The following is a 288,358-nucleotide window of genomic DNA, read 5'->3' as shown; positions in this document are numbered from 1 at the left end:
GCGGCTGCCCAAATAGGACAGCAGTTTGAAGTGTTTTGAGTGGGGAAAGCTGATGAAAATGTAGATCAACAGCTTTTTCCACGGTGAAAAATTCAAAATGAGATTTTATTTTGACTTGAGTAACATCATATATTTTACTAGATAGTAAAACTCAGTCTTAGTAGAGACACTGGCATTATGGTTTATTACAACAATCTGTACCCACTAATCCCACCTTTCTGCTCCATCCCTACAAGTTATTAATAGCCACTCCACCTCAAATGGTCCCATAGGGTTAAGTACTTATGATGACCTTTGTATTTGTCATTGTAATCAGAAATGTAACAGCTGAAAGGTCCACACTGCAATTACATAACTGTGGCTTGCCTGTGCTAGCTGACCTCCTAAGGGGCTGTTTCAATTAAGACAGATTTTAGTGCCCAAGTTTAAAAACATCCAAATCCTGATGGTTTTTATGTAATTAGTGATAGTTCTTGCTCCATATGTAGTTATGAATATATGTATGGCAATGGTCTCCAAAAAACTTAATATTGTGAATACATTGATAGTGATATGCAGATCCTATGTAGCACGTGTTTCTCCAGGGTTATGTTATATTTTATAAAGCCTTCCAGTAACATTGCTTGTAAATAACTCTCCCTCTTTGAAATCTTCCTCATTGTTACATTTCTTCTATTTTAGTAGAAGAGAAAATGTCAACTACTTACTTTTGTTTTCTAGAAACTGGATATGAAAACCATGTAATTCCCTCTATGCAGCTGTAGTGATAACTTCACACAGTTTGCATAACTGATTAGTGATGCATATGAGAGCCAAATCCATGTGTTCCATCCATACTATGGACTCATCTACACCCTTTTTATTTGGGTGGGGCAAAAAATCCCCCACCCTGAGAAAAGCCCGTTGGCCGTGTCTGCACTATCCGTCCCTTTTGGAAGGGATGTGTAAATGCCATGAATTAGAAATTATAATGAGGCACTTGTATGAATATTCAGTGCCTCATTTCCATAACCCTTTCAAAGAAACCCTCTCTGCATGGTTAGTTTTCAATTCAAAAGCAGCAGTTGATGCTCCTGGTGGCTGCCATTATGCAAATGATGCACTGAATAGTCATACAGCACCCTCATTAGCATTTTCAAACCACAGCATTTACATACCCTTCCCTTTTGGGAGGGGTAATGTAGATGCAGACATTACGTCCACACTGCAAAGCTTGTTATTCTTGTCAAGGCATTTAACTTCCCCAAAACAAATGGCTTTTGCCAACCACTCCTTTCAATTTCAAAACTGACTCCATGTGTACTAAGCAGCTATAACTAAGATTTAATTAGCCCCCAGGGAGGCATCTCATCATTGCTTTTATTTTGAAATTGGGCTCTCTAGGGTCACCCAATTTCAAAATGCTCTTGTGTTGTGAATGCCTGTTTCAGAAATAACGTATTGTGATGTTAGAACATAGAAATAAATTTCTGAAAAACCCTGAAGTGTGCGTCTCCCTTTCTTCTGCTAAAACTGGTGACATACACCCATATAGAACTTCTGTTTATTCAGGCCATAGGTTAGGCTAGATCAAAGGTCCCTTCTGGCTCTGGTGGTGCAGCTGAATCTATTTTCAGCAGAAATCCTGTGCGCAAAACTTTAGGAGAATTAAAGGGCTTTTGGGAACTCAGGAGTTTTGGCTGTAACAAGACACCTAATAAGGTCTTAAGTAAAGACCATAAGATTTCATCAGTCATGTAAACTTTTACATTTCAATTTGCATTCATAGTCACTTGCCTGCATGACCTTTTACACCATTGGTGGGCAACATGGGGCCCGCAAGACTTTTTGTTTACCATTACCAACACAAAGAATTGGCAGATTCCACTGACTTCCCTTCCATGTAGTTTTTTCCTAGTGGTATTACCATGATATGTGCCTGAAACAAGGACAGGTGAAGCAGGGTGTGTGTGTGCTGACTGCATGCAATATTGACAGAAACAGCAGCAGGCTTCCTCTCTAGCTAATCAAAGGGCTGCTACAGTTCGACAGGCATATTCCTCAAATTCCAGGTGCACAAACAGAACTGACCTATGCCAGAACGCTGTCTTGGTTATGACAAACTTGCAGCCACTGAGAAAGAGAGCCACTCATGCGGCCCTCCCACTAGCCTAAGTGGCCCATTGCAGCTTTGCACAAGTGGGACCTGTTTTGTAAGGTTTTCGTTTAGCATACCCAGATCAAACTAAAAATGCACATTACGGCATGCTTTGCATTTCACTTTCAGTTACAGGGCATAAATAGATTTGCCATATTCACTTTTTTCTTTTGTGGTGGGGATAAAAATTGTAAGACAACTTCAGTCAGAATCATAACCAAATAATAGCTTTCATTTTTCCTGGAAAAATTTAAGTTAAAAAATGAAACCCAAAACCTGAGACTACATAGTCTTCCTCCAAATCATCAAGTGCAGCATAGTTGATAACTGCAATGCAATAACCTCTTAATGTTGCAATGCAACCGTTTCATACTTCGTTTCCAGTGCTAAAACACCACATATGCCTTGTCTGTCTCTAACTTTTATAAATACAGTCTAGAACAGTTGAATTTTAACTCCTCCAGGAAAGCATCATAGCTTCCAAACAGGCATCTTCTGAAACTGTCAAGCTTTCACACACAGAAGGTACAACTTGTAGAGGGAGTCCTGTAGCACCTTTATAGACTCACAAATATTTTGAAGCATAAGCTTTCGTGTGCAAAGACCCATCTGACGAAGCAGGTCTTTGCCCACAAAAGCTTATGCTCCAAAATATCTGTTACTCTAGAAGGTGCCACAGGACTTCTTGCTGTTCTCGAAGACACAGACTAACACGGCTCCCTCTCTGAAACTTGGATAGGGTGCTGAAGACCATTGAACCAATCTGTAAACCCTGCATTAAAGGGAAGCTACTGGAAACTAGGGCTGCAACCGCTCCTGCTAGTTCCAGGGCTTATGTCTGCATATACGCACTTTCATTCTCAACATTTATGCTGTTAAAGGGGCTGTTGTTGGGCATAGGTGGGATGCTCCCGACAGCTCCTTGCAAGAGCCGGGTTGGCTGGTTTGTAAAACACACAGGGCTTTCCAGCTGCGGTAGAACAGAAGGGCTCCCAGACCTCTGTGCTCCAGCAATGGCTCGGGGCAGCTGGCAGCCCTTAGCCCAGGTGCTGGACGCTCCCTCTGCCGCGAAGCGATTTCCACTCCTGTAAGTTTAACATGTGGCTCCCAAGGGCCCAGCGCTCCCGGGCTCACCCCCCCCCCCCCGCTGGGGGCGGAGTATGCGGCGACTGCCCCCCACCCCGAGCGCCCCCAGCCCAGGCTGTGCCCTGGCCCGGAGGCCGCGTACGGGGGTTGGGGGGGAGACCAGTGCCAGGCACCTCCCACAAAACGGCTGGGAGGAAGACAACGGGAGCCTCGCCCCCGGCGCCCCTCGCGGGGAGCGGCAGGGCTGCACTGCAGCAGTTCGCGCCGCAGCCCTCGGGGCACGTGGTTCAGGCCGGGCGGCCTCCGCGCCGTGGGCCCCGGCACCCCAACCTCCCCCCGGACGGTAGCTGCCGCGCGCCCGCCCGAGCACCCCCCGACTTGCCTGTCAGACGCGCGGGCTGAGCTCGACCGCGGCTGGCTGCTCCCCCGGCCGCCGCGCGCTTTATGCTGCTCCGCGCGCCGCCGCCCGGCTTTCCTGTGCGTCAGGGCGGGGGGTTCCCCGGAGAGCGCCGCGCGCCCGGGCCGGGCGGGGCTCCCCCGGGGTCTCCGCACCCCGCCCCCGGCTCAGCGCGCAGCCGAGGCCCCGAGGTCCCCCCGTGCAGGGGCGAGCCCTCCCGAGGGGTCCCAGCACTGCACCCCAGGAGGTGGCTCTGGGGCGTGCTGCCCAGGCAGCTGGGGGGCTACGTGGCAGACCCTGACGCAGCCTCGCCATGGAGGAAGCGTTGAGCGTGAGGGTAGCGAGAGACGGTTCTCAGAGCCGGGTTAATACCAAGCGGGATTATTTTCTCTTATGTTCTGCAGGGCTCGGCATGGCCCTTTCCCCTTCTTTGGCAGAGTCTGAGTGACCTTTTAAATGTCACTCTGCAAATCATGCTCCATTGCCACCTGCCAGTCTGCTGCTCAGCTATCCTGAACCCACTTTCTTTTTGTACATCCAGCCCTTACCCCCGCATGGAAAATTAAATTGCTGACAGTTATTTGTGGCAAGTTGGGTTTGGAGGAGAAAGTTCATCACTTTTCAGCAGGGAAACAACAAAGTTGACAGGCTTTCCTGTAATCCTGTTATTCCTAAATGAGGCTGCCTCTCCAACAACTGCAGTGTGCTTCTCTCCTTACATGTGTTGGGAGTGACCCATACAGTGAGTCAGTATAGGTTTTGAAAAACAAGAAGTCCTGTGGCACCTTACAGACTAACACATATTTTGGAGCATAAGCTGTCCTGGGCAAAGACCCGCTTCGTCACGAAGCGGGTCTTTGCCCGGGACAGCTTATGCTCCAAAATATGTGTTAGTCTGTAAGGTGCCGCAGGACGTCTTGTTGTTTTTGAAGGTAGAGACTGACTCGGCTACCTCTCTGAGTACAGTAACAGAGAGATAGCTGTGCCCGTCTATATACTATGAAAACAAAAAAGCAGTCCAGTTGCATTTTAAAGACTAACAAAATAATTTACTGGGTGATGAGCTTCTGTCCCATGAAAACTCATCACCTAATAAATTATTCTGTTGGTTCTTTAAAGTGCTAGTGGACTGCTTTTTTGTTCTCTGAGTATAGTTTTTGCCAGCCCAGTGTTCAGGTAACCAGTATCATAAGTTGTCATGTTTTGTCCACCTTTTGTAAAGTAAATACCTGGTTAATGAGCTGAAAAGGCCAGGAACACCTCCTTGTGAAGAATCTGCATAGCAGGTAGGGGTGAGCGCTGAAAATGTCAGTTTTTGATGTGTGGCACTTCAGAGGCAATGATTATCAGTATGTGTGTCTAGCAGTGAGCAAGATGTGCTGCTGTTGCTTTTCCCAAACAAAAATAAGGCATAGTTTTAAAGTCAGGTGCATGAAAAGGCAGGAGCTTAGAGGTCTGAGTACATAGGACTATCTCAGAGAATATCTTTTTCTGAATGAGTTCTGGATGGAAGAGTGGCTCTTCAATGAAAACAGTTGTGCTGCTAGCACAGTCCTGGCATTTAACAGCTGTATTTTGGAAAGGATGTTAGTCTGATTCTCTAACACTACACAGGGCAAGGTTTGTTTACCCCTGCCCTGCATAGTTATAAAATGCTATCCAAGCAGAATGAGAACATTTTACGTCCATTTAGAACTTATGCAAATGACTGAGCAAGGTTCAAGGCATTGAGGAATCTGGATCGCAAGTCTGAGACAGTGCTGCCTTAATGGAATTCCAAGGATTCCTTTATTTGTTACTCCCTGTACTATTTAGGTCAGGACATCTCCATACTGCAGCTAAAAGCGGGACTCCTGGATCGAGTGGAGAGACACATGGTAGCTCCATTCAAACAGATGCACTAAAAATAGCAATGTGGTAGATTTGTGTCATGGGTAGCTGTTCAGACTAACCACCTGAGTGCAGACCAAGGAGATCAGGCCGGCTTGAATTCAGGCAGCTAGCCAATCCCATGCTGTCGTCCATGCCATGGGAGGTCAATGCTATTTTGCGGTGTGCTTGCTGTACCCTTGCCGGTGTGTTTACTTGTCTGCACTCAGTTGCAGTATGGACATGCCCTGTCAGCCACAACTGAGATGGGGACTCCATTGTCCTATGCATGGACAGTGTAAGAGATAGTCCGGTGTGATAACTGCCCTGTTGGCTGACACAGGAGAGATTGAAATGGGCCCATGCAGAACTAAAAGAATGAGCTGTTAAAGAGCTAAGAAACTACAGCTCTGCAACAGTTGTCCTCTGTATCTGCACTGCAAGGCTACATGGCGGATGATATTGCAGGATACAGCAGTATCCCGAAATAGCTTCCCACGTCTAAGCAACGCACCCGTGGTCTCAAAACAGTTTTCAAGATAATGGGTGCACTATTCTGGCATCCCTGTGCAGCTCGTCACAGGAGGAATACAGGGATGCCATAAAATAGGTCTTTATTTTGGCATGTGGTGCTGTTTAGACGGTGCCATGTGCCGAAGTAGCCTGTTTTGAGATTAGGGTACTGTGTAGACATAGCCCAACTGACATAAGAACAGCCATACTGGGTCAGACCAAAGGTCCATCTCGCCCAGTACCCTGTCTGCTGATAGTGGCCAATACCAGATGCCCCAGGGGGAGTGAACCAAACAAGTAACAATCTCTCTTGTGCCATCCACCTCCAGCTTCTGGCAAACAGGCTGGGGACAAAATTCCTTACCCATCCTGGCTAGTAGCCATTAATGGACCTGACCTTCATGAATTTATCTAGCTCTTTTTTTAAACCCTGTTATAGTCCTAGCCTTCACAGCCTCCTCTGGCAAGGAGTTCCACAGGTTGACTGTGCACTGTGTGAAGAAGAATTTCCTTTTATGTGTTTGAAACCTGCTGCCCATTAATTTCATTTGGTGTCCTCTAGTTCTGATATTATGAAAACAAGTAAATAATTTTTCCTTGTTCACTTTCTCCACACCACTCATAATCTTATATATCTCTATCATATCCTCCCTTAGTCTCCTCTTTTCTAAGCTGAAAAGTCCTAGTGTCTTTAATCTTTCTTCATATGGGATCCATTCCAAACCCCTAATCATTTTAGTTGCCCTTTTCTGAACCTTTTTTAATGCCAGTATATCTTTTTTGAGATGAGGTGACCACAACTGTGTGCAGTATTCAAGATGTGGGCATACCGTGGTTTTACATAAGGGCAATTAAGATATTATCCGTCTTATCCCTTTTTTAATGATTCCTAACATTCTGTTTGCTTTTTTTAACTGCCCCTGCTCCGTGCACGGATGTTTTCAGAGAGCTATTCACAATGACTCCCAAGGGCTCTTTCTTGATTAGTTGTAATTAAATTAGCCCCCATCATATTGTATGCATAGTTGTGGTTATTTTTTCCAATGTGCATTACTTTACGTTTATCCACATTAAATTTCATTTGCCATTTTGTTTCATTTGCCCAATCACTCAATTTTGTGAGATCCTTCTGAAGTTTTTCACAGTTTGCTTTGTTCTTAACTATCTTGAGCAGTTTAGTATCATCTGCAAACGTTGCCACCTCACAGTTTACCACTTTCTCCAGATGATTTATGAATAAGTTGAATAGTATTGATCCTAGGACTGATCCCTGGGTAACACCAGTGACACCTCTCCATTCTAAAAAATTACCATTTATTCCTACCCTTTGTTTCCTGTCTTTTAACCAAATCTCAATCCATGAAAGGATCTTCCCTCTTATCCCATGACAACTTAATTTACATAAGAGCCCTAGGTGAGGGACCTTGTCAAAAGCTTTCTGGAAATCTAAGAACACTCTTTCTACTGGATCCCCCTTGTCCACATTTGCTGACTCTGTCAAAGAACTGTACTGGATTAATAAGACATGATTTCCCTTTACAGAAACCATGTTGACTGCCCAATAATTCATGTTCTTCTGTGTGTCTGACAATTTTTTTCTTTACTATGGTTTCAGCTAGTTTGCCTGGTACCAACGTTAGACTTACGGGTCTGTAATTGCTAGGCTCACATCTAGAGTCCTTTTTAAAGACTGGTGTTACATTAGCTATCTTCCAGTCACTGGGTAAAGAAGCTGATTTAAAGGATAGGTTACAAACCACAGTTAACAGTTCCGCAATTTCAAATTTGAGTTCTTTGAGAACTCTTGGGTGAATGCCATTTGGTCCTGGTGACCAAGTGGAGTCCTCAGCCTTCACAAACCTACTGTAGCCAGCTTAGTATGTCCCATCCTTTCATTGCAGGGGCATTTTGGTGGCAGGGAGGGACATGAATCTGTGCACAGATGAAAGCAGCCAGACATATCAAATGTGGGTATGGCTGCTGAAATGCAATGATATTTTTCAGAGAGTGGAGGGAAAAGGTCATTCCTCAGAAAAGGTGCAAGGAGAAGCATAAAGATTGCATATACCATTCAGAAAACTAACATTACAACTGGAGTCAAGCATGGATACAGTTGAACCAATGCTGAATGTCAGGTGTTAATTAGGACAAAGTATGGTTGGCACCATTTAGTACCTGCAGTTAAACCTGTTTAATGTCCCATGAGGCAATTTCATGAGCCCAGATCAGTGGCAGAAATGCTACAAAATTCCAATGTGCCAAATTGTGTATTTCAGTGTGGCTTTTTGTAATTACGGTGTAATATTTTAAGTGCTGTCAATTTGATGTACCTCAGGATTTTCTCCATGTTCTACTCCTACTCTGACTTACCAGTGTACAGAGACACATTTGCTTAGCATGCCGCAAACAGATGTTATGCATAAAAGGCCAGAGCCTGCTTTTTTTTTTTTTTATTGAAGTCCAGGGTAGTGTCTGGCCCCAAATCCCACTGGACTAAGGCTTATGCCCACTCAAATTTCTTTATCCTTTCCACACTTCAGGGACATGCACACCTTTACCCAGTCCAGAGGGCTCAAGGCGTGACCCTCTTAAACTCCCACCCTAACCAATTCCTAGGGCTCAGAGTGTAATTCCCTGTGGGTCTGCAGGATCTGTGCCACTGAAAAAGCCTTACACAGTAATATTCTTCTTCTCTATTCATTTACAGTTACTAATGCACTACCCAGAGGTAGTGAGGCCTCATACTGGGGGAGTGAAGTCTCTGCTCTATAACCTTGGCTGAGAACCAGCTGGCCTTTAGTTCATGCGGTAGAGTGCAGGCCTTTAGACCCTCTGCTTGCAGGTTCTATCCCTGGTGCTAGCAACCCCGGTCTAGCAGCATTACACTAAGACAGCAGAATACGTGCCAAGCACACAGCATAATGTTCATCAAGCCTGATAAGGCAGGCAAACTTTCCCTGTTAGAACAAAGTCACTCTCTGGCCGCGTCTACACGTGCACGCTACTTCGAAGTAGCGGCGCCAACTTCGAAATAGCGCCCATCACAGCTACACATGTTGGGCGCTATTTTGAAGTTGAAATCGACGTTAGGCAGCGAGACGTCGAAGTCGCTAACCCCATGAGGGGATGGGAATAGCGCCCTACTTCAAGGTTGAACGTCGAAGTAGGGCACGTGTAGACGATCCGCATCCCGCAACATCGAAATAGCGGAGTTCGCCATGGCGGCCATCAGCTGAGGGGTTGAGAGACGCTCTCTCTCCAGCCCCTGCAGGGCTCTATGGTCACCGTGTGCAGCAGCCCTTAGCCCAGGGCTTCTGGCTGCTGCTGCTGCAGCTGGGGATCCATGCTGCATGCACAGGGTCTGCAACCAGTTGTCGGCTCTGTGGCTCTTGTGTTGTTTAGTGCAACTGTGTCTGGGAGGGGCCCTTTAAGGGAGCAGCTTGCTGTTGAGTCCGCCCTGTGACCCTGTCTGCAGCGGTTCCTGGCACCCTTATTTCGATGTGTGCTCCTTTGGCATGTAGACGTTCCCTTGCAGCGCCTATTTCGATGTGGTGCTGCCCAACGTCGACGTTCAACGTCGACGTTGCCAGCCCTGGAGGACGTGTAGACGTTATTCATCGAAATAGACTATTTCGATGTCGCTACATCGAAATAAGCTATTTCGATGTAGCGTGCACATGTAGACGTAGCCTCTGAGTGCTGGTTGTTGCACCTTGGGGGTGAATCCTTATTAAGGTGTTTCTTCTCTTCCTGCTTTTGTCTTCTTGGACCCCAGTTTAAGTGGTAAAATTTGAGTCCTGCTTAGCTATATCTTGACCAATTCATTTAGTATAATTTTACTAACAAATTATACTGAAACAGAATTACCTAACCAATCATAACCCACTGTAGCCTGTGCTAGCTTAATAGTAGTTTAACCACCTTAACTGATTTACACCTAGCAAAATAAATTGTACAGGAGACTGGAACAATTACAAACCAGACAGAGATGATAGAGAAAACAGTAGAAAAGTGAAGACGATCATCATAGAATGGTGATTCCGCAACCTCACCAATGATAAGTCATTGCTTGCCAGATGAAATGCTGTTAACTAAGTTTTCTTACCTGTCTTGAGATCTGTTCTTTTATCTGGAGACAATGGGTGGCGTTAGGATGTGGTCTTCTTCTTAACAGCCTGATGTGACACTATTGTACTGAAATGTAGATAGGTTGCGAGTATGTGACCTGTATCTTCACAGTAAAGGGCTGTTGCTCTTGATTCTGGCTGCAGAAGAGCTCTAGGCCTCTCAGTATGGCTAGAGAGAAACCATATTGGTTATGCTGTAACAGCTTAGTCTATACTCGGAGATTTGGTGAAATTTTGGTGACTTAGGTTGAGTTTCGAAGGAATCAGTCCACACTACAGGATCCACTCTGCCAACTTCCTGTAGTTGACTTTTGTACTCCTGTTTTTCACAAGGAGTAACACCAAATTCAACCTTAAGGTAATGCAGAGGGAGCATCATGAAATTCGATATTCTTGGCCTCCTGGAGGTGTCCCCAGTTCCCTAGTGTAACCAGTCTGGCCACCACTTCCAGCTCTTCTGCTCTCCAGGTGTACAGGAAGCAGTCTGGGAAAATTTGAATATCATTTCCTCTTTGGACACCATGGTGAGTGGAGCAGGCATCACACTTCAGCAGTACATCAGACCATGAATTCCCAGAGAAGCAGATGAGCTGCAACGTGGAGCATGCAGGAGATCCAGGAACTTATTGCTGTGGAGGGGTGGGCGGGGGTGAAATTGTGCTGGGAAAACTACAAAGCGGTGAAAGGAATGCAGACATATGCACAAAGGTCTCACAGGGCATGGAGGAAAAAGGATACACCAGGGAGGCCCAGCAATGCCACATGAAAATAAAGGTGTTCAGACAGGCATACCATGAAACAAAGGAAACAAATGGACATTCTGGGTCATCATGGCAAACATGCTGCTTCTGTGAGCAGCTGCATAGGATTCTAGGGAGTGACACGACCACTGTTCTCAAACACTCTGTGAATACACCAAAGAGATTCCTCGGGAGGCCTCTGGCAACAGGAGGGAGGACATGATGGATGAGGGGGAGGAGGATGACGGTGGTTAGCAGGTGAATGGAGCAGCTGATCTCACAGTCAGGAACTTTTTGTAACGCTGGATCTCATTTGCTCCTCCCAGGACATTTCACAGCTGGACTCTGATGGCGCGGAGAGCACTTCTGGTGAGTTCTCGTCTCAATCGTGCTACGAGTGGGCTGAGGCACTTGGCTGTGATCTGTGGTGGACACTGTACCTACACAGCCTGCAGACCCCCCAAACAACTTGCTGATGTGTTTGAGGGTGGACACACGTCTCCAGAAAGCTCTCAGACAGGTATTCTTTAATTCTTCTCACAAGGTTTTGGGGGAGGCTTGCCTTATTCCAACCTCCTCGATAGGACACTTGTCCACACCAAGCCACCAGTAAGTAATCTGCATCATGGCAGCACAGCGCAGTGCATCGTAAGGACCAGCCTTGTGCGCACATTGGGTCAGCGTACGCTCCGTATCAATGTTGTTAGCATAAGGAGACTAATATCTCTTTTTGCAACTGCGAAGAAGCAGGAGAAGGAGCATTAAGCTACTATATGACAACACAAGCTGCTCTGCCATGCCGGGACCACCCCCTCCCTACCCCAGAGAGCTGGGAGAAGGGACACTTTTACTGCCCAGCCAAGGTGGTGGTGGCGGGAGAATGCATGTTGATGGAGAAAGCCAGGCACTAGCAGTGACCAGCACAGCCCCTCGTACCCCTGCCCCATCCACTTGCAGCATGCGCAGCTGCAGAAACTGCTTTTGCAATCACAGGCTTGAAAGCATGCTCCCAGTCTGTGCTCTACCATGGCTGGAAGCAAACCATGGCAAGCAGGTCAAGTAAGATCTCTGTGTAGTACCTGCTGCAGAGGGGATTCTAAAAAGCCGAAATTTGTCTTTGTGTGTAATACATCCTTTATTGCCTTTCATGTATGAAATTTCTTTGTGTGTTAAACTTGTGTGCAGCAAATGTATCTCCTGACTCTGGGCCTTCAGGTATGTTTTGTTGCAGTGTGCTCAGTAGCAGGCTCTTTGACCGCTGCTTGCCCCCTGCTCCCTTGGCTTGCAAGGCTGTTAGACTGGCACATATCTGTAGGGGTAAAGGAAAGTGGGAAGATATGTTCAAGGAGCACATGGAAGCCATGAGCACAGAGGGCACAGTTAACTGCGTGGAGAAGAGGCAAACTAATCAGGAAGAAATGAAAGCGGATTGTGAGGCAAGGAGAGAGCACGGAGAGCATGAATGGGAGGCCCAAGAGGAGATGTTGCAGCTGACAAGGCAGCAAATAGAGCTCCTACAGTGCCTGGTACAGGAGCACAGAGCTTCTCTTCAGCCCATGATGAACCACGTGCTCTTCTCACCATGTTCCCTAACCTCCGGCTCTCAGCAGCCCAGAATGCATGTGAGGAAGTCAAGGGCAGCCTTACATTACACTGCCAGGGACGGTCTGAGAGCAGATGTGATGGCAAAATGCTCGTTTACCCACCCCCAGAGCCCCTTCCATGAACTCCTTTAGTCTCCCCTGAATAAAAACAATTAAGCTCAAGAACCCTGTGTCTTTATTGCTTGTGTTGTATGGAGGGAGGGGGTGGTTTATAGGCTTTAAAGGCAAACACACATCAAAGCCTCTCTGATTAGCAGCGCCCCTTCCTATGCTCTCTTTATTGTCCTGGTGTTGGGCTGCTCATACTTACTGGCTAGGTGAGCTACCTCAGCCCTCTAGCCTGGCATGAAATTTTCCCCTTGCTCTTACATAAATCATGATGCACACAGAAGGCTGCCACCATTAAATGGCCAAATGCACATTCCACTGCCTTTCTCCACTTGCTCAGCCTGTAGTTGAATTGCTACTCCATGCGCTCCTGGCTGCCTGTGTATAGCTTCATGAGCCAAAGGAGCAAGAGGTAAGCTGGTTCATCCAGAATCACTATGACATCTCCAATGGTAATTTTGTGGTCTGGGAAGTAAGTCCTATTCAGCTTTCTAAACAGGCCAGAGTTCCTGAAGATGCGCCTGTCGCACAGCTTTTCCAGCCGTCCCACCTTGAGGTCAGAGAAACAACTTTTGTGAACCACCAGCACCTGCAACACCGTGGAGAAGTAACCTTTGTAGTTTATACACTCTGTGACGACATAGTCCAGTGCCAAGATGCCAAGATGCTTTCCATATATTGCCCCATCGCAGTTAGCAAAACAGCCTACTGTCCAGCACATTTCACAGGGTCACTGTCTTTTTTAGCAGCAGGGTATTAATTATCTGGCTACCTGGATCACAGCAGCCCCCACTGTAGAGTTGCCCACTCTGAAATCATTGCCCGTTGACCAGCAACTGTCTGGCATTGCAACCTCCCACCGTGCTATTGCCACTCACTTCTGAACTGTTAGTGTAGGTCTTGCTTTATTATTGTAGCTCAGTGGTTTGAGCATTGGCCTGGTAAACCCAGGGCTGTGAGCTCAATCCTTGAGGGGGCCCATTTAGGGATCTGGAGCAAATAGATTGGAAAAAAAAAAAAGGGACGGTGCTTGGTCCTGCCAAGAGGGCAGGGGCCCTGGACTTGATGACCTCCCAAGGTCCCTTCCAGTTCTGTGAGATGTATATATTGCAGCCCCTCAGGGTGCGGGAAAGCAGTTCCCAAAGTTCCATGCCTTGTGTTTGCAGAAGTTTTGCAGCCACTGCTGATTGCCCATACCTGCAAACAATGCAGTCCCACCAGTCTGAGGGCACCAAAACCAGCTATCCTCACTCCTCCTGTCCAGTGTATCACACTCATGCATGTCCATGTCCTCCTCAGAGTCTTCATTTCTTGGATGGCTCCTTAGGCTCTGACCATACTGCAGCACAATGTGTGAGGTGCTCTCAAGGTTTGCCGCAGCAGTTTTGAGTTGTGTGTGTTCCATGCTAGCCTTGCAATGACCTTTGCGTGGATATGGAAAAAAGGGGACAAAAATACATTTTGCCATTGCTTTCCAAGAGAAAGGTGAGGAGACAAGTGCATTAGGAGATGCTGATGACACAGCCACAACCACCCACAACCCATTTTTGTCCCTTCAGGCATTGGGACAGAAACCCACTGTAGGTGGGTCCCACTAGGGGCAGGGTGGCCTAGTGGCTAGACCCCCACAGTACCTAGGGGCCCGAGGTATAAGACTTAAGCCAACTTACTAGAGGCTGTAGGTAAAGTTTGGGGCGTGGCCCTGAGAGTCTAATTCTCCCTTCCTTAGTGGGGGAGAATGTCCTCAGGATTTTCTGCCGCTTGTACCTGGAGGGGAAGGGTTTGAAGGCTGCATCCTCCAGTGGCCGACCCAGGGGCAGCTCTAGCTCAGGCCCTGTGGGTGTCTGAGCCAGCTCCTGCCTCCTTGCAGGTCAGCCTGGAACTGGGCTAGCTTCCCTCCTTTTATCCTGCCTCCAGGCCTGACACTGGCTGCAGGTGAAATGGGGTGGGACTAATTGGGCTAGCAGGCTCTGTTTGGCCCCTGCAGTGCCAGGCCCTCCTCTCACACTCTTATACCCACAATGCAACAGGAGAGCAGGAACTGTGGGTTAGCTACCCACAGTGCATTGCTGACAAAGTCGAATCTGGCAATGCTAATGGGGACACATGCTGTCGACTTTATGTGCCAGTGTGGACTTGCACCCTTAACTTTCTAAAATCAGGTGCAAAATATCAACCTTAACAAATCTGACCCAAGTTCGGGATGTAAACATGCTCTTATTTATGCAGACTGTCTTCATCTTGTTATTGGTGGTGCTCTTGAGTGGATGCTCAGTTATTGCCATCAAGGGCATTGCCACTGAAAATAGCCGAGCATCTGATCCAGGGCTTCAGCTACTTCTTAGCACCAAGAAGAAGATATAAACAGTGGCTGCAGTTTGGGGCCACATCTCCCTCACCAATGCTGTTGACACTAAGATGAATGCTAGTCTCAAGATTGTTTGCAGGAGTCTCAAAGCAATTTCAATACTGTGGCTTCCAAGATCTTAGTTCCACAGACCTGCTGATACACCAAGAACTCAGTTCATTTCTGCAATCCAAACTCAAACTCAGGCAACCTTTTTGGATACACTTGTCAACACTACAGTTCAATGGAAAGGCAGATGTCAGTGCTCGCTGGCTCGAATCGTGGGCTGCTTGTGGCATCTCAAAGACAGGATTGAAGATCCAACAAAAGAAGTCCTGAGATTCTGCCCTTCCTATAAGCAGTGGACTGTACTTAACCAGACGACAGGTGAAAGGTGTGGATACCACCCCCCCCATTACAACTGGGAAACCCAACAATCACCAAACTGTGATTGTGATGAGGTACAAACCGTCCAGCACATCATGGACAACTGTCTCATTCATGCTCACTGTGCTGGCACCAGGGTTATATGTTATATGCATTAGAAGGGTTTCTGAATCTCGAGATTCAAGTATAATCCCAGTCTGTTGCTTTTCAAATGCTACGCAGAAGAAGAGTACGAATAGTCGAACTGTAGCTCACTGGGGCCCATTCTTAGCTCCAACTGAGGTGATATTGGCTCAATATGGGTATGTGAAGGGCAAAAGACATAATAATTTTCTCTCTTTCTCCTACGCTGGGAGTGCTCAGGGCCAGTTTCTCAACCAACGCTTAGAACGGTCTTGGGCTGGATCCCGTCCCCAAGAAGACTTTCAGCTATCGGGTCTAATCAGAGTACTGGGGCTCTCCAGCCAGATACCTACTAATATTTTGTGCCTAGCTGGGGAATTCCTGCTTTGGTGCCTTTGCAGTTCCAGACCATTATGGCCATAACACAATGAAGAATCTGCCCTATTGACGTCAATGGGTGTAGAATCAAGCCTATTTCTCTGTGCAAAGCGAATAAAATATACTATGTCTAAGCAAGGGGGAAACTGTGATTTGGTGATATTTCCCCACCACAACCACCCAATTTGTATCAGTGTTAGTGACTGTTCAAGGTGCAAAACAGTGGAGAATTGTGTCCACAGAGATAATGTTTGTTTTCAAAAAGAATCTATACAAAAACAATGAGTCCTGTGGCACCTTACAAACTAACAAATTTATTAGTCTTTGTTATCCTTTAAGGTGCCACAGGACTCCTGGTTGCTGTTGTTGAAACATACTAACACAGATACCCCTATGAAACGATATACACCAGTGATGGGCAACCTAAGCTAGTGAGTGGGACGTCCGAGTGGGTCTCCTTCACCTCAGTTGGTGGCAAGATTGTTGTAACCAAGATAGTCTCCAAGGATAGGATAGTCTTGCTCACCTCCCATTTTCAGGGGCTGCCCTCTGAACAATAACAGCTCTCGGAGTGGGTGCAGGGAGCATGCATGGCTCTTGCGGTCAACGCTGGATGCAGTCAGCACACAAATGACTTCACGTGCCTTTGCTTTAAGTGCATGTCACTTTAGTAACACTGGTCAGAAAAAAATATGCGGATGGAAACTATCATAATCTGGCAACTCTGACTAGGCAACGCTGAAAAAAATATGTCCTGGGCCTCCCATTGAACCATGATGGCCACGTGTTGCCCACCACTGCTAGATGCACATTGTCATGGCTTCAGGTTGTTATGAGGCCAAGCTACCAGCAGAGGGCACTTAATACCATGTTTCTGATAACATGCATGAAATCAAAAAGTATTAATGCCAACAGATTTCTTGCTTATGCATCAGTGTATAACTTTTAGTGGGATTAAATATTAGCCACATGTTAAAGTTGATAGGCCTACGGTATATACAGTTTTTCTTGAATGAGTTATACAATGAGGCTACATCTACACTAGCACACTACGTCAAAGTAGCCTATTTCGACTAAGAGCATTGAAATAGGCTACTTCGACGTGTACCGTCTACACGTCCTCCAGGGCTGGTGCCGGCGACGTTCAACATCGAAGTAGCAATGGAGAACATTGAAAGGAGCCACCCCAGAAGGAAGTGTGGAGCGTCCACGCACACAAGTGCTCCCTGTCGAAATATGGGGCCAGCAAAGCCCCAAGCCGCTCCCTTAAAGGGCCCCTCCCAGACACACTCGGCCTGCACAGCACGAGATCCACAGAGCTGACAACTGGTTGCAGACCCTGTGAATGCAGCGTGGACTCCCAGCTGCAGCAACAGCGGCAGCAGCAGCCAGAAGCCCTGGGCTAAGGGCTGCTGCATGCAGTGACCATAGAGCCCCACAGGGACTGGACAGAGTGTCTCTCAACCCCTCAGCTGATGGCCGCCATGGAGGACCCCGATATTTCAAAGTAGTGGGACGCGGATCATCTACACATGCCCTACTTCGACGTTCTTCGGATGGGAATAGCGATTTCAATGTCTAGCCGCCTAATGTCGATTTCAATGTCGAAATAGCACATGGCGCGTGTAGATGCGACGCGTGCTCTTTCGACATTGTGCCGGCTACTTTGAAGTAGCCGGCTAGTGTAGACACACCCAGAGAGGTTCAAGCCAAAGCTCTAGATTTAGAAATTTTGGGGAAATGTGAAGCCAGCTCTGAAGTTTCTGGTTTGGACCCATCTCTTAGGTTATGTAAAACATATTGCAATGGAAAACATATTAAATGTATGTTAGAAGAGGGCTGAAGAAATAATTTCGCAACTGAAGACAAATGCAGTTGATTTCTGATCTGCAAATGCACACCTTTTCTTAGCTCTGCTATCAATGTTTGTATTATTCTCAATTGCAGGCAAACATTCTACACCCAGGTGTAGGTGTCACAATGGGTGAGTGAGACACCCATTAGCATTGCTAGGAATTACACATAAAGCTGAATATCCAAGGTAACGTCCATCGCTAAGATCTGAGAGCAGGATCTTCCCCTTTGAGATTCAGCAAGAAGCATGGCACTTAATCTATGCTCCACATAAACATCAAGCAAGGAAGAGTTATCCTGCTATTCATCAAATGCTCAATAACCACCCAAAGGACTGCAGGAGCAAAGTTCAGTTTCTAAATGTGCTAGGTTATTGGCTCTTGTATCACGGTTCAGACTTGTGTGTGACACTAGGTCTGACTGATAATAGTAATAAGCAGTGTTTCTTCCTTGTAATAAAGGCTGATGTGAGAGAAGTTTCATCTATCATGCTGTTTGCCTGAGGGCACTATGTAGATACCACACAAAGTTTGTTGGTTCTTTTCTTTAAAATTTTTATATAAGTTTTGTCCATTTTAATCAAAGAGAGAATCCCTCGTTCAGGAAAAGCAAATATTCCTACCATTTATAGTAAGTGGCATTCATAAGCCTTTTCTATAAATAAATCTTCTACCTAATTAATGCAGAATGGACAATGAGTTCTATGTTGCAATTATTTCCTCCCACATGGCATCCAGTGATTACAGCATATAACTTAAAGTCTGGATTATTATTACTATTTATTATTTGTGTTGTGTTCGTAGCTAAAAGCCACAGGCCTGTTGTGCTAAGTATTGTACACACCTAACAGAGATGGTTCCTTCCCCAAATTACTTCAAAGGATGAGATGAGATTCATACAACAAACAGGAGGAAAATAAAACGGAATGAGGAGATCGTAAGCAAGGGTCACAGCACACAAGCTACTGGCTCACTTAGGATTTCTGGATTCTCTTAAGGGCTCTGATGCTGTCTCATTGCAGCTTTGGGCAACTCTTTTACCATCTCTGTGCCTCAGTTTTCTATCTGTAAAATGAGACTATTCATACTCATCTTGTAGGGTTGTTTTGCTTCTTTATTGATGCTTATAAAGGTTTCAGGGTTATTGCATAAAGATGCTATTATGTAAGGGCACAAGAATTATTATTATTCGTTCGTTATTGCGAGCCCAGGCATGTAATTAGCACTATTCCACTGTCCACTATATTATTTTTAAAAGTACATTATCTGATCATAACCATAACAAAATTTATAGATTAATACATCAAACAATTAAGGACATACATCATCATCATCAACATCAACAACCATGTGCTCAGTGCCCATTGGTATCCAATGCCTCCCTCATTATTTCCTTCCATCTTTCCCTGTCCAGTGTGGAGTGGCTTAGTTTCTCTAGACTAGCTCCGCACCAATCTACTATATCATCTACTCATTCTCTGTGGGGTTTGCCTCTCCTATTCAAACCACCCATTATGCCAAATACCAGGGTCTTGATTTTTCATTCTTTGTTCATTCGGCAAATGTGCCCAAATAGCTGTAACTTTCGTTGTATAACCTTCTGCAGTAGGTTCTCTTTTGTCTGTATCTTCTTGTAGAATTCCTCTTTGGTGACCTTCCGCATCCATCCTATTCTCAGGCTCTTTCTATAACAACTCCTCTTGAATGCCAATATCCTTCTCTTTTAGTCTTTTGTTATCACCCATGTCTCACATCCATACAATATACCGGTGAATACACTTTTTCAAGACACTCAGCTTCATTTCTAAGCTAATTGCTTTGGTTTTCCAGATCATATCCATTGCCTTCAAACTCGCTCTTGCTTTTTCTATTCTAGTCACTATTTCCTTCCTACAATCTAGATCATATGTCATATTGCTCCCCAGATATGTGAACTTCTCTGTGCTCTCTAGTTTGATCCTGTCTACACTGATCTTCCTTCCTCTTTACTTATCTCCAAATACCATTGTCTTCCTTTTATCAATGTTCATAATCAGTCTCTACCGCTTCCCTTCCTCTTTTACCACCTGCACCATTCTCTCTAGCTTCTCTTCATCTTCTTCAATGATAACTATATCAGCTGTGAACTTCAAGTTGTTGATTTTCATCCCATGCACAGATATCCCTTCTACCGCTTCCTTGCTCTTGTCCATGGCTCTCTCTAGGTGCATGATGAAGATACTCGGCAATATTAGATCTTCTTGTCTCGTACCTCTACTCGTTCTAAAACAACTTCCCAACTGTCTACACATTCTCACCGCTGCCTCTACATTGTCGTTGATATCCTTCAACAGCTGTATCAGTCAGCTATCCACTCTGTATGACTCCAACACTACCCAAGTCACTTCTGATCTGTACTGTCAAATGTCTCCTGAAAATTGATGAAGCGATTGTAGTTGTTCTTGTTCTTTTGTCCAGCTTTCTCCGCTATCAGTCTTAGTGCCAATATCTGCTGTATGGTACTTCATCTTTCCTGAATCCCACTAGCTCATCCTCTATGTGTTCTTCTATTTGCAATCTCAATCTCTCCACCAGTATCATCATCAGCACCTTGCCTAGATGACTCGTTAGGGCAATCGTTCTGTAGTTCTTGCACTCCATTGCACTTCCTTTTTTGTGTATTGTCATCAGCATGGATCTTGTCCATTCCTTAGGTGCCTTCCCTTCTTTCCATGCTGTATTACATAGTCAGTGTATTTTCTGAATCATATTTTCTTTGCCATATTTGATCATCTCGCCCATGATCTTACCATTTCCAGGGCTCTCTTTGTTGTTTTTACTCAAGATGATCCAGTCTTTCCACAAAGACATGAGAGGAACCGTCCAATACGATGGCAGATTATTGGATGCTTTCAGCATCAGGAGTGGCGTCAAACAAGGATGCGTCCTTGCTCCAACACTGTTCGGGATCTTCTTCGCACTCCTCCTTAAACACTCCTTTGGATCTTCAACAGAGGGCATCTTTTTGCACACAAGATCTGACGGGAAACAGTTTAATCGTGCAAGGCTGAAAGCTAAATCTAAGGTGTGGGAAGTCCTCATCAGAGATATGCTGTTCGCAGATGACGCTGCTGTCGTGTCACACACAGAAGACCAGCTTCAGAAGCTGCTGGATTGGTTCTCCAAAGCATGCAAGGACTTTGGACTCTCCATCAGCCTAAAGAAGACAAATGTACTTGCTCAGGATGTTGCTGATTCTCCATCAATCAGCATTGACAACTATATGTTAGAGGTAGTCCACGAGTTCGTTTACCTCGGGTCCACCATCACTGACACCCTGTCCTTGGAGACTGAGCTAAATAGGAGGATCGGTAAAGCAGCCACAACTCTGTCCAGACTCAGCGAGAGAGTGTGGAATAACAACAAGCTGTACACTCACACCAAAATGCAAGTCTACAGAGCCCGCATCCTCATCACCCTCCTTTACAGCAGCGAGACTTGGACCCTGTACGCCTGCCAGGAAAAGAGGCTGAACATCTTCCACTTGCGGTGCCTCAGGTGCATCCTTGGAATATCGTGGAAGGACAGAGTGTCCAACACTACCGTCCTTGAGCAAGCTGGAATTCCAACCATGCACACCCTCCTCAGGCAGCGGCGGCTCCGCTGGCTTGGCCACGTCCACAGGATGAATGATGGAAGGATCCCAAAAGACATCCTATATGGCGAGCTAGCCTCTGGCAAAAGACCTCCCAGATGCCCCCAGCTGCGCTACAAAGATGTTTGCAAGAAAGACCTCAGGGAAGTAGACATCAAGCCAGACAGCTGGGAGGAGCTGGCAGATGATCGCAGCAGATGGAGGCAGGAACTATACAAGGGCCTTCAGAAGGGTGAGTTGAGGATCAGACAGCTAGCAAAGGAGAAGCGAGCCCACAGAAAGCACAGCAAGGACCTGCCAGACACCCATTACATATGCAACAGATGCGGCAAGGACTGTCACTCTCGTGTGGGTCTTCACAGTCACAGCCGACGCTGCAAATGAGGATGCCAAATGGAACTACAAAGGGCGTGATCCATAGTCTACGTAGACTGAAGGATGCTACTACTACTACATTGTTGTTTAGTCTTTTCACTGCTTTTTCTACTTCCTCCTACAATTGCTCTTGATTCTCGGCAGAGATATCTCTTTCACTTCTTCACTCAGGCCCTCTGAGACACTTGGGTCCAACTGTGCTTTGTACAGATTAGTGCAATATCTCATCCATTGTTGCACAACCTTCTCCTCCTTCATGAGCACCTCATCAGTCTCATCTTCGATCACCATCTGCTTCAGCTGCCACTTCCTATAAATATTTGTGATCATCTTATACACCTCCCTGGTATTACACTTCCTGTAATATCTCTCTATATCTTCACATTGCTCCTCTAACCATTTTGCTTTATCCTTTCTGACCACTTTCCTTGCCTCGTTGCATTTTACTCTGTGTTGCTGTTCCACCCTCTCAGGAACACCCCTTCTGATCTTCAGTGGTCTCTTCTCTTAGACCACCTTCAGTGTGTCCTGCATGATCCACTTCTTATTGAGCTTACATCCTACAGTTGAATACTATGTACAGTTTGGGGTATCTTACTACCAGAAATATTAATTGTTTAGATAGCTCTACTTTACCATTGGAAAGGAAATATGCCCGTCTTTAGAGAAACAAGGGACCAATCATCATAGCACCCAGCATCTCCTTTTACCTCTGGTGGCTTCCAAGACACCAAACGTTAAAACCCAAGGACTCTCAAAACCCAGATCCACAACCAAGTTTTATAGCTTTTGCCCATCTTTTTGTATTCCTAACCACATAGAGATATAGGTAAGAGACATACAACGTATTCTTCCTTTTCTGAGCACCAGAGGCAAAACTGAGTTTTATCAAAATAGGTTCTTCTGACTGCCAAAATTTGCATAATCTGCTCTTATTATTTTTTCTTATTTTTCTCCCACTTCCTCATCACCAGCACACAGAGAATATGAAGTAGTGAAGAATATGAGTAATTCTCATTGTGAAATAATGCTCTATGGGGAACAAGACTGCACTGGTAGAGATATGGAGAAGATGAGATGATCTTTCCCATATCCAGTTTATGAGATTATAATAATCTCTAATTTCTGTAACAGGGGTCAGCAACCCCCAGCACAGGTGCCAAGAGTGACATGCGAACTGATTTTCTTTGGTATGCAAGGCAGGAGTTCAGCCCTGGCCCTCGTCCCCCATGCAGCTGGCAGCTTGCTCAAAGTCGTGCTGCTTGTGGATTAACAAAAGACCAGCTAATGCTACCAACCACCACCTGAACGGTAAAACTCTGCATCTTTATTTATTAATGAAGCTGTTGTAAATAGGACTATTAGTGACTTTTAAAAGTATCACTGGCACTTGGATGGTAAATAAAGGTCAAAAGTCAAATTTCAGCACCCTGCCTTGGAAAGGTTGCTGACTCCAGTTTTATAACTTTAGGTCATGTCTGCTTTCAGAATGCTGTAATGGCCACAGTTCTTCTGGGCTTCTAAGCAAAGGCCTAGTTTTAAGAATGTGAGTGGTCGAACTGAAGCCAATGGGACAACAGGTGTACTCCTACTTAGACCCATGTTTGTACGCACTACTGAACTGGGCTATCGTAATGGCAATAGGACAGTGCATAACATATTACAGTACTAAGATGTATATTTGAGGGTGCTGCTCTGGAAGAATTAGTCTTCACTTATCATTCTCAACACACCCTAAGTGCACTAATCAGTAGGAATCAGTCTGATTGCTTAATTAGATACATTTCACATATTCAGGTAGTGATGATACATGATGTAGAACTGTATAATAAAATTATTTCACTTTGTCATCCAACCTCCATGACCTGTAAAGTAATGTTGAAATATATTTGCTTTCAGTTTAGTAATCCCTGGAATCAGACATACATACCAGATCTGTGTATAATTTGGCCTCAAACACCCTTATGGCAAAAAAGGGTGTGGTGCAATAAATCTGTTCATTTGAATTGAATGAGAGTCATTTTTAGAAGAGTCACTTGCTTGATGCGTTTGGGTGTGATCTGGGCTTTTTCCAATTGTATCAGTCCTTTCTTGAAAAAAATTTTGTAATGCTGAAAATACAGTAGGCTTGACTTCAGTGGTATGGTAAAATCAGAAATAATGACAGAAACATCATGTTGGTTATGCAGAAGTAGTAACATTCCATTCAAAACCACACTTAAACATGCCATAGTATCTCTTGATTATGATTGCCAAATTTATATTAAATTAAAAGATAACTTGAAAGAGCTCAATGCTGGGTTTTTTTAAGGAGGACTGGCAAAGGGTAGAGAACAACAAGAAGTCCTGTGGCACCTTATAGACAAACAGATATTTTGGAGCATAAGCTTCCGTGGGCAAAGACCTGCTTCTTCATCTGATGAAGTGGGTCTTTGCCCACAAAAGCTTATGCTCCAAAATATGTTAGTCTATAAGGTGCCACAAGACTTCTTGTTGTTCTCGAAGTTACAGACTAACACGGCTACCTCTCTGATACTTGGCAAAGGGTAGGTTTCCTCCTAGTCATCATAAGACATCCCTAAGCTCTCACATCCTTGTGGATGTTCCTCTATTGGGCTCTTTTCATAGGGAGGTGAATAGTTAATCAGATTAACCCAAATTGCTTAACCTTGTTGCTTCAAGACATGCTGAAACTATCTCCCATTTCATCTTGTTTGTCAGCGCAAATTGTTCCTGCCCAATATGACAATTTTTTTTTATTAAAGTGCAAAACACAATCCCTTCACACCAGGTATGTTGCTGTATTGCAAAGGCATGGCCATGGGTCTTCTTACAGAGTACTTCGGCCCAAAACAAACAAGATCCTTTTCAGCTCTGTAGTTCTGGGAAGAGAAACCGGGGGAATATTGTCTTCTGAAATTCAATCAAGTTTATTAATATTACTGTGGGGACTCTAATGGGATCAGAATAACAGCAAAAAGAAGAAACAAAAAGAATGACAAAACGATCAAGTCTGCATACTGACCATTTGTCTACATTATGAAATAAAGTCAAATTTATCAAAGTCGAATTTGTGACACTGAATTTTATGAAGTCAAAGTTGAGTGTCTGCACCTGCCCGCAAAGTTGACTTCGTATGTGCCCACTAATCGCCAAAGTTCAACTGTTGGAGCAGTGCATTGTGGGAACCTATCCCACAGTTCCCTCAGCTCTGTTGCATCCTGGCATTTTTTGCTGCTGCATGATGGGAAAAAAATTCCCACAAGTGGTTGTGGGGGTGGGATGTCATCTCCCCACACTGCATTGCCCTCAAAACAAATGGCTGTTTTTCAGAAGTCTCTTTCTCCAATGAGATATTGTTTGAATCGTCTGCATCACAGAACTCATAACCAAATGTGCTCTGATAGAACCCACTGCCATCTTCCCAGATGGTATTGCTCTCATTCCCCTCTCTTTGAAACCAAATGGCCAATTTTCACAAGGAAGTTAGTGAAAGTAGAGAACCCTGGAGGGCATTGGAGTCCAGTGGTTAGCATCGCTCAGAAGAGGAAGGGAAGGAAAAACAAAGGCTACGTCCACACTCTGAGATAAATTCAAATTATTAATATTGATTTTGTAACACCGGATTTTATGAATTCAAATTTGACTATCCTTCCCTTCCCATGTGCTCTTCACAAAGTTGACTTATTGCTGCCACACTCACTTGGGAAACATTGACTGTTGCAGCAGTGCATTGGGGGAACCTATCTCACAGTTCCCTCTGTCTCATGGCACTTTTTTTTTTCAGACATCTGTGCTTTATAAGTGTCGGTCTTTACCTGCAATGCTATTGATCTGATGAAGCGGGTCTGTCCCATGAAGGCTCATCATGTAATAAATTATTTTGTTAGTCTTCAAAGTGTGACATGACTGCTGGTTTGTTTTAGCATGAAGAAAGATTTGATAGTAAAGTTTTTGAAAAAAGAGAGTTGCTGGGGGAGGGTATTTGTCTTCCCAGTTCATTATACAGCTTCTGTGCACAGTCTGTATTGTCAACTGGCCCTCCACCCACACTTCCCTGCGTGAAAGGGTGCAAAGTTAGAAGAGAGAGGATAGAAAAGGCTAGGAAAAGAGATTTTTGTCTTCCCTCTTCACTACACAGAAATTGCCAACATGGCGGATGACAACAATACCATGAAAATCTGAGCTCCCAGGGGAGACACCCACCTGGTGGCAGCGAGCCCCCTGGGTCCCTGTTGGGGCAGGGGGCAAAGGGGATGGGTTCAGTGGATGGTCAGTTGAAGTAGTCCCCCCGGTGGCAGAAAGACCCCAAAAATCTTAGCCACCAAGGGAGACTTCGTCCCAGTGGCTGCAAGCCCCTGAAATTCTTTCCCGCCCTAAGAGCCCTAACTGTGCACAAGGCAGGACGTGGGCTGCCTGGCAGGATGGTCAGCACCGAATGGCAGGCACGTCCTTTTATTGAGTTGGGGGCCACTCATGTGATGTGGCTGAGTGTGGGAAAGACCCCAACTGCGTGGCACGTGTAGGGGAGGAAGGGCCCCCCCACACACACACTGCTCAGAAGAAGTTTCTCAGCCTCTTATGCGAGCACAACCTCCACAACAGCCTGGCTGCCACATGCCACGGCAGGGCAGCGGCTGGCGCCAGACAGCACAGAAAAAAAAGACCAAGTGTCGAGACAGATGCACAAACTCCATGCTGGGGCAATTTGTAATGGGTTGATGCGCTCACAGTGCTAATAGCAAAGAAAGAAAGACATTTCTCAGGCTCTCATCCAAACATGACCCCACAGCCACAGGCTTCCTGGTCCTAATTGGAAATTCACGTTCTTCTTGTTACCTAATTCCCGCACACCGGGAAAGCAGTGGACAGAGCGGAGCACTGTGGGGCATTATGGGTAACATATGGGACACCACTGGAACTAATAAATTTGATTTTAAGACATGGAGCTTCTATACTGACCTTTATTTGAACTTTTAAATTCGAGCTTGACGCCACCCCCAGCAGGTACTGGCGATATTATGATATCGATATTAGTGCTCCCTAAATCGAGCTAACGGTATTTACGGTGAAAACAATCACGTGGTAATATCGAGGCAACTGCCTGAAATTGAATTTATCTCATAGTGTAGATGTCACCAGAGTGCCTCAGTTTCTAGTGTTTAGGCTCTCTTCCCGCACTGAAAATCATGTTAACAGGCACCCACTGAAAGAATACCTTCCTTCGCATAGTAGATTAAAGCTGGACAACATGCAGCAAGGTAGGAGGGGAATGCCGGAGGACTTAGGTGTTTAGTAAGGTAACTGTGTGTGAGAAGGAAGAGAGAGAGCTCACAAGCTCCATCCACAGTGCAGTAAGCCAGGGAGCTGTCAGTCCCACGTATCTGGGTGTTCTCCAGGTGACTGTGCCATACTAACAGGAACCTCAGTGGTCCCCTCAGGTGAAAGAACACCTCTCCTGGGGCAGGGCAGCAAGTCAGGGAGCTGTCACTCCCACCAATTCGGGTGTCTGGTCTCCAGGGGTCTGTGCCATGCTAACAGGTACCTCAGGTCTCCCCTGGGGAAAGAACACATTTCACAGGGCAGGGCAGCAGGGCAGGGACTGTTTTCCCTCTGTGAAAATGCAGCAGACAGGATACTGCAGAGACAGCGTGGCTCCCGTGAGCCACACACTTTGGGAAGGATGTGTGGGGGGAGCCTACAATATGGCTATTTGCGGGGCTGAAGACCCCCAAACCTCAGCAGCCAGAGGCTCTTCTGAGGCTTCTGTTAGCATGGTGAGGGCACCAAGATATAGGTAACAGAGAAAGCCATACTAGTCTATATACCATCAAAACAAAAAAGCAGTAAAGTAGCACTTTAAAGACTGACAAAATAATTTGTTAGGTGAGCTTTCGTGGGACAGACCCACTTCTTCAGACCATAGCCAGACCAGAACAAGATATAGGTAGGGTCCTGTGGGGTGAGCAGCCAGGGTCTTTTGTTGATGATCAAGGTGACAGCGCCTGAAAATCTTTGCAGTGAGGGGAGACTCCCCCCCAGCAACAGCTAGCCCCCAAATCTTTCCTGCCTTTTGAGCCTCCACTACATTCAAGCCAGGATGTGCTGCTGTTTGGAAGCACGGTCTGCAACACACAGCAGGCATGTGCTTTTTTGGGTGGGAGGTTAGCCACGTGGTGTGGCTGGGTGGGGGATAGCTCCCGACTGCATGGCGCCTGTGTGTGGGAGGGGTGTGCCCCCATACAAATATGAACGGCAGAAAATAACTCTCTTGGGCTGTCGTACAAGCATGGCCCCCACAGCCTAACTGCTGTGTGGTGGGATGGGGTGGGGGCTGGCCCACTGCTCACCACCTGGAGTGAGGCGGGGGCAGGGGGGCTAGCTCCATGGTGAGGTCGGGGCTAGACCCCTGACTGCAAGGCACCTGTCGGGGAGCGGGGCCTCCATGTACTAGTGTGAAGTGCTGAAAAAAAATCTTGGCAACACCTGCTATATCCTATACAGGGAGGAAGCCTTCACCCCGGACAGGACATTACACCTGGCTGTTTCATGTGCCGCTGTCTGGTTCTCACATCCAAGCCGCCGTGTGCTGTGTTGGGGCAGGGGCTAGCCAGCAAGATGAACTAAGACCCTGGCTCTCCTGATGGCTCCAGGCTAGTGCTGTCTAAAGTAGCTAAATGGTATCGCCATGTCATCGTAAAAAAATTAATTCAAAATGCCGGGCTCCCTGTTCCTTACTTCTGCTCGCCTGGAGCCATAACCTGAAAGCACACATAGAGGGGCACTGTAACAGAGAGGAAGCCGTGCTAGTCTATACACTATCAAAACAAAAAGCAGTCAAGTAGCACTTTAAAGACTAGCAAAATAGTTTATTAGGTGAGCTTTCGTGGGACAGACCCACTTCTTCAGACCATAGCCAGACGTGCGACAGTTTCTGGGGCTAATATTATTGATTTTAACCCTGGTTAATCTACGCCATTTTACCTGGACATAGTAAATTGGATTTTCCGAGTAACTTCTCTGGGAAGTCAGCAGTACTAAAGTTGGCATTACGGCTGCTTAGAATTGACTTTTTGAGCACTGGGGTGTAGACAGAGAGGTTTTTAAAATCGACCATAGAACCTGAAATTTGACTTTACCGCGTAGTGTAGACCAGACTTGAGAAGGCTCCTTGCTTACAAGTAAAATAAGTAAAAACCCCTGGATCCTGTTACTTCCACAACTAACTCCAGCTGGAAAGGCTGTCACCTGACAAGGCTGTTTGGAACTCTGCTGTCTGACCTTTAACACACCAAGTGCATCGTAACCCCGCACTATCAGCAGAGGTCTTGTTCCATACATTGTACTCTTCACCCAACACTGAAATATTATAGGTTTAGGCTTTTTGCTGTGGCTGCTCTTCGCTGCATCACCTGTATGAAGTGGCCATGAGCAAGGGATGAGCACCCAATATATGGAGATAATCGGGTTGTGCAGAACTAAAATCATAACGTCTGCCTGCTTCATATCCTTGCTGTACTATAGAGGCCATGACTGGGGGTCAGAGAGAGAATTCCCTAGGGGGAATTTCTCACTCTTTATTATTTGTTTAAGTCTATCTCCAGTCTCACATGCTTTGACCGGGAATCTTTACGTTATCTTATCCTGGAGGAGTCCAACTGTCTTGCTGGGTTATAGATTAAGATGTGGCTGCTGAGGTAGTTGAGGCTTTGAACATTAGGACAACAGCTTTGAACAGCAGTGGATACAGACTTGGGTCTGATGGTAGGAGTGGGCACGTATAAAAGGAAATATTTGGTAAAAGGTCTATGTCTCATATACATTATTGATCTTGGAGATTTTTTACAATCAGGGAGGCTCAAACATGAGGATCCCTTTTACATTTACATTTTTTTCATCTTCATCTTACATTTTTATATATGGGTAAAGGAGAGTTGCAAAGCTGCCAAAAACTGTTGATTCTTTTGGAAATAATTATTTAAAAATGAACTAATGCTATAATAATGCTAATATGTATACAACAGATTCAGGCAAAAATCCTTGTCACTTTTAGTTCATTAACCCTCCTATGTTTTGTTGATGCTAGTAATTTTGAAAGTCAGTTTATGAAGTGCAGAGATATATTTGAGAGAACGACGGGAGTTTCTCTTTAATTTTATCTTAGGAATTCCCACTGCAGAGTGAATCACTACAAAAAATTTGCAAATCTTGGAACCATGCAGTAAATGGTACAGAACATCTCAACAGGAAAAGGTGGTGTTAGTGCATCACTCACTTGGTATTTTATGCTCTGAGCGAAGGCCACAGAGACAGAAAAAAATCACCTGTAAGTAATATTTCTGCTTAGTCACTGAGTCTGACAGTCAGGATTGGTACATACCTCTGCTTCCATTTATGGACTTTGAGGAGATTTACAGATTCTTTTCCGAGCTGAGCAGTCTTTGCAAAGCTCACATTCGTTAATTCTGCAACACCTTTCCTGTCCTGTCCCTGTTGTGCCTTACATTTTGATTTTCTATTTGCAAGCTCATCTCTTTGATCCATGCTGAAAAATGACAGCATGATTGGGCTGCAAGTTGCTATAGGAATTTGAATAAAATAAATTATGAATTCCTAAAAAAAAAAAAAAGAATACCTCTCATCCTACTGAATAATGCTGACAATCCTTTCAGGGCTAGTATCAGAGAGGTAGCCATGTTAGGCTGTATTTTCAAAAATAAAAAGTCCTGTGGCACCTTATAGACTCACAGATATTTTGGAACATAAGCTTTCTGGTGCAAAGACCCGCTTCATCAGATGCATGAGTGGCGCCCTGCTCATACATCTGACGAAGTGGGTCTTTGCCCCCGAAAGCTTATGCTCCAAAATATCTGTTAGTCTATAAGGTGCCACAGGACTTCTTGCAGGGCAGCTGTTAGTGTCCAGCTGGTTTAATACAGACTCATCAAGGATACTCCCCAATCTCCAACATGCTGCTGACATGGATGAGAAAGATTGAGGTGCTTTTGTGGGGAGGGGCTATGCTTTTTAAACTGAGGTATTAATCAAAATGGCTCTAACCTCCTCTCTCATATTTATAATGTGACTCTTACCTTGTTCCTAACCCCAGATACTTGGTACCCACGGCTGTGATCACTTGTGGTGATAAAAGACAGCACGGCACTTTTAGTCTTAATGGCTGTAAGATTTCCGAACAGGTGACTACATTCTTCCTGCCCATGTTAGTTCAGGCAGGCTGCCAAAACTGCAGCTGTAGGCAACCCAAGGTGGTGCAGGCCCACCCCCAAGGAGGCGGGTGTTTACACAATGTATTCTAGAGCCAAGCAGTGTTCAACACGAAGTATTTCTGCACACTAAATGGGAGGTCTTCTAAACACACTGGAGAATCGTCATCTCTCCACGTTATCTCTTCCTTGCCTGGAGTTGGTCTTCAAAGTGCTACTTTAAAGTGCTACATTTCTGCTGCTTTGGTTTGTTGGAATACAGACTAACACGGCTACCTCTCTGTTACTTAGATCTACTTACTGTGGCGTCCTGCCAACTCCCCTTACTCGTCTGATTCTGCTGCAGTACCAGAGTCCACAGGAGAGCACTCAGTGATTGACCGACTGTGTCTATATTGGACACGATAAATTTTCTAGTATTGGAGCCAGCAGGTTAATCAGGTGTAACATGAAGCTTTGACATGATTTACTGCAAGCTGGCAGTTTATACTGTAACTGTATTGTCCCACTGTATGTACTGTATAATAGCTTTAAGCTGCCCTTGGACAGAGCCCCATTGTAAACTGTCTAGCTCTCCTGGGATAGCCTGTAAAAATATTTTAATAAAAGCAGAAGAATAATGAGCCGACTATTTGTCTCTCCAAAACCCTAAGCACACCCAGTAAAATAATTCAGTGCTTCCCCAGCTGTAACTCTGTGCTGATTACATAGTCTTAACTGGTTGTTTTGTACCACCTCTCCCAGCACTGACAAGTCATCTGATCATTCCCTTTCACTTGGTTGGGCCTGTGTGGCCATGCCGAGCCACGTTCTGTCCTGTCATACCGTGCAAAATGTGCCATCAAAGTATGAAAATCATTTGACCTGTTTGCAAATAAATTCTTAGCACAGTCTTTGCTTGCAACCCCTTAACACGGGCCCAGGTGAGTCAGCAATAGGAGATGGCCTCCGGGATATTTTCTCAGTTAAATTTTAAGAAGTGTTTTAAGCACAGAAAAGGCATTTAAAGAATTATACCAACTCTTCACTTCCTTCAGCTCATAGTCTTAAGTTTCTCTTGTCTTTTGAGATTATTTCAATATGGTCCTCTTCATCTCTGTCATTGCACACCAACTCTAAAATGTTCTTTTATTTGTTACTAATATTATTAGTTTGGGTGTGAGGCAGGGGTCAGAGGCATAAGAGCGGGATTCAGGATGTTCCCTTCTAGCTGGACTTGATATCATCAGTAGCATTTCAAAGACGCCCTTTTTAACAAGCCCCAGCCCACACTGAGCTCCCAGCAAGAGAGCTAGAACGCTGGGATGATCCATAAATTCAGCCTGCAAATCTCAGAACTTTTCATCTAGAATGCCCCTCGGTGGACAGCCAGGCAGAAGAGGATTTTGTATTTTAAAATATAAATGATGGTGCTCAATGCCCAGCCAAACTCTGAGGATAGCTTTGAATAGAAGAGCTGTGGAAAGAACAATGACTGCTCCAACTTCTTTGCGATAGCATACTGGTTAGTTTGGAGATGGCTTCAAAGGAAAAAAAGCCCTGGCTTGGGATAACATTTTTTAATTTATATTGCATAAAAGGGACCTGAGGTTCATTTTGTTTCTTTTTAAATGTTCACATCTTTTTGCCATAAAATATTGTCACTGTACACTCCTAAGATAACTGTGGTCCATAGAGCGCAAAAATGCTGTTGTGATTGTTTATTGTACCTTTCACAGTATGGAGTATTTTGTGTGTCTGCCAGAGTTGAAAAACACTTTGTCTGTTGGAAGAGTTTGGGCTGGTTGGAAACGGAAACAAGGCTCAAGGTAGATTACAAACAAGCAGTTGTTTTGTTTGCAAATGTGATTGTTCTGTTACTTCTGTTTTGATCCTTGATGATCCGTTCTATTTAGAGTTCCTATAGTTAAATGTTTCAAAGGGTGATCATAGTTTGGATATTGATAACAACAACGATATAACAAGAGCGAAAGTTGAGCAGCTGAATGTTTTTACTGCCAAAAAGGGTATTTTGGCAGTAGGACATAAGTTAGCTAGCATATTGCAAGATTCTAATGGAGACAAGACATGGGCAAGATTTTGTTTTGCTTTTAATTTCAGTATTGCTATAGGAGGTAAATGCCAATGAGGAGATGTAGCCATTTCAGATCAGAAACTATATTCGTGTAAAAACTAGTTGTGAGCAGTTTGCACCTGGGCCAGGGTGGCCTAGTGGCTAGACCCCCGGCCAGGGCCTGTTGGGTGGGTTCGCAGCTCCCACCCAAGCATCTATGGGTTGAGTTTGGGGCATGGCCCTAAGAATCTAGTTCCCCCTTTCAGCAGGAGAGGGGTTCCCTGGGGAGGGGCTCCCCGCTCCCCTCAGTACCTGGGAGAGGGTCCTGGGCTGCACCCTCCAGCAGCTAACTGGGTAGCAGCTCTGGCCTGGGGCCTCCTGCCTCAGAGCTGGCTCCTGCCTCTTGGCTGGTCAGCCCCAAACTGGGCTGGCTTCCCCCCCTTTATACACCTCCAGGCCTGACACTGGCCACAGGTGAACCAGGTTGGTGCTGATAGGGCTAATAGGCCTTGTTTAACCCCTGCCTTGCCTGGCCTCCCTCTCACACTCCTACACTAGTCCAGTAGGAGTTTTACATCAGTATAGCTAATCTGAGTTAGGTCTTGCTAACATCCATCTTTTTGGAAAGAAAGATATAGTCTGAGATGAGAAGAGACTTTCAGTCAGACTGCTGAACATTCTTTGGATAAAATCGTGGTCCCATTTGAAATCAATGACAAAACACCTATTAACGTCAGGGCAGATTAGCATTTTGTCTTGCTGTTAACAAGTGCTTGATGCCAGTGACTAATGCACATTTATGGAATACTAGAACTGGAAGGAACCTCGAGAGATCATAGAAGTCCATTCCCATGCACTCCTGGCAGGTACAAAAACCATCTAGATCATCCCTGACAGATGTGTATCTAACCTGCTCTTAAATGTCTCCAATGATGGAGATTCTACAACCTCCCAAGGCAATTTATTTTGGTGCTTAACAACTCTGACAGCATAGGAAGTTTTTCCTGATGTCCAATCTCAACCCTCCAGTACTGCAGTTTAAGCCCATTGTCTTCTTGTCCTGTCATCAGAGGCTAAGGAGAATCATTTTTCTCCCTCCTCTTTTAAACATCATTTTAGATACTTGAAAGCTGTTGTCCCTCCACCCGCCCAGTCTTCTCTTTCCCACATTAAACAATCCTAATTCCTTCAGTTGCCCCTCATAAGTCATGTTTTCTAGACCTTTAACCTTTTTTTTGTTGCTCTTCTCTGGACCTTCTCCAATTTCTCTACATCTTTCCTGAAATGTGGCGCCCAGAACTGGAGAACCTATTTCAGCGTTAGAGTTCCAACATTTTCCATGATTTCAAAGCTGATTCCAGTCTTTGAGAAACTACCATGTAAACTGCTCAGAATTGGCCTACTGAACAAGGCACTAAAAACAAGTGCCAGAGCTAGTAACCCCTCCACCGCAACTGCCACTCTTGCTTGTGTCTGTGGAATTAAATAGGGTTAGTGGAGAGATTGCAGCAGTACATTCTGCTGATAGAAAGGGCTTGACTTGTCAAGAAACACTGATCCTTTGCTATAACCTGTAGGAGTTCAACCTATCAGAGTTTCCGGTTCCCAGCCAAGCCATCACTATGTAAGAAAGCACAATGCTGGGCTTGGAGGAGGTGTGAGAATGCACCGGAGCTGTCATGCATAAAGGCAGGCCATTGTTTGAGAGTTACTTATTCACCTAATGAGATTGATTCCATGGGGCGATTTCTTAGCCGATTGCTTTAATGTACCGCTGTCCTTGGTTTTGCTGAACTTCCTTTAGGGAGAGTATCTCTCTTTAAATTCCTCAAGTGGCCCATCTATGCAGGTTAACCTTTCCAAAATGATTCTCTGTGAAAGTGGGGACATTATGTGGCAAAATCCAGCAATAAGGAATGTCTTTTCCAAATCTACCAGCACTTCCTGCTCCAGTGACGAGCAGCCTGCTCTAAACCACTCCCACTTGTGAAACACTCTTGGATCCTTTCACTCAGGGCTGGCCTTACCCAGGGTGAGCAACATGGTCAGGGGCACGATGTTCAAACCTCCCCCTGAACTCACAGCCACCCCAAGGCTTCTTTAATCCTTGGGCGCTGGGCCCACAGCTGAGGAAGTGCAGGGCTGGGGGCTCCAGCGGCTCCTCCTGATCAGGCTGGGGAGAGAGGGGACCTCTTCTTTCTCTGCATGCGCCTGTCCTGGAGCTGGGTCAGACCCACTTCTGGGAACCTCTCCTGGCTGCAGGAAGCTCTTTGCACGTCCCCCTCCCACTTCCTGTCCCCATCACTCTCCAGTTATGGTGGAAGGAGTCAGCTCCCCCACTCCACACAACCCCTATGAATCCAGGCTCAGCGTACCCAGGGACATTGGAACAATTTTGGTCATGGGGGTGCTAACAGTCATTGAACCAAACTCTAACCCCATCTAGCGAGCCGCTGTGGCCTTCCGCAGACTCAGAGGTGGAGGAAGCTGCTTAGAGGCCCTGGTGGGCAGGCCCTGAGCCGGAACACTGGTGCCCTGCCCCTCAGCAGAGCTCGGGGCCCATTAACTGCTGGGCCGCCGTGCTGGGAGGGAGCTCCTGCTCAGGCTCCTGGGCACCGGGGGCAGACAGCCCGCCGCCGCCCAGCCTGTTGGCAAGAGCTTCCCCCCAGCTGCCCAGACCAGCCTGGGCAGCTACACATACGGATGCCCCAGGGGACCTACCTGGACTTCCTGGATCTATCAGGGCCCTCACGCCAGTGGAGAGCCCCCTCCCTAGAGGGCCCGCCAGGCCCAAACAGATGGCCTGGGCTTAGCCACCCAGAGGCTCCAGAAGCAGTTGACCCCGGAGTTCCACCGGACCCCTGCAGTGCAGAAGCCCCCGATTGCCTTGGACCCACCGTGCTGCCGCCGCCAGACTACCCCAATGACGTAGAGATGTCGGACTGGCCGGAGCCCCCAAAGGCAGACGACTTGGAGGGGACCTACCTGCCGGAACCCGCCGACCAGGCTGACTGGGACCCTACCCAGATGGAGGTGGAGGTAGGAAGTGGCCCGGGGGACGCTTCACTGGAAACCATGGCAGTGTGTTGTGGCCTGGATCCCCACCGCCACAGCCAGGTGTAAGCGGTCCACAGGGCCCCGGGCCGGGTCGCAGTGGAGTGGGAGGGCCTGCGACCCCCTACCCCCTCCCTGGCGGGGTCAACCCTCACCAGGCTAAAGCCAACCCTGCGTAGAGGAGACCCAAACTCCATGTACCTGCTGCCCCGCCCTGAACTGAGGGCTGGGCTTTTCCCCACACGCTGTAACTGCTGCCCCGCCCTGAACTGAGGGCTGGGCTTTTCCCCAAACACTGCAGCCTTCCCTGTCGCCCCGCCCTGCCGCAAGGGCTGGGGCCATCTGAACTACTTGCGGGCTGCCTGCTGCCTTGCCTTGAGGCAAGTGTGAGCCTTCGGTGCTGCCCCGCCCTGGCCAGAGGCAGCCTCCCCAGCTGGGGCCGACTGCCAGCCGGTTCCTTAAAGGAGCCAGAGCCCGGGGTCCATTAGGACTGGGGGCAAGCTGTGGTAGCCCGTGCCGCCCAGCAAGGGGTGCTCTCATAGCACGGGCCTCTACACCCCTGTATATAATGAAAACTGCCTCAAGCCCAGGGGTTCTGCAGGAGCTATGAAGGTACCAACATACAATTTCTCCCAGGGCACCGGCATTTTCCAGAAGGCCGGCCCTGCTCCTACTCTGCTGGAGAGCTGCTGTCACACCCTTTCCACTGCTGCAACCTCTCTGCCTCATCCCTATTGGTAAACGGCCAACCCTCGGGTTGCTCCAGGTGCCAAACTCTCGCACTTCCTGGTCTAGGCCTCCCTTGAGTTCTGGAATCTTGCAACTTGTTTCTTTGCAGCTCTCTCTGGCACTGCCAAAAGGTCACCGCAAGGCTCTGGTTATTATACTCTGTAAGCATTACATTATTGTAGCAGCCAGAGCCCTGTACAAATGCAGGCAAAGCCATAGCCCAGGTCTTTAATAGGTACAAATATTGCTGAAAAGATAACTGTTAATTAGGGAGAGTCACACGCATTTCAAGAGCACATCCAGTCCAGCCTGGGAATGGCTCCCCTCTGCAGTACCTAAAGCCAGCTCCATGAATCATATTTATTTGGAGTCTTCTAATTAATTCAACTGCATTTTCACTGGGTACCTCAAAGCAAGCAGCATAGGCACTAGCCAGAGTTCCCTGTCAGTTGGGCACTTGTGTGGCTGCTCTGGAGAGATTCAAATGATGCCCGGCTGATGAGCAGGACACCTGGAGCTGGGGTTTTATTTCTATTGGCGATGCGCATGCACATACCTCAGTGCACTTTTAAACATTTTACTCCACACATGGATGGAAATGATTAGAGGGAACATTGCTCTAGCCGGAGGATGCTCAACTTCTGCCCCAGGCTCCACCCCACACTCCATCCCTTCCCATAAGCCTCTGCCCTATCCTGCCTCTTTCCACCTCCTCCCCTGAGTGCACTGCATCCTCCTACTCGCTGCCAAACGCAGCAATTTACCTGTTTGCATAGAAGGAGTTGGGCAGCTGGTGGGAGGGATGCGCTGGGGGGATCTCGGCTTCCACTGGGTGCTGAGCACTTGTTAATTTTGCCCCGTGGGTTCTCCAACTCCTGAGCACCAACAGAGTTGGCACCTGTGGCAAGCAGCACGAACAGAATTTTGGAGGCAGCAGAATTTTATGTGCACCTTGCCCTAAAAAATGGGTGACTAAATCATCCAAAACACAGGATTTGGTGGTGATGGGGGACTTCAACTATCCCGACATCTGTTGGGAAACTAACACAGAGAGGCACAGACTATTCAGAAAGTTCTTGGGCTGCATGGATGACAGTTTTTTATTTCAGAAAGTGGAAAAAGCTGCTGGGGGGAAAGCAGTTCTAGATTTGATTTTAACAAATAGGGAGGAACTTGTTGAGTATTTGTAAGTTGAAGGTAGCTTGGGAGAAAGCGACCATGAAATCCAGAGTTCATGATTCTAAGAGATAGTGAAAGGGAGAATAGCAAAATAGAGACAATGGATTTTGGGGAAGCAAATTCTGGTAAACTCAGAGAGCTGGTAGGTAGGGTCCCATGGGACGCAAGACTGAGAGAAAAAACAATGGAAGAGAATGAGCAGTTTTTCAAAGGGACATTCATAAGGGCTCAAAAGCAAGCTGTACAGCTGCATAGGAAAGATAGAAAGTACAGTAAAAGTCTGCTTTGGCTTAGCCAGGAGATCCTGCAGGATCTCAAAATCAAAAAGGAGTCATATAAAAAGTGGTAACTGGGAGAAATTACAAAAGACGAATATAAGCAAACAATACATGTATTCAGGGGCAAGATTAGAAAAGCCAAAGCAAAACGAACTTAAACTAGCTAGAGACATAAAGGGTAACAAGATGTCATTCTATAACTACATTAGAAGGAAGAGGAAGACCAAGGACAAGGTAGGCCCACTACTCAGTGAGGAGGGATAAACAATATCAAGAAACTTGGAAATGGCAGAGATGCTCAATGACTTCTTTGTTTTGGTCATCACCAAGAAGGTCGATGCAGAAATGCCTAACATAATGTATGCTAGTGGAAGGGAGTAGGTTTAGAGGATAAAATAAAAAAAGAACAAGTTAAAAATTACTTAGAGAAATTAGATGTCTGCAGGTCACCAGGGCTTGATGAAATGCACCCTAGGATATTTAAGAAGCTGATAGAGGAGCTTTCTGAGCCATTAGCTGTCATCTTTCAAAAGTCTTGGAAGTCAGGAGAGAGTCCAGAAAACTGGAAAAGGGCAAATATAGTGCCCATCTATAAAAAGGGAAAAAAGAACAACACAGGAAACCACAGACCAGTGAGTTTAACTTCTGTGCTGGGAAAGATAATGAAGCAAATAATTAAGGAATTAATCTGCAAACATCTAGAAGAAAATAAGTTGATAGGTAACAGCCAGCATGGATTTGTAAAGAACAAATAATGCCAGACCAATCTGATAGTTTTTTTTTTTTGACAGAATAACAAGTCTTGTGGATAAGGGAGAGGCAGTGGATATGGTATACCTAGATTTTAATAAGCATTTGACACAGTCTCACATGATCTTCTTATCAAGAAACTAAGCAAATACAACTTAGATGGGGCCAGTATAAGATGGGTATGTAACTGGCAGGATAACCATTCTCAAAGAGTAGTTATTAATGGTTCACAGTCATGCTGGAAGGGCATAACAAGTGGGGTTCTGCAGAGATCTGTTTTGGGACTGGTTCTATTCAATATCTTCATCAATGATTTAGATATTGGCATAGAGATAATGCTTATTAAGTTCGCAGATGATACTAAGCTGGGAGGGGTTGCAACTGCTTTGAAGGATAAGCTCATAATTCAAAATGATCTGGACAAACTGGAGAAATAGTCTGAGTTAAACAGGATGAAGTTTAATAAGGACAAATGCAAAGTATTCCACTTTGGAAGGAACAATCAGCTTCATGCATATCGAATGGGAAATACCTGTCTAGGAAGGAGTACTGTGGAGAGAGATTTAGGTGTCATAGTGGACCACAAGCTATATATGAGTCAACAGTGTGATGCTGTTGCAAAAAAGGCAAACAAGATTCTGGGATGTATTAACAGGAGTCTTGAGAGACACAAGAGGTCATTCTTCCACTCTACTCCATGCTGATTAGGCCTCAGTTGGAGTGTTGTGTTCAGTTCTGGCAACGCATTTCAAGAAAGGTGTGGAGAGTTTGGAGAAGTTCCAGAGAAGAGCAACAAGAATGATTAAAGGTCTAGAAAATATGAGCTATGAGAGAGGGCTGAAAGAATTGGGCTTGTTTAGTTTAGAAAAGAGAAGCCTTAGAGGGGACATGATAATAGTTTTCAAGTACCTAAAAGAAGGTTACAAGGAGGAGAAAGAAAAATTGTTCTCCTTGGCGTCTGAGGGTAGAACAAGAAGCAATGGGCTTAAACTGCAGCAAGGGAGGTTTAGCTCAGACATTAGGAAAAACTTCTAACTGTCAGGGTGGTTAAACACTGGAATAAATTACCTAGGAAGGTTGTGGAATCTCCATCACTGGAGATTTTTAAGAGGAGGTTAGATAGATACCTATCGAGGATGGTCTAGACCATGCTTGGTCCTGCCGAGGGGGCAGGGGACTGGAGCCGATGAGTTCTTGAGGTTCTTTCCAGTTCTACTGTTCTATGATTCCATGACGAAATCCAGATCCAATTACTAGTATTAGGGAGGTAGCCGTGTGGCAGGTGGGGGTAGAATCAGGCTGCACCCTGGCCATTGTTATAAAGGGGATAGACTGCGGACAAGTAGGGAGGACTTTTTCTTGTTTCAGTAGTTATAATGGCAGTACAAGGGTAGGCAATTTGTGGCCAACTGGGGCTATCCTACCCACTGGGCCTGTATTTGCCTTTGCCATGAGTAATATGGCAAACGTGTTTAATGGCCAAATTCTACTCTTTATCATTGCCCCAAATTTCCACCAATGCCAACATGTTCCATGTGCAGAACAAATGTAGAGTATGACTTAAGGGAAGTTGAAGAATCTACTCCTGTACTTCCCACCTCACCTATCCAGAGCTAAACAAGAGTACTACAGTTGTTGAAGTGAAACCTCAGCATTTCTGGAAGATACGTCCAGTTTGCTTGATGGGTAACTACTTGTGGAAGTTATTTGAGCAGACATAACTTCACTACCTGAATATTTTTTTAAAGAAAGGAAATAATGGCAGGTCATAAAAAAATGCTAGTGCCAAGGCTGAAAAGGGATGATATGTAATGGCAGGTCAATCAATCCTCTTGGGTTTTGCAGTACACTAGTTCTTTTATCAAATGCAGGAGCACACTAGAGACCTATTATTATAATAAATGTATAACTTCAAAAAGAACACTCCTTATGATAACGTAGTGTCAGGACAGGATCAAAATATAGAAATGCAATATATAAATCCCAACAGCCTTTATCAAATGGTGGATCTGAATATGATTCTCTTGCATTGGTTTTACATTGACTTCATGGGGTTCTTACTTATTCACACCATTTTATGTGAAACAAAAATCAGACCATATGCCTGAAGATGACAAGATCTTACCTCCATCTCAGGGATCAACCAATGGAGCTAGAGCTGGCTGGAATATTTGTTATGAAGTTTGCCACTTTTTAGGTTAACAAATTGTTTGCAGTCCAATCTTGATTTTGATGAATAGATCTATTCACTACAGTGTATGTGTTCATTAGTTTTGACTAATATTGTTTAGCTTAGTGGCTTGTGCAAAGTAGTCATGTCAGGTATTTGGTATGCATGGTGAGTGATACGATCTGGTGTTGCTTCTGCTTCCTGACTGGATAATTTAAAATCTTTCTAATATATTTTTCTGGGCCTATAGTAATTCACGCTGGTTTTGGAATTCCCAATCATACCATCCAAATATTTGTGCCTTACCTATTGATCTCTATGTATCATGCATAACTAGTCTTAGTGCCCTTTCTGTTTTTATTATTCAACCAGCTCTAACACACACACACACACACTTGTTCCCATTAGTGACAGAGAGGCAGATGTGTTAGTCTGTATTGGGTGCGTCTACATTTGCATTCCTCTTTTGAAAGAGGTATGCAAATAAGGCAAATTGAAAATTCAAATGAGGTATAAATTTGCGTATTTGGCATCTCATTTGCATATTCTAATTCAAAAGAGCTTCTTTTGAAAGAAGAAAGCCAGTGTAGATGCTGCTCTTTCTAAAATAAATTAAATAAAGGGAAGAAGGATTCTTTCGAAGATGGGTTTACTTTCAAAAGAGCAGCGTCTACACTGGCTTTCTTCCTTCAAAAGAAGCTCTTTTGAAATTAGAATATGAAAATGAGGTGCCAAACTCACAAATTTATACCCCATTTATATTTTCGATTAACTTCATTTGCATACCTCTTTCAAAACACGAATGCAAGTGTAGACGCACCCTATTCTGTCAAAACAAAAAAGCAGTCATGTAACATTTTAAAGACTAAAGAAACAATGTAATAGGTGATGAGGTTTCATGGGACAGACCTACTTCTTCAGACCTGTAGCCTTACCAGAACAGACTCAGTATATAAAGCACAGAGGTCCAAAAATTGTTATCAAAGTTGACAAATCAGAAAAATTGTTATTGTTGGCAAATCAGATGGAAGAGCAGGGGTGGGGGTGGGGAATTAAGTGTTAGGTCAAACATCAAAGTATGTGAAAGAGTCTTTATAATGGGTCAGGTAATTGCTGTCCCTGTTTCAAACCATGTGTTAATGTGTCAAATTTGAATATGAATGTTAGTTCCCAACATTCTCTCTGTAGGCAGTTAAAGTTTCTTTTCTGCAGAACACAAACTCTCAGGTCTGTAACAGAATGGCCCAGTCCATTAAAGTGCTGGCTGACAGGTGTCTGCTCTATGTCCATTCATTCTTTGGCAAAGAGTGTTCGCAGTTGCCATTAAAAAAATGGTATTAAACGTATAAAATACGAAGCTTCCAATAATGCTGTCAAGATAATTCTTATATAAACTGTGGCTGAATATCTATGATTGACAAAATCAACAAAAAGACCTGTGGCACATTATAGACTAACAGATATTTTGGAGCATAAGCTTTCAGGGGCAAAGACCTGCTTCATCAGATGCTCCAGCAGTGTTCAGAGACTTGGGTCTCTCCCCTGCCTCTTTCCTGGGTGAGTCTGAAAGCTGCTTCATGCAGAGAGGCAAATGAGCTGCAAATAACCAGGGCAGGAAGCAGCATGGTCACAGCAGGTGAGCAGGAGGCGGGAGGGCGTGACATGATTGGTAGCCCCCCACCCACAACCCAGACAGAAGAGGGTGCCCCCAGGTAAGCATGATACCCCCATCCACTGCCCCACACCCCTGAATGTACTACACTCCCTCCAGAGCCAGCACCCTCTCTCCCAACCCCGCCATCCAGCCCCCAAACTCCCTCCCAGAGCCTGCACTCAGGATCCCCAGCCCCAGCCCCAGGGTACAGACAACACTCTCATACCCACCCAGAGCCTGCACCTCAGACCAAAGCTCCCTCTAATCTTTTCTGTCCATGTGCAGAATAATGGTATGTGCACTGAGGCGTACGTGGCTGTGCACGACCAGTGGAAACAAAAAACCTACCTGTGAGCACTCTGCTAATCAGCTGAATTACACTGGAATCTCTCCTGAGCGTTTGCACAAGTGCAAAGCTTACAAGGAGCTCACCTAGCCCTGCACCTGCACCCATATTCTTCTTAGACCCTGCAGCCCAGACCCCCGCCTGCACCCAAACTCCCACCCAGAGCCTGCAACCCTCCTGCACCCCAATCCCCAATGTGGGGGTGAGAGTTTGGGTGGGGGAGAGGTGTGGGTGCTGGACATTCTAGGCATCACCAAAATTTTTGCAAACCTGCTGCCCTGCCTGCGTGGTTGCTGGTCCATAGATGAATTGCACCACTTGGTTTTATAAGGTAAAAATATATGGATAATCACCCATGTAATGGTGGCCCTTCAATGTATTCTTTGTTTATTTAGACTAAGGGGAAATGTGTTACTGAACATCTTGCTCAAACAAGTTTCTCAGGCTTCTATTGTGTTAGATCAGCCATGCTCTTCTTTCTTTCTTGAACCAATGAGACTCAAAAGAGAGACCTGGCAGGAGCTGGAAAGCTTATCATGTAATTCAGCATGTAACCTGCATGCATTTTGTATCCAATAAAACCAACAAGGATTAATGGAAGTGTCGTGGTTGATTCGTTGTTACAAATCACAGTTGAATCACAACTCACTAGAGAGCCTCATTAATTGCCAGGGTGTTTGGAGTCCCTAGCAGGAGTGTATACTACCTACTGTTTCTTTTTTACACATGAAACATTATTGCAAACACATGGTTAGTCTCCCTCACTGCCATATTCTTATATCACAGAAAATATCCAGTTACTACCTTTCAGAATCCTTCTGAGACCTGTAGAATCCCTGCTATGCCAAAACTTGCATTTGGGTTGAAAAACAAAGTGTTCCTTCTATCATTGAAAAACTTGCTTCCATCACAGAGATTCTTTTCATGTCAAATAGAGCAGTCATACCAATCCTGTTCAGATTCATTTTTCATCATTATTTAACATAAAAAGAAATTTAGGGTTATTTGTAAATACATGCTATTAGAAGAAGAAATAAATTACTACAATTAAACAGTTGTGAAAATATTTAAACTTCAGGATGTAGGAAGATATTTGCTGGTCACAGAAGAAATCTATTAGTCTAGGGGAATAATCTCCCAATGAAAGTTGTGGAAGCCCCATCCCATAGCACATATAAAATCGGATCAGAAAAAATACTAGTAAATGTACCAGCAATGGACTCAATGATATTGTAGGTCTTTTCCTTCTCTAAGCTGTGACACTGTTGTTACGGTTTTTGACTCAAGTGGCTCAGCAAAAAATTGAAGTCTAGTAGGATGTTTAAATTATGGTAAAAGAACATGTGCCAGGTATTTCTTCTGAAGTAGCTTTGTTTATTTACAACGTTGTTAGAACATGTGAATGGCCATCATGGGTTAGACCAGGGTCCACCTAGCCCACCAGCCTGTCTACTGACAGTATCATGCTAGCTGCTTCAGAGGAAATGAACAGAACAGGGCAGTTTTGAGTGTCCCATCTCCTGTCATCCAATCCACCTTCTGTCAGTGGGAGGTTTAGGCACACAGGTTTGGATCCCTGACTGTCTTTACCACTGACAGTCTGTGTCTCTCTGAATGCAGAAGGAATCAAGGAGCAGGAGGAAATGGCTTCTTTCACTATGGTTGTCGAGCCTGTACTTTACTCAAAACCTTCTCCCTATTTTTCCCCAGGAGTCAGACTCAGACACCAAGCTTTCAGCGGTTCCTTCAGGATGTTTCTGTCTCTTTCCTGGCTATTGTATTTGCTGTCTCTTCCCTTTTCCCATCTAAACCAATATTCGGCAAAACTCCTAGGTGTCTGTGATGTCATTCTTCTGTCTTAGGTGGGATTTTATCCTTACGTTAACTGAAGGGTAAGTTCACACCTATCAACCTCAGTGAAGTTGCAACAAATTTTCACCCTGCTTGCAGCAGTATTATAACAACAGGATACTGAATTCCGCATGCAGCAGAACTTTGGGAAGTTTTCAGGAAAGCACTTTAGCATTTCCTCTGCTCATCAAACTTGTAATCCTGTCAAAAAGAAAGAAAGTTTGCTGGGATCTAGTTTCCATAAACCCATGTTGATTGACGTTATTAACCTATTTTAATTTGTCCAATTCCATAACAACCAGTCAATTATCTTGCTCAGATATCAGAATGGCAGGACTACAATTTTCCAGGTCATTCTGTTTATCCTTTTAAAATATTGGCACAGCATAAGCTTTCTTCCTGTCTTCTGGAACCTAACAGTTCAGTCAGTTCTTCAGCCAGCACTTCTAAAACTTTTAGGCTATGTCTACACTACCCCGCCCACCCTTCAAAAGGGGGATGCTAATGAGACATTTTGGGATATGCTGATGAGGCACTGCAATGAATATGCAGCACCTCATTAACATAATGGCAGCTGCAGCATTTCCAACATACTGCTTTCAATCACACGTGGCTCGTCTATACGGGGTCTGTTTTGAAAGGACCCCACACACTTCGAAATCCCCTTATTCCTATTTGGTTATTTGGTTAGCATATTGTGAAGTGTCTCATTAGCACCCCCCTTTTGAAGGCGGGGGTGGGGGGTAGTGTAAACATAGCCTTAGATGCAAGGTATCCAGATCTGCTTTTTTAAAAGGTTTAATAACTTCTGTAGCTGCTGTTTAATGTCATTCTGAGATAGTAACAGATTCAAGTGTTAGCATACGTCTAAGTACATCTTCTTCTGTGCTCCTTCCACATACAGATCACAGGGACTTACCAATATTTCTTCATTTTCTGCACCACTGATAATTCCACCATTTCTGTCTCTTAATGGACTAATGCTATAAGATACAAAATGGCAAGGCAGGGGCTGGATTAGATGACTTCCTAAAGTCCCTTCCAGTCCTAGGATTCTGTGAAACTATGATTCTGTGATTCCTAGGAGGGAGTACTGCAGAAAGGGATCTAGGGGTCATAGTGGACCATAAGCTGTGTATGAGTCTACAGAGTAATGCTCTTCCAAAAAAAAAAAAAGCAGGCATCATTCTGGTCTGTATGAACAGGAGTGTTGTGAGCAAGACACCAAAAGCAATTCTTCTGCTCTGCTCTGCTCTGCACTGATTAGGCCTCGATTGGACTATTGTGTCCAATTCTGGGCATCACATTTCAGGAAAGATGTGGCAAAATTGGAGAGGGTCCAGAGAAGAGCAACTAAAATGATAAAGAAAATATGAGCAGTGAGAGAAGAAGGAAAATACTGGGTTTGTTTAGTTTGGGAAAGAGAAGACCGAGAGGGGACATGATCACAACTTTCGAATACCTAAAAAGATGTTACAAGGAGGAGGGAGAAAGTATTCTCCTTAGTCTCTGAGGATAAGACAAGGAGTGATGGGCTTAAAATGCATCAAGGAAGGTTTAGATTGGACATTAGAAAAAACTTCCTAACTATTCGGGTGATTAAGCACTGGAATAAATTGCCTAGGGTTGGTATAGAATCTCCATCACTGCCTGGCCCGCCCTCAGTGCACTGGTCAGATAGAAGCAGACCTTGTTGTTCACAGAGCAATGCTAGTTATAGGCAGAGAGACAAGGAACCTTGAAGAGATTTTGGGTGTGACCCAAGAAACATTCCTTCTTATTTTTTGAAACTGAATTTTATTTAAAAAACCCCACTCTTGAGAGAAGAAGCCTTTGCCTTTCCTCATATCTGTGCTCTAACCTGAATACAGAACAGCAAGCAAATGTTGGATAATTAGCAAGAAGCTGAAAGTCACTTGGGGCTTTATAGTTTTCATGTATTACCTGGGGAGTCACATCTCCTCCTAGCTTTTCCCAGAATTGTAAATGCTCAGCACTTCTGAGAAAAAGGCCCCAGGTAAATGGTAAATGAACTCAGCTGAATCCATTTTTGCTTAAGCCCAACATGCAGTGTCACTGTCTTGGATTTGGTGTCAGGGCAGCAAAATGCTGTGAAGTGAAGTCATTGAGGGGCAGCAGCCAACCCCTTCTGCTGAAGACTGCACAGCTGACACAGAGCTTCAAGGCTCAGGGCTGTAGGACTTAGTTTTGCCACCAACCTCTTCAATTTGAAACAACTGCCTCCCTGAAGAGCCAACATTCAATCACAGCAATACATGCATCACTCTGCTTAATTTTCCTTATTTCATTTCAAAATCTAGAAAATGCCATTCCCCCTTTCTTGGCCTTTGAAGACATTTTTGATGGATAAAACATGTTTTCTATAATTGCTTACATTAGCCTAGCAACGCCTCCTTTGAATGTCTGCATTAATTATGATGAAGCAATCTGATTTAGCTGGCTTCAAATTTCCATGCCTGGATGCCAGCAGCAGTGCAGCTGCTCTTTATGATTCTAGGTCCTGCTGAAGTGAGTCTCCCAGGCAGTTGGCTTCTGATTTTGTTGCATATTAGGCATTAAATCAACAGACACATGATATGGTGTTAAAGCAAAAAAGCAGTCAAGTAGCACTTTAAAGACTAACAAAATAATTTATTAGGTGACGCCAGCCGCTCAGTGGTTGCACAACTAGCTGGCATGCCAGAGTCTTGTTCGTTATCGGAGTGTGGCCCCCGAGTGGTCAGTGTCACCTAATAAATTATTTTGGTAGACTTTAAAGTGCTACTTGACTGCTTTTTTGTTTTGATAGTATATAGACTAGCACAGCTCCCTCTCTGTTACTATGATACGGTTAGTTCTGAGTGACTGCTGCTTCTCATCTCCCTATCAAAGTATGGGTGGAGTGAGGGTGAAGAGAGAAATATAGCGAACGAACACTTCCCCAAAAGAAATAGCTTGCTTTAGTAATGACAGCAGAAACTGTCTGGAAATACAAAAGTCTCACTTTGGTTTTTATTAAGCTTTTCAGTTAGTGTTTCCAGCTGCATAGTGGATGCTTTCTGTAATGTTACATTTTTGGCTTTTATGTACAAGTTACCCAAGATGACTTATTTTATATGCAATGGAGATATGTAAGCTGTCCCACTCCTGTGAAGCAGGAATATGTAATGTTCTCTGCTTTTACAGAAGGAGAATATTAAAGAAGAGAACATTACATATCCCAGTTTAGAGGGGAGAACATCTTGCTCATCGCTTGTGAACATAAAATAAGCTAATGTAGATAACCACTGGATACTGTGAACTGTTTTGCAGGGATGCCAGTGTAATGTTCAGCTGAAGTACCCTTCATACCGGGAGTGGAATGATAAGGCAGGTGAGCAGAATTTCCGTCGTCTTAAAATTAATTTTTGGGAGTGCAGTCTGAGAGAGATGGGGCTGAGAGGAATGTGTCTTTTGAGAGGGGTTAGTTACATCTGTGAAAGCTGAACAGATTGATTAAACCCTTGCTAAAACATTTTAGTATTAAAAAAGAGGCACATATGCTCAAAGGACTAGCTCTGGCTTCAACAGAGCTAAGCCTAATGCACCTCGCACTTCAGTAGCTAGATACTATGGCTACGTCTAAACAAGAGGCTTTTCTGGGCAAAACTGGGCTTTTCTCAAGAAAAACCACAGAATGTCTACACGCAAAATGCACTTGGTTGGCAATTTGTAGACAAAACCCAGCACATCCAAAGGCAGCGTTATACCTCTTCCCGTTTAGGTATAATGCCTCTCTTGACAGTGGTCTGTCAACAAAACAGCCGGGTAGATAGTCCAGGGCCCTTTTTGTTGACAGACAGGGCTTACGGTTTACTGGGCAGCCCTGTTTGCAGAGCAGTTGGTCAGCCATTCTTAAGGAGAGGGAGTTACGGGCTAAACATGAGCATACTTACAGCAACTATAAATAGTATATGTTTAATAGACCACATCAGAATCAGCAACGAAGGGTCCTGTGGCACCTTATAGACTAACAGAAAAGTTTTGAGCATGAGCTTTCGTGAGCACAGACTCACTTCATCAGATGCTGGTCTTGGAAATCTGCAGGGCCAGGTATAAATAAGCCAGAGCAAGGGTGGGGATAACAAGGTTAGCTCAGTCAGCAATGGTGAGGCTTAATACCAGCAGTTGATCTGGAGGCGTGAACACCAAGGGAGGGGAAGCTGCTTCTGTATTTAGCCAGCCATTCGCAGTCTTTGTTTAAGCCCTCAGCTCTGGGAGTGTAGGAGGCCCTGGTCCTTCCATGCATCTCCTCTGGATCCATCAGGAGGCAGGTGATGTGCTTTTGGGCTCCCCTCTGTTTCTCCAAGCCACAGAAGAAGTGGGAGCCACAATCCATCTCCCAAAGGAGACAGATGCAAGATTGGACAAAGGTGTCCCGACCCAGTGGTCTTCCAGGGCCCAGAGCTCCTCCTGCTTCTCCTGAGACATCTCGCAGAGGGGTGGATCCTCAGGGCCAGTGGCCAGATACCTCGCCAGCTCTAAGACTTCCAGATCCAACTGCCCTGTTGCCGCATCCCTCCACCAGCTGGTGCCCTGGGCGTAGTCATGGCAGAAGAGCCTGACACACACCTTCTCCAGATCTCACCAATGCCACGCCGAGGGAAAAGCGGGCCGTTGCCCATGCCAGGCCAACCACTACTCCCAAAAGGCCACCACGAAGTCCATGTCCTTCAGAAGGCTGTTGTTAAAATGCGAATAGGCCAGCCCCAGTCTCTCCTCACTGAGAGAGGCCATCACAACTACCAAGGGGTGGGAAAATGGGGCTGGCTGAATGCTGAAGGATGTGGGCCCATGCCAGATGGAAATGGGAAAGATAAATGCAGTCCAATTGGGAGCAACATGACTGATCATCCCCCTCCTGGACAAAGGTGAAGGTGATGGTGTTGTCTGGATGGTGGTCATGTCAGACATCCACCAGGGAGTGATGGGCCATGATCTTCCTGAGGACACCTGCAGCCACCTGGCTGTTTGCCAGTTGTGAGTGATCCTGGTCCTCAAGGGTGTGGGGGGGGCAGTTAGGGTGGGAGGAGGGCTCCCTGCCTCTCTCCCGCAGCAGATAATGTCCCTTCCACCACCCCAGAAGCAGACAAACAAAGTCCCTGACCCCCTCCACAGTCCAGGGGCAAGGTCCTCTTCAGCCCCTCAGCAGGGGAGTGCAGGCAGTGTGGGTGTGGCAGCAGTGGGGGGCGGCAGCCAGCCATCCGGGGGAGGGGGACCCCAGGGCACTGCTGACGAGGACAGCAGTGTTCTTGATGGTGGTGGTGGGGTCTTGTTCCAATCTCTCTGCCCCTCCGGGAGAGGGGGGCAGCCAGCAAGCCCTCCCGCCCCCCCTTCTCAACAGAAGCAGCAGCGGGTGTTGTGGTGCAGCAAGAGACTGAGGGAGAGGTCAGCGCAGGCTGGGAGGAAGGCAGGCAGGCAGGCAGCCAAGGTGGTCACCTCCTCCGGGGAGCAGCAGCAGGGCTGGAGGCACACCCACCCTTCTGTATTGGGGTGGACGAGGCACCCACTGAGCTGGAGGAGGGGGAACCCCTCCAGGTGCCCTTTTGGACTGAGCCTGGCCCCTCCCAGTTACCTGACCAGAAGTCAGGAGGCGCAGCCAGGACTATAAAAGCCCAGCCGGAGGACTCGGTCGGGGCCCAGCCTCCTGAGAAGGGCTCAGTGCTCCCAGCCTGGGAGGCTGAGGCCTGGATTGGTCTGCCTGGGCCCTTGCCGGTCCTGGCACCCCATGGACCTCAGCAGAACCTGCCTGATGCAGAGACCAGCCAGACCCAGAAGAGCAACCTGAGTACCGGCTTCAGCCTGCACCCGGAGCCAGGCTGAGGCAGCAGAACCCGCAGGCCGTGGATGCCTGGATTGGGCCAGCTGGACTTGGAACCCCGTGAGCCCTGAGAGCCTGACCAGGCACCTGTGCATGTGCCGAGGGGTGGTCGTGATGGCCTCTCTCAGCGCAGAGAGGCCAGGGCCGGCCTACTGGCATTTTAACAACAGCCTGCTGGAGGACATGGGCTTCGTGGCAGCCTCTCAGGATAAGAGGGGGTAAGAGAGGACCATTAAAGGGCCTTGGGTCAGTGTGTCATGGTGTGGGTTCCCTGCTGACCCTCGCAGGCCCACCCACTCCCCTGCGTCCTGACCAGGGGCCCTGGTCGCAGATGGTGGAGTAGGAGGGCCTGTGTCCCTCCTGTCTCCCGCCTGCTGGGTGGCAGTCACCCCCCGCTCTGCCAAGGCAGGCAAAGTGCCTGCACTGTCCTGAGCAAGGAGACATCCTGAGAGTGTTTGTCTGCTGCCTGCCCTGAACTAGGGCCGGGCTTGTTGAGGCTGCTTGGGTGCTCCCCCACCTGCACCAGCGCTGGGGCCTTCCTGAGACTGGTTGTTTGCCACCCCACCCTGACCAGGAGCCCGGGTGCACTGGGAGTGTGTGTGCGCTGCCCTGACCTAGGGCTAGGCCCTGACCTTAATTAATTTCTCCACCACCTGTCTTGAACTGTCACCCCTCTCCCACCTGTGGCAAGGTGGGAATCTAAGAAACTATTGATGTGAGGGGTTGTTGTGGGACCCATGGCAGTGGGGGCGGAGTGGCCGCCCATTGACCCAGAGTGGGAGGAACCTCTCTGGGAAGCCAACCCGGCTACAGTGAACAATCTGGTGTCTTTGTTCAGTCTCAAAGGAGACATGACAATTGTTCGGAGGAGCAGCCGGGTCAGAGGCAGCAACATGTAGACAACACCCAAGGGACGGCCATGTTGACAATTACATGGTAAACTTTATTTCAAAACAGGTGACACACTAGTGTTTGGAGAGAAGCTTAATAAGAGCCCTGAGGGGCATTAGACTAAAACTACTTTTTTAATCAAGGAAAATTAATTCAATTATGGGATCAAACTGTGAGATGCCAAGTCCTGCCCTGCTGCGTATCTGCAGAGGACATGCATCGGGGCAGAAATTAGATTTATTTCAGAAAAGCTCCAGCCCTAAGAGTATACTGGGTCACCTGACATGACATCACCAAAATCCTCCTTTGTTGAATGAAGACTGGGCAAAATTCTAAATTCCTGGTGGTAGAAAGGGAACAAACACAGGTGACTGCAGCAACAGGAAACAACCACAAACTTCTTTCTGCTGGGGTCAGGGAGGGCACAGGAAGATAAGTGAGTAGCACAGGCCAGGGTGGCACTGATTCAATGCATCCTTTCAGCAGCCTTAGCTGGCAGTGCCCCTGTAGTGCTCTGGTGGAAATTTCCCTCCAGTTTACTTGTATCTGATCTCCAGAGACTGGGACACCATCACGGTGAATGGGTTTAGCCCGTTTGTGAATATCCCATGCATCACAGCATACACTGCTTTCTGGTAAAGCTTTTTGAGGAAAAATAAAGCTAAAAGGGTATAGCTGCAAAGTTATTGAAAGCTGCAGATACACAGCTGCGTGCTACCCATGAGCTCGCCCTGTGATAAATACCTCGATACATTTTAAACAATTTTGAGAGTAATATAGCCACATATTATTTAATTATCTGTGATTAACAAAGATGCATTAATTCTATTTGTGTGACCATATGATGTGATTGCATAATCATCTTTTATTATATTCTCAATGACACAGAGATATTTTAATATCATGAAGCCTGGAATGTCTCTGTATATTCAGGACTGGCTCCTGTTTCCTGTTCTTGCCAGCTAGGGCATGGCAAGATTCCCCGAGGAGAATGCTGTCGATTCTGACTGAAGATTCTAAAGATAATTCATTAGAACAACACGTTTATCAAGCTTCACAGTATTTTGTTTTCTATGTGGGATTGAAACTGAATCCCATTATTGGATGTCTTTAAATCCCCAAAATCAGGAAAATGGGATATCAAAGGCAGTTTATTAAAAGGATAGTGTCAGATTGTTTAAGCCAAACACTCAGGTTAAGTATAAACTGCCTTTCCTCCCTCCCCAGAAGGAAACTAAAAATTTTTATAAAAACCTACTACAAATAGAAACATTTTATTTTTTTGTGTAGAATGATCAGGTTCTTTGTTTTGAATGTAAACATTCCTTTGTCTCTGACAGCCAACTTTGCAGCTTTGTAGTTACCAATGGATGAGGATTAAAAAGTGAAATCAATTCATTCATGTCAATTGTCCAAGTTAGTTGAAGTGTTGAAATCCACCCCATAAATGGTGTTACAGGGTGGCTTGTCCTTTGAGGGGGGGATGCGTTTCTGTGTCATAGTTAATTCATCTCCCTCTTCAGCTAGTTGGCGGGGGATATATGTCACATGGTCCAATCAGGCTTCTGGAACAAATAATGGAGCGCCCTGAATGGTGGAGGAGAGAAGGAAAGAAGCCTGGGAACTGCTGTTCACTAGACGCTAACCCCAAGGATTGCAGGAGGCACTGTTCTGAAAGCTACTGGGCTGTAAGGAAGGAGGGTTGTGGGACTCCTTAAGGAGGGTGACCATTGTTTCCTTTGCTGAATACAGGACACCTGAAAATTATTCGTATTCAAGCAAGTTCGATGGCAACCACTGAAAACGGTGCAGCACAAAAGTTCAAATTAATGTCAAGTTGACCGAGTCCCTACTGAAAAGAAATGCTGCAGGGGTGACTGGGGGATGGGTGCACAGCGCCTACTCCCCCACTCGCTATTCATGCCAGGCCGCTCCCGGTGAGTGTGGGGGCAGCAGAGCAGTGTGACTGAGCAGTTAGAACAGCTCATGCTGCACTGGGGGGGGGGAGGACAGGGGACCATGGGCTGGTAGGGGGCAGAGCAGAGGCAGGGCTTAGGACAGAGGGGGCTGAGCATAGTCACGTGCCCAGTGGCCCCTCTTCCCGGATTCTCCCTCAGCATTGCCATTGAAATCTGGCAGAACTGCAATCTCATTTACCTTCTTATCTTTTAGGCTTGAGGGTTTACATAGGAAGGGGGGTACACCCCCCCCGCCCCCCCAATGCGGGGGATACACACACACTTGCGTACCTCTCAGGAGGGGTTTGTGACCAAACGACTGACTTAACCCTCCATGCCTGGCACTTCCTGTCCTCTGTGCCTGGCTAGGTCCCCAGGATGGACCTGCCTCATTTGGTACTCGGTGATGTGCCTGCCTGAGACAACACAGAGGTGGGCATGCAGGGTCAGAGTGCTGCTGTGCTTCACACCAGAATGTGGCCAGCAGTGCCCTCGCAGTGCTGTGCAGGAGGGAAGTGATGGGAACTGCTTCCAGGTGCAATGCGGGTGGCAGGGGGTGGAGGAATGATCTGGCCCTTGACTTGGCAGAACTCCTCTCTTCTTCATCCCTGCTTCCCCTCTCCCAGAGCTCGGAGCACGTTGTCCCTTCCTGCCCGCACAGTGTCAAAAGGCAGCTAACACTTCCAGGCTGCTGCTGGCCAGTGATATAACCCAGCTGCTTCCTCTCCCTTCCCACCGCCAGCTACAGTGTGTGGTCAGGAAGGGGTTAAGCCCTACGGATGCACTGTGCACCATGGTCCAGGGAACCTGACTGCAGGGGCTTCAGTAAAACACCCATGCAGGCGTGTCATGGCTCCTTCCCCACTCTAGCAAGACAAATGCAGAAGTTGGGGCCAGCAAAAGTACCTCCAAAACCTTATCTACCAGGTTTTGGTATAAACTTCCCCCCCAAAAAATCCTGAAAACCTTAGATTTTGGGGATAAAGTTTGCTGCCACCACCCACGTAATAATAAGGAAACCAGGGAGAAACTACTTAGGAAGTCTCAGCCCCAAACGTAAAAAACCAGGACACCAACATTAACCAATACCAGGTTAATAAAAAGAAAAAGAGAGAACTTTTATCATTACAACAGTATTTGTGTTGCAAGCCTCATGACTAGATGGAAGAGTCACATAGTCAAACACATGGGGAGTCTCTCCACCATGGGCCTAGACCTTAGTTACAAGGAGAGAAAAAGAACATTTCTGAAAAGTGCACAGACATCAGATCCCACTTCCCAAATCATAAAACAGTAAAGCCTAACGGATCTATCTAAACTTTACCCTACTTACAGAAGATTGGAGGGCCTGTTTGTGGAGGGAGATATTCTGTGTCTTGTCTCCCTCACGGCTGGGAAGAAGAAGAAGGAACAGAGAACAGAAAAGGGAGGAGCCAAAAAATTCCTTTGTCCCAGTTTGAAATTCTTACCTACATTCCTATAGGCCAACCCCACCTGGCTAAGGAGGTTAACCCTTTTACTCTCAGGCTGCTGGGTAACCCTCATGATCATGACAAGGCGCCTCACCAGGGGATAGAGCAATTCTATGTTCCCAGGAGGAAGGGCCCAAGGCAGGAGGTGCTGTCGGGGCTGGTGAAGAGGGTGCTAAGCCCTTGCCCTGGGGACTGTTGTGGAGCCTGCAGGTTTGGGGCATGAGCAGGCTGGAAATTGTTACCTCCCCCGCCACTCCAGGGCATAGCTGAGGGCAGAGGGACAGCCCCGGGCCAGTGCTGTGTGGGGCTTTGGCACATGCAGGGCTCAGCTCTTCCTGGCCAGCACCTGAGCTGGAGGATCTTGGGCTTGCTTGAGGTGCTGTCCCAGCCAGAGGCAGAGGGGGAAGGAAGGAGCCTGTTGGCCAGGTGGCTGGTGAGCTGAGTGTTCTGACCGGGGGCTGAAGAGTGGGATGGGGCACAGAGTTTAATGGAGCTCCTGTCGGGAAGTGGGTCTCTGGAGCAGAGTCTGGTGGCCCGCCCGGCTGTGCCCATCCAGCTCTCTTGCTGCAGAGCTCAGGGCAGTGTTGGGGAGCTTGCCTTGCCTTGCCACGCTAACTCTCCTGCAGGGGAGGTGTCCCTAGAGGGGGTCAGCGCTCCTGCCAGGCAGCGGGGTCAGGGGCTTATAATGTCCATGCACCAATGTCACTCTCTAGAAAAAACACTGGTAAGGAGGAACAGGACAAGTCCCCGACCAGGCTGCACAGCTGGAGCATCACAAGAGAAGAATGAGGCATGCCCCAGCCCTGTACCTGAGCAGGGTGCCAGATGGGCAGAACTGGGCAAGCCCTTGTGGCGTGAGCCTGCTCCCCAACGAGAGCCCAGGGCTGGCAGAGCTGGGCAGGGGTTGCTGGGGCAGCAGTGCTAGAACAGTTTTTATAATGAGGCTTCTGAAGGCAGAAACCAAGTATTTGTGTTGTTACTACTTCATGTCAGGAGGTACGGCAACACCACTAGTTCTAGCTCTGGGGTGGTGCCTCTCTTTAAAATATGTTAAGGAAAATAAGATTCTTTCAGGTCAGACGTGTTCATATTAAAACAAATAAGGAAACTGCTTGTGACTCTTTTAACTCTCTGTTTTTTAATCTGATTGTGTTCCTTTAACACAGAGGCTGTGTCTACACTAGAATGATCTGTTGACAGAAGTTTCTGTCAGAAGATATCTTCCAACAAAACTTCTGTCAACAGATTGCGGGCAGGCTGCCAAGTGCATCAGAAGACTGATCCTCTGAGTCGACAGAGAGTGGCTGGACTGCCCGGCCGCACTCTCAATACAATGGCAAACTGGAAGCACAGTAGACAGGGCTGCCCGGTATCCCAGAAGCGCTTTCTGTTGACAGAGGGCCCCCAGAACATCCAGATCAGCTTTCAGTCGACAGAACCTGTTGACAGGAGCGTTTTGCCTCATGGAGGAGCGGCAGAACGCCGTCGAAAGAACTGCCACTGTCTGTCGATTTGCTGTCAACAGAATGCCTTGGGAATGTGGAGGCACCATGGGTTTTGTCAACAAAAGGCCAGTTTCATCCACAAAACTCTCTAATGTAGGCATAGCGAGAGACAAAATAACCAAAGCCATAGCCAGTATTAGTTCATCAATCTTTCTTGCTACAAACATTCAGACTTTGGCTTTTTAAACATTTATTTAGAAAACTAAACCAACATTAAAATTAGTGTTCCGTACAGTTGCAAGTTGTCTCTGGTTTCCTGTCAACCTTCCTTAAATTAGTCCAGTTCCCAGGAGCCTTCATGTTTACAGCCACAGCCTGGTTTCTCTGCTTGTTAATGGAGTCATCCAAAATGGCAGCAGAGCCCTAGCCCTGTGCTGCTTGGACTCAAGCCCCCAGGCTCAGGCTGAAACCCTTCCACACCTGTCTGATGTATGCTTAGCAAATAAAAAACACAGCTTTTCTTCTGACTGTGTGCAGTGTGATGTGTGTTTGGTTTTGTTTGAGACCACCACTATCCAGTTCAAACCAATCAGCTTGTCAGCAGCATAATTATCCAAATCCCACTCCTGTTATTCAAATAAGTCCAGGTTGTTCATTAACAATACAATTCTTATGCATTCTTTTAGGCTAGACCTTAATCATTGGCTTGTGTCCCTGACCGGGACAAGGCTGGCAGGAAATTAACAATCGCAGCATAACAATGTTTCGCGTCTTGCCTCTGGTTTGCAAAGAATGCCCCTCACACGCCCCTTTTTATCAGACGAACTTGGCAACAATTCATTCCTAATGCCATTTGATATTTCAGTGAGCTGCCTTTTCAAAATAGAATAATTTTGTTAAAATTTGCTATAAAAAATGTACACCAGTGTTAGCACTAGGTCAGCTACACTTAGGTTAGGTAAGGTTCCGGCGTCTTCTGGTGTTTTCCTATGGTGCCAGAAGGCACTTAATTTAAAGCACTACATTTGAAAATAAAAATATCAGCCACAGGTTTTTTGATATATCCCGAAGTTTGTCAGAGATTTACTTGCACAGACTTTGTACTATGGGCAAGTCAGTTGTCCTGCTGAACACATTAAATGTTATGGTGCAGTCCTTCTTTGATTTACATTTTTCTTCATCAGTATTGCTAAGCTGATTTTATGTTTTCAATATACTCTTAAGCCTTCAGAAAATAATCATTCCAGATTACTACATACTTAAACTCACTGAAACAAAGACATTATTTTAAATTAACCAATCAGAGAAGTTTAGTGTATTCATAACAAATAAATAAAGGGAGCAACACTAATTTATTTTGTACAATTTTCATAGCAACACATTTATGAAATGTAACAATATGCTTATGTTAAAATGTTTCCATAGATTTTAGGCACATCAACAATCTTTATGTGTTAGTGGCTGTGTCTATACTTGTACAAATCCAGGAATAAGGGGATTTTGAAGCTGGCAGGGTCCTTTTGAAAAGGACCCCCATCTGGATGAGCCATGCGGGAGCAAAAAGTGGCAATTTCGAAGTGCCATGGCCGGCGGCATGCTAATGAGGCACTGAATAGGCATTTCAGGGCCTCATTAGTATTCTTCGAAATGGCCATTAGCGTGGCTATTTCAAAGATTTCTATAAGTGTAGACGTAGCCAGTAAGATACTGATTTTGATGGAAGGTTCTCTTAAAACTAGTTCCTCAAATAGTGTGGGACCCAAACATGCTTTACCTCCATGAGCACAGCCCCAACAGTGGCCTTGCCCACCCTGAATGGGTGCCCCACTGTCCAGGGTGGCCAGCTTATGAATGGTGATGGCAACCCTCTTTTCAAGGGGGAGGGCGAGCTGCATGCGGGTGTCCTGATGTCTCATGGCAGGGGTGAGCCAGTGGCAGAGCTCCTGGAAGGTCCACCTGGTCATTCTAAAGTTCTGGACCCACCTGCCATCTTCCCAGTCCCCTTCACCATATAGTCCACCAGAACCAGGCACTTGGGGGTGGCGCTGGTGGGATCCCAGGTGGAGGAGCTGCTGGGCCTCTGCAGTGGGGAGCTCGCCATCAGGAGGAGGTGGAGGGTGCCCATGACCACATTGGCCAGGTGGAGTTCATGCACAAATTCAATACATTGAATTTTGGCCTTAATAGAGATAGCAGTTACATCACACATTACAAAGATGGTTTCCCTACCTTCAATATTTGTAATGATCTCAGGCAGGACACTTAGTATTTTGTGTCCCCCCCGCTTTCAGTTCTATGTATCTAATTTGCCGGTTTTTCTTTTTCTTTCTTTCTTGTACGTGTGTTTATATAATTTTCCAGCTGTACTGGAAATGTTGTATCTCCAGATCGGAGGAAGTGGGCCTGCCCCACAAAAGCTAATAAATTATTTTGTTAAAGTGCTACGTGACTGCTGGTTTGTTTTGTTGGGTCTTTCACAGGTTCAATGTTATGCTAATAGGTTTGGCAAGCTGGAAGGCTTTTCCCTTTTAAGTTGAGATCCACTTCTGGGGCAGAATCACCATTCTCCAAGCTTCAACAGGACCCTTCAGGAATGGTCAGAATAGGGGTAAGAAGAGGTTGAGCAATAGACTCAGGGGAAGCATTGCATCCCTTTGCCTCATATACCTGCAGCCCATGCTCTCTCCCTTTTCTGATAGTACCTCCCTAAGGGAATCCTCACGAAAACTGGATCATCACCTACTGACACCCTCCACGTTGGCATTATATTAATAGGGTAAGACAATTTGCTTCCTAAATGTACCTGTTCTGCTTTCAAAGGCACTCTATCAGCCAATTTAGGCCCCAGGTACCATCCACATCTTTAGTTATTTCAAATAAAACCAAGCAGTTTCTACAGCCAAGCAAGCTAGTTTAATGCCAATTTTGGGCTGGCTAATGAATATTATTTACATGGCAAAATATATATTTTTGGTTGAATCTGTCATGTGAATCTGCAGGTTTAATCTGATTTTTGAGAACTCGGAGGGTCTATTGGGTAATCATACGTTCTGAAATGCCCAAATTAATCTGAGTCTGCCTGACCCCACTCACCAGGTGGAATAGAGCTTGCTCATTTAAGTAGCTCCCTCCACACTCAGTACTTAATGCTGTAAACGCATCTTTGCCTGGTGGAGTCTGATGGCTGCTTCTGGTGAGTAACTCCTTACATGTTTATACAAAAGGCATTCTAATGTCTGATGCCCTAATGTAGCAAGGTAGAAATAATACCCCTAACTTTAAGCATATAAGTGGTACTTAAAGTTTAACAAGGACATAAGAGATTGCCTGAATCAGAACTTGATTGGTCTGTTAAATCTCCTTCCCTCTACTACTCTTTGAGGAAGCTGCTATTCTTGTGAGGTAAGAGGAACTACAACATAACAAGCCACTAGACGAAACCTGGAATCTGCCATCTTGGATGCCTCTATGATAGATGCATATGATAGGTGACTACATTTCTATAGACACGGCAATATATTTGCTATGCTTCTTGCTCTGTGCACAGCGTTGTTTTTAGTTTTTACGCTTCCTTATTGCCAGAATTGCAGGGTCATTACAACAATGTGTTCCAATCTCAGTACAAGTCACTTGAGTGGGATCAGAAATGTTAATCATGTTCATGTAAAGTATATGTTCATACATGTCTTGTAGATCAGCCTGTGGCAGAAGTGCTGGAACACCTTGTTTAGTGGGGCTGCTGAGAGCCATTGAATCTATATGTAATGCAGTGGGGCCAACAGCCATCGTGGGCCCTGGTGCAAGGTGTGTGTGTTGGCCACGGCTCTGTGGCCGGTAGGGGGCGGAGGCTCAAGCAGTCAGCCTTCAGCACCACTGGGGCCACAGCACACACTTCCCGCAGCACTCAGAGCTGCACAGAGCAGTGCTCTAATGTTCTGGGAGCCATTCAAAGGGGTCCAGAGCTCCAGACACCGCCTGGAGTAATGTTGCTATAGTAATGGTGGCAGCTGGGAGCTCCAGGCCCCATTGAATTGTCAGACCCCATTTCACTTGCCTCCCTTCCCCCCCCCAACAGTGGGCTTGATACCGTGGAATTCACTTTAAGCCACAAGCGTAGTACTGTCCCTTGTTCCAACATCTCTGGTCTGATGGTAAGTGAAAAGAGGTAGTGGGTTCAGACCAGTGGACTTCCATGGCAGCTGGAGATGAAATACATTTGTGGGGCAGAGTGGAGAAATGATGCTGCTCATATTGTTCCTCTTTTGGGGATAAATAGAGTTTAGTGTGGTGCCAAAGACTTCGGAAGATTTAGTCTGGTGCAGATGAGATTGAATTTGGGTTCCAGGGGTCTGGGAGGTGCTTTTGAATACCCTTTAAGAATGCAAAATCCATTTACAAATGGAAGCAAGGAACCACTGATATTGATTTGCTGCTTCTTTGGAAGAAAACGTGAGTGTCACAATGAAGCTGGAGAATAAAAATGACTCCTCTCCACGTAAAACATGCATTAGTTCAAGGGGCCTGTTAACATATTGGGATAGAGTTTGGGAGACTCCCAAAGCTGGCACCTCTGTCTGGCGCTGGTAATCACACCCATCATAATCCACCTGCAGCCTTATCCTGCATGGAAGAAGGAAGTGCATGTGGAGAAAGTCGTACTCCTGCTGCTTATGCCTTTTTCTCTCTGTGGTTATCAGGATGAGTGCAAGAACTCTGCAGCTTACAGAATTTTTAGGAGAAAGTTTCTGAAAAATGTGGTATTCCTGAGCTCTCCAGCTGTTTCCCCCTATTCTGCAATTCTTTTTTTATGTGTGCCGCTGTCATTGGTGCCATCAATCACAGACTGGCAAATGGCCAACAAAGGACATAATGGCATTTGCCACCTGTTAGTGCTCTTGCTTTGAGATCAAAAATGTTTTGAGACCAAGTCTTATGTAGTCAGATCACGTTTAACCTCTTCTTCAAAGAATGGTGAAGGGGAGAGAATACTTCATAATCTAAAACAATGATATGCTCTGAGGTGAGGAGGAAGGAAGAGAAATACAATAGTTAGAAAAATGATTATATGTGCATCTTACAGCTCTTTTGCATATAATGTCCATGCATCTGTTCTGGTATGGACAGGATCTGAAGAAGTGGGTCTGTCCCATGAAAGCTCACCTAATGAATTATTTTGTTCGTCTTTGAAGTGCTACTTTACTGCTTTTTTGTTTTGCTTAGAACCATGAAGGACCCATTCCAAGTCATCTTGAAACTCCCTTTGACTGGAATGTGCAAGACTGGGTTCCCACTCCTCAGCTGTAGGAGCTGATTTCCTGAAGAGAGGCAAATGGAGCACTTGCCCTGGGGCCCAGTGATCTGCAAGGACAGGTGCCTCTGGACACTGCTACTACTGCAACAGTGGCTGGAGCCCCCGGCTCTTTATATTGCTGCCAGAGTGCTGCCCCAGCACGCTCAGATGGCTGTGAGGGCCGCCAGGCAGGGGCATAGTGTGGCTCCTCCCAGGAGTGCATTGTCCCGCCACCCACCAAGTTGCCCAGGGGCCTGGCACGTCTGTCAGCCCCACTGAAGGGCTTCAGTATTTCTCACAGTACTGTATAAAAATGGATAAAGCAACAAGCCCCATAAATATGTAACAAAGATACATAGTTTTAGCCTCAGCCCTCTATCATATTTCTCTGATTGTGACCCAGTACTCCATGTTTGGGAGGTTATGAAATTCATTTTCTAGTAACCAAATTAGACTATGGAAGTTTCTTTTCGTCATATAAACTTTTTAAAGATTTTCTTCCTTCTGGTAATTGTTCAGCGATTGAGGATAATTGATGTTATGGAGCAATCTAACCCCAATTTAATCCATGTAATTTATTATAAACTAGGATGAGAGAAATGAAATTAATTCTGTCACCTCTAACTTCCTTGACAAGGTATCAGGAAGGATAGAAAATATTTCACAAAACACCAGTGGGGATGAATGAGATGAGGGAATCTAACCTCTTCTCTGGTTATAGTCACCACACATCTCCTCTGCACAGCATCTGGAGACCAGGAAACATTACTTTAAAAAAACAGTTTGATTTATGAGAATGTTGACTTTGGAGGTAAATTAGGTCATTCAGAAATGATTCATTTTCCATTACTCGTTTTATCATTTGATATATGTACACAGTATGTAGTACTCGGGAGCACTGAGACCTCATCTGGGGTGAGTGAAGTCTCTGCTTTATACCATGGGCTGAGCAGCACCTCACCTTTAGCTCACATGGTAGAGTGCAGGACTTGTGACTCTATGGTCACAGGTTCTATCCCTGGGGCCAGCAACCTGGGTCTGTTGGTATTACAAGAAGAAACAGTGGTGTTCAATGGGAATTGAAAGATGCAGCCCTCCCCAACCTCTAAATAAACACCTTTCTACAGAACCAGGCCTTTCCCCCTAAATAATTGCAAGTGACCCACCAGAGCTGCTGCTGCCTCTGGGGCCACAGGAGATGAAGGAACAGCTGTAAGCTGCTGCTACAACTAGGCCCACAGGAGGGGCTGGGGTTACTGCTGCAGTGAGGGCTGGAAGAGCAGCTGGGGTCTCTGTTATAGCTGGACACAGAGTTAGTGGCTGGGGCTGCTGCCACAGGAGCCACCATGTGCTTCTCCCACAAGGGGTGGGGCACATGTATGAGCAGGTGGCACTTACATGTGGCTTGAGGAGGAGCCACAGTTAAAGGCTCCATGAGCTGCATGTGGCTTCAGAGTTGAATAGCCACACCGTGGTGTCCTATTGACTGCAAATGGCGACTGTATCGGACACTGGCTGTACAAATAGCAGAGTTATGAACTGCGTGGCTCATTTGGAACCGAAGGTGTGTAATTAGGCAACAGAGACAAAAGGCAAAAAAAAAACAAACAAACAAACACAAACTAGGGCCTTAACAGAGATCTTAACTTATCTTATGCATTACAGGGACAATTTCCCCATCTTTCATATTTGTATGACTGGGGTGTGTCTTACTTAATTTGCTTCATCAACTGGTCCTACTAGTGACAGGTAACCTCTTTTCACCCCCTCTTTCCTCCCCTACTTTATAAACCCTGAATTCTATTTGTCTGCTCCAGTCATTTGAGGAAGTGGGTCTTACCCATGAAAGTTCATCACCTGATACCTTTGTTAGTCTGTAAAGTGCTACAGGACTTCTTGTTATCTGAGTGTGCATTTCTAGTACATTGCCATCACCACAGTAACAGATGGAGGCTCCATAATTGTATTCTTAAGGATGGAAGTCCTCTGTTTGGACAGCCCTTTAAAACATCAGTCTCAGGAAATTCATTGTGTGTATTCTTTCAGCTACTCAATCCATTCATTTTGTCTAAGCCTACAAAATGTGAAGGACTCCTTGAAATACAGCTTCACAAAACTGCTCCTAACCACTATTCTCTCTTTGGTTAGTGGTGTGTGCCCTCATAACATTCAGGGAAACCCACCATCTTCACTAGCTTGTATTTCCTAAGATATTTCTTTGAACAGACGATGAATATGAAGCACACAGCAAGCCTGTCCTTAACTTAATTAGTAAACAGCACATTGCTCAACAACCTCTCATTATAACTGCTTGAAATGTTTGTAAGAGCAGCTCTTTAATCATTGCCTTACATTGTTGTATGCACAACAGAAACAATACAAGCAGTGTTCCCTGTAAGCCAAGTGTTTGGGTGGCTGCTCAGGCCAGGAGACATTCAGGTGCCACCCAGACAATTAGCAGAGTGCCCACAGCTGGCAGTATGTGTTTCTATTGGTGGTGATCCACACAAGCCTTGGTGTGCATAACAAAATTTATGCCGCCCATGGATGAAAAAATTAGAGGGAACACTAAACATAAAGCAACATTTTAGTGGTTAAAAACTGCAGCAAAAGAAAAAACTAAGTAAATACCTAACTGAAACTTTTTCAGGCTGTACACCATTGTATGTAAAGAGTTTGCAATGCAAATATTTTTACAAATGACCTTGGGTTTGCCGTGTGATTTAGTCCAGAGAGATAGAGACTACTTTGGAGGTTTTGCTTTGTCCTTTTTCCTATTTTAATTTCCCCCAACTGCATGCCTGTGATCTAAACCAAAGGTCAGCAGCCCCTGGCATGGTGCGAAGAACAGCAATGTGAGCTGATTTTCATTGGCACGAGGCCAGAGCTCAGCCCTTCCCTCTTCCCCCATGCAGCAGGGGGCTTGCTCAAAGCCATGCCACCTGCGGATTAGCAAAAGACTGGTTAATGCTACCAACCACCACCTAAATGGTAAAGCTCTGCATCTTGATGTATTTATTAATGAAGCTGTTGTAAGTAGGACTATCAGTGACTTTAAAAAGTATCGCTGGCACTCAAACCATACATAGAGGTCAAAAGGCCAAATTTCAGCATTCTGCCTCAGAGAGGTTGCTGACCCCTCACCTAAACTCTGAGTTCTTCCCCCACCATGTAATCTGGAGAATGGATCTAATGTGAACTTTGAATCTCGTGAGGCCAGGTGCCTTCTCTCCACCTAAGTTATGCCGTTTAAAATTTGGTCGAGGGCATTTATGAAGAAAAGTATCCAAGTAGATCTCCAAATAGTCCTCCTTTTAGATGAAGGGAAGATTGGTTTCATTTTAGCAGAGAAATTGGCCTTTCTCCCATCTCACAACAAACTTATTCTACTGTACCATGGAGTTCTTTGCAAAATGTCACTTTGTGGAATTGTGAGAGGCTAATTCAAAATACGTTCGTAACTTATTTGGGGTTTTTATTTCTCTAATTGCTAGATGATGCACTGCTCTTGAAGTGAAAAGTATGAAAAATCTGGTTAGTTTGACACTTCCTTCTTGGAAAGTCTCATAAAGAGAGTGTGTTTAGTAGAAAGTCACAGAGTTCTAATGAAGTTTCATAAGAAATATGGGGGAAGAAATCTACAATAAACTCTTTCATATCTGGCAGCCCCGGGGCTGGGAGGTTACCGGATATTGACATATGCTGGATAAAGAAAAACACAGTTAGGTATTAAGAAACAAACAAAAATATATGCAGAGTACTTTATTTACCAACCACAGTAGTATTGTACACTGTAAACTTATACTGTACTTGCTGTATTTATTTGTATTTACTTGCATTAGACAGCACTTATGGAAAATGTAACTAAAATTTACTTATGGTTCAAATGCCAGTTATTTGAGAGTTCTGGATGATAGAATGCTGGATAAGAAAGCGTTTACGGTATCCAGGGATTTCTAGTTTCTTTAGTTCTCACTGTTGAATAGTAACAGAGGGGTTGCCATGTTAGACTGTATTCTAACAAGACAAAACAGCAGTCATGTAGCACTTTAACTAGTAACAATCACCTAAGAAGTTATTTTGTTAGTCTTTATAGTGCCACATGACTGCTGGTTTGTTTTATTTCTCACTGTTCTTTATGAATGCAGTACTAGCTATTACAAATCCAAATCCTCCGAAGAATCCAGGTTTCTTATTTCTTTCTTAAAAACTGTACAACATCCCACAAGCTAGAGAAGAGCACTTAGAAAGTAATAAAATTAATATATATCAGGTGGGCAATCAGCCTTCCAAGATGCATTTTAGAAACAGGCCATCCATGCATTGGGAGATGGGCATGAGGTGGCACAATTTTATATTCTTGCCTGAGGCACCAAATGAGCTAGTTACCGCCCTGAGTGCACTGATGCCACAACAATAGCTATGTGAGTGAAATCGGTCACTACACACCTGAATAAACTCACTTACCAAAGAGTTAAAAGGACTGTGTGTGAAGGCATTTCCCAAAATGATCCCTCCATATCTGACCTCTCCGTCTTCATCCACAAACGATACCTGCGGACTCTTTCAAAAGACAAACTTGGGAGCTTAAATTCATACCTTTTCTCTGCTGGACATAAAAAGCATGGTCTTAATAAAGACTGGATTTTTGGCTTATTGCAACAATCAATAACCTCTAAATTTCCCCCCTTTTTGCTTTCCTATGACTGCCGGTCCACTTCACCTTGAATATTCTCTTAGAATACGTGTTAACTATTTATGCTACATAGTCTGTTCTACCTTGCATTTAGCTGTGACACTGCACACCTTTCCCAGATCTGAAGAAAAGCTTTGTGTATCTTCAAAACTTCTTCCTCTCAGCAGCTGCAGCTGGTTACCCACCTCTTTCTGTCTGTATGTAGAAAAGCACTCTTAGCTGCACTGTAGTACTGAAATATTTTAATATACCTTGTTTTGGAAGATCTAAGGGGTTAATTATTCTGTGGTCTCTTTATGCCGACATAAGGCTCCACCCCAAGTATTACCAGGTCTACACTAAGAAAATAAGTTGATTTCAGATACACAATTCTACCTACGGCAGTTGTGTAGCTATAATCTACTGATCTGAAATTGATTTACCTGGCTGTCCTCACTAAGAAAGGTTGATAGGATAGTTTCTCCTGTAGACCTCCCTTATTCCTCTTGAGACTTGAGGCTGATTGCACAAAATTGCACCCCAAAACTTCAGCTTCAAAGAGGCCTAAGGGCTGAGGGCATGTTTGGAGCATTTTGCAGGACCAGGTAAGTGTGATGGTAGGAGGTGTGATTATTCATCCCTATACACACTACCACAGGTCCCAGATGGGGTTGGAGTGAGGGTGGAATGTACAAAAAGAAGCTGCTGGACACAGGAGGAGAAAGCTACCTTCTCTCCGTTTCTGTACAATATTAACACCAGTGCAGGAATGAGTTTCCCATTAGGTGACTTTTTTCTTTCCTTCTCTGTGGGTTTGGATGCCAAGCTACCTTTTCCAGGCCTTGAACACTGGCAGAGGAGAAAAATAACATCAATTAAAGACACATTGCTGCTCTCAGAAAAAGACCCTATTTGGCCAAAAAAGGAGACTTTCTTGCAAAATGGAAACTTTGCAGTGTTTTGACAGGTGGGAACACAAACCCTGTGTAAGATCCCCTGTTGGAGGAGGGAGATAATCCTAGCTCAGGGCTGGATTAGCTGGTGCAGTACAGAACTCATTTTAAGAAAATTCCCAGGTTTTGGCTGCACAGAATCACTTTTTGTTCCTTTTGATCTAAAAAAGGCTTAATGCTCTACAAGTGAGCATAAAAAGATGACCTGCATGCACGAGATCCCTGCTCCCACCTGCTTTCCCTGATTTCAGCAGCTGGACCACCAGCATCTCTGAGGAGAATCGCACAACTCTGTGCAGATGCAGCCCAGGTGTGAACACCTTACACATTTTCCAGGAAGAAAAAGCTAGAAATTCTTATCACTTACATAGTGATGCTTAATCTTGGATCAAGATTCCCTGAAGACTTATTATATGCATTGCTTTTAAAAAATGAATACTGTATTTCCATAACCTTTCAGTACACATTCAAATCCTCTAATTTAGAATATATTTTTTTACTTGCAACATTCCATGAATGTACAGAATTTCCTGATCAAATGCTGGAAAATAGAATAAATCTAGTTTTATAGCTAAAATGTGGGATTGCAATTAAGGACACTTAAATTCTACTTGTAGCTCCAGAACACCCTCACTGTGTTACTTCCAACACATCACTTGACTGCTACTGTTTCAGTTTTCTCATTTACTAAACACGAACATTACTTTATAAGTTAATGTGAGGCTAAATTCGGTAACATTTGGAAAGCACAGGTCTATAAAAGGGCAATAATTAATTACAATTGATGATAATTAATTATAAATAAGACAATAACTCACTTTTATCCTTGATATAAAGGCTTGAGACACAAGAGGTTTGGCTTATTCTTAGACTCTTCCTTAACTAGAACAGTTTCTACATTAGGTAGTAATGTCAGTTGCAAATAAAAATTCTGGGGTTTAGAAATAGTGATTTGATTGTTTTGTTAAGATGTTTAATTTGGAAGCACGTCTAAAACACTTCCAAAATATAAAGTTCTCCTTCATATAAGCACGGCTAGTTAGCTTATTCCCGAACTTTGGACAGGCTTCAAACTGGTCTAATATCCTTCTCCATTACACAGACAGACCTTCAATTTGATATCATAATTCACAGTTGTTCTCTTTCTGCTGTAGGAAGTGGCTGATTTAGCCTTTCCTTTTCTCCCTTTTCAGTAAGATTGGCCAAACTATATTTTTAGGAATTAATAAGTATGCTTCCATTTGGTCTAATGTTGTCAGAGGCAAATCTGAGGAATATTAATGTCTAACATTTGTTAGGCCTAACAATAAAATCATAAGGAAGGACTCCAGTTTTCCACACTATTGTATTTACAGTAACAGCAACAGCTATGTTTATAGTTATTTGTATTTGGCTACATCTACACCTCAAGTTAAATTCTAATTTAAGGCAGTTGGCTCGATATTACCATGTGACTGTCTTCACTGTAAATACCATTAGCTCGATTTAGGGAGCACTAATACCGATATCATAATATCATTGGTACCTGCTGAGTGTAGCGTCACGCTCGGATTCAGAAGTTCAAATAAAGGCCAGTGTGGAAGCATCACATCTTAAAATTGAATTTGTTAGCCTCCAGCGGTGTCCCATATGTTACCCACAATGCCCCACAGTGCTCCGCTCTGTCCACTGCTTTCCTGGTGTGCAGGAATTAGGTAACAAGAAGAATGTGAATTTCCAATTAGGACCAGGAAGCCTGTGGCTGTGGGGTCATGTTTGGATGAGAGCCTGAGAAATGTCTTTCTTTGTTTGCTATTAGCGCTGTGAGCGCATCGACCCATTACAAATAGCGCCAAAATGGAATTGCTGGTTCTGTCTCTTCACTTGGTCTTTTTTTCTCTGCTGCCTGGCGCCAGCCACTGCCCTGCCACGCCACATGGCAGCAAGGCTGTGCTGGGGTTTGTGCTTGTATAAGAGTCTGAAAAACTTCTCAGCAGTTTACATTTGTGTGCGCATCACACAGTTGGGGTCTTTCCAGGATGTGCACAAGGGGGCTGTTACCACAATTAGATGGCAGGCAGAACAATTAAACCGTTCCTTAGTAAGAGTCAGGGTACATAAAGGCTTGGCACTAAGCCACTTTGTGTACATGTTGATGCTCAATGTACTTGCAGAAAACATCCAGTGAGTGGCATTCTGGTGCCCACTCTTTTCAGGTGATCTAGTGCTAGTCAGGGGAAGTAGAAGAAAATTTAGCGAGATACACAGGTTAGCACTTGAAAGAAGTGGTATGAAAATAAGTGAATAGAAAACCAACAAAACCATATAAGCTGTGTGTACACATGCACGCTACTTCGAAGTAGCGGCACTAACTTCAAAATAGCGCCCGTCACGGCTACACATGTTGGGCTCTATTTCGATGTTAACATCGACGTTAGGTGGCAAGACGTCGAAGCCGCTAACCCCATGAGGGGATGGGAATAGTGCCCTACTTCGACGTTCAACGTCGAAGTAGGGACCGTGTAGTCATTGCGCGTCCCGCAACTTCGAAATAGCGGGGTCTGCCATGGCGGCCATCAGCTGAGGGGTTGAGAGACGCTCTCTCTCCAGCCCCTGCGGGGCTCTATGGTCACCGTGTGCAGCAGCCCTTAGCCCAGGGCTTCTGGCTGCTGCTGCTGCAGCTGGGGAGCCATGCTGCATGCACAGGGTCTGCAACCAGTTGTCGGCTCTGTGTATCTTGTGTTGTTTAGTGCAACTGTGTCTGGGAGGGGCCCTTTGGGGGAGCGGCTTGCTGTTGAGTCCGCCCTGTGACCCTGTCTACAGCTGTGCCTGGCACCCTTATTTCAATGTGTGCTACTTTGGTGTGTAGACGTTCCCTCGCAGCGCCTATTTCGATGTGGTGCTGTGCAACGTCGATGTTGAACATCGACATTGCCAGCCCTGGAGGACGTGTAGACGTTATTCATCGAAATAGCCTATTTCGATGTCGCCACATCAAAATAGGCTACTTCGATGTAGGCTTCAAGTGTAGACGTAGCCATAGTCTGTAGATTACCGGGTAAATTGCAGGAAGCTAATGGGACACTGGGTCTGGTTCTAGTGTGGATGTTTGACAGTACAATGATGAACTCATTGATCTTATTAGCAAAACAGGAAAGGCATGGAGTAAATGGAGAGAGATGAGCAGAGCCATTTGCTCTAGATGAGTGCCTATCAAATTGAAAGGCAAGGTCTACAGGGCAGTAAATAGGCCTGTACTTTTATAGGACACTGAATGCTGGATACTGAGTAAGATACAGGAGCCATTTCTGAATGAAGTTTAGAACATCAAACTTAAAATTGAAGTACATTGAAAAAGTTCATTGTGTGGAGTGTAGTAGTATGGGAGAGGAAAGGTATTCTAACATGCACAGATTTTTAAATATACTCATGTCTCTCTTCACCTCCTGACTCTGCTGGTGTTGAAACTACAGCTGATATGACATCTTTCCAGCGAGGTGTGAGACAGGATTTCTATAGCAGGCTCACTAGAAGCTCATGCTTCACTTCAATGTGTCTGTAATCCACTCTGTCTTCACCATATCTAACTGAGACTGGGTAATCATGAAACTGAAACTGGCATATTTAAAACTGTCCCACACAGGAGATAGTTGAGTCGTTCATCTCCTTTTAACGACCTCAGATGGCAGGTGGCATGTTCTAGGTCTAACTAGAAAATACAGATAACAAGCGGTCCTGTAGCACCTTAAAGACTAATATAATACATTTATTAGGTAATGAACTTTCGTGGGTAAGACCCACTTTTTCATATTATTAATTATGAACCTGATTATTAATCTGAAGAAGTGGGTCTTACCCATAAAAGCTCATTACCTAATAAATGTGTTAGTCTTTAAGGTGCTACAGGACTGCGTATTATATTTGTGAAGTTACAGACTAACATGCCTACCCTTCTGAGACTAGAAAATACGGTCTGCTTTGCCTTTCCCTCTGGTTGTTCACTGCAGTTAGTGAATTACTTCTGGCTAATGGAAATTGGTAGAGAATGAGCCCCACACCCATTCACTTCCTTCTGCAAGGCTTTAGACAACATTTCTTTTATACAGCTGTTCAACACATTCCCTATATTTTGCATATTATTTGGTTAGACGTAAGAGCTTAACTGTATTGCTACAATAAGAGACCAGTGCTAATCTATTAATCATTGTTTATGAAAGGGCATCTTATGTATGAAACTTTGTTTTGGAGTATTCTTCCAGGCAGTCTTGAGTGGGTGCAATACTTGGGCCTAAAAACTATAAGTTGGTCTATGTATTGCAAGAGTTATTCTGGGGCTGAAGCTGAGGATAAATTTATATTTAACTTCCCAAACCACAAGACCTGAAGTGGATGTGGCCATTTCTCCAGTCTCAAGTCTGGAGTAGCCACTCCGGGAGTCTTCTGCCAACATTCCTGTTGGTCTTGTTCCATGGGGAAGAAGGTATGTGTCAGCAGAGGGGTTTTTCATGACATTTGTCCCCGTGTGGACAGGCCAAATGTCAGGAAAGCCTCTCCTGATAGAACTGTTAGCAGGAAATATGCAAATGCATAGCACAATTTGCTATCTTTTGCTGACAATTCTCTACAGTCTAGACATAGCCTCAGTGTCAGAATAAAGTGGAATTGAGCACAAATGAGTTCAGTGGCTGTTGCCCCTGGGTAAAAGACTGCAGGAACGAGGCCTTGTTTTGGAATAAATGGACTGTTGTGCTGAGCACTGGGACCCACTACTGTTTCAATGCCTGTACAGTGCAGTCCCTACTTTTTAGAAACTTCACCTGCCATCATTGCTGTCTTAGTATAAAGCAGCGTTTCCCAACCTATGGGTTAGGACCTAAACATGGGTCGTGATTACATTCAAAAGGGTCATGGGTTGGGCTGGGCAGCTCCATAGGTGGCTATTAAGAAGCCATTCACACTCCTGAAGTGGTTCTCAACTTCTTAATTGGATTAACAGCTGTCAGGCAGTTAAGCCAATCAATTACATTGAGAACCATTTCAGCTTCAGGGAAGATAACTGCATACCTGAGGAGCAGCACCCAGCTCAGGTAACAGAGTGGAAGCCCTGCTAGTCTATACACTATCAAAACAAAAAGCAGTCAAGTAGCACTTTAAAGACTAGCAAAATGGTTTATTAGGTGAGCTTTCATGGGACAGACCCACTTCTTCAGACCATAGCCAGACCAGAACAGACTCAATATTTAAGGCACAGAGAACCAAAAACAGTCAGCAAGGAGGACAAATCAGAAAAAGACGATCAAGGTGAGCAAATCAGAGAGTGGAGGGGTGGGGGGGAAGGTCAAGAATTAGATTGAGCCAAGTATGCAGATAAGCCCCTATAGTGACTCAGAAAGTTCCCATCACGATTTAAACCATGTGTTAATGTGCCGAATTTGAATATATATAAAAAGATATAAAAAACAGAAAAGGAATTATCACACCGTTTTGGAAAGAGAAACATCTGAGCTGGCATTTATATTCAAATTCGGCACATTAACACATGGTTTAAATCGTGATGGGAACTTTCTGAGTCACTATAGGGGCTCGTCTGCATACTTGGCTCAATCTAATTCTTGATCTTCCCCCCCACCCCTCCACTCTCTGATTTGCTCACCTTGATCGTCTTTTTCTGATTTGTCTTCCTTGCTGACTGTTTTTGGTTCTCCGCGCCTTAAATATTGAGTCTGTTCTGGTCTGGCTATGGTCTGAAGAAGTGGGTCTGTCCCACCAGCTCAGGTAAGGTGAGGGCCTGAGGCTGAGAGGGAGGGCAGAGCTGACCCTAGCAGGGTTCCTGCAGCTGGTGCTGCCCCTGAGGCTCTGTGCCCCAGCTGGCCTCCAGCTGTAGGGGTTGGGGTTCCCCCCCAACACCTGGGTGGCTGGCACAGTCAGCCAGAGCACCATGCTCCAGCTGGCTTCTGGCTGTGGTGGTCTCTGTACCTCCCCAGCTCTCCCTTAGCCTGTGAGTGACTCCACTAGCCCCCTGCAGCCCCTGACTGTGACTCCCTTAGCCCCCTTCTGCCTCTGAGTGGCTCCTAGCTGCTCCATGTGACTCCCATAGCCCCCTCAAGCCCTGATTCTGGGGTTTAAGCTGGGAGGAGCAGCTTGGGGAGAAGCGTCTTTGCACCACCACACCTCTGATTTACTATAGTAAATGTAGTGTTAATGTTTTATTATATCTCCCCTTTTCTATGAAATAACTATTATGAATATATAAACATGAGGGGACATAATTTTATATTCTTGCCTCAGGTGCAAAATTAGCTAGTTATGCCTCTGCCTTCCTTCCCTCTGCCACCATTTGTGAATTGCCTTGGGTCACCAAGTTCTCCTGAATTGTCAGAATGGGTCCCCCTCTGGAAAAGGTTGAGAACTGCTGGTATGTAGGAATCAGATGCAGGGACGATTTTCCTGCTCCTTCAGGTGGCAGAATCTAGTATGGCATTGGTTGACGACTGGTCACTAGAGGTAAACCTAACCCTGCTATGGTGTCCTGCCCTGGACGCTGCTTGAGGATAACACCTAGCAACCAGAAGTCCAGTGGCACCTTATAGACTAAGAGATATTTTGGAGCATAAGTTTTCATGGGCAATGACCGGCTTCATCAGATGAAGCAGGTCTTTGGCCACGAAAGCTCATGCCCCAAAATATCTGTTAGTCTATAAGGTGCCACAGGACTTCTTGTTGTTTCTGGAGCCCCCGCCGGGCTCGGCTCCCCGCAGGGGACACCCGGGAGAGGCAGGGTCTGGGTCTCAGCCCGGCCCACCCCCGCTGCGTGCAGGCAGTACTGTACATTGGTACAAGGGGGAGCTGGGCGCGCGATGCCCGCCCTGCTCCTCTGGGGCAGCTCGACTCCGGGAGGCGGCTGCGCTGAGAAGCGCCCCTCGCTGCCGCAGCCTGGCCCGTGGCTCCCCAGGCGAGCTCCCCTCCCCCCCCACTGCCCGCCGCCGCCGCCGCCCCTCCTCCTTCTCAGCCGCAGGGCAGGTGGCGAGCCGGCGGCAGCCGCTCTGAGCGGGAGGCCGGCGGAGGTCCCCGGCGGCGGGCGGCTCCGGGCGCCGCAGGTCTGCGACCGCCCAGCTCGCGGGGCGGGGTTCGCCCGCCGGGGGGCGCTGCGAGCCACGGCCGGGCGGTGGTTTGAAGGTGCCGGGAGCGTCCCGGCCCGTTCCCAATCCCGGCCGCCCGCCCCGCCCCGCGGGCGGGGGAGGGGCGTGGCCGGCGGCCCATTCAGCGGCAGGGGCAGAGCCCGAGCGCTGTTGCCGCGCCGGCTGCGGGAGGCACGGAGCTGACTCGCGGAGGAGCGAGGTAGGGTGCACCCCCCTCCCGGCTGGGAGCGGGGCAAGGGGCGCGGCTAGGGTCGGGCGGGAGCGGTGAGTGGGATGGGGGCTGGGCACGGGGCGGGCGGGAGCGGTGAGTGGGATGGGGCTGGGGCTGGGGCTGGGGCTGGGGCTGGGGGGCGGGCGGGAGCGGTGATTGGGATGGGGGCTGGGCACGGGGCGGGATGGGGATGGGGATGGGGCTGGGGTGGGGGGGGCGGGAGCGGTGATTGGGATGGGGGCTGGGCACGGGGCGGGATGGGGCTGGGGCTGGGGCAGGGGGTGGGGGTCGGGCGGGAGCTGTGAGTGGGATGGGGGCTGGGCACGGGGCGGGATGGGGCTGGGGTAGTGGTGGGGGTCGGGCGGGAGCGGTGATTGGGATGGGGGCTGGGCACGGGGCGGGATGGGGCTGGGGCAGGGGGTGGGGGTCGGGCGGGAGCTGTGAGTGGGGCGGGGGCTGCGGTAGGTGGGGGCGGGGTGGGAGGGGACGGGCGGGAAGGGGCAGAGCTGGCTTTAGGTTTGGGCAGCGGGGTCAGAGGCCGAGGCCCCAGCGGGTGGGCGGGCCGGGGCGGGGCGGGTCTCCATCCCCCGCGGCGGGGTAGCGCCGCCCCCACCCGTTGCCCCTTCTTGGACCGGGCTTTGTGCGGCTCCTGGGAGGGGACGCGCCGGAGGGCAGAGCTGGGCTGGCGGGCAGAGCGGTGTTACTGTAGGGAAAGGGGCTCGCGTGCGCCCCGTCCCTTGTTTCCCGCAGGGCCGGGCCGGGCTACGCTGGGACCGGGACCGGACTGGGACCCGGCGGAGGCGGAACCCGATTTCTCCAGCGCCTGGGATGCCTGGGGTGTGTGCGGGGGAGGCGGGGCTGCGAGGTGCAACTCGCGTTTGCCGCAAGCGCTGCGGGTTTTCAGCGCCCTTGGGTGTTTGCTCCTTTGTGAAGAATGTGGCCGAATATTTACTGTCGCAACAAGTTACCGAATCGTTGCCATGTTATTGTGCCACAGTCTGGCTGAGAGCCAATCCCACCTGGTGCCGACGTAGCGAACTGCTTTGTCGGCTCTGTGTCCTGCAAGGAAAGGGAAGGGGCAGATATGTTTCTGGGGTCTTGGGCTGGATGGGTGGGCACAGCTGTTTTTTTTTGTTTTTTTTTAACTGTATCCAGAGCGTTAACTTCAGCCATAACTCGAGAGCAAAAAACCTGCTCCAAGGAATGTCTGGGAAGAGCCAGTAAAGAACACTAGATTACTAAGTGCATGAATCACAGTCAGTAACATTGCACTGGAAATCCCTTTCAGGAGTGGCTCCTTCAAATAAAAGCATTTTCTTTGAAATGATCTGGCTCTAATAGTTTGCAAGTCATAGAGGGTTATAGATTTCTAGGAAATTGCACTGAACCCTCAACTCTGGTGTCCATAAGCCTGAAGATGCTCCACATTTAAAAAAAAATAATCAGTGTGTGTGCATTTTACTGGAAAGATTCCTACATCTGCATTTTGTTTTTTAAAGCAGCTATCTGGTGTGGAAAGCTTCATTTATTTCAAATGGATGGTTTAGATTAATGTTCATACAGATATATTTGTGAAGGAGGATTATGGGAGGAGATTGCCTCCTCTCCTAAAGATGATTTGTACTTGGAATTTTAAATTCCATCCCAAAATAATGACAATTATTTGGGAAGGGCTTTCCCAATTTATGTAGAGAATGTAATTTAGGTGTAACATGAATAAGCAGGCTGGGTACTGTGTTAATTGACAGTCCATAGTAAGTTGTGATATACCAGGATGCACTGTTGTACATCTCCTTAAAAACCACAAGCGTAACAGAGCATAGTATTCCTTCCTTCCTAAGTGAATAGGATTCCTCTCCTCAGAAACAATGGTTACTCCTAGCAGAGCATTCTTTTCCTTGGGAAAACACTGTTGTAATGACTACTAGCTTGGAAAATGCACAGGTACTGCATTAAAGATTCGTTCCTTGTCACACGCTTATTATGCTAAAATTAGTTTTTTAGATATGTACACACATGTGCCTGAACAGCATGCTAGGTATACCACTGTGTGGATAAGGCATGGTCGTTGCTCCAAAGAGCTTGTGGAATATTACATAAAATAAGCTAACAGATCTTGAAGTATATGTATTGGAAATGAAGGGTGGTTTGAAATAAGGCTTGGTTAGAAATTACCCCTGGCAAACATCATAGGTTCAATGAAATGCCTGACTGCAGTTTTTGTGTTGTCATGACTTTACCATATCCTGCTTATTCTATTGTTGTGAAGTAAGGGTGGCAACAGGCTGCCCATCCTTCCCTGAATGAATCATCACTTTGTCAAGCTCTGTATCAAAGAGAAAGCCTTCTCCATGTTTTGTCAAGAGGCAAAAATAATCTGACACACTTGATAAATTGGACTTCTGTTGGCCAATTTTAAGTGTACGAAAACTTAATAAAAATTCTCTGCTTTTATTTCCAGTTCTCTCTAATCTTCTGATTTATAAAAATGTGACTTTGTAATAATGTTTTTCTATGCAGCACACGTTTTTTGGCTTAATTCTGTAGTAAAACTTACTGTTTGTACCATCACAGTTGTTACTATACCAATATACAATAGTAAAAATTCAAGTCAGAATTTGCCATCAGTTACTGCACTATAGTATCTTAGAGAACCACACTTTGCCTCATACTTTGAAGAGTAGACGTCACTGGAAACTGTATGTTAAATGTTGATGTGTATTTGATATTTAATGACCTTTTCTCTGTATGGCTGCTACAAACAGGATTATGACTTTTCCGCAGAACTAAGATTATGAAGGTACTCTTATTAAAAGTATGTTCAAGAAGAAGAACAGGGATTCACTCCTTTAAGATCTTAACTTTTTAATCACCTTAACTTACCTAACATTAAGTTGTGATATATCAGGATGCACATTTGAGCCCCACTTCCAATCTCAATTGTCCTGGGGAAATAGGGATGAGAGAAGAGAGGACAGAACATGGATTTAAGGTGGTTGAGTTCAGCTGTTTAATGTAAAGCAAAATCATTTTAGGAGAGTGTGAGAGAGAGAGAAATATATAAATAAAAAAAAATCTGGACCTTGTGCTTGTGTAGGAGGATGAGAGAAGAGAGGCAGCAATTGAGAAGAGGAAGCGGGGGAGAGACATTGGAAACCTCAGTAAAACCATTAACTTTTCCCACTGCATACCCTTAAAGGGCTGCTGGCAATGTACAGGAGATGTCAGGGGTCTTCTTTCAGTCCTCTGAGATCATCAAATTTCTGCGCTCTGGGAACAGAAATTCTGCACGCTGGATTCTGATCTCATCTTTCCCCAGTAGCAGTTATAGCAGAAGTGGGGCAGCTTGGGAATCAGTGAGGAAAGCGGAAGAAAGGGAAAAAAGGAACATAGTCTGCAGGACAGCTTTGTGTAACTGTAGAACAGGCTGGGTGGTATTAGCACATTTACCATTTCACACTATGCATGGTGACAGATAGAAAAATGCTTACACACTGGGGAAGATAAACCAGTTTGGCAGTAGAGCACTGATCTTCCTTATGGCAGTTCAAATGCCAAATTGTCCTACCAACATTGCCTTGTTTTCAAGTCTTCCTTTTTATTAAGTTAACTAAGAACAAATTTAAATGCAAAACAGCAGTTTACTCACTTGTGTTTTAAGAGTTTGGGAATTACCTGTGCTATAAAAGGTGACAGGACGCGCAAAAGCTTTACTACTTCTTTATGGGCATGGACTTTTGCTATTTCACTCCATCCACTTTTTAAATTATCAGCTGCTTGATTCTTCTCCCTCTTTGCTGATGGACAGTGGTACAATAGGGCTTGTCTTCATTACAAGCTGAATTGACAGGGATTGCAATTGATCCAACTGGGGCTGATTTTATTGAGTCTGGATGCAATAAATTGACCACTAATCGCTCTCCTGTCAAAGCCAGTATTCCATTTCAATGAGAAGTGTAAGGGGAGAGCGTCTCCTGTTGATGTACTGCAGCAGAGACTGTCCAGTAGGTAGATCTAAATACATGGACTTCAGCTACACTGTTCATGTGGCTGAAGTTGTGTAACTTAGACACCCCATCTCTCAGTGAAGCCCTGCCTTTAGTAGGGTCACAATAGTGATGTTCCAGCTGAGAAGGCTGTAACTGATCTGCAGCTTCACTTCTTTAAATGAAGACCTGACATTTCTAATGTAAAGCTCAGGCACAAACTGTTTTCTTAAATTTCAAGACACTTTATCATAAAAGTAAATGACCATAGTTGTTAATTTGTGCTTCATTGTTTCTAGAAACAGAAGCTCAGAGGTATGGATTTTACTCTTGAACTGATACTCACGGCAATAGGCTCGATAAGTCCTTTCCACAGTCCAAATCCACAGGTGTTATGGAGAGCATTAGGATGCCTGCCAGCGTGTAATCCCTGAAGTGTGCTTCAAGCTCCCATCTTTTGCTTCCAGTCTGCCTATGAAATTGAAAATGCACCCTTGTTCTGGCTTCTGGATTGTTTTTTTCCTCCATCATAGGTTGCATGTAGGTTACATATTAAACCTATCTTCTAGCCTCCTTATTATCTGTAGGCAGATGTGCATGGTTTTTTTTTTTGGGGGGGAGGGGAAAGCTGTGCTCTTCTATTCCTGTGGGTCTTCAAAGTTTTCTTGGGTGGATCTAACAGGGTCTTCTTTCAGCTTCCATGAGCTCCTGCCACTGCCTTCATTCCCCCATTCTTAGGATTCTCACGATCAGCTGAGATGCTTGTGCAAGTCAATCACCATTTCTGCAATCTTATTTATTAAAAGAATGAAGTTCAACTAAACAGCTGTCTAGTAATCCCTCCCTTATAGTAAGGGGCACCCCTCCTGGGCTACCAGTTCTATCGGCCTGCAGTCACAGAGCACACTTTAACAAGTGTCAACTCCTTTTCAACCTCTGTCTTTACTATCTTGTTCAGGTTAGTGCTGTGAACCTCCTCATTTCCATTTAAGACTCCCCTAGCAAGGATTTTTTGCTCCAGGCCTCCCTGCAGAGGGCTTTCGCTAATGTGCAGCCCCCTTTATAGCCTCCTCTGACTTTGGATCTCCTACAGTTCTGCCTGCCTTGTAATCAACTAAGGGATGTGTGTCCCAGAGTTCAAGTTGCAAATGGAGTCTGGAATTCTGCATTGCAAAGAAATACACTCTCTTAGTAGGAACACTGAGCTGGATTCAGCTGGCACGGGCCAGGTGTAGGTGTCTATTTGCATGTAGACATACCCAGGAAATACCCTATGCAGAATATTGGCACAGAATGCTTGTTCACCTGAGCCAGCAGCTAACCCACACCTATTGTTAGCAGGCAGAAAGCCAGATAATAGGTGGGGCAGAGTCCAATTCCCTTTAAAAGGGTCAGCCCAAGATTTGACAGTAGGCAGACAGTAGCACTTCCTTGGAAAATTCCACATCTTCTACTGATTTCCCAAGAAGTAGAGTAGTAATTACAAGATTCTTGCCACTTCCAAGCTTTGAAGGGCAGCTGTGAAGTTGACCAGTTTAGCTCCACTATTGCCTGGAAGTGTTTTCAGACACAGGAAGGCGAGTTTATTGAGTGAAAGTTTGTGAATGTATTTAAAGCACAGGTTTAAGAGTGGGGTTGAGAGGTCATCTGGGGACAGATTTTTGGGTTGGAGTGAGGGTTGCTACACACTTTACGTTATGTTCACGTGATGCTGGAGCCCAGGGCATTGATTACATGCTTTTATTCCCATTACACTGTGTAACTTGAGGGAGTGACCCAGATATACAATGAGCCCACATTGTCCAGGATACACGTTGTACCCCTGAACTGGCTAGTGAGGGAAAATAAATAAATTCTGGTGGATGGTGGGAGGGAAATGGGGGAGTTACCACAGGTGGTTTGCTGAAATGCCCAGAGTATAAAGGGGAATGTAGTGCCCTGGATTTAGGTGAATGGTTGTTTGTAGTAACCCAGCCTATGTTTGTTAGTGAGGGGCTTTCCCCAAAGAGTAGGCATACTGATTTTAGTAACTCAGGCTCTGCTATTAGGATGAATGTGTGCCACACCAGTTAAACATCCAAATGTGCCTCAGACCTAACCTTTACGCCCACAAGGAGAATAAACATAATTTTCTTGTAGCTGAGGGTATAAATCCCGCAGAAACTGGTTCCCTGTGTCTCCCCTTCTTATCAGGGAGAGTTCGAGAGATGTGTTGGTGATCATGCTAGTAACTGTGTATAGGTAAAGAAAAGCATTACTTCATTCTAACAGTCTGCCAAAGGATGGCTATGCTTGGAAACATCTGACAGAAGATACTTCTAAAGGAAAAACAAAACAAACAAAACAAAAAAAATCTAAAATACAAGCCTGGTCTAGACAGAGCAGGAAAGACAGACTTGGAAATAGTATGCAGAAGGAAGGATGGAGTGCTCTCTGTTCTAATGAAAAACTTGAAAGGAAATTAACGATTCTGCACTTGAGAATGAAAGCAATGAACATATGGGGTTTAAAGCTAGGCACGCAGACAGAAAATTCAGTAAACAAGCTGAAGGACGAAGATAAAGAGCCTGTATATCCAGAACTGGCCAGCAGTTTAAAAAAAAAAGATGTTTAGAGTGTCAAACTGACCCACAGTTTATAGTATGCTGCCTTTGACTGATTTAGTGTAGGTGTGTTGCTTATTTTTGTTCCTAAACGTCTTTATAATCTTTGCCTCTCCCCAGCACAGAATGTTGCTGCAGTGAATATAGATAGCATTTCTATGTGGTTGAGCAAGAGGACCAGATGCAGGTAAAGAGTGGGTGTGGTAAAGGGACACTTTATTGTGTGTGTGATGGGAGGAAGAAAGGGAAGATGAGGGTTTGAGAAGCTTGGCAGTAGGGAGGGAGCAGTGGGAGTGGGGGATGATACAACAGTGTTGAAACAATTGAACACAAATGTTTCAGTATTTGAACGACAGATAAGCAGAGGTGCATAACTTTTTTTCATTTTCATCAGTAGAAAGCTGCTGTTTTTAATTGCTTGTGAAAGGTGCCAGTTCTACAGTGCTGGATTGTGTTAATCCATTTACAGCACAGTCTGGAACCGTGCAAGCTTCCATTCCACCACAGCTCTGGAAAATCTGTCCCCTTTTCCCTCTCCTTATTTTCACTCCTGTACTTTTCCTTTCTCTGCCACTTATGCCTTCTGCGGTGGCACTGACAATTATTCACAGGGAAGATTCAACTGGAGTAATCACTGTAATAAGAAAACATTTTTATCAGATTAATAGGAAGAGGTTAAGGGTGGAAAAAAACTGGCCAGGTTTTGTGCCTTTCTTGTTTGGAATCCGTGTGTTATTTCATCCCCAGCATGGGAACATAAGTACAGGCTACTGGTTGTATTTTTAAAAGCAGCAACCCTAAAGTAACCAGTGACTGCAGGAAACTGAGAGGTTAGACTATGCTGATACTGTATTTAGATGATCCTGCCAACTACTAACCTGAAAACTAAAAGCAAGATGTGGACACCTGTGTGTGATATTGTGCCCAAATGGCCTCTGAAAAAAAATCTGAGCAAAGCAGAAGAAATTGAGTCAGTACTTTAATTCACTTGTGTTGAAACTGGTTCCTAGAGCCAGAGTGGGGTTGGAGCCATTGGCCTGTAGATAAATCAGTCGGGGCTGCACAAGTGAGGTATGGGGTCTAGGGAGAAGGGAGGGTGCCTGAGCAGGCTGTGGGTGGTGGGTCTGGTCAGGAGAGGGGCACAGTGAACTGTGCATTTGGGTGGAGGGGGTATAGGAGAGGGGTGGGGATCTGGGGGATGCAGGAGGAAGCTGGAAATGTGGGAGGAAGGGTGCAGCAGGGTTTGGTGTGTGGAGTCTGGAAGGGGTCAGGGTGGAGGATGAGGGATCTTGGAGGGGGCAGGAGCAGGGTGTGGGAGGGAGGTACAGGAAGGGGGTGGGAATGTGGGGGTTTGCATTGGAGGGGCGCAGTAGCAGTCAAGGGGTGCAAAGTCTGGGTAACTGGGGTGTGGTTTACCTGCTCCCCCCACTGAATGCACATCCCTCTGCTCCCAGATATCACCCTCTGCTGCTCTGACCAAACAGGCTGTTGAGGCTGCCATTGCTGCTCTCCCCTTTTCCCTAGCAGGGGGAACAGTGGCAGACTGTGGATCCAGAACCTGGCTTGTCTGATCTGGCCCATGCATGGCTCCAGGCTCCAAACCCTCCACCTTACTGTGGGCTGGATTCGATGAAGGGGAGCCCCGAGCTTTGGGATCTGGATCCAGACAAGTGGCAAGATAGTTGCAGACTGTGGTTCCCTGTTCCTGTCTTAGAGTTAGAGCTTAATACAGCCTCTAGATCATTGAATAAGGAGTCACTGGATGCCACAGTTAGAGGAAACTAGTTCTGCTGCTGTTAGGTAAATCAGGCTGCTATGAAATTGACAATAATCTGGCCAATTTCCCTCTTTCTGTAGCTTTGCAAAAGAGTAAGCAGAACAGACAGGCAGTGAGGGCACTTTGGAAGAACTGAGGCTGGGGGATGAAAAGGCTGCTTGAGGCATCCTCTTCTCCCATTTTTAGGCCAGACAGGTATTTAGTGTAGAACGTTGAACACCTGGAAGACAGGCTGTTAAGAAAACAGACTAGTTTTTATTACTGCTGGTTGTATATTACAGTACAGAGGGGGCAAGCCCTTTTAACAAGCTACCTTAATCTTTCAAACTGCTCTTAAATGTAATGTTAATTTTTGATTTCATACCTGATTCAAAGGTTAGGTTTGCATAAGTATTGAAGAATAGGTTGTGCATACCAAGTCAGAAAGATCTCTCAGAAGCTGCCAAAACCCTCTTGGTTTAGGGAGAGGAGCAAAAAGTGAAGACTCAGGGTGGATAGATTTAAATCAAGATGATATAAAATATTCTCCAAAAATAATTGATTTAAATGAAGTTACCAAAAAAGTGAAGACTGTGCTTAGAGTGCACTTAATTTTAGAGTAAGCCCCACTGAATTCACTGACACTTCTGGTTTTTTTTTTGAGAAAACAAGTGTAGAATGGGGATTCCTTGGAAAAGATGAGTTATGCTGAAGGAAAATATGGACTAGACTTATGACACCACTTCTAGGGTCTGTGGCCATGATGCCCTCCCAAAAGGGGCATGTATTATGTAGTATGATATAAGAAAATGATAGTGGCAACTTGTAACTCCACATTTCTCTTTCTGAAGTTTTCCTTAATTGTATAGATTCTAAACCTGGTTAACTAATTAAACAAGCCATGAGATAAACTGCACTTCTTTTTCTAACAACATCCAACATAGCAAACACCATGAGAATTTACTTTCCAAATCACGCTTATATTAAAAGGCACTAAGACAGTCTTGATGCATTGTGAAGTGAATGATTTAAATTACTAACCAGGTGATCCACTCAGCCATATTGACATCTTCATCCACATCATATTCTCCCACTGAAAATGTTTCATTCTTGCAACTAGTCCCTGCTTCATCTTCTTACACTGCTTACACTTGACATGTTTGCCTTTTTTATTCAGAGTATGAATTTCTTCAAGATATTCCCTGAAAGGGTCTCCCAAAACCATGATAATTTTTCTGTGTCAAAAGCGAGAGAATGTAGGAAGCTATGTGTGCACTGAATGTCATCCCTTTCCAGGACACTCCACTGTTCCTTTCTTATGTTGCTTCCATCCTTTCCTATATCTTGTCTCTCTATTTCAGATAGGTGTTAGTTAAGACACTCTGTCCAGTTTGCCCACGCTCCACCACCACATAAGCAAACAACAAAAACAATCCCATCCAGCTTGTGGCTTTCTTTTCACATGTTACTTCTTCTGTTGCTCAGCAAACTAAATTAAGAACCCAGAACTTTCGAGAAGCAAGACTCAGTAGTTAGGCTGAATAGACTAGTGCCATTAATTAATTTTTATTGGACTGTAAGTGTATTTGTAACATGTTTGCGATAACATGTAATTTACCATTTTAAAACAAAAAATTTAGTATTTAAATAAAAATCTGTGAGCACCATTCCTTCTGCTTGAGAGATCGGGCCGGGTGCTTATGGTTAGCAGAAGTCTGCTGATACCAAAATTGGCACATCTAAGTCTAGCATCCTGCTAGGAATCCCAACTACTCTTTCCCTGCAGTGGAGGTGTGTGGTGAGTCTGCCTCTAAACAATGGAGGGAGGACATAAGAGGGTGAAGATAAAGGTGTCTCTTTGTAAATTATGGTCTGGCTAGTAGGATTAACCATGGAGCTGCTGAGTGTCTGGTAGAATTTTGTGGTGGGGGGAGGAGGGAGAGAGAGAGAGAGAATGGGGCAATTGAAAAGTTGCAACAGAAAAAAAGTATGATATTTTTGGGTGGGATTTTTTGGAGGAGAACTGGCTCAGGAAAGGGACAAAGTAAGAGCACGGAGTGGGAGAGAATGAGAAGAGGACATACACATTGCAAACAATGCTAGAACATCTGGATCATGATTTAGAGAGGAGTAGCTCAAAGGCAGGGAAGATGAGAAGATGCTAGAGGATACTGATGTTTTTACAAGATCAGCTGAATAGAAAGTTGTTTGGTAGTTAATCACAGTGTGGATAATAACACTCTTCAGGTATTGCTGGTGCTTCCCGCTCTATTGCTTTGTCTTACCTGGAGTTCTTCTGCTTCAAATAGTGCATGAGGAAGTTAGAGGAATGTCTTTACTTTCCAATCCCAGTGCTTGGGGGAGGTGGCAGCCTGGCCTGAAGGTGATGGGAGTCTGAACAGGAACTGCAGAGCCAGCTGTGAAGCAGCAGGGCAGAGCATTTCAGGAAAGCTCCCAGATCCTCAAGGGTGGGCAGAGACCTCTGTCTGTCTGCTTCATGTGCTGAGTAAGGAAGAAGCCCCTCCACATGTGGAACAGCTCTGATTAGTTGCCTCATCACAGGAAGCAGTGAAGTGGAAAGACAGCTAATTGGAGGTGTTTTCTCACTCATCCACAAAAGGGTGCTGGCCTGGACTGTAAGTTTTCCAGCATGGGGAGGATGCAGCTAATTGCTCTGGCATTAATTCTATGGTCGGTGAATGCATGGCGTCGTCTTGAGATCTGCCTTCTCTCTGTCTGGTTACAAACTCTTATTTGTAGTGATGACAAGGACTCTGAAGGTTTTCCTGGTGTCCAAAAAGATGCAAAATGTTTTTATTGTTCTTTTAAGAATTGGGGGATATGAGAAATCTCTGAGATTACCCGACATTTCTCACAGCACAAGAATTTAATGCCTGTGGATTTCTAGCGTTCATGGTAACTGCTAATACAATTCGAGGTAAAAGGATGCCTGTAGATGTGTTCAGTATGAATTTCTAGTGATTTTTTGTTTGTTTCTGCTGAAACAAAACTTAGAGCTGCTCAATAACTCTGTAGTTGTGGGTTTGTGTGCTGTGAGTGACTCTTTCTGCCCCCTCCCATTCTGAGGGACGTGTCTCCTGCGGCTATTTTAGGGAGGTAGCCTACATTACAATTGTGAAATTCACATTTTAAAACTAACTTCATCTCCTTTGTTTCTTTGTAGGCTTTGGTAGTAATGTGATGCGTAACCATGTGTGCTTTTTGACTCCAGTGATCTTTGAGTTTGAATTGCCAGTTTTAGTGCTCTTTCCATTGTCTGAGGCCATCTGTCGATATGGCAATTAGGCTGATGGAAAACTTGATTTGTTGTATAATTTCTGGTGTGGTGATGAAAGTAGATGCTTGAGAGGGAGAATCCAGACTAAATTGTAAATATTATTAAAACACAAACTTCTGTATTGTGTTTTAAAAACAAACAAAAATGCAGTTTTGCTTAATCTTTCTCTTTCTTAAAGGGACACTTCACTTTGTTAGGTAAAATTCAAAGCTAATCAGTTGGCAGAAATCTTTCCCTATGTCGCAGCATCCTTAAACTCCAACCCTCTTCCTGCTCCATTTTCTGTTACCGAAGTGTTGGCTACGTTAGAGACGCAGCTCTTCTGCTAACGTGATGTCCACGCTGGCACTTAGGTTGGTACAACTTATGTCATTCCAGACGCTTTTTCACACCGTTATGCAACATAAATTATACTGACGTAAGTAATAGTGTAGTTGTAGCCAAAGCTTGCCAACCTCCAGGGAAAAGAAATCAGTGTGCAGCACAAACAGTCATGGAAAATTATGGCAGGGAAACAGATCTATTAATGTCTGAATTGTAGGTGACTTCAGGGACATTATCTACTAGATGGTGTGCTCATAACAAAGAACTATTCAACAGTTGGCTTTTTCATTAAGGGACCAATTTTGTCCAGGTGTCAAAATAAAGTCAGAATTTTTTTGTTGTAGATATTTGAGGTTTTTGTTTGATAGTAATATCCTGGGTTTGTACTCAGCGCCTGACTTGCCCAGGCCATATTGAGGAAAGCATTTTCTTCTCCTCTCTGAGGCACATTTTGTTTCTTGTAACAGATGTTGCCCATGGGAAAGAGCTGAACATAATTCCAGGCTCTTGAGGGATGGGGGGAGGAAGGACCAATCCTTTTAGTGGCAGATTCCCCATTTGGCTCTCCATGGAGCTACTGAAGTCAGTGAACTGTTGTGAAGCAGTGCATTAGCCTCTTGCATCCTGTTCTGTAGTTCATCTGGCACACTTGCCCCTACAAAGATGGATGACAATGCAAGCGTGAATGAGAGCTGAAGGGCTGGGATGCCAAGGAGTGGGACGGGCATCTTGGACTGGGTGAATATGAGGTTGTCTGTAAATGGTCTTGGCTGGGGGAGGGGCTGCATCACGATATTGGTGGCTTGCAGGTGACTTGTCTCCTTTTATGTTTTACGTATTGAACATGGAAATGAAGGCTTCGAAGAGCTGCTGTCAGAAGGGGCTTATGTCTGCATAGTTTCCTGCGGTTACTTTGGACAGTTACTTCTTGCACAACCATGTGGGTGTATGGAAGTTAGGGACATGGTGCATTCAATCCCTCTTATGGCTGGGAGGGAGAGAAATCAGACCTCATGTGATTTCGCTAGGATGGATAAAAAATTATTGAAAATTTACAAAAAAAAAAAAGTCCAATCAATAAAATACTAAATTTCTCATTTAAATATAAGTTACGATTACATCTCATCACAAACATGCTCTACATACACTTATAGTCCAATAAAAATAGTTATTGGTTCTAGTCTGTCCAGCCTAACTACTAGCTCTTGCTTCTTGATAGTTCTGGGCTTTCAATTTCTGTTTGTCGGCAGACTAAAAAGTAACATGTGCAAAGAAAGACAGGAGCTGGATGGGCTGGGTTTGTGTTACGTCACAATTTTATGATCAGAAGCCATGAGAGTTTTTCTGTGGCAAGAGAGACTCCATCAGAGAGTATTTTGAAGAAATTCATTCCTGGGTTAAAAAGGAAAATGTGGTCAGTGTAAGCAGCATAAGAAGATGGTTTAGGGCTTAGCTGCAAGAATGAAACATCATAAGGAAAACTGCCTATTTTGAAAGGGTGATGTGGATGAAGATGTGGATATGTCTGGTGGATCGTCTGGTTAGTAATGTAATTAATTCACTTTGCAGTGCATCATTCTTCAAGACTTTCTATGCCTTTTAGCATCTGTGATTTGACAAATACATTCTCAAGCTGTTTGTTGTGTTGGATGTTGCTAGAAAAAAAAGTTTGATTTAAGGTAATCCTTATGGCTTGCTCAATTAGCTAACTAGATTTAGACTCTATTAAAGTATACAGTGCAGAAAGCAGCAGTAAGAGAAATCTAGAGTTGCCAGTGAGTGTCGTCTTATTTTATGCTACAGAATACGTTCCCCTTATTTAGGAATATTGTTGCCACAGAACCTAAAGATGATGCCATCATTCTATAACCTATTTTCCTTCATCATTGTTCACCTTTTCTCAGGGACCCCCGTTTTATACTTGTTTTCTCAAAAAAAACAAAAAAACAAAAACGTGACAGTGAGTTCAATGGGGCTTACTCCAAAATTAAGTGCACTCTAAGCACAGTCTTAGCTTTGTTTGGTAACATGTTTAAATTAAGGTGTTTTTTTAAATCAGTCCACCCCGGAGCTCACCATTCAAGGATTGGTAGTCAGTGGAGAGTGGATCCTGCTCAGAGGGCAACTGAACTTTTTCTATGAGATTTGGATTTTCAGAGGGATCAGTAATTTGATTAGCTTGGTGGCCATGGGGAGAAGAACCTGATTTGGTGGTGCACTGAAGGCTTTTTTCAGCGTTGAGGTTCATGTGTATTACTCTTCCATCCTATTCCCAGATGGATCAAATGTTTGGAGGATTGTTAAAGCTATGGCCTATAATTTTTTTTTTTGACATCCTCATGTACATTCTCCAGATTCTTTTACTATTGTAATCAATTTAGCACTAAACAAAAGAGTAAATATTTCAAAACAGCAGAGCTGATTTGACTATCACACCTCTTAGTAGAAGGACATACATTGAGCCACATGTTACTGTTGATTTATGGCAACAGAAACTTATAATTCCAGCTGGCCCATATTTGTGCAGAAGTGTATTGCAGGTATACTGGATGGATAAAGTAACAGAGAGTAAGCTGTGCTAGTCTATACACTATCAAAACAAAAAGCAGTCAAGTAGCACTTTAAAGACTAGAGTGGATATGGTCTGAAGAAGTGGGTCTGTCCCACGAAAGCTCACCTAATAAACTATTTTGCTAGTCTTTTTAAAGTGCTACTTGACTGCTTTTTGTTTTGGATGGATAAAGGAATGATTTGCATGCTGTATGTGTGCAAAGGGAAGTAAAAGTGTTAATTGTTGTTCTAGGAGTGCAAATAAGGCATATAGCATATCTTTTTTGGAGTTTAGGGCACAGTATAAATGTAGCCTTGGGGATTCTGCCATCACAAATTAGAGTGGAAGTTACCAATCCAGTGTTGTTTTAAAGCTGTAAGTAAAAAAGTCACAGTAATGCGAATCATCTCAAAGATGCTAAGATTTTAATCATCATTTAATGTCAATGTGGGTATACATTTTTAGTAAAATAATCAATCTGCTTCCCTGTGTAGCCTAGTGATTCTGTTACCATTTTTTTAAAAACTACTTAAGAGGATGATTCAGTTTCTTACCAACTGGGACAGTAATATTACTCCTGATAATTGCAGACCTGCGGTCAGTAATATATATTCTAATTGGCCTCTTTATGTATGACACACCACAAGCACATGCAAGCCTGCAAATTCATTAATCAGTGTCATATTTTAGGGTTACAGAGGTTGGTTTTTCAGTTAAATGGTGGTTGTGAATCTAATGGTTTATAGAGTAATTTAAACTGCTATAGCATCACTTTATCTCAGGCCCACTGACTAGGGAGGTGGGTGGCAACTGCCCTGGGGCTCAGCAATTCAAAAAAGGAAAAAGAAAAACAAAGAAAAAGCCCAAGATTTGTGGCTGCCGCTGCTGCTACTATGGTAGTAACCAGAGCACTAGGCTCTTTAAATTGCCCCGGAGCCCTGCGCAGTGAGCTCAGGGTAGTGCAGAAGGGCTAGTGTGGAGTGCAGCACATTTAGGTGGTGTTGAGTGCTGGCTGCCTCAGCCCTGCCCCTTCCAGGATCACGGAGCCCCACCCTGGCCCAGGGACTTAGTGAGTCTGTTGGTTCCTCTGGTGATTCTCAAAGAATTATACAGGATGAATCTTTCTAAAGTGGCTCAGTCTTGTCTGGCAACGTCCGTAATCTGGCATGATTTTAGTTAGCTTGATGTCCACTGATCATGGGTTTGGCCAAGTTTCCTGTGGTCCCAGAAAGTTTGTTTACAGCCGCTAGTCCTGGCTCTCGATGTTCAGTGCTTTTATTTAGCTGTAATTTACCCCTAATGTCTTTTAAGAGCCCAGGAAGCAGTGGAAGTTTGGGTAATGCTGCTAGACAATATTGACCTCCTGTGGTGCAGCAAATTCTCTCCTCCTGCACCATTCGGGTCCTGAAGGTGCTGGATTAGACCAGTTCAACATGTAGTAGAAATAGACACTGCTGATTGCGTGACAATATTCATTTTAATCCCGTTTTCCTTTGCTAGGAATGTTCTGAAACTTGAAATACAGAAGCTCTGTTATTAATAGAAAGTATATTTTTTCATTCAGAAAAATATTTGCAATTCTGAATAGCTCTGTGGTTAAAATGGGTTAAAAGTTGAAGTTTGACATAGAAATAACTTGCTCTGAGAAGAAAATTAGTTTTGATTAGACCAAGTTACAAGTCTCTGAAAAATGCATACTGGCCATACATTTTATGTTGTTTCATTATTGTTGTAAAGGGGTTTTCAAATGGTAGGCTGTATTTTACGCGGGGTAAGTTGGTAATTTACACAGTACAGCTGTTTCTCAGCTTCCATTTACTTTCCCAAATCTGTAGGGGCTACTTTGAATTGGCCTTCTGTGTTTTGTTGTCAGATGTGTGCAGCAGCCAAGTTCTGGTGTACCTTGAGAACTCTGAAGCCTTGAGATGACCTATAGTTTACAGCCCCTCTTTTGTCCACCTTAAGTACACAGATTAGTGATTTTAAGGAGTTTATCCAAATACTTCAAATTATGGAATTTACCTGCTCCGTTGTCAAGTGTATGGCAAGTGACTAGGTCTTGGATATCTTGAAAAAATCATGTTTTGTGTCTTTGTTTAAAAACTAACCCTATTTACTGTCTCTTTTGTAATGGAATTTCTTATGGCAACTGAACACTCATGTTGTGACATTGTACTCTCAGTAGGTGGGAACTGGGAGATGGTTTCCCAGTGCAACTGTTCCCAGTCTCCTTATGTCTGTGCATTAAAATGAAGTAAGGAATTAAAACATACTTCCTCAATATAACATTATACATCTACTGCTTGTAATCCCTTTGTAGAACCTCACAGTACCAGCCAACAGCTGGCATTGCCATTCTGTCATGGCAGTGTTGTTGGATGAGTGGGATGAGTGTTTTGTCTTCATGCTGGCAGCAATATTGCTAAGCAGAAATTGTTGTTGTTTCATATCCTTTTACTAAAAGCATTCCCTCACTCTTAATATAAATAAACATACCTCGCTATCTCTTGTTTAGGTTTCATGATCTACTGAACCCATTTGTGGTGAACTAGTTGAGGAATCTGTGAAATATGCTAAATATTTGACACTTAATGAAAACTAACAAGCTACTGAGCAAAGCTTTAGTGGTGTCTTCAATTCCAGATAAGATGTAACAAGTGGCAAATATCGACTGGTTCAGAGTGCAACTGCACTAAACTATTGCCTGGTGGGTGAAGAGGGTGTTCCTGAAATGGCCAGCTGATGGCCAAAGCTTTAAGGCAGTGCACAGAATCAAAGGAAGTGTTTTCACTTGAGAGCATTTTTAGGTGTGTTGCCTGTACACATGAACAGTCTATTTGTGCCTGTCTGTCTGTCTCTGGTCTACAACATACTTGCCAGAGGGTTTTGAACCTACTTGCCTCATACCTAGCAGGAAGTCATTAGTCCGGAAAGTCATCTTGCTGCTTGTCAGTTGTCATCCCCCCTCTGCCCCCACCCTTTTCACTTTTTCTTCAGTCCATTTGTTGCCCCACCTCAGCATCTTTGAACAGTCTTGGGAGGAGCAGGAGGCAGGCTGTAGGCTGGGGTGGGCAATAATTTTTGCAGAGGGACCACTCCATGAATTTTAGTACTGGTCGCATGCCAGTTTGGCTCCCTAGAAGAGCTGGGGCCTACAGAGAGAGAGAGTGTGAAAGAGAGAGACTGTGTGTGTGTGTGTGTGTGTGTGTGTGTGTGTGTGTGTGAGAGAGAGAGAGAGAGAATGTTGTGATACTGAGTGTGTGCTGCAATGTGTGACGGTGACTGTGTGTGGCTCAGATAGGGTATGTGTGAAAGTGTCACAATGTGCTGGCTGCTGCTGAGTGAGTTTCTGAGAGAGGCCAGCATCTGTCTCTTCAAGGGAAGTCTGTCCTGTGCTGTTGTCTCCCTCCTCTGCACTGCCACAGGGAGTCACTTACTAGCCACGCTTTAGACTGGAGCATCTCCGCTCTGTCTCTCCCTCTCCCGGATGTCTGCTCTGCAGAGATGAGGTACAAGGGTAGGGGAACATCCTGACTTCAGCACTACCCTCTCGTCTTCCTGCTCTCTCCACAGCTAGCAGGGGAATTCTAGGAGCAGCTCTGCTGCAGATGAAACAAGGTCGAGGGAGGTGCAGCTGAACAGGTGCTGCTGGCTGTTAAATGTGCATTCTGCTGATCAGCTGGGCAGGCTGAAGAGAAATGGTCGGAGGGCCTGATTCGGCCCCCAGGGCTGATTTTCCTCACCTCTGCTATCCGCTGTCTTCCTGGCTCGGACCTCCAGATGGGGGAGATGCTGCATCCACTGGGCTTTGCTCTGTCCCAAAGACTGAAGAGCTGGCAGGTTGGCAGCCCTCGGTAATGTTTTCCTGGGTCAGAATCGGGAGTTGGTTTACACGCTGATGGGTGAGCAGAGCACCACAGTCCAGCACAGCACTATCTCCAAATCTGAAGCAGCAGGTCTGCCCCATGAAAGCTCATCACCTAATACATTATTTTGTTAGTCTTTAAAGTGCTACATGACTACTTTTTGTACCGTTTTTATCAGTTAGTGAGTATGCCCTGGGCAGGAAATACTCTCTGGTGTCCCTGTACAGGCCCAACAGGGGATGTTTCCCTGGCCTCATGCTTTGTTTCCTGTATATATGTTCTCTGTGCATCAGTCTGAGGGCACTAGCATGTGTTGTTTGAATAAAGAAACCACCTGCTCTTGTCAGATGAAGCACAAAATTATGCTGTCAAAAAGACCAAGAAGTCCTGTGGCACCTTATAGACTTAACAGATATTTTGGAGCATTAGCTTTTGTGGGCAAAGACCCGCTTCATCAGATGCATGAGTGCCGGGGGGGGTGCGGGGATGTTTCCAGAGGGGTATTTAAAGAGTGGGGTCCCAGTAAAAGAGAGGGCCAGAGCTGACAAGGTCTATTCAGCAAGGAGGAAATGGCCCATTATTAGTGGTATATATCAAAAGAGGGGAAAACGAGTCAGATCAGACAGGGGGATGTGGGCCCATTGTCAGACACTAATGGGTATTAACACCCAGTGCAGAGAAGCTGCTTTTTGTAAGGGGCAAGCCACTCCTTTAGCAGTAAACATTCTCAGTTCTTCTGTGTCCATTTGGCAGCATTCTCCCTTTCTATGTCTAATCATTTTCACTTTCTGTATGTGGTCAGAAAGTTGACTTCTGCACATCTATTATGCATTGAAATAGAAACAAGTCATGTATATGATTGCAAAATCACAGAAGCTGGTGGACTGAGGGTCAGGTGTGGTAGCAGAAGTTTATTATTGGTATCTCTGATAGCTTGTTTTTAATTTCACAAATGTTTTCTCTACTAAGTGGATGGAAGTGATGGCAAGGGCTACTTTTTAGCTACCCTGAAATTGCAGTTGTACACGAGGCCAGTGCTTCATGCACTGTCAGGAGAGCTTTGAGTATGGGGCACATGCACACACAAATACACGTTCTCTTTCTCTACAGCAGCAGTGGAGGAAATAAAAAATAATTGACCTACACTTTCAGCAATAGCTGCTGTGCAAGATGTAGGATCCTACCAAATTTGCAGCCATGGAAGTCTGTCATGGATCATGAAATCTAATCTCTCTGGTGAAACCTGGTGCTCTAGCCCTATGCAGGGCTCCAGCTGCTACTCTGCAGGAGGTGAAAGCAGGAGACTTCCTCTTCCCCTGACAGGACTGCTCTTGGGGTGGGTCAGACACACCTCCTGGATATCTCCCAGCTGCAGGAAGCTCTGTGGCCACAGGGAGACTGTGTACAGCTGTTACAACAACTTCGCATTCCCTCTTCTTCCCCTAGCAGTTGGGCGACCATGGCTCCAGCTGTTGGGTGGGAGAGGGCTGGGTAAACCGGACATATGGTACCTGCTCTCATACCCTGCAACCTTTTACTTCTGCACTGCTGTTGATGGTGGCAGCACTGGCCACTAACCTTCCTCTCTGGCTGCCCTCTGAAGAAAAAATGGCCCTCCCAACAGCAGGTCACAAATTAGGGTAGCTATCCCATGATACCCCTGCAATAGGCTTGTGACCCTGATTGCCTTTTCGGTGGGGACTCCCTGGGTAACTTGTTGAAATTTAGGATGTAAACACCTAAAAACAGGAAATTGCTTAAATTAAACACCCTTACCCCGGCCTGAAATTGATCTAAACAGGCAATGAATTTGGTAGGGCCCAAGCAATAAGTGTGCTATGTTAACCAGTTGTTACCAGCTTCCTGTAGTAGTGCAATACTTGATTATATCATGTTTTGGGGTGTATACATGGCACAGGAAAGCTCTGGTGGTTCCATTATGTGTAGGAATCCTTAATGCAAAAGGTATTGTACTTCCCCTTTGAAGAGGGGGGAGTGATTTTTTAACAGCACCCGTTTTGCTTGGCTTTTGACTCTCTCGTTGTATGGGCTTCTTTTTACACTATTACTTGGTGCTCATTAAAGCATTTGGGTCTGCTGCGGTTTGCTTCAGCTGATTCTTAAAAATGCTTGTGAAACTGTCTACATTAATTATCATTTTGACAATTTACTTACATGTAAATGAACTGTAAGATGATGTGAAGCGTGTCCACTCTTAAATTTTATTCTTGAAGTCTGAATGCGCAATATTGTCTTGATTATAAAATAGTCTTTGCTTTGTTAAGGAATTTCTATTCATTGCTTATTGGTGGTTGTCTAAGTATGCAAAATTATGGTAATCTCTCAGAATTTTTATGAACACTCACCTTGTCGGTAGATGACTGTTGGCCTCACCTATTTACAGTACTTCCAAAACTAGGACAAAGTATTGGCAGGGTGGGGGGGTTGAAATACCACCTTACTCAACATTGAAAAATATGTTTCAAAATATTAAATAAAACTATTTAATGTCAATTGCCTGGCTGAGGAGCCCAGTAACTCATCAAAAACTAGGAGGCAGGATTTGATCATATGTGTAAGTTTCATGCTGCTCCTCTGTTCTCTGCCAGTTCTGTTGTGAGCTGGCTGGAAGTGAAGGTTTGCTATACAGAAGTGATGTGCCCAAGTCTTGAATACTGTGTACAGATGTGAGCACCTCTCAAAAAAGATGTATTGGACTTGCAAATGGTATGGAAAAGGGCAACAAAAATGATTAGGAGTATGGAGCAGCTTCCATACGAGGAGTGATTAGAACTTGGAAAAAGGTGATAAAAGACAACGGATGCTGTGATGGAGGTATCTAAAATCATCACTAGTGTGGAGAAAGTAAATAAAGAAATGTTGTTTATTCCTTTTCATAATACAGGACCCTAGGGCTCACCAAATGAAATTAATTAAATATATTAATAAATACATGGCTGGAGAATGCCAGAGAGTAATCAGGAAGGCAAAAGCACAATTGGAGTTGCCGCTAGCAGGGAATGTGGAGGGCAGCAAGAAGGGTTTCTATAGGCATGTTAACAATAAGAGGGTTATCAGGGAGAGTGTGTGGCTGCTACTGGATGAGGAAGGTAACCTGGTGCGAGATGATGTGGGAAAGGCTGCGGTACTCAATGCTTTTTATTTTTTCCTCAGTCTTCACAGACAAGGTCAGCTCCCAGACTACGGCACTAGGGAATGTAATATGGGAAGGAGATGGGCAGCCTTCTGTGGGTGAAGAGCAAGTTAGGAGCTATTTAGAAAAGCTAGATGCACACAAATCCGTGGGTCTGGATTTAATGCATCCAAGGGTATCGAGGGAATTGGCAGATGTCATTGCAGAACCTTTGGCTGTTATCCTTGAATACTCGTGGAGATTGGGAGAGATCCTGGATGATTGGAAAAAGGCAAATGTAGTTCCCATCTTTAAAAAAGGGACAATCGAGAGAACTATAGGCTGGTCAGCCTTACCTCAGTCCCCCAAAAAATCATTGAGGGGATCTTCAAGGAGTCCATTTTGAGGCACTTGGAGGAAGGAAAGTGATCAAGAGTAGTCAACAAGATGGATTCACCAAGGTCAAGTCATGCCTGACCAATCTGATTAGCTTCTATGATGAGGTAACTGGCTCTGTGGACATGGGGAAGTCAATGGATGTGATCTACCTTGACGTCAGCAAAGCTTTTGATACAGTCTCCAACAACTCTTGCCCATAAGTTAAGGAAGTTTGGATTGGATACATGGACTATAAGGTGGATAGAAAGCTGGCTATATGGTCAGGCCCACTGGGTAGTGATCAATGGGTCTATATCTAGTTGGTGGTCAGTTTCAAGTGGAGTGCCCCAAGGATTTGTTGTGGGGCTGGTATGTTCTACATCTTTATTAATAACCTGGATGTGGGGGTGGATTTTTATCCTCCGCAAATTTGCGGATGACCCTAAGCTAGTGGGAGAGGTAGATATGTTGGAGATGTGTAGGAACAGGGTCTACAGTGACCTAGATAATTTGGAGGATTGGGCCAAAAGTAATCTGATGAGGCTCAACAAGGAAAAGTAGAGAGTCCTGCACTTGGGACAGAAGGATTCCAAGCACTGTTACAGGCTGGGGACCGACTGGCGAAGTAGCAGTGCAGTAGAAAAGGACCTGGGGATTACAGTGGATGAGAGGCTGCATGTGAGTCATCAGCGTGGCTTTGTAGCCGAGAAGCATATTGGTGCACTAGGAGAAGCATTGCCAGCAGATGGAGAGTTGTTATTCCCCTCTACTTGGCACTGGTGAGGTCTCATCTTGAGTACTGCATCCAGTTCTAGGCCCCCCCAGCATCGGAAGGACGTGGATGCATTCGAGCAGGGTCAGTGGAGGGTAATGAAAATGATTAGTGGTCTGGAGCACATGACTTTTGAGGAGAGACTGAGGGATATGGGGTTATTTAGTTTGCCGAAGAGAAGAGTGAGGGATGATTTGATAGCAGCCTTCAACTTCCTGAAAGGGGGCTCTAAAGAAGATGGAGAGAGGCTTTTCTCAGTAGTGACAGATGGTAGAACAAGGAGCAATGGTCTAAAGTTACAGAGGGAGAGGAGTACGTTGGATATTAGGAAAAACTATTTCACTGGGAGGGTGGTGAAGCACTGCAGTGCTTTACCTAGGAAAGTGGTGGAATCTCTATCCCTAGAGTTTAAGTTCCGGCTTGACAAAGTTCCCGCTGGGATGATTTAGTTGGGGTTGATCCTGCTTTAGGCAGGGGGCTGGACTAGATGACCTCCTCAGGTCCCTTTCAGCCCTGGGATTCTATGATGATTGCAGGTTCAAAACTAACAAAAGGAAGTATTCCTTCATGCAATGCACAGTCAACTTTTACTAGAAGATGTTGTGAAGGCCAAGAGTATAACAGGAATCAAAGAACTAAATACATTCTTGGAGGATAGGTCCATCAATAGCTATTAAAGAGAGGCTAGGGACACTATCCCTGCCCATCCTGGTTATCAGAAGCTAGGAATAGCTTACAGGGCATGGGTCGCTTGATGATTGCTTGGTCTGTTCATTCTCTCCATGGTGCGTGGCATGGGCCACTATTAGAAGATGGTTGGTCTAACCCAGTGAGGCCATTATGTTTACATGAAAATGTGTGGTAATACTCAAATTAGGGTTCAGGGAAAAAGTATGTCTGTGTTGATCACTTAAAATTTATTGCCATGGAGGAGAAGGGTGATCTAGTGAGTGGTGCATGAGAGAAGAAATAGTTGCGTAAAGTAGTAGAAAGTAAGCTGAACATAGAGGAAGAATCATCAGATGGGGCAGCAGAAGCCAAGCAAAGCTTTGTGGCTTCTGACCTGTACTGGGAGGGAACAAGAGAAAATCGTTGTCAGCAGTTTCCCGGCTGGACATGAATAAACAATGGAATTCCAGAAACTGAGTAGATACAAGCAGTGGGTTAAAACACCTCGCATAGCACAATAGCACATGGACACAAAACACGGCACTAGTTCACCTCAAAGGAGCAGTGGAAACGAGTGCAAGTGTGTATTGCAAGCCCAAGTTTCCCTGGGGTTGTTGCAGTATGTTTTTATGTAATGTAGACAAGGTCCTGGACAATTCAGTGTGCTTTTTGGTAATGTGAATTTCATTGAAATGGATGCGAGTAAAGTGGGGAAAAAGTCCAGGAGGAAAAGTGAGAAAGGATGCTGCTGCTGACCATTGAAGAGGAAGAGAACAGGGATGATGTTGTGGGATGCAGATGAGGCAAATTAATAGGGGAGGGAACTAGCAAGTGGGTGTGGGAGAATTCAGAAAATGTTTGGAGGAAACAAATCTGATTAGCAGAGTGCAAGTGTGTGGTTTTTTTTCCCCCGAGTCAACTTCTTGTTGTACTAAAATTTAATAATTTGCTATTATAAACTTCACAAAACTGTTTTTAATATGGGGTCTCCAACTAACTTGATACAGCTGTAAATGGGAGCATATTAGGTAAATCTGGGGGTGGCCATTTAAACTTACAGGTTTTCTTAAGTGTTTCTATGGTCTTGATATTAGAGTTTCCATACCTCTTTAAATCTTTCTCAGATCAGTACTATGTACACAAAAAAATAACCAAAGCAAAAGTCATTGTTGTATTTATATAACAAGCAAAACATAATGCCTCTCACATTTATCCACTTTGCCAGCTGGCCAGTGCTGGCTAGCGGCAGGGAGGTTCTGCTTTTAAGCTTGGCAATATTAGCCTTAATTGATCCATTCCCTTATTTCTTAGTCATTGAAGGGCAAGGACTATCAATATATTGGCTAACTGTGAGAACGCAATAGCTCAATTGCAGATTGATTGATGGGAGCTAATTGGGTCTCAAGCCAGGCAATTTTTGGATTTGAGTTCCCACGTTTATAGAGCTAGCTATGAACGGATGACACTTATTCCTTTAGCAGTGCAGTATAGGACTGTTCCAGGGTAAAGATCGCAGATAGGACCAGAGAGTGGTGGCTTAAAACATTTGGATTGTAGAATGTTTTTGGATCATACCAGTTTCAGTGTAAGCCAAACTTTTGGCCTTCAAAAATACCCATTAAATCCAACTTCAGTAGTTTAGAAAAGTTTTGTTGACTTGTGCTTGTAGCCAGTTTTTTTTATCCAGGTCAGTAATATGTTCCTGTTCTGTAGCTGATAGAAATGACCAGTGGTAGATATTTTGGTGCTTCATTTCTTAAAAAATGTCTTAGGAATTCACAAACTTTATTCATTTCTTTCTCACATACTGTCAATACTTATCTATGTAAGTCATACACAGTTCTAGCTTTGAATATTGGGAATGGTGACTTGGCATATCCATTTTGTAAGTGCCCTTTAGTTGAGCCATATGTGAATAGCTTAATGGCTTGGGTATTCCTGCTCTCAAAATTCCATAGCAATGATGGATTTAGCATGGTAGGTGGTTTGTAATTTCAGAGTGGTAAATGAGAGCTGCTGGCTGGACTTAAATTTTTAGGTTACAGTTGACCATATTAGGTTTTAGTGCTAGCTGAACTTTTTTTGGTATGGGCCCAATATTTAATCAATGCCATATTCCAGGAGGACTTTTTGACAGCTCATGCAAAACAGTTGCAGAGTAAAATCCCATGGAAAGTAAATATACAATTTAAAGTCAGGCTACTGGTTTCTAAAACAAGTAGTTTGATGGGGATGAATGGAAAAGAAGTACAAATACAGTCATACCTAAGGCATGACTCTTTTGGCTGGAAGGGGAGTGGTGGTGGGGGCTTTTTAACTGAGTCTGGAGCTGAGGGTTTTTTCAGGACTGAACCAAGGTTTTGATGAAACTACTTCTTCCAGTATGCAACCAAGTGCTCTTGTGTTTGTATAGCAACACTGACGTGTCTTCCACAGTCCAACATGATTGAGACAGCTTTCACATATCTGTGTTACTTTGTAAGATTCCTAGGTTTGGTTGAGGTTGGGAATCTTGTGACTATTATTTTGTTCATCTACAACTCCACAGGAAGGTTTTGTGCTTGAACGTCAAACAACATCAAACATGCCTTGAGACTTGGTTGATGATTTGAGGGATATTTGAACCACAGCTCAAAAATCAGAGCGCATAATAATCTCATGGTCCTATTCGGAAATAGGAGGTAGAAGGACTGAGCAGTTTCAGATTAGTTTTATGGGAAGTCATGCAAATGTGACAGTAGTAACATACAGTTTGCTTAACACTGATCACATAAATTAATAATTCCCTAGAGTAGGGGTCGGCAACCAAAAGAGCAAGAAGAACCATTTTTCTGCCAATTCAGTAAAAAACTCAATAATTCAAGAGCTGTAATCCATGTGCATATGAGGCAGTCATTAATAGATAATGTCAGACCATGCTTTTTGTAACCCCTATTTTAAGAATAGTGATGATTTGTAATGTGATACTATTTATTGCAGGCCGTTCACAAACATTTTGTGTCCTCTATTTCATCACACTTTACATGTGTTTCTACCACTGTCTTCCTGGCTTTCACTCCCAAACCTTCTCTCTACTGGAGGATGTTAGGGGGAGTTGTCCAACATTTCGAGATCACATACTGTTTGCTGTTTAATTGCTCATTGTTGAGCTTTTAGACATTCACTGTTTATCAAAAAAATCACAGCTCAATTACTTATTACTAAGAGGTCACTGCTCATTAACATAGCTAGTCTACAGTTACAGATTTCCAAGGCTGTGCAGAAATCTCAAATTGTTTGGGATGTACGAGGCTGTTCACCTGTCTGCAATTCATCATTTACAATGCAGTCTGTGATCAATTTACTCTTGTTGTAAAAACTTACATGTGAGGATGAAGTCCTTAGCTTGTTCATGGTCCTCAATTTAGTCCCTAAAATCTGTGAGCCAGAGTCAGCTGGTTTGGGCCAGCCCTGGGTTTTTCTTTGCTGTATAGACATGCCATAGACTGGGTGCTATAATCTTCTATTTGTTCAGCAAATGGAGTTGGAAGTAAATTGGTGTGTGTGTGTGTGTGTGTGTGTGTGGTCCAACCCTTAAATAACGTCTGATAAAGACTGCTAAAGGTATAAATAAAGGTGATAGCGCAGTAGGCAGTCCAGGCTATAATCCACTCCCATCCAAAAATGGAAAATGTGACATATAGTCAGAATAGCTTCTTCATCTGATTTAAAGACAGAGAAGTAGATTTACATTTAAAAATCTAAAAGATTGTTTGGAGAAGATGGGAAAAATTGAATCAGAATTTAAAGTCCAGACAGTGAGCACTTTAAAAAGCAGTGACTTGTAAATTTCTGAGCGGTTTAAAAGTCAGTAGAAAGTTGGGTTTGCATACACTTGAACATAATTTTACTGTAATCAGGAAGTCTGGATGTTGATTAGATATTGCATCATGGATTGCGTGCATAAATTGGAATTCATTTCTTGATTTTTTCGGTTTTAGAAATAATTGGCTTCTAAGAGGGAACTCTTTATTAAGTCCTTGGAAAATCTGCTTGCATAGGGACTTCACGATTGGGACTTAAATTTGAAATATATCCATATGAATTAAATGCAAATAAAAATTACTTTGTGTCTGGCTCATTTCCCATGAAAACAAATCAAGGAATCATGGGGTCTGCCATGCTGGAATCTTTAGTCACCTTAAACTGCCTCTGGATATCTGATGTGGCAAATATGGGTTGTGTTTTAGAACTTTGTGGGTTATATTTTAGGTGCCTTTGTTTTATATACACATTGCTTTGCTTTCACATTATTGTTGTGAATTCTGACCTTTCTAGATGGTAAAAAATAACTTTGAAAAATGTTTAATAGAAATGACACTATGTGTGATCAGCCAGCCTCCTGGATGGCTCTTACAAATGTGAATAAATGGAACCCTTTCAAATTAAGCATGCTTAGGTTGCTTTTTCTCTCCCAACAGAAGAAAATGGCCAAAATGGAGGTGAAGACCTCACTTCTAGACAACATGATTGGAGTGGGAGATATGGTCCTTTTAGAGCCTCTCAATGAAGATTCATTCATTAACAATCTCAAAAAGCGCTTTGACCACAGTGAAATATATGTAAGTAGTCCTTTTTTCTTTTAAGAAAGTATTGTATAGGGAGTGCAGGTCAACTATACAACATGGCCTTGTCTGTGCTAGCACAAATCTTTGAAATGGCTGTGCAAATTTCAAAGATTACTAATGAAGCACTGAAATGAATATTCGGTGCCTCATTAGCATGCCGCCAGCCGCGGCACTTCAAAATTGCTGCTTTTTGCTGCCACGTGGCTCATCCAGGTGGGAGTCCTTCTCGAAAGGATCCCCAGAACTTCAAAATCCACTTATTCCTATTGCCGTGGGTGGTGGGGGGAAGGGGCAGAGGTGCAGAAAGCAAGGTGCATACCAGTTCCTCCTCTTTTCTTTTACAATAGAAGTACTGATTATTACATTAGCTAGAGGTACTTATCACCTCTTTATTTTTCCTTTCTATTTTATTTATTTATTTTTTCACTGTGACTGAGGCTCTGCTGTATTCAGTCATTTGCATGTGATCTTCCTCAGATGTGTTTCAAAATCCTTTGTATAACCCACCCACCTATGTGTGGTTCATTGTCCCATGTAGTGCCACCTAGACCACTTCCCAGAGAAAGAATGAGCATCCTCTGGAGCCTAAGCTGAGTGGCAGCTGGATTTTTAACTCAAACTGTAGAGCTGCCTGCACTAAGATCCAGAGGTCCGAGGTTCAAGTCTGCCAGTGGGCAGTTACTTTTCCACAGGTTCACATGGTGTACTCAAGACAGGACACCGTGGGAATCAGCGGTGTAAATAGTTAGATCTTTTGCTGTATGAGGAAGATATGTTTTCAAGTAAATCTGCTTCTATGAAAATAAGCAGCAAATTGGCACCTTTTTTTCATGATCTATGGGATGAGTATCGTTGATATGGTGGAATAAATAGTACAAATTTAGAGTGTGAATGGAACTTTTCCACAAGGATTAGCTGAAACATGAGAAGTTGTCACTTACAAAGTGTGTGCGGTTCTGTTTGCAGCTGGAAATGTGGTTTGCAAACTTAGGTGTGTGTGAGAATAATCACAATTTTCATGTGTATTTATTTCTGAAAGGTGATAAATTGGAAAGCAGAAATGTGTTCTAATTGTTATATCAGGGATTGAAAATAGACTGCTGTCCTGACCCCAGTTCTTCAACTGGATTTTTGAGTGACCTCATTAGGGACAAATTTACTTTTATGTACTTCTATAAAAAGTAGATCGTGTACCTGTGTCACTGTAGTAATGTGGTTCAAGAGCTCTCCTAGGTCCTGAGAGGAAGACACAGCTTGGAAAACATACTTAAAGATGACAGAAGCTATGAGTCCAAGCGTAGCCCTGCTTTCCAAGCCAGAGCCCTTATAGCCACAAGGACTAAAATACAGGTTGAAACTCTTTAATCCAGAATGCTCCTGTCCGGCAACATTTGTAATCTGGCATGATTTTAGTTAGGTGGATGACACTTATCATGGGTGTAGCCAAATTTCCTGTGGTTCCATAAAGTTTTTTTCCAGTCACTAATCCTGGCTCTCAGTATTCTGTGCTGTTATTTAGCTGTAATTTACCCCTAAATATCCTCCAAGGGTCCAGTTAGCGGTGGAAGTTTTGGTAATGCTGCCAGACAATATTGACTTTGCGTGGTCTGGCAAATTCCTCTTGTCCAGCATCGGACATGTTCTGAGAGAGCCCACTTAGTGAGCTGTGTGCCCTATTGAATTGTGGTTTATCATCAATCTGCTTTCATCTTAATTGTTCAAAATGTTACTTGTGCTATGCTTCCTGATGGTATGTAGGCATTTAGTCCCTTCATCATTTAATTCCACTTTTGGCTGTCGATCATAGTCTGTCTGCATTGTTCCTGCATTTATTTTCTCTCTTTCCACTCTGTTTGTTTGTCTCTTCATTTCCTAACAAATTTTTAGGTCAGGAGCTTTTGTGGGTAAGATGCCCATCTTTAGAGATTATCAAGAGATTTAGCTTTTCAAAATTCTAATTCTGTTGGCTAAGGTGTTAGAGTATTACTGCAGCATAATTGTTTGTGCTCATTTTGACAAATAAAGGTAAGTGTCATTTTCTTCAGTAATATAGGAACATTTGCTTTTGAGGTGGAAAATCCTGAAATTTAAATGCATTGTGTTTGAAGAGTTGCTGACAAGTTGAAAGACCTCTAAAACAGGTAGTTGAACTCCTGTTTTGGAGGCTGGGTAAGAAGGTTTAGTGATATTTCAGTCAGCTTTGCCTACCACTTTAGTAAACTTTTTTTTTTTTTTTAAAGACCAAACAATAATCTACCCACTAACGGTGGAACCTTTTAAGATGAAAGCAGAGTATTTACTGTATTCAGATATTTAATTCAGAGCCAATAAAGGCAATAGCTGTTTCAAGGAAGTGCTAAGCAGGGTATTGCTGAGTAGACGTTATCTGATTTGCAGTTTTTTTTAATAATGCAATTCAAGGAATGGTATTTCAGTTCCAGCTCAATTGTGTTCTTAGTGCTATTTAAATTTCACCCCCACAATTTTGTTTTCTGCAGCTTTCTAAACTGTCAAGTAGATGGAGGTTTTTTTTTCAGCATTTCCTGTTCATTTTTTAAAAAGCAAAAAACTCTACTTCACCTTTCCCCTCCCATCACAAAACTTAATCCTGGGAAATGCATTTTTCACTTTTTTTGTTTTGTTTTAAACTTAAGCTTAGACACAAGGAATCCCCTTTTACATCTGGAACTAATGAATGTTTTAACATATAGGACCTCATGTTTTGCATGCTGTCATGGGGAGTAAATGGAGATTACTGAAAGAGACAAACAAGCCCTGCAAACTTCAGTTCGTGCCTGTTGAATAAACCTGGCCCTGCAGGGTGCATTCATGGAGCAATATAAATGGACTTGTTCTTTCTTGATTCATTTGTAGATTCAATTTCCTTCCTCATTTCACCATTCAACTGTACCGGTTAAAAAAAATTGCCAAAACAGCACGGGAGATTCAGTTATCTTTTGTGCCTACAGCCATTTTTTGACATTGATGAAATCTTAGTTTTTAAACAGTTTCTGGTAAATTAACATACATAGTTGATGTCTGAGCTATGTGGTTGTTACAGTTGTACAATCATGTTAAAAATCTTTTTTATAATCCTCAAAGGGATTGACCTGGGAGGAGTAGACTGTCTAACATGGATTATTTAGATATTTATTTTTTTAAAGTTAGTTTTGCAGTGTGCAAAGCTCGCTGCATAACCATGTAAGATGGTCTTTCTAGGTAATTGCATAATTGAAAGCATGATGCCAATGAATCTGTCACCAAAGGAGAAAGTAAATTGGACTTTTTACAAGCTCCTTTCTTTGGAGGAAGGAGAACTACATACTCTTCTCCCCTTCAAAGCCTTTTCTCCATCAGATGTTTGGCTGGTGGGTGTGCATTGTTGCAGATCAAATGGCTATCTTCTCTCTGCATGTTGAACCTCTCTAATCCAGAACTCTCTCATTTGGCAAACTCAATTTGGCATGATTTTTGTTAGCTGGGTGTGGGTGTGGCCAAGTTTCCTGTGGGCCCATAAAGTTTGTTTACAGCCACCAGTCCTGGCTCCCAGTTTCTGTGCTGTTATTTAGCTGTAATTTACCCTTAAATGTATTCTAAGAGTCCAGTGAGCAGTGGAAGTTTTGGTAACGTGCTAGACAACATTGACCTCCTGAGATTCAGCAAATTCTCTCATCCAGCATCAGTCAGGTCCCAAGGGTGCCGAGTGAGAGAGGTTCAACCTGGATTGCAAATGGAACCTGCCAAGAGCTCAAGATCTGCAGGACATTGTGTATACAATACTATCTGTAGGTGTTCCGTGGCTTCCGATAAGATGGCCCTAATGTGGTCACCTGTCTCTCTGGGCAGTCAGGATTTGGCTCTGAGTGCACATCGAATGGCTACTTCCAAAGTGGGAAGTGTAATGCAGAGAGGCTTGTTACAAAAATTCAAGACTTAAGATGGGAGGAATTGACTGCACCTCACAGCCACCTGGCCTCACCTGTTCCTAGCAGCTGCCCAGAACCAGGGCAGGCAGGGAGCTTGCCTAAGTCCCCCTGTGCTGCCTGAGGAAAGAACTACCCCCTCAGAGCCCCCCTGCTCAAGCCCTGAGCCTCCTCCTGTACTCTAAACGCTTCATTCCTAGCCCCACCCCAGAGCCTGCACCCCCAGTTAGGCCGAACCCCAACCCTCTTCCCTAGGCCAGAGTTTCCTCCCATACCTGAACCCCTCAATTCTTGCACCACAACCCTCTTCCTAGTGACGACAAGGGAGAGTGGGGAGAGTGAGCAACAGAGGGAGGGGGTAATGGAATGAGTGGGGGATGGGACCTCAGTCTGGGTAGGGTGGGGGCAAGACAAGGGTATCTGGTTTGGAGTCATTAGAAAGTTGGCAACCCTTTTCTTCAAGCTTAAAAATTCAAATTTGTGTTTTGGTATCAAAGTTCTTGGAGGGGAAAATATACAGTGTTTCAAACCCGGCATGTTCTTGGTCTCACTGGAGGAAAGAAGAATGCTCATAATAGACAACTGGCTACTGAATTGGTTACATGTTGTACATGTTCATACTCTTTTGACAGAAAGTTTAATGGAGTCGGGTGTTGGGTTGCATTCCAGAGTGCAAAACTGGAGACTGTTTCTATAAAAATAAGCATAAAGGCCAGTTTAGTTGGAGTTAGGCCAAATGTTCTAATAATTACCGCAGGATTTTGCAGTAATCTTGTGTTGAGTGGTTTCGGGAGCTTGCTGGCTGATGTGCATGTGTTCATTGGGAAAAAAAAGAAACTGAGTATGTGTCTGGAAGTGGCTGATGTGAGGTATAAGTCTACAGTTCTTTTCTCACTCAAAAAGCTCTCATTGTTAGTAAATATTTTAACAACTTTTTTAAAGCAAATTTTGCAACCAGTAAGTTGTGTTTTTTTTTTTTTTTTTTTTTTTTTAAAAAACATCTCTTTTTATTCATGCTTTTGCAAATGTTTATCTGAGCAGAATTCTCCTTTTCAGAGATGTTTACAGAAAGTGAACCCAAACTTGTTTAATCAACCAAATGACCGTCCTGGTGCAACTAACTTTTTTGTTTTAAGAGGCAGAAATGCAAAGTTTTGGCTAGTGGAACAGCAAACAAATACTATAATTTGTAATTTGGTTGGTTAATCAGTAGCTTCAATATCTGATCACTAATGCTGAATACTTGGAGATTCCAGTGAACAGTTTGAGAGCAACTGAGGCTACGTCTACATTAGAGGATAAAGTCAATTTTAAGGCACTTAGCTCGATTTTACAATGTGATGGTCTTCACTGTAATTACCACTAGGTCAATTTTAAGGGGCACTAAGGTCAGCTTTCCTCTGCCAACCCTTTGAGGTAGCAAGTTCAAATTTAAAAGGGCAAATTAATGCTTGTGTGGAAACATCATTACTTTAAATTGATTTTTATTGGCCTCCGAGGTGGCCCACAGGTGTCTGTTCCAGGTGCTTTCACCTTGGCTGCTCTCCAGGTGCGCAGGATATAGGTAATAGGAAGACTGGGAACTTGAATTAATTTGCTTTCTGACCAGCATGGCTAGTGCACCTCAGGAGCAATCCATCACATGTAGCCATTGCATCAAGCCATCTAACCATCGTGACTACTTAGGGTTGCAAAAGGGATCCTGGATTTCATTACTGTGTGGGAATCTCATTCGTCTCCAAGGAAACGGTGATGAGCAGACTGCGAGTAAACAAGTGAACTGTGGACACTTATGAGAAGAGTTTGCAGGGCATGAACATGAATGGGTATGGTTGGGATGCTCATCGATGCTGGGTCAAAGTAAAGGAGCTCAGGCAGAAATATCACAAAGTGAGAGAAGCCAACAGGCAATCTGGGTCATCTCCCAAAATGTGCCGCTACCGTGACCAGCTGGACGCCATTCTTGGGGGAGACCGACCATGGTCCCCAAAGCTAATGAGCGCTTCAGGGGACCATTTCGGGACTCTGGTGGGAGCAGAGAGGGGGAGCAGGAGGCCGATGAAGAGAAGGAAGCTGATGTTCAACAGGTGCCCAAGGAAGCTGATCATGCCAGCCCAGAGCTCTTTAGACTCGATGTTGAGCCAGTCCTCTCCTCGTTGACTCCTGAACCCCCAGATATTATTCTGCAACATGACTACCTACCCAATTATTCCCTATGTTATAGCTGTGCGTTTGACCTTCTCCTTCCGAAGTATAGTACTCTGCACTTGTCTTTGTTGATTTCATTTTGTAAATTTTAGCCCAGTCCCCCAATTTATCAGGGTTACAGTGAATTCTAATCCTGTCCTACAGAGTTCTTGCAGATGACGACAGTCTAGGAGGGATTGCAAGTTTTGTATGCTCACTCCTTGCTCAATTATCCAAGTAATTAAGGAACTTATTTGAATAGTACTGGATACAGGCCCAGCCCCTGTGGAAGCCCTGAGATGCATCCTCGCAGTTTGACAGCAAACTATTGTTACTTACTCTGAATGTGTTCTTTCAACCAGCTGTTTACCCATTTTATAGTAACTTCACCTGGGCCTTATTTCTCTCGTTTGCCTGCAAGAATGTCATAAGAGGCTGTACGAGAAACCTTAGTAAAATCAAGGTCTGGGATCCGTCCCCATCCCATCCATTCAGTAGACCAATAATCCTGTCAAAGTAGGAAATTAGGTTGATTTGGCATCATTTCTTCACAACTGCATGCTGCTTAGTCTTTATTTACCCTAGTATCTGCTGGCTGTGCAAAAATTGTGTAATTTTGATTTCATGTCTTTGGTCCACTGTTTTAAAAGTAGGTACTATGTTTGCTCTTCTCCAGTCCTGCAGGATCCAAACAGTCCTCCATGAGTTCTTGAAGATAATCACTAACTATTGAGAGCGTGCCTCAGCGAGGTCCTCATGTGCCCTAGGATAAATTTTCATCAGACCCTGCTGATGTGAATACATCTACCTTACCTAAATACTCTTTTAACTGTTTCTTATTCTGTTTTGGCTTCTGTTCCATCCCACTTGTTAATTGTGTTGTGTGTGATCCTCCATATTTTTTTTTTTTTTTAAGCAGTGACAAGTATAATAGGCATTAAATATCTCAGTTTTCTGGATGTTTGCTTGTCTTCACTAAGTAGTACATCTACAATTTGTTTCATCTTTCTTTTGCTCTTAGTATAAAGCGGCTCTTATTGTCTCTTGTTTGGTGTAACTCACTTTGTGGCTTAGCTTTTCTGTTTTTGTCCCTATGTGCTTGTGCTGTTCTTATGTACTCATTGCCAGTAATTTGTGACTGTTTCCACTTCTGTAGGATTCCTTTTTGACTTTCAGGTTTTTAAAGAGCTACTAAGGGAATTGTATAGGTCTCGTATTGTACTTTTGGGTTTTCCTTTGCATGAGATAGTTGTGGCATGCCTGCTAATGTCTGTAATACTTTCTCTCTTGAAGACCAGGCAGCTTTAGTGAATGTCTTTTTTTTTTTTTTTCCTTCGGGTTTTCTTCACCTTATCTGTCAATTTTTTGGGATGTTTAAATTCTAATTTTTTGAAGTCTATTGTTCCTCTCTTTCTTTGAAGTCATGAAACTTCTCATTACACGATCACTTCCATCAAATTGGGTGGAACTATATATTTGCAATCAACTCCTCCTTGCTAGGTTGTTTCCTCCTTTACTACTCATTGCTGCTGTTTGGATATTTGTTTTAAAACCATCCTCCATCCGATTTAATCGTTTACAGTGTTCATTCCATGACATTACTACCTGTTTTTAATTTTCCTCCCTTACATCTTCATCAAATTTTAAGTAGTTTGCATCTTATCCTCTTCTGGACTAGAAAACAACCAAGCAAGGTGGGGCCATGAGATTTCTTAGGAGAGGGGTGAATACAATGTTCATTCTCATTCAGTCTTACTGCTTCTCCTTTCCAACCTATGTTTCAGGTAAAAGAAGCTTTTTTTTTTTTTTTTTTTATCTTCCTCATAAAGTAAGTTACAGGTTTGTTTCTTGATGACCCTTTTTCCATTTGTATAACTCTAGTCCTCTCCCCGCAGTTCATATTGGAATTGCAGTATAAACCAATACCTTACTGTTCTGCAACAAAGAGCCTTGCTGACCCGTAAGCGGAAAGGTGGAAATGAAACAGGGCTGCAAGACTGTCTAAATTATAAACAGTTTATCTTTTAGCAGTCTGAAAGCTCACTTTCTTGGGTTCAAAGGCCAGCAGAAGTCATCTATAATGTCTCCCTCTCACTTCATCATCTTGAACACAAAACCCCTAGAATAGATTGTCTTGGTTTCTCATTGCATTTAACATCTTTGGGTTGTTTGTGCATGCAGTGTGAGATCTTCTGGTTAGGAATGGACTTGTATAGTGATGAACATACTTTGAAGGTTTTGCTTTCATTTGAACCTTTCATATTTGATGGTTCAGCATAATTAGTTAAGGGAGTTTGTTGTCTGAGATAACAATCAGGCCTAAAATTTGAGTAAGTAGTCATGCTGCTGGTTTGGTTTGTGCTAAAGTTATTTTGTAAATTGAGGATGCTTCCTGTTTTTCATTATGTTTTTGCCTTGTAATGTAACCTGTTTGTTTGATAGTTTTACTCTTTCCATTCAACTGTATTTCTATTTCTGACCTAGCTATCTTGAAATGTTCAGTACTTTTCCCACGTTGCTATCAAGTATAGCAAGATTGGGTCTCAATACATGCTCCTGAGATGTCAGGCATTTCATCTGAAAAAGAAGTGAAGAAGACACGGGGAAGATTGAATAAAATGTTTTTGGTGGATCTGTCTTATCTCCCTGCATGTTCCCACTCACCCTATGAGTCAGAGTTCAACTGCTTCTTGCCTCTGTAAAGCATAGACTACTACGTAACCCTTGTACACCACATGAAGCATAGGTCATGTACAAGTCTCCTCCACTTCACTCCGTCTTGGGACGAAACTTATAGCTGGCTCCAGGAATACCCCACTTGTCGTTCAATCTCAGTAGACGTTGTCCGAGGTCTTCCTTTTTTTGTGTTTTTTCCTCGTGGGTTCCATGTCAGAGCTTGATGGACTAGGGAACAGTTCACCTACTTGGGGAGTATTATGGGCATAGATGGAGGAACAGACAAGGATATCAGTGCCAGGATAAAGAAAGCAATGGCTGCATTCAAGACTCTGTCCCATGTGGAGTTCACAAATAATATCTTAGAAGATGAAACTGCGGATTTTCAACACATGTGAAGAGTGTGCTCTTGGATGGATGCGAGATCTGGCATACTAAAAAGTCTTTACATCACAAACTACAGACATTCATAAACAGATGCCTGAAGTACATCCTTCACCTCAAAAGGCAAGGCTTTGTCACAAATTAGGAGCTTTGGAACAGATCAGGACAAGAAGCAACTGACATTGAAATCAAGAGAAGAAAGTGGGGATGGCTAGGCCACACTAAGACTGAAGGACAACAACTGGAGTACTCCTAGATACAGCAAGCAGTTTTGTCCCAAGACACAGTGGAGTGGAGGAGACTTGTAGATGACCTATGTACCATGTGGAGTACAAGGGTTAAGTGCTAGAATTAACAGAATTCTTGTGGGAACAAAGATATTATATGGTGGCTATATAGAATCCGATTAACCCCCACTGGCAAAGATTAGGCTTCTTGCTTGCTGTACAGGTATTCATTTTAAAAGGAGGGAAAAACTTTTTAGCTCATCTAAGCCACTTTTAGTCCAAAAGCAATGGTTTCTTACTATGTTTAAGTTGAAAATAGGCATAATTGGTATGTCCTTTTCTGTATATAGCTGCTTGAACTTTTGAAATATTGGTTATTTTGGGATTGTATTGTCTAGTTTTGTACATGCATGGCAATGAACAGCTGACTTCTATTCTCAAAACACATGGTTTAAGCAATGCTTAGCTATACAAGGTCAGTTCTAAATGTTCTTTAAATACCTATCTTCAAAACTAAAAACAAAATCAAAGGTTTCTGTCTTCTACCTGTCTTTCTGTGATATTCTAGTGCTTTACAAAGAACCTCAGCAGCTAAAGTACATATGATAGTGGTGAAATAGCTTAAAGGGCTCCTTCAGCTTCTTGAAGACCCCTGTTGATGATTTCAGTGTCTACCCAGCTGAATTCCTTCAAGACCTGCCTGCCCACCGACCTCTCTTTGCTGCCTTTTGGCAATGGTTGTGCAGTGAGCTATGCTGGTATTAACAACCTTCCATAATTCCAGTGAAGAGTCTTACACAGGGAGTCTGTAGGCAGAGATTGTGGAACTGTATGAGCAGAGTCTGCTACTTTCATGGACCACTTAGTTACTCTTACCAACAGTAAATAGAAGTACCCATTGATGGGTTTCCAAGTTTCTGTGTAAGCTTGGAGACAGGATAGATGCAGTGGAAGATTACTGTTTACCTTCCACTGCAAGATCATACAAACTGAGATGAGCCAAAAAACCCAGTCTTCCCTCCTGTGCAAAAATTGACATTGTCACCGCCATGGAACCTGGAAGCCCATGAGACCAGAGGCCCAATGTGCCTATGTTCCCTAGCAGCCTGCCAAGTATGCTGCCTCAGAGCTGAGGAGGAAGGTGGGTAAACTGGCAGTAAACCAGCCTTGCTAGTCTTGACTTATTTGCATGGGATGTTACTGCAGTGGCATCCATACAGGGTTTTTTTGTGTGGCAAACTAGTGCCCTGTAGATTTACACTCTGGCTTGCTGTGCAGTAATGTCCTGATTTTAAGGGGCTTGTCTAAACAACGCTTTCCCACAGAACCCTGACTATTTTGATGAATTGTTACTTTTTTTGTTGGTACATATCTGACCAGCTCTGAAACAGGCTTACTGAGCAATAGCAAGCCTTGTACACAGTTAGGGAAGTATTACATCTCGGCACAGCAGTAGCCGTATAATGAATTGTAAGAATGCTTTCTATGGCTTCGTTCTGTAGGCAACAAGCATTGCAAAGATAAAGCACGAGTCACTAGAACAGTGCTTCTCAATTATCCCCCAAACCATTTGTGCATCAAAGCCAATTCTAGCCACTATGGATGAAAAAGGAAACCACAACATAGATTTTTGAACAGCAATTAATAATGTTATTGACAGATATTTAATTTAAAAATAATAATCGATCTTAACTTTGCAATTTATTTAAAACTTATTTTCTATTATCATATTTTATTTACCTTTTCCATGGCGCCCATGTTGGGAACCACGGCTCTAGAAGATACAAATTGCAACTTCTTGTGTGTTTAGGTCTGTGGCCAACTGGACACTGCGGTGTGGTGAAATGTGGCTGCTCAGAGCCACACACGTGGAGCACCCTCCACCCACTCTGTGCACGTCCACAAGCACGTGGTGGCAGCTCGACCTGCTGCTCTTGGCCTGGAGCCACTTGGCTCCTGCAGCCCTCGTGGGGCCTGGCAGCTGTGGCCATGGCTTAGCTCATGTGTTTTCAGCTCTGGCTACGGTGCAGCTTGTGTGGCCCTGGCGACTCAAAGGCAGTTTGCACGGGGGCAGACAGGGAGGGTGGCTGGCACTGTGGGAGAGGGAGGGCATTTGTTTGAGCAGTGGGAGAGGGGGTGACTGTGGCAATCCTTCAATTTCTATTGGACAGCACTGATCTAGTGAATGAGGTTTGCAACTCCATTTCAAATGGGGTGAAAGACTCTGGCAGACTTTTTCATGGTTTACAGCTCGGCTAAACAAATACAGTCTGTGTTGAAACTTAATATTCAAATTTTCTGCTTGAGTGTTTTTTTTCCAAATAGTAAACATGTAATATTTTTAAGACGGAGGGAAGTATTTACTTGTTTTTGATGTCTTTATATAGATTAAAAAAGACTGATTTGGGGGGGAAAACCCTAAAATGTGCAGAAAAACTCAGTTAAAGACTGTTTCATTGCAGATATAATGAGGATGGGTAAAATAAGCCCCGAAAGAAAGGATGGTCTAGAAACTACCCTGAGATAGGGGATACCCGGGTTCAGTTCCTTGCATCACCACTGATTTTCCTTGTGACCCTGGGAAAGTCACTTAGACTCTTTGTGCCTCAGTGCCCATCTGTACAATGGAGATTAGTACTTCCTTATCTCATAAGATACATCCATTGAAGATTGCAAGGCACTCAAATGCAAAAGAAGTGATGGGGGTACCATATAAACACTATATTTGGTGAAGATATGAAAAAGTGACTGATTTTGGTCACATCAGCTTTTTGATATTCAGCCAGTGTTGCTTTAAAGGGGCCTTGTTTTCAGATGGTGTGTGCCTGGCACTTTTGAAAATCCAGGTCCATTTCATTGTTAAGGTGAAGTGCCCTAAAATTCCTGATTTTTCTCTTCAAAATTTTGTTCTGAAATATTTTGCCTCTTTTTTTTTTATGGAAATAATAATGATATTTAACAAGAGTGATGCAAAATCTGAAGTTTGCATATTCTGTGTTCTGCGTTCATTAAATTTGCTGAGGAATCCACCACTTTTGGGAGCATTATGTCCCAAAATATAATGCTATTGTTACTTAAATTGTGTCTAATCCTCATGGCTGTGGTGAATGTTGCTGGAAACTTAAGATTCAGTGCATGCTGAAGCAGCAGCTTTTTTTTATGAGTCTGAGAGATGTTTTGCAGAATTTCTGGTCTGCCACACCAGAACGTCAGCATCTCTAGTGAACTTGCAGTTTTGAGATGCAGATAGCTGTGCACTGCATTTGATAGCCAGCCTTGGCAAAGCTAGGAAAATTTTAAGTAAAGGTTGAAGCCCTGATCTTCTGACCGAGTGCCACAGTTATATTAAACCATGCTGTGAGATAAGACTGAACTGTCCCTACTTTTCCTCTTGTCTGTCTGTCTGTTTCACTGCAACAGCACATTGTTTGCACAATAAAAGCTGCACCTCGGGACTGAAGTGAAAAACCACAGAAGAATTGTGACTTCTTTGAATCCTGACTTTACAAACCTCCCCATTTATAACAGGTTGTCTTAGCTCTCAAGCATCTGTGGAGTTTGTAAGGCTACATGTACAACAGAAGCTAGGGGTGTGATTCCTCTACTCATGTACATACTCGCTTTAGCTTTCATTGAGCTTGTGTGAGTGTAAATATAAGGTTACCGGCAGTGGAAATGCGGGTGACTAATGCCAGGGTCCCAGTGTGCCTGCAACAAATGGGTGTGTGCTTGGCACGGCTTTGTATGGTTCTACTGCATGACCTATGGTACCGGGCTCTTTGTACTTGATAGCTTGATGAAAGCCAGAGAATCACATCCCCAGCTCAGAACACAGGTGTGTAAAATTGGGGCAGGCTCCTTCAGGGGGTGTGTGAAATTTCATAAAGGGGAGTGCAGAACAGTCAGCTGTGGGGTCTCAGCCTCATCCATCTCATTAAAAAGATTGAAATACGTTACTATTTTTAAATGTGTATTCACATTAATCGAACGATTAATAAAGATTTTATATTCTACATAGTTGTTTTCTTACACATGCTGAAAGACATTTTTATATGAACATAACTGAAATTTCCATTGATTTTGATTACATTATACAGGTTGTGGAGGGGCCCTGCAAACTTCAGGGAAAAAGTGGGGCCCAACATAAAATGTTTGTGCACCCCTGGCAGAGACATTAGATTAAGGCCTTGTCTACATTGCCACTTCACTGTGCCACAGCTTTCTGGCTCAGGCAGTGGTGTCTGTCTGTCTTTTAAAGGAGCTGGTACTCATTGGGCTCCCCAACCACCCTCCTGAAGTTATGGAGGTGCCGGTACTCATTACTGGCACAAAAAAACACTGGGTATAGAAGCTCTCCCTGCCTCCCAAGCTCATCAATTTACAGCACCGTAAAGCACCAGTGTAGACAGGCTGCTAGTGCTGGGAGCCGTGCTCCTCATTTACGTGGTTCATGTAGCATGACAGTGCTGCAGTGGCTGCTAAGTGTAGACTTAGCCGAGTTGTTGAAGCCAAGCTCTTTCACAGCTAGAGGAGAGCTTGGATGGCTGTAGCTCTGCTGATGCACGTTTTTGCTGTAGACTTTAGTCCTGAAGAGAGTGTTAACGATCTTGAGGAATTTCAGTGCCTGTTAGGTTAAATGGCCGTCAGAGTGAACTCCTACAGTTTCTCGTCCAGTGTCCTTTCCAACCTGAATTGGTAGCACCCAACCTGTTAGCCCACACAGAAGTCAGATGATCTGTGTCATGTCAGCAGTATTAACATTGGAAATATCGGTAAGTGATCTGAAATACTTAGTGGAAACCTTGTGATCCTCTGATCTTTAAATAATGTTTGTGTAGCTTTAGTGTGTGTGTTCCCTGGACAGAACATCATAAAGTATTAATGAACAATGAGTGACTTCTGTTTTGTGTATCATGTAACAAAGTGCTCATTGTTTTATGCCGTCTTCACTTGATGTGCATGAGCATATGTAATGGAGAAATTTGCTAACCCAGGCACCTTATGAGGGAGGCTCTCGCTCTTTTTTTTCTTTTCTTTATAAAGTTAATTACTTTCAGCTTGGTTTATTGGACTGAAAAAATACTGTCGTCTTTTCTGTTGTAAATATTGAAGAGAAGTTGGAATTGAATAACATCGTTTACCATTGTTTAGGAAAAATACGTAAAACTCTTTTATATTTATTTGATATAAACACACTTTTCCTTTGTGCAGCACAACAGAACCTGATAATTCTTTCAAAAATAGGTCCCCATTTAGTTAACCTGGGAACAGTCTGCTTGTATACTGTAAGGATATACTTAAAACGTCTGCCAGTGTTGTTGCTGCTGTTCTTTTTATATCGGTAGCACCTTTGAGCTCAAGAGAGATTTTAAGAGACTTTTAGTATATAAATGCATGTTTTGAATGTATTCTTTGTAAAAAGATGGTTTTCCTTACCAAATGTTGAACGCTTTCGTGAAATACAGGACTGAAGAATTAAATAACAGCAAAAATGTTTTCTCAAAAGGAGAAGTCATAAAAATCTCACCTTTTCAGTAGTACTAAAACATTGCATTCTGCATTATTTTTCTTCTACAGACATACATTGGCAGTGTGGTTGTATCAATAAACCCATACAGACTGCTACCCATTTATTCACCAGAGAAAGTTGAAGAATACAGGAACAGAAATTTTTATGAACTCAGCCCTCACATGTAAGTATGGTTCAGAAGCATAAGGTTTCCACTATGCTTTGAAACAGATGGGACCAGCTGTCTTCCTTATGTCATAGGATAGGATGTGTTTATCTATTCTGGATTTTGTGAGCTCAAAGTATGCTAAGTTTTATGTGTAGATTTTTATTTTAAGGGAGAAGTTGAAATGTTTCTGTGCCTATTTCTGCATTTCATGTTTAGGTGCTCAAGTGCTACATGTGAGTAAATTTCTTTCTGGTAATTGTTCAGTGGTGGTTTCTATTACCACAATGTAAAACAAAAGAGAAGGGGGCAGGGGAGAACCTCAGCAGAGGTCTTTTAAAAGTTGAATATGTCCCAGTAAAAATGTGATACTGTTGGTGTACAATGGAAGCACTTTAAGTTCTGTTGTGTGGAGAGATTAGTAGTTTTACCAGTACTCCCTGTTTCGATTTGTAGGAAATGTCACTTAGAGCACAAGGAGCTTTCGAAAGGGAAGAATCTTTGTATAACCACTCATGCCAGTAATTCAAGTAAACTGTATTTACTTCTTGAGTATCTGCAGGACTGAGCTGGTATTTGGGGAAAATGACACCCCTCAATGGCCTAGAAGAGGTGAGGAGAGGGAAAGAAATATCCATGGTATAGATACAATTATTGAGAGGTTTTACTATGTTGTTTACAGCTTCAGGTTACTCGTAGCATTTTCTATCTGCAGTTTAAATCAGACAAGATCTGGGAATTTTTTTTCCCTTTCATGTATGTGTATGTGAAACATAGAATTAAAATCTCACTAGAATGTTTCAGTTGCCGCATGTTTTCCTTCTATTTATGTGATTGAAACATGATGGCTAAAATAGTGCATTTGAAAGTGTGGAAATTAATAGTTTCATTTTGGTTGGCATTCACCTTTTGTAATTTCTTGGTGGAAATAGCAGTGGGGCTCTTCGCTGTGTTTGAAGTGTGAGCCACGTTGGTAAAAAACCTTCAGTGTGAGAGCCACGTCCTCCAGGCCCCTCCCCTGCCCTCAAATTCTCACACTGCACTCTTCACCCTCCTCCACTTCGTCTCCCTCACCCTGAGTCACTTTCACTGAGCTGTGGCAGGGAGTTGAGGTTCGGGAGGGGAGTGCAGGCTCTGTGCTGGGGTAGAGGGGTTTGCAGTGTGTGCGGGGGCTCTGGGCTAAGCCTGGGACAGGGAGTTGGGGTGCAGGAGGGAACTCCAGGCAGCAGAAGAGGGTAGGGGTATAGGGTGCAGGAGAGGGCATGGGAAGCTGGCTCTCGGATGGGGGTCAGGGCTGGTGCAAAGGATGATATGGGGTGTGGGAGGGGAGGTATGGGGTGCTGACTGCAAGTAGGGTATAAGAGGGAGTATGGGGTGCAGGACTGGGGCATGGCCTTAAGGTGGAGGAGGGATATGGGTGCTGTCTCCGGGGTGGATTCAGGGTGAAGAATGGGACAGCACTTACTTTGTGTGGCCCCAGCCCCTTGTCTCTCCCAGAAGGGACCCAATACACCCCTGGATGCACCTGGCTTTGCATACTGCTCCTTTCTGCAGGCACTGTCCCTGCAATTCCCATTGGCCCCAGTTCCTTGTTCTTGGCCAGTGGGAGCTGCAGGGGGTGGTGCTTCTGGGCAGGAGCAACACCTAGGCACCTCTACTTTCTCTTGCCTCCCTCCCGGCTCCCCCCTCCTCCCCTGGGAAATGAGGTGTACTGGCTGCTACCAGGAGCCGCATGGCACTGGCAGGGAGCCACCCTTAGTGGCAGCCCCCCAGACATTGCAGTTGACAGGGAGGTGCCCTTTGGGTCCATGGCAACAGCTGGTGGCTCATGGAACTTTCAGTGTTCTTCACAGCAGTAGGGTTTAAGGTCTTGTCTCTGTGCTATAGTTTTAGCATGTCTGAACATGATTATGAACAAAGTAAGTTAGGTGGTGCAAGATCTGTCCTTATCGAACAAGCCACACTGGGTTTGGCATCCCACTGTTAAATGTAGATTAATTCTGCACCCAACTCTTATATGCCAGGACAGGGATTTAATCTCAGTTATCGGACAATATATAGAAGACAACTTACCCTGGTCGACAAGATGTCAGCAGCTGGCTTGAGTCTTAAATGTTAAAACGAGGTAAAGTGTTGCCATGTGAACGAGTTTAATAACTCAGCCACTGTTCAGTTCTGGATAAAAGTCAGGTAGATGAGGTTTCAAGCCTGCTGTGATACCGCTTCCAGAGCTGATCTAGTGACAGCTTGATGCTCAAGTGAAGCTGCTGAACACATGGTATTTTTGAAAATCAGATCACTTTGGGCCCGTAATTATAAACTTAACAAAAGTTTAGGTAACTTATTTTGAAAATCTAGTTGTTTAGAACTTATTTTTAAACATTGAGATGGAAAATGTGCTGTGTACTGTCCATACATGTTTAACATGTAAAGTAGCCTAATAATGCATCACTGCCGGGGGTGGGGGACAGTGTGTGAACAGCGCACATGAACGGCTCGTGTATTCCAAGCATCCATTTTCTCCCTTCAACGTTAGCGCCTTACCACTTCCGGTGAGTACAGGGCAGTTCCACCCCTCCCCTCTTGGGCTGTGCTGCTCCCAGGGGGAGGCAGGACTGCGCTCTTGCACACGCTCACACACGCTCACACACACACTCTCTCTCTCTCTCTCCCCACATGCACGCTAAGGACGTGTGTGCTATGAGGACCAGTAGCTATGCTGGCATAACTGGGTAATGTAGCCACAACCTACAGTGATGGAAGGGATAGCTACAGTGCTCAGAAGTGTAGATTTATATGCCCCTTCATGCCCTTGCTATATTGTTTTTACACCCCTGACTGCCATTGCTAGGCCAAATTTTAGATGCAGACAGGTCTAAAACTTTGGAAGAGCTGCATTCCAAAGAGTTGCTAACTTTGTTAACCCTTTGATCTGAGACACAGTGGAGGGAATTACTCCTAAAGCTTACTCTGCATTCAGAAAACTAGAACTAGGAAGCTGGGTCCTGTTCAGAATTCAGGAATATAATGAAGCTTAAGTTTCAGGCCCCATCTTTTTGGGGCATGGCTTTATACAAATAGGCTATGTTTAAATCAAATGACCCACTTCTGAAAGTCCACTATGTCTGCAGTGCCTAATGAAGTCAGTCTCAAATTTATGCAAAAGTGTTATCCGGATTAGAGAAACCCTCACCAGTCACCTATGGGGGTGGGGGGGGGGCAGCAATGAGTTCAGGACAGTAGGGTTGGTTATGAATGGTTTTAAATGGAAAAGACAGAAGGGAACAGTAATGAAACTTGAAACAAGAAAATATTGGTCAATTATATGTATTGTGAAAAGATATAAATGGCCAACCTGTTGACTCAGGGCAATAATTTCTGGAGTTTAAATACTTTAAATCCACTTACTAGCAATAGATCAAGGTGAAAGAGCGTTGAATATGAGCAAATGCCAGGGGAATCTTGATTGTGTAATTGTAAGATGATTTTCATTGTAAATGTTGATGTAGTGCCAACGAATGACAAGTAAAGTCATAGTTTTCATTGAACAGATGATGCACATCCAAATACTTGCCTTACATGTTTCACCTCCTATATGAAATTTACATTTTGCAACTCAAGTTAAATAGACATTTTTAACAGACTTTCTTGGAGCATTACACTGACAGTTGTCTGTATTGCATATCAGCTAGTTTCTCTTCAAAGGGAGGAAACACCAAATGCTGTTTGCCTTGCACTGGTAGCCTGCTTGTCGTGAGAACTGAATATATGCTTTCTTTTAAATATGATCATTGTATTCTAAGGAGAAATGTAAAACAATTGAGTTCAGGTAAGCTTTCATTTTGGAATTAGACACAAAGAATAAATGTTTAAATGTGAGGTTAACTGTTGTTAATATCTCTTTCTATCCTGTTCAGGCCACTCTTTGTATCTTAAACAACTTTTCCTTCCTATAGCATATTGTGGAATCAAGATCAGCGAGGATGGTAGGATGTTGTGCCGCTGCTGGTGTGATAGGTGTTGCACAGTGGAAACAGGAAGACCATTGCTAAGTGCTGTGTGAGAATTTAAGGAAAGCAGACACAGACTCTATCTTGGAGTTTGCAGTCGCATTTTAGGGTTGGTTCTTGTTTGGAAGCAACTGACAACTCAGTGCTTTAGCCATAGTGTCTGCAGATTACATGATAATACCCCTATATATCCCACAGTCTTTAGGTGTTTGGCCTTGAACTTCTGAGGAGAAGACACTTTCCAGAAGGTTTATTGTGAGCTATTTCTTCTGAGGTGGTCAGGCACTGATTAACTGAGACCAATAGAGTCATTTTCCTTTGACATTTAAAAGACGATTGAACTGTGGATTCATGGATTAACCCACTGTACAATTTATTTGTCCTCTTTTTGGAGCTTGCAGCCTCAGCTTGATTTAGTTCAATTTTGGTAAAGTTCCTCTGGAAACTATAGAGATTTATTTATGAAAGATTGTGATTTGGAGAGGTGCCCTTGCAAGGAGTGTATTGTGAGGGTGAGAATTTGGGGATGTGCCCTGGAGGCAGGGTTTAGGAATAGCATCCATGGGTTACCAGAGAAGCTTTCCAGTTTTGGTCCAAGTTTTTATTCCTTTCTTGTTCACTCGTTTGTTGTTTAATAAACCCCAACATCTTTATATGGTGTCGGAGGTGGTGAATGAGGAGGAAACTACAGTCATTTTGAAATTGACTCCTTGTGTTGGCAACTGAAAGCAGAGACAAAAAGAAGCGCACGGGAAGAACAGGCACTGAGGCTTTTGCGTAGGGTGACCACGTTGCCCCACGGCAGATATGGGACATTTGCCACTGGAGAGGCTCTCTCATGTCAGAGCTCAGTGGCGATAGAGGCTGCTGCCCCATGGCGAGGCACTGGGGGTGGGGGTGTTCCACACCCTCCCGATGAGGGGAGGTGGAGGGTGGGAGCTTGGCAACCTCTCGAGGGTGTGGGGGTGTGCATGCTGAGAATAGGGACTTCGCAGCCTCCTAGCATTGGAGGCCAGGGAATAGGCAGTCACTGCATGGAGGAGTTGCCTCACTGCAAGAGCTGCCTCACTGAGGCACGGGGTGCTAGGGAGCAAGGCAGCTATCCCACGGAGGGGCTCCCTGGCAGTGGGGGTGCTGCCCCAAGGCACAGGGTACCAGGGAACTAGGAAACTGCCCTGCAGTGGGGCTCCCTGGCAGCAGAGGCTGCTGTCCTGAGACAGTGGGTGCTGGGGAACAGAGACCCACTAAATACAGGACAGTTTGCCCATTTTCCTGGAACAGCTTAAATAGGGGACTGTCCGGGGAAAAACAGGATGTATGGTCACCCTGCTTCTGCATGCGTTTGGTGAGCACAATAGAAGCTTAACCAACTTCAGAAGGGGGAGAGGCCAAAAAGTGATTTGTTTCAGCCTCTTCCATTCTGCAGTTGTCAGGCAATATTGCAGACGGAGATTTGAATTGTACTTAGCAACCATAGGAACAGAGGAGGAAAAATGATATCGTGAAATCGACCATCTTTTTGAATGGTGTTGGGGAAGAAGCATTGGATATTTTATAACAACTTCTAAGTTTTGAGGCAGGTGAAAGTATGAAGTTAAGAGAGCAATTGCCTTTCCAAAAAAGGAATGAAACCTACCCCTTAGAGAGACACGTTTTAATGCAGGCAAAAATTGATGCCATCATATTACAGAATTAAGGAAACTCAGTCAAATTTGTGCCTGTGGTTAGATATAGAATCGTTTGTGGAATTAAAAATAATTAAATTAAAGAGAACTTCTGCACAGGTGACTTACCTGTAGAGAAAGCTCTCCAAATAGGCAGAGCAGCAGAACGCACATGCCAAAGAACTGGATTTACCACAAAGAGTTATTCATGTAGTGAGTACAAAATAATATAGCCAGAATAGGTCAAATCAAAGAGTGAAACCACTCATCATGAAAACCATTGCAGGGGAAGGCGGAGAGAGACTGATATCGGCAGTCATGCAGAAAGTACGTATTGCTGCCTGACCCAAGTGTGTTGCACTTGGAAAACTGTCGTAAATGATTATTTTTCCTTCATTTTGCAAAATGTTGCAGATCTCAAATGCAGAAAAGTGATGTATTTGGTTAAAGATAGTATGGTAAAACAGTATTTCATAGATCTACTGTGATCTAGCAAACCTGATGAGAGACGCTGGATATTGGCTACCATCACCGTGAATGTAACGGTTACTCCACTGAAAGTGGGTATAGGCAGCCAGGTTAACATTCTGTCTGAACAAATTATAGAACTGAAAATGAGACCAAAACTGGGACCAACAAAAATAAGAGTTTGGACATTCTTGAATAAGTATATTAGTGAAAGGGAGGTACATTGGTAGCATCAACTATAAAAGTGCCATGAAAAGGGTCCCATTCATTGTAAGGTTGTGGCAATTTTAGGCCTCGCTGCATGTGATAAATTCAGTTTGGTAAAACAGGTGCTCTCACTACTAGATCATACTGAACCTGGCTCTGAGGCCCTCTTTCAAAAATAACATGACCTGTTTCAAGGGGCTGGATTGTTTGCAGACTGAACACACAATCCAAATAAATAAGAAGGTCCCTGCAGTTATTCATCCACGTAGAAGATGCTCTTTGCACTCTTTGATAAACTCAAGGCTGAGCTTGTAATTATGTGAGGAGGGCAAGTAATACAAAAAAATTGATGAGCCAAATGGAATACGTGTATTCCCTTGTTACAATGGAGAAAAGTAATGGCCAGCTATGCATATGTTTAGATCCCAGAGACCTCAACAAAATGATAAAAAGAGAACATTTAAACTGATCAATCAGAGAAGAGATTATGGCTCAATTTGCAAATGTTGGAAAGTTTAGTAAATTAGATGCATCCTCAGGTTTTTGGCGGCTAAAATGAACTTAAAGCTTAAAACTATGCACATTTTAATATCATATTTGAAAGATATGGGTTCTTACGTTTACCCTTTGGCATAGGCTCAACACCAAGAGTGTGTTGCAAAACTCTAGGTGTCATCTGTGAACACGTTAACAGTGTTGATACCTCATTGGATGACATCCTCTGTAGAAGTCCAGAACTCAGCTAGAGCTGCAAACCCTTACCCTGTTTTAAGGGTTACAAAACTGATGTTTTGAGGGGAAATCCTTTTCCATTTCAGCCATTGAAATGATGCCATTTCCCAAGTCAAAGAAAGGTGTCCAATATTTCTTGGGAATGTCTAATTATCTCGGTAAATTGATACCTAACTAGCTGCCGAAGTATCAGCATTAAGAAAACTCGTAGAGAATGAAAATGAGTGTCAGAGCAGGAGGAAACATGAACAGGTTTAAAAGAATAACTGATATAAGACCCAATTTTGAAATACTATGCACAAGGAAGAAGGCAGATTAAAATCTCAGCAGATGCTTCACTGTCTGTGTTAGATGCAGTGATTTTACTGAAGCATAAGGATTGCTGCAACCACTGATACAATGTGCATCTGACTAAGGCAGAAACTAGATATGCACAGATTGAAAAGGCGCTGGTAAGAATATTGTTTGCCTATGAGATTCACTCTCTGTCCATAAATACACTGATTGAAAGTTGAAATGCACCACATGCCTGTGGTAGTGTTTTAATTAGCAAACAGCTAAATGTAGCAGAAGCCTTCAATGAACAAAGATAAAGTTGCAGAAGTGTGATTTGGTTCTGACTGACACACCTGGCAATATCATGTTTGCTGCAGTTGCATTTTGCAGAACATTGACTCCCCAAAAAAACCTGAAGAAAGTTTCAGAGACAGAGATGCAGCCTTCATAGCCTATTGATAAAGTCACTTCCCATAATCAGTAGAAAACTAGAACAAATAGGAAAGGGAATGGAGAAAGGAATAATAGTTGGGAATTCTTAAAGAAGTAAAAATTAAAAGGTGGCCTGAAGAAATGCCTTATTGCTGTCCAACTTTAAGAGACAGTTGGAAATGTAGACATGAATTTGGAAAATGGTTCTCTAAATGCTGTAATTCCAGTAACCTCCAGAAAGAGATGCAACAGAGGATCCATGAGGATCACTTAAGAATTGAGAAGTGCAAACAAGCACAGGAGATGCTCTGTTGGCTGTGGCTGAATATGCCATTAGCAGCTGTTGTAGGAAATGGCTTTCATGCTTGAAATATAAGCCATGACAACAAGCCCAGCCACTGAGACGTCATCCAGTTTCACAGATGCCTTCTGAGAAGGACGTCATGTATTCATGTATGCTGTAACCAATCAAAGGGTTGTTTAATAGCCCCAAATTATTGCTTTCTTTACCCAGAAATTTGCATGCTGCAAGGTACTAATAGTAAGTTAGCGATAGCTAGCATGAAGGGAATCTTCTCCAGGTGCAGAATTCCAGATGAAGTCTTCACCAATAATAGGCCACACTTCTCCAGTGCAGATTTTAGGCAGTTTGCCATAGGTTTGAATTTTTGATGAAGATCCCAGCCATGAAAGGAACTTCTTGAAAGACCTTATGAAGAAAGGCTTTTGACAGTGGGTCCCCTTTGTATAAAGCTTTACTGGTTTGAGTTCACTGCTGGAGAATGGGTTTTTTTCCCAGCCCAACTGTTAATGGGGAGAAGGAGCAGGTGTAATCTACCAAATACCTGATGAAATTGCACAACAATTCGACTCTCAATTAGATTGGGATGGCAACTCTACATGGACTGGACCAAGCCCACTGCTTAATTTCTACCAGCACACAAGAAGTATCAGTGATGTCCCCTCCCTGTGGGGCTGTAGCCATGAACGCTGGCTCTGTCCACTTCAGGAAGCCCTGAACCTCAGCAACCCACACAAGTGGGGCTGAAGCTGTGCATGCCACCTTGCTCTGCTGAAAGGGGGAAGTCCTGAGCCTCTGTCACCCTGGGTGAGTGAGTTGAACTTTTTTATATTTCTCTCTCTAAAAAAAAAATTGATATTTTTTTTTTTTTTTTTTTTTTTACTTGTGTGTGGCCTGCAATTGATTTGTTTTTCCTCCCCATGGATCAGTGGCCCATAATAGAAGAGAAAAAGTTCCCCACCCTTGCGTTAGAGGAAAGAAAATCCAAAATGGAAGCAGAAATAATATTTTAACAGAAGGATCCGTGATCTCCCACCTCTTCACCCAGGTGATAGTGTGCCTGCAGAATCGCACCTCTCAATTCAGAGAGACAAATTTCAACGTAAATGAAGGGCTCTATGAGTAATTACAGAAAGTTCCAACACATTGGCAGCTGACAGTCCCGTAGCATCTTAAAGACTAACAATTTTATTGGGTAGTGAGCTTTTGTGGGAACGACATGATTCTGGAGTAGGGTTCTGGTGATAACAAAAAGCTCAGAGTGGGCGATTCCATGTCCTGAAAGACTCATGGAAAATCTCACAGGGCCCTCAAGATGTCAAACCCAGTCCCCTGCACTCATGGCAGCATCCTTAACAGCAATTATGAAGATTGTCCAGACTCAATAGACAAGTGATTTCAGTGGTTGACCACCCTGACAATTAAGCTGAACATCAGGAGAAGCTTTCTAACCTGCTGGAAGAAGGGTTTGTTTTTTTGTTTTTTTTTTTTTTGAGAAAGTGAATGATAGACTTACTTTAGAGTGAAGTGCTGGAAAGCTCTCCTGTCTAGGTAGTTGTCACGTTGGGTTTATGGAAATGTACTGCGGGGGTTGAGAATTTAATGCATGTGTTATTAGTTAACTCTCTGTGCGCGTGTGTACATATGCTTAGATGTTTTCTGTATATGTTTTTCTTTGAAAAGAAAATGTAAAGATTTATTTATGCCAGTTTGTCATTTGGAGACACTGCATTATGAGGCACTGTATTGTGACTCTGGGAATTTGGAGATGTGCCCAGGATTTGTTTGGGAACACTATATGGCTGTGTGCAGCAGCTCACTCCAGAAGTTCTCCGTTTTCTTTCTTTCTTATTTACTGGTTTGTTGTTTAATGAACCTCGAGATCATTACAGAAACCAGGTGAAGTTTTGACAAAACCTTTCCTGCCTGTTTTCCTGCTAATTTGCCTGCCCATCTCCTTAGCAGCTCCGGTTGTGCCACCTGCCTTGTATTCATTCAGGATTACAGGGCTTCCAAGGCCTGCAGCTGTAGCTAAACCTCACTGAGCTGACTTTTCCCAGAGCCCGAACTACATTCATGTTTGTGGAAAAACTTAACATGTTCAGGTTTTGTTCAGAATCAGAATGAAACCAAATTCTAAATGATCAAAATCCTACATGAAATAGAATTAACTCTCTCTGCCCACTCTAATGTGATGAACAAGATCAGGGAAGAGGTAGGAGGGATATCTATGCACAGTGCTCAGGGAGGGATAGCTCAGTGGTTTGAGCATGGGCCTACTAAATCCCAGGGTTGAGTTCAATCCTTGAGGAGGCCATTTAGGGATTGGAGTAAATAGATGTCAGGGATGGTGCGTGGTCCTGCCAAGAGGGTAGGGGACTGGGCTAAATGACCCCCCTGAGGTCTCTTCCAGTTCTAGGATGTGTGTGTGTGTGTACCTCCAATGTGGATAAAAATTAACAACTTGAGATTCACAGATAATATAGTTATCGAGGAAGATGAGGAGAAGCTTGTGAAAACATGCAGGTGCTAAACATGGAAAGGAAGTGGTGCAGACTGATTATGAACATTGATAAAACAAAAACAATGGTATTTGGAGAGAAGGAAATAGGAAGGAAGATCAGTGGAGATGAAATTGAACTAGAGGAGGTAGAGAAGTTCACTCTCTGGAGAGCAACATAATGTGATCTAGATGGTAAGACGGAAATAATGAACTAGAATAATGAAAGCAAGAGCAAATTTGAATGTAATGGAAAAGATCTGGAAAAGCAGAGTGTCTTGAAAACGTGCGTATTCAGTAGCATGTAGTACATACGTGAGACATAGGGGATAACAAAAGATGAGAAGAATATTAGTGTTCAAGGAGAGTTCTTGCAGAAAGACCCTGAGAATAGAATGGATGTAGAAGGTCACCCATGAGGAATTATATAGGAAGGTACAGGCAAAAGAAAACCTACTGCAGAAAATTATACAACTGACCATGGTACTGTAAGATACCCCAGGGCCAGTGCTTTCAAACTTCGGCACTAAATCTGGGGTTCAATTTTTTTTTTTTTTTTTTGCATGCCTAGTAGGGACATGTGAAATACAACTAACTTGGATTGACTGTTGACCCCTGTGCTCCTCAATATTGTGAGGAGTAAGGGAGGTTGGTGAGAGAGTTTCTCCCATCGACCTCCCTCTGTGAGAACAGGCAGGCAAATGGATTTTAGATAAGTGGATTTTAGCTAAGCAATTGCCGTGGTTACAAATGCGTATCTACAGTCGACTTTAGTGTCAGGTATAGACCTAGTCTCAGAGTCGGTGTCAGTTGACTTGAGCTACAGACCTGGAAATTGCAGCGTAGACATCTGGGTTTGAGCGAGAGCCCAGGCTCTGATACCTACCCTTCTCGTGCGATTTCAGAGCCTGGGTGACAGCCCATGCCTGAACATCTACATTGCAATATTTAGTCCTACAGCCTGAGGCTTTGTCAGGTAAGACACAATCGGAATGGACAAGAGTAGCAGTTTCTTCTTAGAAATGACATGGGACAAATTTAAACTAATGACCTAGAGCAAACACATTGGCTGTAATTACTCAGTCCATCCCTGTGAGTGTTTATGTAATCATAGCACTTCTTAACATGCTCGTCTTCAAGGCCTATCATGGAATCATTTTTTGTAGGAATGTGTGTGAGGCTGTCAAACATGGTTGGGAGTGAGATTGAGGACTGGAAATGTTTTTTTTTTTTTCTTTTAATTTGCTAAGCTTGTCCACCTTCTATCATCTTTTTCTGGTCTTTTGATATGTCCTTAGTTTTGTGGGACACAACATGCCATTTCAGTACATTCTTGAATAACGTGTAGAAGTGCTTGTTTATGCTGTTCTCTCGACACTAGTCTGCTCATTTAGCTCAGGCAGTTAATGGCATTTTACCCACCTGGAGAAGACGTTGATAAGTGTTAGAAGTGACATAACAACATATTGGGTCTTCCTAGAGTAAAAGTTGTAGGAGCCACGTGGCCCAGAGTTCTCTGAGGGAGAGCTTTACAGAGTTTCCAATAACTGCTTCTCAGAGGAAAGGTATTTAAGGTGGGGGGTGATGTAGTGGAGGAGACAGAGGCTGCAGTCTCTGAGCTCTTGGACTGTGGTGGGTACCGGTAACTGTCTCTGTAAGAGAGAGTACATAATAGATGCTACCCAGTTCCATCTCCTGTCTTGGCCACTGCTTACAGAATGTTAACACAGCCCTTCTGCACTTTGTGAGATGGACGGAGCATGACCAGTGGCATTGGAACAGTTTTTGTAGTGGGGTTGCTGAAGGTCATTGAACCAAACTGTAAAGCTCATATATAATGGAAACCAATTCCAGGCAGAGGGTGCTCCCGTATTGCCAGCCTGGTAGTACCAGCACTCCGGAGCGTGGCTGGCAGGTTTTGTTCTACTTCCCTCAGCTGCTGTGACCTTTGTGCCATGTTTGTACTTGTGTTTCCCCCACGGCATTGGAAGGATTGTTCTTCCACAATTTAGAGGAGGTGTGGATTATTTTTAAGATGTGTATGTTGATAGCAAGTTTCTTAGTCCTGCTTTCTGGCTTCTTACGCGTGTTCGCTGAGGTTAGTAACTGATACATAGGCAAGGATGTCTGTATTGGTATCTGCAGACTTTTTTTTTTTTTTCCCCAAGAGAAGTGTTTTTATCAGCCCATGTTAAGTCAGAGGAATTATTTCATCTCTGCATAATTTTGTTTATCAACTTGAGTAGTGCAATCAGGCTTCCAGTCAATTGAAAGTACTGCTGCTGGCTGAAAATTGTTTTTGAGGGAAATTACTTCTATATTCTCAGACAGAACCACTTAGAATTAGTTGCTTGTGCCCAAACTTGCAGACAGATTTGGATTCCTATCTGAAATTGTAAATTGGTCTGCTTTTATTTTTTAATGTTGTGCACCCAGCAGCTCTTGTTGCTGTTCGTGGGATTATGGGGGCACAGCACTTCTGAAATCTGCTTTAGTACGACAGTTTGAAAGCACTGGCCCTGGGGTATCTCACACTGTCATGGTCAAACAAATGAATTTTATCCCTTCCAATTTGAAGGACTGCCACGTTAATAATTCTAATAACTTTTATTTGGGGGGATCGGCACAAGGACGTCCGCTGTCGATAGTTATGACACTTCTCCCCCTTGAAGGCATAGCTCCTGAGAGCCAGTGTAGGAAGTAATCATATATGTTTTTTGTTTGCTTCTGTTTTTGCTGGCATTCCAGGATAGCATGTATTCAGAAACACGAGGGCTACAGTAACTTTTTTCCTCCTGGATTCAAAGCAAATATTTTTATCCCAAGGGCATGATAAAGGCCCAGCTGTAAAGGGCAATTGTTGCCTGCACATTTAAAGCTAATGTTCTTATAAACACCAGGCAGTCTTTTTTTTTTTTTTTTTTTTTTTTAAAAGGACAGAATGTAATTGGTCTTGTTCCTCGCATGTGGGGGATGGAACCATGTACATCAGTTTGTCTCCTCCTCCCATGCTTTTGTGCTGTTGTCAGTGTCTCCATTTCAGCCTTCCTGTTGAATGTTTGTCTTTACTCTGTAGTCTCTCTCCTTCCTTACTAATGGGCTACTGCGTTTTGTATTGTGGACTTTTGCTGGTGCTTCTTCGTTTCCTGCGTCCCCAGAAGGCTGGTCTTCGGCCCCACTCAGGAGGCTTAGAGGGTCATGGCAAAAGAGTTGCTCAGGCCATCAGGCTGCTTGTCTAAGCCTACAGCCCTGCTTTACGTTATCTGTCTTCATGGTAGCTAATGGCATCAAAGAAGCGAATAGGAGCAGAGAGGGAGGGGGAAGCTTTCTGTCTTTGCCCCACGACTCTAGAGCACCACTGTCTGGTATTTGTAATGGATTCTCCTTTCATATCATGTCTTGAGACATGGATGCGAGAGTATATCAATATGGTATCACGACGGCCAGGGTATTTCTATTAAAAATGGAAGGGGAGAAGTAAAATCAATTCTATACTCTCTCTCTTAAGGAGATTGTTGCCTTTACCCACAAAGTCCAAAAGCTCAGAGACTGCAGCCCCTGCCTCTTCGACTACAGACAGTGAAATTTCTCAAGGAATCTACACAACCATTTGATCAATAGATGAAGAACTGTAACTGTCTTCAAAGCCAATTTGTGACACCACATATGATGTACATATATGCTGCACACTTTCAGTGCATTTTGGCTGCAATTCATGGTATGAGATGAGATTCTTTCCCTTAAGTTATGCAGGGATTGTGTTTCCCACACACCCTCGCATAACTCAGATGTCGCGTAAGACAGGGGATGTGGCTTCTTCTCCAGCGCAACACACATTTTGCAGTCGGGGAAGCAGTGGGAGCACCTGGAGCTCCTTTTGCAAGGTAAGTCCTGGAGTTTGGGAGGGTTAAGCCTGGCAGTGGGTTGGGGGGGCATGGGGTGGAGCTGAGCTGGAGCCATGCGCAGGGGTTTGAGCCAGGGTGGCAGGGGGCCAAGGGGTGGTTGAGTCAGAGCCATGCATGGGGTTGATGAGCCCGGCAGTGAGGTGTTGAGTCAGAACCCTGTGTGGGATTTGAACTGGGGTGGGAGTGGTGAACTAGATCAGTGTGCGCAGGTCCTAAGCTGGGCCCCAGGGGGATGTTGAACTGGGGCTGGGGGTGGGGGTTGAGGCAGGGCTGTGGGGAGCAGGATTTTGAGTTGCACTTAACTTGCATTAATGTGAATTAAGTGCAACTTGAAATCGCACATTTCAAGGGATGACTGTATTCCATTATGACTTCCCCCTAAATTCTACTTACCTCTTACATGACAGGTAGCATGTTACTTGTAATTGTGCAGAAAAAATTTATTTTGTTCAATGGAATATAAATGCAGAAGTGAAAAATATATTTGGCTCAAATGTAACTAACATTTGTGTTTATGGAATTCCTGTTACAAAAATCTTTCCATTGGAATTAATGTTGACAATATGTGTCTGTAACCACAGAGTTATTAAAAAGTACCTTCATAATGAGCATTGTAGTTATCAGAAAACAGGTCTTAAATTTTTGTCTTTCTGTCATTTTAGTGTTAAATTGAAAAGAAACCCAAATGTTTGAAAGTCTGGAAAGCTCAGTTTAAAGCAGCCAGAAAGATATAACTGCTTCTCTAATGATGCCTTAATGAAAAACAAACTCTGAAACACCCTTATCTGTCTTTTATGATGGGCTGTCATTGGTGAACATGCAGACTTAGAATGCAGTACTCTTAACAGTATGGTGCCTGCACAAGCCCCACCCTTCTTTATGTACACAGTCCACAGAAAAAGACTTCAATGGATTTCTCATTAAACAAGTGATGCGTTGAAGGCAGCCAGTCCCACCTCCTTTTAAGATTCCATGTGCCTCGGGCTGTCCAAGTGTAATTAGCCACAGCGCTGGTATATCTATGTGTAATCCTTCTGCCAGATGGTATAGGCAGGGGAGCTGATACCCCCTTAGGCTTTCAGGCAAGGTGTGTGTGGGAGGCCAGCTCTGTGCTCCTGGAATGGGTGGACTCTTGGGTGGAAGGGGAGGGGTTGGGGGCATTTGGACTTTAGCTCTGCCTGACTTCTGGTATCCCTCCTCCCCCAGCTCTCAGAGCCATCTGGAGCACACGTTATGGCACTCTGGTGGTGGTCTTAAAGGACCCAGCCTCCAAGTGGTCCCACTGAATTGCCAGACCCCAGGGCAACTGACCCTTTTCCTCTCTTCCCCCTTTGTCGGAAGACCTGGGTATAGGCAACAAAAAGGGCCTGGTTCAGTTTTCTAGGAGTTGCTTTAAAAATTTAACCCGTGCCCTGACCCTGAAACCTGTGAAACACTATACGCCAGTTTGGGCATCTCTGATGGGCAATTTTTCTCTGCTCACAAATGCTGAGTCAAGGGGTGGTTATGCCGCAGAGAACTTTACTGGGGAGGAAGAAGATGACCATGGATGTGGGAAAGCCAGCAGTGTCTTATGGTTTGTTAACTGTAGTCCCAGCCTCATTCTCCTTTGGCCATTGGGAGCGACAGTGTTCTGGTCCCTCCCCACTGATGGCTACTTGTGGTGGGCTGGGGAAGTCTGCTGCTTGGGGGCTTGACTGCATGACTTCAGCTTCAATTGCTGGGCAGGGAGGCCTACAGCAGCATCCCTTGGGCAGGCTGCTGCTGTTGCTCTGGATTATGCCCAAGCTCCTCAGCTCTGCCACTTCTCTGTACTGTACCCTCAAAGGTGCAGCTGCCACCAAGCTGACCTTCGAGAACCTTCAGCTCCCACTCTGTGCCACTGCTTTTCATGTAGGTTCTGCTGCTGCTCACTGCCATCTGTTTGTTTTGACCTTTGTTAAGGAATCTCAGCTCAGCTCTTGGGGAGGAGGGTGGTTTCTAGGGCCCTTTTGCAGAGTCCTCATAACTAGAGGCTACAAACAGGAGCCTTGCCCGCTTCTCTACCTCTCTTCAGGTTCCCCAGTGTTTTGTGCTTCAGCCTATCGATGCACCACCTAGGAGCTGCATCCCCACATTGTATTTAAAGTCAGTACTTCTTCATCACTAGGTTGCAGATTAGCTCAAATCCTTTTGGGGAAAAGAGAGTTATGGGAAGATGGGAGTGTTGAGATGACCTGACAGGGGTATTAGAATAGTAGCACTTCAGAATTGTGATGTTAGTGTCAAAGTCGGACTCAGGACTCTCAAATTTGTCAGACCACTCTGTTTGTTAGCAAAGCTGCTCTGCTAATGCACCCAGAAAATGTGAGTGCCATACAGGGCTCAAACCCCTTGATTTATACAGATGAAAGAAAGCAAAATTAACAAGATTACAAAAGGGGGCAGGGCTCACATGTTTCCCATGATACTAGTCACGGATCTTCATTTCTATGTCAAGCCTCAGCAGTCTCCTGTCCATATCTCCCTGGTTATCTCAATTACTTTCTGTCTAACACTTAACGTTCCTTCTTCTGTTATCCCAGGCACACCTGGCTCCACTCTGATCCATCCTGCATACCTACAAACAACATTAACATAACCTTCTCTCTTCTGTTCTTGAATTTATGCTATTACTACAGTATAATTCATCTCTCTCTCTCACAATATAATTATTTCTACTTTCACAATTCCTCCTTTTGGTCAAGCAACGCCTATGACCGACAATTACTGGGTTCCACACATTAACCGTTCTTTTCTCTCTCTGTTCATCAGTGATATTTAAAATCATCAGATTAGCACTCTGGTGAGGAGTAGCTAGCTGTGTGACAGGTCTTGCACAATTTTGAATACAACAGGAGATTAACTGAAAACATACAAAAATCATTAAGATGGCAAATAGGATAGTCAAGGCTCCCTGAAACAACCAGTTTCCTATGCCAGAGAAATTGAACAAGCCACTTAGCCATTTCCACAGAGAACTTGGCTCTTCGTGGGGAAGATTAGCCACTTGGAACAGATTGCATATGTGATCTGTTAAATCATTGGTGTTGTCAGGGGTGTGTGTGTGTGTGTGTATATATATATAGTGTGTGTGTGTGTGTGTGTGTGTGTGTGTGTGTGTGTATATAGTGTGTGTGTGTGTGTGTGTGTGTGTGTGTGTGTGGGCGCGCACACACACACACACACACACAACGTTCTTTTCCCGTGAGAACATAGGTCCCTCCTTTTGCTGCCAGCACTATATCCAATGCCTGAGGGTTTTCAGGGTCACCTGTCGGATTGCTTGTGTTTCTTTGGCTAGGGCCCTTAAACTTTCTCCGGTTTCATTTGCCATGATTTCAACTACTGCTTGTAACCATAGGAGCCTTTTTGCAAGATGTATTACTCCCCCAAATGGGACCAAGGAACCACCAGTCCTTCCAATGCCGTGGGGGATTCCCCAGACCTTAAGACACCAGTGGCTGAGGAGCAGGCACCACCAGAGGCACATGTTGGAGGCAAGACCCTTTGGTTCTGACAACCTCAGCTGAGGGAACTGCAGTCACCGTTTTATGTCCACCAGGCAGCAGGCGCTAGGCTTGCTACTACTTCTTCTCAGGCCTTGACTTTGGTCGTCGTCTGCTTGTGGCAACCCTTACGAGAGCGTAGGTTGTAAAGGTATTGCAGGGTGTTCCTCTGCGTCATCTTCTGGAGTCAAAATTGATTCTGCATGGTTCTGAGGTGGTGATTGGTCTGCTGGGTTTGGTGCCCTTTTACACTGCGAAGCATGTATCCATGCTGCGATGCTGGATAGCTTAACAGCCTTCTGGGTAGTGAGCAGCACCTGATGCGGGCCCTTCCACTGGGGCTCCAAGGTGTGTTTTAGATGGTGGTGTTGTATGTAGACCCAATCACCTGGCTCAAGGGCGTGACAAGCATCAGAGGTGGGTTCCGTTGGCCAAGAGGCTCAAACCTGCGAATGGAAGTGACTTACAGCTTGCATTAGTCCCTTGCAATACTGAAGGAACATACTGTGAGTCAAGTTCAAGTCTGATACTGGAGTACTGGTAGCCATTGTTCGCTCAGGGCGCCCGATAACAATTTCAAAAGGACTTAATTTATGTCTCTGGGATGGGGTGGATCGAATTTCCATAAGGGCCAACAGTAGGGCCACTGGCCAGCTTAACCCTGTAGAGTCACAAATTTTTATAAGTTTATTTTTTAGCCCGCCATTTCGTCTTTCAACTGCACCTGCACTCTGTGGGTGGTAGGGACAGTGCAACAGGTGTGTAATATGTACTACACGATCCAGGTGCTGAACAAGTTGTCCGGTGAAATGTGTACCCCGGTCACTGGACAGAGTGGCAGGAATTCCTTTGGCAGGCATAATATGATTTAACAAATATTTGGCAACAGACAGCGAATCAGCTTTGCGACAAGGAAAGGCTTCAATCCAACCTGAAAATAAGCATACCATAACCAAAATGAATTCATATAGTTTACACTTAGGCATTTGTACAAAATCAAGCTGCCAATGCAAGAACAGTGCATAGGGCAGGCCCCGGAACCCTTGAGCTACCTTTACAGGTTTGCCAACATTGTAGCTTTGGCAAGTGGTACAGGCGGCACAGTGGTGGGCTGCAAAAGAGCTAAAATGGGGGGCCCACCGTCCTGCCTTAGTTACAGCTGAGACCATCCCCTCCTTTCCAACAAGCGAAACACCGTTTCATGAGGCGGCCAGAGACGGGTAGAGTGAAAAGGGGCCGCAAAGGCACCAGCAGAGGAGCACCAAAGGGAGTCGGAGTGTAGAGAGCAACCTTGGGCAACCCAGGAGTATTTTTCTGCTTCTGGGGCAGAGTCTTGGAGCAGGGTGAGGTCAGAAAAGGATGGCAGTGGTACAGAAGCAGAAAGGGAACCAAGAAACGCATCTGAGGAAGGTTCTATGGCAGCAGCATGTTTAGCAGGGGCATCCCCAAATGCGTTACCCTTAGCAACCTCAGTATCTGCAGTCAAGTGGCCAGGGCACTTAAAAATAGCTAAGGCAGATGGGAGTAAAACTGCATACAGGAGAGCAGCAATGTAGGGGCCATTCTTGATAGGGGTACCAGCAGAGGTAAGGGAACCCCGAGCTTGCCAGAGGGTGCCAAAGTCATGTACAACCCCAAAAGCCTATCGGGAATCGGTGTAAATGGTGGCGGAGCATCCGTCAGCCAGAAAGCAAGCACGGGTTAGGGCAACTAGTTCAGCGACTTGCGATGAAGTCACAGAAGGTAAAGGCACAGCTTCTAGGGTTTCAGAGAGTGATACCACAGCATATCCTGCAAGGAGACGGTCTTGGTTGTCTCGAAAACAGGAACCGTCAGTGAACAACACAAGGCCGGCGTTAGGGAGAGGGACTTTAGAAAGATCGGGGCGCAGGATGGTGACAGCAGAGACAGTTGCAAGGCAGTTGTGGGGTTCCCCGTCATCAGGCAAAGGAAGGAGAGCGGCAGGGTTCAACTGAGAACAGCGCTTTACAGTGATACGCGAAGCCGAAAGCAGTAAAATTTCGTACCTAGTGAGGTGGATGGAGGAAAGGTGAGCTGTATTATGTTGTAGCAGGAGAGTTTCTACAGAGTGAGGGACCGTAAGAGTAAGGAAAGCGCAGGAGAAGGGACTCAGACATTTCAACTAGGCGTGCAGTGGCAGCCACAGCACGCAGGCAGGGGGGGTAAACCCTGGGCAACAGGATCCAAGGTGGCAGAGAAATAAGCCACTGGACAATTTCTGTGACACTGCTCCTGAGTAAGAACCCCAGGTGCACAACCAGATTGCTCATGGCAGAAAAGGGTAAAAGGCTTACAGTAGTGAGATAACCCTAAGGCGGGGGCAGAAGCTAAACTCTGTTTGAGAGATATAAAAGCAGAGTCGGCCTCTGGGGGCCACGGCATGGGTCAGGTACAGAGAACTGAGTGAGTTCCTGGAGCGGCGTAGCAAGAGAAGCATATTGGGGAATCCATTGTCTACAAAAACCTACCATGCCTAAGAATTTCCTGACCTGGCATGGAGAGTGAGGTCGGGGAAAGCTAAGGATGGCTTGGACATGGGTGGGAGAAAGCCTACGGGAACCCTGGGAGAGAAGAAAGCCAAGATATGTGACTGAGGCTTGGCAGAGCTGTAGCTTAGAGCAACAAGCCTTGTGGCCTTTGTTTGCTAAGGCAGTGAGGAGCGCTAAAGAGTCAGTTTCTGAGGCAGATAATGAAGGGGAACAGAGGAGTAGGTCATCCACATATTGGACCAGCGTGAACCCTGACAGGAAAACCAGGTCAGTGAGGTCTCTGGCTAATGCTTGGGAAAAGTAAGATGGGCTTTCTGTATACCTCTGGGGAAGTGTGGGTCATGTGTACTGCTGCCCCTTGTAAGAAAAGGCAAAAAGATACTGGGACTTAGGGCAATTTGGGACAGAAAAGAAAGCAGAGCACAAATCCACAACAGTAAAATGAGTTGCATCTGGCAGGATAGAAGCCAGAATTGTAGCTGGGTTGGGGACTACAGGAAAGGTGGGTTTGACAATGTGGTTAATGGCTTGAAGATCCTGAACAAACTGCCACGATTTACCATCAGCTTTTTGAACTGGGAGGATAGGGGCGTTACAGGGGCTGGAACAGGGGACAATAATGCCTTGTTCCTGCAGTGCGGTCATGACCGGAGCAATGCCAGCCTCTGCTTCAGGATTTTGAGGGCACTGGGACAGGCGAGGCAGGGAGTTGTCAATGGTATTGTAAACAGGGTCAGTATTTAAACAGCCCACTTCAGATGGGTGCAATGGCCAGAGAGAGGATGGGACCTGTGAGATTAGATGTTCAAGGCACAGGACCAATGGGTAACAGGGAATTGGAGTGGAAAGGGAAGTTTCGGACAGCAGGGAGGCTGCAGAATCGCACAGGGAGGACTGGGGAATTTGTAGGTAAACACCATCTGGGGAACAGTAGATGGTACAGCCAAGTTTACATAACAGATCCCAACCCAAAAGGTTTACCGGAGTGGAGTCAGAGAGAAGGAATGCATGATCTGCGGAAAGGGGACCAACCTGGACCCGTAGAGGTTTTGAAAGGGGATAAGGGGTTGGGACTCCCGTAATGCCCACAGCAGACACTGTTTTTCCAGAGCGGGGAACCACAGGCAGGTCGGTAGTATGGACTGTAGAGCGCGAAGCTCCTGTATCAATGAGGAAAGGGAGAGAAAGATCATTGATAGTCAGGACACATTCCACAGCAGGGGAGAGAAGTAGTAAGGGAGCTAAAATTTCCTGAGGTTCCCTGGCATCCCGTCATTGTTGCAGTGCAAAGTAAGGCTGGGGACCATCTGGCAGGGCTGGCAGAGAGTCTAGCTGATTGCCTCCAAGGTTATTAGGTCGGCACGGACACTCGTTCTTCCAGTGTCCGGGCTGCTTACAGTAATTACAATCACTTCCAAAACCCAAAAATCCAGTTCCACGGCCTCCCCTGTGACCATGTTGCCGTCCTTGGAACCCTCCCCGTACTGTCTGCCCTGCTCTGAATAATGCTGTATTTGCAGAGCCATTAACTTTTGGGTGGACTGTTCCTCTTTCCCTTTTAGAGTGTGGTGGCAGTGCTTTGCCACTGCTTGCAATTTGTCCATGGTTTCGGTCTCCCACCCAACACTTATTTGCTTTTACATACTGCCAATAACAGGGAGAAGACCATTAATAAACACACGTGCCAGGGCCCCCTGTCCATTTTCATCGGGCTGTTGTATTCCTGAATGTTGTAAGAAAACGTCAGTTAGCCAGATCCGATCATCTCCTGGACTCTCCCCTTGCCTTTGTTTACAACTGTATGGCTGCCCAGTTTGGTTTAGGGGACCACACTTGGGGAATGGCTTCATGTAGGCATCTCCAAATAACCCTACACTGGTCTCTATACGTGGTGTCGGGGCCAGTATCTTTCATGGTTGAATGGCGTGCTGCAGCTGGCCAATTTGCTGCAGTCAGCCACTTTTCATACTGGCTAGTAGAGACTAACAGTTTACACAATTGGAGGAGGTCTGTCTCAGAGGGTTCATAGGTTTCACAGACCAGCAAACATTTCTTAGCAAATTTAATAGGATTTTCCTGTGGCTTAGGAAAACCTTAATTACTGACAAAAGTTCTGTACGAGTCCAGGGTTTATGACTCCAAGTGGGGCCACCCCCTTCTGTCTTAAGGAGCTGCAAGGGTGCCAGAACAGTTTAGTCACTGTGATTGGGGATCCTCCAGAGTCAATCTAGACCATTTTTCCAGAAATTTACAGGAGTCCGGACCCTTCTTAAAATACATGAAATGAGCCGGCGTCCCTTTAGGGAACTGCCCTGACTTAGATGTCTGGTTACCCATACAGGAGGACTTCTCACACACCAATCACAAAAGAAGGAAATTCAGGTTTGTCAGAGTGGTACCTGGTGCAGCACACAAAAGGAGCCCACAGTTGTCCTTGTTTTCACATCGGGGGTTGTACCCAAGGTGTGGTGCGGCTGAGATTGTGCAGATTTCACTTATTCAGGCCGTGGGGATGGGAACCCCTTGGTCGGCTGATCCCTGGATGGAGACTGCGCTCAGAATCTCACGCTCCACGGGGAGGACAGATAGACACAGAGACAGGACAGTCCTCAGACCGGACAGAACATAGAAATAATTACCTGACCAGAGTCCTGATGTCAGATCCCGGGATCCCCACTAGAACAGAGTGGGAACCAGTAGGTTTGATGGCATAGGCTACGTTGTGGTCATGCACCTGTCCGCTCTGGCGGAGGCCTGCTCGGGCCAAACACCCAGGTGCCAGCTGCCACAGTTGTCTTGCAAGACGGTCAGGGGTCACACAGCCTCAGCAAAGACGGTTGCCATCTCGGTGGGACCTCCAAACTGTCAAAGTCAGACTCAGAACTTACAAATTTGTCAGACCACTCTGTTTGTTAGCAAAGCTGCTCTGCTAATGCACCCGGAAAATGTGAGTGCCATATAGGGCTCAAACCCCTTGATTTATACGGATGAAAGAAAGCAAAATTAACAAGATTACAAAAGGGGGCAGGACTCACATGTTTCCCATGAGACTAGTCAGGTATCTTCATTTCCATATCAAGCCTCAGCAATCTCCTGTCTATATCTCCCTAGTTTATCTCAGTTACTTTGTCTAACATCTAATGTTCCTTTTTCTGTTATCCCAGACACACCTGGCTCCACTCTGATCCATCCTGCATACCTACAAACAACATTAATATAATCTTCTCTTTCCTGTTCTTGAACTTATACTATTATTAAAGTATAATTCATCTCTCTCTCTTACAATATAATTCTTTATACTTTCACATTAGTATTGGGGTGAAAGTAACTTAAAATTTCTTACAGATAGGCCGTGTCTACACGAGCCCCAAACTTCGAAATGGCCATGCAAATGGCCATTTCAAAGTTTACTAATGAAGCGCTGAAATGCATATTCAGCGCTTCATTAGCATGCGGGCGGCCGCGGCGCTTCGAAATCGACGCGGCTTGCCGCCACGCAGCTTGTCCAGACGGGGCTCCTTTTCAAAAGGACCCTGCCTACTTTGAAGTCCCCTTATTCCCATGAGCAGATGGGAATAAGGGGACTTCGAAGTAGGCGGGGTCCTTTCGAAAAGGAGCCCCGTTGGGACGAGCTGCGCGGTGGCGAGCCGCGTCGATTTCGAAGCGCCGCGGCCGCCCGTATGCTAATGAAGCACTGAATATGCATTTCAGCGCTTCATTAGTAAACTTTGAGATGGCCATTTGCGTGGCCATTTCGAAGTTTGGGGCTCGTGTAGACGTAGCCATGCTGTCCTATTCCAACCCTGGTCCCTGCCAGCTCTTTAAATAACTCTCTGCTGGCTTTTGATGCAGAACATCCAGCTCTTGCTCTAGCTGTGCACCAGGGAGCACCTCCTTACTTTCACTTCTGGTAGTACCCATAAATTTTGGGCATCTAAAAACCATTAGAATAAATGTGTATCCCAAATCATTTTACATAGGAAGGGGAATGGGAGGTTTGGGTACAAAGTTAAAATCTGGGTACCTTCATTGCTCCTGTATCCACTTGTAAACGTAAAATAGTTGAAACGACAGATTTGATTATTTGAAACGAATTCAAGAAATGACTCAAGGGCTTCTCCAGGACTTGATTGAGATGCAAATTAGGATTTCTCTTGCATGTAACAGTAAATTAGCTTTCCATAAAATCTTGAGCAGAACTTGTATTAAGTGAATCCTGGATAGTACAAAAGCAACCTTTCCATCCTAACAGTCAAACAGCCATTGGCAATGAATATCATAACCTTAGTAAAATGGAAAGTAATTATTGGTTTGCTCTTGGCCTTGGAAAACACACAGGTCAGTGTTTTAAAAATATAGTAATACAGGAATTGCAGGCACAAATTTAAGCTTTTAAAGAGTACCTGAATTTAAAAAAAAAAAAGGTTGTGGAATTGCATTTGCAAAAGGTTTGTTTTATTTATTTTATTTATTTATTGGTCAGAATAGACAACAATAGAGGCCATGGCATTATGAAATCATTGTGTTCAGGAGAATAGGTCCTTCAGCAGCAACTCCATAGATTTATCTACACTTTCTTTTCCAACAGCTGTGGGGTGCATTTGTGCTGTCACTGCATAAATGCTAGTGCATACAGGAGTTGGCATTTTCAGCACAGTGTCATGTAAAAGATAGCTAGAGATTGTTTTTGTCTTGTCTGTAAAGCTGGAGTGAAAAGACAATGAAGGTTGTTGACTTTCACAAGTGTTTGTGGTAGAAATGGCTTATAACTTGGATTCTGGGTCGCATTTTGACTTCCTCACGGCAGAGTTTAATACGGGAGAAAGTTTTCTTTTTAAATCATTAATTTTTTTAAAACAATTGCTGCTTCAAGTTAATTCATAGTTACTTCAGAAGGCTTCTCTCCTCAGTAGATTTGCTAGGTAAAGTTAAAATCTACCAAACTGGGCAAAGTCTCTGAAGGACTTGTGCCTCCTTTTCAGAAAGGAGAAAACACCGAAGGAATATGCACAACTTATTATGTTAGCACCCACATACAGATCCATAAGAGATGTTGGCTGTTGCTGTAACATTAATTGGGGCTTTGTGGGTAATGTTGGGTTGCAGCAGAATCATGGTATCTTCTTTCCAAACCTGTACCTGGAGAACCTTTTAGGGAAAATGGACTCCTTCAGCACTCTTTTTAGAATATGTCTGCATTAGCAAAAACTCTGAGCCTGAATCGTCCATTCTTTAATTTTTCATGTAATATTATGGTCTAAGACTATGCTAGGGAAATGAAAGGCTTTCTCCTATACACAGCATCACTTTTTCTCTTCAGAAGGGGCCAGTGCTACAGAGGCATAAATTGTACTGGGTGAAATTTTCAAAAGTGTCTGCCAGATTTATTTATGGTAGAGTTTGGACTCCAGAATCAGTTCTGCCCTTTGGAAAATATTACTTGATGTATATGTACTTAATTACTGGGCAGTAAAGTCATCTTTGCTCACAGCATTTTAAAACATCCTTGCTAACTTTGACAAAAAATAGTGTCATAATGTAGCTGAATCCTTGAAAAGCCGATGTTTCCAATTTGAAATGCTTTGTGCAGTTAGTGACTAAGACAGAAGGGTTTGTTTTTGTTTTTTTAAATCAGTTGACATTGCCATTGGTGCAGTTTCAGTTTTGAAGCTGTGTGCTGGAAAAAAGCTGAAAGTAGCAAGTGCATATGTACTACAAATGTGTTTGAGTGTATTTTACTGTTTATTTAGGGGGATTTAAGGAGTGCTCGTAATTGACCAAGAAGGGACTATATCCTAACTTCAGAAATGGTAAATTCAAGATTCAATCATTTTTATGCTACTGCCATATCTCTAATTAGCTGGCCATCTTTGTATATCATTTTTGTATATCATTTATATATATCCTCTTGTACTGTGTTTTAATAAAATGGGTTGGTGCTTGGATCCCTATAAGAAGTTATGTTCAGTTGTTTACTCATGTCTTCTGTACACAGTGTACTAGCTCACTTGACTGTATCATATCTGGATTATAAATCAAAATATTTTAAATACTTTAACAGTAACAAAGATTTCTGTATTCCCTTTGCAGATCAAGTTGAATGTGGTGGTCTGTATTTAGTGTGATGTGATGAGCATAGAGTACTGTGATTTCAGGAGAGATTTTTTTTAAACAAACGAGCTGCCTTTTTTTTTTTTTTTTTTTTTTTGTAATTAAAGATTAATACTGTGTTTTTGAAGCTCCAGTAGTTTTAAACTACTAATGGTAGCACTTTGTGCTAGGTCCATTTCCTTGACTTTCCTGGAACCAGAGCATCTGGCTAGTTATTAACAGCTCTCAGGATTTTAGGAAATAAGATGCTGAAATATTCTTTATTGGTTCACATAGGCATATAAAGTAGAATCTTTCTAATTCTCTAACTTTTTGAAAATTTTGTGAATGAAATGGACACTTGACTAGAACCAAGGAACTGTAGCACATAATGTACCTTGACAATTTGTAAGGTAATTTTCATAATGTATGAGTAAGTAAATGTTCTGCAGTATACTTTAAATAACAAAGCTTTAATAGACCTCCCAACGTTTCACCGTTGTTAAATCAGTTTGTTTCGTACTGTTCTGCAAAGTGAAGTTCTTTGTTCAGAATGTCAATCAATTCTCTGTACAAATCTTGAAATTGAAAACAGTGCGTTCAGCTTTTAAATGGATATTTAATTCATTTTTGTAAAATCTGCTCTAATCGTTTCTATAGAGATTTTCATGTCATCGAGGCATTTAATGAACAAATCAGCTTTAAAAATGGAAGAGGTAGAACAGGAGAATTAAAGCAATGGTTTGGTTTTTAAGTAAAAACTGAAAGGTAGCTGGGTAGTTTGTCAGTTTAAAAAATTCGTTTGTACTTAGTATGTACATGGGGACCAGTGGTTTGCCTCAAGCCTTTCCTGAACGGGGCAATTTGTGCTATTAAGGGCCAGGATCTCCCCTGCGATTAAGAACAGCTGCCGTTCTTTCATTGAAAATGTCTCATTGTGTTTAATGGTGCCTTTTTCCCCCCTTGCAATTTATAACACACAAACAGGTGCCCATCTGCTATGCTGAAACCCTTTGACATGATTTTAAATAACAATGTGACATCAGTGAAACTGGCAGCAAACCCTTAGAATAATCCCATCTCCACTGCAGTCTTGTAGGTCAGACTTTCTCCATCAAATCTTTATTTTTCATGGACACCTACCTACAATAGCCTCTATCTGATTTTCTTTTTTACTGCCAGAATCTTATTTGAGTAATACTGTTGTTTGGAGAAGAACAGCCCTTCTTATGACATGAATAAAAATATGAACAGTCTTCCAATTTACTATCTCAGCAAACTTGGTATGCTTGTTCACTTTTATAGATTGGATAAATAAGAGAGAAATTTAGGATGTGCAAATGAGGATTTAAGTTACCAAGCCCCATTGAATAAAACTGCAGTGAGATAAGTTATTGTGAAACTGTACTTTTCTTGTTTTTGCACGTTGGAGAAGATTTTATAGCGGTTATACCCTGCTACTATCAAATCATTGTATCTTTAAGTAAAACCAGGATGTGTCTATGTTTTGGGGGAGGAGGGGAAACAAAATGTGTTTGATTGTGAGATAGGATGCTTTTCATTTGTCAGGTTCCTGCATCAGGCCCTATTTGAATGCTGGTTGTGGAGGTGGCGGGCCTAGGCCTGTCCACCAAGGTCCCTCCCCCCCGCCTAGCAGGAGAGGTCGCCGAGATGCCAAGGGTTGACCATCTGTAATTGTGAGATTTACAACGCCAAAGAGTGAGGCTTCTCAGGTGGCTTGTCAGGTCATTGCTTGAGACAGGGGCTCTCATCATTGGTTCTTGATGACACCCAATAGTCGAGGTTTTATATCTAAGCAGCTCTTAAAAGTTTTAACATACACGTTCCTGCTCGTGCAGCCTCAGGGCTCAGCTGGGCTGGGCTCCTGGCTCCCAGATGTGGGACACCACAGCTGTCATGTCTCTTGCTTTGACTGGTCCTTTCCATTTCTGCTCCTTCCCTGAGTTTAAATACCATAAATGAATTATTTGTGATGCTACAGAAGCTCCAGGAGGGTGGGGGAAGTGCACCGTCAGATGCCAGACCACAGATGTTGTCAGATGAGGGAAATCCGGGTTCCAGGGGACCAACCTGTATTTCACTGTTTCCATCCCAAAATGGGCTATAAAACTGAGTACTGTAGAAATTCTGGCGATTTGGAAATGTTGAAACATGTCACTTTGACATTTTTGGTTGAAACAACACTTTTTGATATTCCTAACCTTGAAATGTCTCAGAAGGATAGCTGTGTTAGTCTCTAACTTCAAAAACAGCAAGCAGTCCAGTGGCACAACACGCTGTCCTTAGTGACTAACACAGTTATTAGGCCATGAGCTCCACAAAAGTTCATGACCTATTTGTTAGTCTCTATGGCATCATGGGACTACAATTGAAATGCTTCATTTCATTTCATTTTTTTTTTAAAAATTCAACTCAAGCACTTTGTTTACAGTCAGGGCAATATTAAAGTGCATTTCTGTTGCCTGGTAATTGTAGTTCAGGTCTGCATTATCTCCTGCGGGTGGGCTACATGGAGGACTAAGTCTCCTACCATGCAATATGGATCCTGCTGCAGAGTCTCATGATTCTGGGTGCATTGTAAGAGATCTTGTCCAGGTAGGGAGAATTTGAGCAATTGTTCAGATGGAATATTCTTCACCAGCTCCAGTTCCTCTTGTCCACATCAGAAAACTCCCCACTCTATTTGGCATCCATGCTGAGTGTCAGCAGAGAAATTGAGGGTTGGGTGGGCATAACAACAGCTACCTTATCCGTAGAAACGGCTCCTGTGGTCAGAGTTGAGGTTTATGCTGTGCTATATAAATACTTCACTAAACCATATCATACTTTTTCTAATGAGCTGTTTTGCTTCTCTTCTTTTATATTTGGCAAAGTACAAACTTTGAGTAAGTCCAGTGTTTATTTTTAGAGGTCCTGCTAGGCAGAACTACAGAAGCTTTATGCAAAGAGTTATCCTGCATCAGATGATATATCAGATAAAGTCTATGAGTTTGTAGCTCTTATGGACCGATTCTGGGTATTGGGATTCACCCATGTTAGATCAGGCTCTTGTCCTTTTGAGGTTCACCCTTCTGAAGAATCAAAACAAAAAAAGCAGTAAAGTAGCACTTTAAAGAGTAACAAAATAATTTATTAGGTGAGCTTTCGTGGGACAGACCCACTTCTTCAGACATAGCCTTACCAGAACAGACTAAATATTTAAGGCACAGAGAACCAAAAATAGTAACCAAGGTTGCCAACTCAGAAAAATCTTATCAAGGTGAGCAAATCAGAGTGTTAGAGGGGCAGGTGAGGAGGGAGTCAAGAATTAGATTAAGACAAGTTTGCAAAAGAGCCCCTATAATGACCCAGAAAATTCACATTCCAGTTCAAACCGTGTGTTAATGTGTCAAATTTGAATATAAAAGAGAGTTCAGCAGCTTCTCTTTCCAAAGTAGTGTGAAAATTCCTCTTCAGTAACATGCAGACTCTTAAGTCATTAACAGAATGGCCCACTCCATTTAAAATGTTGGCTGGCCGGTTTGTGGGTCAGGAGTGTTTTTATGTCTGTTTTGTGTCCATTAACTCTTTGACTGGGAGAGTTTGAAGTCTGTCCAATGTACAAAGCATCTGGGCATTGTTGGCACATGATGGCATATATGATGTTAGTTGAGGAACATGAGAATGTGCCTTTGATTCTGTGACGAACCTGGTTATGTCCTGTGATGGTATCTCCAGAATAGATATGTGGACAAAGCTGGCAGCAGGCTTTGTTGCAAGGAAAAGTACCAGAGCTGGTGTTCCTGTGGTATAGACTGTGGCTGTACTCTGAAAAATTACAGTATTTAAAAAAAAAAAAAGTCAGTTTCCTACTCAGTTATTTCACAGGTATATTAAAGGTCATATCTATTTACATTAGAGACAAAGAGAATAAACTGAATTAAGTACCACTCACTTAGACTGTGTCCACACTACAGCAATCTTTCGAAAGATGATCTTCCACACACACAAAAGCGGATTGAAAGATCGATCTGCCCTTTCAATAGGGAGCGCCCACACAGCCCCTGCTCTTTTGAAAGAACTGGCCAGGGATTGAAAAGTTTTACACCGTGAGGACTGCTTTCTCAAAAAGAGGGCCTGCAGAGCATCTGCACTTCTTTTTTTAAAAAGAAGCTTTCGATCTTCCTGATCTGGGAGAGGAAGAGGGCTTCTGGAAGGAGAGCCACAATTTCGGATAGAAAGGGCACTTTGTGTGTGGACGCTCCACACGTTCTTTCATAAAGGGGCCTGATTTATTTTCTGAAAGAACTCACTATTGTAGACATGGCCTTAAGGTTGGGCAAACTTCAGTGGATGCTAGCAGGGATGTAGATTTTTGTTGCAGAAGGCAGAATTTGACCTACACAATTCCTTGCTGATGGTGATACATGGGAAAGAAAGGAAGAAAAGCTGCTTTTATTGTCTAATCCAACACCTGAGTTTGTGGGGCTGGTGGTTGGCAGTGTGGTCTTCCCCTATGCTTATTCCAAACAGAAAACAGTGTATGTATAGAAATCACTGAGGCACTACACACGCTACACTTGGAACTCTACTTTTTTTGGGTTTGCTTACCTGAATGCTTAGCTCAGGGCAAGCTGGGCTATAAATTTACCCCGTACTAGTCTGCCACAAGCTGTGTCTGTGTGGGCCCTGCTGCTATGCACTAAAACTTCCCTACTGTGAATTGACTGACAGCTTTGAAATGGGTGTAGATCATAGTGCACTGTAAAACTTTCAGTTCTGCTTCGAAGAATGTCCCCGTGGGTGCTCTGCAGAAGGCATCTGGGTGCCCTGCACTTAAAATCTGAGATTTTTCCACAGCTGTACCCCCTGGTGGCAGCACGTGCAGGCTGTGGCTTGTGCTTTGTAGCATCCATTAACTGTCATGTACCACCTGCCATCCCTCATGTCCTTCTCTACTATTCTCAGCTTAGGTTGGAACCTCAGCAGCTCTAAATCTGCATACCTTTAACCTCATTTTTTCCTACCTTTTAAACCCTTTTTAGCTTATCCCATTCGCTTTCTTTGACTTTGATTCTTAAATAAACCCCCCAACTCCCTCACAGTACCCTTTGGTGCCTATAACCAGCAACTGTGCCTAGCTCCCCAGGTTTTAAACTATGCTCATGTCAGCTGTCTATTCCCGTATCAGACTGCCACAAGCAATGCATCTGCTGCTTGAGTGAAACACATGTGCCCCAAAAACGTGCCCACTGCAAAAAACTTTAGCTAAGATCCCTACAATCCAGGGATCTCCAATTGCAATTAATACTCCTGTAGAATTGCCTTAGATCAGTGTCAGACCCGGTGGCTAGGTTCCTGCGAAGACAAACATCACCAGCAGCCACCTCTGATCAACAATCATTATGAACAAAGCTGGAAACAAAACATAGACTCTGTCTCACCCCATGGGGAACAGCCTAAGGAAAAGTGTTCTCTGGTGAAAAAGATGGTCTCAGTGCTGATGGCACAGTCCACTCTGGATTCTGAGGCATCAGGCATTCAGATGGTCCAAGGGGAAAAGGTCTCCAGTGTGCGGCCAGAGAAGCACATTGCTACTCTCCTGCTGCAAAGAAATCGGTACCAGTGGCTGATGAGCTGCCACAAGTGAAATTGGTACTGGCACTGATTGCTCAAATACCTGTTGGTACTGACTGTGGCAAGAATACCAGTACCATCTGCCTCCAGGACTGTGGTATTGACTCCATCATGCATGCCTGTACCAACCTTCACAGTACCGCCAACCCTAATGACTCTCAGACTTAGCATTAATTTCAGTACTTGGCATACCACTCTTCATTACTGACACTACTCCATTGGGTCTCACCACTCCAGGTAGCTTGGTATTGTTGTACTTATCTGCTAAGCTTGAACTAGCACCATGCACACCTCAACCATCTTCCCCCCCAAGCAGCCCTCACTGCCTCTACCAGTGCTGACACAACAATGGCCACCATATCCCTGGATGCGCCTGGTACTGATGCCATCAACATGCCCATACGGGGACACCTGGATGCAATAGCCTCTCATCTAACCCTATCCTCCTCCTGCCCTCACCCTCAAACCACAGTCACTCACCTTTGCAGAAGGCAGCTAGCTCCACGTGGGTGTTTGCCAGCTGTCTGCTTTTTATACTATCTGTGCCGGGTCACCCACATAAAGTGGCAGGGGCAGAGAGCCAGAAGCAAAGGCCAGCTCTTTCCTGGGGTGGGGGGAATGATGGGTGGGCTAGGTCACCTTGGGCCCCCCCTGGAATTTCTTCATGCTCCTCTAGGGGGGCACACCCTCCAGTTTGGGAAACTGGGTCTAGAATGTACCCCAGTTGTGTGATAGTTCTATCTACACAGAAGACCAAAGATATTTTTATATTGCTTTCTCCCTTGCAGGAGACTTTTTTGCTTAATTTTGTATTTTGCCATAAAGTGATAACTAATTGCTTTAAAATGTTTTCTTTTAGCAGAATAAGCATGTTGAACTGTACAAATATTAAACAAATAATTGTTTAGGCAATTTGCATTAAACACATTTTTGTTAGGAAATTGAGGAGCATTGCCAGCTTTCATAATTTTCAAAGATGTGCTCTGTTCTGTACAGCACTTTGGCAGAAACCTGGAGTAAGAGTCAGTGTACAGATACTCTGAAAGTTCATGCCTGAAACTTGAAGTAAGGATAAGGCTCTACTTCTCTTCATACTCAGTGCAAGATTATTATAATTCATTGTGTGTTAATATGGTCTATCCATTGATACATGCCTGGAGGAATGAAGTAGTTAAACTTTCCTGGAAATGTGGCAAGGAAAAACCATTTGTTTTTCATATTTCCCCATTACTGTCCCATTCACCTGTCACGCAACAAATACATGTGTGTCTTGATATACCGATGAATGGTGGAATATGTCAGGAGTGTGAACATGAAGCTTTAACAACCAACTATTATAATAACAAAGTTTCAAAAGATAAAATAAAAACAAAACTTCATCCAATAATTCTCTTGATATTATACTGATTTTTTTATAGCTATCACTTGTCTGAAGCTCTGTTGCAGTTTGTCAGTACAAAAATTAAGTAGCTTAATTAAATATTTATATTTTACAGAGAAAGTCTAAAATACACTTCTGCAGTGAAATCACAGAGTAAAGTCTAGCTGCTAAGTTGATAACAAGCACTGCTGTAGATTTTGTGATAGAAGTAAACCGTTAGATTATGTATAAATTTTAACTAAGGGCTGGAACAGCTTGGCTTCCCCAGCTTTCTCCTCTCACAAATGGTTGATAGAGCTGTAGTACATTTTAAAACCCACAAACAAGCTGACAAGCAACTTTTTTTTTCCTTGGAGTTCTGTGGAAAAAGAGTTCTGTCTCAAATCCCTGCGGTATCTGTCATTGCAAATAATTTTGCTAACATTCTAACAGGTTCAACCATATGTGTTCAAATGGTGCGAAGCGTCCATTTGGCTGACAGATATCAGAGGGGCAGCCGAGTTAGTCCAGATCTTCCAAAACAACAAGAAATCCTTTGGCAGCTCATAGCCTAACAGATATTTTGGAGCATAAGCTTTTGTGGGCAAAGACCCGCTTCGTCAGATGCATGAGTGGAGGGTTCCAGAGGAGGGTTGAAATATATGGGCTTGTGAAAAAGAGGGAGTCCCGGTCAAGAGGAGGGCCAGAGTTGACAAGGTCAGTTCAGTCCAGTCATGGAAAATGTGGCCCATTATCAGTAGCTAATATGCAGGTGTGAGCATCAAGAGTAGAGAAACTGCTTTTGTAATTGCCCAGCCACTCTGTCTCTGTTCAATCCTGGGTTGATGGTATCAACTTTGCAAATGAATTGCAGTTCTACAGATTGTCTTTGGAGTCTGTTTTTGAAGGATTTTTGTTGTAGGACTGCTACTTTTAAATCTGTTACTGACTGTCCAAGGAGATTGAAGATTTTTCTATGTTACCATTCCTGATGCTTGATTTGTGTCCATTTATTCTTTTACGTAGAGACAGTCCAGTCTGGCCAATGTATATTGCAGTAGGGCATTGCTGGCACACAATGGCATATGTTATATTAATAGATGTGCGGGTGAAAGAGCCCCTGATGGTGTGGTTGATGTTGGGTCCTGTGAAGTTATTGCTGGTGTAGATGTGAGCGGAATTGGCACCAAGGTTTGTTGTTGAGATTAGTTCCAGGTTTATAGTTAGTGTGGTGGAGTCTAAAGTTGCTGGTGACAATTTGTTTAAGGTTGACAGGCTGTCTGTAGGCAAGGACTGGCCTGCCTCCCAAGGTCTGTGAGAGTTAAGGATTGTGTCCAGGATAGGTTGTAGATCACTGATGACACACTGGAGAGGTTTTAGCTGGGGGCTGTGTGGGATGGCCAGTGGTGTTCTGTTCTGTTTTCCTTTTTGGGCCTATCTTGAAGATGTCATCGATGTAGCGCAAGTAGAAGAGGGGCACTAGGAGCCAGGAGCTGAGGAAGTGCTGTTCCAGGTCAGTCATAAAAATGTTGGCATACTGCAGGGCTGTGCGGGTGCCCATAGCAGTGCTGCTGATTTGAAGCTATAAATTGTCCTCAAATCTGAAATAGTCATGAGTGACGACGAAGTTACAAAGCTTTACCACCATTTGTGCCTTGGTCTCATCAGGGATAATGTTCCTAACAGCTTGAAGCCCATCTTCATGTGGGATATTGGAAGGGCCTTGGTCCAAGGAAGGTCACCAAGGTCAGTTTGGCTGACGCAGCTACAACTACTGTATGTTTGATAGTTAACAGAGAGAAAGCCGTGCTAGTCCTATATACTATCAAAACAAAAAAGCAGTCAAGTAGCACTTTAAAGGCTAACAAAATAATTTATTAAGTGAGCTTTCATGGGACAGAAGTGGGTCTGTCCCACAAAAGCTCACCTAATAAATTATTTTGTTAGCCTTTAAAGTGCTACTTGACTGCTTTTTTGTACGTTTGATGTGCGAGAACTTGTTTCCTTGATCAGCAACTCACCTGGATAACACTATGCCTCTGAAAGGCTCCTTTGAAGTGGGAGTCATTCTTTGTCTTTAAATCCAGAGGGCTAGTAGCGTTAAAGGTAGTGAGTACTACTGTTATGGCGAACTTGTCAGCATTGTTTCCAACACAAGGGCTAAGGAAAGAAGACAACAAAACAAACTGCTTTGCTGAAAAGCATATTTCATGACACTGTTGGTAGTTCTATTTGAAATAAGGATTAATTCCATCTAGGAACAAGGAACTTGTTCCATATGTAAAACACAGCATATTTAGCTTCTTTGTGACTGCAGCCATGTGTGCAGAATTGGAACCAGCCCATGTTGTTTCAGTTAGTATATAAAAATGGATGTTTACTTTCATTTGGATCTTGTGCGTATTGACAGCATAGGTGACAGACCCATCCTGTTGTTTATCCACAGAACTGGTACAACAAGCAAGCATAATTGAAGCTTCCCTGTTTTTTTGCCCTGCCAGTGTGCTTCAGCAGTATTTTGGAGGGCGTGAATCTCAGTCCATGTGCCAGTCAGCTGTTTGGCCAATGTGTTGGAAGTGTCAGCCAGGGAGCCAATTAAAGATGGATTTTGTCACTTGGGCACCACCAGTATATTTTACAAAGCGCACAGATATCCAGCTGGGAAGCTCGTTACTGATTTCAAATTAGAATTTGCCATGGGGTACTCGCTAGCCAAAGCCACTGCTGTTTGGCTTTTTTGGTATCACACTTGTGTATCTCCTCTTAGTGGAAGAGGAGCTATGATCTCTTCTTTATGGAAGGGCAAAGCCCTTTTTCTTATTGTAGTCAATGAGTAAGGATAAAGCTGATGAGGAGAAAAGGTAAAAGGTAGCAGCCAGACTCTTGGGGTGATAGGGAAAAAACTGGGAGCTGGGGGTGGAGTTTAGTGATAAAACACTTTTCACCAGCCTCGAAATGTTGACCTATCTTTTCAGTAGGCATTTGTGCACCATCCATATTGGATAGAGACTTCTAAGAACTTGACAGAAAAGGTCACTTCTGGCTTTTTTTTTTTTCCTTTTAGATTGTGCTCTGTAGTGTAATTACAGGTAAGTCTGAAGAGGTGAATGAGAGGCAGTTGACAGATTGGGATTCTCCTACACATTGTTTGTACTTTTGTGGACTCTGTTAAGGAGATTTCTTCTGGATGTTTAGAATTTCATGTGTTTGGAGCGTTTTGTAGTACTAGAGTTCTTGTTAGAAACTGAGCCGGGGTGGCAGGGGTGTGGGGGGACACAAAAGATACGTCTATACTGCAGTTAGACACCTGCAGCTGGTTGGTGTTGGCTGACTCGGGCTTTGGAGAAAGGGGCACTCTGGGACTGTCCCACTTCTTAGGCACTGACCTAAGCCGGAATTTCTACATGCACTTAAAGAGTCCCTTAATTACTGAGTTTGAGACAGTTGTTTTAATTGCAGTGCACACACACACTTCCAGTCTCTTCAGCTTACCTCACCTGGGGAAGAGCACAGTAGCTCTCAGGGGGTTTAGAGGCTGTGATCTGGGTATGGTGTGATGTGGAGACTGGGGGATAAAAGTGCTAATTAAATGCTTGTCAAGGGAGGTTGGAGACAAAGTTAAAAAGCCATCTCTATGCAGAGCATGCCTGAACGTTGCCATATTCTGGGGAAGATATGAAAGATGAGCTTTCCTTTTGTGGTATGGGTCTCAGGGTAGAACAGGCCTGAATTCACTGGTAACAAGGAAGTCTGTAGAGGAGAGAGGCTGAGTATGTGTGAGGACTTTCACAACACTTGGCTTTCAGAAAAGCCCCTCTGACCCTGAAAGAAGGCTGTGCCCTAAGTGTTCTGCTGTTGAAAGTTAACTCTTCTTCCTGTAACTAATGAGCAGAATTTTTCTTGTGTAAACTGTGGCTACTTTTAAAATCAAATGAGTTGGTGTATAAAACTTCACTTGTTAGTTCTGTGTGTAAGAAACATTAAACAGTTACTTGTCTTTCACATACATAACACAACATGTGAAGGTATACTCGGGTAAAATGCTCCTGCTGATATGTATATATAATTCACACAGCATTGCTAATGTGAAAAATTTTGGATTCTCCCTAACCATAACACTTCTGTAAAATGCAAAACTGTTGGGATTAGTTTTTTGTTCCTTCTGTCTCAACATACTTAGTTTTGTTTTATCTTCATGTTCAGACATTGGTTGTTTCTGTTATTGCTTTGATTGGTATTTTATTTAAATGGTAGCAGATCATTTGTAAAGACCTTGCCTACACAATGTTACTTCTATTGTGCAGTCTCCTGCTTGGTTCACTCAGTTTAATAGCAAGCTAATCAACTTTTCTCCAAGGAAGTGAAAGTGCAGAATACAAAGAATTAAATTACACATATTCTTATGGGAAACAAGGGAAGCATTTTGTTTTAGGGCATTTAATATTAAACAGTTTTTCAGTGCAAGTAAGCTAATACCTTTTTTTAAACATGGAAATAGTTTTTTTTTAAATCTGTGTAGCTGAATATTTTCAATCCCTTCCCATAAATAATTGAATAGTTTAGCAAAATAAAATTGCAAAACCGATTTGCACAACACACATTCATGTTGATCCCAGTCTTTAAAAAATCAAGGCATTGTGATTTTTGATACCCAGTTGGGTTTTGTTTCCCCAGCTCAGAGTGGGAGGGAAGCATTGAGTATTAGCTTGCAAACATTGTTTCCTTTGACTCTGATTGTCACCCATTCAGATGTTATGGGAATAAGCAAATAGTGAATATTAAAACTTGTTAAATTACATTTTACTGATTTATTAATACTTCTATAGAAACAAAAAATATCAAGTAGATTGTGTGCTCTATATGTGCCAAAATGATAGCTTATGCTTTTTTGTGCTAGGGTAAAAGGGAGTACAATGGCTTAGGCTCAAGAAGAATGACTATAAGAAAATTGGAAGATTCAAAAATAGATCTTTTTGTAAAGAATGAATTAGAACTCACACACCAAGACAAAAGCAGTAGGTCTTGACCTGGGTTATGAAAAGAATCAGAGATTCAGTTATGCTCTGAGCCATTGAAGCTGCTATTCCAGATGGTGGAGGCAGCTTGGAGGAGAAGATCTTGGCACCTTCTGTGGAGAGACAAGAGACAGAAAATACTGCTGTTTGGTAGCGTGCGTGCATACGTCTGTGTGTGTGAAAGACAGAGAGAGATTACTGAGACAAACCTTGAGGACTCAGAGGAATGAGGAAAGACTAGCTAATGCTGAGGTGATAGAAAATCATCAGCCAGTCAAGGGTGGTTAACTGCATCTCAATAAACCAGCAGTAATGTAGCACTTTGAAGACTAACAAAATAATTTACTTGGTGATGAGTTTTCATGGGGCAGACCCACTTCTTCAGATCTATAGTATTTCTGGTACAGACTGACAGCTATATAGCACATAGGTCCAAAAAGAATTGAAGTAAAAACTGACAAATCAGATACACAGAACTGAAGAGGGGTGGGGGCACTTAGTATCTCATACCCCTCACCACCACCCCCATCAGTCCTATGTATCTGATTTGTCAGTTTTTATTTCAGTTTTTTTTGGACCTGTGTGTTATATAACTGCTGCTCTGTACCGGAAATGCTATATCTCCAGCTCTGAAGCAGTGGGTCTGCCCCACGAAAGCTCATCACGTAATAAATTACTTTGTTAGTCTTTAAAGTGCTATATGACTGCTGGTTTGTTTTGTTGGAATACAGACTAACACGTTACCTCTGTGTTACTGCATCTCCATACTTAACTATTGTGAACAGGGGATGAAAAGGAGAATGAAAGTAAGATTGTTTTGGTTGTGGTATTTAAATAATGACATTTTCTAGGTACGCAGATGCAGACATCAGACAGGACACAGTGTCTAGCAGGATGTTTTTCATCTTCTCGGAATCCATGTACATCGTCCGTGTGTGTGGGCCACCCCCCCATCCTGCCACCGGAGTGTGCGTCCTCACCTAGGCTCAACAAGTTCAGCTTCTGGGACAGCCCTGGCTGAAGTGAGGCAAACAGGAACTTAAGTGGAGGGGTAAAGGAGAGTCCCAGCAAAAGGGACCGATCCCTCACAGCTTGGGCATAGTGGAGATTAGACGCAAGTAGATTTTTCTACATGGCCTATGAACCTACATGACCTAAGAAGAAAGGCTGAAAGAACTGGGCTTGTTTAGTGTGGGGAAAAAAGAAGATTAAGGGGGGACATGATAGCGTTTTTCAGGTATCGAAAAGCGTGTCATAAGAAGGAGGGAGAAAACTTGTTCTCCTTGGCCTCTGAGGATAGAACAAGAAGCAAGGGGCTTAAACTGCAGGAAGGGAGGTTTAGGTTGGACATTAGGAAAAAGTTCTTAAATGTCAGGGTGGTCAAACACTGGGATAAATTGTTTAGGGAGGTTGTGGAGTCTCCATCTCTGGAGATATTTAAGAACAGATTAGATAAACGTCTATTAGGGATGGTCTAGACAGTATTTGGTCCTGCCATGAGGGCAGGGGACTGGACTCGATGACCTCTCGAGGTCCTGTCTAGTCTCATTATTCTATGATTCTATGTTAAGAAAGGGATGAAAGAGGAGTGATCGTGTTACAAAACAAGAGCAAGGGAAATGAGAGGGCACAGTGGTGGCAATCTTGTAAACTGAGATATGTGATGAGCAGTGTTACCTGTAAGCCAAGAGATTGCTTGGCCAGTCAGGAGAGATTGAAGTTCCACCCAGCTGATAACACACAACAAAATTTATCTGCTTATTCATGGAAACAATTTGAGCGAACAGTGGTGGTGAGAGCTTATTGCTTCAAAAGGAGCAAAAGTTTGGCAGCAGGGCGAGGCAGGATCCAGTTGTTGAAGGCCAAATTTGGGAAGGTACCTGTTCGAATTTTAATTCTTGGTGGAAGTGTCCTTTGCAAAAAGGATGATGTCTGCAAGATTGGAGGGAGGTGAAAGAAAGCTGAGAACTAAGGATGGAGATAGCAGATAATTGTCATTGGAGGTGCTTAGTGATAAAATTGAAAATTTCTTGAGATTTAAAAGTAGACCTAGAGATTTGTTGTGAAGTGAAAGTTGTCACTCTCTTTTGCATTCATGGATGTCATGATTAACTTTCAAATATTTATGTCCTTTAGTTTTCTTTGGTTAGAAGGTCCTGAGGGAATATGTACTCCATGATAAATGGATGTTTTTAAAAAAAAAAAAAAAAAAAAAAAAAAGTTGGGGGGGGGGAGTTAAAACAAACTTTCCAAATCAGTGATAAATCCAGTTGTTTGTACTCGGTCTAAAAGACTGGTGCTATGAAAAGTACGATGTTTGTGAGCAAAGAACATTGTGATTGCTCTAGATATGGGTAGCATTTAGGCGTCAGTTGTTCCTATACTTAGGTCTCAAGGAAGGGAGAACTTCTATAAGTAAGGTACCCTTGATGTGGTAGGAGAATAACATAGTTCACTTTTATATTAAAACTTACAAAGAAAGAAGAGTTTATAATAAACTGTGGTAAATGACATTGCTGACACACTCATAAAATAATTCAAAGCATATGGCTCACAACTGTCTTTTAGCTAAGAACTACTCTAAAGATCTATTTAGGTTCTGTAATTATATGGTGGCTCTGAAGACTGATGTGGTTTTGGTATATAGTTATAAACGCTGACATCACTCAGGAGTACATGTTAATGTCTCCAAAAGAAAAGGAGGAGTAACAGGATTATTTGTGGTCTATAGATTGTTAATTACAATAAAAATTAAGGTGCGTTTTTATGGAGCACAAAGTCATTTTCCATAATTATTTATAATCGAGTATGTATCAGGAAAGGGGCAGCGCTCTAATTTTTACTAAAGCCAGAAGACGATAGAAAATATGATATCCTGTACAATAATTGTTCAATTAGACATGGTGGATGAATCTGCTACTCTGTTATTTTAAATAAAGATCTGTGTTCCAAAGTAAGCTAAAATGCACAGGGCACTGATTCTGTGTATGCGGTGCCATGGATGCAGAAAATTCTTTAAAAAGTTTGCTACTAAAACACCTCCCTGCTTGTGCCTCTTGAACTGAATTTATGTAAGGCCGGGGTTAGCAATTTCAGTTACGTTCATATGAAAAAACCCAAACAAACCACCTTTTGGCATGTGTAAGAAAATGATGTTTGTAGAATGTGAAGACTTTATTAATGTGAATACAGATACATAAAAACAGTAACATATTGCAGCATTTCTAATTAGATGGGTGAGCCTGAGACCCAGCTGCTGATCATGCAGTGCCCCACTTAAGAAATGTTATGCCCTCCCGAGGGGACCGACCTCCCACTTTCCTCATCCCTGGTGTGCGGCATAATATGAAACTCAGTGTGAACAATGCAAAACTTGCATGAGGAAGGTTTTATTAACTGTGCATATGAAATTTTTATAAGTTTCAGTGAACTTCATTTGTCTTGTGTGTCTGGGACATAGTCTTTGACATGTTGTTTGAATATTTTATTAAGCTTTCTGGTACTATATGGTGGTGAGCTTTTTCCTCAAAGAAAGAAAACTTTCCAAATAAACTCCAAACATGCAAAGTGAGGCAACTTAGATAAAAAGAACGGTGATGCTTTCTTTTAAAATTCTCTTTTATTATGTTAGAGGTCACATCTCCTGATGGAGATAGGCTTAGCTGCTTATGAATTGTTCTGAGATGATTGTCCACACACATACACACACTCTCTCTCTCTCTCAATCCTTAATGCTGTATCATCTCAGTAGGGAGAGTGATAGCGGCATTTTAGCATTAGGGAATTCAGTAATTTTATTAGAGCTGAATGTATTTTCCAGTCCCTGTCCCTGGAACTCCACTGGTGACTGAAGGTACCTGGCTCAGTTTTCTTCTTTCCTCATAAATTGCTTTGAAAGGAAATGACTTAAAATTGACTATTATAAACATATTTTACTACATGGTCCTAAGAGGCATGTGTTACACTAGCGAAAGTTGAGAGTACCTTTAAGTAATATTATTCTCTTCCTGGACATGTACTAACCGAGCACCTCGTCAAGTGTTCTTGCTAGGGTAGTTTGGAGGTATGACAAGAGGGCTGCTCCCAGGAATTGCATCATGGTCTCTCAGCAACAGTGGAGTCTTTTCTTTACTACTGTTGTAATATGTTAGCTATATCACAGATCAACTTTATTTCAGTGTTAAAAACATTAGCACGCTCTACTTCCTTGTAAACAAATTTTTGCCTCCTTTCATCTCCACTGAGTTCAAATGCTAAAGATACATGGGTCTCTAGAGCAGTTTGGGCAGTTGTAAGAATCTTGATTCAGTGCCAGATCCGCCAAGAGGAATTGGACATCTTTGCTTTGCTGTGGCTAAAGTAGCTAGTGTGTGAATCTGTTCTTCAGGTATGAGTTACTAGTTAGCAGAGGGGTGGGCAAGATGCAGCTTGCCAAGCCTTTTAATCCGGCCCATGGAGGGACCCTGTGGCTGTGGAGGGGGAAGAGTTTCGGGTGGTGCTCCTGCCCCCTAGCAAAATCTCTCAGCTCCCATTGGCTGGCCATATGAACTGTCCCCAGCCTCAGCAGAACCTTTCAGCTGTCATGGGTGGACTTCTGGCTAATAGCAGCTGAGAGGTTTTGCTGGGGGCAGGGGCAGAGCATGAAGTCCTTGGGTCCCTCCCACTCCTCAGTGCAGAGAGCCACAGGGAGCAGCCAGTGGGCTGGGGCTGGGGCTGCTGGCAGGCAGGGAAGACTGCTCGAGAGTGCTAGTGACCAGCGGCTTAGGTAAGTGCCTTACAGTCAGAGCCTGCTTCTGGCACCGCACCCCAGCTCTCTCCCATACCCTGCACCCCCTCCCAAACCCTTGCCCCCCAGGCCAGAATATTCTCCTGCACATATACCCTCTCCTGGACTCTGCACCCCAATACCCTCCCCAGGTCATACCCCTCCTTCACCCAAACTCACTCTCACCCCCACCCAGTCCTGCACACAGCAGGGCCAACAGCCACAGCAGGCGCCAGAAGGTGAGGAGGAAGGCGGGTGTGGACCATGTCCCCAAAAGTGCCCCCTTAAGTGGAAGTGGGGTGGAGGGCAGTCAGCCCGCATTGCCGCCTGGAGTGGGGCACTGAACCCTCAGAGCAGGGGTCAGCAACCAAACTAGCTAGAAGAGAGATTTTTCCAATTCGGTAAAACACTGAATGATTTGAGTCACAATGCATGTGAATATGAGATGGTCCTCAATAAATAACACCAAACTGTACTTTTTGTAACTCCTGTTTTAAGTGCAGTGCACACAGTGATCTGTAATGTGATACATGTTTAGTGCAGGACAGTCACAAACTTTTTACATACAGTAAACCCTTGAAATGCACATTTTCGAGTTGTGCTTAACTCTCATTAACATGAGTTAAGTGCGACTAAAAATCTTGCTCCCCCTAGCCTTGGATCAACAACCGCAGCCCTGCTCACCACCCGTGCAGGGCTCCGGCTCACCCCCCCACCCCCACTCACGGCTCTGACTCTGGCTTAACCCCCCTTCCTGTGTGTAGCTCTGGCTCAATCTCTACCCCCCCATCCTTCTGGCCACTCTGGTTCACGCACCCCCTCCTGCCTGCAGGTCTGGCTCAACTCCACCGCCCCTACCCCGGCTCTCCCTGCAGCCCTAACCCACTCCAGGCTTAACTCCCCTGCCCTGCTCCCACAGCCCTAACCCACCATCAGGTTTAACCTTCCCCAACTGCACCCCCCCACCCCTGCCAGGATTTAGCTTTCAAGAGGAGCCCCAGGTGCTCCTGCTGCACAGCATGCATTCCCCCGGGGAAAAAAGCTGCCCCCCAGCTTATGCGGAATTCCGGTTATGCAAGGGGACGTGAGAACAGAACCCTCGTGTAACTCAAGGCTCTACTGTATTCTATCTCCTCACACTTTACCTGTGTGTTTATAGCACTGTCTTCTTGACTTTCACTTCCAAACTTTCTCTCTCTCTCTGGAGGACAGTAGGGGGAGTTATCCAAAGTTTCAAGGTCACATATTGTTTGCTATTTGTGTATGAGTTGTTCCTTGTTGGGCATTTAGATGTTCCCCAATTATGTTTGATAAATGGTGGGGTTGTTTTTCTTTACTTTGCAATTACAGTATCAGAAGGCACAAAAGTCCTTTAAGAGTGGTGTGCAGATCCAGAGCCTCAGGTTGCAGACTCCTGCCTCAGGGCTATATGGAATGGCATTTCTGGGATGTTCCAAAGGGGTCCAAGGTTGCAGCCACTGCTGCAGTGGCATCTGGGAGCTCTGGGCTCCTTTGAAATGCGGGACCCTGGTGCAACTGGCCACCCCCTTTGCTCTCCCTGTTGCTGGGCCTGCCCGCAGTCCAATCTCCTACCTTGACCTCCCTCCAGCACCCAACTTCAATTCCAGATCCCACATCCCCTCCATAGAAAAGCGTGGACCCTGGTCACTTACCACATCTTGCAGTGCCCCCCCCCCTCCCCCCGTCAAAAACTGTTGCCCTCTCCTAGTTAGTATCTTGTTTTACCATCTTGTTGGGCACAGATGTTTCCAAACCATCATTTCTGGGCACAGCTGAGGAAATCACACCCAGGGTATCTTTGCTGAAAACCAGGCTACCTACAGCCCCAGGCTGGGATTTCCTTCTCACTAAGGCAAATCAAGCCAGCCACAAAAGCACCTCTGGCAGCCCCACTGGCCAGCCAGAAGCAACACAAGCAAACCCACACATTTCCCACCTGCTATACCAGCCCAGACCTACAATCCCCCTCCTCAGGTGAACGTCTCTTACAACCCATTTCACCAACACCACACAAATTCTCGTGGGCCTCAAGGGTCCAGCCACAGTCCCTGGTCAATATATACTTGGATCTTACCTAAATCACCATGCTTGCCAATCCTTCAGCTGTAAACATCTAGAGGTTTATTAACAAGGAAAGAAGGAAAACAGGATTAGAGGGAAAAATTGTTTAAGTGATACTTCACATACATCAGTTATGGCTAGTGATGCAGGCCAGTGATGGTATATGCTGCTTCTTTAAAGTCTCTGAAAGTACACCCCATAAGGGGTATGATTCCAGTTTACAGTAGTTACTGGAGAATTGGAGATCTGGTGAGCTGGAGCCAACATGTTGGAACATGGATGTTTTGAAACTGGAACAGGAACATGAACCAAGACAGGAATAAAGACAAAGATGTACACTACTAGGGCCATTTTGATAGTCCACCCCCACCCCCACATTGAGGGGGAAAAAATCCTTTCTCTTTCTGGTCAGGCACTGGAGAGTTAGAATCAGCTGACCAGGTGGGTTACTGTGCTGTGTTGCCATTTGCTAAAGCCTAGGAGGAAATTCCTACATTCTCGATATGTGTATTGGCCGTCTGGGCCTTTGTTTAGTCCATTACCCTGGCTGGAGTGGAGATCCACCCCCAGTTGTGAATCTTAGTGCTAAAACATTTCTAATAGGGGTTTAGCTACAGAGCTAAAATCTATAACTTTGCACACAAACATGGCACAGACATATAAGTAGCATACATACATTCAGGATATCATCAGCTTTCATTAGACACCTCACATGGCTCCCTGGCACAATATTTGGTGTCAACAGATACAATGGATGCATAAAATGGCTTTCATATTCAATATAAAAATCCAGTCATGTCACACCGTCTTAAGCTGTGATCTTGTGTCATGTTATATACTAAGCAAGACCAGGCCTAATTAGGTCTTGAACAAGGTCTTAAGGGAACAGCAATGTGCTGCGGGAATTAATGTTGGCAGTACAGTAGGTAGTACTCTTAATAGCACGGTATGATGTGAATTATGTGGCTTCATTGTCAGTCAAAGATTCTTTTTGTGTGTGCGCGTGTGGGTGCATGTGTGGGTGAGTGACAGACAGACAGTATACTGGGCCTGCAATCTCTCCTAGTGCAGATGATGTCATTCTTAATCTGTTCTTTAGCTTCCAGTTATGTGACACCACCCTAAATTTGTTTTCCAGATGTCTGTAATTCACCTTATGAGAAAACATGAAAATATATAGAGGAACAATGACAAGCCTGGACTGATTGGGAAAATTGTTTAGAATGTAAGGTGTTGTTTAGGCTATAACATTCAGTGGCTTGGAGGAAATTTGTGTGGATGAAGCAATACAATGGGGAAGTACAAGATTGCAATGGAGACTTGACCTATTTCCTTACTGGAGTATCATCCTCTCAGTGGAAGAGAAGAGCACCAACTGCCTCTTGTATCTAATGCCCTGTCTACACTTACTTTTATTGATGGTCTGCTTCAACTATGTGGATTGTGTAAAGTAAGCCCCCGAAATGCGCAACTTTGAGTTTCACTTAACTTGCATTAACACGAGTTAAGCACAGCTCGCAGTTGCTCTGTGGCTGGCTGTCTGCCCAGCTCCTGCAGCTGGGGGAAGCCAGTAGACAGACAGCTGTGGCGGCGGGGTTGTCTGCCTGCCTGGCTTTTCCCAGCTGGGGGACGCCAGGGAGAAGCCACACCTGGCTCCCAGAGTGGCAGGAAGCCAGTTTCCGGCTTCCCATCTCACTGTGGGAACCAGGAAACAGCTGGTCTGTTTCCTGGCTCCCAGCTCCCCACCACTCAAGGGAGGCGGCTCCACAAATTACGCGAAAACTCAATTTATGCGGAGTTGCCAAGAACACAGAAAGGCAGAGGGAGCCTTCTCTCCCACTGACACTAGCTACTCTTCTTCTCATTTTCCTGGAATACCAGCATCCAGGGGAGCATGTTCAAAGATCCATTTACTGTGTCTTCAATGACACAATATAGTGACATCCAGTGGAATGATCCCTGCTGGATTGATACTGGTGCTGACATACCCTTAAGTAGTGATATGAAGATTACTATATCTGTGGTTAGAATTTGAAATAAATTGATAAAATAGCTCATTGCAGTGTTTTGACTGAGTTGTAAATGTATTTTGTCATCTAACTCTCACAGTACTGGCATTTCTTACACTGACAGCTAAATGAACATATATATGGATGAATGTATGTCTGCCCACTCTAAAAGCTTTAATGGGTCTCTAAAAGTGGATGGTAGAGGGAAGTAACACATTTCTTTCCCAGGTCCATGCCGTAAGTATGATATAATTATGAAATAAACCTGTAATCACAAACATCCGTGCTCGTCTTCATTGGCTTTAAGATTCCAAAGAAGCTTCAGTTCCTCCATTTATCTCTTGGTATAGCGCTTTAAAGAGCAGCAAAACATTGTTTTAATGCTGTCTGAACCTCAAGGACATGACATATATGTAGTTTTGACGACATTTGCTTATTTCTCTGCTAAATTCATTATCTTTTTCTTTGCAGCTTTGCTCTATCAGATGAAGCGTACAGATCCCTCAGGGACCAGGATAAAGATCAATGTATTCTTATTACTGGGGAAAGTGGTGCTGGAAAAACAGGTAATATACAGCTTTGTTTTCCCCATGCTTCCCTTCAAAAATATGAGAGGATGTTGGCGCTGTCTTAGCATTTGCTCCATGCTGTAAACTAATCGCATCATGATATGTGCTTCTACAGGTGTGATGTTGCATAAATGAATTCCTGTTGTACTGGTGCAATTTCAGGATATTGATATACAAAGTTATCCTTTTGGTGATACTATCTTGCAAAGGTCAAAATAAATTTAGGACTCACTTGCTTTGCCAAGTATATTCCAAACCTGTGAAAACTCAATGTCCTCTGCCCTTATGGCCTGGGTTGGAACCCTAGAAAGCATCCACCAGAGCTTTTCAATATACTTTCATTTCTCACACTATTTATGTGAAAATACAGTAGTGATGGCCTTGGAAATGAAATCTCTTTATATTATGCTCAGCTACGCTTAGTACATTGGTAAGTGTACAAGATAACTGCGTTTCTCTCAAGCTAAGCTGGAATAATTTTTGAGGAAATTTTCAGTGTGACGGGTTGAATCAAAGAAGTCTCCTTGGGATTGTTCCCCAGTGTGCTGATCTTACCGCCAGTGCTTGCCGCCTTGTTCTCTGGAGCTCCACACCACCACCTTGTCCTGGGCCAGATCTCTGCTCTCTCCAGATAAGGCACAGATTTGGGTTACTGCCCCCACTGCAGAGAGATACAGATACTGAAGCAGTCCAGCATTGGGAGAACTCAGGTCTATGGGCTCACGTGAAGACCAGCCCCTGCCCCTCCCAGCAAATCCATTTTACCCTGTATAAAAGTTATACACAGAGAGCTCACAGGTTACCCCCCTTTGTCAAAGAAAGAGAGAGGTGCACAGTGATTGCTTTCCCCCAGCTAAAAATTTTTTACTCTGAGTTTGGTAATAAACAAAAGTGCTTTTACTAAATACAAAAAGTAGGATTTAAGTGGTTACAAATGAAAACAGATCAAAATAAGTTACAAAATTAAAATGAACAGAAAATGCAGAGTTAATTCCAATCCACTAGAAACTTTTTACCTTAAATATCTATACTTATTTCGGGTATAAGCTTCAAATTTAATTGATCCTTTACTCTGAGTTCTCCAAAGTTCTTTTGTATCCTCTTAGGATGTATCAGGCAGTTTCAAAAGCCAGCAGCGGGCAGAAAGGCTACTTCTGACAGGGTTGTTCCCCACTCCGGCACTCAGTGTGGAAGGTGGGGGGCCCCACAAAGAGACCTTAAAATACCTCTTCTCAAAAGGCTTCTGCTTAAAAGCTTCCCAAAATCACAGATTCCCTGACCTTGGGAGGTAGCTGCCAGGTGAGAGAAGCCCCTTTTTAGAACCCAGTAAGACATACTTGAGATGTCTCCCTGTGGGATAACCCCAAACTCTTAACCCTCCTTTAGGAGAGAGCTTGAAAACTAAGAGAATACAAACTGCCATCACTGATAGCTGGCCTCTCAGTCTTTGGAATGCATGCAAAGCCTCAACTTCCAGCACACAAGAATCAAACCATTGCCTTGAAAAGGTGATTTTTTTTATCAACAAAACAAAGAATACATTTTTTATTAAGTGTACTTGTTTCCTAGATGTTACAGAGCAACTAAAAAAGGATTAAAACCCTGGGATTCAGTTTAAAAGTTACTGTGTTCCCGGGGTACGTCAGCTGGCCTGAGAAGTCCCACACCAAACCCAAAATTAAGAAATAGCCTGATTGCATCTGACTAGACATTTCCTTTCGACTCTCATATGTGTTATTCCAACGTTCCTCTTGAGGCCTGGATATTTTTGTAAACTTCCAAGCCTGCTTCCAGACTTAATGCATCTCTGTATCTCTCCTCTGGCCACACAAAAGACTCACCCAGCAGATAACTGCTTCATTTCAAAAATCCCACCTCCCCTCTCTTCCATTGCTCTTCTGGATACTTGTCAACATCGGACCCCAATCTCTGGTTTTAACCATTTTACAGGGAATTTAGTTAGCTGAATACTGGGATGTCTAGAAAAGGGGTACGTCATCAACTCTGGCCTTCCTCTTGATTGGGACTCCCTCCTTTTCATAAGCCTATATAATTAGACCTGCCTCTGGAATGTCCACTATGTTGCATGTAACGAAGCAGGGCTTTGCCCACGAAAGCTTATGCTCCAAAACATCTGTTAGTCTGTGAGGTGCCACAGGACTACCTATTCTTTTTTTAGAAAAGGAGTAGTAGCCCTCCCACCCATCACAGCTTCCCATTGTTTAATCGACTTTCCTCTGGGGCAGGGAGTCCTTTGTTTGGCATCTCCCCCGTCACCTGTCCATGGAAGAGTACTAGGTTGAAAACGGATTCCAGTGCCAAGGGGCGGTATAGTTACATATCTTTCTAGGACCAAGCAGGACAGGACAAAATAAGCTTAAAGGACAAAGGTGATTAAGCACAGGTCATTGGTGTGAGTACAGAATTATTAAATACCCAAAGTATCACAAATGGGCCTTGTTAACACATTTTGAACTATAAACGGATTCACACTTTATATTTCTGACTTCACATACAATAATGATACATGCACAAAAATAGGATATACTCATTCAGCAGATTGTAGCATTAAAATTAATGTGTCACATGAGGTACTTAATTTAAAGTGTTTGAGTTTTGCATATTCTTATGGTACATCAGATTCAGTTTGTTTGAAAGAATGGAATCATGAGGAGTGAATGTTACTTACATAATTGTTGATCATGAAATCTCATTTTTAAAAGGATCATTTGCATGATCATCTTAAATCATTATTTAATAACGCTGCTGGTAGAAAAGAGACAGTAGGTATGGAACGCTTAATTTGCTACTACATCTGAGCAATTGTTTCTGAAGCCAGGAGTACTTACAACTTATTATGCATTCCGTAAACAAAGACAAACAAAAAAGTTGTAACCAATGAAGCTGCAAATGAATACGTATTGTAAGAAAGCTTAGAGGGCATCTTGCTTCATTCAGGGGCCATAAGGTGGGAAGGGTTTTGCCCCTTTTTGCTCTTAATGTGCATTCTTGAAAGTTGTGTCCTTTTCTTTATTGCTGCCTTTCTGAGTCCAGAATGAGAAACTTTGACGTTCTGTAATTTTATTTCCCTTTGCAGTCCTAAATTCCCTATGCACAAGTTAATTGCATGGAAGTTCAAATTCCATAATAGTTGAAAGAAATTGTTGATGAGTGATATATTTTAGCTTCAAATAGTTCCTCAAAGGTTGTGAGTAATTTAGGCCGTGTCTAGATTACAGTTATTTGTCATCAGAAGTTTTTGTTGGAAGATCTCGTCCAACAAAACTTCTGTTGACAGATCGCGGCCAAACTGCCAAGTGGATTGCAAGAATAATCCACTCTGTCCACAGAGAGTAACCAGACTGTCCAGCTGCTCTTGTGACAAAACGGACAACCAGAAGCACAGTAGACATGGCTGCCTGGTGTCCCAGAAGCCCTGTCTGTCGATGGAGAGGCCCCTGGAATGTCCAGACTGGCCTTCTGTCGACAGATCTCTGTCAACAAAGGTGTTCTCCCTCACGGGGGAGCGACAGAACACTGTCAACAGAAGTGCTGTGTTCTGTCAAGTTACTGGATCTGTCATCAGCCACAGCATCGAGGCTTACACACCTGCACATCCAAAAATGTGATATGTGCCAGCAATGCCCCTCTGCCATGTACATGGGACAAACTGGACAGTCTCTGTGCCAAAGGATGAATGGACATAAATCCAAAATCAGAAATTGGAATACACAGAAATCAATAGGGGAATATTTTAACCTCACTGGACATTCATTAAAGGATTTGGAAGTAGCCATTTTCCTACAAAAGGCTTTTACCACAAGATTTACAAGGGAGACATTTGAATTGGAATTATTTTGCCAGTTTGACACAATTAACCTGGGGCTTACTTGAGATCTGAATGATCTTACACATTACAAGGACAATTTCTCCATCTTTGATATTTACAGGCGTGACATCCATCCCACTTAAGTTAATTTACTTCTTCCACTGTCCTGTTAATGACAGATGACACCTTCCCCCGCACCCTGCTATATAAAACCTGGATTCTTCTTACCTACTCCAATCTGAAGTGGGTTTTACTCACAAAAGCTCCTTACATGATAAATAAATTTGTTAGCCTTTTAAGGTGCTGTAGGACTGCTTGTTTTTTTGTGAAGCTACAGACTAGCACGGCAACCCCTCTGAGTCTGGTCTGAAGCTTTTTAGAAGAGATACAAACAACTGTTTAAGGCAGGGATGAGGAAATCTTTTACACTGGGCCACACTTTTCATCCCTGTAACCTGTCTAATATGATCCAAACTGATAGAAATTTTAGTTATGTTCATGTGGGGGGAAAAACCTTTCGGCACATGGAAGAAAATAGGTATGTAGAAAATGTAAAAACTTTTTATTGATTGGTATATAAATGTGAATACACATCCATTTAAAAAAAAAACATATTTCAACCTTTTTTAGTGAGATGGATTAGCCTGATGCATAGCAGCCAATTGTGCTGTGGCCCCTTATGAAACTTCACCCCACCCATAGGAGGCCCAGACTTAGGGTAAAAATTTGCGTGTAATAAGTCTTTTAATGGATTAGAACTAGCTATGTGTTTTTGTTCATTTTAATTTAGTAAGTTGTTTTGATCTATTTCACTTGCAACCACTTACAATCCTACCTTTTGTACATAAGAAAAAACACATTTGTCTGTTATCGAGCCCAGCTTAAATAATTATGGAGGGAGGGGGCTAACCACTGTGCGTATCTCTTTCATTGATAAAGGGGGGCAGACCTTGCATAAAAGTTTTACATGGTGGGGTAAGACAGATATATTTAGGGTTTTGGTCCCATTTGTGGGTTGGCTTCCTGGGTTCTGAGCCCTTACCATGGAGCTGTCCTGGAGCTGTAGTTGTTCAGTGTCTATGTTGCTTTACAGAGGTGGGGGGCAGTAACCCCCCACTCTGTGGTTTGTCTGGGGAAAACCAGAGGTTCTGGCCTAGCAGAACAGGCTGATGGAGAGCCCCACAGAGCAGGAAGGTGGGCACCAATGGTATGATCAGCACACTGGGGAGCAAACCCAAGGGGACTTCTGTGTTCAACCCATCACACACGTATTATTTCATTTTCTTTTTTGTACTGATGGCTGTTGGTAAAGTTGTGCAAGAAAATCCTGAGAGAAGCCAATATGAAGTTACTGTGGTTAAAAGACAAGGCAATCCAAAGGTTCTGAATTTAATAAGGATTAAATATGTTATGTGCAGTGCTTTTTGGCTTAGTTTTACAGGTTAAACCAGTTTCAAATAAGAGAAATACCACGAGCTAGTTTTCAAAATGTGCATTTTTTCCTCATTCTTAAAGCCTTTTTCCTCTGCTGTGGATTCATCCTGATGTTGTCACAAAGTGCCGACTTTTCTAAATTACATTCACGTATTTGCAGCTTTCATTCTTTTTCACTCAGTACTTGCGTAGCCCGTCTCAAAGAAATTAACTGTCTGGGGAGATTTGTCAGATCAGATAGCTGAGAAATACTTAAGCGTGTAGAATAGTCTCTTATTACACTGCTGCACATTAGCCTGCTTGTCTCAGGAGCCCCATTAAGAGCCTTTGCTCTGTCGTAAAGAGCCTCCATTTCCTCACAGCTACTGCCCAGTTTAAAACTAGCTGTGATCCTCTGGATGCCACCCACTAAAAAGGATGCTTGTGTCTAAAATTTCTTGCTTACTATTTCATTTGGATCCTTGGAATACTGGAGGAGATTACAGACGATATTTCTTTTTGTGCTTTCAGCAGCATTTTTGTGTACTCGGTTTCAGAGTTTTCCTTTGTTTTAGTGAGTGTCTAACTCAACGGAGCAGAGAGGAAAAACTGATTGGTTGAGGAGGTTTGAGAGGCGAGCGTAAAACCTGAAACAACTTTTTGCTTGTTTTATTTTAAAACTGGGCAGGTAGAAAGGGACAATCATTTGTAGTGTGTGGCTATTGCCTTGAGATCATAAAGCATCCCACCCCTTCTGTATGAACAGAGATACACAGTATGTTATCCTAGAAAGACCTGGTTTATTCTTGTCTCTGTTCCCCTTCTACTGTCTTGTGAAAATCACACCTTTAGCACTGAGGGAGGCTCATTGTGGAGGTTGGGTGTGAGGCTCCAACTCAAGTGTCCTGCTGCACCCTATCACTTGTCCAACTACCAAAAATTCTTCTTTGCCTGGGGCTTATGTACACCACCCTGACAGCTCATCCCAGTCAGAGTCAATCATCTGGGGTTCAATTTCATGTGTCTGGTTTGGATGCACAAAATTGAGCTCTCAGGGTTTTCAGCTGACCCCTGCATTCCTCATAAGAAGGTAGGTTGAGGGGAGTTTTGACCTTTCCCTGTAAGAACAGACAAATTAGCCAAGCGCAGATATGTCAATTTTTAGCTGTACAGTTGGCATAGCTAAAATTGTATCTGTAGTCCGCTTTCTATGTCTAGTATGGACATAGCCCTAGAGACATTGCAAGCATTCCACTCATCCAACTCACTCATGAGGGAAATTAGAGCCTAAAAGTGGGACTCATAGGAACTTCCATGTGGAAAACAGAGCATCATTTGTGGGTTGTGTTTTCCTGTGCAAAGAGGATGTCTTATGGCTCCTACGTTTGTCTTAATATTTCTAATCTGTCAAATGTACCTGGAGACTTGCACAGGTGGTTGTTTTTTTTTTAAATACATTGAAATAAAGTAAAAGGTTGGCTGTATATTCAAAAATTTCCAGCCTTCTTTGTCTAGAAAGCTGATTAGGAGTCTCCTTATATTTCTGGTATGTATTGGGCTGACATATACTGGATTATGAGACCAAGAGAATAGCTTTTCAAGTATTTTGGCGCATCTGTGTTTATCTTAATCTGTCATCAAAACATACAGAAGCATTTATATGTTTTAAAAAAAGAGAAAAGGACTTTTATTTACCATCAAAGATTCAAGTCAGTTCTTATTTTTGCCCCAATTCATTTGTTTATCCATATATCAGCTTTAATAGGGAAAACACTTGGGAAAATGAGCTTTTTATTAAGTTTTTATAAGGAGGAAATGACCCTGCTTTTTTCTTAGCCTAGTGAAAATCCTCCAAATAGCTTCTGGATCCTGAAGAATGTTATGGATGATCTTCTTTTATATCTCTAAATCTTGAAATACTGTGTGTTTGCAAGGCCTTGTTAATGCAAAGGGGTCTAGGTAGATGGTGTAACTGTCTCTGTGCTAGAGCCTTGCTCCCTTGCTAAAGAGGCTGGGCTGGTAGCTCCCCTCTTTGTCAAGAGTAGCAGTGTATGTCCCACCCCATAGTCTCCCCTTCCAGTACTTCCCAGTGTTGCTGTGGGATTGGCAGGGTCTGCCAGAGCAGTTCCAGTTGTAGATGACAGCTTATTGAAAGAGGTGGTGGTGTTTCAAACTTTGGCAAACTAAGGTAGGCATCAGCGCATTGGTTTGACTTGGGTTCCATTTTCAACCTTTTGTTTGGAAGTGTAAGTGGGAACCTGAGATTCTGCAACATGATTGCAGGAGATGAGACCCTGAGCACAAGCCTGCAGTACTGTTTTGTGCCTGTTTGCTAAATTCAACTCAAGGACAGAAAAAGCCAGTTAATACAAAGCAAATTTTTCCTTTAAACAGAAGAGAATCTGTGTGCAAGGAGTAGCCATTGGTTTGTTCTGTTCTTTGTTGAAATTGAGCCCTTATATGTGTACCAGATCTCTGAATGGAGAAAGTAAATAAGTGTTTTTATTAAAATCGTATTGACTTGTGTGGGGTTCCTGCTATTAGCAATTTGTTGTATTTAAAATTGTATTAATGTATTTCTTGTCAGTTGTCCCAAATTTAGCAAACTTGCATGGCATGTAACACAAAAGACCTTGTTTTAAAATGTACTGTCTTAGCTCCTCCCACAGCTGCTCTCTGTGCTAAACACTACTACCATAACTCTGGCATATTTTTTTTATGTAATCTTTACTGTTACTCTGTGAGTGCACCATTGAAACTGACTGGATGGTTATGTAACTGGGATGTTAACAATTTCAGAACTCTTTCAAACTTGCTTATATTGAAATTAATGCACTGAAATGATATGATATTGACTAAATTAATGTTTCATATTCAGTAATCTGTTTTAAAATAGAGTGTATTAATTACTTAATCAGATTTATGTTGAGAGTTCTGTGGTATATTGTGTGTATGATATTTTATATAATATGCAAAAGCAAAATGGATTGATTTTGTAGTTTTACTTGATTTTTGCATTTTGTAATTAAGACCCATTTTCCGCAGAGTGACATTGCAGATGAATTTTCATACTGTTAGCTTGTTATGCACTTTTACTTAAGCTGAATGAAGCACCTATAGATGCTTGTTTCACTAGTGTTCCTCATAGTTGTGCTTGGGTCCTAAATATTGCAGGCCACTGAAATCAGTAGATCTTAATGTGTGCACTGAATGCGTCTGATGCATGGACTTGATCAGGGCTTGAGTAGTGTTGAGAAGATTGTGATCTTTTAACTTCTGCTGGAACGGTAAAAATGTAAAAGAATATAAGCATCCATAATAAAGCATTTATGCCAGTTTTTGGTACTGTTTTTTACTTGGATTTTTTCTTTTCTAATTCAAACCCTGCAGAAGCCAGCAAGCTTGTCATGTCTTATGTAGCAGCTGTTTGTGGAAAAGGAGCAGAAGTTAATCAAGTAAAAGAACAACTTTTACAGTCAAATCCAGTTCTTGAAGGTAAGAATCTATTAATGCATATAGAAAACTCACTGTTTCATGTACTGCATCACTTTCTTCTATGTCAGCTGGTTTTGCAAGTGGAATCTATCACTAGTCTAAAGATTTGAACCCTTTTTATTTGCAGCATCCAAAAGCGTAGTTGGTGATTTATAGGTTTCCTGGAGTAAGACCTGACAATTATTCATCTTTGGAAGGTTCTTTTTAAAGAGAATCATTTTTTGTTTAAATTGACTCCTTTTTGGATTTTAGGAGGGAAGCAGAAGAGGAGCATGACCCAGTTTATAGTCTGTGTTTATGTTCTCTCCTGATCTCTGCGTGAATGCTGTGGCAGGCATCTAGATGTCGCCTATCTTAGCATGCTAGTCTCCCACTCTAAGACTGGGTCTTGGGCTGCAGTCTGCCTTGATTCACCAAGGTTGTTGCAGTAGCTGTGACAAGTATGGGAGTGGTAATGAAGCTTTCATTACCAGCTTTCATTCCCCAGCTTTCATAAAGTGAAGTGTTTGTGTAGACTTAAAGGATTTTAGCGAAAACAGATGTAAAAAATAATAAACCAGAATATATATTTGCCTGTCTTTTCCTAAGTCTTGCCATTCCCTAGAACTGGGGGGAAGATCTAACTCTTTGAGCTCTCTGAAGAGCTGCTTACTGTGTCCACACTTGTATCAGTGACTGACAGCCTCTGACAATTGACTCTCTCCCGACAAGGCCTTTTTAATCGTTCTGAGTTCTTTTGCTCTCAGGGCTCCTGCCTTGTCAAAGCAAGACTTGCATCTTACTTGGAGGTACCAGGGAGGGCAGCCTTGAAGTTAGTAGTTTTCCTGTTGTCTTGTAATTGCCCTCCCCCAAGAGTTGGTTTGGAGGTTACTTATCTGGATTCCTTGTCTTGTCTCATTGTTGGCCCTTCCAACAGCCCTCTATTAAGATAGAACAATACATTCATACAAGAAAGTCTTATAATCCTGTAAAAAATAACTTCACCTGCCTGACCCATTGCATGCAGTGTTCATATTCCTTCTTCTCGGTATTCTTAAACTATGACAATCCAATCTGCATCTGCCAGTGAGTTCTGTTTTTGAAAACAAAGTGAGATGACATGTATTGAGGCATTATTGGAACAGGCGTGCTAATGGAAGTAAAGGAAGGAAGGGGGTGTAAAACTCACTATGGGGGAAAATAGGAAAAGTGCTAAGTGAGAATGTCATGTCGCTGCAAGACCTCTGAGTGCCATGCAGTGGCTCTGTTGATGCTGCTGGAACAGTGTCTGGTACCAAGAGAGGTTAGCCATCCATTTCCTTTCGTGAGTCAGGACCTGCAGTCCGAGAAACCTTGACTTAAAGTACAATAGTGTAGGATCACAATGTGTATGGGCACTCTTTGTTGCTTTTGGGCATTTAGCTCTGCTGTTTGTGCTGCCTCCTGCCATGATGTCCAGCTTTTACTTGCAGTCCAGCAGAAGAGAGGTGAAGCCACCTCTTCCCATGTTTAACAATAATGATGCTGTGACCATGTACCGCTGCTGTCTGTGTTCTTTAATGCAAATGAAGCATCTGTGATCATACTCTGTGCATGGTTATATATGTGGCTCATGCATTGCATTTTATTTAATGATATGGTTGTTGAAAAGATGACCTATTGCACTGCATCAAGTCTTTTAAATCATTCTGCTCATTATCGCTGGCTGTCAAGAGAAACAAACCCTGTCTTTTGGCTCCAGTTCTTTCACCCAGAATAGCTTCTCCAGACAAATTTGTAAAAGCTGAGGAACATGTAACTTTCCATGCAGTGTCAACTTCACTTGAGTACTGAAAATAAGACAGATATACACTCAGTGGCAAGTAGCTGAAAGCCATCTGCAAGGAGCATGAGCGCTACATTGCCTAATAGGCTGTGTCTACGCTAGAGTTTGGTTTTTGTCAACAAAACTCATGGTGAATCCACACTACAAATATGGTCTGTTGAGAAACTGTCTTGGGAGAGTTAAGTCACTCCTGTGCGAGGCGTAACACTTCTGTCAACAGATTCTATCAAGAAAAAAAAGCAGGGTAGATACTTCGGAGAACCTTCTGTCAGCAGAGGGGGCTTCCGGTTAGTGGGCAGCCCTGTTTGCAGAGCTTCCAGTTGGCTGTTCTGTTGACAGAGGGCTGGAAGGGACAGAGCTTCCAGTTGGCTGTTCTGTGGACAGAGGGCCACCGGCTAACAGAAGTCTGGCTGCTCTCTGTTGAGAGGGCATTGACAGTGGGAGCCTCTATGAGGTGTAGATGTGTTCTGCTGACAGAAGTTCAGTCAGGAAATAAGCCCCGACAGTATCTTCTGTTGACAAAACTCTGTAATGTAGACACAGCCATAGTGAGGGATGTACTCCATTTGATAAACATCCGTACAGTATGAAATAAATTCTCTAACTTGCCCCACAGTTTATTTGGTGTTCATGTGGCACAATGCATGCACGTTGTAAGCTGGCAGCTGCTGGGTGTAGTTCAAAACCATGTTGAACCTAATATTAGGAACTTTTTTTTTTTCCTTCACTGGCTCTTGTTGTTAGAAAACTTCAAACTAAGCCAATTTTCAAATCCAAGACTAATTCTCTATTCCTCTCCCTGCAAAATAGGCTTAGGTCAGGCTAGGGCAGGGGTCAACAACCTGCGGCTCTGGAGATGAATGTGGCTCTTTAAGGAGCCACTTGCAGCTCTGAGCGCCACCGCTGCTGATTCCTCTTGCAGCTGTGGGTGCCTCCACTTAAATACAAAAGCTACATTCAGTTGCTTACTGTTGAGCCAACTGAATTTAGTTCTTTTGTTTAAGTGGCAGCAGCTGGAGCCGCTCAGCAGTCAGCTGCGCCAGGGAGCCTGGAAGAGAAAGCTGGCTGGGCAGGGAAGCCACCCCACATGGGCGGAAGTCTAAGCTGCCAGGAGAGCTGGGAGAAGGGCAGCCAAGCCTGCTTCTGCTGGAGCTGCACAAGTGTGCCAAGAAGGAGGCGGCAGCAGCGGGGGGAAGCGGTGGTCAGAGCCACTGCAGAAGTATGTGCGCTGAGGCAAGTTAAGCCTGTGGGAGTTTGGGGCTCAGGGGTATTAAGCATGGGGGTGGGGGAAGGGAGGTTGGGACTCAGGGGGGTTAAGCCTTGGGGGTGGAGTGGGGTGTGTGGGATGGGGGTGAAAACTGGGGATAGGGGGCAGATAGGGCTGAGGTGGGTAAAGTCTGGAGATGGGGGTATCTTAACTTTCTAACTGGTACAAATTACTGTGTGTATGCACTGCTCTTAAAATCGGGGTAATTAAAAAGCATGGTTTGGCGTTATTTGTTAAGGACTGTCTCTCATATGCACGTGCATTGTGGCTCTTGAAATAACTGATTTTGTAACTGAATTTGAAAAACTGGCTCTTCTCCCTGTTTTGGTTGGAGACCACTGGGCGAGGGCTATACCTGTGCTGATGGTGCTACAATGGCACCGCTATGCTGCTGTAGCACTGTTGTGTAGATGCTTCCTACAGCAATAGGGGAAGGGTTTTCCTGTGGTAGGAACTCAGCCTCTCTGAGCAATGTAACTGCGTTGATAGATTCATCCCCACCTCAGCCTAGCGAAGTCTGCACTGGAATTAGGTCAGCGCTGCTGTGGCATTTGGGGTGTGGTTTTTCATACCCCTGAGCCCAGTAACCTAATTTTTAAGCACAGATCCGGCCTAAATCAGTGTGGAGGTTCACTTCTAATGCTGCTGTAACCAGAGAAGTTGCACCGATTTTACTGATATATACTAAGATGTGACTTTAATCAATGCAAACACACTGATTGGACACTCTGATTTTGTTTGACCTAGTTTATTTCAATTTAGTTTGTCAAGTAGGAGCTAATTTAAACTAAGCTACTCTTCAACCAAAATAAGTATTGATGGTGTATTAACTGAACTATCTTCAAATCTCACCTTTAAACTAAGCCAGTGCAACTTTCTCATGTAGGCAAGGCTTTGTCTCATTCCATATTTGTGTATGTCCATTTTCTGGCCTAATGGCGCTTGCTTCCAGGAATTTAACCTTTGGTTTTGGTAGCTAACAAACTAATGTTTTGTCACTGAACTTCTCCAAAAGAGAAAGCAGTTACCTTTCCAATTTGCAGAATTTGTGCCTTTCTTGGCAGTAAAATCTTCCTAGAAGATCTGAAACACCATGAGGCTCTTATACATACGGTCAATATCCAATTCTGCTTCTACTTAATTTCACTTTCTTATTTGCTGGAGCAGGGCATAGGGAAGGTTTCTTTTTTTCTTAGCACCAAATCTTTCTTGTTTATGAGTTCATACTCATGTTCTCAATCTTCATGTGTCAGATCATAAGCTCATCTTCAGCAACTGATAATGATGTCTCAAATGCACAATAATGCTTTGTTTGTCATAAGGTATCCGTGTGGTTTTGCATAGCGTATAGCTGTGACTTGTTTTTGACTACAGTGAACCCTCACTTTACGCGTTGTCAGGTTGTGTGAAACTCGCTTTAATGCGAGTTTAAAGTGAATTTCACACAACTTGAAGAGAGTGGCTGCCAGCCTGCCTAGCTTCCTGCAGCTGCAGGCTGGTAGGCAGGCTAAGAGCCCCTTCCCCATGCCTTCCCAGAGGTGCATTAGGCGCTGCTCTGGGAAGGTAGGGAGAAGGCTTTTAGTTACTTAGTTTCCTGCCGCTGTGGGCAACCAGATAGGCTAAACCTCTCTTCCTAGAGCGGTGCTGCTGTCAAGCTGACAGCATCACTGCTCTGGAAAGTAGGGAGAAGGTTTTTTTTTTTTCTGCCTAGCTGCCTGCTGCTGCAGGCAGTTGGAGCTAAAACCCCCTTGCCCTCCCCATCTCCTCGTGGCGACATGGGGCTTGCGCATGGGGCTCCCAGTCCCTGGCACACTACAGCCTTGCATGGCCTTGGGCTCCCAGCCCCCGGCGCAGCACACAAGGGCTCGGACTCCCGCCACCTGCTCACCACTCTCGTGCGGACCCTGCTCCAACACCCACACCCCCCAGGCTAAACCCCTTGGCCCCAACCCACTGCTGAAGCACCCTCCCCCCCGCCGACTTACCCGAATTTCGCATATCCCAAGGGACTATTGTCTATGAATGTATTACCCTGTTTCACTAATTCTTTTCTTCTTCTTCTTTCCTACCAGCTTTTGGAAATGCCAAAACTGTAAGGAATGACAACTCTTCCAGATTTGTAAGTATGTGTACCAGGCACAAAATACCATACATACCGTGTAAAGGAAGCAATTCCGATGAAAGGTTAGGGTTTGGTAGCTTTTTATAGAGTTACAGGAGTCTGGGCTGTATCACGCATGTCTCACATGGTGGTTCTAATGGGCATTACTGCTCATCTGCAGTGTGGTTTTTAAGGTCTGTATTAAAAAGACATTTAAGTGGGCAGTGCCAGCTTGTTCCATACCATATTTTGCCATGCCTCCTTAATGGGTAGACCACACAGCATTTCCTCTAAGCAAGGTACATTCTGCCCTCACGGACTCACAGCAAGCTTTTAAAATTTAGTCTAGCACCAGCTGGTTCTCCAGAATGCAGATCTTTGTAGCTGTGGACGTTAATCCCTATGCTGAACAGGAAATGAATCCATCCGTCACGTCCCAGAATTTCTAAGGCTTTGTCTATGCTAGAAAATAAAGTCGATTTTAAGGCAATTAGCTTGACTTTACAATGTGACTGCCTTCACTGCAAATAGAGGTCCATTTTCAGGGGCACTGAAGTCGACTTTTTTGTGCCACCCCTCCCAGACGGGGTAACGCCAAGTTCAAATTTAAAAGCTCGAATTAATGCTAGTGTGGAAACAGTGTAACTTTAAATTGATTTTATTGGTCTCCAGAGGTATCCCACAATGGCCCAAATGTGTTCGTTCTGGTTGCTTTCACCTCCTCTGCTCTCCAGGAGTCCAGGATATGGGACCAGGAAGCCTGGCAATTTGAACTCATTTTCTTTCTGACCAACATGGCTAGCAGACCTCAGGGGCGATTGCATCTAGCCAGGATTTCTCAGGGTTGCAAAAAAACCCAGTGTCAGGAGATCCAGGATCAAATTTGTGTGTGGGTGGCTGAATCTGTGCTTAGTAAACACCAGGGAAACTCAGCACCACTGGGTGAAAATCCAGGTGCCCCCTCCACCACCACATGCCTGCTGGTTTGTGTGGACCATGCCTGCAGACAGTGTCATGTCCTGTGCTGTGCGGGGGTTCGGTGCTTAAGAGGGCTTCTTCCCTGCACAGGATTTAGCGGGACTGCCTTGTTTTCTGCCCTTTGCAATTTACAGGACTGCCCCCTGACCCCTCCAGGTGGCTGGCAAGCTAGTCCCCGTCCTACTTGGCTAGCCCCCACCCCTCACCACCGCATGGCTGCTGGGCAGTGCAGACCATGCTTGCAGATAGCACCATGTCCTGTCCTGCGCAGAGCTTCAGTGCTTGAGAGGGCTTACCATTGTCGTTCTCTCGCAGGGCTAGCAACAAATACCACGGTTACCATGCTAAGCTGAAAAGAAGACCTTCCCTACAGCATTTAACAATGTACATTTTATGGGGCTGCCCCTCCCAAGCTGCTGTGCGGCTGCTGGGCTAGCCCCCATCCCTCTGCCACATAGTTGCCGGGCTGCGTGGACCATGCTCGCAGACAGTGGCGTGCCTGGTCTTGCACAAGGTTTCAGTGCTTGAGAGGGCTTTTTCCCTGCACAGGATTTATCAGGAGTGCCCGAGAAATTTGTGTTCTGCACTTAGCGTTCTACAGGGCTGCTCTCCCTCCCCCCGTGCCACGCAGTGGTTGTATTTTTAAGCACTCCCTGCTGGAACTCTGCTTCATTCTGTCCCTTTTTAAAAAGTAAAGTAAACCCAACCCAAGAGGTTCTTTGGCTAACGACCAGTTTCCTGTGCTCTCCCTGTCAGGCCTCACTTCTTTCCCAAAGCATGTGGCTCAGGGGACATTTTCTTATGAAGGATTGGCGCTTGTGGGCTCTCTCTCCCCCTTCCCTCTCATATACAGGCCGTTGAGCTGGGGCTTCTTTACCAGAAGCAAGGGAATCCCTTAATTCTTTAGTAGGGCCAACAGACAGTATCAAGGGTTTATCTCTCCTCAACTTTTCTATCTTCTAATGCTTCCTTAACTTTTCCTTCTCTTCTTGAGCCACGAGTACTTCTAATGCAGTAATGGCTCCTTCCAGCTTGCTAACCACTAGACACCAATGCTCTCTGGGATTCCATATTGCGTCTTTCCTTTCGTCATTGTATCTTCATATTATTCATAAAAAAAGGTCTTTCCCTAGAGTGTTCTTACATCTATGAAGTGATGACTCACAAATTTCTCTCTCCCTCTCCCTCCTTCAAACCTGGCTCTTTCAGCCTCTCTCTTCCCCTGCATTTAATGCCAATTTAAAGTCTTTTGTAAACGCTGCCTCTTTCTGTAATGCAGACGACTCAAAAAATTTCTGTCAGCAGGGAAGAGAGTTCTGAAAAATGTCCATTTGTTTTCAATGGCAGGGGGAATAAGGGCAGTGCCCTCTGGGAAGGTGACATCACATAACCACAAACACTTGCAGGGCATATTTTTTCTGATAATTCACTGGCAAAAACACCCCAAAGGCAACGAGGCTGAAGGGAACTGTGGGTTAGGTGTCCATGATGCACTGCTGTAGCAGTTGTACCGAGGCAGTTTAGTGGGGTGTCACTAACTCGCCTTTGTGAGCAGATGTGGACACTCAACTTCAACTTTATAAAATCTAGCGGTAAAAAAGTCGACTTCAATAAATTTGACTTTATTTCATAGTGTAGACATAGCCTAAGACATTTATGGCAAGTGAGCAACCCATGTGGCACTGCCTAGCTTCCATTTAGGGTCAAGCTATGTGCCAGGAGTAAGAGGGTCACTTAAAATCCCACCTGGTGCTTGGGTACATACCTGGGCAGCTAGCCTGAATGGCTGGCTGGCTGTGTCACCACAGTCACATTGTTAAAAATAACACACTAGCTTAAGCAGAGTTGCTGCCAGTCTGTCTGCCTCTACTAGAAAGCAGCCCTGTAGCTGCTGTGTAAATAAACCAGACCTCCAAAAATATCACCCCCCCCTTTTTTTTTTTCCCTCCCTGCTGGGAGAGTTGGCCTCATCCCACCATTGTAGGCATTTGTAAACTCAACCTATCATGTGGCAGATGGCTATCAAGCTTCCTAGTTACTTGCATGAATGCAGGAGAGTCATTTCGTCCTAGGGCTGGGCTAACTTTGCTTGGTTAGTGGCATGGAATAAAAGCAGAGGGTTCACTTGCATAAGAGACTTTCCTCCACCTGTGCCTCTACCTCTGAAACTGTTTAAATACACAGAGTATTAAAAAACCAACATTTCTGCTGAATACTTTACCACAGATCTCATCTACAGCTTTGAGCAGCTGAGAAAATGAGATGCTTTCTGTTGGGTCAGACCTGTTTTTCCCCCCAAGGTGTAGTTACTCTCATTATAGTACTTAACAAGTTTTGGTAAGTTTTCCTGACATTTGAACAAGAGAAGCGTGTGCTGGGGTTCTTTTTTCTTTTCTTTCATTGTACAATAAACGCTTTCATATCTTACAGCCCCGGTACTGGGAAGTTGCCACATATTCAAATATTCTGGATAATAGAGTGGTTTACCTAGCAATGCATAGCATGAAAGAAAAACAAGATTAGATGTTGAGAAAAAAAAAAAATGTATGCAGAGCACTTTATTTACCAACAACAGTAGTATTGTGCACGGTAAACTTATACTGTATTTTCTGTATTTATTTATATTTACTTTCCCTATCCTGTATCTATGGAAAACATCACTAAAATAGACTTATAGCTAAAATGCCAGTTATTTGAGAGTTCTGGATAATCGAATGCCAGATGTGAAAGAGTTTACTGTGTGTAAAAAGTTTATATTGTAATAAATTAATGATTGTTTCATTTTAGAGAAAACATTTTATGTTAAAACACTGTTTATGAAACCAGACACAACACTTGGAAAGTCTGTGGTGTAAAGTATTTGAAAATGTTTCATTTCATCCAGCAGGCCCTTTCGCCTCTCTATTCTGCCTAGTTGTGACCCTTGTTCTAGAAATGCATTTAGTTTCCTGGTATAAAATTTTGTTGCTTTCTGATTTTAACATAAAATTAGACTGAAACCAAAATATGCAAGTGGAAGCTAAACTTGAGAGTTCCCAGTTATCTGGCTGGATGAAAACATAATTATAGCTCAGCTAGATTTGGTGCTATTCCTGACACAGTTGGCTACCTAAACAGCCATGTAACAAGGAGCGTTGTTCTATTTAGCAAGATAATCACTGGATGATATCATTTCCCCTCTTATATTTTCTCTGCATGTTTAATTCAGATTCATTTTGCTGGCATGAAGCCTCTACGTGTTTGCTCTTCAGTTTTGCTACAGTCTTTATGTTGGCTGTTCTGGTTTTCTGTTAGTGGAGTTGTATTCTGCAAGTCAGTACCATTTTATCAAAATATTTCAGCCTAGAACCAAATGTGAAACTGTATAGAATCTGGTAATAGGCAATAAACGTACTTACTACTAATACACTGGAACTACATGTTTGGAGACGCAAAAAAGTCCATACTTATCCCCAGCTTTCTCTTAGAGCTCAACGTAGAAAGCCACCGAAAGAGTATGTCTCTAAGCAGTATAAGACCAGGGTTCAAAAATCAGGCTTAATTCCCCTTCTATCTGCACATATAATTATGCAAACTCAGGGCCTGGGTCCAGGGTCCTAGAACCTCATGGGATGGATCTGATAACCATGAGTTAAGCCAAGACCCAGGGTAGACATAACGCCACTGGACTTGTGCTCTGGGTGCCTCCTGAAAGTATCACACAATTCCATGGGCGGAGTTTGACTACGGGTTGAAATGCATTAGAACGGTGGTTCCCAACTGGGGTCTGCGAGGATATTGCAGGGAGTCCATGAAAAAAACATCAAGGCTAAATTAAAACTATCATGGAAACTAGAATTGCTTTGATGGGGGCCCATGAATGGTTTTCAGGGATGGTGATGGGGGTCTGCGCTAGTGAAACGGTTGGGAATCACTGCATTAGAATATCTTTTCTGCTTTAAATGATGAGCTACTTTTAACAGGGGAAAGGTCTCCTAAACTCCTGCCTAGTAACTGGAAGTGGAGTCTGCTCTGACTGCTCGTCTGATTGACCCTGCTTGTTTTTCTCTGCATTGAACAAAGCAGTGTGTTTTGATCTTAGGCACTGTAGGTTCTGCAGTGTCGCAAGATGCTCCCAGACATGAGGCAAAGTCCATGGTTTATGGCAGTGTTCCCATTCAGATGAGCACTTGGCAGCTGACTGGGAGAGAGTCACAGTCTGCCCAGCTTATTAGCAGAGTGCCCAGAGCCGCCCACACCCAAAAGCATGTTTTTCTACTGGTGCTGCACATCTCTGCATAACAAAATTTAGTCAACACGTGGATTGGAAAAAAAATGGAGGGAAGGGATGTTGGTTTAGGGGATATTGGAGTATTTGGGGTAGGGAAGGGAAGGTGCCTGAAAGGTGATGGGGAGAACAAAACAAGGAATAGGAGTGAAGGAAACCAGGTAGCTGGAGGAGGAGAAGAAACACTGAGGAGAGGTTAGTGTAGAAGGTTGAGCTTGGGAGATCAGAAATAGGAAGGGGAAGAGAGTTCAGCCAGCTGTGTTTTCTCTCTCTCTAGAACTTGCTTTTAAATCCAGAGCTAGCATAAACTTTCTGGGTTATGTACTGCTGGACCAGTAACTGGAAAATTGTACTTGTGGTAATTCTTTGATTTTTTTTTTTTTAAAGTTATTTTAAAAACCAGATAGAATTTTTAGAAAATCCTGAGTTTATCAGCTCTACATTAATTTTTCAAACCAGAAAATAAAAGGCCTTTCTTATGTTGTCTGTGATGTGGCTGCCAACATTATGAAAAAAATTACTTGTTACTGTTTAACTTGACATATTTACCCAGCAACTTAGAATGCATCCTTAAGGCAGTGCTTAAGGAATGTAATGTGACACTCAATTTTCTGTTGCTCTGTGATGGAAAAAGTCACCCTAAGTGAAATAAGTGGAAATGTTTAAACACAAGACCTTCTTGTTCAATTCACTGTCTTCATTAAGTAAGCAAACAGAATAATCCATGACATGGGAGTGAATGTGGGGTTTGTTTGAATTATTGCCAAAATGCATCCTCCTTGAACTGTGTTTTGCTCGGGAGCTTTGCTGTTGTTGACTTCATAAACAATAAGGCTCCATTACTTGCTGTTGCTGGTGAAAGTAACTGTTCCTAAATTGAACACCTGTCCCATAATTAAAACAACACACAGAATGAAATAAATGATCTTCTGTGTTGTAGTGAAGTCAAACAGAGGGGTGCAGTTGTATTGCTGAAAGTTGAGTCAAGTCTGTGCCAATAGGCTGCTCAAAACTTCACCCCAAGCATCTGAGTGATGAGGCAGACAGTGTAGTGGGAAAAGGCTGTAGCTTTATTAACCGAGTTCCATTTAACACACCAGCAACTGCTGCCTGTCCTGCCCCTCCGTAATCCCAAATGAATGTCATATCCTTTGAGTGCTCTGATCCGTGCTCCAGCCAAAAACAGGTTTCAGAATTCCCCAACCTACTAGGTCTGATAACATCTAAAAGGCAGCAAGTGTTGTTTCCTTAGGGTACGTCTACAGATTCACAGGTGTGAGCTGCAGGGTGCACCAAAGTGTTGGAATCTGTCTGCCCAGTGTCTATGCTGATGGAGAAAACTAAAAGGCACGTGCTCTGTGTTAATGTCCCATTTGAGAGAGGATTATATTAGAGCAAAGGAGGTACTTTTTGTCATGCCACCAATATTCACAGAGGTAGCTGTGTTAGTCTGTACTCCAACAAAACAAACCAATGGAAGTGTAGCACTTTGAAGACTAACAAAATGATTTATTTGGTGATGAGCTTTCGTGGGACAGACCCACTTAATCAGATCAAGCTCATTTCCAGTACAGACTGACATAAGTACAGAGGACCGAAAAAAACATTGCAATAAAAACTGACAGATCAAATACATAGGGCTGAAGGAGGGGGATGAAGGGCAGGGGAATGTTAATTGTCCTGCCCTGAGATAATTCAGAGCATCAAAGGAAGGGAAGCAGTCCTTGTAATGCATGAGGTAATTGACGTCTCTGTTCATACCGTGTTAATGTGTCGAATTTGAGTATGAATTCCAATTCACAAATTGCTTGTTCTAATCTGTTTGTAAATCTTTTGCTCTTTTGCATATGACGAAGCAGGTCTTTGCCCATGAAAGCTTGTGCTCCAAAACATCTGTTAGCCTATAAGGTGCCACAAGACTACTTCTTGTTCTCAAAGCTATAGACTAACACGGCTACCTCTCTGATACTTGCTCTGGAACACACATTTTCAGGTCTTTTAACAGAAGAGTCCACTCCATTGAAGTGTTCACTAACCGGCTTATGTGTATTGAGTTTCTTGATGTCTGCTCTGTGTCCATTTATTCTATAGAGAAGGTTTTGCCCAGTCTGCCCAATGTACGTAGTGGCAGGGCATTGTTGGCACATAATGGCATATGTAATGTTGCTGGAAGTGCGTGGGAATGTGTCTTTGATCTTGTAACTAACATGGTTAGGTGCAGTGATGGTATACCCAGAATAAATATGCGGGCAGCGTTGGCAGCAGGTTTTGTTGGAAGGAAAAGTTCCCCGGGTGACTGCTGGTGAGACTTTCTTAGGTTAGGAGGTTGTCTATAGGAAAGGACAGGCCTGTTGCCTAGGGCCTTCTGAAGTGTAGCATCATGATCCAGAATAGGTTGTGGGGCTTTGAGCTGGGGGCTTTAGGTGATGAGAAGTGGTGTTCTGTTGTTGCTCTTCTGGGGCCTATCTTGAAGTAGCTGGTTTCTGGGTATTTGTCTGGCCCTGTCAATTTGGTTTTTTTACTTCTCCTGGTGGTAATTGTTTTATGAATGCTTGGTAGAGGTCTTGTAGTTTTTGGTCTCTGTTAGTAGAATCCAAGCAGATGCGCTTGCATCTAAGGGCTTGACTATAAACGATGGATTGTGTGGTGTGTGCTGGATGGAAGCATGTAGGTAAGTGCAGCAGGCAGTGGGTTTCCAGTAGAGAGTGGTGTCTGTGGCCATCAGTGATTCGTATTATGGTATTCAGGAAATGTATTTCTTGTGTGGAATAGTCAGGGCTGAGATTGATGGTAGCATACAGGTTGTTAAAATCTCTGTGGAATTCTTCCAGAGTCTCCTTACCGTGTGTCCAAATGATAAAGATGTCATCGATGTAGTATAAGTAAAGAACGGGTAATGGGAAGAGAGTGAAGGACTCGTTCGAAGTCAGCCATGAAAATGTAAGCATGCTGTGGGGCCATGCGAGTGCCCATAGCAGTGCCGCTAATCTGGAGGTATAATTTGTTTCCAAATTGGTGGTAATTGTGGGTGAGAACAAAGTTACATATGTCAACCACCAGATTTTGCTGTGGTAACGTTAGGGGTGGTATTCCAGACAGCTAGTAGTCCATCTTCATGTGCAATATTGGTATAGAGAGACTCCACATCCATGGTGGCAAGGATGGAATTGTCATGAGTGTTTCCAATGTTTTGTAATTCCTCAGGAAGTCAGTGGTTTCTCAGAGATAGCTAGGAGTGCTGGTGACGTAGGGTTTGAGGAGGGAGTCTACATAGCCGAACAGTCCTGTAGTACGGATGCCAGTACCTGAAATGATAGGGCATTCTGGGTAAATAGTAGATAGAATAACCCTGGTCGGGGCTCAGATGATGTGTCTGAGTGAATTTGGTCTGGAGTAGAGTCAGGGAGTTCTTTAAGTAGATGGTGTAGTTTCAGTTGGTCCTCTGTACTTATAAATGTCAGTCTCTGTATTGGAAATGAGATTGATCTGTCCTACGAAAGCTCATCACCAAATAAACCAATATTCACTGACTACAGTACTGCAGTTCACACTCAGTTTCCTAAACTCTGTTTAGAATTTCTTTGGAGGTTGGAATGTCACTGCGACCAAGACTGCCTAGCAATCTTGGCTCTTAAAAACAATCACAATTATTTCTCAACCTTAAAGTCAATTTACCTGTGTTAGAACACTGCATCCTCTATTGAATACCATAAAAATCCCCAGATGGGACAATAAAATTATTTTGAAATCTATTGCTTAGATTTATTTAGTATTATTTAGGACATAAATACACAAATCATAAAGAAGCAACAGAATTTCTCTGTAGGTACAGTAAAATAACGAAGGAACTTTTAAAAGGTCTGAAATGGAATAGTAACATTCTTAAAATTCATTGTTTCCTCAGGGAAAGTATATGGATATTGAGTTTGATTTCAAAGGTGATCCACTTGGCGGAGTTATAAGTAACTGTGAGTATTATATTTAGCACTGACTTAAAGCATTTCATGGGCACTCTTACTCAAAACATGCAGTAAAAAAGTAAAGTGAAAAAAGAGGGGAACAGTTATGAGGAGAAAAATATTTTTAATTAAAGCTCACTTTGTGTTATGAAGAGTTGGAAAATACTAGTTGCTTAGTTTTATAGACATTTCAGTACCGAGAAAAGAATAAGTAAAAAATGCCTTTGGGGAAAAAATGGTTCAGAGCTAGTAAACACTATGGTTTAAAGGGTCCAAAATCCCGTTTTCTAGGACCATATATTACCCATCCTTGAAACTGTTACCTGAGAGGGAGCTTTAAAGACAGGGTGATGGATTTTTTTTTTTGTGGGATTTTGTTGTTTTTATGTTTTGTCCTTTTAAGTGTTGTTTGATATAGCAGACCTGACTGGAAGAGGTAGTGGATTACATTCAAGATACATTTTATTAATCAGACTAAGAAATTGCTTAAATAAATAAAAAGTAATTGATTTGTACTGACAGCAAGAAAGGAGCTGTGTCAAAATACCCATTTTGTACAGACCACAAAAAATCATGGTAAATTCGATGCCCTTTGTAGACCACCTTCTAAGGCTTTGCCTGGAAGAGTTTATTACAAACAATGGAATATGAAACTCAAACCAAAAGCTATTTAAATTGTGGTTACCCATTAACTTTGAAATTTTGCAACTAAGGTAATTTGAGGCCAACAAATGCTGTGCTTGTTTAATGTTGCATTCACCAAAAGTTAAATACAGGCAACACAATTTTTATCACAGGCTTTGTGTATTATTTTTCCTCTAATATTTAAAGTATTTTGTATGTGAAGAAAATTTCCCCCAGTTCTTCATGTGACCTTTCATTTGCTTTGTGTATAAAATGCCAGACTCGTTATCCAGATACAATATTTTTATCTTGCCAAAAAGAGATCAGTGTAGTAGATCTCTAGTTCTTTGTTTTCTCTTTTCACCTTCTTTGCCTGTTAGTGTATATAAAGGGGTCTGTTATGGGTATAGTTTTTAAGCCTTGGGATAATGGGTTTATGTCAGTGTTGTCAAGGGCTATGGCATAAGTACAAGAATAGACATAATTCCATCCTTTGCCCCTCAAATGCTTGGATGCTTATTGAATTGCACATATTTCAATCCATTTATATACATCTCTGAAGCACTATATTACACTATTTGGTATTATTTGCTTTCTTATCTATTAATAGTGTTCTGCTTTTTAAAATCTTTAGTACTACGTCTGCCTTGCCTTTAAATACTCCATTTAGTTTAGCTCCATGATGTAAAGTTAACTCTGTTTCCTTGTCATTGATGTTGTCTGATTTGTGTGTGAATTTCCACTATTGTATCTATTTAATTAGATCCTAAAAGTCACTTTCATGGAAAATAAGGATTCTTTTAGAATGTTTGCCTTTGCTCTTTGTAAAGTCAGTTTTAAGGACCTCTCTCTGGCTACTGTTGCATTGAAGAACCACCTCAATTAACACAAAGTTTCCATTCCTGGAAACAGTCAGTTTTGTTCATATAATTCTCCTCATTTTCTGACCAAGTTACTCTAGTTTTGTGACATCTTGTGATAATTTTATCACCATTCTAATTACATATTCCTTACATTACAGCTGTATATTGTGAGCTTGATCGAAAACCCAAGGAAGTCAAAGGAATTTCATTGGGCTTCAGATCATTGCCAAACTAATTTTGTGTGAATGTTGCAAATAGAGCAGTGGAGGCCTTGTTTTAAGAAAGCAGAATTTAATTGTAGCCCACTGTCTAGGTCAGAGATGCCCAACCATTTTTGATTGGGCACCATGTGGCAATTTTCTAAGTGTTCCGGAGGTCTGAACGCAAAATAGCCCGAAACCCGCCCCATCCCCAGGCTTAATCCCTCTCAGCCCCAACCCCTGCTCCACAGCTTAGACCGCCCCTCCCCGCGCAGCCCCAGCTGCCCCCAGCCTTACATTCCCCACAGTCCCAAACTGTCCCCCTCCTACTCCCAGGCTTAAACCCCGCTTGCAGCTTCAAACTGTTCTGCCACCGGCCCTGTGCCCCAGCTGGGGCTCTGCCCCCCAGGGCTGGTGCCAGCTTGATGCTCTGGCTGCTGGGGCTCTGCTGCTGGCTCTGCATCCCAACTGGGACTCTGCCCTCGGGGCTGGTGGCAGTGCCATGCCCCAGCAGCTGGCCCCGTGGGCTGCATAAAGAGGCTCCGCAGGCTGGGTTCTGGCCCAGGGACCACCTGTTGGACATCCCTGGTGCAGGTGAATTGAGTCATTATGTCAAAACTTCAACTCTTTGCTATAAAAATTCAGAACTGCACTAATGTCTGTAAATTTCAGTGGGGAGGAGGGCCACACCCAACTCTACTTTTATGTGGTTATATGCTCTGAAGGATGAACTATATTGTAGCTTATATTGCCATTAAATATGAATTCGTAATGAGGTCAGGAGGAAGATCTTTGATCTAGTAGTGTTCTTAGGGAATCCAACCCTTGGGAAGCACCAAATTACTGAATAGTGACCAGCGTGAAGTATTCGTGTTAGATAATCCCTACAGTGTCCTAAAGTGAGCTCTGTTATGGCCCCTTTCAGTGGGGCAATGTGGGTGTGAGGGGATTGCAGAGTGTGGTTAGCCCAGTGGTGCATGTAGATCCCTTCCCCTCTTCCATCCCCTGCAGTGGGAATTGATCAGACCTGTACTGTCTTGTGTATCATACAAAGGAGTAAAAGCCTTCAAGCACATCTTGTTAAATGGAAGGAACCGAGACACTCGCTGAGCTAGTCAGGTCTGGCCTGTTTCCAGATGGATGACAGTTTATATTTGATCATTGTAAATTCCATATCTCTGTGAAAGCAACTTGCCACACTTCATCATGCCTTTGAAACCTTATTACATGAGTGTTATCATGAAAAAAAAATGGTGAGAGGAAAAGTCAATTGCAATTAATAGGATTTATTAGATGTCCAGATGTGTTTTGAAACTGGCTGTGATCATCTACTTAGGCTGTAGAACAGAAAAGATTTTCCAATTTAAGTAGCCAGATATCATCTTGCTTGGTAACAAGCCAGATGTAGAGCCAGGGGAGTGACCAGGCTGGCTGGCATGGAGAAAAGGGCTCGTTTCTCTTTTAAGATCCTCTCCTACCCACTTCCTTTGGATTTTGGGGATGAGGTCAAGTTAGCTTAATCAAGTGGCGTCTGGAAGAGGCTGGCTCAGGTGGGGACCCCTGCCACCACATGCCCTATGTGGTGGGGGAGGGGTATTTATAGTTTGTACGTGTTTCACCCTTTTATTATATGGATGGTTTATGGTAATGAGAGGTGCCATGGCACTTTTTTTTTTTTGTCATGAAAGGGATACCAACTCCAGCATCCTGGCCATATGACCAGTCTGAACAGCAACACCCTACCTTTCTCCCTGCAGTTTCATTTGGATACAATATTCGCTTTCTCTGCCTCTCCTCAGTTATTGTCTGCGTTCTGTTCAAAAGCTGCTGTGTTCTGGCCTGTCTGGGGGGTGGGAGATATTGTATGGTCTTGGTGACCACCCAGGAGGTGTTGCCAGACTTAGTAAAGGTTGGCAAAAGTTTGACAGCCTGTGATTTAAGGGCACTTGGTTAAGAACATGCAGCTGCAGTGTTTTACTTGCAGCTAACTAGTACGGCTTTGTGGGCGTGAATTGCAGAAATTATTGACAGTCTGCTTAGTTCTCCTTTTATTGTCACCAACAAATAGGTAGGTCAGAGATGGGGTGACCATCTGTACAGGTTTAGCTGGGACTGTCCCTTTTTTAGCTCCCTGGAGAACATCTGGACTTTTTTTTTTAACAAAAAAAAAAACAGGCTAATTGTCCAGTATGCTGCAATGCAGGGACCTGAATTTTAAAGAGACAGCACCTGAAGCAGCAGGGACTGTCTGTTCAAAGAGCGGTCTGCAGGAGGTCTGTAGGCTCTTAAGCAGGTTTGTTTTAAATACGCAGTTACCAGCAGCATCCCCACAGATGTCCGGGGAGAAGGACAGAGGAGGCTGTCTCTCAGAAGTTCTTCCCCTACCCCTTCCCTTCCACCCCTCCCCCACTGGCGGCAGGTAATAGGATTGGGATTGGGTGGGCAGGGCCCTATGGTGGGGAAATGGGGGCAGCCATGTGGGGGGAAGGGGCGCTGGCTGATAGGGATTTGCACTTCATTTGGTAGCCCACAGGCAGCAGCAAACAGGCAAATCTCTGGAGCAAAGGACAGCTGCGCCCAGGCCAGGGGTTTTCTGAGGGATCCTGGGTATGGAGGAGTCCCAGAAAGGGTGGGGGAGAGGGCTCAGAAGGGAGCAGAGAGAGCAAGGAGACAAGGAAGATGAGTCATGGAGTGGGGGGCCGATAGGGCTGGATTAACTCTCCTGGAGACCAGGGCTGTTAGATTTTGTGGGGCCTCCTAGGATGTGGAGTGAGCACAAAAAACATGGGTTCAGAACATGGGGGGGTTTGCTCCGGGCTGGTCCAGAAGGCTGGGGTGTGAGATGGGGTGAGGGTGCTCCAGCTAGGAGTGCATGCTCTGAGTTAGCACCTGGATGAAGGGTTTGGGGTGCAGCAGGAGGGAGCTCCAGGCTGGGGCCCAGGGGTTTGGAGTGTGGGGGGGAGGGGCTCAGCCCAGCCCACTGACAGATGGGGCAAAGGGGGTTAGTGCTCAGGACCCCAGGCAATTTAAAATGGCTTGGAAGCCTCAGGCACCTTTAAATTGCACAGACAGGTGTGGCAGGTGGAACTCCACCCCCCGCTTTGGAAGGCTAACTTCCCCTGCCCTGCTCCATTCTTTCTGCCTGTGCCTTCCCTCAAAGACCAGAGCCACAGCCCGCACCCCACCCCACCCCTTCTGAGAGGAGGTGGAAAAAGGTGAGGTGATGGGAGAAATAGGGTGGGGAGCAGGCAGTCTGGCTGCTGCACTTGGCATAGGTGTTAAGGTTTAAAAGGGAAAGAATTCTTTTCACAACACACTTTTTTTTTTTTTGGAGTTTTTTGTAGCTATCTGAAATTGATCAATAATTTTGCTTTTAAATACCCTGTGTTACTTTGCTATTTGGTGCATGGTAAATTGAAAACTGGAAGAACTTTGCCATGTATCTTTACTGGGTATGTTTGTTTGACTTTCCCATTAGAGTTGGATTTCCAGATAAGTGATTTCCATTAAGTTTTAGCATTTGTGTAGGGAGGGTTTTTGAACCATTAAGCTGCAGTCCTTATCTTAATCTGGACTTGCCCCAGGGCGTGAGGGAAGGAGCTAGCTAACCCGGGAGGAGGAAGAGGAGAAGAATGTCAGAGAGGTAGCCATGTTAGTCTGTATCTTCACAAAAGACAAAAACAGTCCTGTAGCTCTTTAAAAACTAATTATTATTAGGTTCTGAGCTTTTGTGGGACACACCCACTTCTTGCAAGGGGTGACCCACAGGCAGCAACTGGGAAGCAAACAGGCACCAAGTGGCCTGGGCATCTCTGGCGGGGAGAGGGGCAGCCTAGTGGTTAGATGGGGGCAGGGTCAAGTCCTTGTTTGGGAGAGTGAAACACGTGATGGGAAATTTCAGTAGCAGATGGCAGGAAGGAGCATCTGGCAAGGCGGGAGGATTTCCAAGCCTTTAAGTGCTGTACCTCTCATGGGGCTCCGTGAGGTATTAGCATGTAGGTCTGTTGTATACAGACTGGTGGTAGGTTGGAAAGTTTGGCTATGGGCTTGCTGTAGAGTGTGTGGATAGTAGAAGGTTTGCTGTGCTGTATTGAATACATGGAGATATTGAAAGGTATCAGGTATGGAGTAATATACTGTTTCCCTTTGAAAGAGGAGGACTTATCAGTTGTAAAGCCACTGACTCCAATGAAATTAAATGGAGGGTGGGCGGGGGAGAGGGACTGGCCCAGTAGGTTTCATTCTCTTTTTATACTGCTGCAAAAATATCCAATGGCTTGCACTGTTCCAGAACCCCATCCCAGGGCTCCTCCCTGCTCCCAGCCTCCTGTCCTGACTCCTGCCCTTCTGCACACACACAGCCCTAGTTTCCAGCAGCTCACTCACATACCCCAGCCTCCTGCACGCCCCCCGCCCACTACCGGCCCACACTCTGAAGGACAACCATATTAGGACAAGGCCCTTTTATAGAGCAATTGTTGGTATATGTGTTCAATTGTACATATATATACACTGAATTGTAGGTATATATTTTTAATTTTTACCTGTTTTTGTTATAAGAATGCTGTATATGGTTTAAATGGGTGTTCAGTCAACTTAACATTATTTTGAGTGTTTGTACTGCATAGTTCTCATGGATTGCCAATGAACTCGCTTAGCGCCAAGCAATTTAGCAGGCGTCCTGTATTTCCCACAGGGAAGTATGGTCACTGTAATCAGAGGTGCCCATTAGGAATTCAAAGATCACCACACTTGCGATTGTGTCTTTCCATATTCACCCCCTCCCTCCACTTTTAACTGAATGCCCTCCCCAAGAGCCAGGCTCCCCCAGCCTCCCTGTTCTAATTTCATTCTGGGAAGTCGTGTCACCACCAGGGCCACTGCTGCTGCCACATGCTTCTCCCACCAAATGATGAGGCGCGTGCCCAGGGCAGGCGGACGGCACTCTCCACCTGCCGCTGTTAGGTGGAGCTGCATTTAAAGCCTCCAAGAGCCACATTTACCACAATGCAATGTCCTATTCACTATATGTGGCAAGTGTGGAAAGTATTGGATGCCAGAGAGATAGAGGGATAAAAGAGCTTTATAGATGGAGACATAAATTTCAAGCAATATGCAAAAGAAAACAAAGAGGGGAGTGACTTAGTTGACTGCATCTCCTTATGGACCCATAGACCTTAAGGCCAGAAGGTCCATCGTGATTAGTTACTCTGACCTCTTGCACAGTACAGGCCACAGAATGTCATTCTGTCCCTCCCATAATTTCCTTATAACTTGGGACTGTTAATGCAGTCCTCAGATCTTGAGTTAAGACTTCATTACAGAGACTCCACCCTTTACTCCAGTTCAAACCAGCAGGTGAGCAGCACTGCAGCAGAAGGAGAGAGACATCAGTGCCCAGGTCTCCGCCAACCTGAGCTGGAGCAAAATTCCTTTCTGATCCCAAATATATCAGCTCATTAGATCCTAAGCCTGTGGGCAGGACCCACCGGCCAGACTCCGGGCAAAGAATTCACTGTGGTAACTTAAAGCCTTCCCCATTCAGTATCCTATCTCCAGTCACTGGAAATATTTGGTAACAGCAGTGACAGATGGGCCATGTGATATTTTAGGCAAACTCGTCATAACATCTCCTATACATTTGTCAAGCTCAGTCTTGAAACAAAGTTCCCCCCACCTCTCCTAAATTACAATTGTCCTCCATTCTGCACCTAGGAAATTTAGTCTACCATAATCACTGAATCCCCAGTAATGTTTAACTGAATATGTTAAAGAAATCTCTGTCCATATCCGTATTGTTTCCTGGGGATCTGTATTAGACCCCAAGAACTATTCTTGTGGAGCCTCTGTTGCCTTTCTTCCCAAAAATGATCTTGGTACAAACCAACTCTGTGGTATGCATTCCTTCCAGCTTGCAATTTCTTTACACTTTACCTGGTCATAAATACACAATGTTGTTCCACCACCTTTGTTTATTTCTGACCTGCCTGAGCAGCACATACCCTTTAATATCTGCGTTCCAGGGATGAATGCTATTTCACCATGTTTCCATTGCCACTATAATATCTGCTTTTACTTCCAGCTCCAATAGTTTTAGTTCCTCCATTTGTAACTCAGGCTTCTTGCATTGGAATACAGATGTTATTTTTTTCTGATTGGCTTCACTGATTCCTTGCCCAATTAGATACAGTGTTGTCTGCCAGACTGCTACTCTCCACTGTTTTTGGCACGGTCTTTCCTCTTGTTTTTTACCCTACCCTCCGCTCCTTTTTCCATTGTCATACTTGATTTTCCTCTTGCTTAATATTCGATTCGTATGTGGAGATTACATTTACATCTCCCAACAGTCTCCCCCACATTGCAGAAGTGTGTGTTTAATCCCTGCTCGGATGGAATCAATCCCATGGAAACAGTAGTGAAACATACCAAAGTCACCTTGAATAGCACCGTTGCCCTTCTCCTCTAGGGATAAATAGAATCTCACTGAAGATCACTTGAGCCTTCATTTCTTTGTGTCTTCCCCATCCTAGTATAATTTTCCTTAAGGCATCTCAGCAAGAAACTAATTTTAGAAAATAATTTATTCCCATGAGAAGGAACATGATGTGCATTTAGATGGTCAGTCTTTTCATGACACAAACCAAAGATACCACTTTTTACTACTTAGCTTAAAAGCATGCCAGAAATTCTGTAGTAAAAGAGTTCATAAGCAGGCTACTCTTATTTTGTAGGATGAGGTATAGCTACTTTAAAAATTACTAATGTGTACTCTGTTCTCATGTACAGTTGCAGTTATTTTACATAGTAATTGGGCACTTGTAATTGCATACTTAACTTAAAATTAGATGCCTTAATTGTTTCCTATTCCAGAGTAGTGTATAAATTTTAAAAATTCTGACTTGAGTAATGTATTTAGCAAACATCCCTAACATGGTAGTCACTATGTTAGCAGTCATTTTTCTGGTGAGTCACAGAAATTGTCTATATGCTTTGTGCTCCATTTAAAAGAATATAAGCTTAGAAGAAACATGTCAAACATGAGGCCCGTGGGCCAAATGCAGCCCCATTGTGGTTTTTTTTTTTTTTTTTTTTTTTTTTTTTTTTTTTTTCTGGCCCAGGGGCTGGGAGCTGGCTGAGATACAGAGCCCCACTGGCAGCCCCAGCTCCATGTATCTGGCTGGGGCTGGGGGAACCGCGGCAGCCCTGGGATTGGGAGCTGCTGTGGGCACAGAGTACCTTAAATTTGGATTTAAATTAAAAATTATTATATATGAGCAAATAACAATTTTATAAAACAAATGTTATGAATTGTTAGTAAAATTATAAAACAATAACATTCATGGTACATATTAAATTATTGTATTAGTCAAACAAGACCTGAAAAATATTATAAAATATCCTTAAAACATAATCTATAATAATAAATAATTTTGATTTTCAAATAGAAGCACATTTTCTTTGGTGGGCCGAAAAGCTACCTGTTTTTGTTTGTGTGGCCCTCAGTAGGTTTTAAGTTTGACTTGCCTGGCTTAGAGGATGGAAACGTATGTACATACCTTTGCTAGACCATCATAAAACATCTTAACTACTAAGTAACAAGAATTCTTCTAGATTTTAAGAAAAAAAAAATTGATGGTGGAAAAAATCACCAGCTGAAAACTTTCATGCTTCACCGGATGGTCATCTTGTCTATCAGGTCTGAAACAGTGTCTTCACCTCACCCTGATTTAATAGTAAACTATAAAATAACTGTGACTATAATAGATATAATGCCTGTTTCTGAAAAGCATTTTTAATCAAGAATGGCATACTTACAATCCAAATGACCACTTCTGACTAAATTTAATTCAAGACTTCGAGCTATATTTCCACTTCCTTCAGGAACAATATGAAAGAAACCTGTGAGTAACAATAATAACTCTTAGGTTAGCAAAGCAACTAAATTTTGCTAGTGTAAACACTTTATTTTTGCCTTTTAAAGCATACATATAATCAAATATACAGTGAAGAATGAGCAGAAGAGCAGCGATTTCTGCTTATGTATTGTGATGGTTGTGGAATTTCTATTGAAGGCAACCTTACTGGGATTTCTTATGAGTAGATAGTTTTAAAAAAAATCTTATTTTAAAAATCTGAAGTGATTCTAACTTCATTGTTAGAGATGGATTTTGTTGTTGTTGTTTCTACAGTCACATGATGATGAAAGTAATTATATAGCTTTAAAATTTCCTACATTGCGTAAAAAGGCTTGACATGCTATTAGCTTAATTTGAAAAATTCCCCAACAAATACCACTTGCTACCGTAGGGTAAACAGGAGTTACACATTTTCAAAAGGAGTTATCAGTTGTGGATGGCTGGAAATAGTCCCAATGAGTCGTATGTATTTAGGCTCATTACACCTAAAGGGAACATAGTTCCAAATATAGGGTATTATTGGCAGGTCCTGCTGAAGAGCCATTCCCTGTATTGTGTTCTGTCATGATTGAGAAGGGAATCAAGGGCCGCGTCTACACTAGCAACGAACTTCAAAATTAAGGGCTTGCTTCAAACTTAAGTGCAGAGCATCTACACACATTATACATTACTTCAAAATAGCGATGGAAGTAAGGGGAGGCCCAACTTTAAAGTCCTTATTCCATTCCCGGGACAGGAGTAGCTCCCTATTTGGAAGTGTAACTTTGAAATGGGATGTGTGTAGACGCTCTGCATCCCATAACTTTGAAGTAGTGGGTCTGCCATGGCAGCGGGTTGCAAACCCGCAGATGCTCTGGCCAGCCCAGATGGGGCTCTATAGTCACTGCCAGTTGTGTGTAAAGATGTAGCTACCCAGCAACCCCAGGCAGGAAGCTGAGAGCATGAAGTGTGAACTCCCTGCTGCATGACTGTTCCACAATCACGCTGCGGTGACAGCCACCCCCCTCCAGCTGTGTTGGCTGGCCAGGAGCCCTGTGCTCTCTCGGAGCTGACCCGTGAGCCCAGCCAGGGGTCCCAGAAGCCTAGCCAGTGTCAGCACAAACGGGGCCCCTCCTGGACAGAGGAGGAAGTCCCAGGACTTCCTTGCACTGTGGGGGCAGGAGGAGGTCCTGCTACAGACTGGAGCGTGGTGATGGAATGCTTACGCCTATGAGCAGCAGGCCAGGGGCTTCACCAGCCAGGGGCACCCCACCAGGATCGGCAAGCACGTGTGCACAAATGTGAAGGAGCTCTGGCAGGCCTACTGTCAAGCCTGGGATACTGCCAGCCAGTCGGGGGCACGGCTGACCTGGTGCCCCTGTTATGAAGAGCTTCACCATCTCCTGGGACTGAAGGAGGTGCAACTCCTGGGTCACCTCCTGGACACTGCTGCCAACCCCCTGACTCCTTCCCCGCCCCCCATGGAGATGGAGGAGGAGCCGGCACTCTCAGGCACCACGAGCACCCTTGCAGGGGACCAGAAGACCAAGGCTGGGAGTGAGGATGAGGGTTCAAGCAACGGGACCCTCCCTTTCAGGACATCGTGCTGGCACACCTCCAGCTGGGAGTAACTGGAGTTCATGGAGGTACCAGCTGGTAGGTTCAGGGCATTCAGGATCCCCTGGGGCCTGGGGATGGGGATCCTGAAGATGGGGATGGCCACAAGCCCACGTGACACTCGGCGTCTGCTCCTGCACAGTCCACAAGCCTGGGGAAAGGAGGGGGCCACTGAACCTGGCCTGGCCCTCACCATGTGGGATCCCCTCTGCACCTGGAGACCCAGAAGGCCCCCAGGACACCCGACAGCAGAGGGGTGGGGTGGGGTGGGGGCTAGTGGAGTGGGGACCCTGGGCTCTGGAATCAGGACACAGGACTCACAGGCCGTCAGCGTATCCCTTTCTGTCTTCACAGGTCTGCTGTTCAGGAGCTGTTCCAGATCCATCTGGGGCTGGCCAGCACCCACGCAGGACCAAGAGTTAGTCACCCCACCTGATTGTGTGTCCCCATGTGGTCGCCGACAGGCTGGGCATCGCTGCCGACGGGGATGAGGATGGTCAACAGGAGTGGCTGTGCCTCACCTCAGTGATCACTGAGGCTGGAGCTTTCCCACCAGCACCGACGGGTGGGACTGCCTCAGGCTCTGGGACGGGGATGATAACCAGTGGCTGTTATCATCCTGTGGGAGATGACTGCAGTGCTCTGGGACTAGCTGGTGAGAGATCGGAAGGTGTGGGTGCGAGTGGCTGACATCCTGGAAACCCTGACCCAGGCTATGGCTGCCCGCCTCTTCCAACCTCCCACTCCCTCGCTAGCCTGCCCTGCAGCACCTCCTGCAACAGCCCTGCTCCCGCCACTCCTGGGGTGGCCACCGACCTTGGGGCCCTGCTGCTGTCTGCTGCCTGCCTGGCACTCAGGCAGTGGCTGGTGGACAGTGCCATCCAGGGCGAGCAAGCCCCTCCCTCCCCACCAGCTTCCCCATCTCACCCCATGGCTCTCACTGACCCTGAGGCCTCTCTACCCCCTCAACATCCCTACCTTCCAGTTGTCCTGGCCCCAACCCGGCCCTGACAGGGTTCCCACACCCGGGATGGTGGGGGGTTCTGTGGCCACTGCGGCTCCCGGCCTTCCACCGCAGTGGACGAATGAATCCTCACCCACCCTGGCCCCCTCCTCCAAGTAGGTTCCTTCCCCAGTGACCCTGCCCCATCCTCTTGTATATATTTCCTCCTTTGGACATAGTTGTAGGCACTCGTGTTGTTTAGAGGTTTATAAACGCACAAGTTTTATTTATAATAGTAAAGTTTAAGTTCCACCCCTACTTCCACGTCCTTATTGTCTGGTGAGGGGTGGTGAGAGGTGGGGGTGTGGTCGGGAGTTGGCTGGGGGAGGGTCACTGTGGGCCCTAGGTGGAGGCTTCCCACAGGACCTCCCTGATACGCACCCCGTCTCTCTGTGCCTGGTGGCAGCTAGTACCTGTCAGCAGGCTCGGCAGCCTGGCCCTGGGTGAAAGGCTCCCCTTTACTCTCCACAATATTGTGGAGAACACAGCAGGCTGCGACCACCATGGGCATGTTCGGGAGGCTAACCTCCAGTCTCATGAGGAGGCATCTAAATTACCACTTCGGCTGCCTGAATGCCTACTCAGCTGTGTTCCTGGCCTGGTTCAGGCTTGCGTTGAACATGTCCTGGGACAGGCCAATGTGTCCTGCGTAAGGCCTTATGAGCCACAGGTGTAGAGGGTACACAGCATCAACCATGATGCAGAGGAGCATGGTGATGTCTTCTACCAGGAGCTCCTGTGAGGGGAGGTATTTGCCCCCCTGCATTCGGCGGCCGAGCCATGAGTTCCAAAGCACCATGGGCCATGCCTGACCATCCCATACACACATCTGTGAACAGGTTGCAGGTGTTGACAAGGGCCTGGAGGACCACAGAGTGGTACCCCTTTCTGTTCACAAAAGCGCCAGTGCTGTGGTCTGGGCCCCGGATGGCTATCTATGTGCTGTCCAGTGCACTGAAACGGTTCTGGAAGCCCAGGTCCACGAAGCTGGCAAGGGCGAAGTCTAGGTCCTCAATGGAGACCACCCGGTGGAGGAGAAGAATGTTGATTGCCTGGACGACCTGCATGGACAGCGGGTGGGTGCATGGCTCTGGCCGGCCTGGATTACCTAGATCAGGACTGCCCCAATGGTGGTCTTGCCCACCCCAAACTGATGTCTGACAGAGTGGTGGCTGTCCAGGGTGGCCAGCTTCCACAGGGCAATGGCTACCCTCTTGCTCATGGGGAGTGCAGGCTGCATCCTGGTTGTTCCGGTGCTGAAGGGATAGGGCGAGCCAGTGGCAAAGCTGCTCAAATGTGTCTCTGGTCATCCTGAAGTTGAGCAGCCACTGGTTATCATCCCAGTCCCAGAGCCTGAGGCAGTCCCACCAGTTGGTGCTGGTGGGAAAGCCCCAGCCTCAGTGATCACTGGGGTGAGGCACAGCCACTGCACCGCAGAAGGCCTGAAGGAGGAGGCCTATGCAGCTGGCCCTGTGGTGCAGCTGGAGGATGGCCACCAGCAGCACTTCTAGCAGGCTGGCCATCGCCTGGGGGAAATCCCCCTTGGGGAACGACTGAGGATTCATAAGGGTCTCTGCAGTGGCTCTGCCATGTGCAAAGGGTGTGCTGTGCTGCGTGCAGCCTGGCAGCCCAGAGCACATGCAGGGTGTGCGTGCTGGGAGGAGCCCTTTAAAGGAGCGGCTGGCTGTGGGCCCCGGGAGGGCTTGTCAGACATGAGACCTCCATCTGAAACATTTCCTGGTCTCTTGCTTAGAAATAAAGGCCATGTATGTGCAGACACTTCCTTTCAAAGTGCTGGGCCGTTACCTCAAAGTAAATTCAGTCCTCTGTGTGTGTGTGTGTGTGTGTGTGTGCGTGCGCGTGCGCGCGGATGGGCATTTTTGAAGTTCGTTACTTTGAAGTTGAAGTTCAAAATATGCTCCTTCAAAATTATGGTGTAGTGTAGATGCAGGCATGGAGTAAAAATATGATACATCAGGAGGCTGCACATTTATATAAAAAAAAATTCTGCTGCCTTGTGTTTGGAACATGACTTGGTCTGGATAGTCAACAGAACCCCACTGTGTGAAAAGGAAGAGACTGCGAATTCCCCAGATTCTGCTGGATCATTTAGAAAATATTAGGCTAGTGACTTTTATTCCTTTGTGGTGTTCTGCAGCATATACTCAGTCCTTACTTGACCCTGAAGTCAATTTGTTGTGCATTTAGAGGAATGGAAAGGACCCAAATATTTCTGCCTCAAACTTATGGTTAAATTTGTTTTTGTTCACTGCAATTCAATTTAAAAATTCAAAGATCTAGAAGGTGGCTTAGAAATCATATTTATAATGATGTTTAAATATTGCTGACATACATTTTAAGTTTCAGATTGGCAAGAACTAGATAATTGAGTCAAAAATCTGTGGAGATTTTTTTAAAAACATGGTTTATACCGATTACAAAATGGTATACTTTTAGTACTGTGATTATTACAAATATTCTACAGTCCAGTTTTCAAATGTAATTTTTTCTTTACCTTTCTCAAAAGTTAAGAGAACACGGTCCTTAATTAGTCATTCAGAAGTCTGTGCTTCAGATACTGTGCGCTCAAACCCCGCTTCTCTGATAATTCTTTCAAATTTTTAAATGTTATTCCAATATTTATTTTTGGCAAATTCAGAATTTCTGTTACCAGAAATAAACTACATGGGCTGAGCCAGATGGAGCAGTAATAAGACGTGCTGTCGTCGTCGTAGCTTTACTAATTTACAATTAAGGTGAATGACACTTTATTGTATGTGTGTTGTATTGCCAAAAAACCTGTGGCCTTAAAGTCACTTCAGCACTCCTTGGATCCAGTCTCTTGAAATGAATAAACTAGACAAAAATGTGGTCTGTATCCTACTGTATCAAATCACATAAGTAACTTGGTTTTGTGGTATGTGGTCAGGCCAAAGGAGACATGTTTATACAAATAAATTGATCATAGCTTGTCTTTCATAAAGTCATACATAGTCGTGTTTGTAATTTTGAAATATTCATAACTGAGTAAATCATTATAGTTGTTCCAAAAGTTTACAGCTGAACATGGACTTAAAACAGCTTTGAAACTTTCCTGTGCTGTTTTTAATCATTGTAATTTAAATGTAACAAGAACAGAACAGCTCACATACACAGTGCTGTGCTGAACAGTGTTTGCTTTTTTTGGGTGGATCTCATCTCTGCTGCCTGATCTCATACTTTCAATTCTGAATTGTGTGCAGTAGACCAGTTAGTTCATAATTCTGCTGTTCATAACTCTGAAATTCTGCTACTCTTTGCATTAGTGATTTACAATTGTTTTGCAAAACTTGTTTAAAAACTACTTGTTGCTGAATATGCTGAAATACAACCACATTTGGAAGTAGAAAAGACAAATTATAGGTTTATTGGATTATTCAGTACAGATGTTGCTTACAAAAAGATTGAAATCATCCTAACTGAGCCACTGAGACCTCAGAAATTAATGAAATTCTGCTTACCATGGACTTCACTTTCAAATGCTGTGTTTGCTGTGGGTTTTCTCCAGGTCAGTGCAGCGCTTTAAATTTTTCACTTGGCACTTGGTTATTTTGAGCACAGTGTGATTTGCTTTGTCCTTGATCTATTAGGAAGAGACTTAATATGAGGTGAGGTAAGAGACATTAAAGTATCTTAGTGGGAGGACTAGACTAGAAAGGTAAATTTTTATGTCCTTTTTAAGACTTAATTTGCTAGCAAGGTCTATTGAATCAAATCCCTTCTCCTGGTCCAACTGCAAATTGATAGAACAGGAGAAGTGTTGTTTTTGATTTGTGTTGTATTTACAAGTGGGTTAAACCATTACATTTATAACAGCAACATAGGGACAAAGCAGTTTTTGTAACTGATTAAAATATTAATAAGTCCCATTGTACTCCTATGTGTTCTGAATGTCGTTGTCTCTTCATTCATTGAACGACCACACCAAGAGCCAGATAATCTTCCTCTGCAGTGGGAAATTGCAGAAACAGAAGGAGGAATTCTCGTCCAAAGGCTGAATTTGAGAAACATGTAGCTGCTTTGCAGCTATTGCTCCAGCTTAAGGGGTGTATCACTGGCGCACCTTGCTGCAGGGTGGAATTGGATTTGGGAGATTTATGTAGTTATGGATTCTCTGGCCCCACCTCCTCTAATGCTCTACACGTAGCATTCTGTATGGCAGCATGCGGGGAGTACACAAAGCGTGTGGAGTCCTCAGCAGAAAATTCACAGCTACACCCTGACTTGTTGCTACCAGAGTTGGCTTAGAAAATTACAGTGGAGTTTTGAGGGTATTAGCAGTTTATTTTTATATATATATATCTTTCTGTGAAACACTAGTGCCACAAATAATTTCAAGACCCAAATAATTAATAAGAATATAATTAAGTACCAAGGACATAGACACTTTCCAATATGTTAAGTGCCTTCAGGCCAGTCAGGAAGTTAGGAGGAGCACTGAATTGATAGTGGGTAATCCATTAACTCCTAAAGCTGCATGTCAAAGTAAAAATGAAAATTCATGTGGTCTGAGTTCTACACTTGGTATTCACATGCTAACCAAGCTGTGGGGCTATTTAGCAGAGTAATTGATTTTATCCAACTCAAAAACCCCAGTAGTGGACTTTTTGCCTAATATTTTTGGTAATTACTGGTTCATCAAACCTCTCCTAGAATGTAGCATCACACCTACCAAGGATCTCATTACCATTGCTTTGGAATTGCATGGAGTAACACAGATAGAATTTGGCCCAAAATTGCTCTAATTTGGCTCTAAGTTGGGAGAGGGAGAACTTCTTTTTCAGTCATAGACCATTGATCCACAGGGCAAAAACCAACTGTGGGCCATGGGAGAGGCAAACTGATGCTCACAGCTGCAGCCCTGCAATTGGGTGCAGAGGCTCACGACTTCCTCCTTCCTCCCCCTGGATTGGAGTGAGCCAGCAGTTGCTGCTTCACCCTTGCAGTACAGATATGGGCTGTGGTTTCCCCACACCTGGTCTAAATCTGTTCTGTTAGGCATCTGGCCACCTGCGTGGTTTCTGAAGAACTTTCCTTTATCTTCTGTCTTCCTGTTCTGGATAGAAGGCGTAGAAACAGCTTGTCATAACTCTTAACAGAATCACTTCATGGACAATTTTTGACTATAACATTTAAGTAGTTGTTAACCGCAAGCAGGAGCTGAGTGTGACCTTAGTAACTTTGTATTGCTACAGGGTCATTCAGAAAGTCCAGCCAACCTGTGTTTTGATTAGTTCTACACAATGATTATCAAGCTCTCTCAGGTGCCTAATGAAATGCTTTAAGTATTAGGAAGCTAGTGCTTGAGGTTAATTGAGCACTTTGTCTTTAATGCAGCTGGAATTTTTTATTGCACATAAGTTTTGGCCTGTTCACATTGTGACTCTTAAATACGGAATTAAAAATAATTGGAAAGCTGTGTCTGGATTTTGTTTGTACGTTAAGTATCTGACTTAGACCTGGCATGAAAACTGACGTTTTCACATGTTGAGATGTCCTTTTCACACACTGAGATGTGCACTCTTAAAGGGCTTGATCTTTTAAGGGCTAACATGGGGCAAAAGGGTGTGCACACCTGATGAGTGGCGTGTACTATTCAGCAGGTGCACATAACACATTCTCTGCACTTGGCATGATGTTCTGGCACCTCTCTCTTCACCTTAAAAGGTGCCTGGGACTCTTCAAGGATGTACCCTGGGAAAGCTGGGGCTGTAGACAAGGCATGGCTGAGCCCGTGTGTATGCCATTAAAATGGGAATGAAAGGCATTTTAAAAAAGAGCGTTAGCTCTGCCTCCAATCTCACAAAGTTGTGAGCAGCTGTGTGCCAAGCTCGAATGTTGCTCTCACCCATCCAGAGCTTCCCTTTCCACATCTCCCTTCGATCTCCTGCTGCACTGAGTCCAAAGCTACAAAAAAATCTTACTGCGATTCAACCAGGAGCTCAGTTGGTTGGCATTGCCATTTGAGCAGTAAGTGCTACAGCGTCTCCAGAATCTTGTTCCTTCTGAACGAGTCTGGCTTGACAATCTTGCAGGATTCTTGTCCTCTTTAAGGTGAAGAATCATAGAAATCGCTGACAGAAAAGTGCTAATAATCATCTCAAACTGTTTTCAGTGCAGTGTATGCTCCTGTAAAACTGATTGCTTTTTTCCTGGTCTAGTGCCATATTTGGTGGAATTTCTATCAGGTGCCTAGGTGCATAATTTGTGTCCTGACTGTTCGTCTTCAGTCTCCTCATACTTTGTTTCATCCCATTATACCTAATTGCATTTCTTGGTTCCACTGTAAAATTTTTTGTTCTTCTTTGCTGCTTCCTCCCTCTGAACACTTAAGCTTCTTTCAAAGCTCTATTGTCATATACCGATCCTTCACAGACCTTTCACAGTTCTTCCAGTATTTTAGTGGACTTTCTCTATGGGCTTACTCCCTGTGGAGCTACTTACCCCTGAGAACATAGGGCTAGACTTTTCAGGGTATTTGGTTTCCTTCAAAGCACTCATTACTTAAAGCTTATTGTTTTCAATGGATTGTCTTAGGCACCTAGATAGTTTTCAAAATACAGCCAGGCACATAAATACCATTAAAAAATCTGGCCCATCATGACTAATTAGTAAGGCTGCAACATGTAAAAATCATCAGCTTATTGTAGGTTGAGCAGGGCAAATAATGAACAAAATTCCTTGACAATAACTGGGTTAAAGAATATCACAGTTTGTTAAATTATTCCATAAATATTACTTAATCTGATTTGGTGTTGATAAGAAACAGTTTAAAAGAAATATGCTAAAATACAGAGAAAATGGTGTGGCAAAAATTAACTCCTATGACTTTGTCTTCAGATCTCCTAGAGAAGTCCCGTGTTGTTAAACAGCCAAGAGGTGAAAGAAACTTTCATATCTTCTATCAGATATTATCTGGTGCATCAGAAGACCTGCTTAGTAAGTACTGCACCTCTGCTGTTTATCAGTTATGATTACTGCCTTTTGTTTGCCTAATAAAACACAACCAATATTTTCGGGTTTTTTTTGTGTGACGATAGTTATTTTTTCGTAACTTAATGTGTAGAATTTATTTAATATTAGTAATCATGGCATTAAGTAAACATTTACATTGTGGTAATCAGGTCATAGGTAGAATTGGGGCCTCGTTTGTATTGTATGTTATATGAACACAGAAAAGAGATCACCTTTATCCTAAAGGGCTTACAGTTTAAAGATCAAGTCAATTTAATACCAAGTATTTGTTAATAGCAATTATTTATAGTGTTGGCTGCAGAGGTAAAAGAGAGTCATTAACAAGGGTAGCAGACTGATCTTATTTTCATTCATTTCATTAGACAAACTTAAACTTGAACGGGATTTCAGCAGATATAACTACCTGAGTTTGGACTCTGCCCGAGTAAATGGAGTGGACGATGCAGTAAACTTCAGAACAGTTAGGGTAAGATACAGCACTTTCCAGGTTACTCCAAATCATGCAAATCAATATTTTAAGGTCTCAGTACTGAAACTGGCACTTGACTAGGGGGAATCCATTTCCACTGACCCATTTTCAGGGTCTTAATCAGTGTTCTACAGTAATCCCTCAAAATGCATGATTTTGAGTTGTCCTTAACTCACATTAGTGCGAGTTAAGTGCAACTCAGAATCACGCTCCCCGCAACTCTGGCTCCATCTCCCCAGGTCTGGCTCAACCTCCCCAGCCCTGCCTGGCCCGGCTCACCCCCCACCCTGCCTGACTTCGGCTCCCCCTCCACAGGCTCAGGTCATCTCCGCCTCTCCGCCCACACCTGCAGCCCTAACCCACCCCAGCCTTAACTCCCCAACCCCTCCCATGGCCCCAACCCATCACCAGGCTTCAGGCTTAATCCATGCCAACTTTCCCCCACACTCCAGGATTTACCTCTCAAAAGGAGCTCCAGGTGTGCCGGCTGCTTCCCCAGCTGCAGAACGTGTTTTCCGCCAGGGGAACCCCGCTCCCCCCCCCAATGTGAAATTTGTCTTATGCGAGGGTGCGTGTGAACGCACCTCTCACATAACTCAAAGGATGACTGTAGACACTTTTCTTGTAGTTGTTGTAGTATGAGATGAGTTTTAGATGGAACATTTGTTAGTCAGCTTCTTGACAGAGAATAGTTTCGTTTGTATATGTATAGTTCATGGAATGAAACATATCTCTTCTCTTATTCTGTTAAATTTAAATTCACCCATTCAGAATTTTTAGCATTCTGTTGAGCTGTCTGTTTATCTTAGCTTTTCAAAATTTGGCATGAGTCTAGAGCTAGTTTTGTTTCAAAACTGGCTCTTTGTTTTTCTTCTCTTCATATCATGTGGTTGGAAAATATTTGTGTTCTGTGGTGATGTATAAAAATGGTGGATTTTGCAAGTATGCTCTATCTGATAAAAATTTATATCTTTATCTCACGTTTTTCACCTTCTTTTTTCCAGAATGCCATGCAAATAGTTGGCTTTATGGATCACGAAACACAGTCTATCTTGGAGGTTGTAGCAGCAGTTCTAAAACTGGGAAATATTGAATTTAAACCTGAATCTCGAGTAAATGGTTTAGATGAAAGTAAAATCAAGGATAAAAATGGTAAGATGACACTGGTGTTGTTGGGGCAAAAAAAGTAATATTTGTATAGTTCATTGCAAATTCTGTCTTGTAAAGACACAGGTTTTACTTTTGCGGCTAGATTCATTTATGTTATTCCTATTCTATTCTGAACATTGGCCGTGTCTGCACTACCCAAAAACTTCGAAATGGCCGTGCAAATGGCCATTTCGAAGTTTACTAATGAAGCGCTGAAATACATATTCAGCACCTCATTAGCATGTGGGTAGCCGCGGCACTTCGAAATCGATGCTGCTCGCCGCCGCATGGCTTGTCCAGCCGGGGCTCCTTTTCAAAAGGACCCTGGCAACTATGAAATACCATTATTCCCAGGAATATGTATTTCAACGCTTCATAAGTAAACTTTGAAATGGCCATTTGTATGGCCATTTCGAAGTTTTTGGCTAGTGAAGATGTAGCCATCATGTATAAGGATATTTGGTTCAAATATCTCATGTAGTGTTTCTGTTTTAAATTTGGCTTTATACAAAAATTTCTTTTGCATGAGTATTCTCTAGATTTTTACATTTTATGAAAAGTTTCTTCTGAAATGTTGAATGCGAGAGGATATAACATGTTGGTTGTACAGGGGGTCCCCTTTAAACGTCATGGTTAGGGACCGTGAAGTTGCAATGTAAAACAAAACGATGTGTAAAGGGGATTTTTCCCCATAAGAATACACGTAAATACAGGGGGACAGGGACCTCACATGCAGTAATGGGACCCAGATGACTTATAAGGGGGAATTTTCTACAATAAGAATACATGTAAATATTTGGGGATAGGGACAAAGTCCTTTAATTTGTTTTTTTTTTGTTTTTGTTTTAATGTCCATTAGCAGTAAACTGCATACAATAAAACATTTTTAATGTAAAGAATCATAAATTCAAACCTACAAGTAAAGGATTTTAATCTTAAAATCCAGAGGGTTCTGCTTCAAGGCCCTTGGGGAGCGGTTGCTTCATTTTCTTTTTAAAGAAAGAATCAAGGTTTTCCACTTTCCTGTGTTTTTTGTTTTGCTTCTAATATTTCTCGATAGCAAGCCATAGATTCTCCAGTGCTGGTAGCCATCATTGATGAGTGGTCCAAAAGATTGTGGTCCCTTGAAAAATAACTTGTGTAGATCTGTGCAATGTATAATGAATTTAGGTTCCTTAATTGACAACTTATATGTGAAACGACTTATAACGGGGGCCCCCTGTACCCCACAGTAGCTTTTCAGCGTAACATTCTTGGTTTTTGTCCTGCCAAAGTGTAACGTAAGATGTGTTTATTCACTTGATGGGACTTTTTGTGGTGGTTGTATTTGGTACATTTTGGAAATTTCATGCTTTTGTTTTATGTATTTGACAATTCCGTTGAGGAAGATGGAAGATGAATGACCTCTGGCAGGAATAGAACAAAATGGAATATGCTTTCACACTTTAAAAGATTCCGTTAATAAAATCTTGTTAGGTTCTTGTTTTGGTAACACCTGGAGCATAGCCACAGATGGGTCTGAGTGGACTGTGATCCACCCACTTAGTATCCAGGCCCACCTGCCCCTAGTCCTAACGCTGCTTCTGCCAGGGCAAAGGGGCATGCCCAGGAAATGGGATCATCTGCAAGAAGTGTGTGTAACACAGACCTCCCCACCAGGGAGTGGAGCTGGGGACTTGCATACCCCTGTGCCTAGCTCCCCAGCAGGACTAATGGGCACAGCAGGGCAAGCCCCCATGCCCTGAACGGGATCCCCATGGGAGCACCCGGCAGGCACATGAGGACAAACCCCCATTCCTTTTCCTGGCGGGAGCATCCATCAGGTGGAATGGGGCAAGCCCCAAGTACCTGGCTGGAGGAAGTGGGCAGAGCAGAGGGCACAGGGGGTTCACATTTTTGCGGGTTCCTCTGGCCATAGCATCTGTCTTCCCTGCCCCCGCCCCACACCTCGGAAGGCCAGCTGGAAGGCAGGAGAAGAAGTGGCTCCTCCTTGCTTCTACCCTCACTCCAATGGCTTCCCACCCAACTGATCCATCCTGGCAATGCCACTGGGTAACACTCAACTGAAACTAGACAAAAATTTATTCTGAACAAACTTTCTGCTTCTTCAAAGTTAAAGATAATTAGCTTTCTGTTTGAGGTAGTACATAGTGAGTTTTGCAAATACAGGTTATATGGAAGTCTTAATTATAGTCATGCTCTTGGTTTTTGCTTTCATAGAGCTCAAAGAAATTTGTGAGTTGACAGGGATTGATCAGTCAGTGTTGGAAAGAGCCTTTAGCTTCCGAACAGTTGAAGCCAAACAAGAGAGAGTCTCTACAACACTAAATGTGGCTCAGGTAAAAAAAATCATTTTCTTACTTTTTCCCCCCGTAAGGCATATAATATCAGTTTTCTTTTCCGTAAAGATAAAAAAGGATTGTGGCTCTTCTGGCTTTTAATGTAAAAGAAAGAAGGGCCTGAAAGTTTATTATGAAGGTTTGTTTTGTTCTAATTTTACTTTAGATATATCACAAATGTAATTTCTGGACTGCTGCTTTTGGATCTTGGAGGCTGTGTATTGTTATCTCTTGGAAATTCAAAATTGTTGAATCTCTTACTTTCTCCTTAATAACGGAGAGGTAGCCGTGTTAGTCTGTACTCCAACAAACAAAACAGCAGAAATGTAATAGCACTTTAAAGACTAACAAAAAGATTTATTTGGTGATGAGCTTTCATGGGACAGACCACCTTCATCAGATCGATCTCATTTCCAGTACAGAGGACTGGGAAAAAAAATTGCAATGTTTTTTGAGTCCTTTGTACATATGTACTTGATTTGTAAGTTTTTATTGTAATTTTTTTTTGGTGTTCTCTGTACTTATATATGTCAGTCTGTATTGGCAATGAGATTGTTCTGATGAAGTGGGTCTGTCCCACGAAAGCTCATCACCAAATAAATCATTGTTAGTCTTTAAAGTGCTACATTTCCGTTGTTTCTCCTTAATGTTATTCAGTCATTGAAGCTAAATGGTGCCACAAATTCGTGGCTTCAGGCAGTCTGATCAAACAGTTCCTTCCCCTCTCAACTTTTTAGTTGAAGTTTTCTTGACTCTTGTAACTTCACTAGATCAGTAATTCTCAACTTAGGTTTCTCAGTTACTTGGTTGCTTTTCAAAATTTTACTCTTAACCAGAAAATTGAATGGTATTTTATGTCACATATTTTAGGCATAATCCTTTATTTAAGGGGGGGCCAATATGTTAAATGTGTGCTTTCTGCATAGCTACAAAATAAGCTACTGTTCACAAAATGCTTCTTCATAAAATATGTCAGTAAAATGTATCCGTTTTCCTTTTTTTTTTTTTAAAAAAAAAACACTTTTTGAATATTCAAGCATGCTCAATGAACATTTTGCTTTTCAATGAGTCCTGTCCTCAAGAAAAGGGCATAGGAAGCTTTTCTTCCATCTTGTGCAGAACTGTGGTAAATTTAAAATACCTGTTTGAACAGCCTGGTTTCACAGGATTTGTGTTCTGGGCTGTTCTGACATTTCTTCATGTAAAATGAGTGTGTTCAGCTTTTCGTATTGTTCTCTTTTTCTTAATTGCCTAGCATGTCTCCCTCCTTTCTCCTTTAACTGCAGCAAATGGTGTTAGTAGCAAACAAGCTTGGAAGTCAGTACGTGAAGGCTATAAGTTATTTTTAGGAACAGGAAAAGCTGTCTGGTTGAATGTGCCACTCCTCATTCATCGTTTATTTTAATCCAAGTCCCTGCTTTTTTCACCATAACCATTGGTCCTTCCCTTGCAACAAATTTAGGTGTTGCTTAATATCACTTGCACTTTTTCTGCTATTTGCCTAATAGGTTACACTTGACGTGTATTTCCCTTGCCCTGGAGCTATTCTGTTTACATTCTCCACTTACTCTGAATTTTACATTGTTTTAGAAGGTCCGTGTGTGTGGATGTGGGAGTCAGTGTGGCTTTTAAAAATTACATCACTTCCTGAATCTTTTTTTTTATAATTTTGAAACTTTTTCTGCACAGTCAGCTCAGAGCCTTACTTTTTCTAGTAGAATATACTGACCATCCTAACTTCTGCAGTACTGGTCCAGTCTTTGCTGTCTGATGCTTCACCTTTCTGAAGGCAGTAGCATGCTCCTCTTACAGTTTCCAGTGTTCCACTCAGGGTCTAACTTGCATATTACAATGATCATCTCACCTCCTTGCAATTTATTTTCCTGCTTTTACAATTTCCGTCTTCCTCCTTTTGTGTTTTGTTCCTGCTTGTCAGGAGGCTGATGGTTGCAATGACTTCTTTTATAACAGATGCTAAACCCTTCTAATGGACGTGCTGGGCGGTTTGTCTGTTTTGAGCATACATCTGCTTTTCTACTTTGACCTGAGAATTTGTCTTCTCTCTCAGTCACAGAAGTGATTAAAATTCTGATTTCATCACTCAATGTTGCCCACTTATTCAGCCTCATCAAATCTGCTACCTTCAATCTCTACTAGAAACTTAATTCACTGGGTCCTGAAAAGCAGCCTGAGCAGGCAATATAAGTAGGAACCTGTCAGAAACAGGAAGGAGAAGTGATATTGCAAAATGTTTGATAAGCTACAATGTTTTTGGAATGTTTAAGACCAGTTGAGACTTGCTTTTCTGCTCTTCTTCTGTCCCTTTGCTGCTTTTGCCCATGTCTCTTTCCCTTCCTTACTGCCTCCTATTGTCCTAGGCTAACAACTCCAGTTTAGCTAACCCTGGGATTATGTTGCAGTGTAGCTATGCACTGCAGGTACATCTGTACTGTGACAAAACCCTGTTGCACCCAGTCTGCACCTGAGGTCATCTGATTTGCCCTCAGGCTGCTGGGCTAAATACTGCAGTGTAGACATCCAGGGCTCTGAAACTTTCCACCCTGTTAGCCTGAACCTGAATGTCTGCACAGCACTTTATAACCCTACTGCCTGAGCCAAGTTTGTTCGATTCAGGCCAGCTGTGGTAGTGTCATGGGTCTTTTACTGCAGTAAAGACATAGCTAATGGACCACTGGTCACCTGAGACAGCAGGAATGCAGTGAGATGATTCCTTCTCCATCCCTTGCCAAGGCCTTGTGCCAAAAGTTGAAAGGGAGAACGTGTTCCTGACTAGGTGACCCTGTCATGTTGAGTATGCTCCTTAGAAGTCATTTCCACCCTTTTAATAGCACTTTTTGACCATTGGAATAGCATACGTGGTTTGGAATTAGCCTAATATTTCTTCTCCTTCAGGCATATTATGCCCGTGATGCTCTGGCTAAGAATCTCTACAGTAGACTGTTCTCCTGGCTTGTTACCAGAATCAATGAGAGCATTAAGGTAATATTCGTGCATACCCATAAGGAAATCAATAGAAATAGATTAAGTTAAGGGGGACAGTAAAGCTATACTGGTCTGTTTTACTTTCTTAATCTTACAAACTTGTTTTGGGTTGCAGGGCTGCCAGTCTTGGAGGTGAATATTTGTACCCAAATAAATTGGTTTGCTTGTTTTTAAACTTTCAAAAATATTTATATTTAATAATTTTTGAAAAACAAAACCTAACTCTTTAGTCTAAATAGTACGTATATATGGCACATTTAATGTATCTTGACCACAAATACTAAATGTACAGAACAATAACTCAACCTTTTCTTACAAGGCTCAGACAAAAGTCAGAAAGAAGGTCATGGGAGTACTGGACATCTATGGCTTTGAAATTTTTGAGGTAAGTGCTTTAGAATTTGCATGTCTATAACAAATCTTACAGCTATTACTAAAGCAAAATCTAGTTGTTAATAGATGTATAATCAGAATTTCACTTTCTATAAATGAAGTCGAGTGCAGCTTTCTAAATACATAAGATAAATGTAAAACTGAAGGTAGGTGATATTCTTAGTATGCCTAGCAATTATAACACACATTAATCAAGCCAAATTGACTATATTGCATTGATGCAGAGGAGATCACTGAAAACTAACTAGTACCATTCTGAACACAGGAAAAAACTGTGGTAACCTACACACTGTCATGCAAAATTTATCTGTAGTAAAGGTATTGTATATGACCTTGAGGCTTATTATAGATATCTGCAAGCAGGGTTCTGTTCCTGTATAAAAGAAGACCTCTTTCTTGCTAGAACTAAAAATAAACTATATTTCATTTCAACTCAGTACATTTAAACACATTAAAAAAAATTCTATCAAAAATTCAGAATTGTATCGAGTGACTTAATCTCATGCTCTTAGGTTGGGGTCTCAAACCTGTGGCTCCAGAGCCACATGCATCTCTTTAAGGGCTTGTTTGTGGCTCCTGACACTCTAATTACAAAGTTTAAAAAGAAAAAAAAATCCGTACCCTGATATTTTTGATAAACATTGAACCTCTAAAAGCCCAACAGTGAACAACTCATATGTAAATAGTGAATGACGTGATCTCAAAACATTGGATAACTCCCACTTTAATATGTGTGGTGCATTTTGGGATATGATACTGTATTTGTGTTTTGATCATGTTGCTAATGAAGTCTTGATTTTGAAAAGCTTGCAGCATTTTTGCTGTGAAGGGCAAACACGTATTTTATTAAAGAAAATTGCAATTAGACATGAAGTAAACTTGGCATAATTAAAGTGGGTTCAGGAGTGAAAGTCAGGCAGACAGTGGTACAAACACATATAAAGTCTGAGGAAAAAGAATATGTAAAAAGTTTGTGAACATCTTGCAGTAATCATGTCTCATTACAAACCATTGTGTTCACTTCTTAAAACAGGGGTTACACAAAGTATGGTTATTTGTTAAGGACTACCTCATATTCACATGCACTGCAGCGCTTGAATATTTAATTACTACTAAATTTTTTTTAAAAAAGGACCTTCTTGCTATTTTGGTTGCTGCCCCTATGTTAAGTATAGAGATTATGACTGAATTGTTTATTTTCATCATCATCAATAAGCATGGGCTCATCGCCTGTTGTAAATTTTCTGTGACTGTACTGACAATGGAGGTTTTTGTATTGCACTTACTGCCATGGTATTTGAATGACTTCTTATAGTGTGTTAAGTAGTGTGTCTACACACCTGTTCTGTATTGTTTGTTCTTTCATCTTTTCCCTGGGGGGAGAAGTGTGTGCAGGAGACTGTCTTGTTTTGGCAGTGATTTTTTTTTTTTATTAAATAAATATTCATGTCGCCATGTGTTGAAGAAGGCAAGCTCAGAGAACGTCCATTGCACTTGAAGTGGGAAGTGGAGAGGTTTGTGATCCCCTTAAGTCCTGAGGGAATTCATTTTGCAGTCATGAAACTTGTCTCTTCCACAGATGCAGTTTTCTCTTATTGTTGAGTGCACCATTGTGAGAGAGGAGTGAAGCTGTCAACTGTAGTTTTATCTGGGAGCATTAGATGGTCTTTTATGTATCGTGGGCCCAGACTTTTGGGCAGTTGGAAGACAAGGACTGAGACCTTGAGCTTGATTTGAAATTCTATTAAAATCCAGTGTAGAGAGAAGAAAACAGGTGTGAGGAGCCAGTTGTAGGCTGTGTTGCTGAGGAGATGCTGAAGGGACAACAACTATATCTTTGTTGTGCATTTGTACGCTGTCCAGCCCTACTGGATCCTAATCCATGGGGTCTCTTTGAGCTCCTGTGGTGAAATATTAATATTATCCAATTTAACGTGAGAATCCTCTCAGTAAAGGAGGGCTTAATATAACTGTAGATTGTTGGAAATTTTCCAGTAGAAGGTTTTGCTGTTGGAAAATGCTGATTATTTTACCGTGCAATGTTGTAGAAATGAGTCAATTTTGATGACATTTATTTTGAAAGAAATGTTGAAAAAGAGAGGGTTTTTTTAAAATAATATTAGGGTATTCTGGTTTGAGCTTTTTGGAATTAAATGCTTTGATATTTTTTTTCCTGTTACAAAATAACTTTTGATTTAATCCTAACATGGAAATTATTAAATTGACTAAGACTTGATTGCCAAGCATTCTGCAGGTATGGCGGGATGTTTTTTGTGGTCACTAAATGAAATGCATGAAGTAAGTTCAATTTAGAAACAGACACATGGCAAAACTGTATTATGGAGCTGATTGATAAGTGGTAGTATTGCCTCAAAGACAATTAAGGAAAGTCTCATGAGAAATAGAGGCTTGCAGCTCTCTAGTCAGGCACCCTCAAGACCTGACCAATGCTGAACCAGAGAATTTGCCAAACCATGGGAAGTCAATATTGTAGTGAATGAGTTTCTTTGTTTTAATTTCACCAAGGTGAATAAATGGAGAATCGCTTGTTACGCTGCTTAATAATGTATCACTCTACTGCTACACCCCGTATTCAACCATGCCTGACCAAAACTTATCAGCTCTCTTCTTAAGCGTTTGTAGTTATACAACTTTACTGCATTGGCACAAAGAAATATGTAGATAAAGCACAAAAAACGTGCTTAAGCTCAGCAGCATATACCAGCACTTCCACTACTTGCTGGTCTCTTAGAAGACGTGGGACAAATTACAGCTAAATAACAGCACAGTACACTGAGAGCCAGGACTGGTGGCTGTAAGCAGACTTCACAGGACTGTGGGAAACTTGGCCACACCCACAGTTAGCAGACATTCTTTTAACTAAAATCATGCTGGGTCATGGATGTTCAGAACTGAGTATGCTCAGCTAGAGAGGTTCAACCTGTAGCTGCATTTTAAAAGTAGCTGCTAGCAAACAAAAATACATATGGTAAAACCAGTGCCTTTTTTGTTGGGTGGGGGGAGAGGAGCCAGTAATCAGCTGGCTCCCCACTGCCAACCCCCAGTCAATCCCACGGCTGGGGCTGCTGAGTTGCTGGCACTCGGTACCGGCACAAAAAAAGAACTGGTAAAACTCATTATATATCAAATACTGAACTAATCTGCTGTGATTGAAAGAAACCTTATGTAATATATGTTGTACAATATATCAAGGTGAATCATCTGCCACATCTTTTATATATTTTCTAGCTTAAATGGCAAAGTGTCATTTTGCTGAATGGGTTTTTCATAGGTGGATTGTGATACATGTAGAATATTAGCTGAAATATACACTAATGGCAGTAAATTTACAGAGCTGATTATTCTTAGTATTTCCAGGAGCTGATTATGAAGTTCCCCTTAGGAACCAATTACTGCATGTTTTGTTATCTCTTAAATGAACATGCACTGTTTTGACATTTAGAACTAACGTGCACGTTAGAGATCGAAGATAAGTATTTAGGAAGCCATTTGCAACCTGTAATGCAAATTTGAAACTTGATTCAGTGCATTAAAAGAAAAGCTGCTTATTTTAAACTAGTTTCAAACAAAATCAGCTACATCTTATGTGGCTCATGGATGCCTTTTTAGACCGCCTTGTACAAGTGTAGCATTAATGCAGGAGATGTATTCTCTGTTGCATATATTCTCCAGTTTACCTTTAGTTAATATACAAAATCAAAATATTTTCCTTGCTGTACTTATAAGATCAGTTGTATGAGAAATAAGAGCAGGAAAGTGGATGGAGAGAGAAACTGGGAATGGCCTTATTTTTCATCTTTTGCTCAGCGTTTGGCAAACCCATAGCTTCTGTTTATTTACAGATGAGGGGTTACATCCTGGCCCCATTGAAGTCAATGGCAAAACTCTCAGTGACTTCAGTGAGGCACTGTTTCACCTGAGATGTTTTAATTATCCATGAGGGCCCCTGAGGGTGGCAGGCAACTTGGCTTATTACAAGCTGCTCCTGTTTAGATACTAACTACGGAACTTTTAGAATACCTTATCTGACAGGTCACTTCTATTACTCAAACTTCCCTACTGATCATATCTTTCCTGTTTAAAAAGTAATTTATCTTATTTGGTATCACTGGGTTTAACGTCTCCAAATGCCATGCAGCTTGTATGAAATTTTCTAATGGGTTTTTCTCCTCTCTCACCATAGCATTTTTTTGAGCTGCTTGGGCTTCTATTTAGTTGCTTGAGGAACTGTGTTCAAAACTGACCTGCTAAAACTAAACAGTATAGCAACTTTTCATTATTTTTAGGGAGTATCTATTTATTTTGGTATAGTCAGAGCTAGCAAAAACCATAGCTAAAAATGTTTGAAGATTCTGAGTGATATATCCCATGGCCCATCTTTCTGGGAATGAGCTCCTGTCGCGCTCTCTTGCAATATGTCGTTAGACTCTGCCCTTTACATAAATGCCTGTGCAAATTCCTTTCACCTTAGCTCACGAAAGAAACCAGCTGATGAAGTCAGTGTAAAGTATACTCAAGAGCAAAGACTGTTTGTTTGTTTTTTTTCATGAGAAGTCACAAATTCCAGGTTAAGGACCATTCTAAAGCATGGGAAGTGTGGTGCTAATCTGATAGCTGAGACTGGTGATGGAAAGAAATAGACTGGTATTTCCCCAAACAATAGACTGTGGTCTTAAAACCAGAATATAGTGTTACCATGACATCATATTGTTCTGTGGGTTTCTCCCATTCAGTTAGTATAATTACCAGGCTTTGCACAGGACACTTTAAAATTGTGTCATCTGGACACTGTAATTGTACAGGTTGAACCTCCGTAGTCCAGCACCCTTGGGAGCTGACCGTTGCCAAACCAGAGAGTTTTCTGAACCATGGAAGGTCAGTGTTGTCTAGGAGCATTACCAACATTTCCAACTGCTTTCTGGGCTCTTAAAAACATTTAGGGGTAAATTAAGAGCAAAATAACAGCACAACACACTGAGAGCTAAGCCGAACTTTATGGACTTCAGGAATCTTGGCGACACCCAGGGTAAGTGAATTTCAGCCAACTAAAATCATGTGGCACCAGAGAGTGCCAGACTAGAGAGGTTCAACCTCTAGTTGAATTAAACTCTGGACAAAGAAGAAAACTGCAGCCTATCCACATGCTAAATGACCCATCATCAGGTGTGTGAAAAGCCTGGTAGAAATTTTATAGCCCACATTTAATATGTGGACATTTCAGACATTGTATGAAGGTAACTGAACATTGAGCGAGATTTGTAAATGATCTAGCAGTTTTCCTTGAAGTATTATATCAAAACAGACAGCATGGCAACACAGTGTTACCTGAAAGCATCTGAGAAACATGCTCCTTTTTATATTTTGCTGGAAGGCATTTTGCATTCATCAGTTCTTCATGCAAATAAAAGCAGAGAACAAACACTAAACCGGATGCTCTCAGAGGTGGTTGATTCTTGCCCTGCCTATTCACCACTTGGTTTTAGCCTGTGTTTACCGAAACATCAGCTGAGACCAAGAGGGGTTCAGTGGGCCTGATTATCTGCCTTTCCCACTGAAGTGGCTGTTTTGTCATTGACATTAATAGGAGCAGGGGCAGGCCGGGTTAAAGGTGTAAGTGTGGAATCCATGTGATATTGAGTCTTAATTATACATTTTAGTGTAACTAAAATATTTTGGAAGTTCTGTGGTAATAGGTATCTGAAATCTGTACATTTAAATGTCATGTTTCTAGGGCTCTTTGCCTAGAGAGATGTCTTGATAGAAACGTGCAATTAAAATGTTTGCCATGAGCATTGTTTTCTGTGTGTGAATGTTCATGAAAGTGAATACGGAAGTGGGACCACAGGGAATTCGTTTCCAAATCCAAGTAAAAATTTGTAGGACGTGTTTGTGAGATTTGTTGAGCTCTTGGCACTGTTGTTGTGGTGTGGGGTTTCCCCCCTCGAAGAAAAAGCACGCAGGGCTTTAAGAAAATCAGTAACTGTGTTGGTGGATGTGTTATAAAACACACAGTTGTCTGCACTGCGCTTCTCTACAGTGCCCACCACTGTGGGGTTAAAGCTCTTCTCAGGGACGTTTTGGTCCCTAGAGGACTTCAAGGAATAACTATTGAACAAGAGCTGCCTGTGGAAATGCCACCGAGGCGGGAGAGTTAGATTGTTCTGACCTGAGCTGTGTGTAAATAACTGGTTTCTGTGACGGGGAGAAATGATCTCTCTGATCTCTCTACCTCCTACTTGCATTCTTCTGGCAACATTCCCACCTTCCCAACATCCATGTTCTGTAGTTCCTCCTTTACAAATCAAGTCTCATTTGCACATCTGTTAAAGCCGCCATCCTTCCGTTGCTCCTAGCCACGACCTCACCTCTGGATATAGGTTAAAGCTTCAGGCCTCCTGCTTGGCCCATCACATCATCCCTTTCAGAGAACCAAGCATCTAGGCTTTCCTTCGTGGTCTTCCTTCCCAGCTCCTTTTCCTTTGTAATTTTTGGCAGTAGCCAACCCATGCTGCCAGAGTCAGCCTGGAATGTCCCCCTAGCTTGGGCAACGCGTTGTACTCACTGTTAGTAGTTAATTTTGATTAATATTCAAAGGCAAAGGGAGTGGACCATGAAGACGAAGTAGCACGCTGACACGGAGGTAAGAAAAATAGTCGCCTAATTAACCCACAGGCATGTTTCTGCATTAGAGAGCCAACTTCAGCCCTGTAGCTCTTATATTCCAAGAAATTACTATGTAAAGATGCAGTGCTTTTTTGTGCCTGTGCTTACCAGTACTCAATACTGGCACCTGGGCAGCCCCAGTTGTGGGTTTTTATGGGGGAAGTGGCAGCTGAGTATCAACTCCACTTTTTACAAAAAGCACTGTAAAGATGTCACCAAATGACAGCCTGTGAAGCCCAATAGTTTGATATTTAATAACAAGAAAAATGCACGTGATCAAGAGACTGAGTGCCTGAAACCAGATAAGGATTTAGTCATATTGAATCAGTGCATTATGGCAGGACGAGTCTGATGTCTGAACAAATTTTCAGGCTGCTACTCACTGTCACAGCTGATTAAAGATTGTTGGTTGGTTGACCATCTGCATCTATACATTTGGATGTGCGTTTACATCTATCCCAGTTTCATTTGTTACGATCTTTTATTTAACTTGAGTGTTCCTTACCCCTGTGAAGGTCACGTTGCTTTGCAGTGGCTTGTCAGGCACGGCTAGCATAGTACTGCTGTACAATACGGTGGCCAGGTGGACGTTTTCAGCATTAAAGGAACAGACTACATCACAGAAAGGAAGCATCACTGGTTAGGCTTGGAAAGGGGCAAGGCTTCTGATCATTGAGGTTTTTTTCCTAATTTTTCCTACAATATTTCAAATTCAACAGCTTTTATAGAGAAACTTTGTTCTGTTCCTTCTCCCCCTGTATGAGCCCTAATTATAATTAAAGCACTGACTGTCTCTAGATTTATATGTTCAGAAAAAGCAATATTATTTTTCAATTCAGTATGTGTCTGGAATTAAAATTTCACTTGGTTTGAGTAGAATTTCAGACAGCTGTGGCAAGAAATGTAAGTTTTTCCTCGAAGTACAACTTAGTTTAACTTGAAAAAAACTTGGTGTGTGTCTGTTGCACTTGTTCTGTATTAATAGCCACTAATGCTTGTGGAAGTTCAAATATGCTTTCTTTTGTATTCTTTACGCTATGTCTACACTACCCTCCCCCTGCAAAAGGGGGATGCAAATGAGACACACTGGCTACGTCTACACTAGCCCCAAACTTCGAAATGGCCACACAAATGGCCATTTCGAAGTTTACCAATGAAGCACTAAAATGCATATTCAGTGCTTCATTAGCATGCGGGCAGCCACGGCACTTCGAAATTGATGCGCCTCGCTGCCGCGCGGCTCGTCCTGACGGGCTCCTTTTCGAAAGGACCCTGCCTACTTCGAAGTCCCCTTATTCCCATGAGCAGATGGGAATAAGGGGACTTCGAAGTAGGCGGGGTCCTTTCGAAAAGGAGCCCTGTCAGGACGAGCCGCGCGGCGGTGAGGCGCGTCAATTTCAAAGTGCCGCGGATGCCCGCATGCTAATGAAGCGCTGGATATGCATTTCAGCGCTTCATTAGTAAACTTCGAAATGGCCATTTGCGTGGCCATTTCGAAGTTTGGGGCTAGTGTAGACATGGCCACTGGGATATGCTAATGAGGCACTTTCATGAATATGCAATGCCTCATTAGCATAACGGTGGCTGTGGCGCTTCGAAAGTGTCGCTTTCAATCATGCACGGCTTGTCTACATGGGGTCTTTTTCAAAAGGACCCTGCATACTCCAAAATCCCCTTATTCCTATTTTGGTTATAGGAACACAGAAGAACATTATTTTGGTGGTGCAGGATGTACCTGACGTCAAGATCTCTACCTCGCCAAGGAGATGTGTCAGTTTGACTCTGTTCTCCTCAGGGCCATCGCTCTAGATAGATCCAGTTTGCCTATACAAGTCAAACTTTTATCCATCCTTTCTTAAATATGCTGTAGCATCTGGCCCTGTAGCAAGGTTTATTAATAGCAATTTAACATTAATATTAATAGCAGTAGCAAGGTCTATTAATAGCCATAATAGAGTATCATATGTGACAATGTTGCATTTTACATCTTCAGCGTAATGTACAAATACGAATCTATATCATGCTATGGAAGAGTAGACTAAAAGATACCAGTGTACTACTGTTTATATCAGTCAGTGTTCATTCAGTATATTTTTGTATACTGCAGTGCTTCAGAAATTGTATGAGGACTGATTGCAGTTTATGTAATTTGCCTTTTTGGAACAGAATGCAGGAAGTAGGACTTTTGCAGTGCAGTTTTGAGGCAGGCTATATTGTTAACCACCTTGTGCAGAGCTGTACAAATTTTGCAAACCCTCACCTGTAATTAAGCTTTGAAGAAGGGGCAGGATCCGAAAGGGCAGCAGAAAATTTTTGGATATGTCCACACAGCAACTAGGCGCCCACGTCTGGCCTGTGCCAGCTGACTTCGAGTCACAGAGCTCAGGGTGTAGGGCTGTTTGTTTTCTAAACTTCCGGAACTGGAGTGCAGGCTCCATCCCAGGAAGCTACACAGAAATAGAACAGCCCCACAGCCTGAACTCTGCAAGCTGGAGTTGGCTGCCTTTGACAGCGACAAGCGTCCAGTTACTGTGTGGACTAGCCTTAGAGATCCGCTTTGATTTTGCTTTATCTTAAACCCAAGTTGGTACAGGTGCCTGTGCAACTTCAGCTTTTCCTGATCTGCTTGAGTGTGTTCCTAATCATGGTTTTAGTACTTTAGCAGCTAGTTGATTAAACCTATGTTTAAAAATTGTCAGGTTTTTAATTATCAAGAAATGCATCAGTCTAATTCAGCTTCAGAGGAATTGTGTGCCCAGGGTTGCCAGGGGTCCAGTTTTCAACCAGAACACCCAGCTTAGAAGGGACCCTAGTGGCTCCGGTTAACACCACTGACCAGACTGCACAAGTTTGGTGGGTGGTGCAGTGGGGCTAAGGCAGGCTGTTTGCCTTCCATGGCTCCTAGAAGTGGCTGGCATGTCTAGATCCGAGGTAGTGGGGGACAAAGAGGCTCTGCACACTGCCCCAACCTTGAGCACTGGCTCTACAGCTCCCATTGGCCAGGAAGCATGGCTAGTGGTAGGTGTGGAGGTGATGCCTGTGGGCATGGGCAGTGCACAGAGTCCCTTGTCCCCTCCACATAGGAGCCAGACATAAAGCTGTTTCTGGGTTCCTCCTAAGGCCAACATCACGTGGAGCCTGCAACCTGAACCCCATCCCATTCCCTAACCCTCTTCCCCAACTCTGAACTTCCTCCCATACCACAATCCCCTCGTCCCTAGCCCCATCCTAGAGCCTGCACCCCCAGCCAGAGCCCTCTGTCCCACCCTGTACCCCAGTGCCCCTGCCCCAGCCCAGTGAAAGTGAGCGTGGGGAAGAGTAAACAATGTGGGAGGAGGGCATAGAGTGAGCAGGGGTGAGTCTTCAGGGAAGAGCGCGAGTAAGGGTGTTCAGTTTTCTGTAAGCAGAAGGTTGGCAACTCTTCACAGTTTAGTTTTGCGATACAAACCTCATCAGTCCTCCAACATAACCAGACATAGCCATGCTAGCTAGTGCCAAGGTAAAACATTAGGATGTTTTCATTTAAGAAGGAAAGAAAAATAGTAATAACTAAACTTACTTTTACATAAGTGTAAGTAAAATTATTCTTATAGGTATGCATATAAATGGTGTTAATGAGTTATGTACACTTGCCAACAAGAAAATAGAGCCTAACATGTCCTTTTGTTGATAAACACCATTTTAAGCGAGTGTCAGAAAATAGCTAGCTGGACACTGTGTGCCTTGATTTAAGATAGTTGAAATAAAAAGATATTAGAGTGAAATCTGCGTCCCTTGGAATTCTATAGCGGTTATACCAATGCCTTCAGTGGGGTTGCAATTTCACAATTTTGTCCATAGTATTTAGGACGCTGTCCCAGCAACAGCGGCACAGAGTCTGAACTGCATTATTTTGGGAGTATACTGTGGTAAAATCCAAAATATGACATTCCATAGTTTTGATATGCACAACAGTGCTGCTCAGAATAGCCACAGGCCCTGCTAGTCCAAGTCCAGTGGGAAAGGTAATACTTCATTTACTCTGGATCTTAACATGACACCGATGGTGCACTTTTTTCTTTTTTGTATCCACTCTGTCGAACAGTGTCAAACAGTACTGGTTAATCAATGACTGCAATATCAGTTGTGTGTATAAAAAAAACCTGTGTTAGAGAGCAAGGTTTTTTAAAAAGTCAGTCTATGCGGGGCATAGGGGTTTCACGGTTTTGTGTCTCAGAGCCTGCAGAAACATCCCTGCAGGGACACTGTACCATATGAGCCAGGGGAGTCTTCTTTCTTGGTCTCTCTCCTGCCCTTATGGGAGATTGCCACATCAGATTATAATAGCCCCATTTTAACAGCCCACTTTGAGGAAACAACATAAATGAAATTTGTAGAGTTTCCAGTCCCTCGCAGTGTGGAATATCATGTGAGAAAATTTGATCCTGAATTTTGAATTTCTAATCCATTTTTAACAATGCATACCTGGAAATGCCATCTTTAAAACCAGAAAAGTAACCAATAAAGGTGCCTGTAGACTGAAGGCCTTTGGAATAACATATTCCAGATGAATTCTGGAGCATGATAACATGCAAGAAAGAGAAATGTGTTTGTTTTTCAGGACAACAGCTTTGAGCAATTCATTATTAACTATTGTAATGAGAAGCTGCAGCAGATCTTCATTGAACTCACCCTCAAAGAAGAGCAGGAGGAATATATACGAGAGGTAAAGTTTTGAATTCATTTGTCTGTATGCTCACTTCTGACCTGCTTGTCAATACATACCTTTCCTAGGGCCAATACTCGGAGCTCTTTCTGAACCTGAGCCTTTCAGAGAGAGGAGCTCTGTCTGTTGCCACTGGCTGTCATAGTTCCCAAGGTAACTGCACCTGTGATCCATCCTTAGGTCTCAAACCTCTGTTACCCTTTTCAGGGCAGAGACCCGAGTCACACTCCTAGAGTGGGAATTTAAGCTGTGATCATGTTAGTGGGTCTAATGGTACGTCAGCACTGTTCTCTGAGTAACGACAGGGTTATACAGTGGCCAACCACCCTTCATAAAACAAAGTATTATTTATTTAGAATAAAAGTGTTGCAGAGAAAATAGATCTTAAAAACACTAAACAACTTTTATGCAGGTCTATCTTGCCAAGTATCATCCGTCTTCCACATTACAGACCCTGGTGCAGGTTCAGTGATCTTAATGTCTTCTCACTAGGCCTGGGCACATCGTGAACCAGCCTGTGCAGTTTTCCCTGGGGTAGCATGTCGAAACTTGATACCCTGTCAATAGATTTGTATTAATTACTCCCTGGTGAATTTAGTTTCTTCAGGAAACCCTTTTTAGCTCCCTCATGGAGCTAGGATACAGAAGAAAACTTACTTTTTTACTTGACAGTACAGTCTTATGCTGTATAAAATAGAATTAATTTTCAGCTAGGGTGCATTGTTACTGACACATGAGAGATAGTTCTAAGGTCAGTAAGGTAGATAAATGAGGTCAAGTGTGGCGGAAGTAGTTGTGCATAGATTTCTCTGAGGTGTGGCTAAATCAGTGGTTCTCTAATAGGAGCTCTTAGAGAAGCCCTTCATTTTCTGCAGTGAGGTCTCACAAAGAGCTAGGCTGTGAGATGCATGCTATTTTAAGAATATACAGTGAAATTGAGTTTTGGAGCTGAAATTACTGCGCTTTGATGGTGTATAGTGGTTTGCCTAAAGTTACAACATTTCCACAGATTCTAATATTTCCCCCCTAGCATGCATGCATTTGTGTGTGTGTGTGTGTCGGTATATAGAGGTCAGAGAAAATACATTCAGAACTGAAGAAACTTGTGTGTGTGATCTGTATTCTGATTGGCACTGTTGTGTGGTGTAAATTTTTGAAATTTGGTAGACTTTCTTCCTGCCCTCTAGTAATGAAGGCAACGTGGCAAAGCTTTTTCTCTTTCTTTTTCTCTTTTTTTCATCTCTTCTTTTCTTCATTGGTCAAGCACTTGAAAAGATAATTTCTGCAATTTGCTTCATGAGCTAAATTTCAGCCTCCCTGAAGAAGCTAAAAATTAGATGATAATACTCTGGAATACAGGTTCAGCATGGAATTGAAATGATTGCATTTTTACTTTTATAAATTTAACTATATCCCTCACAATCTGAAGCTTGTCATGGTTTTTTATGTCATTCATTGCCATCTGGTATAGCTTTATTCCATGCTTGGAAGTTCTACTGTTGATTTTTAATTTTTAATTTTTTCCAAATATCTGAATAACACCCTCAGTGGATTTGTCAGATGATCGCACCAAAATTAGCTCTTTTTTTTCCCTTTTGTCCTGAACAAAAATTAAGACCAGAAGAATCTTCATCTTAGATTCCTGTGCTTATTTCCTTGTAAACACTGCAGTGTACATACAGCATTACTGACCCAAGGCCTTTCAGTATAAAATTTTGGCTCGTTTCCAATGAAGTGCATGGGAAATTGACACAGATTGAAGAAGGGAATGGAAAGCAAGTCTGGAAGCTGTTCAAGGATGTTCAGTTTGGCCAGATAACATTCGTGGTAGATCGTGGGGTTTTTTTTAAATTAAATACTAGAGTGCAAAATTCTGTGTAGATAGGGCTCGCTTTTAAAAGGGTACTTCAATAAATAGGAATGCAGTAAAAACATGCCAGTAGAGAGGAATTCTGCAGTTAATTCTCTCCATTCACATATTATGTGTGTTTTGTTTTCATAGGGTATTGAATGGACTCACATTGAATACTTCAACAATGCCATAATTTGTGACCTAATAGAAAATGTAAGTTGCAATTACTTTAAAGATTTTTGCTTTTGTTAATTCTTCTTCTAAAATTTGAAAATTAAGATTTATAAAATGAAATGATGCCATTACTGCATTGAATAGAATTAATTTGTAATGAGAGCTTTTTACACACATTGATTTACACACACACACATCTCCTAGAACTGGAGGTCATCTAGTCCAGTCCCCTGCCCCCTTGGCAGGACCAAGCATCATCCCTGACATCTATTTGCCCCAGTCCCTAAATGGTCTCCTCAAGGATTGAGCTCACAGCCCTGGGTTTAGCTGGCCAATGTCTGACTTTTTATTAAATCACAGTTCACATTTTATTATACATACAGAGTTGTATTTTTCTCTTATAGATGTGTCACACATGTTAGCGAGGTAAGAAGAATACATGATCAGTTTTTTCCATGTAATCCATGTTCAATGCATTGCTGTTTTTATTAGAAGATATCACAAGCAGCTACCAGCCATGCTGTAAATTACATTTCTATTGAATGGTAACCAAGCAACTCAGTTATTGAGTCGCTGTAAGCTTCTGATACGGCATGTACTTGTACTCAATCACAGTAGTTCCTATTGATTTAACACTCATTATGTTTTATGTCTCACTACGTCCTTAAAAACAATGCAAACTGCAACATTGTTTAACCTATGGTACAAAACGTATGTTAGCTTTGCCAGTAAATTGATTACTTTACCTTCTCTTGAGAAGAAGGCTCCGGATTAGGCTTTCCTATAAATCAGTGGTGTCCAATTGAAATTTATCCAGTCACCATGGGCCTGCAACCTGTCCCACCCCCAGCCAGACTCATTTCTCCCCCTTACACCAGGCTACTCACATGGTGTGAGCTGCCCGGGGCCAAAGGTGCTGCTGTAGCTGAAGCTGAGCCCCCGGCTGGAACTGCTGCCATGGCAGGAGTTGGCTGGGGCTGAAGCCACGCTGCAGCTGGAACTGCCACCACACAAGGTGCCCAGGGCTGAAGCCACACCGCTCTAGCTGCCCCGTGGCTGGAGCCCGCTGGGGCCAGAGGAGCCATCTCCACTGCTGCCACCAAGTACTTGTCCCACCATCTGGTGGGGAGCATGTGTGGAGGAGCTGGACAGGTGGCCCACAAGTGCGGCTCTCTTGAGCCGCACTTCACCACATTGCGCTGCCCCCTTCGTCGTGTGTGGTGAACAGTGAGTCTATTGGACACCGTGGCTAAATAGGAGAAAAAGTGCAGTTTAGGTTGAAAATCAATAGCACAAGTCAGAAGAATGCACGTGCAGAAACCCAAACCAAGTGCGTGTTGGGGCAAAGGGGTGAGGGAAATGAGAACTGGGGTGGTTTGAGTTGCTGTGAAGAAGCACCCTTTTCTAGGTTGCTCACGTTAAACGACGGTGAAGATAATGTGAATGGTTAAAAATGTGTATGAAAGTAGAGATTGCACATTCTAATCATGTGGAATAAGTCACTGTCCTGGGAGTAGCAGGGGGTGGCTGGGCTTCTCTCCCTAGCTCTGTTGCTGACTTATTATGACTTTGAACTCTCTATTCCATTCCCAGATCCAGGAGTTACCCCTCTTATGAAGTGTTTTGAGCACTATATAGTAGCTTGTTGTTGTTATCATTTCATTTAAAAACCCTTTCAAGCTGAGGTCTGTTCACAGTTGGCTTTTATAGGTTTTGCTCCACCAGAGTCTTGTTGTTTAGGCTGGGTAAGATGTAAGAGCTGAAGGTAGTTCTCAGTGAAGGATCAGACATGAAATCATTTTGAAAAAAATACAAAAACTATTTTTTTCCTTCAAGGAGAAATCCCTACCCTCCTCCATATACTCAGGTATCTTGACAACGACGTTCTCGTCCGTTTCAAAATAAAAATTCATGTTTGAGCTGATACCGAGTTTGCGGACTGTGTGCCCCAAAATAACAATGTTGAGAAAGTAACAAATGGCTAAAAAGAGGGTTTCAGAATAGAATTGGTTCTTTGATCTTAATTAGAACGCAACTCTGTTCTGAATGTTTGTCAATATGGCAGGCTAATTTCCAAGTTCCGACTTGAATGTGAACAGTGGCAGAAAATATACTAATATGGCTGATCTTCACACCTGACTTCTGCACTTCTAAGTATACAGTGAGCCCTCGAGTTACATGGCGATTGCATTCCTGTAACCCCTGTGTAACTCAAATTTTTGCACAACTTGGGCTGGGGGGAACTAAGCTGCTCCCTGGTTCCTGGCTCCCCTGGGCTTGCAGGAGCTGGGAAACTGACCATCCCACCAGGGCCTGGTCAGTTTCCTGGCTCCCAGAGTAGTGGGGAGCCAGGAACCAAAAGGCAGCCTGATTCCAGTCTCTGTGCTGCTTGTGAGGAGCCACGTGCTGATCAGTTTTCCAGGTCCTCAAACAGTGGGGATATGGGAACCAAATGACAGCCTCATTCCCAGCTCCCTGCTGCTTGTGGGACCCGAGAAACTGACCAGCTCACAGCTGATCAGTTTTCCAGTTCCTTCCAGTGCAGGGCAGCCAGGAACCAGGATGCCACTTGGCTCCCAGCTCCCCACTGCTTATGGCTGGTCAGTTTCCCAGGTCCCCCAAGTGGTGGGGAGCCAGGCAGCAGCCTGGGGGACCCGTGAAACTAACCAGCTTGTGGCTAGTCAGTTTTCCAGTTCCTGCCAGTGCAGGGCAGCCAGGAACCTTGCAGAGCCAGGAAATTGACCAGGACAGCAGCCTTGGTCAGTTTCCTGGCTCCAGCCAGTGGAGGGGAACCAGGAACCAGGGGCATCCTGGCTCCCTTCTGCTTCTAGGAGCCAGGAAGCTGACTTGGGCTGCTGCCCTGGTTAGTTTCCAGCTCTGCAAGCAAAGGAGAGCTAGGAGCCAGGCTGCTGTCTGGCTCCCAGCACCCCACCACTCCTGGTACTAATGGGAAAACTGCTCCTGTCATGGGCAGCAGCCAAGAGTCAGGAGCCGTTTCCCCACTCCTGTCATGGACAGCAGCCTGTCTTGCTGCTGCTATTGAAAGGAGTGGTTAGCATCCCTGAGAGGAGAGGTTTCCCTGCTCCTGTCAGGGGTGGCAGTTGCATTAACCTAAGACACATGCAGCTTGGTTGTGCGTATCTTGGCGGGCGGAGGTGGGGGGGCGCGTTACTGTATTTTGATTAAATAAAATTCAGTTTTATTTACTGTTTGTGTAAGGTAGCAAAATTGTATTTATTTCCATAAAAGATAGAAACGATGCCTTGATGAACGAAGAAAACTTTGTTTTTAAACCACAGAATCAAACTGGAATTCTAGCTATGTTAGATGAAGAGTGTCTGAGGCCAGGCACTGTTACTGACGACACCTTTTTGGAGAAACTGAACCAAGTCTGTGCCACTCATCAGCACTTTGAGAGTAGGATGAGCAAGTGTTCTCGTTTCCTGAATGATACATCACTGCCTCACAGCTGCTTCAGAATTCAGCATTATGCTGGCAAGGTACTGTACTGACAGAACATCCCCATGGTTTCCTGTGTGTTGTTTCCATGTGAGGCCAAACTTCATGTGCTTCAGGTTTGGTAAGTGAAATAAACGCATCTACCTGTACATACTAAATGAGGATACAATGAAGGAATGATGGGGAAGCTTTAAAGTGCCCCTGTGAAATGCAGACTATGAAGTAAAATTTCTTCTGTTCATTACTGTTTCTAGTCATAAATCCAGTGCTAAGTTAGTTAACTGAGAAGAATTTTAATTTGAGAGGATTCATCCTGCACACTCTTGTCAATGGCAAACTCCTGTTGACTTGATCACTGAAAGGCCGTGTTTACACTAGCCCCAAACTTGGAAATGGCCATGCAAATGGCCATTTTGAAGTTTACTAATGAAGTGCTGAAATACATATTCAGCGCCTCATTAGCATGCGGGCGGCTGCGGCGCTTCGAAATTGACGTGGCTCGTCCAGACGGGGCTCCTTTTCGAAAGTACCCTGCCTATTTCAAAGTCCCCTTATTCCCATCTGCTCATAGGAATAAGGGGACTTCGAAGTAGGCAGGGTCCTTTCGAAAAGGAGCCCCGTCTCGACAAGCCGCGCAGCGGCGAGCTGCATCTATTTCGAAGTGCCACAGCCACCTGCATGCTAATGAGGCGCTGAATATGTATTTCAGCGCTTCATAAGTAAACTTCGAAATGCTCATTTGCATGGCCATTTTGAAGTTTTTGGCTAGTGTAGACATAGCCAAAGTGTATAAGTGGTGAAGCCAAAAAATGTTCTGTTTTAGAGATGCAAAGATTAACACACATTTGAGGGTGAACATTTGTCTTGAAAATGGGTTTTCTATCACTGAAATGGCTAATACTCTGAGAAAGCAGAGCTCTTATAAATTTGAGGGGGGCGGAGTTTATTTTGAAATCACGTGTGTTTGGACAGATGGAAGCTTGTATTGTGCTTTTTACTAAGAAAGGATAAATAAATATAGGCCTCAGAGTCTGAAGTTCTTGAAATTTTCTGTCTAACTTTCTTTTTAAAAATAAGAAATGATGATTGTTAAATGAGCTAAGACAAGACAGAGAGTAGACTACTGATGTGAACCTGAAAAATTTTTCAGTTCAGGTCATGAGCGAATGATTGGACAGATTTAAGATGAAGTCACTCAATTATTTAGAAAAATATATCAGTCCTTTCAGTATTATTTTAACTTCTTACCAGTTAGCATATCACCAATTTGATACCACAGTTCTGTCTTTTAGTCCATGGCAGTAAAGTTGCTGGGAATGGGGTTTCCCCAGACTAGCATAAAAGATAAGGTGACCATTTCTCCCTGTCCCAACTACGGGACAGGGACTTATAGGGGGAGAGGCAGCTCCTCCCAGCTCAGTCAAGCACCGGGGAGCCAGGAAGGAGGCATCAGCTGCCCCAGAGCCCCAGGGAAGCCACAGCTGTCAGTGCTCCCTGGGGAAGTAGCATCCCCTGGTGCTTCCTGGGAGCCCCTGGGAAGTGGCAGTCCCTGCTGAACCACTGGAGTCCCGGGCAAGCAGCAGCTGCCCACACTCCCCCCGCTTCCCCGAGGCTCGGGGAAGCGACTTCCACCAGCAGCTGTGCCTGTGCAGCTGCTGGCAGAAAAGGTGTGAGGGGGGAGGGCTCAACTACAGGTCAGTTTTTCCCTTTTAAAAAATGTGGGGATGCCTTTTTTGCATCCCAGGTACAGAACCGTCCCACCTAATAGGGGACAGATGGTCGCTGGCCTAATGATGTTTGTTTTGTGTCTAATGGTCATAGCGTAAACTAGCCTGGGCTCCAGTTTAAGACATTGATTGTTAAAATTAAAATAAACTGAAGATAATCGTCAATACTCAGAATGGGATTAGGGCAGATAATCTTTCTGTACTAGCAGCCAACGAGACCCAACTTGTTCTGACATTTAACTAACTGGGCAGAGCGTTCTGTTAGTACGTACTGTTTTGGCTTTGTTTTTCCATATCTGATTGAAGATGGTTTGGTCTTGTCACTCAGAATATAATTATTTAAGCTATGTGTGCTTTTCAGTAGTAATGCCTTTTCAGTATTTCTCATATCAATTAAATTTAGAAATGCATTTTGTAAAGAAATGTTTTCAATCATTTTGAGCCACAGCAAAATAGGACTACATGATTAATATTTAGTTCTCCTTCTTGGCGGTCACCCAATAACAAGTAGGATATCTTCGTGTCACCCTCCTATTTCTGAGCGTTGATGGCTGATGAGTCCAATTCTGGAGCCACAGATCTTATTTCAGAAGGTACAGGTGTTAGTAGCTGTTCCAGGGGCGTAGGGCAGTTTTTGATGTTCTTTTGTTCTTCTCCACCTCTCCTCATCTGCACTGTGGTGGGACCTCTCAAATTGCACTATCATCTCATGGATTACCATTCTCCACTGGGGATGGTCTTGGGCAAAGTTCTCTCGTGTCAACACTGATGCTGCACTTTTTCATGTGTGCCTTCAGCATGTCCTTATATTGCTTCTGCTGGCCCCCAACACTCCTCTCTCCTTCCTCCAATTCAGAAAACAGAATTTGTTTTGGGAGGCTCTGATCAGACATCTGAACCACTTGACCAGTCCAGTGAAGTTGTTGATGAATGATAATGGCTTCAATGCTAGTCGTGTTCGACTCTTCCAGGACGCTAGTGTTTGTGCGCTTATTCTCCCAAGAGATATTTAGGATTCTTCTAAGGCAGCATTGATGATATTGTTCAAGTGCCTTCAAATAATATTGTATGTTGTGCAGGTTTCACATGCATATAGTAGAGTTGGAACAGCCACTGCACAGTATACAAGGAGCTTTGTCCTGGGGTAGATGTCCCAGTTCTTTAAGACCCTTTGTCTCAGGCAGGAGAAAGCAGAGCTTGCGTGGCTCAGACAATGCTGGATTTCTGCATCAGTGTCGATTTTCGTGGACAGATGACTTTCAAGGTATGGGAGGTGCTCTACATTTTCCAGCAGTTGTCCATTGACTTGAATAGAAGGTGCATGTGACTGTCCTATCGATGAAGGTTGGTGGAGTACCTTGGTCTTATTTATGTTCAGCGTGAAGCCGAGATTCTTGTATGCTTCAGCAAAGGCACTTAAAATGGTCTGAAGGCCGATGGGAGAAAGAGCTATAGCCATGTTGTCATCCATGTACTGGAGTGCCATGATCAAGGTGGTGGAGGTCTTGCCTTTAGCTTTGTCTCCTGAGATTGAAAAGCTTCCCATTCATTCTATAGACAGTCTTCACACCATCTGGAAGCTTGCCATCAATGAAGTAAGGGTCATGGCGATGAAGACACAGCACGGTGACGGGGCAGTGACACAGCCTTTGCTGACTCTCTCGTTTTGACCTCAAAGGGGACACTTTGGGATCCACTGTTGCTCAATACTGTGGCAGTCATGTTGTCATGAAGCTGCCTTAAAATGCTAATGAATTTTTTGGGCAGTCAATCTGGTCCACAGGGTGCTGCGAGTGACTGAACTCAATGCTTTGGTCAGATCAATGAAACTCATATAAATTTAAAATTTATTTAAATTTTATTTTATTAAAATTTTAATTTATTTAAAATTAAACATAAGCACAAATAGTTTTTCTTGGCCCCTTGCAGGTGCCTGGTGCAGCCCTAGCTGGCCAGTTGGCTGAGCCTACCTGCCTGAGACCTGCACTTCCAGAGCCCTGTACCACTGGGGCCAGCCACCCAAACCCCCACCTGAGCCCCACACTGCCCGGGCCACCTGACCGCCAGCAAACCCAAGCTGCCCCCAAACCCCAGGCTACCAGGGCCAGCTGGTCACTTGCCAGCTTGAGCTACCTGAGCTCTGCGTTTCTGGGGTCAGCTGCCCACCCACCTGTGATGCCAGGGTCAGCTGCCCAAGCCCCATGAGTCCTGCAAGGTGACCAGCTGCCCGAGTTCTGCAAGCCCCTCGAGCCACCCACCCGAGCCCGTCCTCTCCCACAAAGCCAAGTACCACGAGCCCCCCATTCTTACACCATCCCCATCCCGCATACCCAAGCCAGGCACCGCAGCCCCTCATCTAACCCTATCCTCCTCCTCCTCCTCCTCCTCTCTCCCCCACAACCCACACTCACCTTTGCACGTGGGTTTTCACCAGCTGCCTGCTTTTTACAGGGGCTGCACTGGGTGACCCATGTAAAATGGCAGGGGCTGAGATCCGAAAGCAAAGGCCAGCCCTTTCTTTGGGTAGGGGGAAATGATGAGGGGGCTGGGTCACCTCGCATACCCCCTCCCCAGGAATTTCTGTACATGCCCCCACAAAGGGGCATGCGACCCGGTTTGGGAAAGTATGGTCTATGAGGTGCCAGTGCTTTGATTGAGGATGTTGCCATGAGGGACATTTGTTAAATTTGTTTTTCTGGCAGATCAGGGTGTTTGTGATGACCTAGCTCATGTTCATGTTGTAAGGAGGATCACTCCAGTGGAGTTTCTTTTGCTGACTCCTCCTTTCCCAGTCATAGTCTGCCAGAGATCTGCGTCACTTCCAACCCTGGCACTGAAATCCCCCAAGGGAATAATCTTGTCTTTGGGGATGTCTTTCAGGACTGTGTCCAGTGGGTACAGAACTTTTCCTTCACATCATCTTCGGCGTCTAGAATTGGTACATAAGCACTGATGACAGTTGCCGGTTGGGTTTTAGACAGCTTCAAGCAGAGAGTCATGAAACGCTCACTGATGCTCACAAGGACTTCAGATAGGATCTATGTCAGTTCATACTTGATGGCAAATCCTACTCCATGAATTTGTTTTTCTTCCTTTTGGGCTCCTTCCCAGAAAAATGTGTGCCCTCTGCCTTCTTCTCTTAGGTGTCCTCCTTCTGGTCTATGTGTTTCTGGGAGGGCAGCGATTGATGTTGAATCGTCACAGCTCCCGGGTGGTGATTGCCGTGCATCATTTGGGTTACTCACTGTCTGGGTTGTCCATTAGAGTCTGAATATTCCATGTTGCAAAGTTTACTGTTTAGTTTTGACTGCATGGAGGTGAACCCATTGGAGAAGGTTATCCACTTGGGGCTGGAGGTGGACTATTATTCAAGGCACCTTTTCTAGATTCCTCCCCATGTGGGGTGGGTAGAGTGGATCCTAAATAGGGCTGCTTAGTCATGGATGCAGCAGCCGGATGGTTCTACTGCTTCATTCCTCAAAGTGGAATGACTGATACATACATCCACCACCTATGTGCTGGTTCATGACTAAAAGTATCTAGATTTCACAATCCCGTTTACCAGTCTCTATAGGGCTTAAGTTTAGGAGGGTAATATAGGGGAAGATGCCTGTGCGTGACTTTGTTTAACATGAGAGGACTGTTGCACTGCACCCACCTCACAGTTCTTGAGTGATAGAAAACTCAGATCCAAATGCATGAAATCCACAACATCTGTGACTCTCCTGTCCACTGCAGCCTTCATCCTCCTTCACAGCCATCGTAGCATTACCTTTGCTACCTTCCACCTGTTCTGCCATTGAGGACTTTTAAGATCATTCTTTGTCTGGACCCTCCCCCTTGATCTTGCCGCCATGGGTGACCCTGCTAGGAGCACAAGACTCCCTGTGGCATCTCTCTTGGGTTCATGGGAACACACAAGCCCATTCACCACAACAGGTTGACAATCCGGAGAGCAGGAGGTACTAAATGTACTGTAGACCGAAAAATTAAATAATGTATCTGAAGTCATCTGTATTTTCAAAGTTAATCATATGCCAAGATATTAATAACTAAAAAGGAAGGCCAACCCAGAAAACTAGAGTGCTCGTTTATGGAGAGCTGGCTAAATCTCTGCTGGAGGCTTCCTAAGTCTGCAATTGCAGCCCAAGTCTTTCTGTCCATGCATGTTATCAGACTGATTTTCATGTAAGGATTATCTTTAAAATGTCTGCCTTTGGGGGTTGTAAACAAGCCAGTACATGTATCAGCTGAGTTTTAAAAAGTTCCTAGGGTAACTTTTAATACTTCTTTATAACTTTCTGATTTATTTAGGTAAATTTATATAAATGAAGCTGATGAGTTATTTTGGAAATTTTTTTTGGTGTAGTGATTTTTAAATAGTCCCTTTTTTTTGCTTTCCTATGGGGAGAAATTAACAATTTGGCTGGAGTAAGGAAGGCATGTTGGTGTGTTACTTGGGTAAGGAGGCTTATCAAGGTGCCTGGCTATTACTGAAGACAACAGTGTTACTATCTGTTAAATAGTTTGATGAGCATGGTCTGAAAATTTATTATAACTTTTTTTGGGGTGCTGGCGGGGAGACAAGTCAGGAATCTTTATGGAAAAACATCTGGTTTCGTTCAAAACATTTCAGGCTTTTGTTAAAAAAGTACACCACATGAAAAAAGTTGTCTATTTTATGAATAGTCTAAAAATGTTGAGAAAATTTAAATGAAAATATTCGTAGATTTTTTTTTGGGGGGGTGTATTCATACAATTGTATGGAAAAGAGGGATTTCATGACCAATTCTAATTTTGACCTGTACTGGATCCCAAAATATCAATGAGATTCTTGTATGTTGTTTAGGTTATGTACCAGGTAGAAGGATTTGTTGACAAGAACAATGATCTACTCTACCGTGACCTCTCCCAGGCCATGTGGAAAGCCAACCACTCCCTCATTAAAGCATTATTCCCAGAAGGTAACCCTGCCAAGATTAATTTAAAGAGACCCCCAACTGCAGGTTCGCAATTCAAGGCATCTGTAGCTACTCTGATGAAGAACTTGCAGACAAAAAATCCAAACTATATTAGGTAAGTTTCTCTGTGATAAAGCTTTTTCTTAAGGATATGCTTGCCTTGAACCAAATTTATCACAGAAAATTTGGGAATGGATGGCTCCAGGGATTGAGTAGTTCAAGAGATAATAAAACCTTTCTCTTATAGTTCAGTGGGGTAATTCAGTCCAAATGAGCAGTGACTCAGAATTGGTACTCTCTTCTGCTTGTTCAGTTGCCTGTATGAAATGAGTTGGTGGTTTTAGTGCAGTTCTCCAGACCTTGAGTTCATAGGATGAAATGGCCAAGAAATTCATGTGCTCGCTTGTAGAGTCAGGGTGAGGTACATTGGTAGAGGCAGTGTAAGACAGCTTGCATTGCTCTTACCCATGCCACCACATAATTGTGGATAAATAGGACTTCATTCCAACATCTTCCACAAGCAGGCCATTAAAAATGTGAAAAAGGAAACAAAGTAGAGAAACAGTGAATAAAATTGTGGTTCCAGTCTAGCAAAGTACCTAAGTTCATACGCAAGTTTTAAGAAATTGAGTTAGTGATGTTGACTTCAGTGGGGTTATTTATGTGGTTAAAGTTTGTTACATGCTTAAACGTTTTGCTGGGTCATCGCCTGCATATCTCACTGGCTTGTACTAATATAGCTGTTGAATTTGATACTTAGAATTTAATATGCACATAGCTAATAGTTTAGAATGGCAAGTTTATTTTCTGTTCTAGGTTTTTAGAAAATGAAATTTGAAAATGGGTACTTTTTCAGATCTGATGCACATATTAAACTAAACAGTAACATCTGATAACCTGTATAATTTAAAGTAACAAAACAGCTTGACTCGTACAATGCAGCACACAAGTATTCCTGCACAATACAGAGCATTGTTTCAATTTCCAGATGCATCAAACCCAATGACAAAAAAGCTGCACATAGCTTCAATGAAGCACTAGTGTGTCACCAAGTCCGGTACTTAGGTCTCTTGGAGAATGTCCGGGTTAGAAGGGCAGGCTACGCATTCAGGCAGCCTTATGAACTTTGTCTGGAAAGGTACAAGATGCTTTGTAAGCAGACCTGGCCTCATTGGAAAGGACCTGCTAGGTAAGAAGAACATTGGTATTCCTATTCCTTCATAATTGCTTTCTAGATATCCTGGATTATTTTTCGTTCCTCACTCTGTTTCAACCTCTCATTTCTATGTCGGACTCTTTGTGCTCCCTGTTATTGGTAAATCTACATTTTTCAATTCAAAATCTAAAAGTTACTGTCACTTACACTGGAAAGGGTTTTCGTGCCTTTTAAATTTCATAGTGGAACAAAGCTTTTATTATAGCAAAGAGGGCAGGTAGGCCCTAAAACTTTTATTGATCAAGAGAGAAACCGCTCTCTCAAATAGAATGAAAATCAGATAATCAGAAGATCAGCTAATCTGTGAAGTCGGCAGGGTGGACAGCCACCACTAGTCCTGGGGCCATGTGAAAGAGGGGTGTAGCCTAGGGCACTCAGCCCTTACTGGTGCTGCCCCCTCCTCCTGAGAGCTGTGTGGTGTGGCCGAGCACTGCTGTCACATCACAACATTTCAAAGGGGCCCAGAGCTCTGGCCATGCCAGACGCTGGTGCAACTTTCTCATTTGTCGCGCCTTCCCCCGCCTAGGCATAAAGAAGTGATTTGGACAAAACTTTTCTTTAAGAAATAACAAAAAACTTTCTGTTACACCCTGCTCCTTCAACTATACTTAAACAGTCTTTCCTCTTTCCTTTTTATAATGATTTTAAGGCAACAATTGCCATAAAGACTCAGGAAGTACTTAAATGCCTAAGACAAATTGATTATTTATAAATATTGTAGTCACGTTAGTCTGTATCCTTTAAAAACAATGAGAAGTCCTGTGGCATCTTATAGACTAGCAGATATATTGGAGCATAAGCTTTCGTGGGAAAAACCCACTTCATCAGGTGCATGCATCTGACAAAGTGGGTCTTTGCCTGTGAAAGTTTATGCTCCAATATATCTGTTAGTTTATAAGGTACCACAGGACTTCTCATTTATTATTTATGGTACATGTGTAACTTAAAATTGTACAGAACCCTGAAAATAGATCTAAATATTGGCCCAGGTACAAAATTTCTGCTTCTTCTCTCCAAGATAATGTTAAAAGTGCAATATTTACAGTTGCTCCCAAAATAATTTGGATTCTTTAGGCATTGTTGCATAGTGTTGTTGCAGTTTTGGCTTGATTCTATAGTTTAAAACATTATCTTTTTTTAAACAATTAATTAATTCAGCATTCTCTATGTGGCTAGTATTTTGTGGTATTTAGAGCAAACTGTTTACAAGTACAGATGCGGTATTTGGCCAAAAACCTTCCAACAGTGCTATCTAAAGTCCTGTATTACGTTTCAACATTCGTGTGAGAACCTGTCTCGCTTCCTTTTCAATATAAAAACAGTAGTGCTGTCAAAACTAGGTCAATGCTGTCTTGCCAAATATGATTCCTTTGTCTGTAGCTAAATACCTTTGTACTTTTCTGATATCAAACCCTAAGGATTTAAAATACACTTTAACATGCTTCTTATTAACTAATGTGGGCTGTGTGCATATCTAAGCAGTCTTTGGTCTGGGTGAAGAGTTTTAAATACAGCTTTCAAAACGCTCATTTTCTTCTCTTAGGGCTGGTGTAGAAGTACTGTTCAATGAATTGGAAATCCCTGAGGAGGAATATTCCTTTGGCAGATCAAAGATATTCATCCGCAACCCAAGAACGGTACGTGAACAACCATAAGAACATAAGAATGGCCATTACTGAGTCACACCAAAGGTCCATCTAGCTCAGCATCCCATCTGCCGACAATGGCCAGAAGCCGGGTGCCCCAGAGTGGGTGGAGCGAAGACAATGATCAGACAACTTGTCTCCTACCATCAATCTCTAGTCTCTGACAAACAGAGGCCAGAGACACCATTCCTACCCACTGTCCTTCCTAGAAACAAGGAACATACTTATGAGGTGTCAGACCCGGCACGGAATAAGTAAAATTCAAAGGTGGGCTTTAAACACTTTCCAAAGCTTTTGCCCCAGTGATTATGATAAAGTGACCACTTTTTTCAGACTACTTTAAGCTTTAATCAAAGAGCCACTTTCATGAAGGTTGCCCAACAGTAATGCTGAAAAAGTTGTTGCTGGATGACTTGCTCAGGTTTCTCCAAACAGTGGGTTCTGATCCTATACAGATAAACATTATATAGAAATAAAAGGAATTTAATTTCAGGTTTTTAAGGACACATTAAAAATCTAAAGGAGGCTGGGTGGAAATTTAAAGGATGTAAGTAAATGTCTGGCACAGTCCAGCATCTAATGTAGACTTCATCCACTGAATAACCTCAGGATGCAAGACATTTATTAATCAACACCACATTTACGTGGCCATGTTCAGAGGTCATGGTCTGTGAGTCAGCTGAAGATTTCTCAAGAGGTGAAAGAATGAGACTCAGGAAATTGATATCATTTTGTCATAAAAGTTTTATGCTTTTGTGTTTTGCTGTCTTTATTTATTTGTGACTCAGCTCTTCAAATTAGAAGACCTGCGAAAACAACGCCTAGAGGACTTGGCCACGCTCATTCAGAAGATTTACAGGGGCTGGAAATGTCGTACACGTTTCCTCCTAATGAAAAGGAGCCAAATTGTGATTGCTTCCTGGTACAGGAGATATGCTGTAAGATGCACTTTTATTAAACAGAGGTTTCTTATTAATTTTTTTTCTCTGTCACCTTGAGGAAAGTATTCAATTTTATGTTTGTGGTTTGGCACCAAATGTATGCACACAAATAAAGTGAAATAAATAGTCTCACACTCAAGTACTAGATCTCTGCGATAAGGATTGTCAGGGTATCCTGGTTAGTTCAGTCATTTTGAGACAAGGTTTCTCAACAAAACTAGCAGGAGTTCTCTGTTCAATAGAACCAGGCACCAGGTAAAACTTTGTAGCCTATACCAATATGCAACCAATGCAGACAAAAGTTTAGTGAGGAGTATGTTTTCTTGTTTGTGAAATTTGGTCACCCTAAGGTATGTTCTGTCTTTTGCCTTATTTGAAGCCTTTAAATTTTTAGGCACAAGATTGCTTGGAAGGGTATCAATGATTTATCTCATTAGTTGCAGTTCGTAAAGACCTGTGTTTAAATTATCCTTACTAATGTAATTCTAAAACAGTTTTAGATTTTGTTGTAGACAGGATTTTCCACATTATTATGAACTGAACTTAAATTATGTATAGTTTTCAATCTTTTTTATAGCTAGTGAGGGGTGTTTTTAATTTCTCTTTGTAAATAAGTATACATTATCAAGACTTTTAAAAGCCCAAGAAAAGGTTTGAAATAGTGTATCATACTGAAACAGAGCTATTCTTAAAATAGATGTTATGATAATGGGTAATTACTGTATTCAAGAGGATGTATAATTTTTGATGATCTTATATGTGGCCTTAATTGAGCATTAAATTCAAACATGGAGTTGAGGTAAAGATTAATTTGTTCTGGGAAATCAGTGGCTTTAGATATTGTAGACCCCGACTTATGCGGAGGTTATGTTCTTGCGCAACCCCACACAAGTGACATTTTGCATTACTTGGGAGAGCTAGGCCACTGACCAGCGCAGCAGTGCTGGTCAGTTTCCCCGCTCCTGTGTGTGGTGGGGAGGTGGAGCCTGGTGCCAGCTCCTCACCACCTTGAGTCTCATTAAACTGAGATACATGCCACTTGAGTGCACATGTCTTGGGGTTCAGCTGTATCGCAAAATAACACATTTACTGTCATGTAAAAATTCATTTCCAATACAAACTTATCCAGTTGCATTCACTGTCCTTTCTTCAGGCAATATTTGGATTGGATTCTATTGCAACTGTGTATCTACATTACTGAGTATAATGGTAGAGCTTTAACGGTTTCAAATAGAGTTGTCAGGTGTAGTTTTCAGATCTGTTAATTATAAGAAAATGAGAACAAATGAAAAACCAATATTTGACCTGACCAAATGTCTTAACGTGATTTCCTATGCATTGGCTGACCAGACACCTACTGCAGGCATTTTGTTAGAATGCAGTCTTTGGTTTCCTTGAAATCAACTAAAAAAATACCTAGGGGCAATTCTGCCTCTCTTTTCCGATGTGAAGAGTACTCTTGCATCAGTGTGATTGGAGGCACAGAGGGCCAGGATTTGGAAGGCTGCCTGAGAGACGAACTCTGTGACAATTCCATGTTCTTAGGATATGTCTGGGGGAATTAACACCTTCAAAAAACTGAACCCTCCCATCACAAAGTGTTGTTTGGAGGGGGTCAAAGCTACGGTAGTGGCCATGGAGTGGCTCCATAGTTGCTTAGCATGTAGGGAAAAGCTGCTAACATCCATACATGCATGAGCCCCTTGGCAGATCAGACCAGCCCACGTTTTTTGGACTGGCTGCTGAGCTGAGTATTTGGCCCTTCATGTTGCACTGCAGAACCTGCCACTTGTTGGTAAGGTATGAGACTACACAGTAGCTTGCTAGAAATATTGGCATCTCTCTGCTCTTAAGAGGAGACTGTTCAGCTGTTAAGGGAATTGTCAAGATGGTTTATGTCCAATTGACTTAGGTGGATAGCATTCCAGTCTGGCTTCCATCAAACCATTTTTAAAAATTATCTTCAGTACTGATACTAAAATACAGCAGAGGGCGTGAAGAACAACAGAAGTCTGATGACTGTCCATGGCAGGCACAGCTGATAAACTGGTGCAGCGTGTTTGTGACAGTCTAAATGGTTTTGTCAGTGGGGAAAAATAACAAAACAGGGGCAGTTCGTATTTCATTCACACACCTTTCCTCTGTTTTCCAGGAGGTTGGTCGTTTCTGCCTGTGAAATGGCCTTGTCCATGTACTTTGCTACCTGTGTGTTTGTTTTCCTCCTCAGTTAGATGTGGAATTCATGCACTTCTTTGTGTGTTCAGAAATTAACCCACTCTTCTCCATTACTTTTGGATTAAATTGTATTTTGACTATATTTGTAAGATGTTTCCAAAGAATTTTTTGATGTAAAGCAGTCTTGAAATCATGGCTTACTTGCTGAACTGGTTTTGTTTTGTTTTTTGTTTGTTTGTTTTTTAACTACAGCAACAAAGGAAGTATCAGAGGATAAAGGGTTCAGCCATTATAGTACAGTCATACACCAGAGGATGGAAGGTGAGTTGGACATCTCTGAGCATTGACTCTCTTGGGTTCTCCTAGCCTAGCTAGTAAAAGATAAGCATGTTGGCCTCAGCTGAGGAGAGATTAGTGTAAGTAGAAAATTCACTATCCAATTTACAGACTATAGCCAAAACTGACTATGGTGGTTATAAAACCTATGGATCAGCCAGGCCCTGGGTCAAAAGGTTTTGGATTTGGTCTTATGTTCCTTCTAGCGATTCATACTTGGTCCTTAGAGAATGTATGTATTGTTACCCCCATCCTATGTTTGTCACCAGCTTGCGGCACTGCCTGTTTTCAAAAAATGCTGCCCACTGCTCTTGCAGGTAGAATTGTGACCATGATAGAGACTTCAAGGAGCCAGGCTGTAAAAAGAGACAAAAATGAGATTTCCTTAGTGTTCAGACACGGAATGGAGGGAATCTAAAACTATGCACCTAAAACCTAGTTTCCAGAGAGGGGTAACCCTAACGTATTTTTCTTTTTTTTTTTTTCAAACTTTGTGGACCAAAAAAAAAAAATCTTGGTTTCACAGTACAGTTACATCATTCACAAAATAAACTTCTCATTGCTACAAGGGTAGTGCCACCAGTTGTAGGACAGGTGACATCTTACGCTATTGCATGTCTGAAAAGAACTGAAAACATGAAATTATAAGTGCAAACTTGGATTCACAGCAGTTTGGCAATCCCGATAAAACATTGCTGCTTTACATTTACTTAGCTGATATTTATGAAGTACCTCTGAAAGATTTTGTTTGCCTTTGTTCAGTGCCAGTGAAAATAACACTCTGCATGAAGCCACTGAATGCTTTCAAACAGTGGTTGTCAACCTTTTTGACCTCAAGATCCATTTGTGAATGTTTATTGCCTGTGGTGACCCAGCAGTCTGGGAGTGGTGGTGTGGGGGAGGTGTGGTGAGCGGACATGTTGAGTCCTGCCCCTTATTCATGCCACAGTGGTGGCTCCTGTGCTGTGGGGCTGGCTGGGGTGGTTTTCAGCTCTGCGGCATTCAGCTCGGTGCCATTCAGGTTTGGCCCTGCCCTCTGGACTGGACCAAATTGGTGTGAGTGGAGTTGTGATCTGCATCATGGGGATGCAGTGTCACTCAAATTTGGCCTTTCTGAACTCGGTCATTGTGATAGCTGGGCCAAGCCTGACTGGTTCTGGGACAGGAGCCAAAGGAGTTTCCATGTGACCCGTTAAAAAGTGCTGGCAACCCAATTTTGGTTCCCAGTCCACAGGCTGAAAAATCCTGTTTTTAGAACACAGATGTGCTAAAGCTAATCAGAAAAGCTTTTTGATCTATATTTTAAAGGCCTGTAACCTCTGACTGAGTTACTGAAGTCCTCAAATAATGATTTAAAGTCTTCAGTCTTATAGAGAATCCACTATTTACTTGAATTCAAATCAGCCAGTGGCCTGTGCCCCACTCTGTAGAGGAAGGAGAAGAAAAATCCAGGGTCTCTTCCAATCTGATCTGAGGGAAACTTCCTTCCTGACCCTTGATAAAAGTGATCAGTTAGCCCCTGAGCATTTGGCCAAGACCCACTAGCCGGACACCTGGAAGAGAATTCTCTGCAGTAATGTAGAGTCCTCCCATACACTGTCCCATTTCTATCCATTGGGTATACTTGCTATTAGCAGTATGTGGATGGCTTATATGCCAGTCTAGGCATTCTTATTGTACCATCCCCTTTATACATTTATCAAGATGAGTTTTGAAACAGGATTTTTCTCCTGCTATTCACTGTGGATGGACATTCCAGAGCTTCAGTCCTCTGGTAGGTAGAGAATTTTGTCTAATTTTAAGTGTGTACTTATTGATGGGCAATTTATATTCATTTGCTCTTGTGCCAAAATTGGCCATTACCTTAAATAACTCCTCTCACTAGTGTTTCTCTTTCTGGTGTGTTTATAAAGAATAGATTATGAAGAACTGAAGGATATTACTCATGATGATGATTTTGGTAAACCTGATGTAAAACCATGGGGGTATCAAGCTCATTCAGAGAAGGGTGTTTTGGTTCTTACGGTGTTTGGGTCAGGAAATAGTTTTAGGGCTTCATACACAGTGGATTTCTCAATCATATCTATGGGAGGGTTTGCAGAGATCTAGAGAATATGGCTTTTTTGTAGCAATGGTATTATTTATCCAGCACCTTTATTGTCTCATTCAGTGTTTCTCAGTGAGAAAATCTGCTCCCCTTTAGTCTACTGCTGTCTCTGCCCTTGGTTTTTCTGATTCTGTACCCTCTGAATGTCTCCTGTCTTGTTCTTGCAGCAGCTCCGCCTCTTCCCTTCCAGGTTTGTGATCCCACCTCCTTTCCTTTTCCATCCACTTTACCTGCTTCATGTTTGATTGTTTTAAGTTGACACTGTGATGTTATTATCTGGTTTTAGAACTGACACTCTCAGTTGTAATTAGCTTGTTGGAGCTAACACCTGTTGAGTCTGTGGCAGAGCCAGAAATTGAGATAATTCCCAGTCCAGTGCTGTAAGCACGAGACTTGCAAATGTAGGGGTGTTTGGTAGATTGTAAATCATTTTGAAATTAAAGTCGGGGTAGAAGTATGAGTATTAATTTTTTTTTTATAACAGGCTCGAAAACTTCTTCGAGAACTTAAGCATCAGAAGCGCTGTAAGGAAGCTGCCACAACCATTGCAGCTTATTGGCATGGTACCCAGGTAAGAGTGTGCCAGCAAACATTCAGTGTTTCAGAGTCACTGTGTAGAGCAAAGGCCTTCCAGAAAAGATGGAGAGAAATGTTTTCAATGACTTCAACCACTTAAGTTGCATTTCTCTTTGCTGCACATATTTTAACTGTTGCAATCTGGAAAACCAGGACACACTTTTATATTTATTGTTTTGTAGTGACTGGTTTCTTTCTTTCTCTCTCTCTCTCCATTGGGAATCTGCAGTAACCTTTTCTGCCCTAAACTTTTCTATAACTCATTTTCAAATACACCACAGGCGCGAAGGGAACTGAGACGACTGAAGGAGGAGGCTAGAAATAAACATGCTATTGCTGTTATTTGGGCTTTCTGGCTTGGATATAAGGTACTTCATGCACACATTCCATGATCCCTTCATTACCCCCACAACACCCAACTTTAATCAGTAGTAAATAGTGAGGATTAATAACTAATAGTTGTGACCTAGTAGATATTAAAGCATGATGCTTGATTTCTTTCATTTCTATTTATATCTTGTTCAATAACCTGACAGCATCCTAAATAGTAGTCTTGTCTAGCAGGAAATTCTAAGCATGTGCAGAAAAATAATACTGATTGCTTACTAACAAGCCCATTAGGCTAGATTAAAAACTATTAGAGTGTAGTAAGATCAAGCTAGAAAATGCACTCAAACTAAATTTTAAATGTGCCAAGCATGTGTTTCTCTGTTAAGTGCTTGCAGTGTTGCTTTTCTAGATTTCTTGTAATTGGATTGTATATTCTGTGACCTAAATTAAACAGGCTCCTTTTAAATTGCAGATATGTTTTAAAAACCATAAATCTCATTTATTTATAATTTGTACAAATTTTAAAATCAGTTTTAACTGTTTCTTTGGTGGTAAGTTAAATCCGTATAAGGGAAGTCAAGCATTGCAAGGGAAGTACAATATTATGGCCCAAATTTTAGGCGAAAAGGATGTTAGCATGCAGTTCTCAATTTATGGCCCTAGAAAAATCCCAAGAATTTCAGCATCAGCTGTTTGTTTTCAGAAGTGAAATCCCACTGAAAGATTCTTGCTAATTCCAAGCTGCAGTTGTGGGTTATGTGAACATTTGAAATGTTGTATATGTGAGAATAACATTGAAATGATTGTTTTATTTAACAAAAACTCTATTGACTGAGAATATTTTATTCAGTTACTCAGTTAAAATGTTGTTATAGCCCAATTATTATTAGGATCCTGCTTTCTGTATGTTAAATGAGTAAAGAAATATCTCTGATTCCCATCAATAACATGCTAAAATACAGAAGTGCAGTGCTGAGCTTAATCTTAGCCATGTTGGTTTGTCTAAGAAATAAATCTTTTAGAATGGAAAAGTAACTCTGGGAATCAACATATGAACTCTACAGAACTTAGCTTTTGAGATCTTTATTTCTAGTTTGGTTTCCAGGTGTCAGGGTAAACTGTTATTTAAAAAAAACAAACAAACAAAAAAAAACAACCTTTCATTATAAGACACAATTTTTCTCCATTTATGTTATGTAACTTTTTAAAGTCTCACTATGTTGTCCTTAACTAGGGGTATATTTATTATGGTGCTTGGTATCCAACAGATAAAAACGATGAAATATTTAATGTCTTCCTGATAAACCCTTTGTGCCAACTAATACCTCAATAGCAGTGTTGGCAAACGGATGTAGAGCTTTTCAAAGTAAAGATGTGTCTTGCCATTATAAAAGGACAAGACAAATGAAAATTTAACATTAATTATATAGCATGGTACCAAATTAAAATATGTTGCATATTGGTTTCTGTTTTTATTAGTATTTTTGGTAAACATAAATCAAATATATTTAAATAACAGGTTGCCTACCCTACCCTCAATACTTTTAATTGTAAACACTCTAATTTGGTTCATTTGCTTTGTTAGAAATGTCCCAAGTCTGACAACTTCCTCTCATCTTAAGAAACTCTCTTTTCCTGAGAGGGAAATTAAAGTGAAGGCTTCAGTATCCATCTTTCACTACTCAAATTCCTTCATCTTCAAAATTCAGGCACATATTGCAGCATCCTTAGCATCCGCGTGTCTGAAAACTTGAATTTGTGTATCATCCCAAATGAACTAAATTAATGGAAAATAGCCTTTATTGTTAAAAATGCAAGACTACCCAAAAAAAAAAAAACCCCACACAAGTGGCAAAATTGGAAGTGGATTCACAGTTACCTCAGTATAATGGATAAGATATGAATACTGCAAGTACATTGCTATAACTACTATTACTGTTGTGTCCTACCCAAAGCAATTGAAGCTACTTATTTGTTGGTCTCGTGTCTTTAAATAGTTGAACAAATAAACCTACTAATACTTTCTAAAATGTAAAAAGAGTAACTTAACAGAATCTCACATCTTTGTGTAGAGTTCTTTTGGAATTTGTTTTCTTAAAGACTATAGATAAAATATAGGTACCTGTCTCCTTGTTTGCCCTGATGAAGTCATGCTTTTTAGTGCTATGTCATCTGTCTTCATCATGTGGAGAATCAGAGAAAGAGATCGTTGCCAGATTGTAGAAGAGTATATACTGTAATCTTCACTAAGTTCCCAAAATGAAAGTTTTAAATATGGTGTGAAATTGTGGGAGAAGTATTGTTTTATTTGAATTTGTAACTGGAACAAAAAATAATTCATAATTTAAATTGTTAGTTACACGTGCCGTGCTTAGGCACTTGTCATTGGAGGAGTTGAGTACATAGTGTGACTTCAATTATTTTTCACTTTCCTAAATATCACTATGGTGTTGTAACTGAATAGAGAGCTTTCTATTAAAATCAAGTATCAGATACTCATCTTTGATTGGCAGACGTGCATGGCAGATATTACATGAGCATTCATGACTAATAATAGAGCCTGTGTAATTATCTTTTCTAATAGGGAAGCAGTTTAGAGGCTTGTATTGACCATATTTGTGCCTTAACATCATTTCCACACTGATGCATTGGGTTTTAATGGTTATATGCTGTTCTTCCATCTTCCTATATCTTATTCATTAAATCAGCTGTTCTGTCTGGGAGGATCTTTTTTCCTGGTCATTGTGCTATCTGCATCGGGCTGTCTCTTTTATTCACTATCTAAACATTTTAGGCTCGAAGGGAATTGAAACGCTTGAAGGAGGAGGCTAGGCGTAAGCATGCTGTTGCAGTCATTTGGGCTTACTGGCTTGGACTGAAGGTACTTTCTCAAACACTCCCTTGTGTCAACAATGAACTCAATAAAGCGTGGCATCTACTAACACATAATAAACTGTTGATTGTGTGGGATCACTAGTGAGCATGATCTTAGTTTTGCTTAGCTTTTACATGGACTTCTTCACTGAAAAATCCTTAATCCAAAAATGTTTGTTAAATGACGTTTGTAAACATTTTTAACAATTGTGTTACATTTACAGCTGTCTTTAATTTGAAGAGATCGCTCTTTTATTAGCCATTTGCATTTTCAAATGGAAGACAAAATTGCCAAAAATGTTTTCAATTAAAGGGATGCTATCATGGTTTTTTACTTAAAATTTGACACATGTTGGCGAGGAACCCAGCTGGAAAGATTACAAAGAAGTATTTTCTTTTCTTGACCAGTTCTTGTTCCAGTGGGAAGTAGGATGTGATTATTTGACTTTCACTGCTGCTCATTTTAGACCTACGGATGCATGTGGGATGGCCAAAGTGTGGCCTAGACTCAAGTGTAGAGTTCAGTCACTCTTTTGAGTTGCTTTGATGAAGCGGCACTGCATGTTGTGACATCTGTTCAGTGACAGCCAGGACTACTTAGGAAAATTGAGTCTGCCAACTCTGTATTTTTTCCATAGTCCTCTACATTAAGGATTGGTTTGCAAAAGAAAAACACATTTACAATCTGTAAAGTATAGTTCTAGTCTTTTTAAATAGCCTGTGCAAATGGCATCTTATGGGCCACCATCTGTGTGTCACCGTACCTGCATACCACCTTTGCTTAATTTACAAGGAATATTTTTAAACTGCTGTCTTTTGAGCACTGAGATCTGAGAGACCTGCAGAGTGCTTTTTGTCTTGATCATCATCACTGCCTACAGAGATTCTCTGGGCCAAACGGGGGTTGCACAGGTGTAAATGGGTACAGCACTTGGTTTTACAGCTGGAACTTTGACAGTTCTGTTGACAATGCATAAGCTATAAACCTTCAAATATGTTCTGTACTCATAAGCTAACATGGATAAAATGTAACGAAAACCTAGTCAATAAATTACATTAATGTGAGTCAGTATATGTATGAGAAAGTGAGCAAGGGATATAAAGGTGCCGTTTCTTAAGTCACTCTTCAGATCAGAATCATACTTTACTCCTGTCAAAGTCAGTCAGTTTTTATTATTGGAAACCAGGATAGTGTCCTTTCCTAGAAGTCAAGAACATTGCTATAGATTGAACATTATTTTTGGTGAAAGCTACCTTTAATAACATGAAAATGTTGAACATTTTATGTGGCAAGGCTATGCCTTTGTCTGCATATTCTGTGGTTTTATTTCTAGCGGTAATGCTCTTCTCACTCAGTTAAATCATACAGTTCTTCAGAATATGAATACACACCGAGTTCTATAGCAAGATCCTAGCTGTGTGTAATCATTTCTACACCAACACTCTGTAATTTTTTTTTTTGGGTCTGCTTCAATGGCTGTTTTCTTCCTGAATATGTGTAGGGAGAAGCTTTTGAGTTACTAGCTTTTTAAATCAAAGCACTTTCACCTGTTTCAGTCATGGTCATTAATATCTTGAAGAACAGAGCTGGACCAAGACTTTCTAAATTTATTTATTTATTTTTCTATTTACTGTAAATAAATTGAATTTCAGTAGCATGGACAGTACTTTCGAGATTTGGGGCTCTCTAGTACCGATCTACCAAGGAATTAAGTTGTTGCTGGCTTGCTTACTCAGTGTGTGTATGTGGAGGGTGGTGGGGTGGGGAATAGTCTCCTTTTTTTTAATAATGCTAGTAAAAAAGCTCACAGACTGCTGCTTAAGTAATAGTCACTTTGTTTTCAAAGCGTGCCAATGAGAACTTGAAATATGGGGGCTGTGTATACTGGAAAGTCACCTTTTTAATATTTTTCAGTGGATATTGTCAGAGTGGGATTGGAGATATTACTATATTTATAGGTGCACAGTAAGCATTGCTAACATGCTGATGGTGCCTGTGTGCTAATTAGAGAGGTCTAACAGTATAAGGAAGATATAGGTTTTACTGAAAATTTCTGCATAGAAAACTTATTGAAAACTCAAAGCATATTTCGTATTAAATAAAGGGGAAAGAAATTGAATGGAGAAAGTTTGGTGAGAGTGAGGTAATTTAAATACAGTTAATATAGCTCAGTAATGTGTGATTTAAAGAGGGTTTATTCCCACTCTTGATTTTTTTATGAGAACATTTGAGAAATTCTTCCTTCAAAATGATGGCTTAAAATAGCGCTCAGCATATGAGAGAGGGCTGTTAGCATGAGGTGGTGTAAACCTTTTGCATTTTAACACAGGTGGGTGTTTACCCATTGGATTACGCTTGGTTTCTGGTTCTGATGAACCCAAGAACAGCGTGCAAAATCAGCCAAAACCACTGAGCTTGTTGTAGAGAAAAGTACACAAGACTATAGTCCTTTTTCCTGATTTCCTCTAAAAACTTAAACCGATTTGCTTTTAACTCAGCCAAAGCTCGCAGAAAAGTTCACAAATTTCAACTAACTTGTCCTGAGTTTTGGGCATTTCGCAAAAGTCCGATATCAGTTTCAAGTTTGTAACAGTTGAAGAAATTAGTTATCATGGGAGTGGTTATTAGTAGAAATAACAGGGGTAGGTAGACATTGCTCAGTTTTCTACATTTAGAGTTGCTATTAAAATCAGGTATATAAAGCAGTATCAGAAATCAACTCCTAAAAGTGCCTTTTAATTATTAGTTCATGTGAGGAGGGTTGCTAAATGGCTGGGTCTAAGCAAAATTAATGTATTTTGTTTGCTACGATCAAACACCAGTAAGTCATTTTTCTAAGAGCATGTGTATGACAAAAGGATTTATAGTAACTTTCTTCTGAATTTGCTTCTCCGTTAATATTTAAGTTTAATTAAATTTACAGACTACACAGATCAAAAACTTAAGTACGTGTACAGAGAAAAAAAATCAGTTAACAGAATAAACCACAGATTGGCTTAGTGGCAATTAAGAGTCAATAAAATCCTTGTCGCTAAAAGAGATCCATTTTCTTCAACCCAGCGTCAGGACACAAAAGCTTTGAAAATATTCCAAATCCGTGATAAACTCAATCAGGCTTGACAGTGGTAAAGATACTGTGAAAAAGGAGAGGACTTTACATTACATTATCATTTTTAATCTAGTTCTTTGCAGCTTTAGATAATTTTGATGTTTGTCTGTGACCTATTCCCTGCTTCTGTCTGATTTTTTTCTTTTGCTTTCCTGGGTCATTCTTGCAACTTGACACTTCATTTTCTTAATGTAGAATGCTTTGTGAAAACCATTCATGGATAGATACTGCTTTTACATGTTCACTCTGAAGGCTTGTTTAATTTTTCAGGTCCGTAGAGAATACCGGAAATTCTTTCGAGCCAATGCTGGAAGAAAAATTTACGAATTTACACTTCAGAAAATTGTAAGTATACATTTACATTGCACATTAATTTTAAAATTTTGTGAGAGTTAAGGAATGTTTTAATATTTGCAAAGGGCTCATCATACCTTACAGATGACAGCACGACCATTGTACTCTTTGTTGTAAAGAAGGAACATTTTGAAGTTAAGGACACAGACAGCCTATACCTAAAGCAGCATCAGCATTTCTCAATACATTTAGCCTCCCAAGCGTGTGAGCTGGCTTAAGAAGTGTTACTGCACCACACTTAAGTTGTGTGGTGGTTGGGCTCTGCTTTATGGCTCCTGGACAGGGAGGAGGGGTGATATGATTTCAGAGACTGCTATAAAGAAGTAGAGGGCAGGCCTTTTGCAGTACTGCCTTGCCTCAGGACGATCTAGAGGTGCAGGTCATGGACAGAGGAAGACTTTGTTCCATATAGCAAGAAGGCCAGCACCCTTCCTCCTTGAGGCAAACATCAGACTGGGCTAGGACCTGCTGTGGGCATCATGCTAGTCACTCCCTTTTAAGGAGGACAGAGAAGGAATTTTTTTGGCTTTGGTGGAATGAGGTTTTTTTGTCTTTCCCACAGCAAGGGGGTCAGGGAGAATCTTTTTGGATAGGAAGAAACGAGGATAGGCCAGATGTAACCATTTACTTCAGAGGGTTGGGAGGATGTCCAGTGTAGGTACTCCATAGGGATTGTGTCCAGGGGCCAAATAAATGACCTGGTAAAGGACTTAAAAGGAAGTACTGGATAAAGGACCAGAACTGGGGCAGAGGTTTGGGGACTCTTTTGATTGGTGTGACAGGGAGTCAAACATCCCTCCCTCCACAGCAGTGTTCCTGCCAAATGTTTCCATCCATGGGCAGAATAAATTTTGTTATGTACACCAAGGCATGTGTGGATGTGCACCCCCAATAGAAACACATGTGTCTCGCTGTGGGTGCCCTGCTAGTCAGCTGGACATCATCTGACTCTCTCCTGGATGGCCACCCAAGCGCTCAGCTTGCAGGGAATACTGCCCTGTACCCCATTTTCATTGCCCACCTTAACCCTCCTACAAGGGTAGTGGATGTAAGATCCAAGCCATGGGCTGGCTGGGGGACCTGCCTGGAAATCAGTGGAGGCTGGTGGAGCCCCGAATAATGGTTTAAAATAACATGGATTGACCTGCACTGAATATTTTATCTACCAGGTAGTCCCAGATAGCTATATAATAAAGTTGTGTCCTGATTAGTACCTGTATCAAGTGTCATCTCCTCCTTTCAGTATACCCAGACAATCGGAATTGCTGCTGAGTAGCAACACTCAATTTTGGAGAGCATGTGTCAGCTCTCATTTGTTTCAATAGCTTTAATGGTTAAAATTAATATAATGTCTTGCTTTATATTTATCACAGATGCAAAAGTACTTCTTGGAAATGAAGACTAAGATGCCTTCTTTATCACCAATAGACGCAAACTGGCCAGCAAGGCCTTATCTCTTCTTGGATGCAACTCACAAGGAACTGAAAAGGATTTTCCATCTGTGGAGGGTAGGATGCGTTTTGGCTGCAATGCTACAAAATTTGATCATGTGATTTGACTGCATCTCTCTCGCTCAGAGAGGGAGTATTTTTAGGCAATATATGCTATAGTGTTGATCACTAATTTGTTTGCTTGGACTGTTTGTTTTGATTATTCTGTATGGCCTTCCAGACATAACCATACATTATCTAGTCCTTTTAGTGATTGGAAAAGAAGACTAAAATATATTGCTTCCTCCGCTCTCCCCAGTCAGCTCTTAATGTAATATTAAGTGAATATGCATGTTCCCTCTTAATTGGTGGTTTATAATACTTACGTTCATGTCCAGGGCTGGCGTTAGCTCTTAGGCTAACACTGGAAATACTCAGTGGAATATTGTGCATGTGAACTGTGGCTAGCTGAAATTTGTTTTGGACCTGTTCATGGAGAAAATGGTGAGAATCTGTTTAAGTGCTGGTGAACACTCAGCATCTGTGATGATATCTTTTCAACTCTGCCATTTTCTGCAGCCTGTCCACGACAAAGATTCTCTTATAAATTTTTAACATGGTAAATCGAGAACATGCTGAATTCTGTGAGCATCTAAATTCTTCAGCCCCACTTGGATGGGTTTGTGTATCTGTGTATTTGTATTAATCTCTATTGGTAATTATTTAATTTTGTTTATATTCTAAATTGTTTGTGGTCTGGAAGTGAAGTGAATTCTGAGAAAAGGGGGGCCCCACTCAAAGCAACTCCAAGATGAATCATTTACAAAAATATTTGTCTGCCAGCTTAAAAGGAACAGCAGAATTCTGATTATTTTATCAATACCAAATGGGGGCGGGGAGTTCCAACACAAAGCAAAATAAAATCCTTGCACCTGTGAAGCTTTGTTCTTGTGAACTCCTGCAAAGGAGTCAGCTACCCACATCTGATGAAGTGGTGATGATGAATCTGATGATGTCCAGCATCTGATGAAGTGAGTCTGTGCTCACGAAAGCTCATGCTCAAAACTTTTCTGTTAGTCTATAAGGTGCCACAGGACCCTTCGTTGCTGTTACAGATCCAGACTAACACAGCTACCCCTCCGATGCTAGCTACCCACATGTAATTAAACAAAATACTTGGTTTAAAATCATTGCTAATTTGTCTAATATGATTCAGAAGCATCTAAAGCAGGCAAAGGCTAAAGCGTCCCAGCTAAAGGTTGCTGTGTTACAGTGACGTGGGATGGATTTGACTCACTCCAGAAATTTGCTAAGAATGTGTATCTTAAGCAGTAGTGAATAGTAATCACTGTTGGCTGGTGCTTTAAAGGAGGTTTCCAAGAATAATTTATGATTCACCTAAAATCTTGTGTTTTATAGTGTAAAAAGTACAGAGACCAGTTTACAGATCAACAGAAGCTTATATACGAAGAAAAATTGGAAGCCAGTGAACTTTTCAAGGACAAGAAGGCTTTATATCCAGCCAGGTAATGACTTGTTCTGATATCACAGTGTAAAACAACAACACATTCTGCGCCTTTACCGAAGTAAGGAAGTTAAAAAGCAAAGCCTTGTTTATATTAACCAGTAGAAAACAGCTGCTTGTGGACTTTCTGTGTGGACCAGTTTGAGAGTGCTAAATGCCTACATTGAGGATGTTGGGGTTTTTTTTTGTTGCTTTATAAAAGTCATGTAGAGGTCATGGGTTATTTTGCTGCTACAAAGTAACAGAGAGAGCTGTGTTAATCTGTATTCTGTCAGAACAAAAAAGCAGTCACGTAGCACTTTAAAGACTAATAAAATTATTAGGTGATGAGCTTTCTGTCCCACAAAATCTCATCACCTAATAAATTACTTTGTTAGTCTTTAAAGTGCTACATGACTGCTTTTTCGTTTCACTACAAAGTGAAATCAGCTTGCCTCTAAATTAAGTGTTGAACTGCTGACTTTTATTTATGTATAATCTTAGAATCTTCATACTCATCAAGTACCATGGATTTTGTCACTGTAAACTTTGAGAACTTGTTTTCGTGTGGCAAGACCCCAAGCACAGCAAGAGGGTTGTTTCTGTGCAAAGGGAACCATTAGCGAACCTGACTGGATACTGCCTTCTCTTGCCTTGCTGATGTGTCAGTGAGTGACAGATAGCCACAGAATAAGGTGAAGGGGTAAAATTAACAATCTCACTCATAAATGAGACAACAGCCATGCTCTGCATGGAGCTAAGTAGCCTAAATTCAGCATGGAAGAAAACAACCAGTAGAGTCCATTGCTTGCCACCTTCAGCCCCAGCCATGGTGTGCCTGCTCCAAATCTGTGCCTGCAATACAGATGGGATCTAAGGATCCCACTGACAGGCCTGCAGTCACATGGCACAGATTTATTATTATGAATTATGTTTATTATCTTAGCACAGGGGTTGTAAAACTGAAGTCCAGGGAGCTCTTGAGGTTCATGTGAGTATTCCAGGGATTCTGGGGCTGCTGGTTCCAATGATGAAACAACCCCTCTCTCACCCCCCCGTTTCCTGCACACTGTGGGAACAGGGGTTCGGGAATGCTGAGGAAGGGGCAGAAGGAGATGGGAAAGAGGAGGGGAAAAGGTGGAGTGGGAGCAGGAGGAGGTGGAGTAAGGACAGGGCCTGGGAAGGGATGTGGGGGCAGGGCCTGAGGCCAGACAGGGGTTGAGCACCCCCAGGGAAAATTAGAACCCAGCATCTGTGAGCCTGGGAGTCTGAAAATTTTTAATATCACATTGGGGCCCTAGGGCTGTGAAGTTTGAAAAGCAGTGCCCCAGCATGTCAGTGCCAGTCATAGAGCAGAAGCTGGCTTGTTCTAGGTGCTGTAGAAGTACAGTCTAAAAACCCAGTCGTTCCTCTGGATAGTCGACAATCTAAGTGTAAGACAAGAGACGACAGCTGGTTGTAGGCTGATCCAGTGGAGAGAACAAGGAGATGGTATTGGTAGCTTAATAAGCAGCATTCCTCTGCCCACTCACAGCCTAGCTGAAGTTTTGTGGAGGTACCACACAAAGCAGTGCTGGTGGAAGGGTAATTAGATGGCTTTGTGGATATTATAGGGATCTCCTCCCCAGCATTTGGGACAACATGACAACATGAGAGTGGCTGTTTGAGAGTCTAACAGGTGGGGATGGTCTGCTCAGACAGCTGTCAACCTTTTGACAGCCAGTGTCAGGTGATAGGGAGGGGATGCGTATCAACTCGTGAGTTGTGTACAAGAGGCATTCCACTACTGCCTCTGGTCCTGTGCCAAGCGGCTCCTTTTGCTCTCCGGCTGTAGGCAGTCATCTAACTTGTCAGGTGCTGAGGCATGGTTAGGCACTCAGCAGGGTGGTAGCCAGGCATGCACAGGAGGGCAGGGAGACACAGGAGATGCACATGGAGCCTGAGGCAAAACGGGAGCCAGGCAATGTAGGGAGTTGGACTGCAGAGACTCAACAGGGAGCAGATCCTGGGAGCCAGAAGGAGGGATCTCTGTTGTGGGAACCTGTGGCAAATGAGCAGGAGAAGAAGAGACGCACAGAGAATGGTGGGGACAAGTGTCTGCAGAGAGCCACCCCCTGCAGAGCTCTCAAACTTCCACCACTGTCCCATCTTCCTGGGAGTTCCTCCTAATAGCCCTCTGATCACCACCGCTCCTTCCTGCAGCCCACAGCCCTGCATTCTGGCCTTTGTGTTTTAATGACTGCTGTTCTGGTGGGGATAGCTTGTGAAGGACACAGAAAGTAAAGACAAGTGGTGTATGTCCAGTGGAGGGTTGCAAAGAGAGGAGTGAAAAGGTCAAAGCAGCCAGTTAGGGAAGAGGCCTATATGCTGCTGCAAAAATCATTATCCCTTGTTTGGGGGTTGGAGAATAAGAAGCAAACAAATAATTGCTGCTAGCATATCTGTTGTGGTCAGTATTAAAGCTGAATTGATGCCAAAATATTCATGAAAATAGTGACTAGTGTTGAAATGTGAGGATTAGGCAATTTTGGAGTTAAGCATTAAGAAAAGCCTTTAAATAATGAAACTTGTTGAAGCCTTTTATCTTCCCAAGGCCAGCTTGTTTGGTAATTGTTTTTGTTTCAGAGACTGTCTAATCAGTGATAGTGGCTGTGCTCTTTAACATCTTACATCGCTGTGCAAATATTCTGTATCAATTTTTGAGGCAGGTAGAGACCTGAAAATACCAGGGAATTTCTGATCTGACTGCACCAAGTGAAGCCTTAAGTGCAGGTTTCAGTGGAAGCAAACATAATAGAGCATCTATTTTTTTTTTAAATATAAAAGTAACCCGTGTTAGATTTTTCTCTCCAGGCTGCTAGTCAGAATCTAAATTCGAAGAGATTTCTTGTTTGAGCAATGGGGAATTGGTTAAATAAAAGCCAATACTCATTATAATTCAATCTTCAAATCATGTTTGTCGCAATCTATATTTTCAATCAAAAAACTTCCTGAATTCAGAATGAAATTAAATCACTCTGATTAAAGGGTTACAGAACATTTTCAGCTAACTTGTTTGTGTGGCAATTGAAAGAGGGAGGTGCTGATGTTTCTTGAAAACTTATTTGGCTGAATCTTCTGTCATGCAGCACTGTCGCCTGATGCAAAGCTTGAAAAAATTACCAGTACTTATTATTTTAAGATGCCAGACAGTCTCCTAGGCACAGTGAGAAAATGTAGTCTTTGAAGGCCCCCACTGTCTGCATTTTATAGGCCTACAGCAGTTGTATGTTGATGGACAAGGTTAGCAGCAGCCAACATCTTGCTATTTAATAAAGTATGTTAATTACAATATCTCTTGCTTGCCTTATATTTTCCTTTCCAGGCTTCCTCTTTCTCCTTTCTTTCAAATAACAGATTTTGGCGTGTCAGTTTGTGTCTATACCAGTGTCTTCATAAAACAAAAAAACAGTCATGTGGTGTGCTGTGTGCTCGCTCTCTACATTGTTTTTCAGTCTCCTCTATAGGTTTACAGTCTTCTCCCTGCTGAAAAAATTGGAGTCGTCCAGATTTCTGTGATGGGGCTGACCCAGACCCTGGCTGGCACATCCATTTTATTCCTCTCTTCAGCCAGTCGGCATCTGTCTGTGGAACTCCTGAATCCCTTTTGTGCTTCAGAAAGGAAGAGTAGCAGGTTCTCTGTCTCTCTGGTTGTGGTGCTTCTCATGTAGGAAGAGTTGTAGACTGAAGAGGGTAATATTCATTAGAATGCACAGCTGAGGTTTCTGAAGTCAGAATACTGTCAGATAGGACCAAGGAGAGGGGAGAAATCCAAATCTGCCATATATTGAGGGAGACAAGACACACAGAGGGCCAATAGGCACCTCCTGAAATCAATACAGTGAATAAGGTCATGGGGGGATTGTCATTGGCACCATTGTAAAGCTTGCACCAGTATGTGATAGATCTGGGATTTTTATTTTTGCTCAGAACTCAAATTTAACTTGAGCATTTTTGTGTTGTTTTGTCCTCCTGTAGTGTTGGGCAGCCATTCCACGGGGCTTACCTGGAAATCAGCAAGAACCCCAAGTACAAAAAACTCAAAGAAGCAGTGGAAGAAAAGATCATTATTGCTGAAGTTGTGAATAAAATCAATAGAGCTAATGGGAAGGTAATAAAATGGCTCCGTTTGATTCCAAAGGGCCTTCTGATGTAGCAAGGTTTGCTGTAAATTAACATATATGGCAATTTTATTTTTTCCATTCCATTATTCTGAAGGTGAGGAAATCCTTATTTATTCATTTCTTCCTCACCCCACATCTGTAAAATGGGGATAATGATGCTTATCTGTATTGTAAAGCACTTTGAAATCTATTGGTGAGAATGCTTTGTGAGAAGTAGGCGTTTTTAATTGATGGTGATTTCTTTCATAACCGTGTTTTAGTTAAAATTATTCATTTGAGAAGGAGGAAGTGTGGGATTCTTTCTGGAGAAGTATGTTTTTATAGTTTACAAATTAATACTTAGCTGTGTATTAGAATAGCGTGGGGAGACGATATCAGAGGACAACATAGTATATAAGATACAAATGCTTTTGATACATATGTTCACACACACATACTTGATGCATTTTTCTGCACCCCTAGTTCACATTAATTTCAATAGACATCAAATTTGTACAAATCAGGATCACTCTCATTTACATATGTGCTCTTACGTTCCGTTTTCAGATTGTGCGTCTATAAACATACAGTTTAAAAAGTGGTATTTACACATGTAAACATGCAGGGCAAAAAAGAACTGGGGTTCATTAGACTTTTGAATCCCTAAGAAGGCACTTAACATTTTCAGAGATGTTGATCAAACTGGAGCTCCCCCAAAAAGTGAGACACTGAAGTTTCAAAATTAGAACCCATGTGCTTATCTGTATGAACTGCTTTCTTAAAAGTTTCTGTGTCATGGAGTCATCTCCTCTGTATGTTTGGATAGATAATGTTTTTTCATTTTCATGTTTTTCAGTGTGCATCCAGGATTTTCTTGCTAACAAAAAATAATGTCTTGCTGGCTGATCAAAAATCTGGACATATCAAATCATTGGTCCCTCTGGGGGATGTTACTAAAGTGTCCATGAGCTCACAGAATGATGGCTTTTTTGCTGTGCACCTCAAAGAGGTAGAGTTTAAATCTGTAATAATTTATAAAGCACATTTATGCTGTATGAGAAGTACAGAAATGATCTTAGAATATTAATTCCCTTGTTGCTAGCATGTACAGTTAAGAGAGCTAATCATAAACCTTTCCCACATCTGTGATGTCGTAGTTTCAGATTACTAAAGACCAGGTAGTGGAGCTGTTAAATAATGGGTGACAATTTGCTTGTGAAAATAAGATCTAGTGATTTGCTTCAGCCTTTTCAGGATTAGACATTTTTCCATTTATAAAAGGTCCTTTAATCTGGCTTTTATTCATAGTGAAACCTTATCGTTAGCTTTCTTAAACGGTTGGATAGCTTTCCCCCACTCTTGGTGTAACTGAAGGATAACAAACAGATTACTAGATGTGTTTCTGCTCTTCGGGAGCAGTGGGAAGTTTTAGATTAAACGTTATTCCTTTTTCATTTCTGAATAAATCTATTCACTTCTATGTAGGCATCTAAAAAGTCTTCAATAACGTTTTTACCACATTTTTATTGTTCACTTCCTCTTACTCTCTGCATTCATTGTCACAAACTTTACCATGTGTCCCCAGGAGGAAAATATCTTTTGTGGTAGTACGAACAGTTGGTTTCAGTTCCACTATGATACTACTGTGAATTTGCTATGACGTAGCCACCAAAGTGAGATTAATGCACTATATTTCTGTGGGTCTGCTGTGTTCAGTGGCTTTTCTTTGGCCCGTGGGGGGAACCTCCCTTGATATTTAGACTCATAGAAGCTTCTCCTTAGAATCTAACCATTTTAAGATTGGTCATATTTGAAGTCCAAAACCTGAATGGTGTTCCTAGTTAACTTAGAAGTCCAGTGATGGTGACTGCAACCTCCTTTTTACTTGGTCTTGCCCAGTGGTGTGCTGTATCAAAGACTGGTACTTGTGTTTTGGATTTTGGGGGCTGGCATGGGAAGGAGAGTTTCTGGCAGCTGTTTGCCCATATAAAACTCAACAGTATTCCTCTGAATAGTTGCAGTGATACTAAACTTCTTTCTGTTTCAGGGCTCCGGAGCAGCTGGTAAAGGGGATTTCCTGTTCAGCAGTGATCATCTTATTGAAATGGCCACCAAGCTTTACCGCACCACTCTCAGCCAGACCAACCAGAAGCTCAACATTGAGATTTCTGATGAGTATGTTTTTGTGCTTGATTTTGAAAGGACATGCTGATAGGTTCATCAGTCAAAAATCTAACCTTGGATAAACAAAAGGGCTGTTGCATAACTGGGATTTTTTTTCTGAAGGTAGAAAAATAATTTGTAATTGGGGATTCCAGTTTTTCTGTCTGTGCTCATTTCCAGTATTTGTTTTTGGCTGTTTCAGAGCCTTGAAACCTAGCAGAAAAATTCTCTCTCTCCCTCCCTCTCTCTCACTCTACATTTACTTGAAATGAGACTGTATGTTTGATCTGAAATCATATTATTAGTGAAATTAAATACAAATTAAAACCATCTTATTTTTATATATTTATATTTTCACATTGTGTAACACATACACATATACATACGTAGCTTTACTTATGTGTGACTTAATAAATGAATCGTGGAGATCATGAACAGGAAACAATACAGGCTGAATGTGACAGACAAAAAATAAATAGGATGTCAGTACCTCTGAAAGGTCCTTTTACCTTCTTTTCATCATATAGTACCTACAATGCACTCTTAAAATTTCTGTTGATGTTTAATCAGTTATTTGTGGCTTAAGTGGAAGATTGAAATCACCAATTATAAATTGCATCCAATGGGTTTTGTTTCATGTTTTGGCCTCTTGAGGAAGGTTCAGATTCTCAATGGGATAAGTGTAGAGTAGAGTTCCCCTGTGAATTAACTTTTATTGGTTAAGTGCAAATTTTGTTAAGAAATAGAGCACAAACAGTTTTGTCACATAGGGCCTAATTTTGCCACCTTTGTTCATGTGAGGTAAACACATACTCTTTGAATTAATGCTGATTGCAGTGGGATTGCTCATTGAATAAGCTACTGGTCATCTTTAATAAAGAAGGCAGAATCTGTCCTGTAGTATTAGTGAAGTACAGTTTGTGGAGCTGAAAGATGCTGAAGTGTGGGGTTAACTTGAGAAGGCAGTGTTGCTCTTCATCTAAAAATATCAATTCTCATTTTTTGTTAGTACTATGAAAAAATGCAATTTTATTTATTCGGTCATAAGTAGAGATGCTCGTAGCATCTTAAGAAGTTGAGGCAGTTCCTAATAAGGATCTCGTTTAATGCTCGGTGGAGAGGCATAGGCGATCAATCACATTTCAGCATGCATGTTAGAATATTTAGTGCACTTGTGTGGACTGTCTGTCTGAGATCTTGTCCTCTTTCCTGCTAGCCATCTAAATCTTTACAGAGGCTTACATTTTTACTTGTGGATGTGTTGTCTTGGAAATTAAAATGCATCACCAGGCATATGTTGTCCTTTAATTTATCCACACCAATTCATGTACAGAACGTCTTCGTGGCAGCATGATTAGTCATGGAGATCTAAACACAGCTGCAGGCTTAGGAATTGAGGGAAAACTATGCTGCATCCTTGGCCTGGCTCTCTGTGGTGCACCACTCCATGGGAAGAGACACCAGCAGGCAAGGGTACCATTGACCTGTGATTATGCTTAGTCAGTAATTTTTATTTTTCCCAACCCAGGGGGAATAGTTTTTCCACTGCAGTGCATTTGGGTTTATTTATTGTCGCAGGAGGGGGCTGAATGCTAAGTGAATCTGATGTGCTGGAATGGGGTAATCTGTCTCCTGTGTTGTCATTTTCATCAGCAAAACCCTCACCGGACTTGGTGAGCCAGCTGCTTGGGGGTTGTTTCAAGTGGTCAGAACATCAAAAGTGCAGCACTAGTGGCAACCTATGGACAGAGGTACCTAGTGGCACTTTCTGCTTGCGACATGGCTGAGAGCTCTGAGCAAGTGACTCTTGGCAGCATGTGGTATTGTACAGCAGGAAAAGTGCACTGCGTGGAAGCTCTGCAAAGCACAAGCTGCTTCCTCCCGGGGGGGGGGGCTTTCCAGTCAGCTTGGTTTTTGAGACTTCCAGCTGAAGGGAAAAATTCTTTGAAGTTTTTGAGCTCCACTGAAATGCTTCTTAAAGACATTGAAAGGAAGAGCTGCCTATTACAAAAGACCTATTTTAGGTCAGAGGGAATTGTAGGAGAGCCAAACAATGAGGTGGTGCTATCTTGTTTACTGCTTCAGATACTCCTTCACTGGATGTGGTGGTGGAGCCATTCAGAAGGGCCTGATAAGGGTGTATTGATGTTTTAAGGCTACTGGTTGGAAGGCAGGTTTTCATACTCTCAGGAGAAAATGGAGAGTTAGGGTTATTGAATTGGACTGTAGGAAGCTGCTATCAGGAACATACACGTGTCTGAGATGGGCTGTGAAATTTAGACTCACTAAAAAGAGAATTGTGAAAACCGACTGCGAGTAGAGGGTTATTCAACCCCCAGAAACGTTGAGTGGAAGGAATCCAGAACAAGACTGCTCCGAGTAGTATAGTTCTAGCGCCTTACCTCTCTGTGGCACAAAGCATAGAAGTAGTCCATTTGATTTCATATAAAGAACAGTCCCTCTTGATAATGAAGCAGCTGGATATAGTCTTTATTATAATAAATTCTGGAAAGGTCGCTCAGTGTTTAGGGCATCAGCCCAGGACCTGGGTTGTAGGAAACCTCCTTTGCCACAAATTTGCTGTATATGACAGGTGAATGTCATTCAGAAGTTCTGTTTCCATTCCCTGACTGTAAAATGGGTATATTAGCAATTCTCTACCTCACAGGTGTTGTGGTTACACCATTAAATTGTGAGGCACTCCATTACTTCAGTTATGATGGCCATAAAAGTACCTAACTATTTTACAAGTGAACTTCTCCAGAAATCATAAATTCTGCACGTATCGAATAGTTTTCCGATCAAATGAGCATTCCAGATTGTTTCATTATACCCAGTAAAAACATTTTTTCTTTAAATAAGCTGCAGTTTAGAAACCTTCTGTAGGTCACAGAATCAGCCAAAGAGTGTTACCATTACACTCAGGTATAAAATGAGAAAGAGCCTTGTCTGTATTAAATTCAGTCTTACTGGCCACTTGCAGTATTGTTGGGCAAAACTTCTGGAACCATTATGTGTACTGACTGTTAGAGTCACATAGTCTTTATTCCGCTTTTCCCCAGACAGTATTTTATTCTATAGTTTGTATTGGAAATGAGATTGATCTGATGAAGTGGGTCTGTCCCATGAGAGCTCATCACTGAATAAATCATTTTGTTAGTCTTTAAAGAGCTACATTTCTGCTGTGTTATTCTATTCTATAGTTGTTATGCAAGGTAGTTTTATGCCACAGAATACTTAACTATAAATATTTGCCACTTGAACAACATTGTCATCTTTAAAACAGTCTTCAGGCAGTGGAAATTTGATATTTTAGCATTTATAGCCATGTATATAATTAGAACTGCTGAAGTAAGTGGGGACCAATTTAAGTCTCAAACGTAAGATCTCATTGCCCTACATTCATTCTCACATCAATTGTACCTTAAACTAAAATTTCTCTGTGTTAGCCTTGAGACCCAGCCTCAGCAAATGTTAATGGGTGTATAATTATGGACCCTAAAACTTCTAGCATTGGAGGGTGGCAGTGCATATTTATTTTTGAAAGTTTTCTCAAGTAACCATGCAGACAAGAAATTTTCAAAGAATGGGATTGATGACCTCTCTATATACCCTGTTTTAATTCTTAAAATCTTCGTTTACAAAGTGCTGCCTCCTCACAGGACTTTGTTTCTTAATTTGGTTCATATTCTCTGGATGTTAACCTTTGGTAGATTGATAAGTGAGGTTTGAATCTCTGACATTATGTTCAATGCAGGCAGGCAAAATTCCCATGTTTTTTTGCTATCACAAAGATGAGCTTTAACAGGGAAAAGCAAGCTGCTCTTCAGCAGATTATAAAAACCCTTCGTAGTAGGTAACCCTCAATTCAGAAGGTGTAATTTTACATTTTTGTCTATTTGAAATGGTTGTTAGGAAGAACTTAGTCAGCCAGGCATGGTCCTAGATGGTGCTTAGTCCTGCCATGAGTGAGGGGACTGGACTTGATGACATCTACAGTTCCCTGTGATTCGATGGTCTTTCTTTTCTTGAGGCTCTGGATCCTGCTGAATCTGCTGCCATAGCCCAATCAAACATGATGCCTTAGCTGTGCTTAGATTTTATGTTGGGTGTAATAAACTAATATCCATCACTATAGTACGAATCATGCCTATAGGTGGTTGCCGTGCCAGATCTAAATGGCAGCTAGAAAGGGGATGAAAAAAAAACTTCTGTGGATTGACAGGTAGTGGTGCCTAGGTTATGGAGCAGTTATAGTATACACATGACCATTGGTAAACCATCACGTGGTATCTGGAGGAGTGTGGGGTGGGCTGGGGCTGGGGGAGGTGCAGGCAGGTCTTGGTTTTGCCACTTACTCAACCTGTAGTTTTGTTAGATTCCTTCCACATTTGTCTCAGTATCCGCATTTGTAAATTGCAGTTCTTATTCACCCACCTTCCAATGAGGCATATTGAGGATTAATTGGTTATATTGGCATGGTCCTTTAAGTTTAGATCTTAAGAGGTCATCTACTCAAGGGGGGGCAATAATTTTTGATGAATGGCCTTTCCAGCAATTTAATAATAATTGGTCAATGGCCACACTCTTCTATGATATTAATAGAGGAAGCCTGGGGTGGAGGTTGAGTGCAGGAGGAAGCTTGGATGAGGATGCAGGATCTGGGAGTAGGTGTGGGTGCAGGAGAGGATTCTGACCCGGAGGAAGAATGCAGGAAAGGGTGCAGGGATTTGGAGTGTAGTGGGCCTGGGTTGTGACCTGGGGCAGGAGTGTGGAAGGAGGTGTAGGGGTTTGAGTTGTGACCTGGGGCAGGAGAGAGGAGGGTGCCAGGTGCTCTGACTGAGAGGTGACTCCCAGCCAGCAGGACCTTCAGGAAGGTTCCCTGCATGCCCCACCCTCACATGCCACTCAAAGAAGCTGGCTTCAGGTGTTATGTGGGTCTCTGCATGCCATTTGGGCAGCGGGTGGGGCTTTGCATGCACCCACAGCATGGCCCAGGCAGCTCCTATTGGCCAGTTTCCAGCAAATGAGCTGTGAGATTGTGCTGAGGTGGAGGGGCAGGAAGTGAAGTGCCCCCACCCAGGGCATGTGGTGCTGAGACCCACACAGCCCCTATAGCTAGCTGCTTTGAGCAGCAGGTGCAGCAGGCAGAGTCTACCTGAGGGTCCCGCCAGGCTGCAGGACAATGGCAGGCAGAGCAGGCAGTTTGTCAGACTGGTTCTGGCCATGGGTCATGTTTTGCCTGCCCCAGTCTAGTCCCTCCTTTACCACTGAGGCAGGATTAAATATATCTAGATCATTCTTGACTGATGTTTTTCAGATGTGTATTAACAAGAGTGTTGAATGAGGCTACGTGTTATTACTTGTCATTTTGTATTTTTTATGTATTAATCACTCTTTTTCAAATAGTCCATTCAGAATGTTCCCCTTCTAAATTGGTACTGCAAAAATCGAGAGTTTCAAGGTTCCTTAATCACTGACAGTGGAAGATAATTGAACACGGGGAAGTATAAATGGTGAAATACGCTATATAACATTAAAATGTTCAAGTTTCCAGCAGTCTACTATTGGTAATATCATGAACAATTTAATGAGGTAATATCACGTATGTTTTTCTTGCTACAATACCTGATGAAAGAGAGTCTTGCACAAAGGACTATTTACTGTACTTGTGGTTTTTTCGCCCTAAATTAAAGCCCATTTTGTCTGTCTCCTAGGTTCCTGGTTCAATTCAGACAAGACAAAGTATGTGTGAAGTTTATACAGGGCAACCAGAAAAATGGCAACATCCCAACTTGCAAACGAAAAAACAACCGGCTCCTTGAAGTGGCTGTACCTTAACTGCAGCTGGTCCCTCTACCTTTCATGGACTCGTTTGTTTATTATAGTGCAATTTTTAGTTTTTTGGGCTGCCAGTGGCTAATAGCTTTAGAAACCCTTTGAGTAATAAGCTTTTAAATCTTTCTTAATGCAGTAGTTTTAACTCTCAGAATGCAGATTTGTCCAGTGGCACCATTGTATGAACTGGCCAATATCTGTTTACACATGATACGTGCTCTTTGTTTTAGCCATCACGTTTTAGTACAGCTTACCATAAACCCGTATATTAATGTAAATCTATTACTACTCATTGGACTAGGAATCTGTCTCACAGAAGCTATATAGGTTGCATCATAAAAGACATTGATGCTTTTGGTAACTTTTGCCCATTGCATTTTGATACCAATTTTTGCTGGTAATATAAAGGGTTAATTGTTTGCTACCATTGGAGAGACTGGCAAAATTATGAGACTGAAACAGCAATTTTAATTGTAATCCACTCTAAAAGGTATGTAACTTGATCTTTAACGGAATATAGTGCAGGCAAACCTAATTCTGCGAAGCAGAAGGAATGTACAATTGCCTATGAAGCATGTGCATATGGTTCTTATTTGCAGTATGAAGCTCGTGTGTTGAAACAGGCATTCTAATTAGATCAGGTATTTTTAATGACCATACAGTAGGAAGCAGCGTAGAATTACTGAGGAGGCAAGAACGTATTTTTCATTCATAACAGCTATATGATTCAAAGTATATTTTCTGTTCTGTTTTTTCCCCTTAAATTACTGGTTAACGTTAGATCCTGAAAAAAATGCAGTAGTTATAATAATGGAAATTGCGAAGTATTTAAACTGTTTAGTTATTATCTGAGCAGTTAGTCTTTTTTCAGATATGGGCATGTACAATGTGCAATAAAACATGACATTTTGTGAGAAAATTATTTATAATACACATTTGTGTGTAAGAGAGAGATGACAGGTACAGCCTGCAGATGATGTAGAGATGAAAGTTTGGTTTTAATTTGCAGTTTTTAAGAATGTATGCTACAATTGTCAATTTGGGGAAAAAATACTTAGAATTAAAAAGTTTTTCATAATTCTGGGGGGTGATGTACATAAATTGATATTATAATAAAATTGTTCTAATTCTGTGCTGTTTGGTACACTTATGTTATAAGGATATTTTTGTATTTCAAAACTGTTTTGTGTAGGTTTTTTTGTGCCTGATGTAATGTGTGCACAGAAACAATTTACAATCGAAAACTGCATTACAAACTTTCAGTGTAACTGATTGCAGTTAGTCTTTTCTAAGCCAGGAGCATTTGCTGAAAGCATGGGATTTACAGGGACGTTTTTGAGTTGTTAGATGGAGATAACTACTCGAGATGGTTTGTTGAATGCAATTGTTTCTTTTGTCGATACAAGGACAGACAATTAAGTATTATTGTGTACTTGCAGTATGATGCAAGTACCTGCCTTCAAAGACGGGTTAAGACACCAGATATTCAATGCCAGAAGCCTAAGCATAAATAAAGTGAAGATAAAGCGCAGAGTCTCCTTATTTTCCTGGTGACGTTCTGTAAGGTTTATGAAAACGTCGTTTCATGTTCTGGTGTGACGTAGATTATCAGTATTAAAACCCCACTGGTTATGGCAGCACAATGACGAGCGCTTCAGACAGACTCCTTACATGTCCCAGAAAAACTGTTATTCTACTTGTGAATTTTTTATCCTATTTTGGTTGGGTTAAAATGAGAGAAAAGGATTTAGCTGCGGGTGGGACACAAAATGGTTGCTTTCACTTTTCTCTTCAGTACTACTAAAGAATGGTTTTGGGGGCGGGGGGTTTATAGGAATTGGGGTGAAAATTTTCTGTTAAACGTCTCTTAAATGTGACAATGGCTAATATCTGAAGGCACAAAGTACATCTGTGTGGTCTGATTAATGAACTGGAAATTTTAAAACATCACAGCCATACTATACCTGGAGAAGTTTGCCAAATAAAGTATGGTATTAATTTCTAGAGCAATACTGGGGTGCAGTGAGATTGTGATGTCATTTCCTTTAGACCATAACACAAAGTTATTGAAGTAACTGAAGTTCCGATCTCCATTTTTTTAAATAAAGTAAATTAAAATTTTCTCTTGGCAAAGTGTAGCCCAATTAAAGCTATAATGCAGGGATCAGCAACCCCCAGCACAGGTGCCAAGGGTGGCATGTGAGCTGATTTTCATTGGCATGCAAGGTGGAAGTTCAGTCCCACCCTTCCTTTCCTATGCATCCAGGAGGTTGTGCAAAGCCAGGCCAGTTGTGGATTAATGAAAGAACAGCTAATGCTACCAACCACCACCTAAATGGTAAAGATCTGTATCTGTATTTATTAATGAAGCTGTCATAAGTAGGACTATTCATGACTCTAAAAAGTATCACCAGCACTGGGACCATACTTAAAAGTCAAAAGGTCAAATTTGCTAACCCCTGCTATATAGAAGGTCTGGTAAAGGTGCTTTAGCTTTCAAACTGTGTTTAGTAGGAACCCTTTAGGGCCAGATTTAAAAAACAAAAACAAAACAAAACTGGGAAATAAGGTAGATGTTTAAATTCTATCATTGTACAGTTGTTTAAACGTGGAAAATTATTGGTGAAGTTCAGGAGCATCTGAACTCTTGACTAATGGAATCAATGCTACTTCTTCACTTTTGTGTCAAGTCGCTATATAAAGTACTTCCTTTGCGTCCTCTGTATTTATGTAAAATGTTCATACTGAAAGGATAGTATAGATAATTAAAGAAAATTAATGTCTTTTTACCTTGGTTTCTACTTGTTTTCAGGCACCTTGGTAATTTCTAACATCTGAAGAAGTTCATGTTTTGTCATATATTGCCATTGGACACCTAAAAATTATTGTATTCTAAATGTACAGAATGTGTTTTGAGCATACGTTATTTGGATGTGTTAGTTTGGTCATGGTATTTTGATGTTTCGAATAAGTATCCATGGTGTTGGGGGAAAAACCTGCAATGTCACCCGGTCTATTTCCTTTCCCACCATTTGCTGTCTTAGCCTTCTTATGTTAATCTTACTGGTGCAACTGTAAAAAGGGGCAACAACTTGCTGGTGATGAACTTATACATCCCTTGATCTATCATTTTGCTTCCTTGCTCTTGTTCTTGGGGGGACTTCCCTGTGTGGAACTTCACCAGTCAAAAATAAAATTCTGTTCCTAGACCCATATCCTCCCCAAATCTGTATGCCGCTGGTTGTACTCCTTTCCAATCCCATACAGCTAAAACTTGCAACAAGTTCACATTTCAGGTTAATGATACCGGATATTGATGAGTGGAAAATATAAAATCTGTATTTTTGTTTAGTTTTCTTGTGAAGCAACATCTCTTTCCAAGTGATTGCATGATAAAATTTGTTCCGGTGGCATTCTAGTGTGTGCAATGTGATGTGACTGAATTAAACCTTTCTTTAGACATTGTTTTCTTTGGACATTCTGCAAATTCAGCAGTCCTGTTGTCAGGATTTGGATTGGCTGCCTGAGCGAATGGTGTAAATAGGCCAGATGAACTGATGTTATAAAATGACATCAAGCCACACCCCTATCACTTTGTACATATGGTGTTTTATGGAAGAGAAGAAAAAAAGATTTTCCTTTTTTCTTTTTTAAAGTTGTATACTGAATTATATAATTGATTTGTTTTATTGTACAAATCATGGCATTAGTAAACTAAAATATAAAGCATTAAAGAACAGAGTTAGTTGTAGGACTGGTTTTGTGTTTTCTTTTGCTTCTGCCAGAAGTGAAAGGATTGATTTTTCTAAACACTCCTAGAAACACTTAAAAAGCCTAAACTCATTTCATATTGATACTTTGAGATCTTTTGTGCCTTTGCTGAATTTTCCCTGTTTAATAGTTAAACATCCCTTACTTTTGAAAAACATATTTGCATATTTTATAGGACGTGATGCATTGTTTCTGCAAATTGCACTGTAGTATGATACTATTTTAAGAGGAGAGGAAGGACAACATAAATTAAGGTTCTCTGGACATTAAAACAAACATGAATGTCTCAAGCACAGGCAGAAAAAAAGTTTAAAGGTATATCATCAACTTAAAATTCGCACGCATATATGTTTCAAGTTTCTTGTTGTAACAAGAAAATACTCTAATTCCTCTATTCTTTGTTCCTTCTGCACCTTTATTTCTGTGCATTTGACTATATTCTGTATATAGTCAATTTCACAGTTTCTATTGTATAGTCATTTTCCCCTGGGATTTAGCAAACAACAATAAGCGAGAAAGAAACTTTTTAAAAATGTGATTGAAATATTCCCTATATAAGCAAAGACCTCTGGCACAGATTGTAGTACATAAAATTACTTTTAAATCTACTTTTTACTTTTCACATTGATAGGGTTCTTTCAATGTCATAGAGTTTTGTAATTCAGATAAAAGACATGAGTTCTGATCCTGCATTCAGTGAAGCAGATACATAACTTTACTTACGTGAGTAATACTGTGGACTTTGTGTGAGTAAAGTTACATAAATGCCTGAGTTTCTACAGCATTGGGCCCTAGGGGTCCCATTCTCCTACAAGAGGACAATAACATAATTGCATCACTTCCAATTATGGAAACCTTTTCCATTTTTCCCATTTGTTAAGTCAGAGAGCTTCTTCCAGACATTGTGTTAAAGGCTGCTTAATACATGGAAAAACATTATTGGCAAAGCCTGTGTTTGGGCCACAGCACTTCCTTCTGCTAAAAACATCAATAGAGGTGCTTGTTTTCTCTCTACATATATACACACAAGCTGTACTGTATTCTGTGATTGAGAGAAACTGTAGAGCATTAACTTTGGCATTTACCATATGCATTAGATTGAGGATTAATAAGGTGGGCTCTCTTTAGCCCTCAGCGTCTTACAAGGACAACATGGAGGATGAGGATAAGTAGGGATCTTGATAATTTTGAACTGCTGCTAATAACACTGGAAAAAACATCCTTGTATGCTGGGATGGGTAAGGATCAGGCATTCTGGGACGATTTAGTGGAAAGTAGTTGGAAGCTGAAAGTAAAAGGGAAGGACAGCACAACTTGATTTTTCCAGTATTGAAATCCACAGATAATGCTCCATGGCTACATCTACACTAGCCCAAAACTTTGAAATGTCCATGCAAATGGCCATTTTGAAGTTTACTAATGATGTGCTGAAGTACATATTCAGCGCCTCATTAGAATGCCAGCAGCTATGGCACTTTGAAATTAACACGGCTTGCCGCCGCGCAGCTTGTCCAGACGGGGTCCTTTTCGAAAGGACACCGTCAGCTTCTAAATCCCCTTATTCCTATCTGCTGTTAGGAATAAGGGGATTTTGAAGTGGCTGGGGTCCTTTCGAAAAGGAGCCCTATCTGGCCGAGCCACATCAATTTCGAAGTGCCACGGCTGCTAGCATTCTAATGAGGTGCTGAATATGTACTTCAGCACTTCATTAGTAAACTTCAAAATGGCCATTTGCATGGGTATTTCGAAGTTTTGGGCTAGTGTAGACATGGCCCATATGTCTTGCAGTTCTTGCCTGGACTAACACTGCCCAAACAATGGCTGTGAAGAGAACATCGAGCTACATCCCAACTCCACCATCAGCTGAAACCAACTCTTACTTGTTCAACATTAAATCAATGCAAAAATGGATGTTAGAAATGGATGTGGAGACCAATATTCTTGTCATCTGGTGAAGTATGCGTCAAAGCTTTTTGCAACAGACTCTTCCACCAACACTTACTGTCAAATGTCAAAGTATTACGGTGACAGGACAAAATGTACAGTAAAATACAAACGAAAGCTTCACAAAACAGTTGACATAACAAAAAGAGAAACGGAGACATGATTTCTAAAAGTCATACCGTATTTATATACTCTGTCTGCTTTTACCTTTCTCCCATTTGTGGCTTTTAGCCATTTGGCACTTAAGTGAATCTCTGAAAACTAAATCTAAAATAGAAATAGTAAATGTTCAAAGAAACAAGTGATGGTTGAAACAAATCCACCCATCTACTTCAAACACATTCTCCAACGTCCATTAGCCTGGGCGTGTACCAATCCTTGTACCCACAGATGGAGACAAGAAACAAGCCAAATTCTTCTGCGGCCACTCCAGGTATAAAGGGAGACAGGTTGAGCTGGCTAAGTGTGACATGGTTGCCATTGGTAGCTGTGTGATCTAACATCTGTTCTAGAAGGTGGCCAATGAATATTTTAATTTTTTCAACACTCTCTACAGGAGACCTGTAAGCCAGGGGCATCATGGCAGAGTTCATTGGGATAAATCAAGTTCTATAGATGGAGAAGCTGAAGCTCAGAGGTCAGATGAGCTTGCCTAAGTTCACATTCCAATGCACTCTCAGAACTGGGAATAGAACCTGAAGCTCCAAAACCAATTTTTAAGTCTCTAGAGGAGTGAAAGAGCAAGTAGTTCCATTTAGCAAATGATTAATACAAAACCTGAAGGGAGGTGTGAGTGTAATGTAAACATGCAGGTAGGTGAAGAAACTTGGCTCAAGACTTCCTGAAGTCTTAGGCCATCATAACACTGAACAGGCTGGAACTCAGGAGGACAGCTTAATGGTTAAAACAGCTTAAGGGATCAGGAAAGGTCTAATTACATTGTGGTTTAATTTGGCATATAGCTAAGGATCCCTTCCAACTACTCCCTCTGCAAAATGTTTGAGCAAAGCAGATGGAGTCTGCACATTCAGCGACTCTTCTGCCTCCTGTGGGTGCAAAATCCTCTGAGCTGGAAAATGAAATGGAGAGCTGGGGATTTGTGGAATCCTGGCCCACGAACTTGTGGACCATGCCCAGCAGTGTACATGGAATCTTCCGCCACACTGCCTTGCACCCCATAGCAGCTCTTCTGCCATAGTAGGCCTGGTAGCTATGCTCCACGTACTGAATTCAACTGCCTTCTGTCCATCTGTAGAAGGCAGGTAGGAGCTCATACTTATTGCTGCAAGAGCTGCTCAGTTTTGCAGGCCTGGCAGATTTGAATGTCACTAAGGGTTATTCTACTTCCTGTCTCACCTGCATTTTCAATTAAGACCAATTAGGGTATTGATGTTTGGTGGAGAGAAGAGAGGCTCAGGGGAAGAGTACCTGCTTAACCCTGATCCTTCTCTGCGGGCTTATATCACAGAAGTCACTCCCTTTTCCATTGGCATTTGCTGCTCTTTGCATCGCTCAGTGATATTGGAGAGGCTCGTATGCACTATGAGGATAAAGAATAAAATTGTAATCTATTTTTTGCTTGTTGTGTATTTGTAAAGATTCCCTATGCTGCTTTGTCTTGTCTTGTTCTGGATTTAATTAAGCATGTGGTGAGAATTTGCTCTTCCTTTTCATTTTAAATTCAGTTTCTGATTAAGAGCTGACCGCCTTGAAACACTTTTTCCCTGGCAGGGCCAGATTGCTAACCATATCTACATCCCAGTTATTTCCCAGAACTTAAGCAAATGGCAAACCTTCAGCACAGTTGAAGAGACATGAAAACATTCTGTAGCTCTCGGTGCATCTTTCGTCAAGCTTTCTCTCTTGTTACCACAAGAGATTTTCACAACCACGTGAGCTGATCCTCTTGCAAATCCTATGTTAAATTCCTTTCTTCCAGTCTTCAGGACTGAAAACTTGCATTTGGCTAAAAGAAGGAAAATGGAGACATATGAAAGGTGGCTTTCAAATGAAGACAGTCCCCGACTGGACTCTTGCACTAAGGCTGTGTCTATACTTGTGTTCCTCTTTTGAAAGAGGTATGCAAATGAGGGGAATCAAAATGCAAATGAATTGCAGATTTGCATATGTGGCCCCTCATTTGCATATTCTTATTTCAAAAGAGCTGCTTTCGAAAGAAGACCACCCGTGTAGACACTGCACTTATGAAAGTAAACCCCATCTTTGAAAGAATCCTTCTTCCCATTAAAAAAAAAAAAAAAGGGAAGAAGGATTCTTTCGAAGATGGGGTTTACTTTTGAAAGTGCAGTGTCTATACTGGTTTTCTTCTTTCAAAAAAAGCTCTTTTGAAATAAGAATATGCAAATGAGAGGCCAGCTATGCAAATCTGCACCTCATTTGCTTTTTTATTCCCCTCATTTGCATACCTCTTTTTGAAAGAGTAATGCAAGTGTAGACACCGCCTTAGGCTGCATGTGAAGGGGTCTAAAAGCAGCTCTGAGTTACAACCTGTAGATAATGGAAGAAGTAAACCAGTGGAAAATGAAATAAATGTTATCAATATTCACTGATCAGTCTAGGAAAGAATTTGTTTTAAACTGATTTAAAAGCTACTTGCAACATGCTCATTCCCTTCAAACAGTCCTTCAACTTAGGCATGAAACTTGTCCTGTCTTTGTTACCGAAAGAGTGGTTTATGTAGTCACTAGTTTTTATTTTGGCAAAGTTATGAAGTATTGTCTTTTATTGACAATGCAGAGCATGTTTCAAGTTTATACTAATCCTTAGGAGCGGTACCCCCCAGCCCTCCTTGAGGGGCCAATACTCAGGCAGCTCCCCACCCCTGCCCTCCCCTCCCCCAGCCAATCCCATGGTTAGAGCTGCTGAGTTGCCGGTACTCAGTACTGTCAAGTACCAGGACCAAGAAAAGCACTGCTTAGGAATGAGATATAGTCAGAGGTGACTTCACTCTGTCCTCCCCACCAGTCCTTATTTCTATCCAGGAGAAGGTAGGATTCATGGGAATGTCACTTTGTTTTGCTGTTCTTCTTGGTTCAGTGTAAGACTGGGGAGGGAGAGAGGAAAATCTTGTAAATCCTATGTTGACATTAGGCAATAAAAGTCCTAGGGGAAAAAAATTGTGTTCCACCAGGTCAGGGCACCCCTGCTCATTTTACAGATGTCAGTTTTTGATTCCTTTCTTTATTATAAATCCTCGTGCAGAGAGGGGTGACAAAATGTGGGGTCGGCTCCCCGAGTATGAGCCAGTGTCTTTGTGCACATTAAGCAAATCAACGGCAACTATGTGCCCCTAAAGTTAGAGCATCTCCACAGCTGCCTTCAGACTGGGCTTGGGACAGACCAGTGCTCAGTCACAGGAGAGCATCAGCCCTTTGCCTTGCAGGTTTTTCCTTCAGCAATATCATGGAGGCTGTGAACTGGAACTCTGCGGTGCCCATCACTGTCTCACCAGATTCCTGTGCATTCCATGGCACAGGGTCACCCTGGAAGCCCTGCTTCCATGTGGGGTTTCATGAGCTTCTCAGATAGACAGAGGGCATCAACTTGGATGTCCCAAGGGACGGAAGCAGGAATCTCTCTATTCCTTGGGAGCAGCAGTGATCCCCTCCTGGGAGAGGTAGGGATCCAACAGGGGATCTCCCTATATTTACACTAGTGCTGGAGGAAGGTGGGAGAAGCACAATGACCTGTGCGGGGTGATGGGAAATGAAGGGGGCACTTCACACCCCGCAATAGCTTCAAGCTGTCTCAGCCAGATGTCACTGCTGGTCACTGGTTACAGGCCAGTCACATTTTCACAGGGTTCCCCCAAACATGGGCTAGAAAGTATTGTCACAAATGGAAGATGAGGTGCCCCCTCAAATACAAGACTCTAGGAGCCCCTGGGCATAGGCAGATACTGCAGCTGCTGACTCTTCTGGGAGCTCCCTGCCCTGCTGTGGCTGAAATGATGGAACTGGATTGAATTGGTGTAATGGCTCAATATCTGGATGGTAGTCGGTTTCAAGTGGAGCGCCACAAGGCTTGGTTCTGGGGTTGCTGTTATTCAACATCTTTATTAATGACCTGGATGAGGGACTGGATTGCACCCTCAGCAAGTTTGCAGATGACACAAAACTAGGGGGAGAGGTAGATACGTTGGAGGGTAGAGAGAGAATCTAGAGTGACCTGGATAAATTGGAGGACTGGGCGAAAAGAAATCTGATGCAGTTCAACAAGGAGAAGTGTAGAGTCCTGCACCTGGGGTAGAAGAATCCCAAGCTTTGTTATAGGTTGGGGACCAACTGGCTGAGCAGCAGTATGAGGGAAAGGGACCTAGGAGTTACGGTGGATGAAAAGCTGGATATGAGTAAACAGTGTGCCCTTGTAGTCAAGAAGGCTAATGGCATACTAGGGTGCATTAGGAGGAGCGTTTCGAACAGATCTAGAGAAGCAGTTATTCCTCTCTGTTCGGCACTGGTAAGGCCACATCTTGAATATTGTGTCCAGTTTTGGGCCCCCAAGTATAAAAAGGATGTGGATTTGCTGGAGCAGGTTTAGCGGAGGGCAACAAAAATGATTAAGGGACTGGAGCACAAGACCTATGAGGATAGGCCGAGGGATTTGGGCTTGTTTAGTTTACAGAAGACTTAAGGGTGATTTAATAGCAGCCTTCAACTTACTGGAGGGAAGCTCTAAAGAGGAGGGTGAGAAACTGTTCTCAGTGGTGTCAGATGGCAGAACAAGAAGTAATGGTCTGAAGTTGAAGAGGGAGAGGTGGAGGTTAGCTATTAGGAAAAACTACTTCACCAGGAGGGTGGTGAAGCATTGGAATATGTTGTCTAGAGAAGTGGTGGATTCTCCATCCCTCAAGGTTTTTAAGTCCCAGCTTGACAAGGTCCTGGCTGGGATGACTTAGTGGGAGTTGATCCTGCTTGAAGCCAGGGGGCTGGACTAGATGACCTCCTAAGGTCCCTTCCATCCCTATGATTCTGTGAGATGCTGTAACAACTTGTGTTTTTACCTCAGGAAGTCCCCGGTTGGCCAAGTTGGTGGTGGTCTCAGATGCGGGGCTGTAATTTCTACATCTGAGACAAAAGGACTGGAATTCAATTGTTTTGGAATTTGTTGAGTCAGAAAGATTATTGGTTGCACTGTGATTTCTTTAAATAATCTGTGCTCAGAAACAATGAGATTGAGGACGTAGGAGTGGAGGGGACATCCTGGATCATCAAGTCCAATCCTCTGCTATTACAGCCCAAATATGGTTTCCTTATTGTTCCATTTGGTATGTTCTTTGCTTTCATTGAACAGAAGCATTTACCAAATATGAGATTTTAAAAGAAGAATCCTTGAGGATGCCTAAATATGTGTGGTAATGATATACCTTTTTATGTACTGTTCCCTTTAAATTCTAAGATGTCTGGGGAAGAATTCAGAAATCATTTTGTTCTTGGCTTTCAGTGCATATTGTTGGATGAGAGATAAGTGCTTGCTCATGGAAACTTAACTTTGGTTTTACATATTGTGCAGTTATATTCATAATATAACAAAGGCCATTGACACAACATATCTGCTGGCATTTTACGGAGAAGCATAAGATTGTTGGCAATGTGTGGGGATGCAAAACGAAGATCTCAGAAGAGGAAAAGTAAAGAGATCCTCTAGTAAAGCTTAATTTTAAAAAAGTCAAAGGGCCACTTAGTAAAAATGTGAAATCATTTAATTTGTTTTAAAAAGAGGAAAAATACGGATTCATAAGTATAGAGAAGGTGGATATATCATTAGGCAAATGCTGTTTAATTTTTTTTCTGACCCAGTTGGTAAAAATGGCACTTGGTTGAACAATTATGCTTTCCACAGGTGAAATGGAGTTGTAGGATTTCATAAAGAGTCTTAAAAGGAATTACAGGCTGAAATATAAAGGTATTTAGCTGAAAAAGAGAAACTATTCTGAATTACCAGCCTTATCTTTTCCTTAAACAAAATAAAAGAAAATTTGGAGCCTAAATTTCTTAACATTGGCTCTGTAAGAAGTGCGTTTTATGGTTGCCTTTCCCTACTAAAATATACAAATGTAATAAGAATATAAACAAGACTGCACCCATTATTGCATGATATTGGGTCTGTTATGAATGTTATGTCTCAATGAATACAGGCTTGAGAGTGGGCAAGCCAAGCCTGCAAGTAAGTTGGTATTTAATATATTGGATCACACACATGCATACACTGTACAGAGGCAATAAAAGCCAAGTCCTGGGGTTATGTCCTGGTTCTACTGAAGTCCATGGCAGAACTTCCGTGGACTTGAGTGGGGCCAGGATTTCACCCCAGTCTCATGCAGTTTACAGTCTGCTGTGCAGGCACCAAATAGATTGTTACAGACTCCGGTGGGATCCTACCTTGACTTTGTCTACTCTACTCTCTTCCTCTACAGGTTGGACCCCTCTAATCCAGCACCTTTGGGGCCTTACTCCTGCCAGACAAGAGAATTTGCTGCATCACAGGAGGTAAATATTGCATAGCAGCATAGAATCGTAGAACACTAGGACCGGAAGGGGCCTCGAGAGGCCATCGAGTCCAGTCCCCTGCCCCGATGGCAGGACCGACCACTATCTACACCATCCCTGATAGACATCTATCTAATCTGTTCTTAAATATCTCCAGCGAGGGAGATTCCACAACCTCCCTTGGCAACTTATTCCAGTACTTGACCACCCTGACAGTTAGGAACTTTTTCCTAATGTCCAACCTAAACTTCCCTTGCTGCAGTTTAAGTCCATTGCCTCTTGTTCTCTCCTCAGAGGCCAAGAACAAGTTTTCTCCCTCCTCCTTATGACACCCTTTAAGATATCTGAAAACCACTATCATGTCCCCCCCTCAATCTTCTTTTTTCCAAGCTAAACAAGCCCAATTCTTTCAGCCTTTCTTCATAAGTCATGTTCTCCAGACCTTTATCATTCTAGTTGCTCTTCTCTGGACCTTCTCTAATTTCTTCACATCTTTCTTGAATTGGGGTGCCCAGAACTGGACACAATATTCCAGCTGATGTCTAACCAGCGCAGAGTAGAGCGGTAGAATGATTTCTCGTGTCTTGTTCACAACACACCTGCTAATGCATCCCAGAATCATGTTTGCTTTTTTTACAACAGCATCACACTGTTGACTCATATTTAACTTGTGATCTACTAGAACCCCTAGGTCCCTTTCTGCTGTACTCCTTCCTAGACAGTCTTTTCCCATTCTGTATGTGTGAAACAGATTATTCCTTCCTAAGTGCAGCACCTTACACTTATCTTTATTAAACTTCATCCTGTTTACTTCAGACCATTTCTCTAATTTATCTAGATCATTCTGAATTATGACCCTATCCTCCAAGGTAGTTGCAACCCCTCCCAGCTTGGTATCATCTGCAAACTTAATAAGCGTACTTTCTATGCCAATATCCAAATCATTAATGAAGATATTGAACAGAACTGGTCCCAAACCAGACCCCTGCAGAACCCCACTTGTTATGCTTTTCCAGCTGGACTGAGCACCATTAACTACTACTCTCTGGGTGCGATTAGCCAGCCAGTTATGCACCCATCTTATTGCAGCGCGATTTAAGTTGGACTTGCCTAGTTTGTCGATAAGAATATTATGCGAGACAGTATCAAATGCTTTACTAAAGTCTAGGTATACCACATCCACTGCTTCTCCCTTATCTACGAGTCTCGTTATCGTGTCAAAAAAAGCTATCAGGTTGGTTTGACATGATTTATTTTTTACAAAACCATGCTGGCTGTTCCCTATCACTTTACTACCTTCCAAGTGCTTGCAGATGACTTCCTTAACTACCTGCTCCATTATCTTTCCTGGCACAGAAGTTAAGCTGACTGGCCTGTAATTTCCTGGGTTGTTCTTATTCCCCTTTTTGTAGATGGGCACTATATTTGCCCTCTTCCAGTCTTCTGCAATCTCTCCTGTCTCCCATGACTTTCCAAAAATGAGAGCTAACGGCTCAGCTACCTCTTCTATCAGCTCCTTGAGGATTCTAGGATGCATTTCATCAGGCCCTGGTGACTTGCAGACATCTAATTTTTCCAAATGGTTTTTAACTTGTTCTTTTTTTATTTCAAAAACTAACTCTACCCCTTTTCCACCAGCATTCACTATGTCAGGCATTCCTTCAGATTTCTCTGTGAAGACTGAAACAAAGAAGTCATTAAGCAACTCTGCAATTTCCAAGTTCCCCATTACTGTTTCTCCCTCCTCACTGAGCAATGGCCCTACCCTGTCCTTGGTCTTCCTCTTGTTTCTAATATATTTGTAAAAGGCCTTCTTGTTACCCTTTATGCCTGTAGCTAGTTGGAGCTCATTTTGTGCCTTAGCCCTTCTAATTTTACTCCTGCATTCCTGTGTTATTTGCCTGTGTTCATTCTTTGTAATTTGTCCCAGTTTCCATTTTTTATAGGATTCCTTTTTTAGTTTGAGATCATGCAGGATCTCCTTGTTAAGCCAAGGCGGTCTTTGCCCATATTTACTATCTTTCCTACATAGGGGAATAGCTTGTTTTTGGGCCCTTAATAATGTCTCTTTGAAAAACTGCCAACTCTCCTCAGTTGTTTTTCCCCTCAGTTTTTCCTCCCATGGGATCTTACCTACCAGCTCTCTGAGTTTACCAAAATCTGCCTTCCTGAAATCCATCATCTCTATTTTGCTATTTTCTCTCCTACCAGTCCTTAGAATTGTGAATTCTATGATTTCATGATCACTTTCACCCAAGCAGCCTCCCACCTTCAAATTCTCGACCAAGTGCTCCTTATTTGTCAAAATCAAATCCAGAACAGTTTCTCCCCTGGTGGCTTTTTCAACTTTTTGGAATAAAAAATTGTCTCCAATGCAGTCTAAGAACTTACTGGATAGTCTGTGCCCCGCTGTATTAGTGTCCCAGCATATATCTGGATAGTTAAAGTCCCCCATCACCACCAAATCCTGGGCTCTGGATGATTTTGTTAGTTGCTTAAAAAAAGCATCACCCACCTCTTCCACCTGGTTAGGTGGCCTGTAGTAGACTCCTAACAGGACATCACCCTTGTTTTTTACCCCTCTTAAACTAACCCACAGACTTCAACACATCCATCTCCTATGTCCATCTCCACCTCAGTCCAAGTGTGTACATTTTTTATATATAAGGCAACACCTCCCCCCTTTTTTCCCTGTCTGTCTTTCCTAACCAGGCTGTAGCCTTCAATACCAACATTCCAATCGTGTATTATCCCACCAAGTTTCTGTGATGCCAATGATATCATAGTTGTATTTATTTATTAGCACTTCCAGTTCTTCCTGCTTATTACCCATACTTCTTGCATTGGTATATAGGCATCTCAGATATTGATTTGAACTTGCCCCCCAGTTTTTTCCTGGCCCTCTTTTTACTCTGACATTGTTGCCCATGCTCCCTCCTACTTCCGACCCATCTCCCAGGTTTCCATGTTCTCCACTTACCTGCGGGCTTTGCTCCCCTGTCCCCAGCAAACCTAGTTTAAAGCCATCCTCACCAGGTTAGCAAATCTGTGTCCGAATATAGTCTTTCCCCTCCTCGAAAGGTGAACGCCCTCTCTGCCTAGCAGTCCTTTCTGAAATAGCATCCCGTGGTCGAAGAAACCGAAGCCTTCCTGGCGACACCATCCACGCAGCCAGGCATTCACCTCTAGGATGCACCTGTCTCTGCCCGGGCCCCTACCCACAACAGGAAGGATTGAAGAGAATACCACCTGCGCCCCAAACCTCTTCACCCGTGCCCCCAGAGCCCTGTAGTCACTCTTGACCTGCTCAGCATTACACCTCACAGTATCATTAGTGCCCACATGGATGAGAAGCATGGGATAGTAGTCTGAGGGTCGGACAATCCTCGACAATGCCTTTGTAACATCTCGGATACAGGCCCCAGGCAGGCAGCATACCTCCCGAGCCGAAATGTCAGCATCACCAACACTTCCACTTCTTACTGGGCTCTTAGAAGACAATTGGGGTAAATTACAGCTGAGTAACAGCACAGAACACTGAGAGCCAGGGCTGGTGCCTGGAAACAAACTTTATGGGACCATGGGAAACGTGGCCACACCCATGATAAGCGGTCATTCAGCTAACTAAAATCCATGCTGGATTACAGATGTTGCTGGATGAGAGTGTGCCAGACTAGAGAGGTTCAACCTGTACTCCTTTTAGCATTCCTGAAAACCACTTTGAAGAGATCACAATTCACCTTCTATATTCTGTGTTGGAAACATTCCCTCTACATATGTCAAAAATCCATATGCTGCCACCGTGAGCAGCAGGAACCTCGCTGGACGCAGTAGAGACCTCCTTTTCAGATCAGTAGATGCGATGTGTGATGTGAATACTTTGGCATGGGCTCTTGTGCTGGCATCCTTCCAGGCCAAGAATTTCATAGCCTCCCTTTAGGGAAAATGACGTCTAAATCGCTGAACTGCTGCAATGCCTGGAACGTGAGCCAAAACTGAGCGCTCTCAAAAGAACAAAGCGTGTGCTCTCCCATTCCATCGGGGCAGATATGCAATTAGGGAATGCTTAGCAGCTTTTTAATTTTAGTTTTTGAATTGGCTTTACGTGGCGACAGTGACAACTGACATGAAGACAGAAGCACAGAAAAAGCTTTACAGCCAGTGCAGTCCCGGCATGCTTTCAAAGCGTGTTCCTTCAGTCCAGATGTTCTAAATCACATGTGCAGCAGTGTTTGTTGCCGGATTCTATTTGAAACTGATTGTTGATAGTCTCCTGAGGCAGCTTGTGACAAACTGTAATAAATATGCTAAAAATAGTAAGCTCTTCCCTGGAAAAGCCGAGTTCCCACAATTCAGTGAGCTGGGAAAATTGTTGAACTTTTCTTTGGACACAGTGTGCTAGTTCCCTGCTCTTGCAACCTTCCATGGATCCCCTGCTCTTTGTTTATGATTATTTCTTTTTCTACTAGCTCCAGGAAACCCTGTGCTCAACCTCTCCTGCATAGATAGCAGATGAATCAGCCATTTTCTTTGTCTTTTCAATAAATATGATCTCACATGTTGGGAAAAGCACTTACTCAACTCAAGCAATGTTTCCATTTGCAATCACTTTAGAGTTGGGTTAGGAAGCCTTTCTGTGTCTTAGAAAGTCAAATGGTAGGAAATGCATAAGAAATAGAAAAATGTAGATGAAACAGAGCATCTTATAAGAAGAATTTCATGCTATGGAGTAAAAGTAAACAGTCACAGCAGAATTTTTTCTCCCTCCCCTCCCCCCCTACTTATCTCCCCTCCACCCTTGAGAATTACACATTATTGCTATTACTCTTCAATCCAGTGCGGTCTGAATAGGACTATATTTGGCATTTGTACATTATGTATTGTACAAATACAATAGAGAAGCAACTATTGGCATGAGTTGGACGTTTCCCTGCCCCACAGCAATGAAGTGTCTAGCCCAGCTCAGTGTTTTGCAATCAAAAGAGAAGACTTTTTGCAGTATAGTAGCAGAAAATTTGGTAATAACTATTCATAGCACAAAATACAAAACAAAAAGCCTTTCCACCCAATCTGGGCTTGATAACAGTCATGGTATAGGGAACTGGTAATACTGTGCTTTCGAGTTCTGAATTCAGGCCACGCTGGCAGTGACCCAGAGTTTTTAATCGGATAGCCATTCAGTGAAGTGCATTAGTGGTTTGAATCCAAGCCAGCTACTAGTGAATTGTCCAACTTACAGAAACCCATCTTCCCATTGGCGCTATATTCTCCTCAATTGTTTAGCCACCAAATTGGCCACTGGATCCACCACTTGGCACAGGCGTGTGTGCCTGAACCTGAATATACATTTAACACCCCCACCACACGCGCACACACATTTCTAGCCTGTGTGTTTGCACCATTAAAAGGTGAACTGAGTATAAAGGAGACCCTGTGGTGTGCCCGAGTCTCCAGGCAGCCCAAATTCATACCTCTGCTGGGTGAACTGCCCAAATCATTTCATCTAGGAATTAACTCTGAAACTTAACAATAGCCGTTTGTCTCAACATAGTTAACAATTTCACCACTAATTATTTTAATAGAAATATCGAGTTCAGTTCTTGTCCGCAGTCCTGAGTCACCTGGTGCCAGCTCCTTTGCTGGTGTAAAACAGTGTATCTCAAATGACTTCAATTGAACTATGCTGATTCATACTGGCTGAGGAGCTCTTCCGGCCTTTGCAGTGCACTTTGTGTATTGTCAGTATAAAAATCTGAGGCACAGTGAACATTTAGCAGCAGACTGAAATAACTGGACAGAAGTAGGATAAATAATCCAGCTGGAATGTGTCATTCACAGTATTGAAATGGATAGGAAAATGTTTTGGTTTTGCATTGAAATGAAGTTGATGCAGAATTTTGAGCATGCTGAGCAGCAGCCTTGGAATTTAGGGCTAGTTTGGCACAGGTCGTGCAGTGCCTTGAGGACAGGGCTAAAGGGCAGGGCAGGGCAGTCCATTAGCAGCAACACAAGATGTAATTCTGAACACAGCTGTCCCTTCTGACTAAGGACATGGATGCTGCCCTAAATAGAGCATGTGCTGTGGCAGGGAACTGAGGCACATTTCTGGCTCTCCATTTTCCTCTACTGGTCCTGGTCTTCTCCCCTACAGACTGTTCTAGCTGGTGACTGCAACCTTTTCTTTCCTGGACAATATTCAGAGCTCCTCTTATTCCTGGCTCCATTGAAGTCAGTG

The 288,358-nt window shown here is 43.2% G+C and overlaps 1 protein-coding gene across 3 annotated transcripts; it reads left to right on the top strand.

Annotated features, from left to right (window-relative positions):
• The first annotated feature begins 74,774 nt into the window (after positions 1 to 74,774).
• Positions 74,775 to 273,638, top strand: MYO1B (myosin IB). Of its 3 annotated transcripts, XM_075000689.1 has the most exons (31): positions 74,775 to 74,827; positions 102,636 to 102,776; positions 117,757 to 117,872; positions 165,816 to 165,910; positions 174,546 to 174,650; positions 179,794 to 179,840; positions 188,972 to 189,035; positions 208,108 to 208,206; positions 208,605 to 208,708; positions 209,716 to 209,863; positions 212,081 to 212,199; positions 215,113 to 215,199; positions 215,522 to 215,587; positions 226,880 to 226,984; positions 228,987 to 229,049; positions 232,310 to 232,510; positions 239,046 to 239,272; positions 240,146 to 240,346; positions 241,917 to 242,010; positions 242,808 to 242,957; positions 245,388 to 245,456; positions 248,063 to 248,149; positions 248,436 to 248,522; positions 251,279 to 251,365; positions 254,739 to 254,813; positions 256,196 to 256,330; positions 257,672 to 257,778; positions 261,774 to 261,906; positions 262,755 to 262,907; positions 263,946 to 264,073; positions 269,779 to 273,638. In XM_075000689.1, exons 2-31 carry the CDS (start codon positions 102,642 to 102,644, stop codon positions 269,900 to 269,902), a joined length of 3,411 nt encoding a protein of 1,136 aa, XP_074856790.1. In that variant the 5' UTR covers positions 74,775 to 74,827; positions 102,636 to 102,641; the 3' UTR covers positions 269,903 to 273,638. The 3 variants fall into 3 exon arrangements, with proteins under 3 accessions (XP_074856790.1, XP_074856791.1, XP_074856792.1); XM_075000690.1 differs by lacking the exon at positions 248,436 to 248,522; XM_075000691.1 differs by lacking the exons at positions 248,436 to 248,522; positions 251,279 to 251,365.
• The last annotated feature ends 14,720 nt before the right edge of the window (positions 273,639 to 288,358 follow it).

The sequence above is a fragment of the Carettochelys insculpta genome, chromosome 8, assembly GCF_033958435.1.
Source record: "Carettochelys insculpta isolate YL-2023 chromosome 8, ASM3395843v1, whole genome shotgun sequence".
In the NCBI taxonomy this organism is placed as follows: Eukaryota; Metazoa; Chordata; order Testudines; family Carettochelyidae; genus Carettochelys; species Carettochelys insculpta.
The sequence above is the reverse complement of the archived record's forward strand: the minus strand, read 5'-3'. Positions and strand labels throughout refer to the sequence as shown.

Excerpts from the sequence above, each read along its gene's own strand:
- MYO1B (XM_075000689.1), top strand. The coding sequence starts at position 102,642 with ATGGCCAAAATGGAGGTGAAGACCTCACTTCTAGACAACATGATTGGA. Across the intron at positions 117,873-165,815 it reads TATGAACTCAGCCCTCACAT|CTTTGCTCTATCAGATGAAG; the intron begins GTAAGTATGGTT and ends TTTTCTTTGCAG. Across the intron at positions 215,588-226,879 it reads ATGGCTTTGAAATTTTTGAG|GACAACAGCTTTGAGCAATT; the intron begins GTAAGTGCTTTA and ends TTTGTTTTTCAG.